The 243,793-nt window shown below is 44.0% G+C and overlaps 1 protein-coding gene and 2 long non-coding RNA genes across 3 annotated transcripts; 1 reads left to right on the forward strand and 2 right to left on the reverse strand.

Moving 5' to 3' along the window:
* Positions 1–55,787: 55,787 nt before the first annotated feature.
* Positions 55,788–150,630, reverse strand: LOC144819572 (uncharacterized). Its single transcript, XR_013607446.1, has 6 exons — positions 149,278–150,630; positions 148,062–148,115; positions 113,100–113,208; positions 80,980–81,044; positions 74,856–75,021; positions 55,788–56,160 (listed from the first exon to the last, which is right to left on the reverse strand). It is a non-coding gene; the product is annotated as an uncharacterized LOC144819572 (long non-coding RNA).
* A 4,828-nt stretch (positions 150,631–155,458) lies between these two features.
* On the reverse strand, positions 155,459–182,704 carry LOC144818398 (uncharacterized). The gene is made up of 2 exons (XR_013607097.1): positions 182,525–182,704; positions 155,459–158,229 (listed from the first exon to the last, which is right to left on the reverse strand). It is a non-coding gene; the product is annotated as an uncharacterized LOC144818398 (long non-coding RNA).
* Positions 182,705–182,813: 109 nt separating this feature from the next.
* Positions 182,814–241,869, forward strand: LOC144819573 (uncharacterized). The gene is made up of 3 exons (XM_078677408.1): positions 182,814–184,245; positions 220,090–220,360; positions 240,101–241,869. The coding sequence occupies exons 1-3, from the start codon at positions 184,123–184,125 to the stop codon at positions 241,033–241,035; spliced, it is 1,329 nt and encodes a 442-aa protein (XP_078533534.1). The 5' UTR covers positions 182,814–184,122; the 3' UTR covers positions 241,036–241,869.
* Positions 241,870–243,793: the final 1,924 nt, after the last annotated feature.

Genomic DNA, 243,793 nt, shown 5'->3' on the forward strand with positions numbered 1-243,793 from the left:
GAAAAGGCACAACGACCCCCGGCGTCAAGGGACAAAAACTAGGCAACTGACGAGGCACTCGTAACTGATGAGGCAAGATGGCCGGGCCAATGCGACCAACTCCCAGTGGCGTGGGGGCTACACGTGTCTCCAAAATGGCCGCTACCTGCTGCCCTTGCCCACCAGAGGGGTAATAAACAGATGCCCTGGGCTAAAAATGGCCGCGACATGCCTACTAAGGCGGAGACCTACCGCTGCCCTGGTTGCCAAAATGGCCTCCTCGTGGCCCCGATGACTGCGTGAAATTGAAATGATCAAACTAAACTCAAATCAAACTCCACGAAAGAGAAGGAAAGGGCCTCGGCTACAACCAACGTGCCTGGACTTTCCCCTGTCGGTCACCTCCGGTCCCATAAGAATCCACTTGGACCCTCCTTTGCACGTCTGGTACCATGCCAGGGGACCGTTACTAGCACCTGGAGCGAAATCACCACCAAAACCTTGCTTGCCAGAGGTTGCTATAGGTAAATATGCGGGCATCATGTTTCTGCACCACCACGTGTCCCGCCAGTAGCGAGGCCTAACTCCGGGCCGAACTTCCCCACCCCAGCAGCAGACACGGGACGTGGGGAGGGAAATGAGGACTTGGCCCACCACCCGACAAAGCATTGTAAACGCGCAACGCTGGTGCCAGAAAACGATGCCCATGCCGAGCTACACAGTGGTCGGAGCCACACACATAGTACAGGAGGGAGCCGCCCCCGTGCCCCGCCTGCCCCCGACACCCACAAGGAAAGCACAAATCAATTAAAATCGAGCACCGCATTCTCCACACACCGGATATTCCGGGGAAAGTGAGCAACTTTGACCGCACCGGGCCCCTGCTCAGAAGCACCGGTCACTATCCACTAGTGCTCCTAAAATGTCCACAACCGTCGCCACAAACACGCCAGAACTGACCCCCGGCACTGGCAGCAGTAGGTCCTGGCCCAAAGTTGTGCACCGTTCTTAGCGCCCAAGCCGAGACACCGCCGGGATGCCGTGCCCACACATACACACACCCGCATAAGGAGCCACAAACCCCGAAGGCACACAAGAGCAAAGCTCACGCATCCCCGACTCACCCGACCGATGGACCCGACGGAAAAGGCACAACGACCCCCGGCGTCAAGGGACAAACACGCTCAGGCCGAATGACTTCAGGGGGAGGGGACCAACATGTGTGATCCCCGCGAGGACACTCCGTCGCGACCGGGGGAAAAGAGTGTCCCGATGAGCATAGGACGGCGTCCGGGGCGGCAAAGAGGCCCTCCAGCGTGGTGCAGAAGCATAAAAGCCCACGGAGGCCCCTCCCCGCCGTCCCGGACGAGAATCACGGCCAGCCGCCTCCTCCAACCAGTGAGGAGGAGAGGCTGAACATCCTGTTGGGGGCGGGACAGCCCTCCGTGACTAGTGGCCCGCCCTCTCTATGGCCACTGCGTGGCCTCGGGCAGGCGCATTGTCCCAATCCAAGATGGCCACCATATAGTACACATTTTTTTTTTAAACGTGGTATTCGTGAGAGTACGAGTGTCAGGCAAAAGGAACTCTAACATTATTACTGGGCTCATGTGATATGACAACCCCTTCACTCTGCCAAATAGAAGACATTCTTATTAGATAAATAGATTGTTATGATGTGGGTAGTACGTAGACTAAGGACTTCTGGGGTCACGTAATCGGCATTTTGGAAAACTGAAGGTGGCAATATTACATTAAGAGGCGGCCGCAATAGAGTATTTGAATGAAGAGATGCATCGTTGAAATGAATTGGTGATTACGGTTTATCTTCGCATAAAACAACATTAGATAATTACTACTTCCGGGTCAGGGACAGCAGCGTTAGTATATAAGACAACTCGAAAATAATGAAAAACGAACAATAATTTCCCAGGACGTTGGAACAGGGAGGCCGCATCATTATTTCCAGGTATGAGGGGATCCTTTTTGCTGAAATTGCTTGATTTCCCGAAATCAGCTTTCCGTTAAATTCTAAACTTTATCTTTTGTTAATGACCGCCAAACCGCTAGTAGTAGGAAACGAGAGTCTTCATGACACGTGCGATGCCAATAAGGAACTGGCAGATTTCATTAAGAAACTGCCAGAGTACTAGCCGGGAAGCACACGGCTCTATTTGAAAATAATAATGAGTAAACTGGCAGATATGGTTACACACGGCTCTTTCTTAGAAGATGAGCGAATGGCATAGAATCGTCTGATAGTCTAAGGGTGGACTAGCCGTTTTCAAGAATAATAACATAGACATATAGATTAAAGTCTATGTAAAATGTAAAGGACACAAGGTTTTATAATCCGATCAAACGGCACATAAGCGCTAGAAAGCCAAAGGGTGTACAAGCTTTTACTGAGTAAAAAGTGGGTAGATATAGCAATTAAAGTCGACAGATGAATTCTAACGAAACTGGGCGACAACGTAGAGCGTATAAACGCAATTTAAATACTGATACGTCCACAATAAAAAAGAGCCACATAATGGGTAATGGATACTAAAATAAAATTGTATACCACCTTGTTGCAGGAGACACAATCAAAGTCTTGGCACCTTTCCCTACAGTTGAACTATTCGCAACGAAAAAAAACGGGGGTGAGTAAAACTGGTTAAAGAAATTATTAGTGGACTTGAGATAGCAGCTAGTATTACATCGTATAACCAAAGGTACATATTTCATCATGTTTTATTAGATACTCCTGTGGATACAAGAATACCCCATATCGCCATAAAACCGTATTGTAAAAAAAAGGACGGTGGTTCCAACGTGCTGGCCTCAAAACGCAAACCACTATCAAAGGTAACGAAGAGAAATGAGCATATGGAGTGTAGCCTCTCATTCGAGATAAATTCTAACTCAACCTATTATTTTGGTTTCCATAGGCTTAACATACATAGGGTCACGGATATAAAATTCAAATGGTGGAATATTGTAATTGACGAAGCAAATTCCCACGAGACTCATATAAGGTAACTATTGCATAAAGTACTTATCAAGTATGGTTAAGTCTTGACAAGTTATGTTGAACCTACAAGACATGATTATGAATGTCAATAACAAAAAACACAGTTGTCAATAAGGCCTGGCCAAAGATTCTGATATTAGAAGGTAAAACATCAGGCCTTGCATCAACAAATTAGATACACTCAGAATTTTAAGATAAAGTCAATAAACTAGGGATGTTGTTTGTCTCTTGAGGAGAGCAGCAGGCAACTAACAAAGCTTACCAAATAGTTTTAAAATTAAGTTTGAATCTTTTTGTGTCACACTCACATAAGTATCTAAAAAGTCTGTTTTTATTCGTAGATCTTATATACAAACTTATCCTGATGAAGGTGAAAAACTGACAAACAACGAAACGCCGCGTCAACTGTTTTACTTACATTTTATTGTACCTTATGTCATTGGTCAACTGAAAAAATGACGTATTTTAAATTATGATGTGTATTAGATTGTAACCCGATGAGAGGAACTGAATAAAATTACTCCTTTTTTTATGAAATTGGATTTTTTAGTATTAGTAACTTGTGACACTAGTAATAAATTGTTGTGATGTCGCATATATTGTGAAACACTAATGATATTCTAATAATACCGTTAGCTCTCCCCATTAATTTCATTAGATCTTGTTACTATAGCAGGTAACAACACAATAGGGTCTGACTTTCTGTCAATATTCTTTTGACATCAGAATTTTCTTTTATAGCCCATTCGCTAAATTTAATATGATACATAATATAGATTATTGACTACAAATATGAATTTCCGTTCATTTGATATTTAATTTATTAATTTCTTATAGACCATAGGATTTCTATCCTTCTTTTTTCTTAGTACTTTCCTTCACATTCTCTCTCCTGCTCTTACATAATCTATTTATACTATATTAGAATATAGGATTAGTAATACATTATTTTTACAATAATCACTTAGAAAACATTTACTATTTATTGCTATCACGTCCATTTTTTATGAAGTTTGTATGACTATAATCTTTGTATATTATGTCAATATATTGTGTTATAATTCCCTTAATTTTCTTTGTAATCTGCCCCTCTTCATTAGGTATTGTTAAAAATGGTATATTATAAGTATTAGGATAGATAAATATATACATGAATGACAGTCTTATTGTTATCAATTTGCTATGAAAAATGTCATGCATCTACTATAAATTATATGTACTGCTACATTCTATACTATCACTCTCCCTTTCATATACTTTCCTCCTTCTTCCTTTATCTGTTCAGTATCTATTATATTTTTATATTATTTGTATATGATAATATGTAATATATATTACTTAACTGTCTTAATGGTTGACCATGATATTATCTAATCGAATAGTGCTATTATTTAGACAGGATTTTATTTAAATGTGAACCCTATTATTTTTGTTAACATTTAATATTCAACTTTATTTATAAATATTACTATTATTATAATATGCACAGTTTTTTCAATAGTGCTATGTATTTGACAGTCCCATATTATGCTGATCTCTCTTTTCTCATTTATACTTTCCATTTTCTCTCTCCTCCTTTTTGCTTCTACTTACCCAACCCTTTTATCACTAGGGGCCATATTATCAAGAAAGTGCGATACATTATCGCTGCTTTTATTGGCAGGAAACTGCCGCTGATGCGGCGATAATGGGCTTGATAATGTGCCCTTGTGAATTCCCATAGAAGCCCAGGTTAACACCAGAAACTGGGCTTCTATGGGAATTCACAAGGGCATATAATCAAGCCCATTATCACGGCTTTAGCGGCAGTTTCCTGCCGATAAAAGCAGCAATAATGTATCACCCTTTCTTGATAATATGGCCCTATATTCTTAAGATACTTGTCTCTTCCTTCTTCCTCCAATTCTAATTACAAATTCTATGTTACTGTGTAAATATTGCTATTATTATTGTACGCATATATTTCTTATCATTGTCTTGGTGGCCGGATGGGGCTCCTCTGGCACGAATAGCCCGAAAGCTTAGACCCGCAGGAAACAGTTCCGTTCCATTTGTGCTGTGCTTTCCCTGCACAGTATATTTACCACCCTTTCCCTTATTCTTCTTCTGGCGGATCTTAGGAAAGCAAGTTTGGAAAGGGATGCTAGAGGTTTCTGGAACCTCATAAGATCTAGGGACAGGCCAGACAGCACATTGATGACGTGCAACATCCCTGCCCAGAGCTGGTTTAATCACTTCTCATCCCTCTATGTCACAGCCGAGCCACTTAGTAATATTGCTCCTTTATTGGGGGTTTGCCTAACGGGATTAGAGTACGTTCCCTTTACCGTTAGAGAGGTGATGGATGTAATTAAAACCCTGGTGCCGCTGAAAGCAGCAGGGCCTGATGGGATACCGGGTGATCTATTACGGACAAGCCCAATGGAGTGGGGGAATCTTGTTTCATCACTGTCAAATGCCATTATTGAGGGGGCGCCCGTTCCCGAATCCTGGAAGGGGGCAGAGGTTGTCCCGATATTCAAAAGGGGATGTCGGGACAACCCTGCCAACTATAGGTCAATAAGCCTTATCGATTCCTCCCAAAAAGTGTCAGGGAAGGTGATCCTGAGAAGGATGCTCCAGTGGATGGACGACAATAACATCTTGTCGGACCTCCAAGCTGGGTTCCGCTCTGGCACTGGGACCATCGAGCAGGCCTTTAGATTGACTCTTCTCCATTGGAAGGTGGTGGTGCTGGGAGGGGGCAGTCTATATTTGGCTTTTATAGACCTAAAGACTGCCTTCGACCTGGTTCCAAGGGCGAAGTTATGGAAGGTCTTGCTAGACTTAGGGCTGCCCCCGTACATTCTTTTCCTATTGGTAAAACTACACTATGGCAATTTTGCACAGGTGCGTTGGGGTATGAAGGGTGAAAAAACTGAAAGGATCCCCGTGTGAAGGGGCGTCCGTCAGGGATGTGTACTGGCGCCCACCCTCTTTTCGCTTTATGTAAATGGTGTGGTTGATCATCTCCTTAGAAATCCCTCGGACGCTCCTTCCTTGGCGGGTAAGCGGGTCCCTACACTGCTTTTTGCAGATGACACTCTGCTTATTTCAAAGTCCCCCATGGGTCTTCAGAGCCTTATAAATAGTTTTCAGGAGTTCTGTCTGTTGAGAGGGCTGGTGATTAACACCGACAAAACTAAGTTCCTGATTATGAACCCCCCCAAGAAACTTGGCAGACTCCCGACTTTGAATTCCGAGCCATTGGAGAGAGTTTCTGAATTTGACTACCTGGGAATCCGCCTCAATGATTCCCTTTCCTGGAATTCACACATCCATAAAATGTTACTGGGCCACAAAAGGGTAGGAGGTACCTTACTTAAGAAACAACGCTCCTCATCCAGCAAACCCCTTGCCCCAGTTGTGGAAATATATAAAGCGAGAGGGGTTAGTGCTTCTCTATACGGGGCGGAGCTGTGGGGCACCTGCAACCTGGATCCACTAGCCAAATCAGAGGACAAATTCTTGAAAGATCTAATGGCTCTTCCATGGAGCACACCAACATTGCCAGTGCTACTGGACTTAGGTTGCAGATCTATTAGGGACCCAGCACAACTTCGTCCCCTGCTCCTTGGGGCACGGTTATGGAGGGTGCCCGAATTAGTTTCTTATGCGGAGGCATTATCTGAGGTTATGGCCATGGCAGGGTGGTCCAGGATTAAATGGCTGAGGGATGTCAAAAGACTTTTAATGGAGATAGGGTTACCTGATGCATGGTCTATGGAAACTGCCCCACCTAAGGCTACTATCAAAAAGTTGTATCGGAACTGGGTCTCTGCAAAACTACATCTTGAATCACGCCTCTGCAACGCATCTGTAGCCTTTGTTAGGATCAAGGATGTGGTAGCATATGAACCCTATTTAGACATAATCTCCATTCCGTTTGACCGCACCCTGTATTTCAAGTTTCGTGTGGGGATTCTACCAGTAGGTGAGGTAGTCGCTCGCTGGAAGTGGCCTCATCAACAGCAACTTTCACCTTTTTGTGCATCTTGTCCCTCTCGAATAGAGTCTGTAGCCCACATCTTCTTTGAATGTCCGGACTATCATGCTCCGAGGACGCGTTGGCTAAAACCACTTTGCAGACTCTTAGGCTTCCGCCAGTGTTTAGTGGCAATGCGTATTTTAATGACTGACACATCCCCTGTGATTGTATGTGCTGTGTCAAAATTCTTAAAATGGGCTTGGTTGATTCGTAATAGAAGGCTTTCTTTATCAATTTAATCCTTGTTTTAACCTTCATTGGTTTTTTTCCATGTTTTTACTCATTGTATTTAAATAGATTGAATATGAAATTTGTTGTAAACTGTATTTCTGCAAGCTTTTATGGTATTTTTTACCGAAATAAAGCCTATTAATCAATCATTATTAATGTACGCATATATTTCTTATCATTGTCTTGGTGGACCGGATGGGGCTCCTCTGGCACGAATAACCCGAAAGCTTAGACCCGCAGGAAACAGTTCCGTTCCATTTGTGCTGTGCTTTCCCTGCACAGTATATTTACCACCCTTTTTCTTATTTTTTAACTCGATTTTTCTTACTTTTACTTATTTCTCTATATAACATATAACTGACTCTTTCATAACTCTTTAATCTTTATGAATTATTTAGAATATTACTCATCTTTAATCCAATCCTAACCCGGCATCCCCTCTTTTCCCTATTTCCGCCCCCCCCCCTTTTCCTCTTTTCCCGCTCTTTCTCTACCCCTTTCATTATATATCAACAATTCCTGTTTTGATTTTATTTCTACACTTTATTTCTTTCTTTATTCTCATCACCTTCACAATTTAATACCTTTTACTCCTAATATCGGCTTTTCATTTAAATTAACATCTTTGTACATCTAACGTGAATACAGCAATGAACACTTCCTCTCTTTCTAGACCATTAGTCATAATTTCCTGGAAAGTTAATGGCCTTACGCACTTTCTAAAGCACAAAAGGTACTCTCTTATCTTAGAAATAAAAAAACTGATATTGCTCTTTTACAAGAGACCCATTTAGATGCTCTGGAATCATCCAAATTACAGTGTGACTGGGTGGGTAAAGTTATTCATTGCGGATTAACAACACAATCATCTTCTGGCAAGAACCAACCACGAAAATGTGGTGTGGCCATCCTCTTACACAAATCCCTACCTATATCAACTGTCAAAACTTGGATTGACCCAGAAGGAAGGTATGTTTTGCTAAGTTTAAAGTTTTAGACAGGGCCTTCTGTATCAGTCCTGTATAGGCACCAACAGGTTCGCTCTTTTTTTCTCAATTTGAACCGCCTGCTCGTGGAAATTGGAGCATCCAGTTATATCATTGGTGGTAACTGGAATCTGGCCAGTGACGCAGTTTTAGATAGAGCAGGACCCTCAGACAGATGTAATGTTGGTGACTGAGCTTTACTGGGCGATATAACATCGGACCATGGTTTAGTAGATCATTGGGTCATTTGTCATCCACCAGATCAAGAGTATAACTTTCTCTCCTCTGCTCATGGCACACAATCTAGAATATACTATTTTCTTATTTACCATTCATTAGTTGCAATCACTAATGAATCCAATATTCTAGAAGCAGCTATGTCTGATCATTCACCAGTTCTTCTTACTCTGGAAGTAGATCTAACCTCTCCAGGTCGAAAATCATGGCGTATGAACATTCAAAAATACTTTTCGCCTCAGGGTAAAACTCAACTGCACTCTTACTTTTCTGAATATCTAACCAATAACAAATCCTCAGTTACATCTTGTAGAACCATTTAGGCAGTTACGAAAGCAACTATGCGCAGACAATTAATGAGAAGCAGCTGTAGACAATAAATCTGCATCTTTACGTTGTAATGAACTCGAAGCTAAAACATTTTTCTTACTCATTTATAAACTTCTCATCCCACTGTGACCAATCGCAAAAGTTTAGAGATAGCTAAAATGGCACTTAATAATCTCTACACTTCAAAAGCAGTGTTTAAAAGGTAGACACTATGAACAAGGGGAGAAAACAGGCTGACTACTTGCAGCACATCTGAAACAATGTGAAGCTTCCAGGGATATATCTGCAATACGAACAGAATCTGGTGAGATTCTCACCAAATCACAAGAAATAGTAAACACTTTCGCATCCTTTTATAAAACACTTTACACGTCTGAGAATCCAGCAACTGGAGATCAAATAGATGTATATCTTGCCAAAATTGACCTTCCATGTCGCACAGAGGAGGGTTGAGATTTTCTTGGTGGCGACATTACTAAAGAGGAAGTAGCTAAAGCTATCTCTAAATTACCTTATCATAAATCCCCAGGTGAGGATGTGTTCCATGCGGAATATTATAAATGGTCAGGGAAAGAAGCAATTAATACTTCCATGAAGCAGTTCAGACATCTTTTCTTGGTCCTATATCTAATAAAGCATTGATTGCAGTCATCCCCAAGCCGGATAGGGAACCGCTCATGTGTGGTAGCTACAGCCCCATATCCTTGATAAACGGTGATGTTAAGATCTTAGCGAATATTTTAGCATCACGGTTACGGAAAGTTATTCCTTCTGTAAAACATCATTCACAGGTTGGCTTTGTCCCAGGCCGTTCCTATAGAAACCATCTCCAATCATTAGCTCATACTTTATGGTCTGCGATTGCTCTTTCCTTGGATGCTGAAAAAGCGTTTGACCGCATTGATTGGATTTATCTTTTTGCCACCATGAAATGCTTTGGCCTAGGAGATCAGTTTATTTCTAAGGTTAGTTTATTGTATGATAACCCCATACCACAGGTCAATTGTGGAGGTTTTCTTTCTGATTCCTTTCCAATTCGAAGGGGTACTCGTCAAGGCTGCCCACTATCCCTTCTTTTATTCTTATTAATGATTGAACCCCTTGCTACACCTTTTCGCCACTCATCACAGATTCCGGGTATACCTATTATGGGAGGAATATCAAAGTTATACTTATATGCTGATGATATCCTTCTCACACTTAAAGATCCCTCACATTCTCTACCAACTTTACGTGACATTATCAATGAATTCTCAATTATTTCTGGTTATAAGGTGAATTGGGACAAAAGGGAAGCTCTTCCACTCTCTTCTGGTAAAACAAAAGCTTCAATTGATGGATACCCCTACTGCTGGAAATCAACCCAATTAAAATATATAGGAATTTTGATTAACCATGGACTTGAAGGAATGGTTTTGGATAGTCTTTCAATTCTTATAGCACAAATGGACACTGATTTTGCTAAATGGTCACTTATGGGCTTCTCTATGTGGTGGAGAGTTCAGGCAGTGAGAATGGAACTTACCCTGCTTTTCTTATACTTTAGGAATGCTTCCGGTTGTAATACCTTTGAACTTGCTTTGTTGTATAGATTCCTTTATTCGTCATTTGACTGGGGCACCATGTGTCCTCGTTTGGCAGCTGCTAAATTATTGGCACATCATTCCCATGGCGGCGTAGTTTTACCATCATTGGAACATTATTCCTTGGCCATACACCTCTCACAATTGGCCTTTTTACTTCCAGGTGTTATTGTTCCTCCACAATGGGTTACAACAGAATGTTTGATGCTTAATTGTGATGATGGTCTCAATTTTTTATACAGTGCTTTAAAAACCTCAACCCCCCCTCCACATCCTGTACTTCATGCTACATACCAAGCATGGCATAGAGCACATCACCTTTTAAGAATTACCCATCTTTTACACTCTAATGCTCCACTATGGCGTGATGAAAGTGTTCAATTAATGGTCAAGCACTTCACTGGACTGGCTAGAGCTTGAAATGAATCCAGACATTAGATCAGATTATAATAAATGGTGAACTGAAATCCTTTGATCTTCTCCATGAACAATTTGACCTTCCTCTACATCAGACCTCGTGACATTTACAGCTACAGCACTGTCTAAAGAGATGTCTTGGTCTTTTTCCCTGGACGTTAGTGCAATCGCCGATATTTGACTATCTTCACGTCTGGGGTAAACATAAAAGGGTAATGTCAGGGTTATATCGTACTCTAACTAATCATTTATACTCACAACCACTTCTTAATACTCTTTACGGAAAATGGCAAGGACGCTGACATATCTCTATAGACAAAAATGCATAGCCAGACATCCTGAAAGCCCTGGACAAGGGCACTCGTGAAGCACGCTTGAAATTCTGCCTTTTTAAAACACTAACTGAATGGTACTGGACATCATCAAAATTGCAATGAGCAGGATTACTACCCACACTCTGAATGTTGGAGATGTTCTGGAGTTAATTGTGATCTCCTCCATATACTTTGTGAAAGTCCTTTTATACAACATTTCTGGACAGAAATAGGAGACATAATAATGGTAACCATATCTCTTAAACTTCCTCTTACATCCTCCACTATTGTATTGCATGATCTTGGAAGTTCATATGATATCACGCCTCCTCAGCGCCGACACTTACATTCTGCACTTTCCACAGACAAAATTTGTATTTTAAGGTTGTGGCAATCACCTAGTCCTCCATCTAAGGAGGACTGGATGGCAGCAATGATCCAAACAGCATCACATGAGCATATAATATACAAATTACAAAATCAAGAAGGAATATTTCAACAAGTATGGACCCCTTTTCTACGAGTTCCTTAAATAAATCCCTCCTATTGGTTTTCTTCCCTTACTCTTTCCTCTCTCCTCCTCAAGTCCTATTTCTATCTTCTTTTTTCTTTCCAGGTAAGGAGGTCTCATCTCTGTTTTTTTCTTTCTTCTCATTTCTTTATCTATTCATTCTTCCACTTCCTTACTCACTTTATTACTAATCTACTCTCTCAAATATTTATTTACTTATTTATTTATCCATTTATTTATACATCTATTCATTTATCTACTTAATTTAATTTTTTAGCTATTTTGTACCCTTCATGATCTTCTATTACCCATATGTATATATTTAACATTTATTTTTCATATTATATACACAATATATTTTACTAGTTCTAAATTATATTTGCCCATCCCATTATATACTTTGGCTAACTTTTTCCCATGATTATATATAGCCGGAGTTAGATTTCTTAGCATACAATGTCCAATATTCTCATTTTCTCTTCTTAACACTTTGGGGCCCATTAGCATGGCGGGCGGATTGCCCCTGCCATGCTGGCGGTAGCCACCGCCGGCCTGGCGGGGGCAATCCGCCCGCCATCCACACATAAATGACCCCCGCCATATTAGTATGGCGGGGCGCCGCGGCGCACGGAAAGTCCATCCGACGCTTTTCCGCCCCGGTCCCCTTTCGGCCGGGGCGGAAAAGGTTTAATATGGTGGAGGTGTCTATTAGACACCGTCAGCCATATTACGATGGGCTCAGTTAGATGCCTTTCTGTGGCGGTGATGCCGCCACGGAAAGGCATGCGGTCTTCACTCTGGGGGTCCCCAGAGTGAAGGAGAGGTGTAGGGGGTGCACACGGGGGTACCTGTGGTACCCCCCAGCATTTGCATACACGAAGTGGCTGGCAACATGCGGTGCCTGCTGCTTTGTGCATGCATATACATACATGCATTTATATCTTTGTGGCGGGCGGTGCTGAGAGCACCGCCCGCCACAATGTTAAGTGAGGGTTGCGCCCGCCACAGTGGCGGGCACATCCTAATCCCCACCACGGGACCCCCGCCCTTATGGCGGGTGGTCCCAATCCCCGTGAGGATGGCGGGCGGGCAAAGTCTGCCAGCCATCCTAATGACCCCCCTTGTCTTTTATTTCATTTTTATTTCTTTCTCTTTCCTTTCTTACATGCAATTTTTTTTTCTTCTTTATATTGTACTATATATGTTAAATCATTAGACTATTGTGGGTCTACTATAATTTATTATACGTTTATGAATTTATATACTTTTAATTTCTCAATAAAGAATTACGACACAAAAAAATACAAAAAAGTAATGGACGTAATGCTTGAATTAAATAGCCACTGATAATAGAACCAGCCAAATGGAAATCAGTCTTGACCCTGCTCCAATAGGAACAGTCCAACCCGAACTCCCAGGCCAGGTCCTCCCCAAACAGAAACACAAGCAACCCTGGACCGTTTTCCCCCTAGTTAGGGCTCTTCAGCTAGGTATAGCTTGGTTCCAGTGGCTCCTGAACCCACGTCTGGGCATACCTGTCCCATTTAGGGTGACACCCTAAAGTATAGAAAAAGTGTTGAATGGAATGCTTGAATTAATCTCAGCCTCTTATAATTACAGGGCCTTATCCCAGTCCACTGTTACTTTGCACACCATGCACCCTCAATTTGGACCCTGCTCCATTAGGAACAGCCCAGCCATACCACCAGGCCAGGTTCTTCCTTGAACTGGAACACAATCACTTTTGGTAATGGCATCATTTTCATATTGCTGTATACATCTGTCTTGTTAATGCTATGAGGCAATACAGTGCACTCTTTTGAAGATGCAGGTGTTTGTGTTGGATCATGCATACATATCTTGCACTTGTGACTCTAGCCAGCGACTGCTCCAAAAAGAAAAACTCACATTTTACGACAAATATTGAAAGTTATATTCTGCATGACTTAGCCATTTAGGACAGAGCATTTTTCTCCCATATAAAGAAACAAAATAGTCCATCTGTTGCATTCTCTTTGAAAATTGCACTTTTTCTCTGCTCTTTTGAACCACTGTGTTTCATATGATGAAGACTGGCACTCTGATTTAACTGAAAAGATATAGTGGATTGTGGCTTTCTAGTACTTGACATTTACAGGTTTTAAATCATATTTTAAACCTAAAGGTATAATGAGCAACCTTAAAATAAATGAAATACATAGTGTAATGTGCTCTGGATAAACAGCCTCACTTTTGCAATAAACTAGTAATAGCGAAATCTTGTGATAGAAAATGGCAACAATGAGTGCAAGGAAATAATTTTGCAGTCCCAGAAACAATTTTCAAAACAAACAATTGCCTCACATAATGGAAGCAGCAGGGTAATTGCAAGCCATTTCATTGAAAAACATCACTGGGTTCAGGAAAAGGCCAACAGAAGACGAGCTTTAGTTAAATATTGGCTATTATAAGGCTTCTGATGTTATGTGCTTGTGACCCTAACAAATAGAATATAGTCAGTGGTATGAAGTGTTGTACAATATATATACCCAGTCACTTGAGGACTGAGTTTTGGACCCGATGTACGAGATTTCCATTTACAAAAAGTGGGTGCAAATTGTGGACCCCAAATTTGTGAATGAAAAGTAATTTTGCAAACTGACCTATGTACTCAGAGTAAATCACAAAACTCCAAATCATTGGGCCTGATTCACTGAACTAACTTAAGACAATTTCCTAAACTTACTACCATTTTGGTATTCACAGAAGGCCCCTACTCATTTTTGTATTCACAGAAGGCACTTACTCATTTCGGTATTCACAGAAGTTAGGAGTCCTAACTTTAGGACTCCTAATTACCTTGTGTGAATACCGAAATTCTTAAAGTTAGGATTTTTCTCAGTTTAGTAGTAGTAAAGTTAGGACTCCTAACTTTCGGACTCCCAAATGCCTTCTGTGAATACCGAAAGTCTTAAAGTTAGGATTTTTCTCAGTTTTAGAGTAGTAAAGTTAGGACTCCTACATCATCAATATTCATGAGATAGGTTACACATTGTGACCTACTACAGTTGGATGCCATCACAAGGATGGTGGCCTGCTGGGTTCAGCAGTCCACCATGTCTGTTATTGTATTTAAAACAGTTCAACACATTTTCTCAAAGGAAATGGGGCTGCATTTAAAATAAGAAAAGCTTTTTTAAAGTTTGCTTACGATCAGATATGAATCACAAAACATTGATACGTATCACAAAGCTCTTCCAAATAGGGATTTGTTATCCCTTTCTAAACCAATTTTGTGCCCTGGAAACCTAGTACCGGATTGCAAAATGGGATTAGTACATTTCAAAATGTAATTTATCTGTTACAAACCCTGTGATTTATTGAATCACACCTATGACTGCTAAATGGCTTCATACGTCTGTCTCTAAATTGTATATCCACTCAGATGTAGTCAATGAGGTTTACAACATATATTACAAGTCTTGCTCCTCATGTGTCCTGTCGAACAAGGTGACGTTTAAATCCATCAATTTCTAATAATTTGTGTACCGATCTCTTCAATATTATAAAGAACGAAACGCAATGTGATGATATGAGTATTAAATGATGAGCTGTATACAAACAGAAACTTAGCGTTACTACAGCAAATTAAACTATGAAATAAGAATTAAGTGCCTGATTCACATTACTTTTTAAGCAAATAAGTTGGACGTAAGTGTGCAAAGTAATAATTTAACAAAAATAAACAGCCAACCCTGAGCCACAGAGTTAGGATAGCTGGAATTTTACATTTGTCTGGTGCACTTGCAAATCTAGAAGTTCCATCCCAAGATGTAATTGATTCATTCATAAATTTAGGGTTAGAGGCGTGGTTCTGGGTATTTCTGGTAGGACAACCCTGGGTTGTCCTACCGTTAGGTTTGCACTCATTCAATGCCTTTTGTAGGCCATTTCCCAAACTGGGAGCATATGCATATTTGTTTTGAGAAAAAAACAGAAGCCCTTGTGTTTACAAGGTGGTAATGGGGAGGAAACACACCCTTATTTTTAATGTGGGTGTAGGAAAAGGGATTTCATCAATGCAGAAAAATGTTTCAGTTGTCAATGCATATTTTTCCAGATGGTAGAAATTCCACATGTAAAATGTTACACATTTGAGTCTTCCAGGAACGCCATTACCAGTGCAGATTTATTGGAGTACTCCTGGTATCCTTTGTGAATTCTGCTAGAGGAAAGTTCTGACTATAAAAAAAGGGGGCAGTGTGGCGTGCCGGGGACTACAGAAAACGACAACTTTCACCATACACACTATACTCTGATACAACTAGAGGTGCAAAGTAATCAGCATCCCAGTTTTTCAGATTACTTTTCGGGAATTCTCATTGCACTGAATCCTTTTCTTTGTCATTATAGTTGTAGCCGAACAAGTATGAATCAAGTCTAGACACAGGTAACTATGCCAGACTCTTTAAAAAAAAAGTATCTCTTTTTATTACCATGATGACATAAATACTTGGCCTCTGTCCCTGCCATATTAATCGTACGGTGTAATGGATGATGACAAAGAAATGTAGGCCCTATCCTAAAGAGAGTTATTGCAAAGCAGTCAGAGCATTACACCTTCATCCATTTCCCTTATCACAGCTCTAGTACCAGAGACCTGTTTTGATGTTCTCATATGAGAAGAACTCTGCACCACTCAGCTACAGGAGAGTAATGATGCCAACAAGTGACAAAGCAACAATTGCACCAAGGACCAAACCACAGCACATCAGTGAAACAAGTACATCAGCTCATGATGAGTAACTATTTTACTCTAAAAAGGGATGTTACCCAAAATGACCATAAGGACAAACAGGGGAGATCTTCAAATTAAAGCAAAGCTACTCCAACATTGAATGAAACATGGTGTCAGGTAAAACAACTCATCCTGGGCATGACCAAGCTTAATTGTACCAAAGAAGTGGAAGCCTAAAACCAACATCTGGGTAGGCCATAAATAGCAGTACAGAAAATAACACAAAATAAATGCAAAACAGTAAAAAGGCCAAGAAGTAATCACTGTGAGTCCCATAATGTGAGAAGAGACACAAGGGTTAAAGAGTTAGGCCAGTCTCAAGCCAAGCATAGTGCCCTGGTAGAAGACGAGCACCATTCTACATGCTAGGTAGGAGTATGAATCATTATTGAGAACCCAGGAGACAACTACTGGCTTCTGCAAGAACAATCCATGGAATTGCTGGGAGGACACTGAAAACAGTCACAGAAATCGCAGATGACGAATATTGAACAGTCACATCACGCCCTGTATTTTGCATTTGTTTAAGCAGTTGAACTCTTTTGTAGCTAGGCAGCAACCAAAGTCAAGTGGAACAGTTTTTGTTCAAATACTAGAATTCAGAAGTGTTACAGACTGCAATCAATTTAAAACATGTATACATTATTTATACATTATTCACCAGACCAATGCATGCTTAGACCCTTTTCTTCTGGTAGTCACTTTGCAATTGGCTACGCATCTACACATATAAAAATCCAACCAAAATATTTACCTTTACAACGCCAATATATAACCCCAATATATTAATTTGACATTACAAACTACCCCAATAACCAGAGCAATACTGTACTGTACGAGGCAGGAGTTTTCCTATTATGAAGCCACAGGTAATGGTATAATTGTGCTATGAAATTATGCATATGCATGGCTTCTCATGTTTCGCATGTGCACAGTAGAACTCGGCAGAATATCAGCATGTGATGGTTTTGTGATCCAGGATTTCTTAACGATTGTTCATCTTGGAGCTCCAAGTCATCATATGAAGATTTCCTGCTCGAAGATGTACTGAAATATTTACAACAAGGGGTGGTGATGGACAGAGTCTCTGAATTAAGCAGAGTACTCTCACCCAGTCAAGAGATCAGGGCTAGATCCAACACCGTTTTTTAGCTCATTGCACCAACCCAGTTTCAGAACCTGGCTGTATGCAAATTAGTCTGTCCCTGGCCCAGTGCATCATGGGAACAGGGCAGACCAGACTACAAAAGCCAATTCTTACACTGGGAAGGAAACAAGCTTCCGGGGACCGGTTTCTGGCATTACAGCCGTCTTCAGCCCGGCTAGCTTGAATCCTGATGGTGCAATGAGCAAGGGACTCACATCTGAGTATACCCTTCCACGCTTAGGGTGGACAAAAATATTTACAACAAGGGGTGGTGATGGACATGAGTCCCTTGCTCATTGCACCATCAGGATTCAAGCAAGCCGGGCCGAAGACGGCCGTAATGCCAGAAACCGGTCCCCGGAAGCTTGTTTCCTTCCCAGTGTAAGAATTGGCTTTTGTAGTTTGGTTTGCCCTGTTCCCATCATGCACTGGGACAGGAACAGACTAATTTGCATACAGCCAGGTTCTGAAACTGGGATGGTGCAGTGAGCTAAAAAACGGTGTTTGATCTAGCCCTGATCGCTTGACAGGGTGAGAGTATTCTGCTTAATTCAGAGACTCTGTCCCTCACCACCCCTTGTTGTAAATATTTTTGTCCACCCTAAGCGTGGAAGGGTATACTCAGACATGAGTCCCTTGCTCATTGCACCATCAGGATTCAAGCAAGCCGGGCCGAAGACGGCTGTAATGCCAGAAACCGGTCCCCGGAAGCTTGTTTCCTTCCCAGTGTAAGAATTGGCTTTTGTAGTTTGGTTTGCCCTTTCCCATCATGCACTGGGACAGGAACAGACTAATTTGCATACAGCCAGGTTCTGAAACTGGGATGGTGCAGTGAGCTAAAAAACGGTGTTGGATCTAGCCCTGATCGCTTGACAGGGTGAGAGTATTCTGCTTAATTCAGAGACTCTGTCCCTCACCACCCCTTGTTGTAAATATTTTTGTCCACCCTAAGCGTGGAAGGGTATACTCAGACATGAGTCCCTTGCTCATTGCACCATCAGGATTCAAGCAAGCCGGGCCGAAGACGGCTGTAATGCCAGAAACCGGTCCCCGGAAGCTTGTTTCCTTCCCAGTGTAAGAATTGGCTTTTGTAGTTTGGTTTGCCCTGTTCCCATCATGCACTGGGACAGGAACAGACTAATTTGCATACAGCCAGGTTCTGAAACTGGGATGGTGCAGTGAGCTAAAAAACGGTGTTGGATCTAGCCCTGATCGCTTGACAGGGTGAGAGTATTCTGCTTAATTCAGAGACTCTGTCCCTCACCACCCCTTGTTGTAAATATTTTTGTCCACCCTAAGCGTGGAAGGGTATACTCAGACATGAGTCCCTTGCTCATTGCACCATCAGGATTCAAGCAAGCCGGGCCGAAGACGGCTGTAATGCCAGAAACCGGTCCCCGGAAGCTTGTTTCCTTCCCAGTGTAAGAATTGGCTTTTGTAGTTTGGTTTGCCCTGTTCCCATCATGCACTGGGACAGGAACAGACTAATTTGCATACAGCCAGGTTCTGAAACTGGGATGGTGCAGTGAGCTAAAAAACGGTGTTGGATCTAGCCCTGATCGCTTGACAGGGTGAGAGTATTCTGCTTAATTCAGAGACTCTGTCCCTCACCACCCCTTGTTGTAAATATTTTTGTCCACCCTAAGCGTGGAAGGGTATACTCAGACATGAGTCCCTTGCTCATTGCACCATCAGGATTCAAGCAAGCCGGGCCGAAGACGGCTGTAATGCCAGAAACCGGTCCCCGGAAGCTTGTTTCCTTCCCAGTGTAAGAATTGGCTTTTGTAGTTTGGTTTGCCCTGTTCCCATCATGCACTGGGACAGGAACAGACTAATTTGCATACAGCCAGGTTCTGAAACTGGGATGGTGCAGTGAGCTAAAAAACGGTGTTGGATCTAGCCCTGATCGCTTGACAGGGTGAGAGTATTCTGCTTAATTCAGAGACTCTGTCCCTCACCACCCCTTGTTGTAAATATTTTTGTCCACCCTAAGCGTGGAAGGGTATACTCAGACATGAGTCCCTTGCTCATTGCACCATCAGGATTCAAGCCAGCCGGGCCGAAGACGGCTGTAATGCCAGAAACCGGTCCCCGGAAGCTTGTTTCCTTCCCAGTGTAAGAATTGGCTTTTGCAGTTTGGTTTGCCCTGTTCCCATCATGCACTGGGACAGGAACAGACTAATTTGCATACATCCAGGTTCTGAAACTGGGATGGTGCAGTGAGCTAAAAAACGGTGTTGGATCTAGCCCTGATCGCTTGACAGGGTGAGAGTATTCTGCTTAATTCAGAGACTCTGTCCCTCACCACCCCTTGTTGTAAATATTTTTGTCCACCCTAAGCGTGGAAGGGTATACTCAGACATGAGTCCCTTGCTCATTGCACCATCAGGATTCAAGCAAGCCGGGCCGAAGACGGCTGTAATGCCAGAAACCGGTCCCCGGAAGCTTGTTTCCTTCCCAGTGTAAGAATTGGCTTTTGTAGTTTGGTTTGCCCTGTTCCCATCATGCACTGGGACAGGAACAGACTAATTTGCATACAGCCAGGTTCTGAAACTGGGATGGTGCAGTGAGCTAAAAAACGGTGTTGGATCTAGACCTGATCGCTTGACAGGGTGAGAGTATTCTGCTTAATTCAGAGACTCTGTCCCTCACCACCCCTTGTTGTAAATATTTTTGTCCACCCTAAGCGTGGAAGGGTATACTCAGACATGAGTCCCTTGCTCATTGCACCATCAGGATTCAAGCAAGCCGGGCCGAAGACGGCTGTAATGCCAGAAACCGGTCCCCGGAAGCTTGTTTCCTTCCCAGTGTAAGAATTGGCTTTTGTAGTTTGGTTTGCCCTGTTCCCATCATGCACTGGGACAGGAACAGACTAATTTGCATACAGCCAGGTTCTGAAACTGGGATGGTGCAGTGAGCTAAAAAACGGTGTTGGATCTAGCCCTGATCGCTTGACAGGGTGAGAGTATTCTGCTTAATTCAGAGACTCTGTCCCTCACCACCCCTTGTTGTAAACGAAGATGTACTGAGTCATCTTACAGCAGGAAATCGGTCAATGAGGTCATATGATGATTTCCTGTCTTGCTGCTTCTGGGCTGCTGCAGCCCATCCTACTGAGTCAAGGTATGACAGGGAGGCCCCTTATTGCCTGTGGAGGAGTGGGTTCCTTTCAGGAAAGTGTTCAGATTCTGAGAAACATTTCCTAACTGGGTGTGGGCTTTTTTGGGAGATGCGTCACGTTGTAAATACCCCGCACCATGGCGCATCTTTTGCGCCGTCGCTGTGTCACAAAAGTGACGCAACAGCGCCGTAAAAGCAGCGCGAGGGGATTGTAAATCTGCCCCCTATTCACCTACCTACGTGCAAAATTACAGCCCCAGCAAATCAGCCATAAGTGGCTCAGGAGACACAAACCTTCTAGGTAACTGCCAGGCAGCATGCTTGCAGTCCCGAGAGGCTTAAGGGATGATGCACGAGGTCCGTTTATCTTCTCCCTTTTATTTTGCCGATTCCACATCTTTGAAAAACTTGCGAAGCTTACAAAAATGATATAGGCAATTTTAACTTGACACAACTATAGTGTAACTGCACAAGGTCTTGAATAGCAGCAACTGGCCATGGGCAGTCAGTTGTGGGATCTGGGGATCAGCAATATGTATTCATAATCTAGCCTGACATGCTTCTGGCTGCTGCCTTCAGAACTGCTTTGAGTGGTGTAAATAATGCAGCTAGGCAGCCTCTGAATAACGAGATTACATGATCTATTTGTGATATGACAAGCATCTGTATAGTCTTCTTTTACCCTTCCATGCTTAAGAAGGTTTTTCTGGTCGGATGTAGTCTGAGTTGGTAGTACACCTGCTTCTTCGTATTCCGGATGTGTTCTGCCAGTTGACGCTTTTTATGTGTTGTGAAACCCGTGGCTTATAGTGTAGACAATTTTAGGACCTATTCATATAGCAGAACAAGCAGAAGTTAAAAAAGCACTTTATCCTAAGAAGTGCCATCAATGTCACATCGGGGTAGCCAGGGGTAGAAGCTGCTACCTCTTGGTTTGCTCTGTGTTGCCCCAGTACTGCTCTTACTTACAGGAAAAGAAGATATCCGTACTCAACATGACCAGTTTCATTTACCTGGACTCCACTTACTGACTTTCCCCTACTCCTCAGCAACAAATACAGGACTTTTGAGAGGATAATTGTTGGGTAAGGGGTTCTAAACGGTGATGCCACTGAGGGGCAATAAGAGTGTGGCATTACTTCTGCTACATCTGGCATTTGTTGACTTGGAATCCATGAAACAAGTTCACCCTGCCCACTCCTATCACATGCCATTTTCTTGAACTGGCAAAATCAAGCACAGCCCAAAGCAGAGGTAACTAATCTCAGGTAAAAGGAAGATAAAAGACAGATAAAGAAGAAACATTGAGCCTGGGAAAGCTTAGCCTGCTGATTGCCTAATAAACTATAGAAGAACAGCCGCGGTTACTTATTAACCATAGACTGTGTGTTCTCTTCTTTGATCACTTTTCTCTGAATATGCCTGGTCATCATTGATGGCTTTGGAAGAGGGTAGCCTCAGATGAACCTTTGGAGGGTGTAAATAGGGTATACAACTTTCGAAATAACGGTGTGTGTGTCCTCAAATGCACCACGATTGAGCCGTACTAGAGTTTGACTATGAACAGAATAAATGTGGCCACGCACGGTTGTTTATTTCATGGCCGTAATTCGTTGATGTTAATAATCCATATATGCAGAGCGGAGGCCACAGTACCTTTCAAAATCTATAATAGGCCGCATCAGACATGGCAAAACACTAGAGTATATATTAACCAAAAAACGTCAGGTAAAGTTTCATTTTACTTTAGGGAGGTGAGGAAGTTATGACTTCCCCTTTGATATGCGAATTGACCAGTATTTGTCCTAGAGCCCTTTGAAGAATTATGCGATGGATGGTCACTTGACATTTGAGCTCTATGCTTGTGTACAAAAGGAAAAAGTGCAAAAACACCTGAGTTTCAAATGCATATACTTGAATAGATAATGACGTCTGTCTCCGCCAATTGGTAAAACAAGCATTGGCGATGCCAATAGGTCTCGCTGTATAGGGGAGTTTAGTGTGTAGATAGTAAACAGTAGTGTTAGGATAGCGTGCTGTTGTATAGAGTATAGTGCTGTGCAGTATAGATTTGTAATAATAGGCGAGATTATATTTTTGTTTTGTTTTTATTTGTTTTTGCATTTGTGAAAGGTAGAGCTGTTGGTGTTGTAAATTATATTATTGTTTACTAGAGGAGTCTAGAGGACTAAGAATGAGGAATTAACAATGAGATGAGAAAAGCAGTTAGAAGCACTGCCTAGAGTACTAACAATGAGGAATTACCACTGGAAACAGAGACAAAGCTGCAGCACTGCCTAGAGGACTAAGAATAAGGAATTACCACTGGGACCAGAGAAGCACCATGCCTCGCAGAGCAATGCATGCACACTGCTAGGCTCGACCTAAAAAGAACCCACAGGAGTGAAATAAAGGGGCAGAGAGAGTATGGTGCTGGAAGATTGACGCATAAGGTGTAAATGTAAATGTATTGCGACTTATATAGCGCACGTATCACCCGAAGGCATCAAGGCGCTTGCCTTGGGAACCCGTCCTGGCTTTTCCCTGTGAGATAACCCCTACTGGGTATCCCCAGGGTGAAAGCCAGGCATCCCGCAGCGGGTGCGCCACCGTAGTGGAGATTAAGCAACTATTGCCCAGAGTTGCAGCGTGGGACCCCATGATTAGAATAGGCACCGAGGCGAGAATTATCGAGTCCGTGGACATTTTGGGCTCAGGACCCTGCCGCGTCGGGAAATGAACCCTGGTCCCGGGCCAGACCCCTGCATCAGGGTCTGCCGCTCTAATCAGTGAGCCACACTCCTCCACTAGGTGGAACCCAGACTACGCATTGGGCACCAGCACGTATTATCTTATGAATTGACAACTGTGTGCAAATAGGCGAACACATTCACACACTAAACCGAAAAGCACAAACATGCTGAAAACTTAGGATAAAACTTCTCAAACGTGGTATATTGAAAAGAGCGCTTGTGTTTTAACTCACAAGGTATGCAAAGTGATTAAGAAAAAACTAAGACCATTGTTAATCAGATGCACTCTAATAAAAATAAAAGCCATTCCCTGGCATGGTGCTGTATGAAAAGATAAACAGTGCCAGATTCTTGAGCAAACCCTGTGCTGGTGGGTATCCTAAAAATGGTAATATTTAAAAATGCACTGGATTTGGACGCATCCTGTTGCAAAGTTACTACGGAACTGATGCTCGTCTTGTAATGAACTAAATCCCCTGTTACAAAATGGCCACAATGCTAGCATGTTATTGTCATACAGGATCATATGCCTTTGTCAAAGCATTTAAGAGCTCTGAAAATACATAAGCTCAGAATGTGCACTGTACAAAATCCTCCCTTGGCAATGATTTGACTCCATCTATAATATATTACAAACATAGGCCACATCTAGGGTGCGCCTCACAGCTGATTTGTTTCTTGCTTCACTAAAGGCATAATGCATTGTGTTCGAACGGTAGAGAATGTGCATCAGTGGTCAGCCATAGGTGTTCATTACATTGGATGCTGTGTACTAGTAAGTTGTTGCTTACGTATTGGTTTCTGGTCAAGTTTCTTGGAAGTAGCTGCAATTGGTGTTTATCTCTGAAAAAGTAGCCAGGCCAAATCAGCGTAATTATTTAGGGGGGTGTTATATAGCTACCGCACACTATTAACCATGCACACAACAGTGTAGTGTGAATGCAGGCTCAGCCAAGCTGGGATACACAGCATTTCGGAAACCGTGCATAGAGGTTAACAGACCGCTCTTTATGCACAGCTGCTGGTTGAGAGAGCCCTGCCCACCTGCCCAGTTTGTGGAGACGCCTGTTTTAAAGGTAATGGTGAATGGAACAGCTCATGTGGCCACCCCATTACGTCCCTAGCTTTGCTCATATACAACCTTTTACTCTAGCTCCCTCCTCCCGTCCTAGTTCAGGAGCAGTCCATAGGGCAAGGGACTTGTAATGTAATGTAATTTTATTTTTATAAAGCGCAACTTACACTCCACGGAGTATCATGGCGCTAGTTACTCGTGCCCAAGAAGCGTTACCAAGGGTTAGTAAGGTCTTAGAAGAGTAGTGTCTGGTGACTCTGGGGATAAAATTTAGACTAGGGATAGACAGGCTGTGTCTGTGAGTTTGAAGATCCAAGTTTTTAACGCCTTTCGAAAGAGGTTCTCTGATGGGATCTGACGTAGTTGGAGTGGGAGTTTATTCCAGGCTCTGGCTCCTAGTACTCCCAGAGATTTTCCTCCTTTCGTGACTAGCCTATAGTTGGGGATCTTCAGCAAATTCAGGTTGGAGGATCTAAGTGAGCGAGAAGGCACATATCTTCCAAATCTTTTAGACAGGTAAGAAGGCCCTAGCTGGTGGTAGGCCCTGAAGGTAATTATTAGGATTTTAAACAGCACTCTCTTGTGAATAGGCAACCAGTGTAGGATCTTGAGTGCTGCTGAAGCAGACGACTTCCTGGGCCATCTCAGCACAAGACGGGCGGTGGCGTTCTGGACCATCTGCAGTCTATGCAGTACTGCTTTACTCGATCCTGCATATAGACTGTTGCAGTAGTCCAGCCGGGAGGTAATGAGGGCCACCGCTACTGTCTTTCTGGCTGTCAAAGGGAGAAAGTCAAAGAACTTTCTGAGGCCTTTGATTATGTTAAAGCAGGACCCTGCCACAGTACCTGCTTGTTGTCTAAATGATAAAGCCTCATCAAACCTGATCCCGAGGTTGCGGGCTGTGGTAATAGTGGTTGGGGGGATTTCTGCATCTTGAGGCCACCACAATCTTGGGGAAAAAAGATTTTGTTTTCCAAATGGGAGGATTTCGGTCTTGCCCGAGTTGCATTTGAGATGATGTTTTCTCATCCAGTCAAATGTGGCGGTAAGACAATCTCTCAGGTTTTCCTCTGCATTAGTTGTGTTGCTATCCAGAACGAGGATAAGCTGAGTATCGTCAGCGTAGGATATAGTGTTTATGTGGAAAGATGAAATAAGCTCTATCAAGGGGGTCATATAAAGATTGAACAGTACTGGGCTCAGACTGGAGCCCTGTTTTTAATGTTTTCTCCTCTGAGCAATATTTCCCCAATATCGTGACTTGTTTCCTTTGACTGGAAAGTTTTTCAGCCACTCAAGAGCTACTCCTGCTATTCCTGATTCTGCTAGGCGGCCAATTAATACGGAGTGTGAGACCGTATCAAAGCCCGCCGATAGATCGAGCAGAACCAGAACAGCCTTTTTACCTTCATCCATAGCAGCCTTCAGAGTCTCCACCGTGTGTAGGAGTGCTGACTGCGTGGAGTGTTTGGCTCTGAAGCCTGCCTGGTTAGGGTGTAAGATGTAGTTTTCCTCCAAATGCCTAGTCAATTGTTTGTTTACTGCTGCTTCCGTAAGTTTAAAAAGAATTGGAAGCAGCGAGATAGGCCGGAGGTTTGAGAGCGTAGTAGGGTCGGCTAGGGTTTTTTTTTGCAGAGGTTTAACAGCGGCTAGTTTCCATTCGGCTGGAATGGCAGCAGTGGACAGGGAAGAGTTAATGATAGCATTAATGCTCGGGTTTAAGGTGTCAACAAGAGCATGTAGCAGCAGGGGGCGCAGGGATCGAATGGGGAGCCAGATTTACTGGATAAAATGGCCTGACGAGTTGCTACCAGACTAACATGAGTCAATTCATGTAGCTGAGTGTTATCATTATTTAGTCTTATGGCTTCTGCACGGGGGAAGGCAGGTGGATCCAGAAAATCTTTCGTAAGATCGAATATTTTCTGTTCGAAGTAATTGGCTATTGAGTTGCATAATGCAAGCGAAGGAGGGATTTCTTGTCTAAGAATCTTAGGGTTCATAAAGTCATCGACTATTTTGAAGATTTCTTTTTGTTTGTTGTTCGAGGAATTAATGACTTCTGAAAAGTAGTCTTTCTTAGCAGTTTTAATCATTACATGGTACTGTCTCCTAACAGTTTTATAGGTGGTGAGTTCTTCTTTTCCATAAGAACGACGCCATTTCCTTTCCAGGGCTCTGACCTCTTTGTTTTTCCTTTAAGGAGAGGGAGAACCAGGGAGCGGACCTTTTATTCCGTTTCTTACTCACTTTACTTGAATCTGCTGGCCCACATAATTCTGTAATCCATTTACAGAAACTATTATAGTCTGTTTCGGTATTTCCTGTCAGATGGGGTTTAGTTTCTTCAGCAATGAGGGGAAGATTGGGGGTGTCCCTAATTTTTTTCCAATCTTTCTTTGTCTGGACTTCAATTTTCCTATGGTCTGATTTAGACCCTTTTCTTTCTATAGTAAGTTTAAAGGGGACCAGTCAGTGGACAGTCCAGGTCTGGATGCGGGGAGATTCAACTGTCATAATTTTAATGTTGGTACAAATACAGTCTAACAGATGCCCTGCTTTATGTGTGGGTTCTTTAGTCAATATTTTGAGTCCCAGGATATTGGTTAAATCTCTCAGCCATATTGCGTTTGGGTCTTCAGTTTTATCAAGATGGAAGTTTAGGTCACCCAGTACAGTAAAATTGGCGAATTTGAGGGTAAGATTGCTGAGTGCTTCCTCAAAGCTTTGTAGGAAGTCATTCATTGCTCCTGGTGGCCGATAAATTAAGGCTCCTGCAAAGGTAGTCTCCTCATGTATCTGGATGCAGAAGCCCATGCTTTCTGCTCCCTTAATGTCTGAAAGTTCAAACGTGGTGCATTTTATAGAGTCTCGATAAATCATGGCAAGGCCACCCCCTCTGTGTTCCTGTCTATCAACCCTCTGAATAAGATAGCCTTGAGGAACTGTAAGGGCTATTATCGGGTTACACCAGTCTTTAAGCCATGTTTCTGTCACGAAGAGCATGTCGAGATCGGTCTCCGTAATTAGGTCATGAATGTGTGCCCCATTTTTACACATAGATCTAACGTTGATCAGTCCTCCTCGAAGGAGGATTTCACGTCCCTTATTAGATAGGCATTGTTCTGGGGTAAGATAGGTTCTACACTTACCGCAGCAAATCAGCCCTAACCATTTCTCGACATTAAGGGATTTGTGGCAGTGTTCCGACTGGTAGTTTAGGGAAAGAATATCTTCTCTAGTAAGAGTAAGTATTTGTGCTGTGGGGGGCACAGGTTGGTCAGCATGGCTAGCCCTAGTCCCGGCCGTGGCACGGACGGGCACAGACGGGCTTGCCTTAGGCGCGCCCGCTGCGCTCGCCCGCTGCGTGTTCGGAAATGGCACATATTTATAGGGAGAGGACGACGTCTAAGGAGGGCGTGGCCTCCGCAAAGGGGGCGTGGCCGTATTTCGCGCCGGTAATGGCGAGCAATGAATTAGGTGGCTTTGTTCCCGCCGCAGCGTTAAGATCCGCTGCGCGGGTGCTGGCAAAAGAGTGAAATCAGGTAGGAGAAGTCTTTAAAGTTTAAAATACACAGAGTAATGGTAACACTCAAAATATTTAAAAACGCTAGACAAACTCCCGGCTTCCGCCTCAGGAGACACAGTTACTTTAAGCGGCGCTCGTATTCAGCGGCGCTTAAATACTTGGCTCGTAGTGGGCGTGGCCTCCGCAAAGGGGGCGTGGCCGTATTTCGCGCCGGTAATGGCGAGCAATGAATTAGGTGGCTTTGTTCCCGCCGCAGCGTTAAGATCCACTGCGCGGGTGCTGGCAAAAGAGTGAAAGCAGGTAGGAGAAGTCTTTAAAGTTTAAAATACACAGAGTAATGGTGACACTCAAAATATTTAAAAACGCTAGACAAACTCCCGGCTTCCGCCTCAGGAGACACAGTTACTTTAAGCGGCGCTCGTATTCAGCGGCGCTTAAATACCTGGCTGGTAGTGGGCGTGGCCTCCGCAAAGGGGGCGTGGCCGTATTTCGCGCCGGTAATGGCGAGCAATGAATTAGGTGGCTTGGTTCCCGCCGCAGCGTTAAGATCCGCTGCGCGGGTGCTGGCAAAAGAGTGAAAGCAGGTAGGAGAAGTCTTTAAAGTTTAAAATACACAGAGTAATGGTGACACTCAAAATATTTAAAAACGCTAGACAAACTCCCGGCTTCCGCCTCAGGAGACACAGTTACTTTAAGCGGCGTTCGTATTCAGCGGCGCTTAAATACCTGGCTGGTAGTGGGCGTGGCCTCCGCAAAGGGGGCGTGGCCGTATTTCGCGCCGGTAATGGCGAGCAATGAATTAGGTGGCTTTGTTCCCGCCGCAGCGTTAAGATCCGCTGCGCGGGTGCTGGCAAAAGAGTGAAAGCAGGTAGGAGAAGTCTTTAAAGTTTAAAATACACAGAGTAATGGTGACACTCAAAATATTCAAAAACGCTAGACAAACTCCCGGCTTCCGCCTCAGGAGACACAGTTACTTCCCCACTGCCCCCCAAAGTCTGTACCCCAACTGCACAGCAGCCGCGGCCGGCAGTGGGAGTACTGCAGGGCGGTGACGTGGGGAAGGGGAGGGGCAGGTTGGGGGGTAGTAATTTATGGATTACGGAGCTTCCCAGGTAAGTAAACATCTAAATAAATAAATCGAATTTCGTTGAGTGAACTGCATCTCCAAATGCGGTGCAGTACGCGCAACGAAATTGAGGGTCAAGTTCTAGCTGATGATATCCTTTGCACAGGTCTAGTTTTGAGAAACGTTGTGCGCCTGTCAGGAAGCTGTTCATGTCGTCGAGGTGAGGTCCAGGGTGTCTTTCATGTTCAATTGCATTGTTCGGTACACAGATGCGAATTTTGGATGTGTTCTTCTTGGGCACTGCCACTATTGGCGACACCCATGGCGTCGGTCCCTCGGCTGGCTCTACGATGTCCTGACTTAGCAAAGCTTCAATTTCTTCCTCTACTTGGGGTTGTAGGTGTATTGGTACTCGCCGGTGATGTTGAGCTACTGGCTTTACTGCTTCATGGATGTGCAGTGTTATCTGTCGTCCTTTTTAACTTCCCTAGTCCCTGTAGTAGTCCCATTACCTGCGCTATGACATTGCTCAATAGGCACAGTGCCGGAATGTCACCCTTCAGTACATGAATCCCTTCTTTTATTGTTTGGCCTTTGTATGTCAAATTCTCTGTGAACTTTCCCATGTTCATCACTGGTTTTTTTGACCCCCCACATGAATACGTCAACTTTGGATGGTATCAACACTGGTTTCACTTCTATCTTCTCATATTCCGATACACACAAGATGTTGCATTTTGCTCCGCTGTCTACCACGAACCGTGTTTTGTGTGGTCCCACGTCTATGGTCACGGTCTCTGTTTTCTTTACTTCATTTTTGTTCATGAGGTGGATGCTTTCTCGACTTGTGTCTTCTTTGGTGGGCACGGCAACAGCATCGGACATGAGGTACAGGCGTTCTACCTTTTCTTCTTCCTCGGCTTCTCCCGAATCAGCGGATGAGCTTCTGTTTGTTGTTTCCACGTGTCTGACATGTCTGCTCGTCGTCATCCTCGGTCTTCCCGGTCTTCCTCTTTCACTTCTGAACTGCAGTCCCAGGCATGCACTGGCAAACTGGTTGCTCCTATTGCATTTCCTGCAGGTCTGGCCCATTGCCGGGCACACGCCTTTGTGTGGGAATTTAAGTCCGCATCTGTAACAGGTCAATTCAGGTTGCTTCTTTGTCGCCTGTTCATTTTTTTCCTTTCTTCCAATTGCTTGTGCGGTTGTTCTCCGCCATGCGGTGTGCCTGTTCTATTCGCCATTCCTTGCCCCGCTCCATTTGCTTCGCTTACACCGTTGCCCTTGCCTTGGCCCTTGCCAATGACAAGATGTTTTCCAGCAAGGTTGGTTCCTTCAGAATTCTCGCACGCAAGTCTGTGCCACGACATCCTTCAATGATGCGCAGGCGAATCACTTGTTCGTTGTCGAACTTGTCGAATTCACAGTGTGTCACTAGCTTGCGCAATCAGGTCACGAAATCATCCAGTGACTCATCCGTGTGTTGGAATGTTATCGTAAAAGTATATCTCTCAAAGTCAACATTTCTCTGTGGATCGAATTTGCTTGAGAGACATTTCATTAGCCCTTTGTATGTCGATGTCTCTCCTTCTGGTAGTGTTACTAGTAGGTCGTCTACTTCATCGCCGACCAGATTTAGAAACTGATCCATTTGTTTGGCTTCTGTTACATCCGTGGCTCGCATGTACCGCTTGAATTTCTTAATCCATCGCTTCCATCTGATCCCTACTTGCGGTTCTGATAGATTGAATGGGAGGGGTCTGCGGTATTGAACGCTCTGCTTCTTGCTCCTTTGTTCAGTCATCTTTTGCGTGCGGCTCTTCTTTGTTGCTTCTTCAGATATTGCTTGCTTGTTGCCCTTCTTCTCTCTATTGTTTGCTTTCTTTCACAGTAATTTGTTTTCTTTTTCTTTTCTGCTCTTTGCTTCTTCCTGCTTTCCTTTGCAGTTGCTTGTGCTTATTTTCTTTTTTTCTGTGCTCTTATTGGCACTTGTGCTTTCCTACTTTCTTTTCCTTCTTTCCTTTGCTTCTATTTTGTTATTTGCTCCTTTTGTTCTCAATTCTTCTTACTTTTCTGCTCTTTTACTTCCTCCTGCTTTCTTTTGTGGTTGCTTGAACTCATTTATTTATTTATTTATTTTTCTCCTGTGCTCTTATCGGCACTTTTCCTTAATTTTCGATCTTTCCTGACTGTAAGATGGCTGCCGGTTTTTCCAGCTCCCCTATTAGTCTATTTTCCTGACTTTAAGATGGTTGCCGAAATCTCGCGCGATTTCGGGCCAATCTGGGCATTGCCTGATCTCAAAATGGCCGCCCGGTTTTCATCCGCGCTGATTGGCCAATCCGCCTGACTCTAAAATGGCCGCTCTTGCTCTCGCGAGAGCTTGCGCGATATTTCCAGTTCCTCGCGCTCACTTGGGGATTATTTGAATCTTCTTACCGGCGTTGCTGCCAGGCTTCGCGCTTCGCTGCTCCTGTTGGGGCCGGGGCGGGCTTCCGCGCCGCGACTTCTTCTGTTCATGCGAACCAGGGTGGGCTCCTGGCTGCGCTTCTCGGCTGTGTCGGGCACCAGACACACGTGTGCTCTTTCTTCCTTCATCGCCAGTTGTTGTATCGTCGAGCCCCCAAGCACGACAGGAGGCCAACAATTGATATCAGGTAATCTTTATTCTTCTTCACAGCATCACTCGCCCTACGTCCTGCCTCTTGCCCTCTTCCTCCAGTCTGCCCGAGCCTGCCCCCTTGACCGGACATCGTGTCCGGTTTTGGCCCCCTCACACTCCTGACCCAGGGTCCTAGTGCCCACTGTCCAGGGCACGACATCTGTCCATTTATTTAACATTTGTTTAGCGCTGTTTACACATTCCCTAACCCACCCAGACCCCCATCACCACTCTGTTGGCATCAGTGCGGCCCTCGGTCACATCACAGACCGTACTTTGCCGCCCCTGGGCAGATGTTTGTGAGTACCCGTGATTTAAACACTCCCTGAACACTCGTATAGGCCTGAAAAGACATCATCAATGCAAACGATACTAAAGGGTCTTTTGTAAAGATGCAAACAGATTCTGCCCCTATGCTGCCCCATGTAGTCTTCTTGTGGCAGTGAATCGCCGCTCAGCTCTTTCACGTCCTGCGGCTTCAGACACTTGTCGGTGTCGCTTGTCATGGTGCCCTGACCTGTCGGAACAGAAGCACGTCAACAACCGCTCCGGAAAACCCATGTATTTGACTGTACAGCAACACAGCAGAACGGCTGGAGCGTCGGACTTCGAAGCTGGTGAACCGTGTTCGAGTCTCGGCACCGACGCTCAAACATCCTGTGTTTCTGGGCAAATCACGTAATCTGTGCCTAAAAATGAATGTGTTCACTTGTCAAGCAATTGTTGCTCACTTAATGGACTCTGATACCTTACCACTGAGTAAGCATTATGTACAACTGCAACAACAAAAAAAGGAGCATTAGGGTTGATTCATGTTAAAATACAACCATGCGTTTTGCGATAAACCCGGTGCCAACCAAAATTCCACCCAGACAGTGTCATGCTGTAACAGACTGCAGTGCCCAGAGGGGCATGTGGCCATCACGCACGATGTGTAGGAGGAAGCTGTGAAGGCCAACCAAAGCAGTCACTTAGTGAAATGCCTCTGCTGAAACAAGCACTGAAAGGAGGGAAAACTGAGGGGAATTGACTAGTAGAAAGCCATAATTTCGGAATGATAGAAGAGAGAACCAATCGCAATTGGTTGGTCTGACAAAAGCCAGCAGAAAAGATACACCAGGTCTTGCAGACAGCGCATGCGCTGTCGAGGCTTGACCTAAAAACACAGACTCACATTCCATGTGAAATATTTGAACATGACTGCCACACATTCCACAAATTGCTGAATTGCTGGGTCAAAGTTGTTGACTTGTCATTTGTGACAACACGGAGTACTCTACGCTTTTTAAGCAATGCCAATTTGGATATTCCTTACTTGAAAAGTGCTGATGCGTTTAATTGAATGGGCTTGATCTGCCAGCATGCAAATGATGTTGCCTAAAAAATGAGTACTGACATAGGGTGTCACACACATCCATTTACCATTGCCTTGTATGTATCTACTAGGAGCTTTTGATCTATTGTTCTTTCTAGTATTTGCAGTTCTGAATTTCTCACTCAAGTACGTCACTGCAGGTCCCAGAATACCAAAAATATAAAACAAGCCTATATTAGTTACTGATACTTCGTTTTCGGCAATTTGTGATTAAAGTAAATGGTCACCACATCACAGCAACTGAATTACAAAACATACAGACTTTGGCAAACCAATAGCTCTGGCTTTAAAGTGCCTAGCATACACAGATAGGCATCCCCAAATACTTTTTACACAAGTTGCAATGCACAATTTCTGTTTCTCACATTAAAACATGACCTACTGGTGTATAACAGAGGCACACATGGCTGAAACACACATGCCACTACAATGCAGACTCAACCGTGAATGTGTCTTAACCACCCGTGCATTCACCACACAGGTCTTTCCCATGCAATTTTGATGTAAAAACATGATTGATAAAGAGATATGCGTGGTAAAGATCAGCCAATACCCTAACCCCCCTCCCCGCCCTAAGTCCTAAGGGCCCGATTCACAGAACTAACTTAAGACAAAATCCTAAACTTACTACCATTTTGGTATTCGCAAAAGGCACTTACTCATTTCGGTATTCACAGAAGTTAGGAGTCCTAACTTTAGAACTCCTAAATGCCTTCTGTGAATACCGTAAGTCTTAACATTAGGATTTTTCTCAATTTAGTAGTAGTAAAGTTAGGACTCCTAACTTTCGGACTCCTAAATGCCTTCTGTGAATACCGAAAGTCTTACATTTTGGATTTTTCTCAACTTTACTACTACTAAACTGAGAAAAATCCTAATTTTAAGACTTTCGGTATTCACAGAAGGCATTTAGGAGTCCTAAAGTTAGGAGTCCTAACTTTACTCCTCCTAAACTGAGAAAAATCCTAAATTTAGGACTTTCGGTATTCACAGAAGGCATTTAGGAGTCCTAAAGTTAGGACTCCTAACTTCTGTGAATACCGAAATGAGTAAGTGTCTTCTGTGAATATCAAAACGAGTAAGTGCCTTCTGTGAATACGACAATGGTAGTAAGTTTAGGATTTTGTCTTAAGTTAGTTCTGTGAATCGGGCCCTAAAATCTTATCCCCCTAAGAGGCTTAAAAACTACCCCACCCGGCCCTCAAAATGACCCCTGCCCCACCTCCCGTACTGAGGACTGAAACAATTCCCTTACCAAAAAATGACCCGACACCAGCCCCTTGCTCTGAGCCCTTAAACGTATCCCTGTGCTGCCTTTAAAACTACCTCTACCTCGTCCTCTGCCGTGAGGCCTAAAACCCTGACACTTTTTTAAAAAAAACTACCTGAACCTCCCGGCCTGAGCCTTAAATCCGACCACTACCCCTTAAAACACCCCCAAACCCAGCTCCAGCCCTTAAAGCTACACTGACCCGCGCCCTGAGCCCTAAAACCTTGACCCCCTCAGAGAACTACACCTACCCCACCACCCTGAGCACTAAAACCTGACCTCAACTGCTAAAGACTATGGCCCTAAACCCAGCCTAGCCCCACTTACCGGTCCGCATCTGGAGCACCCTGTTTCTATGCTTCCTCTTCCTATCCGCACCCATCCAGACACTTGAGCGCTAACAGCCTTAACCACACGTATGCGTATTTAAGGTATATGCGATGTTTAGGCAAGCGTGATTATGGTTGCATGGAAATAGCACGCATATCTCAGCACACGTGGGAAAGGCTGTTTTCCCTCTACTGGCTTTGCTGATCCTGGGAAAATAGTAGGACAAAATTATTGCTTTCTGTATTGAATCCATACAGGGTTAAAGAGCTGAATGTTGGAGTGTGATGACTTAATGCCCTATTCAGAATTAAAAGAGTCCCATGTGAATTCCAATGGAAACACTTCCTAGAGGGTTGGATAATACAAACAGCCAATAGCTTGAGATGCGAGTACTAGTCCTCTGGGTAGAGACAAAGTATCTGCTTATATTTGGAAGAATTGAAACAATATGTCATGCAGACAGACCAAACATTAACAGGGTCACATCTGCTAAAACTGAGTATTCATATTTATTTTTGTGGTGTGCTGTGAGGCATAGCCCAAATACAACACGTCTTATCTTAGCATCCACAACCCACAGTTCTGACTAAATGGAAAAACTAGGGGGTGGGCCGAACTCATGGAATTTCACTCTGTAGAATTTCGCGGAGTTACCCAAAACCTCACCGATATTCCACAGAGCTCTAAGAGTGGGGACATTTTGGCACATTGCTCTGATTTTTAGCACCGGGAGCTTGTTCTGTGCTGTAAAATCAGTGTGAGTGGTACCACGCAGCGTACCAGAGGGTGCTACTTCTTTTTACTGCTGGAGTAGATTTTCTCCTTTGGCGGCAGCTTTCTCGACATAAATGGTAGAAACTAGCTGCAACTGCTTGCGTTGGGAAATCTCTCCAGGAGGCATTCCACTGCTCGAAAATTGCACTATGAAATGCAGATTCCGGCTCGCCAACTCAATGTTCGAACGCTGTAGATGAGGTAAAAGTCTACCATGTGGCAGTTGTCAGAGTTTTTCGGAACCCTGTGCTCAAGGTGGAGCGCAAAGTAGACATAACTCCATGAACTCCACCGGAGTTGCGGAATTTTTCTCCCACTCCTATGACAAACCTTAACATTAGCAATGTTACACATGACAAAACACTGCAGGGATCCAGAAAACTCCAAATTAGCTCCTGTTATGCTTGCACCTGAATATGCTACTTTCCGCTATGCAAGCGCATTGCAAATTTACTATCTATTTGTTACATCTAGTAGTGGATTTGTGTAAATCAGTGTGGAGCCAGTCTGAAGAGTGGACTGAGACTTAAGGTAAAGAGTGTTGGGCTCTTGTGCAATAAGTGCTACATTGGATGAAACACCATAGATTCTATAGATAAACAAGGACAATGAGCACACGCTCACAAGATCAGGAACATTTCAGCATTTTGTCATGAAAATAATATAACTTTAGAAGATAGGATTTTAAATGACCAAACATTGTATGTCAATAAAGTTGAATGTATACTTGCTGTCCATATTACCAGTATACAGATCTCTGCACTGAAGTCTCTTGCACAACAAACAATGTGGAATAGGATTCATGTTCAGAATGGAAAAGCCTACAGTATGCACATATGTCAGCCAGTCAATTATATTTATTTCACAGTATTTCTACTGCATATAAAGGGCACAGAGTAAAAAGATAGACATTAAAAACAATCTTAAATCAATTACATTAATAGAACAGTAATACAATCAGATTAAAATGCATTAAAAACAATTACTAATTCCTTTAAAGTTCCAAATGAATCTTATAGTATTTCAACCCTAGGAACCTGGAAAGAAACACGTTATAAAGTGCTGAATGGGGACTAATATAAATACAGTCACATCTTAAGGGGACTTAGGGTTTCTAAGCTAAGCAAGCTCTCCTTTTCATGCAGGACCAATGAAATGAAGCTAACGCAAACCATAAGACTGGGTCATCAAGTTTTCCAAACTGCTGGGCGACATTGGCTAACTTTATATCGACGCAAAAGAGGGAGGATGTACCTCAATCTTTGTTCTTTATAAAAACAACAAAAGAAGAATAAATAAAGATCAGACTGCTTAGAATAACCATTACAAGGGAATGTAGTTAAATCTCTAAGCAAATACCTCTTCGGTTGGAAACCAATCATGAGGGGAATTAGATTAAGTTGGAACTCTATGTTCTAAATTCTCCACCCTGTCTAAATATGTGTACTCCCCCTCCATACCTCGATAGTGGGTGGGGTCGTTTGATATAACCATAAAGAAGATTTAAAATAGTTTTCTTCTTTTCTCTTGTATTCTGCCTTTAATGCAAACATTGCCTTTAATCTAATTTTAGGGAATCTCAAGCAGCTACTAGGGTTTGTGTACAACTCTGCCAGGCCTAGAGAAGTCAATATGAACTTTATATAGTGCAACCATACAATCATATATGCGTTTTCCAGTGATAAACAATCTTTTATTATCGTATGGGTTAGATTGACAGTATACCTCCCCCAGATCGAGTGCCATAGTAGGATGGCGTCAAGCCTAAGACCATCCAACACAAATGGTGAGCCTAGTGCGATATGGCAATTGTAATTCGAACAGGAGCAAGGAAGGGCCAATAACCTCTTGAGAAATCCGTCTTCTAGCCTTTGCAGGGAGTCTGTTGCCACCCTACCTCAGACCCCTGCCCCATACATAACAGCAGGAATAGGCTTCCACTATATTCCTTTTTTATTGTCTGTATGGGTTTTGACCCCAACTTTTTTATAAAATTGAAGAGGTCTGTCACACTTCTCTCCAATACCAGAGCCCTATTGGCTACCATATTTAGCCAAGAGTGCTTTTTCTCAAATAAAACCCCCTAAATAGATTTTGACTCTCAGATTCAGACTTTTCATGAAATCCACATAGGCCACTATAAGGCTTTGTGATGCCACCCCTGTTTTTTATATTAAAACAGCATCATCTGTATATGCCAGTATTGGAAGTAGAAATGCATTAAAAGAGTGGATGTCTGGAGTAGAACCTATGACTGCGGCCTCTACCACATTATTTTAGATTGAAAATAAGAAAGGGGCAAAGATGCAGCCTTGTCTAACTTCCCTTGAGATCTGAATAGGTCTTGTGCAATCCCAATTTTTGCCTTCATGGACACATGCAGTGGCTTGTGAGTACATCTGGCAGATAACATGAATTATCGCTACATCTATGCCCATCTCTTAAATTATAAGCCATAATTTAGGGTGGGACACACAATCAAATGTGCCCGATAAGTCCATAAAGGCCATACAAATCTGCCCATTCTTGGCCATCGTATATTTTGTGATTGTCAACCACTGATCTGTCATCCCACTAACCCGTTGAAAGCCATACTGTGGTGATATCAACATTTTCTTTTCATGAACCCAATCCTCCTGTGGTAGCAAGCCTCAGCCAGGCCTACTAGTGCAAGGGGTACGCCCTTCTCTACACAGAGTCCTCAGACCAAATAGCAAGAAGTTGGCACAGAAACTGGAATAGAAAAGACAGAGTTTATTAAACCTCATGAGGTGGAATTACATTCACACAACACCCTTCGGTATAGTATGAGGTAGCACACTGACTAGAAGGAGCTTAGTCCTTTTATACCCACACAGGGGCTGAAAGGAAGGCGGTACAAGGTACAGAGTACTGGTTTCAGACACATATAAGGTCATACAGAGAGTGTGCTAGCAACAAGTGGGAAGGGCTGACAGTTAGCTCATTTTAGTGGGCACATCTTGACAGTTACAAGTTGGAGACAGCTGCATGCTCTTCTGAGCATGTGCAAAGTAGAGGAGACTAAACATATCTTGTCTCTAGGCAGATTTCAAGAGCAGTTGACAGAAAGGTAGGACAGAGCACATGGCATACAAAATGGCCGACAGAAATACAAAATGGATTCCGTAAAACGGACAAGATAGTCTTGAAAAACCGAATGCCTTCTGCTAATGCTTAACCTAATTATTGCTAAACTACCACAGACGACCCTTTCAGCATTTGCTGAAGACATTCGTCTGTCTATGGTAATCTGGATCTGCATCCTGTATATTCATATTCATCAAATCAGTAATTTCGCTACTTAACATTTGCTGTTCTTTTGTAACATTTCTCTTGGCAGGTGTACAAGCAGTAATGCACATAGCGCAAATCATGGGACCACATTGTATACAAGTACAGCATGTAAATTGTATCACCAGTAGTATACATAGAAAAGTCAGTGGTTTCCAGCCCCAAGTAACAAAGAGTGTCTATATCCAGTATGAAAATGCCCATGTACCAGTCTCTGGGTGAATGTCTGCAGCAATCTTATGAAGTTTAGAGATTGCGTCATAAACAGAAGGTGAGTGGTCAGGTATAAAGACGCAGCAACTGTTTCCGATGACGCGGCATGCACCACCACGATCAGCCAAGATCACATCGAGCACCATCCGATTTTGGAGTGCTACAATCCTTGCAATGTGCAGTTCTTCTGTAATGTTCCCAAGTGCCATAGCTGTCTGATTAGTGACAGCTTCCACTACACGAGTCAATCGTCTGATCTTTCTACTATTTAATGCAGCACCCACGAAGAAAAACAAACCCAAATTGAAATCAACACATTGTTGCAGAGTGGTGTCTGTCTGGTCAATCTCATCAGTACTTGTTGTCCGTTTATATCTATTCCTTGAAATATCATTATACCGTTTCAGGTCAAGATGATATGATGCAGGTGCTAAAAACACATGGGGTAACAAAAATGATATGTAGAATACCCCTGACCATCCAACAGGTAATCGGTAATATCCTTTATTACCACACACAAAATAGGTATTATGTGACGATATAAAAGTGCTATTATTGACGCCCTCAATGTTTAATACAGTAGTACATTTGCTTTGTCCTACGGGAATTCTCCCAACACTGCTAATACATAAATCTGCTTTTGCTCTTGTTACTGATATCACAAAAAGTCCATTGTTCTTAATCGCCCTCACATTTGTGGAGACATATGGGGTCGAAATATTGCCCGGTTGGTATTCATCCCATTTAGTCCCTTTAGCTTGAGGATAACTGTTAGACCTGGCATCATTGGCATGAGTCTCTCCTCCATTTTTTGTCTGTTTTCCTCCTCTGTTTACGATGTTTTGCTGGAATATTGCTTTGGGCACTGTGCCACTGCTGATCAGTGCCACAGTGCAAGTGCTCCCTATGTTAAATTGATACATTGATTGGATTCTATGTTTGGCTTATTTGGTTTACTGTCAGTCCCTAGTAGAGTGCACCAGGGGTGCCAGGGCTTGTAAATACAAATGCTGCTGGTGGGCTTGCAGCACTGGTTGTGCCACCCACAAAAGCAGCCTAGAAAAATATGTCTAAGGTCTGCCATTGAATAACCTGCGTGCAGTCTGGTACTGCCATGCTGACTGCGCAAGTACACCTACTTGCCAGTCCCTAAAACCTTCCCTTAACTTCCTGTTAGTCACCCCTATGGTAGGCCCAAGGGCAGGGTGCATTGGAAGCATCAGGTAGGACAAGCCCTGATGTGTGTGGCATGTCCTAATAGTGAAATTACAGCCATTTTTGTTTTCACTATTGTAAGGCTACGTGCTCTCCTTAGGCCAGACTGGGCTGCTGGAATTATTACACTATATAATCCTAACAGACTCAGAGAGCATGGTGAAAGTCGAGTTTAGTATCCCTGAACTCAGAATTTAATAGCACATCCTTTAGGATGGATGGTTTTTAGAATCTGAGTTTGAAACTAGCACTTTTAGAAAGTGACTAGTTTCTTGTCTAACTGTCTACCGGTCTCTGCTGGTTTTTGTGTGTGTTACAGGAGCTCGGTGGCTCCAGAGATCTGAATGAGTCAGTGTGGGGTGAATGAGGCATTTGCGTTTAGAGTGGGGGAAGAATAGTTCCTGATAGCCTGCCCTGCCTGACACAATACTGGCTCTACCTCATGCCGGGCGACTGATGGCCCTGCCCCTGCCAGTGACAATACTGGCTCCACCTCCTGCTGGGCGGCTGAAGACCCTGCCCTGCACAGTGAATAGGCCAGGTGCCTCGGCCTGGCAACACACACAACAAACCCAGGATGGGGGAAATTCCCCTGCATGGACAAAGGGATCAAAGCAGAAAAGGGGTATAAGAGAAGGACCCCTGAACCAAAGAATTAAGATCACTTCTGACAAGGAAACCTATACCAAGGACAAGAAGCCTGCTGATCCAAGGACTTGCCTACCCCTTCTGCCAGTGTGCTGTTTGCTGGGGGGAATCCTGCAGTTGCTTCTTTATTTTTGCCAAGGAACAAGGAGAGAGGAACTGAGTGTGTACTCTCAAGCTTTGCCACGAAAATCTTTGATTTATTGAGATTGTGGTATATTTTTGTCGTTATTTGGTCTTGTGCTAAGCCTTATATAAACATCCTTATTTTTATAATACCTTCTGTGTTGTGTCCATTTGTGGTGTATTCACTTTATTACTGTATGTGGTCATAAATGCTTAACACACTGCCTCTGACATAAGCCTGTCTGCTCTGCCAAGCTACCAAGGGGGTGAGCGGGGGTTATCTTGAGTGTGTGATCCCCTTGCCCTGACTAGAGGAGGTGGGTCCCTTTTTGTCAGAAGTGTATACCTCTGCCAACTAGAGACCAGCCGATTCTAACAATAACCATCTTGATCTTGGTAACATTCTTTATTCAATCGAAAAATGATTCCACCTATTGAAGGTTTCCCATAAGCAAACAAAAGGGCATACCAAGCTTGACATGAACCATTATGAGAAAACAGTAGAGGAATAAAAGGCGTTCCTCCTTTCTTATGGTGTGCAGGTATCATCCCACACACCCAACAATTGGTAGTATTTGTAGCATTATGGGTATGATGCAACATCTGAATGAATGTGTTATTCAGATAGGACTGTTTATGTTTCTGCTCATGATAAGGAAGAGTGTAGTAGTGATGCTCCAGTGGAGCTGGAGTAGTTGCAACAAAAAGCTGTCGAGCAGGAACTGCTTTCTCAATGAACCAAGTTGTTATTGCCAAAACCACCAAGGCAACAACAAATCCTACAGCACAAATCATTTTCTTATTCATTTCAATTGACAACGATGCTCGATCTTTCTAAGAACCTGTTGAAAACAATCGTTGGAGATCTTATCCCTTGGGTAGCTGCTGATTTCTTCACCACGGGCCAAGACGGGTGTCACTACAATAATGCAGGGCTGATCCCCCCCTTGCCTCATTGGCTCTCCGTGTCACAAACCCAGGGCGGTAGCTCAACCAGTCTTGTTCAAAACTGCATATTCTTTCCTGGGTCTCAAATTATATCGCGCTGTTCCAGGAATCGCGTGGTCCGGGAAGACTTTGTAGACTCGTCAGATGAGATAGCTTGATCCTTCTCCATTTCCAGAATCTCTCGATGGTCGATCAGCACAGCAGGTTCCACTAAGGTGGGCGATATGTGCTTGCAGTGCGTGGTATGAATCCAGTTCTTTCTGTTCGTCACTCGAACCGCTGTCCTTGTAGCCAACAGCACCTGCTCCAGACCTCGCCACCTCGGCTCCAAGCTGTTCGATCTGTCGAATGCCCTGACCATTACATGGTCACCAGGACGGAGATCATGGGCCTCACCTGCAGAGCTATCAGGAAGAGCTTCTCGAACCTGTTGATGAATAGAGATCAAACTGTCGGTTAACTGTGCCAAATAATCATTCAACAGAACACAAGGTACATCATGTATGGGGCGTGGCTTAGGAACTCCCCAAATGTTCATCGGTCTTCCAAATACCACCTCATACGGTGTGGGACCTGATTGTGATTGTGGTACTGATCTTATGGACAACAGTGCCAAAGGCAATGCATTTGGCCACTTTAGGGACGTGGAAGCCAGTATTTTCGCCAGCTTCAATTTTAAGGTAGCATTATAACTTTCCACCAATCCTGCTGATTGTGGGTGGAAGACTACATGGAATTTCTGTTTTATCCCTAATCCTTTCAGGACATAATCAACAACTTGCCCAATAAAATGGGGTCCGTTGTCGCTCCATAAAGTTTTACAAACACCATATCTAGGGAAGAATTCCTTCGGAAGCACCTTTGCTGTGGTAAGAGCAGTATTATCCTTTGTAGGGTACGCCTCTATCCATTTACTGAAGGCACATACCACCACTAGGACATATTTTAGATTATTGCAGCGTTCAAGTTGGATGTAATCCATCTGCAAAACTTCAAAAGGTGCGGTTGGTGTAACAAACCCTCCTGTAGGAAGTCGTGTCCCTTTTCCAGGATTGTTCTGCCAACAGATCAAACAGGACTGTACCACTCTTTTAGCTGTGCTGGCAATTTCAGGATGCTCCCAGACTTGTGTAAGCAATTTAGTTATTGCTAGAGCTCCAACATGTGCCAGCCCATGTGCCATTTGAACCATAGGTTGTAAATAGGCTGTAGGCAATTTCCAGTTGTTCATATCTTTGTTACGCCAACAACCCTCATCGTCCAACATTCCATATTTGGACCACTGTTCAAGTTCTTCCACAGAGGCAGATCTCTGTATATCCAATACTTCCACTCTAGCATCATGCCAACGCTCAGCTTGTGATCTTACTATGTACATAGGTGTAATGCTTCGCTGTATTGCAGTTTCGCGAGCTACACGATCTGCAAAGGCATTTCTTTGTCCTATTTTGTCGGTAATCTTCTTGTGTGCGCTACACTTCATAATGGCAACTTTCTTCAGATATGTAAGTGCAGTCAAGAGATTATGTACAAATTCTCCGTGCATTATCTGCATGCCATGGGATGTAAGAAAGCCTCTTTCCTTCCTAAGTAGGCCAAAATCATGAACCACTCCAAAAGCATAGCGGCTATCCGTGTAAATGTTCACACATAAGTCAGTACTAAGCTCACACGCTCGTGTCAAAGGTATTAGTTCAGCTGCTTGAGCCAACTTCTGTGGTATGCAAGCTGTTTCCACTACTGTTTCAAGTGTCGTGATTGCGTATGCGGCTGAGGTTGTGCCATCTGGTAACTTCAAACAGGACCCATCAACTCACAGCTCCCCATCGACATCTGGAAGGGGCGTATCTTGCAGATCAATGCGACCCTTTGTTTGTTCCTCAGTAAGGAATATATAATCGTGAGGCTCCTTTGACTGAGACTGAGTCGCAGGATATGGCAACAAAGCGGCTGGGTTTAATGTAGCACACCTCTTCAATGTAATATGGGGTGCTAACAGTGTCAATTCATATCCTGTCAAGCGAGCACTAGTTAAATGCAAAAGTTTTAGTCTGATTCAAAAGGGCATCTACTGCATGGGGTACTAGCACCAACAGTTTGTGTGACAAAACAATCCCTTCACTCTTACGTATAGACATGGCTGTTGCTGCGACTGAACGGAAACATCCAGGCAACGCACGAGCAACAGGATCAAGAACTGCAGAAAAATATGCACAGGGACGCTGCTTGTCACCGTGTGTCTGTACTAAAACTGACAATGCACGTCCATCTTTCTCGTGTACATAGAGTGTAAAGGCCTTCACATAATCTGGTGTACCTAACACTGGTGCAGAGCAAAGATCTTGTTTCAACTGGCGAAAAGCATTTTGACATTCATCTGTCCAAGGAAGAGGATTCTGAGTGTTCTTAGTCAAAAGAGCTCGCAATGGTTTAACAATGTGTGAAAAACCCAATATCCATTGCCTACAAAATGAAGTTAACCCAATGAATGCACGAACATCTTTCTGTGTAGAAGGTACTGGAGTGTCTAAAATTGCTTGGATGCGATCTGATGTTAGTGCACGTCCCTCCTTAGACAGAAGATTACCTATATAGTTACCTTCTGTCTACAATATTGCAATTTCTTTCGTGATACTTTATGGTGATGTGTTGCAAGAAAAGAAAGTAAGGACAAAGTACATTTTTCACACTGTTCAGGTGTATCAGCTGCCAACAAGATGTCATCGACATAATCTATGAGAGCCGCTCCTTCAGGCAAAATAAAAGAATCAAGTTGTCTTTTTAAGGCTTGACTATAGATACTCGTACTCTCAGTGTACCCTTGGGGAACTCTATAAAATCTGTATGATCTGTTATTCAAAGTGAAACCGAACAAATATCGGCTATCAGGATGAATAGGAATCGAGAAGAAAGCGTTCTTCAGATCCACTACTAAAAATGTAGTTGCAGTTGGAGGGACCAAGGTAAGCAGTGTCTTTATGTCAGATACTACAGGATACTGTGGTACTACAATCTTGTTGACCTCTCTTAAATCAATGATAAATCTATAAATCTTAGTGTCAGCATCTTTTTTCAAAATGGGAAGAATTGGACTATTGCAAACATTATAAGGAACTTCTTCCACCACCTCCACTTCAATCAGATCTTGCACAATACGTGTAAGTGCTTCTTCTCCTTCTCGAGAAATGTTATACTGAGGCAATCTCTGCAGTATAGCACCCTCCTTGACACTAATGTGTACTGGTGGAATAATCATTTGCCCTACATCAGTGTCTGAAGTAGCCCACAAAGTACTAGGAAGTGAAGCTAGTGCAATATCCTCTTTAACAATACAGGATCTCTCAATCATTGGGTGGTTGTCATTTAAAATAACCCGTACTCCTTCCGGAGAACATCGTATCGTGGCCCTGAAATATTAGAGCATGTCAAGACCCACAATATTATCTGGTGTTTTTGGAGAAAGGAAAAATGGACATGGAGCAGTAAACTTATAAACATGGAGTGCAAGTGGTTGTGATAATGGGCTAAGGGTGGAGGTTGCATCGAAACCTATTGATGTAATAGTTAAGCCAGACAGGGGAGCCCTAGGAATCGGGGGCCTCATTTATGAAAAGTGACGCATCACTGCGTGAAAACAGCGATGCGTCACTTTTCACTGCGCTCTCCCTGCGACATGATTGATGCGTCATATTTATAATATGATGCATCATGTCGCAAGGAGTTACAGATACGTCAGTATTTCTGACGTATCTGTAAGCGCAAAAGTCACGCATTGCTGGGGTGTGTCACAAAAGTGACGCAACTCCAGCAATGCATCCTGTCACATGGGGAAAGCCCCATGTGAAAGGGCTTGCGTCAGTCTTACGCCTGCTGTGAGGCAGGCGCAAGATTTTGACGCAACAGCGTCCTAAAAGTGACGCAATGAAATCTCATAGATTTCACTGCGTCACTATTACGAGGCTTTTTGCGGGGGAACGCCCCCTCTGCATACATTATACCTGATGCAGGTAAAATGTAGCGCAGGGGTTTACAAAGTGACGCATCTGCTTAGATGCGTCACTTTGTAAATAGTGCGCAACACGACGCATGTTTTGCGCCGCCGATGCGTCACAAAAAGTGACGCATCGGAAGCGCAAAACTGACGCAAGGCTTCATAAATGAGGCCCCAAGTGTTTAGACAAGGCGCTACGAGTAGCTCCTGTATCAACCAAAAACTGATCAGTAGAACCCAAAACATGTGGTGTAACATAGGGCCCCTTCTGATCTACTGGAACTTCAACTGATTCCTTACCCCATCCTAGGCAATCCTATGCATAAGCAGAATCTTGCAAATTAGACAGCTCATAGTCAGACATTTGATATTGATTCCGTCAGTCAAAAGTATTAGCCCCCTCTTGTCCACGTGCATTAGCATCAAACCTAGCACGATCATTCGTGTTTTCTCTAGGCCCCGAATATCCTGAACGATTTCTCATTTGTCCCAGACCACGTGAACCCTGCTGAGCACATAGCACTGGACAATTAGAAATCCAATGTCTGAATTGTCTGCAATACGCACACTGATCAACAGACAAATCTACACGAGGATAGGGAGGAAAAGACGAACCATAAGATCCACGTCCACCTCTATTATTACCTCTAGAAGGTGGGCCATAAGCTTGAGCCATCATAACCTTTGTTTTTAACTCTTTAGATTTTTTATCCTCCTTACTTTTTGCTTCTAATTCTTGTCGTTCATAATACTGAGCCAAAGTTAGGAGAGAAACCGGAGAGGAGGTAGTCCATGACCTTTCCCTGGCCTTTAGGCGACTAGCTATTTCTGGCAAAAGGTTTGTGACATATTTATCGACAAACAGATGCCTACCCGTGTCACTTGTCAATAACTGGCCACTAAAATCGTGGAATGCTTCTTCAAATCGTGTGAAAAAATCTGAAACTGATTCATCAACTTTTTGCTTGCAAGACGCTAACATAGTCCAATCTATCTTTTTAGGGGGAATAATCGTCTTTAATTTAACCAATATAGCTGCTGGAAGATCTAAAATAAGCTGACACGGTTTTTGTGCAGGTTCTCTATCTTTATCTGATTGTTCTATATCTGACCACAATGCCCCAAATACCGCACGATCGTCAACTTCGGCACAGTTCTCCACATATCAGGCGGTAATATTAATCCAAAAAACAAATCAATGTCAGACAAAGTCATAGTACAAGAACTAATGGCACCCTCAATTTCTTCATAAACAGCTGTTGGATTCTTTCGTGGATCAGGCATTACATTTTTAAGAGCCATGACATCTGCTCTATTCCAAGGATTGTAAACCCAATTATAAATAAAATACCCTTTCGCGTCAATAGAAGTCTTATCACTTGTGCCTGTTCCTTTAAGAGGAACATACAAAGGCGCGGCTTCCCGCATAGGTTTCACATTTACAACATTCTTATCTTTTTTCGGGCATCGGCGCTCGTGCCATGTTGATACGAGATGTTTGTGAAGCTGCGTCTGCTGCCTTTTTCTCCTCCCGCAAATAGACTGCGTCATCACGTAGTTTAACCAAGTGTCTGATTGTGTCAGGCACCTGGGAGAAAACAAAAGAACCTTCACGTAATTGCTTACAATCTGCTGCTATATCACCTGGCTCTACTTCCACCGAATATTTCCTAAATCGCTCAAGAACCTCTCCAGCAAATTTCTTGGTGAAATATTTTTGTCCCCTTTCCGACCAATTCTGAATAGTATCTAAAATGTCAGAAGCAGGATTAGTACTACAATCTGCTTTACACGCCGCAGATCTAATCTGAGAGGAATATTCGGTATTTTACATTGAGCGAGTGTCTCGAGCTTTATCCTGATCCGTAGGAGAGTCCTCATCTGATTCATCAGGAGCAGAGGGAAGTGTATACGGAGGTGGACAACGATCTAATAAGAGAGAATCATCTTGGGGTTTATTAAGAATAGGATAAAGAGGCCTACGAATAGCGAATGGCCATTTACCTGTAACTGACGCTCCCTATCTTCCCTTTCTTTAATTTCTCTAATTTCTTTATTTCTCATTGCTAATGCTTTCGCACGCACACTTTTACGCTGTTCTTTTTCAATCAAGGCCTGTTCGCGCTTCATTCGCTCACGGACCTTTTTCTCCCACTTTCGCAAACAGTCAAACATGTTTTGCCTAGCCTTTCGCTTAAATATCCGTTGCTCCACATACTGAATTTTTCGCAAATCAAATGACCCATGCATAGGCCAATGCAACTCAGGATCCTTACGGGTATATTTGTTCCATAACGTGCTGTACATTTGGACGAAATACCATATTTAATATACATATCCCTATTAGGCGTGCCCTCCGGGGGGGGGCGGTTGTGCTTCATCGATTCTCAAATTGGTACCACTACAAAAGCAACACATCTTACGAAGTGTGCTGGAAACAGGCATGCCGAAAATAGTGCAAAATATGCAGTATTATAGTCAAAGTAGCGCTTAAAGTACTCTTCGTACGTTGCGCCGTTCAAATTTCTTAGAAGTAGAGAAAAATGTCCTCATTACCTGCCTATAGGTTTTGCAAGACATATATAATTTTCATATTCATAGAACTAAATATTTGGCCAACTCCATATTCACATGCCATAGTAAGTGTTTCGGAAACTACCTTACCAATCCAAGGCGTCAATCTTAGAACAAGTGCCGCAAAACGGCCCTTACCAATCAAATGGTGTCCAGGTTCCTACTGTCAAGTTCTCAAAGCCACCAAACGGTCCCTGCACGGCGAATCAACTGAAGAGATCTCAATCTAGGACCGCCGCCACCTGGATGGTCAGATCAGAAAGAAAGGGAAAACGCCGTGGATGCCAAGACTCGGGTCTCTTCCGGCAGTGATCACGTCCAAAGCGAGATTCCAATCCTTCGTCTCGACCAGTCCTTCGGGCATCCGAGTCGCCGATGAGCATCACGTTGGACTCGCCAATTTGTGGTAGCAAGCCTCAGCCAGGCCTACTAGTGCAAGGGATTCGCCCTTCTCTACACAGAGTCCTCAGACCAAATAGCAAGAAGTTGGCACAGAAACTGGAATAGAAAAGACGGAGTTTATTAAACCTCATGAGGTGGAACTACATTCACACAACACCCTTTGGCATAGTATGAGGTAGCACACTGACTAGAAGGAGCTTGGTCCTTTTATACCCACACGGGGGCTGAAAGGAAGGCGGTACAAGGTACAGAGTACTGGTTTCAGACACATATAAGGTCATACAGAGAGTGCGCTAGCAACAAGTGGGAAGGGCTGACAGTTAGCTAATTTTGGTGGGCACATCTTGACAGTTACAAGTTGGAGACAGCTTGAGCATGTGCAAAGTAGAGGAGACTAAACATATCTTGTCTCTAGGCAGATTTCAAGAGCAGTTGACAGAAAGGTAGGACAGAGCACATGGCATACAAAATGGCCGACAGAAATACAAAATGGATTCCGTAAAACGGGCAAAATAGTCTCGAAAAACCGAATGTCTTCTGCTAATGCTTAACCTAATTATTGCTAAACTACCACACTCCAACATGTTCAAGAGTAAGCGCCCCATCATTTTTTAGGTGTTGCCCAAAAGAGAGATGGGACTATAATTCTGCGGTAGATCTTTATCCCCTTATTAGGTCTCGCTGAGTCAGCGCATGCGCAGCACTGCGAGACATTTTGTAAACGGGTTTTAAAAGTGCTGCTACCAAAGGCTTGGTTACCAACTTGTGATTACACGCACAAGGGTGCGCGCCTCTCTCTTCCCCTCCCCGACCAGTTCCTGCCATCAGACAATTAAATTCTGCCTAGCAGTGCTTTCGCGTGCAGCTCGTGCGCACACAACTCCCGCCGCCTCGCTCTCTCCCGCTGCAGCTCCCATCTGTGCATTCTACGCGGCCGGGAACTAAATGTTGGTAAAAAACAGATCTGACCTGTGCTGAAAGAAAGCTCTCTCGATCGTGAATGCGTTCAGTCGAAGTGCTAATCACTCACAATGTGTGACTTCCCGAGGTGTATTCTCCCTAAAGGCGAAGCGTAATTCTGGAACAGCATTGCACGTTTTTTAACACTTTTCTCGTGCAAGGCAAGGTGCATACTCGAATTGGTTGATTGGTACCTTTAAATAATAATTGAGAACTTTTGCTCGTCCACTTTGAGAATCGGCCCGCTGCCTCCCGTGCATGAATCATACAAAGTGAGAGCCAGTCTGCAACTCGAAGTTGTATTCTAACCCGCAAACCATAAATCAAAGCAATACTTTCCCTCCTTCCCACCCTGAAAAACCACAAATGTATATTTCTGTTGTGTTCGGTGATTGATCTTGGAGTTCTGATTGGTTCTTAGAGCCCCTCCCTCTCCGTGCCTTCTGGGCGTGCTGCATATGCTGGGTGTGATTGGATTGGCTTCAGTAGAGCCTCCCAGTTCACACCCACAGGCAGTTTGCACACTAGGCAGGACGTTCATAAATGCAGCGTGGCGCTTCGCTATGGGAGCTGCCGATTCTTGGCGGGTTGCAAAGAGAAGCAGGCAGGCCTAAATGATCGGGGAGCACCGAAATGTATCCATCATTGAACTGCTCCTAGTCTGCAGCACCGTCCCAGGCGAGATGCAACCAACTTCAGCGTTGTAATGTGCAGATTTTGCTGAGTGGGGTGGATTTATGGACTAATGTGACGACTGTATGGGCCTGTGTTCGACCTCATGGTCACAGGTTCAAATTCTGTATGGTCCACTCAGGCTTTCATCCTTCTGACGTCAATAGAATTAGTACAAGTGTATTGGGTAACAATAAATATGTGTTTTTCAGCGCCTTGATACCCTTGGGTGATATAAGTGCGCTTACACGTTATGTTATGTGCAGTAGTGCCTGAAGAAACATTGCTGCTAAGGGCCACATGCGCATTGTGAGACCAGGCTCCTGTTTCCCTACAGTAGAGAGAAAACAAATGTTTTAGTAAAATGTCGCCCGCAATAAAAAAATCTCCACCACGTGATTGATAGCCTAAGATAGATACCTCTCAAATGCATCAGTGAATCCAAGTTGCGTCGCTCAGTAGCGACACCAATATGATGTCAGGGCCTCCATGATAAGGGCCGCAGTACAAAGTCCTGGACTGGTGCCACAGCGTACCGGAAAGTCAGAGAGTGACTCTGACTTTCTGCTCTGGAACAAATCTTACGTTGACACTTCCGTTGCACACTATACTAGCCCTGACAAAGTTCATTTCATGAACGAAACGCGTTGGCTGATGTTTGTATCTATGCACTTGGATATACCTAAATAAAGATCTTTTTCACGAAAAAAAATGATCAAGCTTTATTTCTTACTTCTTAGCACCCTGGGAGTACACCGCTCCATGGTTTTCACTGTCTATTTCGTTATCTCAACCACTTGTCCTCTCTCTACATACATTTTTACCTCATTCTTTCTCCCTGTACACCGGGTCAATCTCAGTATTTTATCTGTTTTTGTATGACCCAGTTTCTGAAAGCTTAAGTACAATTTAATATTGTGTGGCATCAATAGCAGACAATGTGTAACTATTACGAACAAGGGCCCCCAAAATGTATCATGGCCTAAAAAATCCCATAAATTACACTGTCTAGTGAACCGTGTGTGGGGGTATATAGAAGAAGGAGCTATGCTGCAGTTGTTATGTCGCAAATTTCTGGTGCCCCAGCCTCAAGTATTGGCTCTCCTTGACCCTGTGAGCGATGTTGGACAACTGTGCGCTTTATGATGCAACCTATTTGGGTGGAGAACCCCTAAGTCACTATGGAATGATTTTTCTGTAACTATGAAATTAAGTGTATAAATTTGAGCAGGAATTATCAATTTATTCGTTCTAGTGATCTCATACCCAATTTTTAATTGGAATCATTTTCCTAATTGTGTTGTCCCTTATGTTGTAACATGATTATTTGATGTGTTAAGAATGTTTTTATAATTTCTTTTTGTTTTTAACATTTACCAAAATAAAATGTACATGCTTTGTATGACTGCTTCATGTTGATCATTATCTGCTCCTAGTTTATGTTATTGTGTATATTTGGTACATACTTAGTGGTAAACTGTGGTTTACTTAAAAGTTCACCCAAAGGGGAATCTTTATTGACATTTTTTCAACTGTGCGCTTTACACAAACCATGGGCTACATGTACGAAAGTTAGGAATATAGATTTCCTATTTGTGATTTTTTTGCGATTCGCAGTTAGGATATCGATATTCCTAATGTATGAAACTATTTTGAGTTTCATTAGCGATTCCTAGTGGGTGGCAAATCGACCTACCTCATGAATTCTACTGAGCAATGTTGCAATTTGCGACCCATTAGGAATTGCAGCCACCACAGGGATGGTGTCCTGTTGGGTTCAGTAGACCACCATGTCTGTGATTGCTTTTAAATAAAGACAGGCATTGGCATAGCCAATAGGTCTCGCCTTTGTGACCTTATAAGTATTTAGTTATGCAGCACAATATCCCTGGTGCAACAACATCACTTTTGCATGGCTAAACACTTATACGGTCCAAAAGGTGAGACCTATTGGCTACGCCAATGCTTGTTTATAGATTGGGACTATTATAGTGCTTCTACAGGAAGCTGGGTGTCCCACCTTACATAGAGTGTTAAAGATGTTAGTCAACAGTTAGGCCCAAAGATCCTGATAATCTTGGAAGAAATCCAAAGGGACCCCATTTGGGCCTAGGGTCTTGGCAGCACTACACTGAGCCAGATCACATCTTGCTTTGGCCAAATTAAATACCGCATGCTCCATGAATGCTAACCCCATTATGTCTGAGATGGCTGAAAGTTCCCAAACATCTGCTAAAAATGAGCCACCCAGGCATCCTACCTAACGTGGGTGTCCAGCATTGGCGCAAAATCGTCTTTAAGGAAGGGAGCGTTTATCACTTTCCAAAATTCCCTGCTATTCTTGGTAATTGAGGATTGAGCCAAGTTTTCCCAAGCATTCTCCCTCAGTCTCTTTACCCAGACTTCTCAAGCTATCCCATACAGTTTGCACAGCTCCTTAACCTGGCCAAGATCTCTGGGTGATGCTCTGAGGGCGCTATGGAGGTCTCTTAGAGACTTTGAACAAGTATCGTCACACCAGCAGATTGGGGGGGCCTCTTAGCAGATATGGATCAAGTCAGATTAGATTTAATTTCGCCCACTATCTCACCAAACAATGATGATGAACAATCAGGATGTCAATCAGGGTCCAAACACCTCAATACCACATGTAACTTATTAGACAGAAACCACTTTCTCCTTATTAATTTGGTCCCATTTTAGCTGAAAAACATTTTTCTAGCAAGTATTGGTTTTGGGATCTTTGCTGTTACCTGTGCATTACCACCCTCCCATATCAAATATAGAAATAAAGTTGCATGATCACTCTATGCAATTTTTTTTTCAGTCAGCTTGGGTACATTTCCCACGCAGGGTTTCAGAGAACAAAGTCTATAATGGACTCATACTCATTTCGTTTCGTGCAAATGTCTTTGCAAAGTGTCTTATAGTTGGGTCAATCCTGTTAATTATTGCAACCTTTTTAATGGATAACATTCTGTTTAAGCAATTACTATAATTGTGATGCATACAATGGGGTTGCATCGCTCTCAATGTCCACTAAACCAAAAACAGTATCCATCGAGTACTTGCAGGAGTGGATGTTCAAATCTCCTACCCACAAGATATTAGTATATTTTTTGGACAGTACTCCACCAAAATCTATATATATAAAAAGGAATGTCTGTCTGTCTGTCTGTCTGTCTGTTTGTCCTTTATGCATTACTACACCATTCATCCGATCGCCATGAAATTTTGGGAAGTTGTTAAATACACTCCCGCGAAGGTTTCTGGCATATGCATTACTACACCATTCATCCGATCGGCATGAAACTTTGGGAAGTTGTTGAGTACACTCCCGCAAAGGTTTCTGGCATATGCATTGCTACACCATTCATCCGATCGCCATCAAACTTTGGGAAGTTGTTAAGTACACTCCCGCAAAGGTTTCTGGCATTTTTTTTTTAAATATCGCCCCCCCCCCAGGGCCCACATAATCTTTGGAATACTGATGTATGCACCAGACAGAAAAACAACAAATCGTGTATCCACAAGCACTCTACTAAATAAATAGAATAAAAACACCATTCATCTGATCGCCATGAAACTTTGGGAAGTTGTTGAGGACACTCCCGCGAAGGTTTCTGCCATACATTTTTTTTAAATATCGGCCCTCCAGGGCCCTCATAATCTTTTTAATACTGATGTACGCACCAGACGGAAAAACAAAAAATTGTGAATCCACAAGCACTCGAATAAATAAATGGAATTAAAATGACACTTTGAAATGTTTTCCATATTAAAATGAATAAGTTTCAATAAAAATGACACAATGTAAATTGAATGTTATCATGACGAGTTTGCTTGAATTTCCTTTCTTCAGAGATTGCAGCAATGCACGACGGGTAAGCTAGTGATTATTATAAAAATCTATCAACATCACATCCCAATCTCCTTGGCGTTCATATAACAAAATATGGAAATGGGGACAGAGGATGTTAAACTTTTTAATCGTAATAGACAACGTATTTTATATTAAGGTCCCTAAACCTCCTCTCGAACTACCTGACCGGGAAGGTACTGCTGGCGTTTGGGATGAACGATACCCGTCAAAGATATTGGGTCAACTGCCCAGGTCTCCTGGAAACATTATTGTGCAGAATCAGGACATATTGTCTTCCACTCTGCATTACCCAGCTACTACCCAAGACCCGCTACATTCCAGGTTGCTAGTTACAGGTAAGTATTGCTCGCCCTGAAAACATCACCCTTTTCTGTTTTGTTGTTACGTAAGATTTGGCCACTTCACAGTTTAATTCAGCAGAGATCAGTCAATCACAAGACTCCAGGTCCGCCAGAGGGCTGAAACGATTTTTGACCCTTATGACAGATCTGATAAGGCCTGCATTGCCTGAGGCATTGACGTGTGTTAATCAATTGAGAAAAAAATCTGAAATGCGCGTGTTTGTTTAAAGAGGATAAACAAAATAAAAAATAATTAAATTTTAACAGGTCAATCAACATTAAAATAATGTTACAATGTTTGCATCGGCTCGAGTGAGAAAATGATAAATTGTTTATACTTAACCCTGGATAAAATGAAACTTTTTTTTCGGAGATTCCCTTTAGAGGAAATTGCCCATATAATTGCAGGGGTAGGTTGATAAAGCACAAGACAGAGTGCACTTCTAAAAGAGGTATCAATTTAAAATCACGTCAGCATGTATGAATGTCATCACTGTTCTTAGAACAGGACTGTGAAGACCTGCCAGTATGAATCAGCTCTGTTGGTCTGAACATTTCTCTCCTACATAAAGGGACATAAATAGGCTTATGTATATGCACTGAACATTGTGCTGTTTCCCTCTTAACTTTGTGCCCTTTTTGTTGCACATGACAATTAGAGGCACTCACATTTTACTGAACAGAGATAGTTTGTTGCGTTTTCATACTTGACATTTATTTTCTCGGAAACAGGTTTAAAATCTGCTGGTATAATTATCATCCTCAAATTGACCAATTTTAGAGAAAAAAGTCTCAATTGAAGCCGGCATCCAGTGGTATCCCCATGTAATAGGGACATATTCTTATCTGGAATAGTGAAATCTTCAAATAGTGCAATGGAAAAAATAAAGGATCTCGGAAACCATTTTCAATCAATCGAAATACTCTTTATTTCGGTTTTTGTGATACCATAAAAGAAATACAACATTTAAGAAAAGTAGCATAAACATTTAGTTCATCAAGCATTGAAACCATACTTTAAAACTGTCATATACAAATAATCACATAATTATGAATTAATAAAATTCCTCGCAGATCATGATGTAGAACTCCAAATGCCCTCTGGTTGGGGTTATATAATAGGCATGTTATGATCTGTGAAATACTTTATTTGAATACAAAATTCGAGCAAATACAAGCAAGCTGATTAATTTTTATACAGATGAATAACAACTTCTTAAATACCATGAAATCATTACCAAAATCACGATGCCGCGAAGACCAAAGGGAGTGCAAGGATTAGTTTGAAGAATCCTTAAACGCCTCCTCTTGATTCCTCATACCAAAACTCCTGCAAACAGGAACTAGCCATTTCGATGTAGGTCTGCTGTACGTGGGGCAAGAAAAAACACAATTGAGGCACTATTTATTTAGGATGTCTGCAGCTAGGGCAGATTTGGCCATTAAGATTAGCATCTCCTGCCCAGCCAGATGTAAATACACGGAGAGCAAATGTGCACTTGCAGTTTTTTGGGCCAACCTTGGTTCAATATCATCCAGAAAAGTTTATGTTAAATAAAAATCTTTCTGCTGTACAAAAGAGCTAGTTAAAGTACCACGTGCATGGGAATTTAAGAGATTCAACAGCTTATAAAACCAATACCTATTTTTTAGGTCTTTTGCGCTAATGCCAGGACAAAAGCGCCCAGGGTCACGCCACAATTCGGCTAGTCCCATCCCCTCGAAACAGTTATTTATATGCTTAACCCAAGAGAAAAAAACAGCTTGGATAGCTAAGTATATCCTCTAATCATCCTCTGCAGTATCAGGACAGCTCGGGAGTAGCTTAGAGCCTTCTCCAAAACACTAGGGGTTGTATTTCTATTTGGTTTGAAATATAGCTCATCCCTGTATCCAATAACAAAGGGGTGCTTGCAGGGAGGCTAATTCGTGACCTTAAAAAAGATTTTCCTCTAGTTCCAAATCTTTGGTCTTTTTAAAGCCCCAAATCTCTGCCCTGTAGAGGGCTGCATCCAGGGCTTGACTAGAGTGCATCTGAAGTGCTGCAGAAACAAGTTTACTGAACGACCCCTGATGTAACTTCAATAGGCCCTCTATATGTGGCATAGTTTGAGTTTGCGTTTGGTAACATGGTGACCCCATACCATATTCTTGTCTAGAGTGATTCTCAAATAATCAAATAAGTGCACCCTTTCAAGTGGAATACCATCCAATGTAGGGTTAGGGTGCGTGGAATGACTAGGGCTGAGCACAATAAATGCGGTTTAATTGATATTTATTTCTAGCCCTCTGTGTGAGCTAAACGGGTGCACAAAGAGACCAAAGAGGTATGTGTGCTTGAACAACTTAATCTCGATTTTGTTTTAAACCTCAGTACAAAGGTACACATTCACTCTAGCAGTATCAGGATTAAAGCACTTTGTATATTATACAGATCCATTCGTTGGCATTTCTTGCTTTTATCTGGAAGAAACTCTAATATTATTTTACTTTGTCAAACCTAAGATCTTCCTCTCCAACTTTACTAATCATCCTTGATTTAATAGATCGCATCTGGCTGTCGTTTTGGTATCGTGGCCCCACCTCCTACATCACTTTGTCTATTTCTTTGCTCTTACTTTTTTCACCATGCTCCGAAATCTCATTTTTTCACCAAAAAATTATCTTAATCTGTTAAACTGTTTATCTGTCTAATCCAAGCTCCAATAAACCATTTTTAAAGAGTGCTTAAGCAAAGTTAAATCGTGCCATTTATCATCCTGAGAGATTCCTTTACTGAATCCAATTCAGGATGGTAATGATACAAAAGTGAAAGTAGATAGATAGCAAGTCTTTACATCTGAATAGACTAGAGGACTAGAGAAAGCCAGTTGTATATCTGGTGTGTACGAGGCAGCCAATCATCCATCTGAAGTAACTCACGATTATCATTGAGATGTGCATTATTTCAGTAGGGTTAGTCGTGGTGGAATTTAGCCTCGAATGGATAAATCTGGGGGATAGGAACCTTAAATTTACAGCACAATACAGTAACAGTAAAGTTAATTTCTTGGACATCAGCATCAACCACGAGGAAGGGCAACTGGCAGTGGAACTGTTTAAATAATAAACTGATCGCAATACCTTATTGCATTACAATAGCTACCACCCGAGAAGCCAGAAAGATAGTATACCCTTCAGTGAGTTTCTTCGACTTGGAAGAAAGTGCACATCTATAGGAGACTTTAATAAGCATGCGGAAGAGACAAGGATTAAATTCAGAGAAAGAGGGTATCCCAAGAAACGAATCAACCATTCCCTAAAAAGAGCCAGGTTTTATGATAGAGAAAGTCTTCTCAAGAGCAATAAGAAAAAAAAACCTTGGAAAAAATAGTAATGGTTAGTCAGTTCTCAAACATAAGCAAAGAAGTTAAGAACACAATCAAACATAACTGGAAAGTTCTTAATGATGGAGCAGAAATTAATCTGCCCAAACCCATTTTTGCTTATAGAAAGAACAAAAACTTGTGCAATACTTTAGTTCACACATACAGAGAGGATAGGGTGGAGACCCAACAAATGATTACTGGCGGTTAAGCCAGGGGTAACTACAAATGTGGAAACTGTAGTATATGCAATCTGTGCCTGGTTACAGAAGATATAACTATAAACTCGTCAAAATACGAAATCAAAACACTAAATAACTGTAGGAGTAAACACATTGTATATCTTATTCTGTGTCCAAGTGGACAGGGATATATAGGAAGGGCTGGAAGGGAGCTGAGACTTAGAATATGTAGCGTAGGTCAGCAATCAATACGAACAAAGAAAATGCACCACTTGTGAGTCACTGGAAAGAGAAGGGTCATAATTCCAATGATATAAGGTGGGTAGTTCTTGAAAAGATTATAGAACAAAGCAGAATGGGGAACTGCACACAACGTAGAAAACAGCAGGAACAATGGTTCATGATCAAGTTTAACACTATCAAGAATGGTTTAAACAGCAGGGAAGATTGGGAAACCATCATTCAGACTTAGTGGGTAAATTATGCATAGAGCCATTATATTTAAAGGAAGATGAGACAAGCAGTAATAAGCGGGGAAAGGGAAATTAAATTTGATAGAGGATTTGTCTGTTGTGGAAAGATTTAATATTCAGGTAATGAAGGGGTATAATACACTCTCAAGTGTAGGTTGGAGACTACATAGATTCTATTAAAACACAGGGGCTGTAGCGCGATTAAAATATATATGGCACATATAGGATCCACTCTTTAAGATGGCCGCCTAGTATATACTGCTACAGGGTTTTACAAAAGAGTAAGGGTGAGATACATATAAGCCCGTTTTAAGATGGCCGCTAGACATGCGCGGTTAAATCAATATTTTATCGCGAGTATAGTTCCTTCGCCGACGCCGCCAGCAGCGCCCCAGCCGCCGCTGGGCCGCCCGCTCTGCCGGTCCCGTTCCACCGATTGAGCGCCGAAGGTGCGCCAAAGGTAAGCCCGTCTGCGCCTGGACCGCGCCCAGCGCCAGGACCCCTGGCCCTCGCAGACCCCAGCCCACCCGCCGGACGTACGACACCGCCACCCTCAACGCACTCAACGCCGGACGAACCCCTGGATGCTACCGAGCCACCCCGAGACGCACCCACGGACCCTTCATCTGCCAGTCCTGCAAGTTCTCCTGCATCCTGACCTGCACTGCACCAGCGTCTGCCAAGCAGAACACCAGCAGCAACCACCTGAAGTGGTTGCTGCACGCCGTCGAGCTCTGGAACCTGCTCGACACCACAGACCCAGACGACGCCTTCCTCACGGAAACCTGGATGAACGCCTCCTCAGCGCCCGACATCGCCATCGCCATCCCGGACGGCTACAAGATCATCCGGAGGGACCGCGTCAACCAGACAGGAGGAGGCATCGCCATCATCCACAGGAACACCATCCGCATCACGACCAACACCGACGACACCATCGCACCCGCCGAACACCTGCACTTCCAGATCCACGTCAACCCCAAGACCACCCTCAGAGGCACCCTCATCTACAGACCCCCGGGACCACGCACACAGTTCAGCGAGGACATCGCCGACTTCATCAGCCCGCTCGCCCTCCCCTCAGCCGACTACATCCTCCTCGGGGACCTCAACTTCCACCTGGAGAACAACAACGACCGCAACACCACCACCCTGCTGGACAACCTCGCAAACCTGGGACTCAAGCAGCTGGTGACCACCCCCACCCACTACGCCGGACACACACTCGACCCGATCTTCTCTTCCAGCAAGGACATCGCCTTCAGCCATGCCACGGGACTCCAATGGACGGACCACAGCTGCGTCCACTTCAGCTTCAGAAGGACCACGCTCCACCATCACCAGCAACAGGCTCCCCGCAGAAGCTGGAACAAGATCACTGCAGACCAGCTCACTACGTCCTTGAGCAAGAACCCTCCCACCAGCACAACGAACCCCAGTCAAGCAGCCACCAACCTCACGAAATGGATCAGCGACTGCGCAGACGAACTCGCCCCGCTGAAGACCCCGCCGAGCAGACCCGGCAGCAAGAAAGCCCCATGGTTTAACGACGAACTCAAGAGCTCCAAGAAGAACTGCAGAGCACTCGAGAAAACCTGGCGCACAGACCCAACACCGGACAACATGACTGCCCTCAAGCTCGCCACCCGAAAACACCACCAGCTGATCCGCGCCACCAAGAAAACCGCATTCAAGGACCGGCTGGACAACAACGCACACAACAGCAAGGAACTCTTCAACATCGTGAAAGAGCTCTCCAACCCCAACGCCGGAAACAACGACAGCACCCCTTCGCAAGACCTCTGCAACTCCCTCGCCTCCTACTTCCACAACAAGATCGCAGACATACACAACAGCTTCAGCACTCAACCGACGCACGCCACGACCGAACCACCGCCCCCCACCACCCCCCTCCGCGCCTGGACCCCGATCAGCACCGAAGACACCATCCGCACGATGAACTCCATCCACTCCGGATCTCCGACAGACCCCTGCCCTCACCACGTCTTCAACAAGGCTGACGCTGTCATCGCACCCCACCTGCGGGACATCATCAACACCTCCTTCGACACCGCTACCTTCCCGGAGAGCTGGAAGCACGCCGAACTCAGCGCTCTACTCAAGAAACCATCAGTAGACCCTACCGACCTCAAGAATTACCGCCCCATCTCGCTGCTCCCGTTTCCGGTCAAAGTCATCGAGAAGACCGTCAACAAGCAACTGGCCGCCTTCCTCGAGACGAACGGCTCCCTCGACCTCTCGCAGTCTGGCTTCCGGGCCAACCACAGCACCGAGACCGCCCTGATCGCAGCCACAGACGACATCCGAGCCCTGCTCGACAACGGAGAAACAGCGGCCCTCATCCTCCTGGACCTCTCCGCGGCCTTCGACACTGTCTGCCACCGCACCCTAGTACAGCGCCTCAGCAACGTCGGAATCCAGGAGAAGGCACTGGAGTGGATCATCTCCTTCCTCGCCGGAAGAACACAGAGAGTCCGCCTCCCCCCGTTCAGATCCGAGGCCACCGAAGTCATCTGCGGCGTTCCTCAAGGCTCCTCGCTCAGCCCAACTCTCTTCAACGTCTACATGAGCCCCCTCGCAGCCATCGCACGCCAGCACAACCTGAACATCATCTCCTACGCCGATGACACCCAGCTGATCCTCTCCCTCACTAACGACCCCGCCACCGCCAGAGCCAACCTGCACGAAGGGATGACAGAAGTAGCCAAATGGATGTCGAACAGCCGCCTGAAACTGAACTCAGACAAGATGGAAGTCCTCATCCTGGGATCCTCACCCTCCACCTGGGACGACTCCTGGTGGCCCCCCGCCCTGGCCAGCGCACCCAAACCAACTGACCACGCACGCAACCTGGGCTTCATCCTGGACTCCTCCCTCTCCATGACCAGACAAGTCAACGCCGTCTCCTCATCGTGCTTCCACATCCTGCGAATGCTACGCAAGATCTTCCGATGGATCCCCACCGAGACCAGGAAGACGGTCACCCAGGCCCTCGTCACCAGCCGTCTGGACTACGGAAACTCCCTCTACCTCGGAACCACCGCCAAACTCCAGAAGAGACTCCAGCGGATCCAGAACACCTCAGCACGACTCATCCTGGACATCCCCCGCCGCAGCCACATCTCCGGACACCTGAGAGACCTGCACTGGCTCCCGGTCAACAAGAGAATCACCTTCCGGCTCCTCACCCACGCACACAAAGCCCTACACAACCAAGGACCAGGATACCTCAACAGCCGCCTCAACTTCTACGCTCCCACGCGCCAGCTTCGATCGACCAGCCACGCCCTCGCCGCCGTCCCCCGCATCCGAAGAGCCACCACAGGAGGAAGGTCCTTCTCCTACCTGGCCGCCAAGACTTGGAACTCCCTTCCGACCCACCTCCACCTGACCCAGGACCACCTCGCCTTCAGGAAGCAGCTCAAGACCTGGCTATTCGAGCAGTAGTGGACCCCCCCCCCCCAGCGCCTTGAGACCCTCCGGGTGAGTAGTGCGCTATACAAATGCTCTGATTGATTGATTGATTGTATAAGAACCAAGAGACGAATCGCTTTCTAACATTGATCTGGGAGCTAGTAGAGGGGAGCCACGGGAGGCGGTATACTTGTGGAATATCGAAGTTATGGTCAGATGGGTTGACTCCAATCTATCTATAAGAAATGGTATCTAGTGGTTTGCTATAATAAATAAAACCCCAGATCACAGGGAGAGGGGAGTGAGGCATTGATACTTTTCGGTTCTCCAAGCAATAGAAATTCAAGCCGGAGAACGAACCTTGAAACCCATAAAATTCTCGGGATAGTTGAAGGGAGCCGGGGGGGGGGGAGCCAGATCTCTGCCCAGCCCATATATCGAGTAGAGGGAGAAAGGGGTCACAGATATGTAACATGTAATATCATAGAGCAGGCTTCCAGCTGTGAACTAAGTGACCCCATAGACTTCCTAAAAACTTCAGACAACCGCGCAGAGAGAGCGAGATATAACTTGGATAGACGCATCAAGAGTCTACAGTGGTGTGGAAACAATGCGGGTAGAATAACGACTCCCGCTGCGTACTCTGCAGGCACAAATATAACCCTATCTATACTAAAGGTAAGCCAAAAAGAACCATCAAACTTAAACTAAATAGTTTAGCGAATAACTCAAATTATGAAGTGGACAGACAGAAAGGCGACTTATCGGGTGCTATGCTTTTCTATCTCTGCAGCAGACACAAGTGTTTTTAATACATATGATCAACCAGGGACACCTTAATAAAAGGCTACAGTTCACCTATCAGGAAAAGAAATGAACAAACAAGACCAATATAAAGAATTGTAAGGTAAATAAAAAAGAAAAAATTATGGGTATAGAAAGTAGCGAGTAAAGAAAACCTTTACATTCATCTCCTTTCCCCATAAATAGATCCAATAAATATAAGGATTAAGGATAGGACTACATCTAGCCCTAACCTGCAGCATGACTGATATTTTTTACTGTCAGTAAGTTGCTTAACAGTATGAATGGAGCATTAAGGAATGTTAGGTTGTATGGAATAACTGAGATGTGCCTAAGAAAAGCAGCAGGGAGAAGGATGGATACCTTTAAACCTCACTTTGAAATGTAATGCACTTTTTAAGAAAAAGAATGTTGTACACTGTATGTTATTAATAGGAGGTTAAGGCCATAGATCGAGAGAAGGAATGTTCTTTCACTAATGTCATTATGTATGGCTTTTTATTGGAGCTAATATATTTCTCTTTCTTGCATAGATATAAACTTTGTAATGAGGAGAAATATGACCCCGTATCAAATGTTGTCCTGAGGAAGGTGGCTCAGTTCACATTGTCTTTAGACCAACAAAACGTGTCGATGCCTTCGCACTTTAAGAATCCAAAAGAGTCAGGGACATTTAGATAAAAAAGACATCTTTTTATTAAAAGTTCCATATAGATTGTGTATGGCAATTGGATCAGATAAGTGTTTAAACAGATAATCATGACTGTTTTTTAACCGGGGTTTTATTAATTCTTTTTTATTGTTTGTTCTGTATTTTATTATTTTGTTTAATGATATTTCAATGTATAAATTGTGATAAATGTTTTTAATTATTGATTGTGTGCATACTTTCAGAATATATCCGAGATTTTAAATAATTCCGAAAAAAGTTAAACTCTTTTTAATAAAACAGTGTAAGCATTACATTTCAGTCTGGGATTGTATCTTGGGTTCGGATCCGCACGTTTAGTGCAGTGGTGTTGATTAGCTGCATGGTGTGGCTTCTAAAGAGAATCTGTAGAAAGATTGTGTGAAAGTGTATAAGATTTTCCTCCAGGGATCTTCTAATTTGCTTAGTACACATACATCTCTGCCATGAAGGTTTTTTTAAAACTTAGGGCCTGGTTATGAGTTTGACAGTGTGGGAGCAGGCTGCCACCGCCCCGGTCCCACACCACCAAATCTCACAGCCAGATTACGAGTTACCTTGTGGTCGGCCCGCGGGCCTTTGGTGTTCCCACAGCGACGCCTATTAAAAAGGCACTGTAATGGGAGTGCCAAAACCCTTTCCTGCATGTCACAGACTGCAGGAAAGAGGGTGCATGCAGGCAGCGGGGCACACCATGAGCCCCGCTACATGCATCCCTGGCCCTGAGGTAACAGGGGGCCCTGTATGGCCCCATTTGTTTCATCACCTCCACAGTTTTCACCGCGGCCTCACTGCTATGAAATCTGTGGCTGTGAGGAAACACCAAATATGCTATATTCTGCAGCGGCAACGCCAAGCATATTGGAGCCTCTGACCATCGCGCCACTGCCAGGGATCAGGGATCCCTGACTGTTGCGGCGATCCTGTGGCGGTCCGACTGCCGGAGTTGTAATACGGCGGTTGGACCGCCGGTGTAACGGTCCCCAACCTCCACCGCACCTCCCCCATGAGTTTGCCGGTCCGATGAACTGCCAAACTTGTAGTTAGGCCTTAAAAGTGATACTTTGTTTCTTGTGAAAAACTGTAGGCAGAATCTTATCTTATATTTTCAGTTCATTGTTTATTAAATAAAACCAGAGTGTTGTAACCCTCAAACTTCTGTGCTCTGATATTAAAAGGTGGATTCAGGTCTGTAAACTAAGAAATTTAGAATGCTTGGACTTGAGCAAAATGTGTTCATCCTGGCCTAGCTCTAGCTGCAGATTGGCACAGTGAAGATATACCTGCAAAACAAACATTGCATTAACAGAAGCAACTTGCCCATTGTATGAGTGAAAGCTGAACTATGCATCATTGCACTGTGATCCAGTACCAAAAGGGTAGGATTGGAGTGCCATGAACCTCTGTGACACTGTATGCCCACAAAACTTCGTTACAGCAAAAAATATGGATAATATGTTCATCCACATTTTAATAAGATAGAGCAGGAAGCTGTGCATTTGCATCTGAAAGTTAATTTTTATGGCATGCTCTAGTTACCTTATGTGACCACCACCAGCACAAAAAAACGTAATCCCCAATTCGTGAACTATTCCTGAAACAATACAATATTTGATCTTTGTCTGCCTGTGTGGGACTATACCATGATCTTATTCTGGGGGCTGCACTGATGTATCAGCGGTCTGTATGATTTTTCCAGTCTTTATTGGATGCATTAACTCAAAATATCTCTGTGTTGCTGACAGCAAAGCCCTGAAAGATAATTACTGCCCTGTGTAAGAGCCGTCTTAACAGTATTATAGGCCCCCGGGTAAAGCAGTGCACTGGGCCCTGCCTGCACAACCACTGAGAGGAATAAAAATGTTTAACTGAAAATTAGTTTTAAATTCTAGTCTGCGTGGGGCCACTCTGCTCGTGGGCCGTGGGGCAACTGCCCAGCATGCCCATACGTTAGACAGCACTGCCCTGTGTTTCTGAGTCCTGCTTCTACAGAGCATCTACTAACTCAGGGGTATTTTCACAAGAACGTGTAATATCTACCTCAAGAGTAGCCTAACGCAACTTTCAGAATCGCAGCCCATCACAGGAAAATAACCGTGTGACAATGTGGAATTCACAACACGGCAGTAGCATGCAATAGTTTGCTGACACCGCAGACAATGTCCGCGAAACAATCACCTCGACAGAGATAAAAACACAAACCCTAACGCGACAAAACTTGCGATGGACAAAAGCGCGATAAGAAAACAGTGACAACCAGTGCAAGGGCAGCAATACTCATGCGCAATGCGGGAAACTAGTACAAGAACAGCACACCAAAAAAGTCCTCATAAGCTAAATGCCAAATCATTAAATTTTGCCGATTCCAGGGAGAGTTATATAAAGCGGCTGGTGGAAAAAAATCATAATAGACAGGTAACAGTAGAAAAAATACTATGGGAAAAATGTGACATCTGGAGGATAAAGATAAATGAGGGATATTAAATTCTTGTCCTGGAACGTAAATGGCCTGCGCGTACGAGGAAGGAGACATAAAATCATGAAGTACCTTGGAGACTCGCCCGCGCAGGTCATAACAATCCAGGAGACACATCTAAATAAACAAGAGTTCACAGCCATTCTGAAAAAAATGAAATGGGTGGACAAATTTATAACTACAGATCATAATGCTAATATTCGTGGAATAGCAATCATTTTTAAAAAGGGAGCCAGGGCTCAGATTGCGGATTGGAGGACAGATCCGAGCGGTAGATAGCTGATAGCCAATGTTCAGCTTGATGTAAGGCGATTCACCCTGGTGGGCTACTATGGTCCCAATCAGGACGATCCTTCGTACTTAAATACATTACAAAATCACCTGATCACCACCACAGACCCAATAATATGGATGGGTGATTTCAATCTAGTGATGGATCCAAAATTGGATAAATCCCCTAGTTCCAGAGCTGTAGTTAATGATAAAATGAGAGATACACTTCTGCACTGTATGTCCAACCTGGGATTGAAAGACTTGTGGAGACAAAGAGCCGGGAAAACCCTGGGTGTCTCGTTTCACAATTACAAATACAAACATAAATCGCGTATCGATTATGCTCTATTTAGCTTCTCTATAAAAGACTCCATAAAGAACTTAACATACTTACCTCAGCATATTTCTGACCACTCAGCTATTCTCTTCTCGATAATGTTAGATCAGGGACCCACCTATGTTTCCTGGTCTTTTGACCGCTCCATTTTATTGGAGGAAGAGGAACAAGAACATCTTATATTCGAAACCGCCTCCTTTTTGGAGTGGAACATAGAGTCTGCTTCCCTGGTCAGTGTTTGGGAGTCATGGAAAGCATACATAAGGGGTTGCATCACTAATCGGGCCTCCTACAGAAAAAAGAAATACAGAGAGGAGATACTAAACATAGAGCAAGATCTGGCCCTCTTAGAGTCTGTAGATCAACGGCCTTCGGTTAATCTAGAAAAGAAAAGGGAGTTGAGAGATAAATTAGATACACTACTGCAAGAGAGGCTGAATAAACGATGGCAGGCCAGCAAGCTCTCCCACTTTGAATACTGTGAGTCGGCAGGAAAGCTACTGGCTTGGAAAATAAAAACGGACCACACCAGGAACCATATAAAAGAAGTGAGAATAGAAGGGGAATTGGATAGTAGGAAGACAGACCTCGAAATAGGAGAAGCTTTCAGTGCTTTTTTCCAAAACATATACACAGATGAGACTAATGTTAACATCGAGGAAAGAACGGAGTGGTTGGATAAGGTGAATCTTCCAAAGCTGTCCAGGCTACAGAGCGAAAACCTAGACAAAGAAATAACCGAGGTGGAAGTTGAAAAAGTTATCAAACAACTAAAACAGGTAAAGGCTGCAGGACCGGATGGTATTCCGGGGGAAATATACAGAGTGCTTAATTCAACTCTCACCCCGATTCTAACGAATCTCTTTAATAATATCTTAATTTGGGGTGAGTCACCACCTAGCTCCTGGGGAGAGGCAAATATTGCCTTAATCCAAAAAACAGGTAAGGACCCTGCAGATTGTGGATCATACCATCCAATCTCGCTTCTCAACAACGATTACAAGATTTTTTCAACAGTTTTGGCTGCACGTTTGGGAAGCGAGATTGGAACAATTATCCATCAAGATCAAAAGGGGTTTATCAGAGGCCGACAACTGGCTGACCTAACCTATGATCTAGTCAGAGCGATAGATGTTGCCTCAACCTTTGCTCTGCCTCTCGCTATTATGACACTCGATGCAACCAAAGCATTTGATAGGGTCAATTGGTCCTATCTAACTGCAGTGATGGATAAGTTTCAATTTGGCCCTAAATTCTGTAGAGCGGTAGGTTTATTATATAAAAACCCGAGAGCTAGCCTGTTAATTAACGGTACTCGTACAAATTCCTTTGAAATTAGCAGAGGGACAAGACACGGGTGTCCTCTCTCCCCTCTTTTATTTAATATTTATGTTGAACCATTTGCTCAGACTATAAGAGAGGACATTAATATTCTGCCTTTTTCCTTTTCTGGATGGGAGAAGAAAGTCGGATTATATGCCGATGACATTCTCATTTACACAACGGATCCGGCCCAGGCATTTCCTATGGTAATTAAAAGAGCTGAGGAATTTGGAAAATTCTCAGGCTATGAAATAAATGCCGGAAAAACAGATATAAAGGCTTGGAACATCATAAATCTTCAGCTTCCGGTGAAACCTTCAATCCGCTATCTGGGGATCAAAATCACAAAAGACTTAAACCTTTTGACCCAGACTAATCTGGATCAGATTTCCCGTGAATCCAAAGCACTGATGAAATCTTGGTCTTTTCTCCCTCTTACCATTTTTGGGAGAACAAGCTTAGTTAAAATGACCATCCTCCCCAAATACACATTTATCTTTAATACCATCCCATTAATATTAGATACCAAGCAACTCACTAAATGCCAACAAAACATCAATTCATTCATTTGGTGCTATAAGTCAACCAGGCTGGCATGGAAGAAGCTGAGAAGGAGGAGAGAAAAGGGAGTACTCGCCTTGCCAGACCTAGAATACTATGCCTGGGCTTTTCATCTGACCCACTATAGGATGCTATTAAAGATCCCGCTTGATAACTCAAATGGCTCCGACCTTCCATTGGACGGATTTTTATTTAAGTTTGGCCATCAGAGATTCTTCAAAAAAGTTAGGTTAAAGACACTATATAGCTCCCTAAAAGAATGGACCCAAATTAAATCTAAGGCTGGAATAGCATACTTTTCCAATCACGCACCAATCTGGGACTTTACAGGATTCTCCCCGCAATATACTGAGACCGTTAAAACCGTGTTACTGGAAGCAGGAATAAAACGATGGGGAGAGTTAGTGGCTGGAGGATCCTTAATGGAATGAGAAACATTCTCAGACAGGGTAACCTCACCACTATCCTGGTTCATTTTTATACAACTGTCCAGTTGGTTGCGAACTCAATTAAAGAAAAAGGTAAAAATTGGAGGATACAGCTCTCTAGAAAAAAACCTAGTTGAGAAGCCCTACGGAGGCAAAGAGGTGGCTTTTTACTATTGGAACATCATTGAAGAAGCAGAGGGCGAATTTAACCTTCCGTTAAAACTATGGGGAGGAGAGGGAGAACCACAGGCAGAAGAGAAATGGATAGAATCTTTTAGCCTTCTCTACAAAATTATAAAACCTGCCTGGCTGAGGCGCAATCAACTATTTACATTACACCGAGCATACTACTCCCCCAAAAAACTCTCTAAGTTCCAACCAGGGAAGTGTTGTGGTAAATGCCTCCTCCCAGCAGCCTCAGATTTACACATGTTTTGTGAGTGTCCGAACATCACCACATACTGGCAAGAAATCAAGATATCACTTGAATCAATCCTCAGAATCTCTATCCCTCTCTCATGGTCTCTAATCATCTTTGGGTTAAATAACAACATCAAGGGGCTAGAAAGAGAATTTCTATATTATGCCATTCTACTAGCAAGAAGACAAATATGCAAACATTGGGTTAATTTTAACTCACCGACCCATGCAGAGTGGTTGTCTTCACTATATGCAACATCGAAAATAGATCTAGCCAGAGCATGTAGCCCCCGTACTGTGAGATTCTGGAATTTCTTAGTTGAGTGGAGACGGGATAGCTAGAATACCCGGGTTTAAAAAAAAAATAATTGTTTTCTCCCCGGGTCCGATGATTAAGCCTATGCATCCATGTCCAATGGGAGGCACCCCATGCCATAATGTTAATGGACTATCAGCCGACAATGGGCTGGAATGGAGTTAGTCTGTGTGGGGCTCTTTCTCGCTGAGGCATCAGGCCCGTCCCTTTGGAGGTTATGAAACCACTTTCTCGTTTCTTGATGGTACAGAGGCGATGGTGTTACTGCGGCTGGAGCGTCCCTGGAACGACTAAGTGGCTAATGAGGACAAAAAAAAAAAACAGTGCAAGGGCAGCAAAACTAGTACAAGAACAGCACACCAAAAATGCAACTGAACAAAAATCAACAGCAGAGTACGACGAATGCACCCTGGCCAATGGCAGAGGACAACATGTACACCACAACATCCCAGCACCGGGGAAGAACAGAACCGACAGGCACACCGCATGAAAGAGACCAGTGGCAGACAGATCAGAGCCACAGGAGCGACACACCCTCCGTGCAGCATACTTCTACAATCATGAGTGCACCCCGGCAGTGACAACATCCTGGGTGAAACAGCACCCCCACCACATTTAAACACAGGACACAACTGGGTTAGCAAATGTGCACAATCTGCCAAATCACATCTGGAATGCAGGGAAACGTAACATCAAAATGTACAAGTACAAGCTGAGACCCACAAAAATGTTTTATTCACACATACAGTGCATTTGGACATTTCCTACTGTCGCTTGATTGCCATGGACGGTCACAATGTGACATGCTCATGAGAAGTAAGTGTCAATGATGGTATTCCTATGGGCCATTCCTGCCGCTGCTGCAGTGGGATGTGGGGCACCTGCCCCATCACCACCATCATCGGCCGGTACCACTGGAACTGGGATCCCTGAGGCCCTGGTGCGAACGCAGATGTTGTACAACACACAACATGCAACGGTCAGCTTGCACACAATGTCCGGGCTGAACAGGAGCTTCCCACCTGTGCCTTCCATGCACCTGAAACGTGACATCAACACGCTAAATGTGCGTTCAATGATGCCCCTGGTGCATATGTGTGCCGCATTGTACTGCTTCTGGGCGGGTGTGTTCGGATCTCGGAGGGGTGTCACCATCCAAGGGCAGAGTGCATATCCCTGATCACCTGTGACAGTGCAGGGAGAAATGAGTCAATACTTAGTTCGGCAGAATGTGATGGCAGGTCCACCAATCCAATTACGCCTTTTCTGGCTGTGTGTGGGGTGAGTGTTCGCCAGCCCGCAGGGAGTAGCTGATCCAGGCAACTACACCACCAGTCTGTGTAGGGTGCAGGGGTAGGCCAGGATGACCATGGAGTGGTGTGGTCGTGTCTGGTAGGTGTTCGTGTGGTTTGACATGTTAAATGTGGTTTGGTCACTTGTGCATCCCCACAGTTGTGCATTGTGCTTTGGAGGCATTGTGATGTGTGATGTGTTGACTTGGTACTTACCAATGAGCAGTCCCATCCCATATGTGCCATCCTGGAAGCACTGGTTGATGATGGACTGTCCGAAGATGAAGAAATCATGTACACAGCCTGGGTAGTTGGCGACGATATTGGTGAAGAGTCCCCGGTGGTCCACTGTTGCCTGCGCATTGATGGAATGCGTGTGCTTTCTGTTGCGGTAGTGGTGTGCAGTATCCGCAGGGGCACAAGTGTGACATATGTACAGTCGATTGCAACCCAACATGGCAGGGAATCTGGCTACGGCGCAGAAGCCTTGCTTTGTCTCCAGCTGTTCCTGCGCGGTGTTAGGGAAGTGAATGTACTGGGGTATGAAGCTGAGGATGGCATCCAGGACAGGTGTGATGAACTTTGATAGGGCTGGCTGTGAGACCCCTCGGACTCAGGCAGTTGTTGATTCGAAGGTGCCAGAGGCCAACAGGTGCAGCACAGCCAGCAGCTTTGTCTGCTGAGGAATGCTGGTTCTCCGCTGTGTTGGGACTGTCAGCCTAGGTCATGATGCGGTGAATGGTTGTCCTTTTGAGCCTGTAGTGGGCAATAACTTCCTTGGGCGTTAGGTTTTAGGTAGGTTCGCTGTCTTACTCTGCGCTGCCTCTGTGGTGGTTTGGGGGCGGGTCCGGGTCCAGGGGGTGGTGGAGGTCCTGGGGGTGGTGGCGATGGGTGATGTGGCCCTGTTGGGGCTCCGATCTGCATCATGAGTAGCTCCATGGCGTCGTTATTTCTTCAGATGTGGCTGTGTGCGGGGCTCCTTTGAATTACTGCAGGTAATCGTCCGTCTTTTAACCTGCTTGAGGCAGGTGTTAAATACCTGCTGATACCGCGGCTTATCACGTGTTTTCGGTTAGCTTCGTGGATCTGTCAGTTAGTTGTGAAAGTGGTGTTGCTGTTTTTTTATGTGCTTCTGAATGGGAACGCCTACTCTGCATCTCATTAGCGTTAGTTGGTGGTGTCTGCCGTGGTGTTAGGTTTTGGGGCTGTTATCGCGGTAATTCTGACGATGTCTGCTGTTTGCACCAGCTTGTGAATGGGGTGTTAGTTCTATCTCCACTTTTGATGCATGAAGGTGGTGATAAATCAGAGGTAACTCCATGTGAATATGCCCCTCAGTATTTTGAGAGCTATCGTTTGCACTGATGACAGAAAAAGATAACAAAAATACCCATTCTGCATAAGCGCAGACAGACCATGGTGCAGTATTTGCTTTACTCAAAGTTGCTCTGTCTACAGTGCATATCATATATTAACTCGGAAAATCTCAGAGCTCAAAGAAACAGAGCCATGATTGCTTCTCTCCATTTCCGAGCTGTAGTGTCATGCGGAAATAGCGTAGTACACTTATTGGGGGGCTCCAACAATTTTCCTTATTGCTCATGGTGCCTCTGAAAGTTTCACTGATTGGCAGTGGAACAGCATATTGAGTTCTGTCTAGGGTTTGCATTTTCTCAAACCTGTGATCTCTACAGTGCATACATTAACTCAAAAAAATGGATATTCTGCATTTCAACATTATAAGGAAGGGTCCAGGAAGTCGAGCAGTTACAGAGCAAAGATGTTCCACGTTCCAAGCAAACATATATTTTGTCAGTGAAGCACAGTACCTACACCAAAAGCTTTTTTCTGGTCCTTTTTTTTGTTGTTATTTGGCGCCACCTCATGGTAGTCTCATGAGACTACTACCATACCTCACTTTATAGGAGTGCCAGTCTTGTCGTCAACCTTTCCTATACTTACTTGATTTGGAATTGTCTGGCATTGCATGCCCATTGGAACCATATGTCATTTGAAAAGAAGGTGTCACTTGGCACTTTGTGGTATTAAATTGATTTGCTTAACTCTAGATCTTTGGCTGTATCACCCAGAGACATGTGAGTGACAGTGTGCTCTGTATATCCCTAAACCGCAATGCAAACTACATTTTCGAGTTTTTTTGTGGAATAAGTAAATAATCTATATATATAAAAACGAATGTATGTCTGTCTGTCTGTTTGTCCTTTATGCATTACTACACCATTCATCCGATCGCCATGAAACTTTGAGAAGTTGTTGAGTATACTCCCGCGAAGGTTTCTGGCATATGCATTACTACACCATTCATCCGATCGCCATGAAACTTTGGGAAGTTGTTAAGTACACTCCCGTGAAGGTTTCTGACATATGCATCACTACAACATTCATCCGATCAACATGAAAACTTGGGAAGTTGTTGAGTACACTCCCGCGAAGGTTTCTCGCATACATTTTTTTTTAATATCGGCCCCCCAGGGCCCTCATAATCTTTCGAATACTGAGTTTTTCCATTTATGTATAGACAAGCACTCGAATAAATAAATAGAATTAAAACGACACTTTGAAATGTTTTCCATATTAAAATGAATAAGTTTCAATAAAAATGACACAATGTAAATTGAATGTTATCATAACAAGTTTCCTTGAATTTCCTTTCTTCTGAGATCGCAGCAACGCGCGACGGGGCAAGCTAGTAAGTAAATAATACAGATTGTCAATTGGATCAATGGATGTAAGTAGGATTCAACAATATTTATAATATTACTGTAGTCTGAAAATAATAAATGAAAAACAAGACAACCAATAAGTGCTACAACATTTTGCATACAAACGAAGGACATGGGGGGTAGGGTAAAGTGGGGGAAGTGATGCTATGATATAATACACTACTAAGGAACAGGCATGTTTTAAATAAATATAGTACAATACATGGTATTTGTCAATAATTAGTTTAATTAATACGTCACCCAAGGTGAAATCCAAGCTGGAATCCTTTAATATTTGGGTTTAAGTGAATTTTAGCCAAGAAATGTTCCAAGGAATGCATGAATTAGGAATGTGATTTTTGAACCACCTCACATGCAAAACAGTGAAAGCAAGCGCCATGCCATGAGGAAGAGTAAAACCTGAGCAGCCCTCGACTTTCCTCCTGTCATATCAAAATGAGGAGTTTTAGACTTTGTTCTTGCTACCTCTGCTACTTCTGCGACTATCATAGTCAATAAATATCAGTTGACGCGGAGCTGAGAACTCCCGTGTGCAAGGCTCTTGCAAATACATCACCATTAATGGACAATTGGAGAGGGGGGCCACCAAGACAAACACGGGTATTATATTAACCATAACGCCTTAGTGAAGATGCTATGCAAGTGATTACATTCGTGCTGCCTTGTTAATGACTAATGTCATCAACTTAGACCAGTAACACCAGAGCAAGCCTTTAATGTCTGGCGTGTCCAACCCTGATGCAGTGTTTAGACTAGAACAAATGTATCTTTCTTTATTGTTTAAGTGAATTGACATCATACAAAGTACAAAGATTTCTTTTTAAAATAGCAATTTATACTGAAAGTTGAATTTGAATTAAGAAGCAAAAATAACAGCCTAATACTTGCCCCTCAAAGCTTTTGTCATAAGTCTGAAAAAAATATCATTCTTTTTTGTAACTCACCTTTCATGATCCAGAGGCTTGTTCCCACAGAGCTTTTCATATGAAAAGAAATCAACTTGAGACGATGTGAAACCTTTCTTGCAAGGTAACCGTTTGGCTCATTCTTTTCAAGTAGCCCCTTCACACATGTTGCTGTCTCCGGAGTGTCACAATAGATCGAATGCATCTGAGATAGAAAAAAAGTTAATTAAAGAAACTGGCTTATGTATTTTTTATTTATTCATTAGTTGCTTTGAATGGCATGTACACGACCGAATGGGCAGCAGAGAGCTTTACATGGAAGCAGTGTCTTCGAGATGAAAAAGCTCAGGTGACCAAACACATATATGATATACCAAATAAGTTAATAAACCATAAGCTGTTCACTTTAGTACAACATGATAACAGAATGATGTATCAATATAGCAACTCTCTGAATAAGGATTTCTTCAAAATAATAACCCAAGAAGGAGGCATGAACAATTTACAGTGAAATCAAGATTATTAACACTTGGAAATGGTGTTGAAATTGTCATAGGGCAGGCTTATCCTGATCGCTGTTGGCATAGAGTTCCAAACATGACATTGGTTAGATATACCATAGATCTTAGACCAAAGAAATTTTAGCTTAACCAAGTGATTTATGCAGTGGCGTAGCTAGAGCTTGTGGCGCCTGGGGTTATCCCTCAGACTGCCACCCCTGGGGGTGTGGGGGAGGAGTGCTGGGGAAAAAGGACAGCGACCACTTGAAAGAGGTCCGAGAGACACGTAGTATTGCCGCTATTGCCGCTAATAGTTACCTCGATAATGCAAGTTACATGCACATACATGACACTGTCCAAGGCTACACAGTTGAATATATCGGTGACTGGCAGTACAAAGGAAAACACACAGACTGGGGAATCGAGGATAGACAGGCCTGCTCACTCCATGACCGCTGGTCGGGGCTAGCGCACTTGCGGTCTCCCCTCTGTTGATGCCTGTTTCTCAGGAGTCGCTCAGGTACAGGGGCTGGGTGGGATCAAAAGAGCCATTGAGGTTCTTAAGGGAAGGCTGACAGGCTACAACCAGCAATCAGTGTCATGCTGCGGGTGCTGCTATATTGAGCAGCGATACATATGAACAGTGGTCCCAGTGGATAGTTTCCATGCACATAGGAAATAAACAATATTTTCCAAGGAAAAATGCAAAAAACACGTATTGTACTTAGTGCACAGTGTTATTTAATCACACTGGGCTCCTAATCATTTATACATTTGTTAATATAGTGTTAAAAACAGTGCCCCAGGAGGGGGGGAGGGGGGGCGTGTTGTGATTAAGGTGATGAGGGAGGGAATATACAAATGTGTGATTGATACAGTGTATTCATTATACAAATTATTCAAAAAGTGTCCTAAATCCCTGAAAGCCATGTTCCAATATCAAAAACACAGTGATCCATCGCTGTTGTTAAAACTGGCCATTGTATCAAGTGTTGATGTTTTGACCCCTATAGGATTGTAGGCAAATGAGTCCCTAACGACAGGGTCTTCCCAGGACAGTGGTGGTGAAAGAGGGGAAAGGTTGGAACCTGGGAAAAAGATGAGAGAACATTCAGTAATGTGTTTGCAGAAAGGTGAAAATATATAGGGTCACGGCTATGAGTCCGCTACTTTACCCTAGAAGAGGCCCTCGTGGGCCTGGACATGTTTATGCTTATGTTTATGTTTGGGCGATTTGTATTGCGCACAACTACCCTAGGGTGTCTCGGCGCATAGGACTGTGGTACCTGAACAAAGAAGCGCTGGGAAGGGCTTATTGATTAAAAAGCCAGGTCTTAAGTTGTTTCCTAAAAATTGTGAGGGTTGGGCTGATTTTAATGGAGAGGGGAAGGGTGTTCCAGAGTCTGGCCGTGGCTACTAGGAAGCGTCTGTCCCCCCAAGAAGAGGATTTTGTGCGTGGAACTGGAAGGCGGAAGGCAGTAGAAGAGCGGAGGGACCTAGTAGGGGCATAAATACAGAAAGCATCTATGAGGAACTGAGGGCCTGATTTATGAATGGCTTTGTAAGCAATACAGAGAGCCTTAAATTTGATCCGATTTCTGACACGCAGCCGGTGAAGATGCCGTATGGCCATGGTGATGGAGTTGTGTTTGGGGATCCCGAGCAATATCCTGCTGCTGCGTTCTGAACGGACTGTAGCTTGTTCAGGACCTTCTCTTTTGTATTGAGAAGGAGGGCATTGCAATAATCCAACTTGGAAAAAACTAAGGTGGTCACGAGGGTCTTTCCTGTTGGAGCCGGCAGGAATTGCATTATCTTCTTAATTTTTTTTAGTATGTAAAAGGAGGATGATACCACATTGTTTAAATGATGGTGAAATAGCAGTTTATCATCGAACATTACTCCGAGGTTTCTGACCTTGGCCACCGGTAGAGGGGGGGGGTCCATTTCATTGGGCCACCAGGTGGCAGACCAAGCGGGGGATAAAGTGCCCAGGGTCATGACCTCTGTTTTCTGAGAGTTTAATTTAAGGCAATTCGATTACATCCAGGTGCTTATAGCTAGCATGCCCTCCTGAAATCTGGAGGCAACTGCTGCCCCATCTTTATGCACGGCCAACACCAGCTGGGTGTCGTCGGCATAGGTGGTTAAACTCAGGCCGTATGATTTATTTCCCTCACCAAGTCCGATACGTATATATTAAATAACGTTGGATTTAGCGAGGATCCCTGGGGCACCCCGCACGGCAGAGTAAAGATGGGCGAGTAGAGAGCGCCCAGTTTTACTGTTTGAGTGCGATTGGAAAGAAATGAGGCGAGAAGATCCTTGGCCAAATGGTTGATACCTAAGGTCGCGACACGGTCGATCAAGGTGGAATGATCGACCGTGTCGAATGCGGCGGAGAGATCTAGCAGTATGAGCACCGCCGATCCGCCTTGGTCGAGAATTTCCCTGATTTCATCCGTAGCTTTTACCAAGGCCGTTTCAGTCCCGTGGCCTTGCCTGAAACCAAATTGGGTGTCATCTAGCAAATGGTTTTGATGGATATACTCTGATAGCTGTTTATTCATGAGATTTTCTAGGATCTTGGCAGGGAACGGGAGACACGCTATAGGTCTATAGTTGGCTAATGCAGTGGGATCAAGGGAAGGCTTTTTAAGAAGCGGTTTTATTACTGCTTTTTTCCAGGCAGGGGGGTAGGACCCAGTGAGGAATGTGGAGTTGAAAATATCCATGAGTGGAGGTGTAATCACTTCCGGCATCTGTTTGAGTATGGACGGTGGACAGGGGTCTAAAGGAGATCCTGACCTGGTGGACACGATTAGTTTACTAATTTGTTCCGGGGAGACATTGTGAATGTTGGAGAACAAGGGAGGGCAAGGCGTAGGGAGGGGGCAAGGGCTAGCAGCGTTATGATTATGATGAGGAAAGGAGGCGAAAGCTGAGTAGATCTTCGTGACCTTGGTTGCAAAAAAGTCCGCAAGAGAGTTGCATAGATCTTGGGATACTTCTGTAACTTCGCATATTTTAGGAGTAGACAGGGTATTGACTACCTGGAACAGTTTCTTGGCAGAGTCCTGGGCGGCCTCGATTTGAAACAGGTAGAAGATCCTTTTTTGAGTAGTGATCGAGCGCTTATATATGGACAATGCATCCTTATAGGTTTGTTTGTCCTGTCTTGACATAAGAAGGATGGACGCGTAGGCTCCAGTAAGGCGTGCGAGAATCAAAACAGCCTGGAGAAAAAACGAGCAGGTTCGACAAGGAATCTTATGAAGAGATAACATGGCATATTAGAATGCTGCATGTATGGGCGCACCCATGGTGTAGAGGCGGGGCTACATACTAACAGGAAACGGAAAAGCCACTTGCCCTAGGGTTCAAAGGCAGGGGCTTGGGAATAAAGAATGGAACAAACTGGATTTAAAAACATCATCCCAAACAGTTAAAAAATGCTTGCTCATGTGTACCAAGTGTTGATAATGTTGGTATATAATTCTTTTCACCTTCTTCTCACCCTGAAGAAGGGCAATTCAGTGCCCGGAATGCACTGGAGTACAGCATTGAGTGTTTCAAAGATTGTGCCAAGAGCAAATACGTTCTCATTGAACAAAGAATGTGAAGCAACATTGTTTACCCATTTTTAGGCAGTTGCTTAATGTATCAAGCATTTTGATTCCATGGAGGATGAATGGATTCAGTCCTCTTTGGACACTTTAGTACCTGTGTTCAATAAAAAGCACCAGAGAACCCTGCCTCTGGCTCCCTGGTTCAACAACTCTTTATACAAACAAAAGAAATCTTGTAAACATCTGGAGGGTATGTGGCATAAACCATATAAGATAAGGTAACCTACAAAAATGCATTAAACTCCTACCAAAATCCTTGCAACAAAGCTAAAGCTGCCTTTTTTACTAGTAGAATTATAACAACTCAGAAATGTCCTAAGACTCGGTTTCCGGTTGTGAGAGCCCATTCAGATCCTTCCAACATTGCACCTGTTACCCTGTCTCTCAAGCACAATGCGAGTAATTAGCTACATTTGTTTAACTAAAAACATTGCATATATCCAGGCCACCTTTTCCACTACTGATGAGGTCAGTTTTTCACCTAGTCTCCCTAAGGCAAACAGTGTGATACATGAGTTCCAGTTTTTGGATGTGACACCGTTCAGGACGATTTTGACGTCCATTGAATCAGGATCTCGGTTGGATCCCTGTCCAACAGACATTTTGAGAAAACTCTCCTACTCAATTGTTCTTTGATGAAGGGTGTGGTCTCTGAAAATTGGAAAACAGCCTTGATTATTCCACGACTTAAAAAACCAAATCTGGACTTACTTAGGTGAATTATAGACCTATATTGGTATTACCGATGCTAACTAAAGTGTTAGAGAAACATGTAAATCTATACTTACTAGCCACACAGAACTCAATGAATTACTACATCCCACACAGTCTGGTTTTCGTGCATGACATAGCATTGAATCAGCTCTTCTTGGTGTTAAGGAATTCTTGAAGTACCAACTACATGATGGCGGTGCTGATGCACTGATTTTGTTAGATCTCAGTGCAGCATTTGATACTGTGAATCACGCTATGCTCATACAAAGTCTAAATGGATTAGAAATGCAAAATTCTGCCTTATCCTAGTTAGAATATTTACTGCACAATCACACCTTTCAGGGGCATACCAATCAACATAGGTGAAACCCACATTGTTTAACTTCTGGTGTGCCTCAGGGTTCCACTTTTAGTCCTCTGCTATTCAAGCTATGTTAGACCATTGGCAGAGATTGTGGAGCACTGTAGCCTTACACTCTTTTTCTATGTTGATGATACACAAATTGTGGTATCTCAGTCACCCAAGGATAACCAGAACTTGATGGATTTGCACTCCTGTCTCACCCAAGATTCTTCTTGCATAAATGTCAATTTTTTAAAGTTGATTGGAGACAAGACAGAAGTCTTGCTACTGTGTAACTTCTTTATCCTTTGTGGCTCCCATCTGTGGCCAGAGAGCCTGGGTACTCTCCCCAGCCCAGTGCCTGAACTTAGGTGTTCTGCTGGACAACAAACCCACCATAAGTCAGCAGATTAGCAGGGTGGCAGCCACCTGCTTTGGCATACTGAAGTGGCTAAGAAACATTATGAACTGTTCCTCACTTCTGCTGAAAGAATCATTGTCCAGGTCATAGTTATTTCTAGGCTGGGAAACAGAAATGTCATGTATTCTGGAGTGGCAAAAAAGCAATGAAGTGCCTTCAGACCATTCAAAATGCTAGAGCACATCTTCTGTTACACCCCCCAAAGTTTTCTTCTACAGGCAGTTTGTTAAGGACTGTACCCAGTGGGCAGAGCATGCAATTCAAAGCATTGTGCTATATGCGCAAATGCTTAGCAGCTCTATCTGAGATTGTTGGTATCTCAGTACTTGCCTGCATGCTCGTTACGCTCCAGCCAATTGAGGCTGGCCGTAAATCCTAGAATCAAAAACCAGTCAAGGAAGCTAAGCATTTTTTTTTATTTTAGACCAAGACCCTGGAATATTCTGCATACATCAATGAAAAAATTTGATTCATTCATGGTGTTCAGGAAACTCTTAAAGATCTGGTTGTTTTTATCCTCAAAAGCTTCTTAAATTCTGCTTTTTGGTGACCTCACATTGGTGTGACCCCATTCCTGTATCAGTTCAGCACTGGGAAATCTTCGGTAGGTAGCCATGCAATCTACAAAATACACAAAGTAATAATTACAATCATTATAATAATAATATTAATAATAAAAACAATAATAATGATAATAAGAACAAATTCTCCAAGTAAAACATTCAATTTGAGTAGGGGCTGACTTGACACCGAGCATCTTATAGGATCTATTCCAAATCTCCAGGGCTTTAACATCCGAGACCCTTCTGCATGAGATTAGGCATTAAAAAGTTTAATGGAAAGGTTTTTCCTATTAAGGATAGAATTATCCGGCCAGTTAATAAAAAGATCAAGGATTAGCTTGGCATCCCAGAGACTATCATATTTAGGTTTAGGGTGCCTTCTTAAACTAATGCTTTTCATCACTCTGCAAACAATGACATTTTTACCTACCGTTTTACTGTTGACAAGGGTATGGCCAGCAGAGATTGCAGCAATTGATAGTTCTATAGCTGAGACCTCTTTCAAATTGTTCAACAAGGAAGTTAACTATGTCAACAATAGGTGCCTCTAAGGAATCCAGGTTCCTTTCCAGGCACCAACGTACCCAGTTTTTCCAAATGTTGTTATATCTGTAGTGAATACCTGGGGCCCAAGACTCTCAGAGGAGAGTTGAAGCCGTCGACAAAAGGCCTGAGTTTCATTGGATCTCCTGACACTCTCCAGGCAAGAAGGGTTAAACTCCCCCTCAGAATTAGGAGATGACCTACTCCATCTACGTCTGTTAGAAGATTCTCTTGGGTAGGAATTAAGAACGGGGATTGCAAGCAAGTTCTAAAGGGGTAAGGAACCATGCCTGAGATGGCCAAAAGGGAGTTATTAGGACAAGGAAACACTGATCCTGTCTCACTATCTGAAGAAAACTTTGAATCATGGCAAAAGGAGGAAAGGCGTATGCTTTCACTCCTTTCCAAGACTGTAGGAAGGCGTTGACTGCCAGAGCACCCGGGTCGGGCATCCAGCTGAAATAATTCTCCAATTGAAAAGTTAGGCTGCTGGCAAATAGGTCTATCTCTAGGGGACCCCAAATCCTGTTCAGGGTTCTGAAAACAGAAACATTAAGTTTCCAATCTTTGTGCTCTAGTAGGAATCTGGAGTTCCAGTCTGCGGAGATGTTCTATTTCTCCAGAAGGTATTCCACTTTGAGAGCGATCTGGTGTTCCAGACAAAACATCCATAGTTTCTTGGCTAAGTTGGATAGGTCTGCAGATTTCGTGCCTCCCAGGCGATTTATATAGGCTACCGCTGACATATTGTCCATCTTTAGGATGATTGACCTGCCCTGGAGAGAGTGTTTGAAACTCATCAATGCATAAAGGCCAGCTGTTAGTTCCAGTTAATTTATGTGGTGAGAGGATTCCTCCTGTGACCAGATACCACCCATGTTCTGATTGAGAAGACAGGCTCCCCAACCATGGAGACTCGCATCTGATTCTAAAACAAAATCTGGTTTTGACCCAAAGATCGCTTTGTCATTCCAAGTGTCTAGGTTCTCGGGCCACCATGAAAGTTACGATTCCGCTTCCAGGTCCAGAGTAATGAGATCACCGTACCAGAGGCCAGATCTTGAAGCTCTCACTTTTACCCTTTGGAGGGCTCCATAGTTTAGGGGACCTGGAAAGATGGCTTGGATGGAGGATGAGAGGAGACCCAGTAATCTGGCCAGTTCCCTCAGAGATAAATCTTGTTGTTTCAGGACATGTCTTTTTTCTTTTCTGATTTTGGCAATTTTTTTTAAGGGAATAAAAGGAGACATCTTGATGTCCCTACTGTGAAGCCTAGGAATTCCAGAGTTCTGGAAGGGGTCAAGATAGATTTTTCTTTGTTTATGATGAAACCTAAGCTTTCTAGGAGATCCATTACAGTCTTCAGATCTTGGAGTATTTGTGAAGGGTCTTGCGACATTATAAGAATGTTGTCTAGGTAGATGATTAGACAAATGCCTCTTACTCTTAGGGAAGAGGCGACAGTTCTCATGACCTTGGTGAAACACCAAGGGGCAGAAGAGAGTCCGAAGGGGAGTGCCTGAAATTGATATAGATGGTTTTTCCGTATGAATTGAAGAAAGGGTTGGTAGGATCCGGCCTTAGGGATGGTGAATTAAGCATCCTTTAGGTCCAGTTTGACTAGCCAGACTCCTTCTAAAAGTAGATCCCTCAGGAAGTGGATGCCCTCCATCTTGAAGTGCCTGAGGTATGTTGTACTGTTGGTATCCTCTTCTATAACCACGGGATCTCGAATAGAGCCTTTGATTAAATCGTCCGGAAGAGAGGCCCCTTCTTCCAGCCCTGCCAAAAAGGCTAGGGTTAAATACTCTACACATATTTTGTTGGGCCTTATCCAAGGCAGTGAATGTAGAAACGTACTTGCCCAGGGACTTAATCAGATCTTCCCTGAAGAGTAATCCGTTTGGGTTTTGTGAGGGCTCTCTGTCTGCGATATCACTGAGTTTGGGATTTATTTGAGTTAAAACAACTATTTGTCTTTCTGCGTTGAGGCTTGCATTTGCATTACCCAGGAGTATGAGTGCCCTCTGGCTCCAGCCTCTGATCAAATCGGTGTTAAGAGGAGTGCCATTGATATTGCTTTCTTCTGTGGAAACTAGCATTCTGGCTAAAGGCCCCAGTACGTCGAGAAGATGGTCTTGGCTCGCTTTTAGGGATCTTTCCATCCCTTTCCTTGGATCTCGCACATGTTTGAAGAGAAATTTAAGCAGCTCGGGGTCCAAGTTGGGGGTTTGGCAGGTCTTATCTTCAATTGAAGTTCTAGAGCATTCGGTTTTAAGAATGTTCCGAGTTTCCCTCTCTAAGAGGTTTCTCCACCGTTTTTTGATACATTTTGCAACGTGGTCTTGAGGAGACCACCCAGAACTTCTGGAGTGTTTGAGGTTTAATGGAGAAAACATTTCTTCCCCCAAGGGGTCAATGATATTGTCCTTAGAAGATGATGGGAGTTCCTCATCCAGACTGTAAAACTCTTGATGCTCCACATCAAGATCTAGGACACACTCGTCAGGTATGTTTGAGGATTCATCATCATTAAACTCACTGTCTCCCATGTTGTAGTGAGCACTGTGATATTTTGTGCCGCTAGGGACACCCCGATGTTTTGTGCCGCCAAGGACACCCAAATAAGTTGTGCCACTAGGGACACCTAGGGAGTTCAAGGTGCGGAGACATCCATTAATAGATGAGGTGTTAAGACCTCCCAGATTTGATGAGGTGCTAGGACCTCCCACAGTGCGCTTAGAGGCCACTTGATCAACGTTTTTACTTTTCTTAAGCCATTTGCCCCTTAAACCCATGGTATCATCAGAGTAGTGTGGGTCCAACATTTCCGTGAACTCGTCTTGGTCAGTGGAGAGTGACCTTTTAGAGGACATAAGCTGAGACAAGGTCTCAATCATGCAGGACCTCATCTACTAATGTAGTATTTTTTTAAGTGCCTCATTATCAATATTGAGAGTAGGGGCAGAAGCGTCATCTGAATCAGTGTCAGACATGGCGCTTATAGGGAAATTAGGTATACATTAGATTGGTAAATAAGCTTTCAAAGGACCAAGCCACAAGAAGGGGTGAGGAGTGAATTTGTATATGAATTATAGAGGAAATATCTCTTGTAACTTATCTATATTTTTTTATATGATGATAAATTCATAAAAGGTATAAGTTTGTATAGTAGTTTGTCAATAAAAAGTTTTACTCCCTTTTTTTTATGCAGGATCTGTTAGGAAAAACAAGTACTTGCGATCTGTTTCACGTTGAACGCAGTAGCTGATCTCTAAGACGAACCGGTGTAACTGACAAGAGAGTGCTTGAGTGATTCAGCTGCTGCCCGTCGCCATGGTGAGGAGCGAGATCATTGTAAGCGCTCGGTTGAAAATGGAGGAGGAAGAAAGTTTCCTGGCAACGGGACGACGTAGCGCTCCCATTGCCAAGGAACCTTCCTCTAAAGCATGATGTAATGCAGGCCTACCTCGGAACTCGCGGCCTGCGTCGGAGAAAGGGGCAGAATGTATATTCCCTGAAAGTGTGGTGAAACGGGTCAAAGGCTTGAGAAACAATAGCATTGACCAGATAAAGGCGACTTAAGACAGAAGTAAGTACAAAAGTGGGAGAGGGAAGAAATAACATTACGAAAAAAATATACAATAATAACAGTAAAATTGGAAATACAATACTTACTTTGTTTAGGTAAAAAAAACACAAAAGGGTGGTTTGCAAGTGCACAATAACGTGCAAAATTTTGTGATTAGTGTTAGTACCTAGTGAAACTCGAGGGTTTGAAATTAAAGGGAGGGGGGATCTCCATAGATTGGAGATTAGTATGGAGGTAGGGGTGCTTGTAAACGATTATTCTTCAATTTCATCCTTGTTCTACTTCCTAATGCCATAATGAGCTTACCTAATGTCTTCGTTTAACTCCCGTTTTTCACCTATTTCCACTGATGTAGGCCGCGCACTCCAACGCGGCTCTGCATTGTTACCTTTTTTTGTTTCAGATTTCATCTTAGCAACAGCAGCTGATCGCAAGAGTGTCAGTTACTTGGCACTAACACGATCAGCTGCTGCTCTTCGTTTCACCGCAAGTAGTTATTGTTTTACAACCTTATTCATAACAAAGGGGGGTTTACCAGGAAATCCTCATTTAACTGGCCTTCTCAACATTCTATAACAAAATTCATTATAATAGGAGAGGCATTATTCTCTTGACATTCCTTCATCTATAAACCTTGTCCCCATTATTGAGGGAAATCCTCTCTAATTATTTGTCATTAAAGGGCTTTACCACTTTTTACAAGTTAACATTTCCTATATACCATGTCTGACTCTGACTAGGCTTCTGCCCCTACTCCTAACAAAGACAACGAAGCCCTGCAAAAAATCCTTCATAAGGAATTGAGGTCCTACATGTTTGATAACCTTAAGTCAGATCATGTCCTCTAAAAGGTCACTCCCTGATGAGGAGGAAATCTCAGAAATTCCAAACCCTTACTCTGAAAAGATCTTTGAATTATGGAGTAAAAGACTTAAGAAAAGTAAAAACATTGATAAGAGCAATAAAGGTGGTCCAAGCACCTCATCAATTCAGGGAGGTCTTAGCACCTCAACTTCTAATGGAGTTCCTCTCACCTCGAACTCCCAAGGTGTCCCTAGCGGCACAACTTATCTGGGTATCCTTAGCGGCACGAAACATCTGGGTGTCCCTAGCGACATAAAATATCATAATGCTCCTTACAATATGGGAGATAACAAATTCTAATGATATAGAATCCTCAGACACACCTGATGAGTATTTCCTTGTTCTTGATCAAGAATTTTACAATCCAGAAGAGGAACTCCCATCATCCTCTAAGGACATTATCTTTGACCCCTTAAGGGAAGAAATGTTTTCCCCATTAAATCTGAAACACCCAAGAAGTTCTGAATGGCTCCCTCAGGACCACATCGCAAAATTCATTAAAAAATGGATAAGAAACCTCTTAGAAAGGGACACTCGTAACATCCTTAGAGCTGAATTCTCCAGATCTTCTATCGAGGATAAAAGCTAATATATCCCCAATTTGGACCCTGAACTCATTACATTCCTGTTCAAACTTGGACGTGATCCAAGAAAAGGGATGGGAAAAATCTCTGAAAGGCTGCCAAGACCATCTTCTCGACGTACTGGGACCATTAGCCAGAATCCTAGATTCCGCAGAAGACAGCCACATCAATGGCACCCCTCTCAACACCAATCTCATCAAGGGATGGAGCCAGAGAGCATTCATTCTACTGGGTAATGCCAACGCTAGCAGTAATGCAGCAAGACGAAGAGTTGTTTTGACTCAAATAAATCCAAAACTAACTGACATGGTGGATAAAGAACCCTTGCAAAACCCAAAGGTTTACTCTTTGGAGAAGACCTCATTAAATCCTTGGGGAAATACGTCTCCACTTTCACCACCCTTGACAAGGCACAGCAAAATATGTGCAGAGTTTTCAATCCTAACCTTTTGGGCAGGTCAGAAGACTGGGCCTCTCTTCCGGCTGCTTTTTCAATCAAAGCGGTGCACCGCCGGGGAGTCATGTTTTATCACTTAAAAAGTGCTGGACCGGCAGTACAAGGGGCTAGTAAATAAGGCCCAATGTCTTTGCACATACAGAGAGTTTTGCTTATAGCAATTTTCACTTGGTCCTTGAAGATGCTTAACAATGTGAGAATAGAATATCCCTCAATATTATGAATGTTTAAATCGCATTTGACATGTTGCGCAAATTTAAAATTAACTAGCAGAAAAAAAAGACCTATAATATTAATAACATTTACAAAGAAATGTTGCAGTGCGGTGCAGAGAGCGGTAATTGGTTCGCTAAAGAATGACCCTTCTATTGTCATTAAACAAGCCGACAAGGGCGGGGCTATAGTCATCTGGCCCCGCTCTATGTATCTGGCAGAGGGGGAGAAGCAAGTGAAAAACACCACTTGGTATCGTGCATTAACGGAGGACCCTACTAAAGACATCCAGGGCCAAATTTCTAAAGTTTTGAACTTTGGCAAAGAGAGTGGTTTCCTGGGCAATAAGTAATACGATTATCTTTCTAAGAAATGCCCTAAGACCCCTGTTCTTTATCTTCTTCCGAAGATCCATAAGAGCATGCAAGAACCCCCTCGGACGCCCCATCGTTTCCGGGTGTGATTCCTGTTTAGAGCCGATTGCGCAATATGTAGATTTTTTCTTGAAACCGTTTCTGAGCCAAGTCAAATCATATTTACGCGATACGACCGATTTCTTGCTCAAGGTGGAAGGTACCAGCTTCGATCCCCGGTCACAAATCATGGTGACGATGGACGTTACGTCCTTATACACCCAAATCCCTCAAGAGGAAGCCTTAGAAGTCATGCAGCTATATCTGGACCAAAGAGAAAGACCACATCGAGTCCCTACTGGCTTTATTTTGGAACTTGCGGCAATAGCATTGAAGAGAAACTATTTTACCTTCAATGGCCAGTATTACATGCAAGTGAAGGGCACCGCCATGGGGTTTCCTTACGCCCCAGAAATGGCGGTGCTCTTCATGGCGCAGTATGAGGAAAAGTTTGTTGATACCAATAACCCTTTCAGGCAACAAATTATACAGTGGTATCGGTACATTGACGACGTCTGGCTCCTGTGGCAGGGGAGCCAGACCGAGTTAATGTCCTTTCACGGATGGCTCAACACAAGGCACAGAGAAATTACATTTTCAATAGAAAATAGTGCCAGTCGCATGACATTTTTGGATATCGAGCTAAGATGTGAGGACGGACGGTTGATAACATCATTGCATAAGAAAGAGACTGATAGGAATACTATCTTGCACCACAGGAGCTCACATCTGCGCAGCTTAAAAGCTAATCTGCCTTATGGGCAGCTACTTAGAATCAGGCGCAATTGTTCAGATGTGCAGGAGTATGAGCGACATGCACGAGCTTTTTGTTCCGATATGCAAGAAAGAGGCTACCCTAGGAAGCTCCTTAAGCATTCACTCAAGCGTGCCAAGTATACGCCTAGGGAATGCCTTTTGCAACCCAAACAACGCAAACCGTTGAACAAACTTGGGTGCGTGACAACTTTCTGTCCGGACACACACAAACTACGACAAGCGGTTTTAAAGAACTGGCATTTATTGGAGGGGTTGAATTGCCCGTTCCCCAAACCCATTTTTGCCTACAGAAAAAATCGTAGTATTGGTGAAGAACTCATTAGGGCGGGCATTGCCATTCCAAAGCCCAAAAGTGATCTACTGGCGCAATGGAACCTTAAGCCGATTGAAGGCCACCATAAGTGTGGAAATTGCATCGCCTGTTCTAGCACAATTGAAGGTGACTAGTTTGTTCACCGAGGCACAAAGTGGAGACACAAAGATTACTCCAATTGCAGAACTAAGAATGTGGTCTACATGGTATTATGTCCGTGCCAGTTACTTTACATAGGAAAAACCAGCCAACAAGTGAACCAAAGAATCAGCCAGCACCGATCCCGTATTAAGAAGCAGGTAATGTCTGCTCCAATGGTAGAACATTTCTGCGAAAAAGGCCACAACGATCAAGAATTCAAATGGTCTGTATTGTACACCTTGAATCCCAAGTCAAAATGTCATGACGTCGAGCGAGTTCTATTACAGAAAGAAGCTTATCTTATTCTAAAGTTCGATAGCGCACAGACTGGCCTTAATAGCCTGTCTGAGATAGCGCATATATAATAATTGTCTGGTGAAATCCATTTCAGCTGACCTACATCGGTTTGACATCCCTGGTTTGACCTGTGGCCTCTCTGATCTATTTCGATAATTCTAAAAAATGGTGGTCCGTGGCCAGGAGATGTGTTTAGAGTAACATCGCATGATGCTCGAGTTGTAATACACTTTAAAGATTTATAAGTATATATAGTATGGGGTACAGTACCAATGCGCTTCATAACTTATTAGCGCATACACAAAAAAATTATTAATTTGATCGCATTAACACAATAAAATAGACAGGCAAACATGTCGCTTTCATATGTGTCTTCATGGCGCTTATATTAGGCGATTTGACTAAATGCGACTACAAGTCCCATAATGCATCTATGCACTATGAAGTATAAAACAAACAGAAAAGTGCGGCGGCCATCTTTATTGAAAGAAAGCAGACTCCAGTAGCGGCGTGCTGTGGCAGAGGAGCAGGTATTTACAAACACCGCCTCATCGCGGTTTGAGCATTCACCCAATATTTTTGAGAGATTAGTTTTGAGATCGACGTTTCGTTTTATTACAGGACGGCGACTGCGGTTTCTCCCTTTACATCTTTAAGAATAAGACACTCTAGTAAGGTAGGCTAACCCTCCTATCTGATATATTATATCCACTCGCTTAGAATGTTTTGAAAATACCACGCGACTGTAACCTATGCCATTAATGTTGTAGAATTACATCTTGATGGTGACGTCGTACAAGCGAATTCGCCGTGTAACGGCAGTTCACAAAAAGCAAGGTACGCTTCCCCTTTTTTACATTTTTAGACTAGAGCTTGATAATTAAAGACCCGAGCGGGTCAAATTGAAAATTATTTTTCAATCTTTTTTAGACTTCTCTGTCTGGTCACTACAATAACTAGCGATTTGGACCACAAGAAGATTAACCACCACGCCCCTCTTTAAACAAATTTGGTATGTAGCTAACCATTATTTTTTGCCCACGATTGGAGAAAGGCACTCACTATGAATATGCCTGCTAAAGTAAAACAATGCCTTTGCATCTTTTCAGATACAAAGAATAAACAGCCCTGATGAAAGACCAGTGACTTTGTGCCTGGTTCTTGAAACGCGTCGGCAGTCTTTCTTGGGTGGAATAAATTGCCAACTTCACGACACCAGGACCGGCTGGTCCAGTATTTAAGCATTTACAAGCCATTAAGTTGCTCATATTCCCCCTTGAAATCATTTTTCTTCATGCTTTTGATTGTAATATTTGTTGGTTGTGATGTAATTATAATTTTTTGTAATGCTTGATGCAGAAACGTCTTTTATTGTGTAAATAATATTTGTCTTTGATGTATGTACAAAGTGTATTTAGTCTTGTAAATATTTCAACAAGTAGTCCTTTATTCTGTTACGATTTTTTGAAAATTTAAAAAAAAGCATAAAATGATAGACACAGAGTAATAGTGTCTAAGGGTGGTTACAATAAATTGGTTTCTTACCCTTCTAAAATATTGAATAAGTAATTGTGGTGTGGGCACTGTGTGTTCTTGCAAGCAATTCAGCAGCACTGTGTCATTTAAATACTGCAGGTGTGAGCTGTAGTCACAAGCACATCCCTGTGTTTTCCCTTGCACCGGTGCTAAAAAAACGGAATAGTACTAGCACAGACACCATGCGCCATGGTGCTAGGGTGCCTGCATTGCAGGGATGATTGTTTATATGCAGGAAGGGGCACCTTACCTGATATAAACAATCATTAAAGGCGATTTGCTCCTTCTATGTGTGCTGCATACATTGAAAGAGCAAAAAAACTAGGAGAAATAAACGTATTTCTCCTCGTTGCACCACTCTAAGACAGGCTTTTCATTGGTGTTTTGGCGCCGCCTCAGATATACATATGCTTGTAGATCTGGAGTAGCGTTAAAAAGCAATGGGTTCTGCTTTGGAATTCCCACAGCAACACTCAGTGACGTATAGAAACTCGAGGGGGCCCCCCTGCAAAGTACATGAAAGACCTCCCTTCCGGCTCACTCAGGAGCTCCCAGGCCAGCATACTTTGCTGAGGGGGCCCACTGAAGCTCGAGGCCCCCCCCCACCGCACTGCTGGGTCTGTGGGGGCCTTTGTTACCCCCCTGCCATTGCACGCCCCTTTCACACAAAGTGATGCGTGAAAAGCGGCTGTATTTACAAGGCCATGAAAAGCCACACAGGGTGCTTTTGCGTGGCTTTGTAAATATGGGCCAGCACACAGTGCCACCGGAGTATCGCTAGGGGCGTGTATATGCCTCCTAATGATTTATTGTTTTCTTTGACAGCTTGGAAGTTTCGTGATAGTACATGCAAGAACTGATGAGGTATGATCTAACCACATTTTCCGCTGACAAACTCAGCACCTTGGTTCAACAATGTGGGCAATTATTAGTAGTAGTTTTGAAAAGTACCGAAATGTCTCCTTTCAGCCACTACGTATTTCATGTGAAGTTCGGGGTACATTCTTTGATGACATGATCCAGATCACAGATTTCTGATGTGTTGTATGTAGTTCGTTCCAAGTACTGGAACATTAGTGGAAATATGTTGCTTGTTGTTGTCCATACCTAGGATTTTTGTGGACTTTCTGTAGGTCCTTTTTTAAAGTTCTTAAAAAAAAAACCAGAGAAGCCATTGCAGCTACTAAATAAACAAAATACGTGCAAAATTATAATTTTAGACGTTTTTTAGGTCACTTTCGACTCTGCATAATTATTTATGTTACAGTAAAATATTATTCAAATGAAAACGCTTGAGTAAAACCAATAAACGTTCTTCACAACTTTCAATAAATTCCCATATTCCGCCTCAGGGTGTCAGTGTTATCAAATGCATCCACTTTCATAGAGCTTTCAAGCTAACGAACATACATTTCCAAGAGGAATATTACGTCCAAAAAGCGGCAACCTGTTTTCAAGTTTCCAAGGGCCTCATTTATGAAAGCCTTGCGCCACCGGTGCGTCACGTTTTCCCATGTTAAAAGTGACGCATCGGCGGCGCAAGGCCTTCATAAATAAGGCCCTTGGAGAACCCAGAAGCCCTTACACCCCGCCCTAGCCAACTAAATGAAAAATGCACAGTTGCTGCCTTTATCACCGTTTGTATGCATTATTTGGAGTCAGTGGCGTTTAGGGGCAGCAACTGCATGTCATCTGACGTGCAGGAAATTGTCACCAGGAACAAAAAAAGTGGAATAAAAGGGATTGTCTATTTTGTAAACAGATGCGGTGAAGAGAACTTCTCCTCCCAAGAAGAGAGAAGCCAGAAAGTAAAAATATACCCATTTGAAACATACTTCTAATCACACCAAACATGCAAACCAAGCAAACCCGACCCTCCTTAGAAGAGTTCCCTCCACCCTTTCCTCCTCCTTCCATCCATCTATTCATCCATTCATTCACACTTTCATCTGTTCATCCATCAATGTGTACATTCATTCACCTTTGGACCACACAAACATCTCCATCCATCCATCCATACATCCATCCATCCTTTCACTGACCCATCTAATCTCACTCCTCCATCTGTTCATTATTCTTATGTTCCATCCATCCTTCAAGCTATCAATCCTTTCACTTTTCCATTCAAAATTTCACTATTCCATGTGTACATCCTTTAACACGTATATCCATTCATTTTTACCCAGTTCGTCCTACATTTCAAATGTTTTCCTTTTTTCCCTTAACATTGTCTTCCTTCCTGCCACCATCCCTTCCTACTACCAATCTTTCTTTTTTCTTTCACCCCTACTTTTTCTTTTTTACCTTTCTCTCTCATGCCTGTTTGTCTCTTTCTCTCTCTATGATGAAGACACATTTTAAATATTTCTCTGCCAGCTCGGTATTCCCTAACTTTTTACTTATGGCATTTTATCAGCAGACCCACAGAAAGAGGGGGCCATAAACAACAACTCAACATTCACCAAATAAGAGCTTCCCTGGTAAGTGCGAAGACTTGTTAATTTGATGCTATATGATGGAGAAAAGCTAGCCACACATTTGGGTAATCTCTCCAGCTCCTCCTATACATGTTCTTTATGTGTCCTCTTGGCAGCAGTTGCGTCATATTATGAGCTCATGTCTATAGAAGACGATGGGCCATGTTATCAAGAACGGCGTTAAAATTGTCGCCGCTTTAGTGGCAGGAAACTGCCACTAAAGCGGCGATAATGGGCTTGATAAAATGCCCTTGTAAATTCCCATAGAAGCCCATGTTCTGGTGTAAACCTGGGCTTCTATGGGAATTCACATGGGCATATTATCAAGCCCATTATCGCCGCTTTAGTGGCAGTTTCCTGCTGCTAAAGCTGCGATAATTTTAACGCCGTTCTTGATAATATGGCCCGATGAGTTAGTGTGATGTGGATGACACAATAACCAGTTTATTTATAAATGAGCATCTGCATGCTTGTTGCACATCTCGGAAAGCAAGAAGAGTTTTTGTTTTCTTAAAACCTTTGGTGGTATTTGACAAACGTCTGTGAACCTTTTAAGAGAAAGGTCCATCTACATCTGGTTCTTCAAGGCAAGATTTACATAGATCTGTCAAGCGGGGACCAATTTTAACTCCCATAGAGTTTTGGAGAAATTAGCATTTAAAAATGTTTCCCTCTGGGTGTGAAGAGGTTAAACTTAAGAGCTATTTTGACTTTTACTTAGTGGGTCATCTCTGGATTTGTGGATTCCATTTAAACAAGTATTAGCAAAGTCAATAGGTCTCGGCAATCCGAGATCTATTGGCATTGTGAATGACTTTTAGCTATTTGTTATAGAGCGGAGTGGATGTGTGTGGTGGAATCATATGCGTTGGATTGCATTGTTTTTTGTGGAAATTTGTGGCATTGAATTGTGTGGTGTTGAGTGGATTTATGCGTAGTGGAATTATGTTACATGGTGTGAAGCAGAAATATGTGGATAGCAATTATGTGGTATGGAGTGTACTGGGATTATGTGGCATGGGAGTGTATGTCATGCAGTATAATTATATGGATTGCTATTTTGTGGAGTGATATGGTGTAGTTTAATTATGTGGTGTGCTGTTAATTTTTGTGACATGATATGGAATTTTATTGTGTCTTGGATGTATGTGGTGTGTTGTTCAATTGTGCTGGTGAGTTGAATTATGTGGTTTGTTGTTGAAATATGTGGTGTGAATTGTAAACGTGCGGAGTTGAATTGTTTGGCGCTGAATTGTGTGGCGTGTAACTGTGTGGATTTTCGTGAAGTGAAAGAAATCAACATCTGCTGTGAGGTCCGTCCTTGAGAGATAGCAGCGCATCATGCCTTTAAAATTGAACCACTGTACAGGTCAGTGCACTGCCCACTAGTAAATGTTGTGACATGGCAGCAGAATAATACATATGCTGATTCATGGAGATAGTGAACTGTTCAAATGCACGTCTGGAATATTAATTACAATATTTGATTAAATACATGTAACAGTTTAAATAACATAATTTCATTTCTGTTGTACAGAAGATTATTACTAAACATCAGTAACGCTGAAGACATCCAAAGATAGTCGTAAATCACCACTTTGCTTAATGTGGTCCCAGGATCGTAGTTTAAACACAGTCTCGCTCTAAATGTCCCTGCATGTGTAACAAATTAAACAAGACGGGGTCCCAGGTAAGGAGGTGTGGGGGGCAATCTCACGGTGGGTGGCTCGAGGAGAATGGCAGGCACGGTAGTTGGGAAGACCGATAGAAGGCAAGGTGAAGTAAAGGACGTAGGGAAAAAAATGCAACGTAACTCGCACTCACGAAATGCGCTCTCCTAAAAATAATAGTTCAGAAATAATAAAAAAATGGCTGTGCATATTGTTAAAAAGAAGTTAGGCCGATCGCTCGGGAAGGGCTATTCTTCGGAAAAGGCATGACGTACGCATGCCTTAACAAATGGGGGAGAAGATAAATGGAGTGACAATGGTGCAAGTCAGGGAAGGCTGTGGGCGGGTTGAAGCCTACAACAATAGTAACACAAGGTCTCTGTTCGTGGCAGCGCTTGCGCGCCGTCTAGAGCCGAGACCTAAAAATGAAGAAACACCATCATCCATTGCAGATTCAAACAAGCATTTGCAATACAATAGGTCTCGCTTTTACGCGAGTTTGAGCTATTGACATTATCAATGACAATACCTTTTACTTTTCGTTTCATTTTTAAAACATAAATAAAAGGCATTGTTATTTACATGCCAATATTATAAACTCGCGTAAATGCGAGACCTATTGCATTAGAAATGCTTGAATGGGAGAAAAACATTTTCCCGATTTTTTTGTTGTCAATCTCTCATTTTCCCCTTTTAAAACATTTCCATGTATGGGTTACTGATCCAACAGGATTAGCGCACCTAAAAACCGTTTCACGTAAAAGGAAGGCCTAGGGCTTGAAAAGTGCTACCTCCGTGACATTGAGCCATGTGGCCGCCGTGCGAGTCAAATACACGTTTCAGGTTTGTTTACTCTTCAATTCCCTCAATCCTGGGTCGAATCAAATATTAGTTAATTAAAAGAAACAAATGAGATAGATACAGATGCTACTCAAACACGAATTTAACAAAGCCAGAGTATTCCTAAACTCATACAAAAAGGAATTTCACTGACGCCACAACACACAAACGTGCGATTGTTAAACTCCCTGGCAAATGCCACACAAGGGTTATTGCTATTACTTGAAATAGTTCACACAAGCTTTTTAAGGCTTCTTTACTGATCTCTGGATGGCCTGTCTCCTTCAGCTGCAGGGTTTTTTACTACGGGCCCCCATAAATCCATAAATACAAGTCTTGTAAAGCGGAAGACAGAAGTAACGTGCTGCGTCCCCCCAGACTGTGGCCTTATTACTCCAGCATAGCGCCTCCCCCGCTGCCTGCCCCATTCATGCAGGCCTTCACTTTGGGCACAATGGCCCCAAAACATATTGCGAGCCGCAGCCGAAGTGAACAGTAGGATGTGTCTTTTTTTAGGCGCATAGGTCGGTCTGGTGATAGCGCTTTCATCTTGGTACTGTAAGCCTGAATTAAATCCGGCTACCTAAAGAGGGCAGATATGGCCCGCTCTGCGCTCCATGAGGGTCATAACCTGAAGACACCAGACCAGGTGGGTTCATGTATTTTAAGAGCATCACTTGTTCCGCGAGGTTACTGTAGAGAGTCGTGGAGACGTGGAGCAAGAAACTAACGAATCCCTCTTTAATGGGAAAGACACAATGTGACACAATTTTGACACATTGTGCTTTCAGTTTAATGAAAAAAAAAGTGCCTACACCAAGTAATGAAGGAGACCATGTAACGCCGCAAGTAAAAGATCCAGGGGCATATTATCAAGGGGGTTTATCTCCGCTTTTTTGGCTTTAAAAGCCAAGAAAGCGGAGATAAAATTATCTCCCTATTACCTAGCTGTTGCTAACACCAGTTAGCGACAGCTAGTAGGAGATAGCGACCATCTTTGGCCCCACTTTGCATGTCAATGATATGCAAAGTGGGCGTGCCAAGATGTTAGCGACTGGAAACAGTCACTAACACCGCTATCTCCTATTACCAACTTTTGGAGATATTCGCGCTAAGCGCGAATATCTCCAAAAGCTAACACCTGCCCTGAGCAGTTCTTAGCCATGTTAACCAATGGGAGGTGGATAACATGGCTAAGAGCATTTGCTCGATAATGCATGAATAGCGCTGACTTTTCAGCGATATTCATGCATTGCGGCCGTTTTTTATCGCATTTGCGATAAACCTTGCTAATAGCAAGGTTTATCTGCGATAAAAATCGCCGATGTGCGGCGATAATTTTTGTCTCTAAACAAGTTCGAGACAAAAATTATCTCTATTGGTTGGTAATATGCCCCCCAGTCCTCCCAAAAGGAGACAGGGCGGTAACAAGGAGGGACTAAGAAGCCTCATTCACAATAGAAAGCCAGTGTTTAGCATGAACTATGATGCAAGCCAATGGGAAGAAGGGGCGGTGCTTAAAGCACCCTTCTGAAATCTGCTCGATTACAAGAATCCTCGAAGAGCGAGCAGCGCATGCGCACTGCAAGGCATGTCTGCGAGACCTAACAACTGTCTGCGAATTCGTAAATCTCCTGCGCTCTGATTGGCTGTCCATCGCAGAATAATTTCTGTCGCAGCTGCTGTTACTCAACATGGTCCACTGGCACTATGTTATGAAAAAAAAAACACAGAAAGCTTACTCCTATTCCCAGGCCCACATAGAGGGCTCAAAGGTACTCCCAGGCACTAAAATTGATGTTAAACACAGTTTTCATCATGGCACAGGATTCCCAAATCCTAGACCTTTCATGGATCCCTCGAATCTATCTGTGGTCTCAGGATTTAAAAATCGGGCAAAGGATTTCCAAATCCTGAATAAAAATGAAAAAAAAAAATATGTATTACACTACAGTTCTGCTTAGCCAACCCTGCTGCAAATGCAGTGATTGGCTGTTAATGGCAGATAATGTGCATGGCTAGGTCACAGCTCAAGGGCGTGTGCAGCGGGATTTGGGGCCAGGCCTAGCCAATGGCCAGTCTCAACGTCAAATACCTGTTGCGCATGGCAGAGAGTTTTACACTGTGTGGGTTGATCACATACTGCAGGTTGTGCGCCAGGCCTGACACCTGTCCACTGGCAAAAGTCGCAGTTTCATATTAGAAACTTGAATGATAAAGGACATTTACTTATGTGACAATAAAAATGGAAAAAAAAAAACCTATTTATTACACTACAGTTCTGCTTAGCCAATCCTGCTGCAAATAGCAGCACATGGCTGTGTTATGCAGTGGTTGGCTGTTAATGGCAGATAATGTGCATGGCTAGGTCACAGCTCAAGGGCATGTGCAGTGGGATTGGTGGCCAGGCTAGCCAATGGCCAGTCTCAATGTCAAATACTTGCTGCGCATGGCAGAGAGTTGTACACTGTGTAGGTTGATCACATACTGCAGGTTGTCCGCCAGGCCTGACACCTGTCCACTGGCAAAAGTCGCAGTTTCATATTAGAAACTTGAATGATAAAGGAAATTTACTTATGTGACATTTTGTCATACATCCTTACATTTATTAAGATTTTATTAAACATTAATGTTTGATTTAAATGAATAAGTGGATATTGTCATTCATGTGTGTATATCTTTTAAGGCTAGTTTTCAGGAGGCAGCCAATGAGCTAGTGATGAACAATGGGACCAGTGGTAGTGTAGAAGGAAAACCTCAGCCGATAGGCAGGCAAAGTATGAAAACAATAGCATAATCACTACAGAGGCGATGGGAGCATCCACCAACAGGCCACATGTACCAATCAGTAGGGTCACTCATTCACAATCAAGGGACCTATCCATAGAGCTATAGAGCCACTCATTCACTATTCAAGAGACTCTGGGCTGAGGCTGACAGACCACCAGGATATGGAAACGACATGCCAAGATAAAGTAGGCAATGAGGCTCCGACTAGAAATGCCTTCTGCAATGTCCAAGAATCAGACCTCTCCAATTCTGGGCCTAAAGCCATCCTCTTCTCTAATTAAGAGGACCCCACAATAATGGGGCCTCCAGCTACATCCACTGTTCCCTTCTTCCTTCCGCTCTATTGCTTGAAGGCCTAAAGAGAGCACAGTTGCCCAGTCATTTCCAGCTTCATGGCTTTCTTGAAGACAACCATAGTCACATACTAAAAAAGGAGAACCATGAAGATAAACATTGTAATGTTGGAGAAGAAAGCTTATACTAGCCACTATAAGCCCTGAGCTACTCCATTGTCCAGTGTACAAACAACCTGCTTTTCAAAATGTCTCCACAGACACATACAGTCTTTTGACTGAACAAGAACAGAGTCACAAAAGGTGCCTGAGACCTTTCTCATTTATCCTACATTGGAATGCTCTAAACCTATTCACCTCCTAGGAAAGGCACAATTAGCTCATTATCAATTGTTTATAGGTATATGCTTAGATGATGCTGAGCATGAACTACTTGTGAAATAATTCCCCTTGAAACAGAGGGAACCCCACTTGTCATTCACACAATTCAAATTGAAAAAGAGGCTGCGAGCTTGGAAATTGATGCAATTCACCAGAGTACTCCAGTAGCACCGTTATTAAGCCTCCAGGTATTTCCTGACAACATCTTGCATCTTCAAACTGCCTTGTTCTACGTTTTTTATTTCCTCCTTATGATGCATATGTGTATCGACCTGCCAGTACACTGCACCTGCAGGGGATGGCAGCAGGAGATGGTACCTGCTCTGAACCATAAGTCACTGTCAAAGACTGCAATGATTGACTCATACAGGGGCCTGTGCAAGAGGACGATATTAGAATGAGGCCTTTAGAAGTAGAAACAAAGATGAAATGAGTATTAGAGGACTTTCTGTGGACAGATGAGCCTGCCAATGTAGCTCAAGATTAACACCATCACCCCCTCAAATGAACCTAGTACCCACACAGCAGCTCTAGAAAGACGATCATGACTGTCACGAAGATTGTGATGAGAAAGATGATTATGTTTTTATAACAGCCGTGACATGATTTAAAAATGGTGCCAACTTTCTCTTAAAGCTGTTGGAATCTGTACACTGACAGTGCCAAATTTGAATTTATGATAATTTTCATTTATTGCGTTCCAACATAAATAATAACCGATCACATCAGCGTCTTCTCTAACTCACAAATATTCCCTTTTAGCTAATTTAATTCCTACTATAACATTACGTTTCCGCAATGTATTCAGTAATGTACATGCAACTGCAATGAGAGATTAGCATTACTGTGTTCACTTTGACAAAACTACCATGTCTTTCACCGTGTAGATCCTATTGGCCCGAATCTTTGTTTTACCCTGTTTACTTTAATTTCCTGGACATATGTGCTCTCCTGATGTCTGTATTCACTCTCTTCTTTCAGGCTGCTTGAGTTGTTTTGTGGGGTATCAGGTGTACCATCGTTACCCTCAAAGATTAAATAAACAAAATAAACCATACATTAATTCCGTGGTCTATTAGGCAACTGATGTCTATTCTCATTATGTGCACATAAAGAGAATAGACATCAGTTGCCTAATAGACCACGGAATTAATTTATGGTTTATTTTGTTTGAAAAAACATTGGTTTCATCCACTTTTTGTTTATTTAATCTTTGAGTCGAAAGCTTGACTCTTGTCTTTCTAAGATAACAATAGTTTGTTTATATATCCAAAAAATGCTCGTGTATATATAAATGGTGTATTTGTGTTGTAGAAATGTATTGTATGTTTGTATATATGAAGCAAAACTGTAAATGAAACAAAACGTGAAGTGTCCTTTTCATACATGAGATGATGACAATTTGAAAATAATAAATCAAAAGGGTACGAGTGAAATATACCCAATTAACCTAGGAGTATCACTTGGTTTTTTCCTCAAAATAGAGGATTTAAAGATATGTGTAAATGGTGAATTGCTTTTTTATATAACTGAATTTTATTGTGCCATCAAGTGAATTATTAACCAACAATCTGTTGTCAGTATTGCAAAAATGTATCTCACTTTTTAAAAAAAAGATGAGTTTGTTCAAATTATTTCTTTTTAAAAAATACACAGAAGTGGGAGGTCTTCAAGAATCTACCCTAAAACCATAGGTTTCACTGGCTGTGCCTCCAGCTATATATTCACGCTGTTGAGTGTTAGGTGGAAGAAAGGCATTCAGCCAGTAAAAATATTTCCATTTCCACCAATGTACAAAGGAGCCTTGTCCAGGGGCCTGATCTAGCTGGTGGTGTTACCCCCATGAAAGACTACAATAGAAACTTTAGCAGATTTTCACATAAATATTATTTCTGTAGTGTACCCAGAAACGCCTTTAGCAGGCTAGAGAAACTAGGCCTATGGTGCACAGATTGTGGATATCTTTCCAGTGTCCACTTTCGGTTGCAGAAATTAGACCAGCTAACATTGGTATTTGCTGATTTTAGGTTGGATGCTTTCCCTCCAGAGTAATCTACTCCTTTGGCAAATATAGACAATTTGCGGAGAAGTTCTCCCAAACAAGGGAACAGAAGCCAAAATGTGAAGGATTTTCCTTTGGCATTTTGGCACAGGAGAATTCTTTGGCACAATAACTAGCAGTTAATTCCTGTCCAAACGCTAAAGGAAGCTATAAGTGGCAAATTAAAACATTTGTGCATAAAGCCACACACATAATATTCCGAAAAAACAACAACCCACCTTCTCCAGCCATTTGCTGTGTAAGACCAAACATTGCTTTTAACTTTCATACAGATTCCTCAGCATTAGCCATTACTAATAGGATGGTTCCCGAAGAATTTAAATAGGGAATATTAAACTAGAGGTATCAGCTTCATAATTAGTTCTCAGATTAGATTAGTTACAGCACAATTTCCTCATGTATTTCTAGTGGTTCAATCCTTATTTATGAAATGTAATAATCAACAGTTTGTGAAGGAATAAGTAATTAATAAGGGCCTTATTACGATGACAGTCGAATGAGCGTCCGACCGCCATCGTAACAGGCAGGTGTCCGACCGACTACATGCTGGTGGTTACACCTGCCCAATTACAATGTAACCACCATGCAGGCAGTCAGAAAACTGCTCTTTTGCATTGCCGCTTGTGCTGCAGCTCTAGCAAAGGTCCACAGCACAAGCCACAATGCAAAAGGGCAGTTTTCAAACATCCATGCACCGTGAGCCAGGCACCATATGGTTGCAGGCACATGGATGTTTGGGGGACACCACATGTGCCGCCCTGGCCCCATAGCGGAGGACCACAGGGGACAGGGACCTGATAGGGGACCCCAAAGTCCCTTTTCGGCTGCCTGTTCATGGCAGTAGGACCACCATGAACATGAAAAGGGATATCCTAATCCCTACGGCGGTGCCTGCGCATTCTAGTGATTAGGAATCTGACCACTGTCCCGACGGGCTCTTTGAGCCTGTCGGAGGCGGCGGTCTTTGCCCCAGCCTAACTCGCTCTGACCGACAGAGTCGTAATCTGGCGGTTGGACTAATGGCATAGATATTGGTGGGAGTGCCACCGACGGCTTGTCGGTGTGGTCCGACCAACATCGGAATTAGCCCCTAAGTAATCATACAATTACCTCAGCTGTCAGTTTGATGGGCTCAAGCAGTCTCTATGGCTCAATATCGCTCCTCTTGCATAAAAAGGCTCCTAAATTAATCTAAGAAATTACCTACTTCTTACAACCCCTCCAGATCATTGCGTTCCACTTATCAGCAACTCTTTGAAGTCCCAAGGATGATGAGAGCTAGGAGTGGAACTCAGTCCTTCACCTTCCTTGTCCCTAAGCTCTGGAATGCGCTTCCACAGCACATAAGACAGATCGAATCAGAATCAATATTCAGGAAACTGTTAAAAAACACTTTGTTCTAAGCTGAATGGCCAGCATTGACATTTTTCCATAGCTGTTGTAGAACTGGAAGGTCCTTCTGGGTAGCCATGCACTTTGTAAGTTGCCATGAATAAAATAGAATTATTTCTAAAATGCAAATTGCGAGGTCCCACAAGGCTCATCAGGAAGCCATACACTCTGCAATCTTTATGTGTCTCCCATAGCTGATCTCATTTAATACTATGATTGCCAGTTTTGTTCATACATGGATGACACTCAAATCGTCCTATGACTGAAAGGCTAACCTAAACATTTCTGGGACCAGTTTAAAAGCTGCATGAGCTCAGTAGTAAACTGGATAAATTCCATCTTTTCAAGGCTTTACACAGATAAGACTGAGGTCATGATCCTTGGCAATAAACTCCATCTAACTAATATTCCGAACGTGTGGGTGTATACCTGATGCCCTCTTGTAATGCATTCAATTTACAGGTATTTTTTTTTAAATGCACTTTGACGCTCATATCAATAAATCTATTACTACTTGCTTCTCTTCGTTGAAGGTCATATTTAGAAATGGGGGTATCTAGTTGGCAGTGCTATGCACCCTGTCCAAGTACTGACCCTTCCTTCTAGTCATAATAAGGGAGTTACACACCTAGATAACCCCTGCTCACCATGTCGGTAGGTTAGCACGAGCAGACCGGCTTATCTCAGAGGCTATGTGTAAAGTATTGTACATATCACACACAGTAACACAGTGAAAACACCACAAATGGACACCACACCAGTTTCGAGAAATGACATATCTTTATCGAAACCAAATAAGATGTAAATAACAAAAATCTAACATACACAACTCAAAATATGACTTGAAAAGGTTTCAAACAATTCAGTTCATAGAAATCTATGGATGCGTGATATTTACACAAAGTACCTTACCTGCGTCAAAATCTGCAAGGCAAACCAGCCGCAGAGGAGGAGAGCGCTGAAAAACACATTGATGCATCAATTCCTGAGTCCTTGGGGAGGCGATGCACCAGTGATGCGTCAAATCCGGACTGTAGGGGGAAGTGATGCATTGATTTCCCAGGCTATTCTGGTATGAAGGTGTTACGTTGGAAAAATGTGCCATACAGATGCGATGTGTGAGAAAATTCAGGCGCTACAGTTGCTGCGTCGATAACCATAGTCGCAGACCAGTGATGTGTTGACTCTTTTTTAGCCGCACAGTGGGGCCTGAACTGGAGTCGGTGTGCAGTAGTTTCTCAGGGCAGGTGCTGCATCTGTTTCTTCATATTTTCAAACACCCATTTGAGTCAGCCAGGGACCTTGGGAATCGTATATTATAGACAACAGTAATATTTACTTTTTTAAGGAAATTTTTCACAAAATGTTTTGCACACACAAATACATAAAGTGGGACACAAGCCTGTGTCCTACTAAACCAGTGCAATACACAACACAAAAAGGGGGGCTCAGGCAAAGGTCTTAGTTTGTCACAGAAGTATCGCAATTTTTTATTTGAAAAATGTAAAGGTGTACGCTGTGATTTGTTTCAAACATACACACACACAGTAACACAAAGACAACACCATAAAAAGACATCACACAGGTTTAGAAAAATAGAGATTATTTTTCTGAGAAAATAAAGACCAACACAACAGAAATCCAATGAGTAGAACAGGAGTTATGACTTTTTAAAAAATAGACCAAAAATTGTGCTTAAAATGCAATAGTGCTAAAAGGGTACGTGAGGTCGGGCTAGACTAGAGAAAATCAGGCTGACCGCAATGGAGGACAGGTCAGCAAGTTTATGTTAAGCAAGAGAAGCAATAGAAGGAAAAATAGGCATCAAGGATGCCCTCCACTCACACCCAGAAACAATCAGCAACTCCAAAACCGGTCCCAGGATGCTTGTTTTCCTGTCCAGGGAGGATCTGGCCTGGCAGTTAGGGCTGAAGTGTTCCCATGGGAGCAGGGTCAAGACTGATATGCATATGAGTGGGTCCAAACTGGGGTGGCATGGTGACGAAAAGAATGATGGATTTAACCCAGATCTGTGACTAAGGGTGAATGTTTGACAACGTTCAGGATTATGTCCATCATCTTTTTGTGTTGCTATCTTTTACTTACACAGCACCCTGCATTAGGGCTACCTAGGTCCTACCTTAGGGGTGACATATATGTAATAAAAAGGGAGTTTCAAGCAGGGTAAGTGGTTTTAAATGCCAAGTTGACGTGGCAGTAAACTGCACAAACAGGCCTTGCAATGGCAGGCCTGCAACAGGTTTGAAAGGCTAATTGTGTAGGTGGCACAGCCAGTACTACAGGCTCACTAGTAGCATTTATATTACAGGCCCTGTGAATATCATATACCACTTTACAAGTGACTTATAAGTAAACTAAAAATGTCAATAAGGTATACACCAAAGTCACTGTGTTTAGGAGAGAGGAACATGCAATTTACCACTGAGCAACTCCGACCAACATCATAATTAGGGCCCCAATATTTCCAATAAAAGAGAGAAAGGTTTCTAGTTTGAGGAAAGTCTCACCATACCCCTCAAACTTCCCCACATTGGGAAACAATGGACTTTGGGGAGGGTCAAATGTACTATCCCAAGTCCAACTTTTCTTTTGATATTCAAATTAGATTGATTTTGAACACATAAACCAAGTCCAACTTTTATCACACTGGAGAAAGTGTTAGGCGTTGGGGGATGACGGGGTCAGATTTACTATTCTAAATCTGAACCTAACCATATTAGGGAAGATGTTGGACTTTTAGAGTTCATCATTACTATTAAGACTCCAAACTTAAGCACATGGGGAGATGTTACACTTTGGAGGATTAAGATATAATATTGCCACTACAAACTTAACCACACTGGGGAAAGTGTTGGACTTTGGCAAGAGAAGATTTACTGTTGCAACTCCAAACTTAACCACATAGCACATTGGGAAAATGTTGGAATTTTGAAGTTATAGATTTAATATTCCCAGTCCAAACTTAACCACACCGGGGACACTTTGCACTTTGGGGAGCGAGGGATTGTTCCAACTCCAAACGTAGCTCCATTGAGAAAAGTGAGTACATTTGGGGCACCTCTCCATACTTTGCTACAATGGAAAAAGTATTGGACTTTTTGTGTGGGAGGATCAGATTTACCATTTCAGCTCCCAAGTTAACCACAAATGGAAAGTGCTGGACTTTGGAATAGGGTTCGATTTTCCTATTCCAACTCTAAATGTAACCACATTGGAGAATTGATGGACTTTGGCAGGGACAGATTCACTATTCCCTCTCTAAACATACCCACAATGTGGAAAGTGTTGCATTGTGGGGAGAAGATGACAGATTTACCATTCCAACCCTAAACTTAACCACATTGGGGAAAGTATTGGATTTTGTGGAGTTTAGATTTACTATCCCTACTCCAAAGTTAACCATAATGGGGAGAGTGTTGTAATTTTAATTTTCAGTGGGGGGACAGATATACTAATGTCCAAATCTACATTGGGGAAGTGTTGGACATTGGGGGGGAGTGGGTCTGTTTACCTAATCCAATTACAAACTTAATCACATTGAGGAAAGTGTTGAATTTTAGGGGAGCAGCAGATTTACTATACCCACTCCAAACATACCCACGTTGGGAGACGTGATGTACTTTTAGGTTACAAAATAAACTACTTCCACAAAGCTTAAGTCGATATTACGCTAAAATAAATACAAAACAGAAAACCATTTCAAATGTTCCCCAAAAATAAACCACATGATATAAATGAGGTATATTGAGATTGCTACCAAACTTTTTGAAAACAAATATTTGCTATAACTTTAAAATGGATAAACTACTACTAATACTAATACTACTACTACTACTACTACTACTACTACTAATAATAATAATTGATTCAATATAAAAAAAATAAAATTTATAACGTTTTTACGTTTTAAAATTAGATTACATAAATTTTAACTCCCACTGAGAAAAACCAAATAAATTACAAAAGCATAAATATTTAAAAATAATAAAAACTATTTTAAATGTAAAATGTTCGGAAAATAAAAAACAGGAAAACATACATGGTTACTCATTTTCAAAAAGATAATATTTTAAAAGCAGAGATACCATTTCACACAAAGGGGTCTATTACGATGGCTGTCGGAAAACCACCCCGACCGCCATGGTAGCGGAAATCAACCGTCCACCGGTCCAGCGGCAAAACCGGCGGTCATATTAGGATCAACCGGCCACAAATCCCGACTGCGTCGGAACAACATCACGAAAGACCGCCGGTAGCGGGCAGAGCTGGTGATAATCTGTCCGCAGTGGTCGCATCCGAGGCGGAAACACACTAAACCGCCGCCAGGCCAGCGGAGTCACCACACGGAAAATTAGGATTCCACCGATGTGACAGCAGTACGTTCCTTTGTTCCCGAATGCCACAATCACAAACAGTGATGAATGGGAGAGCCGGTGGAAGGGCTGTTGCATAACCACTGCCGCGGACGCTCCGTGACAAATATGGCAGGCGACAATAAAAACACACCACAAGGCCACCAAGTGCCCACACCAAATTAGCTCTGCAACCAAAAACACCTGACACACCCCAATGACACCCCCCCATGGCAACTTGAAAAATACAAATCCCAGGATAACACACATGACAGTCATACCCCATTTTGACACTCCCACATAGCTGAGTATAAAACTAGCCCCTTCCCTGACCAGAATCTTTTGCACTACTCCAGCCCTGAAGGAACCAACCCCTGCAGCACATTGAATAGGCAAAACACCACACATCTCACCAGCACCACAACATACACACACACACACACACACACACACCCACACAACTGCACCTCAAAACATTTGCACTTCACACACCATGGCACAAAAGAAAATGCCCAAATTCACAGAGAGTGAGTTGTCAGTCATGGTAAATTAGATAATCAGAGTAGAACCACAATTGTTTGGTCACCTGGTCCAACAGGCACCATTATCCACCAGAGCACAGATGTGGGAAAGCATAGTCAACAAGGTCAATGCAGTAAGTACCACCCCGCGCTTCAAGCAGGAAATCATGGAGCTGTGGCATGACCTGAAGAGGGTGGTAAAACAGAAGAAGAACAAGAACCGTCAGCTGGCTCAGATGACTGGCGGTGGCACTCCCATTACACCAAAAACATTCACTACATGGGAGGAGAGAGTCTCACAGGAACAGCCGGGGGAGTGCAGGCTCGTAAGGACAAACAAATGTATACCATTACACTGCCATGTACTGTCTAGCACAACACAAAGCTACACCACCTAGGCCCAAGTACATCCATATGCACCACAATACCCAATACAGGTCTCACAGATGTAAAATCCACTCCATCCAAATCACCCCAAAGGTAGCCTGCAACATTCACAGAGTTACATGTGTACAGGCAGCCAGCACTACAACTTCCACCAGGCCCCCTGTCCCACCCCTGAGCAGGATGGAGCTCACCCCCCACCCAGAAGCATGTGGCAGTCATTGGATTACAACGAACAAACTCACTGGTAGGTAGCCATCTTCCCAGGGAGGGCAGTTTGGGGGTGTGAGGCCTGCACTACAACTCCCACCAGCCCCCTCGTCCCACCCCTGAGCAGGATGAGCACTCAAACACACAGCCAGAGAGATGTGTCAGAAAGACCACCCCAATGTGACACCAGACAGTGCACCCCACCATTCCCCTCAAAAAGCATGGAGCCATATGACAACACCAGCCCTCCAATCCCACCAAATTTGACCCAGAGACAATAACAAATTACAGTGTGCAGACAGCTAAGCATATGTAATTGTCACAGAAACAAGAGTGTGACTGACCTAATTCCATTTTGGAGAAACTCAGGGCACAAACAAGCACAGCATTGAAAGTTCCATGGGGGCTGAGCTTGAAGGACCATATGAAAAAAAAGCAAGCATGGACTGTAGAACAAATACATCAAAGCACAGCACATGGCAAAGGTATGCATGGGATGACAATGGCTAGTTCATGCACAGATGTAACGCCTGCCATGCAGAGTAATCAGCAAAGACGCTTCACATGAAGTCGCAGTGCTGCCAGTTGTCAGATGACATGTCCTCGTAATCACAAAATCTGCATGTAGGCCTTGCTACCCATTGACATGTCACACCATGGAAAAATAATGTATGTACCCCCATGTCATGTCATGAAGCACATTACTGTGCAGACATACAATGTGAGAACTAGTAAACTATTTGTTGCATAACCTGGAAATAAGATAAATTGAAAACCAAGCTTGGGGGTGCACATCAATGACCATTTCCACTCTGTCCCACAGATGACCAAGAACTGACTGCAGAGGATGACAACAATAACCTGCACAGCCAGTCTCCACCCCCGGAACATGGACTCTCTGATGATGACTCCCTGCATTTCGAGGATGCGGAGCAAGAAGCAGGCCCATCTGGCATGCCATGGTGCTACAGGTCCCAGGACTTCACTGTCCCCCTGCCACCACATCAGCAACAACAATGACGCAGACTCCTGCAGTTACGACCTGTATGGCTCCACCTCCACCACCACCACCTCCAGTGCTACCTGCCACACTCTCCCTGCCCCAGAGGATGACCACCCCACCAACTGAGGAGACCAGGGAGAGTAGGTGGGTATGTACAGTGGTGAGGCAACAGGTCTGACAGCAGGGCAGGTGGGAAGGCAAGGGGGAGTCAAAGACAACCGGACACTGGGACCGAAGCTCTGGACAACATCACCAGAGTCCTTGGGGCCTATGAACGGGCCCAGGGACAAATAGGCCAGGCTCAGGAGGATTCCCTTGAGCTGCGCCTGCTGCTGCGGCCCATCGATACCTGCATGGGCCAAATCGTGAACCTCCTCAGATCCCACTGGCCCTGCAGCAGAGACCCCTCCTACAAAAAGACCAAAGGGCCTGTTAGAACTGGGATTTCTGGTTGGCTAAGTCAGAAACCACCACTCTAGTCAGGGCAAGGGAGTCACACGCCAAGATAACCCCTGCTCACTCCCTTGTTAGCTTGGCACGAGCAGTCAGGCTTATCTCGGAGGCAATTTGTAAAGCATTTGCGCACCCACACAGCAACAACATCCCAGGCACACTACAAAAGGAACTCCACACAAGGTTATATAAAAATAACTTTTGTATTCTCCAAAACACATCAGATAGTAATCACACAATAAACATTGTGCCAACTGGCATGGGCAATATGCACAAGGGATTATTTACACAGGACAGGGCCACGTGGGCTACTGTCAGGATCAGCACTTAGTAGAAATAGCACATAGTAGAAATAGCACAAAATAACAATTGTAGAATACAACCAGTAATCACTGGTAAAAGGTAGGTACACACTACGCAATACTAATCACCATAGGCATAGATTACGCAGGGACACATAAACTCACTAGTATAAACTATACTAGGCAAAACAACCTCCTAAGCATGAAAACACATTTAGTGGTATCACAGGCATAAAGGCATTGCACATTATGCATAAATCACATTAGGCCTAACCAGTAGAAGTACAGTAGGCAATCACCTTATGCCACATTTAGAGCGCATAAATCACATTTAGGGCCTTGCGTCCTATCCACATACCAGCCCCCCTGGCCAACTGGCCATCACAAGAAGGGGCTCAAATGCCCTGTGTCCAGAATGTCAGGGCGCACTGACAACGCAGCGCCAGTCTGGGGTGCGCCATCTGCGCAAACCTAAACGTTGCAGCTGCCCACTACTTGCTGGGCAGCTGAGAACAAGAACAGGGCCTAAACGCTGCAGCTGGCACTAAGTGCTGTGCAGCTGTGGAAGGCCTGGCACCACTGTGCCACTTCTGTCCCTCTCAGGGACTCTGACTCCAATGGCGCCTAAATGGTGCAGCTGCCCACTACTTGCTGGGCAGCTGTGAAGTAAACTGTGGCATGGGCTCTCAGTAGCCCTGGAAACAAGCTGCACCACAGGCTGGAGCCCTCTAGGCACTGACCATCACCAGCAATGCGGTGGAGCCCTCTAGGCTCTTAAAATACACATGCCCCCTAGAACTGGGGCCATCATGGGAGCCCTCGGGCTCAGGGAATACTGGGCAGCATTGGGAGCCATCTGGCTCTGAAAATCATGCCCCCCTGGAGCACACGGCTCCTTAAACAAACATGCCCCATTACTCAAAAAGACCTTGCCCCCATCAGCTGAGGAATCTCACAGGGAAGGGAACATGGGCCCCTCTGGCCCTTTAAACACTCAGGGCCACGGTGCAGCTGCCCTCTAGCTATCGGGGCAGCTGCCATACCAACTAAGGCCTTGGCAACACGAGGGGGGTCTGGGAATGCCCACTGGCTCCTCTGGCTCAACAATGTGCCCCCCTTGTTGGAGCGACCCCCCTATCAGGCGGGGGCTGCTCAAGAAAAAGGAATCTGGTGTGGTATCTCACCAGGCACCATGAGTTGCACAGGGAGCTTCCTCCACCCCCGGGGCCTCCTACCATCTACCAAGGCTGCCTCTCCGTTGGCCCCACTCACCAGGCCGGACTTTGGGCTGGCTCTGCTGCTCTCTGCGGGGCTCTCTCTCCACGCGAGAGCCCTGCCTTTACCAATGCTTCACCCAGTCCCCCATCGCTGCACCGGAACTTGGGAGGTAGAGCCCCCAAGGCTCCGGGCGCCTCTTCTTCCGGGCAGGCGCGGGACTTCGACCAATCCCAGCGCGGCGGAGGGCGGGACTTCCCTTCCAAACCGGAAGTCCTGCCTGCCGTCGGGCAGTAGTGCCTGGCTTCCTGTTTTCGCCGCGGGCCGCGGCAGTGAATCCCGGGGACCAAAATGAGGGGTAGGCACCCTCGAAATAAGGAACAAAAAGTAGAAGTGGGGTGGGCACCCGCTAAGGCTCCCATAAATGGGGTGGGCACCCGTATAAATTTATAATGAAGAATCGGCCACAATGCAGGGTGGGCATGTGCAATACCTAGACAAAATAGGGGAATCCCTACGCTGGGATTCCCTCGGTGGTGATCGCAGCCCAGCGCTGCCAGGGGGGGGACAGAAGTGCTCCCATCAGCTGGGCAAGAGTGACAAGCAAAAGAAAGCGCTCCTCAGGATCTGGGGGCATAGAAACCACCAAGGCCCCAAGGGATGCCCCTAAAGTAAAAAGGGGCCCAAAGAAGTCCTCCTGCATCCAGGGGCAGGGCCAAGGGAGGCAAGCCTTCCCCTGGACCCCAGCAGCAGCACGCCCTGGGCAGATTCCAGTCAAAGAACAAGAACATTTTACATGAGGTCACAGCCTCTTTTTATACTCACATTTCCTTTGTTGTCAAAGGTGCAGGCAAGGGGCAAACCAGACGCAACTGGTTCTTGAGCACTTTGTTTTGCACAACCCCTCAACCTATTCACAGGGTGGGTCAGTGACATCAGACACACCACAGGGGGTGGAGCCAGCATTGTGGAGGGAAAGCCCAGCCCTATTCAGGTCCCAGGTGCACTCCTCCCTGCCATCAACATGCAGATCTCTTCATTCACCACCGGGGCAGATCCATCCTGACTCCTGGAGCCAAGCACACCAGCCAGCTCCAGCCAATCACAAGCCAGACAGTCAATTCACATTCACTGCACAGACATGCCAACTTCTAGAAGTAATGATTCAGAAAGGGGTGGTGATGGACAGAGCTTCTGAGTTAAACAGAACACTCATACCCAGTCAAAAGATCAGGGCTTGATCCATCACCGTTTTTTAGCTCACTGCACCATCCCAGTTCAGAACCTGGCTATATGCAAATTAGTCTGACCCTGGCCCAGTGCATCATGGGAACAGGGCAGACCAAACTACCAAGCCAATTCTTTACTGGAAAGGAAACAAGCTTCCGGGGACCGGTTTCTGGCAACTTCTAGAAGTGGCACTTCCACACTAGACTCATAAATCTGCGGACATCATCGCGCAGCATTTAATCTCACAAGTTCGCACATACCAAACTCGACCCTGCACTCCCCACACATCAGGTACTACCATGGTCACCCATATTCCCCATGTATTCCTATGGGAGGGCAGTCCACTCTCACCACACATACACAGAGAGCGCATGCACTTTACACTGTACCACAGTGAAAAAGTGCGCTGAGGCCTAAAATCACCACCACCAGGTTACAGAAACAGGCTAGGCAAATGCAAAAAAGTTTCGGGGTGAACCTGCCAAAAGGGCCAAGTCCAACAGGGCCAAACAAAGAATTCCCAGGGAGGATCCCATGGCAAAACACCTGCCAAACGCCAGTCAAGGAGCCAGCCAAGATGGCACCTCTTTTTACCTTGCCATTGACTTTGTTCCCCACATTGCCATGTTAATGGCATCCGTCTGTTGGACTGGGCCACCACATCATTGTGGTGACTATTCGATTGTCTCATATTCATATTCCAACTCATTGCTTCACTAATCACCTTTTTGTAAATATTCACTCCCCTGTAAAATGTACCCATTGTAAATAAACACTCCTTACACACCTATGTCATTGTGTCTGCTTCGTGTTTATCACAGGATGTGCAATGTTCACCATGACCACAATGTACCACGAGCACGGATTGCTTGTAGGCAAGGAGAGGCTGAAGGGACCTAGGAAAACACAACAGAAAAACATTCATTAATCAGGTGGTGGCATCACCCAACACTAGTCATCAAGGTACTCCAATCTGCACACATTACAATGAGCAACAGTACCAATATAGAGATCCTGTAGCTGTGCATAACTACCCGGTCCCAGAAACATTGGCACCCAGCACTGAGTCAACAACAGGCTGCAGTCACAATGCTCACACAGACCTTTTCATCAACGACATCAGCAGACAAGGGCCCCGTTGTACATTGTCACTTACCTTCAAGTGAGGCAGTGCTTGGTGAGCTTTTGACGCAGGTTGACACCTTCCTCCTCTCCACTTTCCCCGTCACTGGACATGGGTTGGTTAGCAGGCGGGGGCCTTGGCTGCTCATCAGCGTCCAGGAGCAGGAGGATCTCCTTGAGCAAGGCCAGGTTGTGGAGCATGCAGCATGCAACTACAATCTGACACACCTTTTAGGGTGAGAACATCAGTGCACTCCGGTCTTGTCTAGGCAGCGAAATCGTGACTTCAGGAGACCAAAAGTACGCTCCACCATACAACGTGTCCTCCCATGGGCATCATTTTAGCGGACATCACTTGGGGTCCTGGGATTCCTCAGTGGGCTTAGCAACCAAGGACGGCTGGGATATGCAGAGTCACCTAGGTGTGAGTTACACTGACAAACTTTGTAATATAACTGTGACAGAGGACAGCATGTCACACACACAGCACGCAACTTGATTCTGCGTACTCACCCACAATCCATGCATGCTCTGGAAGCAGATTAGCCATCAGCTGTGGCACAATGCTGTTACGCATGATGTATGATTCATAGGCTGAGCCAGGAAATTTGGCACAGACGTGGGAGATGATCATATCCGCCTGGCACACCACTTGATGGAATGGAATTGTTTCCTGATCCTGTAGATGTGCTCATGTACCTGTGGTGGAACTAGGCCAACATGTATGCAGTCAATGGCACCAACAACATTGGGGATGTGCCCAATGGCATAAAAATCTGCCTTCACAGCCGCCAATTCATCCCACCTGGGGAAAGGATATCTCTGTCCTTGTAGGTCATCATAGCGGTCAGGACATTACGTAGCACCATGCTGAACATAGGTTGCAGCATCCCACCTAGCTGGACAGAGTGTACTGGAATGATCCAGTAGCAAAAAAATGCAGGGCCCCCATCAGCTTAGGCGTTGGTGTGAAAGCAGTTGGATATGTTATGCGAGGCCGCAGATGGGGCTTCAACAGAGTACATAGGTCTTGCAGGGTGGGTCGATCCAGACGGAATTTCCATATGACCTCCTCATCCTCATGTCTACCAGCACTGTGAAAGTACGATGCACATTTTTTGCCTCCTAGGTGCGATGAAAGGGGACACATGTCAATGCAATCCACCATGAGATGTGTCCAACATCTCATGTTTTGAGTGACACAACGCCAGCAATGACTGTCATCACAGTTCAGCTTACAACACAACTTACATGTAGGGACACCTTAAGCTACACTAGTTGTGCACTTGTCCACTTTTTACACAGCGAGTATCTCAAAAACAATACCTAATTACATGAATGCCCAAAGGGATCTGGCTACATCTTGCATGAGCAGCCCTGAGAGTGGTTCATACAGCATATGTGTGAAACTGCAACACTACTGTCTTCCACCTTCTTGCGTAAGTCGAACAGGGCACACACCAACAACACAATGAGCACAGTCTGTGCGTTAACAACAAGTATGTGCATGAGCCAAGCAAAGTAGACAGTGACATATGCACAATGTGTAGTCAGACATTCATCACTGTGAGTTGCTCTGCCCTGTCACACGTTGACAGGTGTACCCATTGGGTAGTCTATCACAACACTGTTCTGTGCACTTTCCTAGCAATATCACAAGTGACATGTGAGGGAGTACATGCCCATGTTTAAAATCATATACACAAACATGGCATGTGTAGTCAGCAGTGTGGTAAATGTTACATTGGCATTGTGTGCACAACCATGTCCCATTAATCATGTGGCCACTGTGTACTGTTGAGAACTGTCCATTGACCATTGACACAGCATGATGTGTCCATAAGTGCCGGCAAAGTGCTCTGCCACCCAAATCATGGTCATTCTTAGCAATGTATAGCACCCATATCGTGCTAGCAACCGACTGGCCCCAGCGGTTTGTCGCAGCCAATGCCAAAGCCACACTCTAGTAGTGATAAATATATGCTCATTGTCAAATGTTGGTTGGCCTGCTCTGCCATCCAAATCACGGGCATCCTTAGCAATGTATAGCACCTATATGGTGGTAGCGTTCGCCTGGCCCCACGCAAATCATGGACATTCCTAGCAATGTATGGCAGCCATATTGCGGTAGCGACTGCCTGGCTCCTGCGGTGTGTCACCGCCAATGCACAAGCCCTTACAGCCTATGGGAACCGCAATCATGGTAGCCTAATGCAATTTTGAAAATCGTGGTAGGCATGCTCCACCACCGCGGAGCTGGTCATTGAATGCAATTGAAAGATGCACAATCGCAGTAGTGGCTGCCAGGCCCCTGCGGTGTGTCACTGCCAATGCCCAAGCCCTTACAGCCAACGGGAACTGCAATTGCAGTCGCCTAATGCAATTTTGAAAATCACATTAAGAGTGCTCCGCCACCGTGGAGCCGGCCATTGGATGCATTTAAAAAAAACTGACCTGGAACACCAATTGCAGTAGCTTATATCCACTAATACTACCCCAGGGGGTATATATGTGTGGGAGAGAGCCTCACATTTCCACTGCTTCTAGAGCCTACTGCCTGACACGCCTCACCACCAACTGCTGCTGCTCCTATCTCCAGAGCCTGCTGCTTGACACCCCTCACCACCAACTGCTGCTACTCCTGTCTCCAGACCGATTCATAACAGGGGGTGGTGATGGACAGAGTATCTGAATTAAGCAGAACACTCCTACCCAGTCAAAAGATCAGGGCTTGATCCATCACCGTTTTTTAGCTCACTGCACCATCCCAGTTCAGAACTTGGCTATATGCAAATTAGTCTGGCCCAGTGCATCATGGGAACAGGGCAGACCAAACTACCAAGCCAATTCTTTACTGGAAAGGAAACAAGCTTCCCATGATGCACTGGGCCAGGGACAGACTAATTTGCATGTAGCCAGGTTCTGAACTGGGATGGTGCAGTGAGCTAAAAAACGGTGATGGATCAAGCCCTGATCTCTTGACTGGGTAGGAGTGTTCTGATTAACTCAGATACTCTGTCCATCACCACCCCCTTTTTGAAAATATTTTGGCTCCTGTCTCCAGAGCCTGCTGCCTGACACCCCTCACCACCAACTGCTGCTGCTCCTGTCTCCGAAGCCTGCTGCCTGATACCCCTCACCACCAACTGCTGCTGCTCCTGTCTCCAGGGCATGCTGCCTGACACCCCTCACCACCAACTCCTGCTGGTCCTGTCTCATGGACCTAGTGATGTCAAGGACTGAGAAGATCAGGGCCCGTCCCTTCACCAATGAGGAGCTGGACGTCCTGGTAGACGAGGTGCCCACACAGTATGGGAGGCTGTATGGTGCTCCAGATGCCATGGTAAGTGTTTCAGAGAGGAAGTGAGAGTGCAGGGAGGGCACACATGAAGTTGATCTGCTGCTGTATGAGCCCGAGAGTGTGGGGTTGTGTCATACACTGCCTAGTGTGATTCCAGGGAAAATGGGTATACACTGGATGCACATCAAAATGGGAGGGACATGCATCGTTTCTTTAGCCATACAGTGACACAGCAGGTTGGTTAAGCGGGAGTCAGGACAGAAATGGCCTGTGTGAATGAATGTGTGGGTCCATGATGTTCTTCACTGGCTCATCTGTGACATCGCTGAGGGTTTACGTCCAGAGGGTACTGATAGAAGTGTGTCTGACTTTGAATTGCCACCATGTATGGGTCAGCACTATGCACAGGACTTAAATGCCAGAGAGTGACACTCTTTTTGGTAATTCACCCATGACCCAGCAGATTCTAGCACATTTGTACTGAGTCCCTTCCATTTTATTCGATATGTGTACTGACTCGCATGTGAAGGCACTGTTTAAGCTCTCATGTTGTCCATGCATGTGACATTTCTGATGCCCCACTTTGGACCTCACTGAGAGCCCACCTGGCCTGCACAGTCACTGCCCAATCTGACAAGGACACATCACTGAATATACAGAGTGGAACATATGGGTTGTCTGCTATACTATACATCAAAGAGCTATCTTAGCCCTGTAGAGTGCAACCAACAGAACTTGTGAGAAGGGTGTGAGATTGTACGATCATGTCCCTACATGTGACCTCCATGACACAGTGAGCCATTCACATGGCAAGGACATTGAGGGCTGCGCAGTGTCTGCCCTGAAACATATTTGCAAATGTATTGTATGTCTTGTTCAACCAAAAACTGGGTAGCAGATGTGTGCCCCCTACACATAGCTTTCAGTGCTGGCATCCTGCATGTTATAAGATGGGCAGGTACTGTGTCCACCCTCATACCTGCAATGCATTATTGTATGATTCGCCCATGCTTTTATGTACTATGTGAGATGCTGCATTGCCTCTGCTAGACATATCTGTGAAGTAGTATCATGCTCCTGTAGTGAGAGGTAGTGGTACATAACCCTGTGTCACTGATTTTTTCCCCACTTGTCTCCCATGCCTGCAGCTCAAAGTCCACTAGCATAAGACCATGTGGAGGGTCATTGCACACAAGGTGCAGGTTCTAGGTGTCTCTAACTGACGGCGCACACCTTATCATAAGAGGTGGGATGATATCTGCCGGCTGAGCAAAAATGTGGCAGAGATGATGCTGGGGCTGCTCCCTTGGACTAGAAGGCTGGTGCGCCGGAGCAGGACACCACTTATGGCCTGCATCTTAGCTGTGACACAGCCTAAGCTGGTTGCGCATTTGAAGAAGCATAAGCAGCAAGCTGGGGGTGAGTATACTTGGACGGGTGACTTTGGTTGTGAGTGACTACCTGTGTTCCAAGCCTGGGCCAGTGTTGTGATGGTGCTAGTGAGATGCAATGGCTTGTAAGTGGCCTCTGTGTTGGGTGCAGCTGTCATGCATTTTCCCTACCTGTACTTTATCATGTCATTGAAGTTATGGCCCTTGACATTGCATTTTGAGTTGTGGCCTTCTGGCATCGTCTGCATTGGTTTATTTTGGAACATCCCATGGAAGGGAACAGCAGTGTGCTTCATTTGAGTGTGCTTACTTCAATGTGTGTAGATGTGTGTAGTGCTTGAACTCAGAATTTGGAGGACTACACATCTGAGAACAATGTGCAACTGTAGGTGTGCCCCAAAGTACAACATGGTGGATGGCAAGAGTTCATGGCCATTGTAGACTGAATTTGTGTGTATCTGTGTTGTCTCCTTCTGCTATATGAAATTAACAACCTAGGCAATTCACTATTTGCTTGTCAATAAGGATACTAGAGAGGAAACAATAATAAAATAATGACATGTGAAGTTATTGATTTTTATTCTTGTAGAACATTTCTTTATATATTAAAACAAGGTTTACACATAGAATCACATTATTTAAAATGGTGTTTAGCTTATCACAGAGAAAGCTACAACATCAACAGTTCAAAACATACATTAAAACAATTACATTTAATTAGAAAAAAATAGATAAAAGACAAAGATACAATTTTCAATAAAAAACACACAAATGGCACAAAATTAATATCAGTGGCACAATAATATTGACAAGCAAATAGTAAATTGCCTAGGTTGTTATTTTCATATGTTATGTCCCTGACCTAGGAATTTCCTGTAATCGGTCAAGCAGGGGGTCCTTGTTATTTCCACTTATTTTTGTCTCCTTCTGCTGCCTCCTGATGTGACTGTGGCAACATGTTGGGAGGTACATATGTCCCCCCCTCAGGGACCTAGGTATGCTCAGAGGGATCTGTATGTCTGGTTACACGGAGCCACAGGCAGGCTATTTGCCTGTGTGGTCATCACATGACTCACTTATGCCAAGTTTGCATGATAACACACAAAATTGTAATTTGGAATTGAGGAAGCACAGTGTTACTGCACAGGGTGACCAGCAAAATTTAGTGCTTTGCTGGCACAGGATGTTTGTGTTAATGCCACTGAACTGACCCTACGACTGTCTCTTGCAGCATTTACCGTGTGCACAGAAGGACAGGGGATAGACACCAGTGGTGAGGCATAAAGCACGACTGCTACACACAAGCACACTGATGTGACCCGCGCCTCAGAGAGGGACAGGACAGGAGTCTGCTTGAGGAATCAGCCAGAGTTACCAGCCTCAACGTCATCTGATGCCAGCGGTGACACCTCTATGTTGGCAGGCACAGGGAGCTGGAACTCTGCCTCCTCTTCCACCACACAGCGTCCAGTGCCTGCCCTCCCAGCTACTTCCACTAGTGCTGCAAGTGCTCACATCAGTAAGAAGGGAAGAGTGTCCTTCACCCCAGGCACCGCTGCCCTTGCCCCAGTCTCCCCTGATGCCATCAGTGTTGAAGCTGTGGACCTTTTGCACCAGCTGTGTGTGGGTCAGACAACTATCCTCAATGCCTTCCTAGATCACGACAAAAAGTTGGCACAGGTAGGTGCCTTCATGGAGGGCATTCATTCAGACATGAGTGGGCTACATCAAAATGTCCAGTCTTTGTCCACCACGGTGACAGCAGCCATTCAGCTGTCACAGGCTCAGAGTCCAGCTCCAGTCCCTTTGGCCACACCCCTGGCAGTGCCTACATCTGACGAGAGTGACCACACACCACAGACTTCAGGCTCAAGATACAGCACACACAGCACACAACAGCAGCAGCCCAAGCAGGCCAGAGAGCGCAGACGCCATCCCCCAAAAATCCAAGTCCATCCCAGAACGCAAAGGCAAAAGCCCTTCAGCTGACACTCAGGGGCATAAAGCCAAGAGGCAGGCCTCAGGCTCACATGCCTTAGAGGCATCCCCAGCCAAGGACTCTCCTGTCCCAAAAGCATCTCACAAAGAAAAGCAGACAGTTGAAGTGCCTGCTGAGAAGCTGGTGCCTGCTAAGAGTGAACATAAAAAGAGTTCCAATGCAGATTCACCCACAACCTCAACTCCCATCCACACCACTGTGAAGCAGTGTAAGGAGGGCACTGTAGGTGGTACACCTGGTAAACAGGGGTTGGAGGGGCAAAGGCAAGGCCTGGCCAAGCGTACCGCTGGATCTAGCATTTCCTCGGAGGGAGGGCCACCGGCTGCACCTGATGCAGCTTTGGTTGAGAGTGTGCCTGTTGTGGCCGCCCCGCCTCCCATTCCTACCATGACAGGAAAGTCATTTAGACTCCCCAAGAAGTGGTAAGGCACCCCTCCACATTCTCCCAACCACACTGTATTTCACGGCAGCATGTCTCTGCCTCCACGTGCCACCACACTACCCAGTCCAAGCAGCCCTCGGACTCCCAAAGCCACTGATGCCTCTACCTCAGCTTGTCCTCTCTCTCCCAGGTCCAGTCCTCCAACTGGCCATGACACTCAGCCACCTCCCAGTCCAACTGACAGCCAAGTCTGAGTCAAAGTTGCCCTCACACATCTGTCTCTCCCACAGCGGTGCCTGGACTGCCTATTGTTATCACCCTAACTGTGTTGCTGACCATGGCAGTGTACAGTCTCATCCATTCCCTGTGCATGATCTTATGCACACATGTGCCTACTCTGCACTTTGTACTGGCCCCTGGCCTTGATGTTCATTACTGTTTGCCCATTCCCTGTGAAGGATCTCATGTACCTACTCTACACTTTGGACTGTCCACTGGCCTTGCTGTTCACTGCTGTGTTTGCCCGTTCCCTGTGCAGGATCTCATGTACCTACTCTGCACTTTGGACTGGCCACTGGCCTTGCAGTTCACTGCTGTGTTTGCCCATTCCCTGTGCAGGATCTCATGTACCTACTCTGCACTTTGGACTGGCCACTGGCCTTGCTGTTCACTGTTTTGTTTGCCCATTCCCTGTGCAGGATCTTATGTACCTACTCTGCACTTTGGACTGGCCACTGGCCTTGCAGTTCACTGCTGTGTTTGCCCATTCCCTGTGCAGGATCTCATGTACCTACTCTGCACTTTGGACTGGCCACTGGCCTTGCTGTTCACTGTTTTGTTTGCCCATTCCCTGTGCAGGATCTTATGTACCTACTCTGCACTTTGGACTGACCACTGGCCTTGATGTTCACTGCTGTGTTTGCCCATTCCCTGTGCAGTACCCCATGTACCTACTCTGCACTTTGGACTGGCCAGTGGCCTTGCTATTGTCTACTTTTGATGCCTATCTGTGTAAAATGTGAATGAAGAAAGTTACTCCTGTTGTCTGCTTTGTCAGTGTCCTTGCTAAATAAAGGGTTTTATGTGTGGGTATGGTTTAATGTAACATATGCTCTGTATGCCAATTTAACATTGACAAAGGCTGATTTTTCTTTTTCAGGGTTTTGCTGAGGTGACAGGCACTTCAGTTCTTCTTGACTCTGAGGCTTGGGGTGCAATGATGGTTGTTTGCGATGAACTACTGTTATCATAATCAAACAATGATGCGGTTAGCTAATTTGTATACACGTGATGTTTTGTTGCACTGCCAGCTCAGAGTGGGATTCTATCTGCATTATTGCAGGCAGGCTGGCCAGTGTCCATCATGTCTGTGTGATCTTTCTTGATGTGTGGACAGCAGTGCTGGTGTATGCTCATCTTGTGATGGCCAGTCATCCTAGTCACATGGGTACATTTCAATGTGCGCACTTGGGTGGTCATGAAGTGTGCAGTGTGAAGGGGGTGACTTTGTCAGTAGTGGTAATGTGTGTGTGCCCCTGCAATGGCAACTGTACACATGTGTCAACCTGGATTTGAGTGCCTGTTGTTTGGATTAGGCAGCCCTGTGCTTGTGATTGTGTGCACATGTGGGAGTTGTAGGTTGTGCACCGTGCAGTGTGTTGGTGTGTCCTTGCACTTCTGGGGGACACCTACTTGTTGTTGGTGGCAATTGTGAGTATGCAAGTGTGTGACTGGCATGTCAGTGTTGTGTTATGTTGATCAGCTGTGTGTGTTGATACTGTTTGTGCTCACTGTGCAGACATGCTCAGCCACACTGACATTGAGGGTGTTTTTTCTCATGCATTTCTGTCACTTGAGAAATTGTTTGATGCTGTGTGGCATGAGGGATGTTGAGTTGGACCATCCCCTATCTGTGCTTATGTTGACTATCCATTGTGATTGGACACACCATGTATACTACTGACGTACACACCACTTCACTCTCATGTTAGCTATCCCCTTGGTTTGCTAGTGTGTGTCCCTCCCCACTACTTCATTTGTTACACTGTGCTTTATGTTGCTGATCTGTGCACAGGACCAATGTGCCACTCAGGACAGTTTCCCAATTGGTTATGTGTGATTGTCTTGTACTGGTTTGCAGTCAGGGTTGCTCATATGCAGTTCAACTGTTTGTGTTGCACAGTCCTCTGGTCATGTTGTTTGCACCTGGGTGTCCCAGACTTATGCATCTGTGGGTGATGGATGAGCTGTATGTGTGTTTGCTGAGGTATTGCTACCCTTCCTGAGTGTGAAGTTATCTGTGTGCTGTGGTGATTAGTGTTGTGGGGTTTCATGTTGTGGCACAAAGGTATGTGTGCTACTTGTTTGGTTGCTGTGCACACACAGCTTGTTGTGCATTCAGTGCTGTGAGTGTATGTTGCCTTGTAATTGCCAGGTGTGCATCCCCTGATATACAGCTGTGTTTGCGATATTGCAATATGAAGGTTTGGCATGTGCATCTGTTTTGTGTTTGTTGTGGATGTGTGCAGTGATGGCCTAGCATCTAGTATGTGTATGCGGCTGTGTGTCAGTGTGGGTTGTATCTGGGTGACTTGACAGGCAGTGTGTACAGTTAGGGTATTGTTAATATTCAGTGTGAGTGATCATTTGTGATTGGGCTCAGTTTGCTTGACATGAGTGGAGTGTGGGTGTGGGTAGGAGAGTTGACCAGGCCCTGAGCTTCTGTGCTGTGTGTTCCTCTTCAGCCCCACTGCTGTGACTGGCTCCCTGGTTGTTTTGTGTTAGTGGTGCAGGGTCAGGGTTCATCTGGCTGGTTAGTTGGTGCAGGGGGCACAGGAGAGGCACACATCATGTCTCCTGATGGGTGTGGGGGGGCCTAGTGTGTAAAGGGTGCGGTTGTGGCCCTGTGAGTCTTTGTGAACTGCTCATGCATGGCACCAGCCCTGCCTACTGCATTGTGCGCATGTTTTCCGGCATCTTCACCGCTGCGGTGACGTGACTTAGAGATTACTGTAATTTCACGGTTAACTGGTAACCCGGATGCGGAGGGGTGATTTAGTGCCAGGTAGGACACTCTTGTGGATGTGTCCCTGTCCCCACAAGAGTGTCTGTTGTGGACAGGAACCATATGTCAGGCCAGGAGTTGTGTGTTGTGGTTGTGTACCGAATTGTATCATTGCGTACCTGCGGCGTTGTCCGCGGCAGTGCATAACTTGCTGGTAGTGTATCAGGTACAGCACCGGAAAGGCTTGTAGAGCTGGCTCCATTGCGGTCAGGACCGGGTGGAGGGGACCGGGAGTCTGGTCTGGCGCTTCGCTGTTGTGCTTCTGCCGTCTCTGGTTGGGTGGTTTCTCCACTGCGGTGTGACTGTCTGTAGGTGGCATCCTGATTTGTACGGCGGTCGGGACATTATTCCGCACGGCGGTGAGTTTCTATTGGCTCCCACTGCCGCGGTGGCGGGCACATTTTCATGGCAGTTCCTGTCACACCGCGGTAGACGGGAAATTAGCTATTTTTGCCCATTGTAATATGGCTGGCGTGAGGACTGCTGCTCGCGTGCAGAAAATGCCATTTTCCACCACTGCCAACACCACCATCATAATGATGAGCCCCAAAATGTCTAAACATAATATACATAACAATAATACATTTAAATTGCTCACTATCCTTTTCCACCATGAACCCAACAACCCACTCCTAAAATGATTATGCAAGAAAATACAAAGATTTAAAAAATACAATATATTGATCTTAAACATACACAAAATACACATTAAAAAGATCTATATTACAATACAGTGATATTTTTAACAACTATATTCATTTTTTTTTTTAAAAAGAAACGATAATATTACCTGTGAAATTCTGGCCCACAATATTATTACATCACAATATTTTAGACATGATATTTGTTTCTCACAAAATTAGTTTCAGATATTTTGTTGAAAAACCTTTAGAATAATCATATTTTTTTATATCTTGTCAAACAATACTACAGCCTTAGCAAAACGTTTAATTAATGGAGTCATGATTCACAACATCAAACTTACACGTCGGGGTAAGTTTACTACTTTTAGGTATTTATAGTTCATGTGCAAAGTTTTACGATTCTGTACTCCCTATTCTTATGTGTGTTCTCCGTTCCAACTGCAGAATCTGCAGGTGTGGACAACTTCGCAACTCATAGTATTGTGTGTCTGGAGTCGTAAAACTCTGCAAGTACTTTGTAAATTATTAAAATTACAAAGTTAAACAAGAAAGTAAGTCTATATTTTGTGGAGTGGCCCTACATTTTTCAGTGTCATATTATTTTAATGCTAATGCTGTTCTTTAGACAAGTTAAAATTCCCAAATCTCTTTTGATTAAGCAGATAAACTCTGAGAGGACCACAGTTTCAAAATCAGTGATCTCTTTGCTTATCGTATTGTTCAGTTTATAATATGTAGAGGGGCAATAATACCTGTAGTTTCAAAAGTATACAGAGTAGCATGTGCACTAAAGCAATATAGTACCAATTTGGTGAAAAAGGGACCATTCCTATGTTTCAGTACAAATGAAAGTTGTTAATTGATTATTGCAATGTCTTTTACCGTGAGAGAATGGGATGAAAGATAAAAAAATGGGCATGGTTTCATTTATAGTGTTTAACCTTTGTAATATTACTTCTAGGTGTGTCATTGTCCTAGTGTATATTTACTTAAATCCCATGGTCTATGGTCACCTCTTCTCCATAGTCCTTGAGGCCCAGCCCTCTAATTTTTGTATTAAAAAGACTGACACAATGAAGATTGCTGAGCATTGAAACTTAATCTATTGGTAACGTTTGGACTAAAATAACTATATGAGTCAAAACCTGTCAGAAAATTATACCACATCGGGGGAGGGGGCTGGAAAATCACCTCTCTCAAAATAACAGGTGGATTGATCAAACTCTTTACATATTTAAAGATATGTCCTCTCTTTGGTTTAACTTTAATGTCTTTTTGCATCTTCTCTTTTTTTTCTAAATATATATTTTTTCAAATTCTTTTATAGTTGCTTCAAATCTCTCTAGAGCTGCTTTATCTTTTATTATGTTTTGGTCATCAAGGATCTTTTTTTCTAGATCTTTGATTTCATTTTTATAGTTTATGAATATGTTTCAAAAGTCCTCAGCAAGAACAACTTTATCTTCAGTAGTCTTTTTTATATTCAAAGACATTGCTATGAGAGTGCTTTCCCTCAACATAGCAAATTTATACATAGCAGAAGTTAATAAATTGAACTACCATGACAGTAACTCTTCAAAATGTAATAATATCTTTAAATTATTCTCTACATGTACAATATGTTTGTGATTTGTTGAGGGATGAATTTAGAACTCAAGATCTTTCATGACTGGGTTAGTTCAGTAAACACTATTTTTGTTTACAATACATCCGTCAACTTCCTACAGTTTATTAATGAAGATGATGGTATACAATACACATTGCTTTATACTAAACATTAATCCTGCATCACATTAAAATAAAATAGTCATCAACCCCAGAAGCTGAAGGATAATCTACTATATGGTCAGTTTTTGCATTTGAGACACAACTTTAACAAACAATCAAATTATTTTAAAGAAGCTAGCCCACTAGCTACTAAGCAGTAGGCATGAGGTTACTATTTCATGCTTGTTGAAAGGTCATTAAAGACTGATTGGTGCTATTTTTACAAAGCTATGTTAAAAATCATCAAAAAGATTCCAGAGTAGTTTTTAATTTTACCTTTGGGACTGAATCAAACAAAATCAAAAAGGTCATTTCTTAGTAGTAGTATCTCTTTAAACAAAGGCACATTTCAAATCGATATGCCTTTGAGTTCTTTCAGAAACAAAGCCAAAACTGGTGTGTTAAATCAGTTAGGAGATATATTGAGACCTATAACCCCTATCTTCTGTAAAGAATTGGTTTAAGTCCTGTAGTTTGCCACTGAATGCAATACCACTAGTAGGGATAACTCTTTTACTTTGAGTGGCCAGGCATGCTATCTCAAACATCTTTCCAATTGCATGACCAAAAACGTTATTTATTGCATCTAATGTCCTTGCAGTCTCTAAGTAATGATTAAAAACTTCCCTTGGAGCCAAGAATATAACCTAATGGATATATCCCACGAGTCAATCCACTCCACTCACCCACATCCACAAGTAGTCAATTGTTAAAACACATAGAACTAAGACAGAAATTCCACATAAAGCTTTCATTAAAAATAAGACATCTCATAATATTTTCTTAATGCATAAAAAGAGAAATATAGTTGTGACAATATACATTAAAAAAAATCCTAGTTTCAGTCCCCCAATAAACAATTAGGCACACTAAAAATACTTCAAGTCGAAAAACTTGAGGTACAAAGTGGACACCTTATATAAAATGTGAGCACCCTAATGGACAGTATGGACAATTCTGTTACATCTGCTGATCCTAAGAAAAACATCAAGCCTGAGTCCTGGTGAAATTGATATTATTCATTGCAGTATCTCCTCGTATTTGGATTCAGGTGGTCATTACGATTGCTGTGATTCCGCCGCCGGCAGCCTGCTGGTGGTGGTTTCACTGCAATCGTGTGGCCAAATTCCACCCACCAGATTGTGATGACTGGTGGTGTGTGTGACGGACGGAAAGTCTATCCACCATGGGTCCGACAGCAGCAATCCTAACGATTGACTGTCGGACCGCATTGCATCAGTGGAATGGTGGCAGTGCATGGCAGGCACCGCCTGCCATATTATGATGCTGCCTCCCTGCCAGTGTTTCCATGCTGGTGAAACCACCATGTAAAGGCTGGTGAGGATGACTTTGGGGGCCCATTGCAGCCCCACCTTGTGCCGGGGATGTTTTGTTTAGCACTGGGGGGGGGGGGGCAGCTATGGTACACCCCTACATTTCCCTGCACCAGGTGGCAGGCACAGCGTGGTGCCTGCCACGTAGTGCAGGGAAATTCAAACAGTGCATTTAGGACATTGCAGCGGGTGCTGCAGCCAGCAGCACCCACAGCAGTGTTAGAGATACACGATGCAACTGCCACCATAATCTCATGTGCGGGACCACCACCTTATAGGCGGTTGGTCCCAATCCCCGGATTTAAGTCCATCCGCCATCGTAATCACCCCCAAGTGTTGACGCATTTTGGTGGACTCTAATCAATCTCTCCCACCTTCTACAGGACAGCACTAATTGGGTTCAAATCTCCAGCAAAACGATTTTTGGTACAAATTCATGTAATATTGCACTCTGGCGGTGCAGAAATGTTGTTAAGTATCTCGCACTTCCTTTAGTTTCTGGAGGTTGCTCTACCCTCCGGGTTGATATTTGCCTTCAATGCAAATTAGGGGCTTAACCTTCTGAAAACCTTTATAAAAAAAATCTATAAAATGACAGACACTGACCCATATGATTCGGCATCCGAAATGCATTTTTCGTAGGGATAATTTCTCCTACCACTTTCTCCATTTTCCACCTCAAAATGTTCTGTATACTGACTCCAAATTGTAGATTATCTTCATTTCTAAATTGTTTGATGTTTTTCCTAAGTTGTTTTCAGAATAACCCTGAATCTTTTCAATGGGGGGGCTTCATCACCCTCCCCTGTTTCTCGTTCAGGGCTCAAATGCACCAACCAAAAAGGCCTTTTTTTTATTCAACAAGAAGTGTACTTCAGTGAAAGGACTGGTGTACCAATACTTTACTTTGCCATTGATTTTCCATCCACTTTTTAGCATGTTTTTTATTTATTTGTATTGCTATGTGTGTGTTAAAACTATGTTTTTAAATTACAGTAATCTGATGCCTATGCTACCTTTTCTTTGAACCAAAAACAATAGCATTTTCCTGGGATTTGCAATAAAACTGAAAATGAATTCTAATTACACTTACCTTCTAGGAAGCTTCCCTACTGTTCCATTAAAATTACAAGCAATGGTTAATTCATTTTTTTGTTGAAAATATTTTTTTCTAACATTCAGCTGCTATCTTAAAGTGGTGGCATGTTTTCAATTTCGATATGCCGCGGATATATTTGTTTTAAAATGAACCACCCACCAGCCTATGTGAGAACCATTGGCTTTACCTATTGCTTTTAAAATGTAACTTCACTGTATCTGTCTCTTGGATTTTGGTGTTAGAAGCCTAGAACTAGTAATACCGGAAGTCTTCTTATTACTATTATATTAATACTGTGAACAATATACTTTTATGACCCAACATCTTAATCGCTATTTTTGGCCTTTATGGCGAAGCCAAACTTCAAACCTTAGATGATCTTGAACTTAATACAGTTTTTTTCAAACAAGCTCAATAATAATAATAAAAATAATAATCTTTATTCGGCAGTAATTACAGCCATGAAAAATAAAAAGATACACATTCTGCAGCAAATCCATTAAAACAATATATCATCACTGTGCAAAATCGCGGGGGTCCCTATATACATCAATCATGTCTCGAATTTCTTAATCTTGACAATGCTCTTAAAAAATTCGTGACAACAAAAAGTGTACAAACATTAGGCAAAAGTTGAAAATACAAGAGGGCTATACGAGCAAGCCTGAATCCCAATTCGTTTAAATAAGGTTTAAGATACAAACTAGCACAAGCTTTCAATAAGTAAAAGAGATACTTGCTTAAAGGCAACGGAGTAAAGAAACTAGATGCTATAAGGTTTTCCTTAGTTATGATGAGGACCCTTAATCCTAATACATTGTGTAATAGTTTATATGAGCTATGTAATATTTTTTGCATATTAAATCCATAAATGGAACTTTCGATTCGTCAAAAATACACGTATACCAAAATTTCATTTCAGTGCAGTTTTAGAGTACCTATCGCTACTTGGATATTTCAAAACATTTGAGCATTTTAACCTGATTAAGGAAAACTTTAATGATCTTTTTTACTAATAGGTTTACGTTATGCTATATTACGGCTATATTAACGTTAATATTAATCTATTCATTCTAGGTAGGAATACATTTTTAATAACCTAATAGGTGCTACAAAACTGAATAATACACTAGTACAGTGCAAATACATGCCAATTACTGTTCAGAAATCTGCGAAAGCTTCCCTTACAAAAATACAACCTTCAAAACGTGAGCAGTTAATTATACTAAATATACGTGAATGTACACTGACATTCATTAGATTACTATATCATTGCCCTTCTCTGCAAGGAGGTTTGTCTGCTTGTCAAACCTCTGACTCCATGTTCCTTTTCTCTGAAATGTTTTTATTTCATATGATGAAACTATCATTTCTAGGCTCTCCTGGTGGATAGCTCATGGAAAGTGGTACTGATAGACTTCAGTAGCACCCTCGCGGTAGCTTAGAGCAAGTACTGGACAACAATTACTAGAAAATATAGCTCAGTAACAGTAAATAACAGATGTTTTTCATACTGGGGTAATGACTGATTTAAAATAGGCAAGTTGTCTATGGTGCAGAGAACAACAGGCTTATGCTCACACTCGCCGATTGCTACCACTCGCCATCTGCTGTTCCTCCCGGCCAGCTCCTCTCCCGCTGTCCTGCACTGCTTCCTGGAGACTGCGGTGAGGGGGGGGGGGGGGGGGTTTGAGCCTGAGCTTGGGAGGCGGTAACAGCAGCATTGGCTACCTGGGTGGGCCAATGTTGACAGAGGTGTGCAAGGCCCCAGCCCCGGTCGGTAGGGGAGTACCTGCCGTGGCGCTGACGTGGGGAGGGGGAGGGGCAGGGTGGGGTTTAGTAATGTATGGATAATGGAGGTTTGCAGGTAAGTAAACATTTAAATAAATCAAACGAATTTCGTTGCGCGCACTGCATTGCATTTGGGGATGCAGTGCGCGCAACGAAATTTGTTTGATTTATTTAAATGTTTACCTACCTGCAAACCTCCATTATCCATACATTACTAACCCCCACCCTGCCCCTCCACCTCCCCGCGTCACCTCCCGGCAGGTACTCCCCTACCGACCGCGGCTGCAAGGCTCTCCTCTCATGATAGGATCCAGAGGAGGCTTCTGAGGCTGCCAATCGTCGGCGGAAGCAGCCCTGCCAGGTCCTGGTGCATCTTGCAGCTGTGATTCTCCTGTCTGCACCTCCTGTGTTATTACTCTGCCCTCCTACACTGCACCCCCTTGCTGGACCCCCTGTTTACCTCCCAGTCCCAGGTGGAGTAACTGGAATGACTTTTGCTACAGAGCTGGGGGGAAGTTGCATAAGGAGAGAAGGATGCCTGAAGATTGGTCTGCATTCTGCGGAAGAGCTTCACAGAGCAGAAATTTGTGGAGAGGGACAGAGGGACTCCAGTTGTTCCCGCCTGGGCCTCCACTCCCATGCTTGCCCCCAGTTTTGCAGACATGCCGGTTGGTTTGTGGCTGTCTTTGACCATTTCAGTGTGCAGGTTTGCTTCTTTTTCTGGGGTGAAACATGGTAAACACTGGAGGATTGTTACACTTATCGTGCCAGCCACATTGCATGAAAAAGCCACCATCATCAATATACCTTATTTTTTGTAGGGTTGCCTCTGATATTTACCACCTCCTTATAAACTTACAAGCTTATAACTCTATGCCATCAGCTGCTAATAGACCACCTGTGTTGTATTGTTTGACTATCCAGTCATGTATTACCTGGATGCCTGCTTGTGCACATGCTTACTCTCAACATTGATTTTTGCAGAGACTGAAGGCGGAGGCTAGTAAGGTCAGTGAGGATGGGTTGAATTTGTGGTTCTAAGCCCTCCATGCTGGTAACGTTTGAGCAGCATGGCAAGGTAACATGATGGAGAATTCAGGGCCTGAGCACAATCCCCTTGCCTCCCTTTTTCTCCATCGGTTTTTAGGGAACCTGAGGAGTAGCAGGCACAAGCTTGGGAGAGTGGTAGAGTGGTAACTATGACTAGATTGATGCACAGAAGAAAATACTATAAGTGGATATTGGCATGCAAAGGAAAAAGAGAAGGAGAAGGTTGAATGAGCCTGCCCTTTTTGATCCCTGGAACTCTTGGAGAACCTTACTGAGCACTATTGATCTGTTTGTACACAACTGAATCTTCATCCAATACTGTGTATATCTTCAGTTTGTTGAAGAATTTAATATTTGATCAGATGTAGACTAAAAATGTGATTGAAATTGATTTGATTAGATATTGAGAAGAAATTTTAATGGTTGTCTCCTGAAAAAGTGTCACATTGAAAAATAAAATAGACGAAGCAGTAAAATCCCAGAGTTCGATACGACAGAGTAGTAAAGAAAGGAGACATGGGAAATGAATTAGGCACCACAAGATTGACAAAGAACTCAATTTGAAAATATGTAACTATTTTGAAAAGTGGCAATGCTGGTAGTAAAACGTTTCAAGGCAATATAGTACATCAAAACCCAACCGAAGTGGAGAAAGGTGAAAGAGCACTGCAGGAAGCTATTCAGGTTATTGCAAAGGTAAGAAATGATAAATAACACCCAGAAATAATTATATTGGAATCCGTTCAACACTATCGGACTCCAAATCAGATGATAAGCCATAAAATCAAACCTTACTCAGAAGGATTGAGTGCTGTGATTAAAGATTATAACCAGTCCCAGGGAAAAAGCATAATAAACCAAGAATCACCTAAGGCTGATGTCCAAAGTGCAGGCGTAAGTACATCACGCCACGAATAGTGATTCACCCTTGAATATACTTTGCCTGTTCATTCAGCTAGGAGCAGAGACTTGAATGAAGTATCAGGAAACTGAAAAATGATTCAAAAGTACAGATACATAGCAAATCTTCAATAAGTGTAATGCAGTGATTGATAAGTCAATGCTTGGGCTAGCATGAATGAGGAAATAATTGATCACTATGAGATACCATTGTGTTCTATGCTATCAATATTCAACAGTGGGAGAGGTCCTCTAGCCCTATGAAAGAGAAGGATGCTAAGCCTATTTTTTAGAAAAACTGATTGGCCTCAAAGAAGATTTTCTCCTCCTTTTCTGATTGACTTCTTCTCTACTGAAGAGGGAGAGGATTTTGGGTTGAAAACCAAAATAACACAGGAAAGACATTTTGAATTTCAAGAGGGAAAATTCTCCTTGTTGCATGAAAAAGATCTGCAAGGGGGCAAAGCCCCGATAAAAACTTAATGATTGCATTCAATGAATAATACACTGGACTCTATAGCCCTACTGCTGACGAGACTTGTTAATGGTATTAACAGTAATCAAGACACAAATATGAACAATAGTTACTTACCTGTAATCTGTGGTTCTCCAGTATTGGTGTCTTTCATAGATTCACATGCCTGAATCATTCCCCGTCGTCGGAGTGGGAGTCCCACGGTATATAAAAAAGCAATAATATGCTATAAATACATAGTAAATACCAATAAAAAACAAACCAGGAAGTAAAGTAGCCAAGCTACAGAAGAAAAAACTTCCACATTAGTGACTATCTCTGTCATTTTGTGTAGCCCAAACTGCAGCCAATCAGGCGACAGCACCCACCAGAAGGTTCCCCCCAGAGGCTCAGGCTGTCAGATTTTGTCGCACGGAGTGATAGTAAACCAAAGTATGCTAAGAGCCTCTGAAGGGGAGGTGGGCGGGTGCATGTGAATCTATGAAAGACACCAATACTGGAGAACCACAGATTACAGGTAAGTAACTATTGTTCTTCTCCAGTATTAGGGGTGTCTTTCATAGATTCACATGCCTGAATCAGAGTAGATAGCAGTAAACATCCTTGCTAGGCAGACGCCATAGAAACCCAGCTTGTGAAACTGTGCACATTATATGAATTATATATAAAATGCCTTAACATAGCTTGGAGCATGATAAAATGCATCTAGTGAAAAATGTGCACTCTGAAAACGGTAGCAGAAGCGTCTGACTGCAGGAAAAACGGAGGTGGGAACAGAGGCTCACCTTAGCTGAAAATATTACATAGAACTGCTGGACACATGGAAACATCGGTCTTACTGGCTGCCGTAAACAGTAGTGATTGGAGAAAGCAAGGCTGCTAACCTAGGCTGCCGCTCTGCCGAGGTGCTGGAGAAGAACTCCATCAAACAGAGCAGTTGAGGAAGACATTGGCTTGGTAGAGTGCGTTCTAGGGGCTGCTAGCAAAGCTGTTCAACTTGTGGATGGCAAAATATTGATCGGAGCAAAAGATCAATACTGCAACTGTTCGCCCGGACCCTGTTGGGGTTTAACTAATCGTACTTTAGTAATAAAGTGAGCAGATCTGTGAAAACCGAACTATCCCTTGTAAACAGAACATTTGAAACCTTTTCTATTATCAAGTGTATGGAAAAAACCCATTTTGTTGATCGTGGTGGAGGCAAAGATGCAGTTGAATTTACAGGCTCGATCCGAAAGAGATTCCGGAGGCACGTGAAGTATGAATTCCAGAGTAACTCGAACCACCATAGAGTTATAGAGAACTGTATGAAAAAAGGCTAAAGAACCGAAAGATCTGAACCTAACTGACTCTAATAGAGGACTGTTAAAGCCAATAAAAAAAAGAAAATGACACCTTTCTAAGTCATCGTAGATCATCACTGAGGAAAGGTTGAAAGGATATCACCTGAACTGCCCTATTACCACACTGAGATGTCTCGATGGTAAAGGGCGAAGTGGCGGAGAGAAAATAATCTGACATTTTCTTGAAGGATTGAGTTATATATATTTTTTTTTTTTTGGAGGAATAAAAAGATGTGATCTCATCTTGTCGGCATCTGGAGCCGCTGCCAGTTAAGGCACTAGTAGAATTGCATGAGGCAATCCTGAACTTAACAGCTAAATGAGAACAAACTGGAAGATCCTGTCTATTAAGAGTAAAAGGATGAATTCTAGCCGAACAATATCAGATACCGCAAAAATATTTGCGTTGGAGAACTTGTCCCTGTTATGGCTAACACTCCCTTGCAAACCGCAGGGATGTTGAGATAGGCGAACCAAAGGTAATCAGGGACTAGGCCACTGACCTCAAAGATGGCTGTTCCGAGTGATAAACCTGGCCGCTCTGGAAGAAAATAGATTCGGAGGTGGACACGTCCGAATTGATTCGCACTCCGACCGGAAAAAGGAGAAACTCAGTAAACCAGTCTTGGCGAAGCCATGAGGGGTGAAGAGGGACACTCGACACCACGCCATTTTGTTCTTTCGGAGAACTCTGGGACCCAAAGGTATCGGTGGAAAATGGAATCAGAGTGAGATCAGTTGGACGACAAACGCATTTCCCTGTACATTCTTGTGGTGATGCCAACTTGAAAAGCACCAGTATGTGCTGTACTTCTTGGTCGCGAAGAGACCAGATCTGGAAGCACCCTACTGCCGAAATTTGAATCCACATTCCGTAGTGGAAAAACTCACTCGAGAGTGGAAATTGTCGTCCTGCTGAGAGTGCCTGTTAGACTGTGTCTTGTACCAGGAACGAGGAATCGTCAGAAAGTTGTGTGCGTTCTATCGCTCATGCACATAGATCACCGGCTTCCTGAGGCAACAAAGCTGATCTAGCCCCTTGTGTTTAGTGATATAGAGTACACCAGTTGTATTGTCTATGCGCCACAATACAGTTGTCTCCTTGAAATTATTGCGCAACAAAATTGGAGGGCAAGGAAGATGGCTCTTCGGTCAGCAGGATGATGTACCAAACCTCATATGAGGGCTCATTTCCCGAAGACCTTCAGCCCCGAAATAGTGCTCCCCAATACCTGAGGGATGTGTCCATGGTGATTGTGCAATTTGATACCTTTTTGAGGGGAAAAAACACACCTTGTGTATAAATTTCTGTCTTGGATTCACCCAAGAAAAAACCTCTTGCATCGAGGAGGGATTGTAATGAGATCTCCAAATGAATCAGAGACGTGAAACCAATGTTGATGCAGTTGCTGTAGTAGCGTTATCCTGTGCAGAAGGACACTCACAGGAAGGAGGTGGAGGTCATGGCCAGCTGAAATTTGGAGAATGTAATGAAATAGACTAATGTACTCAAAAGGAATAGCAAGAAAGAGCTGCAGTCTTCTCAATCGTAAGAGACAAACACCCTTGCTGAATTAGCATGGACTGTTGTTCCTAGAAAATCCTGTGTCGTAACTAGGAATAATTGGGACTTGACATGGTATATTGATAAAAAAACAGGCATTGAAACAGTGACTACAAAGTCTGGGTGAACTGGATTGCTTATTAAGAAGAGTGATCCTCTGTAAATAAACCCGTCTCAGAAATGATGAATGCGTATGTATTGCAGACACAGATAGGCTGCCAGAATCTACATAAGAATCACGTGGAGTGGACCGAGAGTCCTGACAGATAGGCCTGTGATATAACTTAGAGTATAGATCAACCACGTCCCTTGCTGTGGAAGCATTGTTACCTAAACCTTGACACTCTGGAGGTCGAGTACACATGTTAGGTCCCTGGCAGTAATATTTGAAAAACTTGCATGATGTACAACCTTTGAAGAATGTTTGCGCAGAGATGACAAAAATCCGGCACTACATATCTGACCAGCTAGTTGAAGAGGATCTGAGAGGAAAAAACCTAACTCCTTATTAGATTCAGAACCACTCCGACGGTCCCTGATGTATCCATAAGTGAATTTGTAAATGACTCGCGCAGATGAGCTGAATGCGATCACCATGAAGGCAATTGCCAAATGCTAAAGCATGCTCTTTTGACATCACACTTAGAATTTTCCATAGATAAATCGCAGTGGTGACCAAATGAAATCTTAGAGATATGCCCCCTTATCCCACTTGGAATGGAGTCATGATGGGATTTAAAGTAAGTCGTAGTGTCCTGGAAAAAAGACTTCCTGTATACGATTTAGAGTCGAATCATACAGTAGCATATCAGGTACTGGGTGGAACTTTTTGGATTAAAATGCGAAAACTGTCCTCGGGCACCCCGAAAGAGTTAATCCCCGTACTGTGGAGAATCGAAGGTGCGGTATTGTCTGGTCAATATGATGGCCCAGAAGTAACAACTATAAAAAGGTACGGCCATTATCTCCGTATGGACTTGTGGGCGAGGAACTAAGGGTTCTTCCAACCTTAACTCCGCAACACAATACTGAAAAACTTGGAGCTGTAATGTACACTGCACGGTGTTATGTTGATGATTATCTTTTGTCCATCCTTTTTGTTAAAATAAAAATTCTAGAATCGCCAGTGTAGGGGTATTCAAGGATACGCACATTCTGTGCCCCCCTGTTAAAATTGATCCTGTCCAGAGAGCTAAAAGATTGCCCGAGAGTCACCAGCGCCAATCTTTTGGCTTAAGCATAGCTTAAAATCTCTGTCAATACAATATTGAAAGAGAAAGAAACCGTCCGCCTCTATCCTGGTGATAAGGGCTTGATGAAAGCGCGTCACCGTTCCTTACATGAGGAGGGTATATCCGTCGACATCCGCCGGGGGATAGAAGAATAAAGAATCATGCAAGATCCCGTAACTTGCTGAAAAGTGGCTACGACTAATAAGTAGGGCAAAGTAACACTGTAATAAGCCCAACTGGACGAAGCGTCGACTAACTGGACCATGGACTGGGTCCTGCATCAGAGAGGTCAACAAGAAAATGTGACCCTCAGTGTCCGCAGAGGAAAACTGTTGCAGACTTAAACTACTGTGGAGGTGACTGCTGACGCTGTCAGTCTACAAGTCCTCCGTAGACGTACTTCTTGTTGGCAACGAAAACTGATCCTTAACTTGGCCAACATTCCACAAGAAAACTCACCATCACTGAGGATGATTGATGAATCGAGTAGTGTGTCAACTTTGAAAGTTGTCGACGAGCCTGCTAGTGATTAAGAGAACTGTCGTCAATGTGCCAACTGTGTACGGACCTAAAGCCTGCGTGGCAACTGCCAATGTGCCCACTGTGAATGGCCCCAACTGCACTGTGTATAGGTCCACTGTTGGTAGCGTAGAGATGCCAGGTCCACTGCCAATGGACAAGCGTCGATGGATCACATGTCAGAAGGGCCACTGTCAGTGGCCCACTGCTAATGAGTCAACCGTCGCCCAAGCTTGCAGTTGACGATGTCAGCTGAATAGGCTCTCAAACGCCGACGAGGCTCCTCACCGTCGATGACTGCTCTTCAGCGTCGACGAGGGACACACTGCACCGTCGATGAGGCACCTCAACTCACCGTCGATGAGGCACCTCAACTCACCGTCGACGAGGTATCCCTCCGTCGACGAGGCTCCTCACCGTCGACGAGGCTCCTCACCGTCGACGAGGCACCCCTCCGTCGACGAGGTACCCCTCCGTCGACGAGGCTCCTCACCGTCGACGAGGCACTCCTCCGTCGACGAGGCCCCTCACCGTCGACCAGGCTCCCCACCGTCGACGATTCTTCTTCAGCGTCGACGACGGACACCCTGCACCGTCGACGAGGTTACCCACCGTCGACGAGGCATCTCGCCGTCGACGAGGTCCTTCACCGTCGACGAGGCACCCCTCCGTCGACGAGGCTTCCCACCGTCGACGAGGCTCCTCACCGTCGACAACTGTACTTCAGCGTCGACGAGGGACACCCCTCACCGTCGACGAGGCTCGCCCTCAACGCGGCTCGCCGTCGACGGAGCTTCCTCGTCGTCGACGAGGCTCGTCGTCGACGCAGCCCCCTCGTCGTGGACAAAAGGTTCCCGTCGACAATGCCATCTTCACCGTCGACGTTGCCCGTCGTCGACGCGGCAAAACTCGTCGTCGAGGCTCAACATTGACGAGGCAAATTTGCATTTTGTGAAAAAGGCTCTTGGTCAACGAAGCTCCTTGTCGGCTGCGCAGCTTCCTGCGACTTACAACCAGTGCATTTGAGGGCTCTGTCAACAGGATCCTGTAGCCCTGTGACACCGTAGATCACTAGTGACGGCAGAGATTGCCGTCGTAGAATACCAAGAGCGTCCAGTGAACCAGCTGGCACCTCCTCAGAAGAAAAATGCACAGAACGAGTCTAAACGCCTGAGAGTAAATCTCGTGGGCGTAGATGTGGGAGGCAGACTCGTAGCAGGTCAAAGACCCTTACCTTTGAAGGAACCTCATCTGGTGAAGTAAGCCCAAAAACATACTGCACAGAAAGGCGCCATATAAACATCGAAAATCCTCCCACATCAGAAGGGGGGTAGGCAAAACACAAGAACATCCCCTTCTATCCTACCATGTAGCAACAGGCAGACAAAATAATCCATGGAAACGATCCCAGCTTTTCACCATTGACACAGGGTCAACAAATAGATTTTGTGGGAGAAAATATCACAAAATGTAATAGATATATATAATATAAATTAAGAAACTGAGCAGAGCTCAGGGAGACTCCCTGCACACGACGTGCGGTAAAAAATCTGACAGCCTGAGCCTCTGGGGGGAACCTTCTGGTGGGTGCTGTCGCCTGATTGGCTGCAGTTTGGGCTACACAAAATGACAGAGATAGTCACTAATGTGGAAGTTTTTTCTTCTGTAGCTTGGCTACTTTACTTCCTGGTTTGTTTTTTATTGGTATTTACTATGTATTTATAGCATATTATTGCTTTTTTATATACCGTGGGACTCCCACTCCGACGACGGGGAATGATTCAGGCATGTGAATCTATGAAAGACACCCCTAATACTGGAGAAACTAATACTCCGGCATTTCATGAAAACAAAGGTTTAGCTTCAGCTGGCAAATTATAATAATGAGCCTGATATTAATGCACAGCAACAGGAGGGTGAGAGTAATATACCCAGTCAGATAGAAGCACAAACCATCAGATCGGAAGAAGAAGAGTGTGTTCATAACCTGTCTCAAAACCCTGATAAACTCAGTGGCCCTGTGGGAGGATTAGGGGAAGAATCAAATAGATGATGCCCACGGACCATGCGCAAACAAATGATAAAGCTAAGTTCAAACATGATCCTCTAGTACAATTAAGTAAAAAGGATATTGTGTTTAAAGACATTGAGGGGGATACAAAAGCTTGTAAATTTGAGAAAGAGAAGGGGCAGGAACATAAGAAACAGACAAATGTTTTATAAATCTGTCACTCGAATAGTTGTTAAAAGATATGCCAAACAAAGAATTGTTTAAAAATGTCTAAGAAAAGAGAAAAATGTAAGAATAAAAAGGAAAGGTATGAGAATCCTCAGGTTTGAATCTCAGTTGGAAAAGGAACATGAAAGCCTTCTGGAAATAGCTAAGTTTAAGAAAGTAAGATTGGACATTGATGAGGGAACTATTCAAAAGTCAATGTCAACTGAAATACAAGAAGAAAATAAAACATTAAACTCAACCACAAAAATGTAGGCAAACGTAACAACAATTGAGCATATTCTAGAAGATACATAATTGGTTGACCTGGTCAAATCACTGAAAAAAGTCTAGTTTTTGGTACATTAATAAATCACCACTAGTGCCTGTAACTCAGAACCTCAGAGGATTACTGCCCAGGAGAGAAACCCATTACAAAGATGTGGTGTATTGGGATACTTAGAAAAAAGGAGGAATCACGATTGGTATAAAATAGACTACAGAATAATGTTGCTGGTGGATATCTTCTTCAATGGGAGATATGAATCTTCCTTAAATCGATCAAGGATTTTTACAATTTTGAGCTTGCGTCCAAAGCTCTCAATAATAACATGCAAAGATATAACAATTGGTCAGATTGCTCAGACAAAATAATCAAAAGTATAAAGTCCAAATTTTCATTTGAGAATAGTTGCAGAAATTATCTTAAGGTGTATGAATAAGACATTCTGGCTACAATATCTCTGTAAATAATAAAAATACCTATTCTAGGCCAAATCAGCCATGTAGGGAATTTATCAACTACGGTCAGAGATCAGCCTCTTGGGAAACATGATTTTGAAGAAAACAAGCAAATTGTTATAACAAAACCTGATCAATGAAGATCATTCTGTAGGAATACCAATGATAGCACCTTACCGAAAATAGACGGTTAGAATTGGATAGCAAGAGCTATAAACTCCAAAAGTCTGATCCCTAAAACATCACGCTAGAAAAAGCTATAATGTATTGATTTGCTCTTTGTCTTAGTATATTGCTGGGTTTCGAAGGAGCGGGCAGTCTTTTGCTAAAAAGGCGAAAGGTAAGGACATTACTGCTGTTATGTTACAGGAAACCTGGGGGTCAAATGATGATATGATGATATATTTTGCCTACACTGTTAATGCTGAGAAAGGGTGATATGGTAGAACTGGTGGTCTTCTAATATCAGTATATATAAAGTGGGACATAAGGACTAGGATAATTTGTAATGAATTTAAAGATTGACCAACATTTTTAATAACAAATGTCAATCAGAAATCCCCATTTAAGCCCAATGGAGCTAATGATCTTATCATTATAAACATATACTTTCCACAGAAAAAGCCTCAGAATAAGCAAGTCCAGCAAATGCTACTCCTTCTAGATAGGATAAGTGTAAAATATCCATATATCTTATCCATATTTGATTTTAAAACAAAACATTTTAACCCGCGTTGTGTGATGAATTTCAAGCAGAAAGGGAAGCCAGTCTAAATATTCAAATTCAATCGCTAATAAACAAACCTAGCGATCCAAAAGGGAGGAAAATGGCGACTAACATGAATTTATTTAATCTGATAGTAATTAATGGATGATGTAAAAGGGGATCAACCTAGAAAGTCAACGTTTAACAATGGCAAAATGTCCTGCTTGACTGATTATGCAGTAATATCTATGGAGAAGTTTTGCTTAGTTCATGACTCGGTCGTAGGGGAGATGCCTGGGAGTGACCATAGACCTCTTCTATAAGCACTTGATTGGGTCACTATACACAGAGAAGGAATTAAACTCATACCTGGTGTAAGAATGACCAAAGAATAATTTTGTCAGTGAAAATGAAGAGCCAAGTTAAACAAATAGTTCACAATCTTCTTACCCTATATTGCAGGAGCTCTGTTAATAAAATATGATGGAATATGAAAAGTTGATGAATGATATCAGCCAATTATTATTTAAGATGAGGAATATTAACTAAAAACCAAATCACAGATTTGAAGGAGAAAAGTTAAAAGTTAATGCAGCTCTGAATAAGAAAATAAGGGAATCATATAAATATGAACCTGAGGTCAGTAATAGGTTGGATAAGGTGCATAGGAGCGATTTTAGAAAGGAAATAAGAAAGGATGCTTGACATGAAAAGGAGCGCCTCTTGACGGAAGTTATTGCAGCCTTCCGTAGTGGATGAGCAAAGAATCCTCTGAGAAGTACTGGGTAAAACAATTGGGAGATAAGGAAATTTGAGGCCTGTCCAGTGGATGAAGAACAGTGGGTTAAGTATAATATGGATCTATTGAGGAAAATACCGCTAAAAGTAACAAAGAAAACAAACTGCAGGAATATCTGGTTAAATGCCAGGGATTCCCCTGGCATTCATCCAGATATTCCTTCAGTCCCAGTAGGAACAAGAATAATCTGATACCCTCAATAAAGGAGGTTACAACTATAATAAATAACTTAAGAGCTATTGTACCCTATGCCCAGATGGACTGTCAGAAGGTATATTAAAATTGGTACCAGGCTCCTAACTCCTTTGATTGCTAATGTAGCTTGTGGGGATAGAAATACAGATTCCTGGGAGGGAAGTAATCTCGCCCCAATTTTTAAGAACAGGTCATGAGTAATGCCTAATAATTATAGAATGAAAACGCTATTGGTTATACCAAGTAAAATCTATGCGAACCATCTGACAAGGCATAGAAGCACGGGTTGAAAAAGAAGAGATCCTTTCAAAAGTGTAGTTGGGTTTCAGGAGGAACCCCCTAACTGTTGATGGGTGCATCACATTAGAACTGATAGTAGAAGATTACGTTTTAAAAAGAAATGAGTCCATGTATGTAGCGTATATCGACTTATCTACTGCCTTCAGCACAATTGTTAGAGTAGCGTTATGGAAAAAGCTTATGAATTGGAATATACTCCCTGGGCTGTTGAAGTTTTCCAACTTCATAATGGTGATTGGTCTCAAGTGGACTTGGGGAACAATGGAGCCCCAACAAGAACAATTTATACATCTAACAGCAGGTACCAAGGTTTTATATTGGCACCTTTGCTCTTCTCTTTAAATAAAGCAGATATGTTGGTGAATGTAAGTCCTGGCAGTACCTTTCCACCAAAATTAGGAGGGGAGCTAATCCCAGCTATATTATATGCTATTTTACTGTATCGTACACCATTATGCCTTTAAAAGCAGTTGGACCCTTTCACTACTTACCCAATAAACTTAGAATCAACATCTTAAAAACGAAAGTAATGATATTCTCGAAAGCAAGGAAAAAGAAAAATCTGTAAAAATGGTGGATTAAATTAAAGAAATTAGAGGTCGTAAATTAATATCAATATCTGTTTTGACTTCTAAAGATACCCTTAAATTTAAGACTCTCATGGCCACCCAGGAGCAGGGGGCCAAGACTATTGCTTAGTCTGCAAAGAAGATAGGTCAGTTAACGTTATAAGAGAAACTTACACTTTAAAAATAGTAAGTCTATTACTTTATGGCTGTGAAATCATGGTGGAATAAGATAAAGTACACCTTCAGTCAGTAGAAATGGCTATTTGGGCAAACTGACTTAACCTACTGAAAGAATCAATCAATAGTGCACTTAGACCAGAATTGAGTCTTATGGATATAAAACAAAGATACTGATAGAGAATATTGAATTATGGAGTAAGATTATGGTCAGCACCTAAGGAAACATTTAGCTATTCACTTAAATGTCACTTACTACTGAAGGACTCAACCCTTTGAGCTAAGACCTTTGGAAATGTCCTGCAGGCTATGCATTTGTCCCCTGCTATTAATTGTAATGAACTCTAACTGCTTGTTAGAAAAAAAAAATAAAAAAAAATATGCTAAAAGTCATGCAATGCGATCTGATATAAATTATTTCAGGAAGCGACCACAGCTGGCCCATTTACTTGACATGGCTTATAATGGTATATTACGGCAGTTCCTAAAAGATATAAAAGCAGAAAATATAAGACTATGGATGCTGAAGATGAGACTCGGCAAATGTGTTGACATTTATAAAGTGGAAAGGTAGTATCTATGAAGGAAAGAACATTTTACTTCCTGTTTCGAGACAGCTCCAGATACAACATATTGAAGATTTGTTATCTATCATATAAGCATGCAGTAATATCAGGCTAGTTTATAGGGTTGGCAAATATTTAGAAACAATGAACAATAGTATCAAACAGATCTAGTGATCTATAATTTTACTATGACTGTGGCAGTGATGAAGCATATTTTTATTTATACAATTGCCAATGAATTTTAAGTTTGTTGGTGTTATAATAGTCACTGTTTGATGTGATATACTGTATATTGCTACCTTCTTATACGCTAAAAAACGAATTAAGAGATTGTAATGATAAAGCCATGTTGAGGTGATTATACTAACTGATGTTATTACTAATTTTAGGGACTTAGATCGTACTGTAATTAACATACTTATTATATTATGATAAAGAGAATATTAAAGAGGTCCTTATGTAACAGCTGACTAGAGAAGGGTGATGTTTTTTTTAAATAAGGGAGTGAATTTGTAATGCTTGTGAACCTTTTTGGCTCAAATCAAACAACGAATAAATGAAATGAGTTGTCTGTTATGTCATTTGGAACCCCGAAGGGGAAAACATATCTCTTTGTTGTAGAACGATGATGGACACAGGTGGTGGAAAGAAAGATCTTTATTAAGATTCAAAATAAGGGCTCACGAGAAGTCAGAAGAAATGAAGAAGCGATCCGGACAGAGCGGAACGGCATCTGGCGGGCACCTCGGGTGACGTCACACAAATACTCTCCGAACATTCGGAGATGACACTTGGTGACGTAGTAGAATAAACATGGAAAACATACTTCACTTGTTTAACAGAAAGCTAATGAAATGCTAGTACATTCTCAACATCTCCCTTTCCCACAATCGAAAAGAGCGCATAAAATACAGTAATTCGAACACATAATCCTCCAAATGCTTTGGCATCCTGATTTCCCTTCCAGACCTAGTTTGTGAGAACATGGTATTAGACCTGTTGTGGCAAGTGTTGTGATCATCCCTGTATTCTTCCCTGCAACTGGGATTAGTTTGGTTACTTGCGCAGGGGACTACCTCAACAACTGTATTCTCATCAGCATTTCTCATTTCTCTCTCGCCTTCATTCGTAGACATGTTTAAGCTTCCACTTAAGTCCAAGTAACTTTGGTTACCTGACTTATCTTCCAATTCAAGCATACTCTCCTCAGGTCTTCCATCTCGTTCAACCTTCCCTCTCATTATAATCTTTTCTTGCCCTTTTCTTCAATTTGACTACATCATCTTTGCTATGCCAACCTTTCCCTTCTATACAAACAGCACCCCTGGATGCTTCACGCACATGAACAGGATCACTAAAGACTGATTCTCCCTTTGCTACCTGGAATGTTTTTTTTACCAATACCCAAGCACCTCGTTCTATTTCCTTTTCTTTAGCTTTGTTAGTCATGTCAGAATATCTTTTGGTTTTCTCCTGCTTGGAAACAATACACTCCCTGACTCTGAGTGCGTTATCCCTAATTTCATCTGGTGTCACATTATCTTTGTACCACTTGTTGAATTTGGGGGTAAGCTCATTGTTGCATTTTCTACCCCTCATCAAGTAAAACGGTGTGTGTTTAGTTGCATCATTTGGTGTGTTAGTATATGTGTTTATTTTTTTTCGTATGAATCCTTTGACATTTAATTTAGATGCAACTGCTAGCTGGATGCCTTCTTTATAAACGTATTTATTCTCTCCACCTGTCCATTACTTTTAGGACTATATAATGGCGTCTTTTCTTGCTTAATGCCTACGTTCTCTAAAAACTCTGTCATCTGTTTAGACACAAGTTGTGTACCATTGTCAGAGACAATGATTTTTGGTTGCACCTCCATTGCGAAAGTTTTCTTAAGGAATTGTATTACATGTTCTGTGGTCACGGTATGCACAAACTTATAATGCACCCACTTCGAATAATAATCAGTCAGTACAATTATATACTTGCAATCATCTTGTAACACATTAAACGGTCCAGAAAAATCTATTGCAATTTTCGACCAAGGTCCATTTGGTATCTCTACCATCTGTAACTCCCCTTTGCTAACTTTCCAATGTTTGTCGGCTTTTAGACATTGTTCGCATTTGTCGATGTAGTTGCTTACATCGCTGTCAATTCCTGGCCACCAGTAGTGCATTCTCAAAATGCTTTTAGTGGCGCTGCTACCTGGATGACCTTTGAGAGCCAGTTTTATTAGTTGTAATCTTAATTTTGCAGGTGTTATGAACAGGTCACATCTTTTCAAGAATCCGCTTTCTATGGTTAGTTCATCGCTTATTAGTTGGAAGCTTTTCAATTCATTTTGCAGATTTCTGATGGGAGGCCATTTCGTTTTTAAGAGATTCATCACTTTTTCCATTATAATGTCCTCCTTTTGGCAGTTTAACCATTCCTCTTCCTTTATTGATCCACTACACATCGCGGTGGCATCTATCAAAGCTACCACACACTCTGTATCGTCTAGTGAATTTTCAGCTTGATCACTCACAGGTAGGCGTGATAAACAGTCAGCTCTGCAGTTCTGTCCTCCTTTTATGTGCCGTATACTAAAGGTATACTCTTGTAACTTGGATAATAGTCTTATTAATCTTGAGCTTGCCTTACCTTTCCTACGACCTTTCCCATCCATCATATACACCAAAGGTTTGTGGTCCATAACTATCTCGAATTCCTTGCCCCATAGATAGTTTTTTAATTTCTGCACTGTCCAAACACATGCGAGGGTCTCGCGTTCGATGGTACTGTAGTTTTCTTCCTTTTCATTTAACCTTCTGGATATGAATGCAATGGTACTCTCTTTCTTTCCTTGAAGTTGGCAGAACACTGCACCTATGCCTTTGGCGCTAGCATCCACCGTGATAAAAAATTTCAATTCTGGGTCATAAGGTTTCAAAGCTGGTGCTTCTGAAATATCTTTTTTTATGGTGTTGAAAGCATGGCTTTGTTCATCAGTCCACAGATAACTCACATTTTTACGTAGCAGTTTCCTCAACGTCTCAAGCTTGCTTGCATATCCTTGTATGAACTAAGAGTAATATTCGCTTAGGCCCAGGAATGACTTCAAGGTATCTTTGTCGTTTGGTTTTGGGGCATCTCTTATTGCTTCCACTAGATCGTCTTTAGGTGTTATCCCTTCTGAGGTTAAGACATGGCCTAAGTATTCAATTTTGCTTTCCATGAACTTACACTGGTCTTTAGAGACTGTCATTCCTCTGCTTCCTAATACTTCCAACACCTTGCTAAGTATTTCAAGATGTTCTTGCTTGGTTTTGGAGTGTATCAGGATGTCTTCCTGGAATGCCTCAACACCTTTTATCTCTCCGAATAAGATATCCATTAATTTTTGGAATACTCCAGACGAGGAGGCAAGGCCAAATGGTAGTCTGATGTACCTGTACGCACCAAATGGTGTTATGAAAGTGGTTAATTTTTTGGACTCTTCCGTTAAACACACCTGATGGTATGCTGCTTTTAAGTCCATTAAGGTAAAGTACCTTGAACCCGCGATAGATTGTAGGATTTCCTGTATTCTTGGTAGCGGATGACAGTTTATGAGAATGCTCTTGTTCAGCGACCTGAGATCCACACATAATCTTATTTCGCCGGTTTTCTTTTTTTTAGAAACCACAATCGCTGACACCCACTCAGACGCATCTGTTTCCTCAATCACCCCTTCCTTGCTTAATTTTTCTAGTACTTTTTTCAACTCAAATTTGACTGATAATGCTACGGTTCTTACGTTATGTTTAACAGGCTCTGCACCTTCTTTTAACTTTATTTTGTGCGTAAATCGTTTTACACATCCTATCTCATTTTTTAAATCTTCTCCATGCATTTCCAATACTTTTCCCAATCCTTCCTGATTTTCCTCTAAACATATATTGTTCACAAACTCCTCTTTTAGTATTATTGGATCTTTAGCTCCTCGCTGCCAAATCACTCCTAACTTCGCCAGGTCTTTCCAGCCCACCAAAATTCTACCTCTCTCTGCGACATACATTTTGGTGTTAATTCCCCTTCCTTTGAACATAAGAGTGTCGCAAAAATATCCAACCATATCTATATCCTGTTCCCCGAATGCCTTTGGGTTTATATCTGTTCCATTCAATCCTACATTTTCCCATTTTTCCTCAAACATTTTGTCAGAGATGATTGTTATTGGGGACCCAGAATCAGCTGTGAATTGTAACTCAACATCTCCAATCATTATTGCACCTATGGGTCCTTTTATTTTGCCATTAACAATTTCAACAGATAATACAATATTGGCACACATTTCTTCATCATAATTACCTACAGCATTTACTTTTACATTCCCTGTTGTTTTCTTTGTTTTGCACAAAGTAGAGTAGTGACCAAATTTTTGCATCTCATGCACTTTTTACCAAGAGCTGGGCTTGTCTTACAGTCTGCTAAATGCTCCTGTGATCCGCATCTGAAACAACTCAAATTCCTTCCTCCTACCTTTTTGTCACTCCAACTTTTTTCATAGCCTTTATGTTCTCCTTTTCTTTTATCCTGTAAATAAAATACGTTAGAATTACTACTAGTACAAGATAATTCTTTTGTTGATATCAGTGAGCTTTCTATTCCTTTAGCAATGTCCACTACTTCCTGCAGTGTGGGATTCCTACATGCTAATATTCTCTCCTGTACTTTCTTAGAATAACAGTAGAATACCACTTGGTCTCTTTTATATGTATCTGTCATTTCTTCAAATTCGCAATCTTTTGCTAAAACACGTAAACATGCTATGTATTCTTCAACTGTTTCTCCTTCTTCTTGCTTTCTCAATGCGAATTTGTGCCTTCCTACCATAATATTACTTTCTTCTGCATATTGTTTCTCAAGTCTTTTAATAGCCTCTTGGTACTCATTTAGCGGTATGAAAACCCCTGGTGGGCTTTCATACTCCGGCAAGCTGTCAAATACTTCTTGTCCTGCTTTTCCTAGAAGACCAAATAGAAGCGCTTTTTCCCTTTCTGCATTGTATCCTTTGCCATAAATTGACACTATGTCATTTTCGCATGCTCTCAACCAACTCTTCCACTTCATAACTGGTTTTCCAGGTTCCTCAAGAAAAAGTGGTGGCACACATATGTTATTACTTTGTGCCATATTTACTTTACTGTTTTTATTATTTCTCTTTTATTTTTCCTTAAGAATTGAATTCAGCACGAGGTGTTCACTTCCTTTTATATACTTCCTTCTCTGAACATGTTTATTACTTTCCTTTTATGGTTTGAGTTAATCCTCCCTCATGTAATGTTTATCTGTTCAGGCTAGCTTCTCTTTTTGGCTTTCCTCACATCACGCTGTGCGCTTGGTATTTTCCTTTAAATGCGCTCTGTTTTTTCCTTTGCTTCCTTCCTACGCGTAGCGTTATGCATGTAAATTCACTTCCTATTTTTGAGCATACATGCTGCTTACATTTCCTTATTTTCCATCCTCATGTAGCTTCCTGCGCGCTATATTCCTGTCAGGTAATTATTTTAGTTATTCAAAATGGCTGGACGCACACTGCTTCGGATGACGTTTATTGCTCTACTCCAATAGACACTCAGAGTGCGAGCTTACGTCGTTCCCGACATGCATCACGAGTCTTTCCTGACTGGATCTCTTCGTGCGGCTACGTTGCCAATTTCACAGCATGCAATGTTTTTTTTTCTTTTTAACTTACTTCGCTTCAATTCTTCTTCCATGCATTACAGAGTTCACCGCAGGTTTTCTTTTATCCGTCCTGCGTGTGTAGCGTTATTTTCGCCAAGATGTCCGTGAGCCCTCTTCCGTTACCCTCGTCGCCAAATTGTTGTAGAACGATGATGGACACAGGGGGTGAAAAGAAAAATCTTTATTAAGATTCAAAATAAGGGCTCACGAGAAGCCAGAAGAAATGAAGAAGCGATCCGGACAGAGCGGAACGGCATCTGCCCGGCACCTCGGGTGACGTCACACAAATACTCTCCAAACATTAGGAGATGACACTTGGTGACTTAGTACAATAAACATGGGAAACATACTTCACTTGTTTAACAGAAAGCTAATGATATGCTAGTACATTCTCAACACTCTTTTATTCAAGTTTTACATTTACAATTTTATATTTTGATAACCCACAAAGTCTCACAAATCATCTGCCCTGCTTTCAACAGTTACGCTGTGGACTAGGGGCTATGAGGGGCCATACCTACCCTCCCTTCACCCTTCTGTGTATAAAACAAAATGTAGTCTCCTTTCAAAACCCAGACCGTTTTCTATAAAATCCTCCCTCTCGTTTCGATCAAATATATAAAAAACTAACTGGGGTCCTGGCCAGTGCAGTATGTTATTTCCTGTAGGCTTGGGTCTGCAGGTACATGTACCGTCCGCATACTCCTGCAGGACTGCGGTGACCAAAAAAGGCACAAAAAGGATGGTAAGAACACCAGCCACCATCTCACCCAGGTCCTTCAAAACCCAGACTTAGTAGAAGTATAGGGGCATAACTGTCAACTCACTCGATTTCGATCGGTGTTACCCTCTTTCTTTCTACTAGGACTGTACGAAATGTGTATAATTTGTGTTCAAGAAGCCCCCAAAGGCCGGAATACAAAACAAACTGGGCCCCCGACACCTCCATTTCCAAACTATTGCTACATGAGGACAAAAAATAATAATAATAATAATAATAATAATAATAATAATAATAATAATAATAATTTGTTTTTATCTAATTACACAAAATGCTAAACGAAATCAAGTGAAATAATGCAGAATGCAAACTTGGCCTTCATTTTGTATGTGAGAACCTACTTGTGCTAAAATAAAAATGCCTTAAAACCACAAGTGCTGTGAAAAATAGTGGCTTGCATTATTGTTGTTCAAGTTGTTCTCATGCTTTACATAGTGTGATTTCAGGAATTTCACATATAAAGCATAACTCAAAGTATGCAAAATGTAGGCAGATTACACTGGCATAATAGAAATTTCATCCAGGCCTACATTTCACTTCAGTTCACCAGCCTGGCTAACAAATGTTTCCATAAACTTTACTTAGGGTCACTGCCTTTTTCAAACCTATTATCACCCTCCAAAAAGTGTTCAATCTTCATTGATCCTAATGAGAAAAACCTCTAAAGTGCCTGACATCAATTTTTAATCAAGACATTGACAAGTATTTTATACTTGTCAATCTTTTGATTAAAAATTGAAGGGAAAGATAGCATTTTCATTGGTAACATCAAACAGTGTAAACAACTTTTGTTTCTCGCTGCTGTTACGTCACAAGATTGAAAACCTGAATTTTGCTAAATGTTTTCATCAATAATATTAGTTATATAGAAATTCATACCACACATGGCAAGCCTGGATCCAAATCTGGCTTTTTGGTATTTAATCTTGTGTCCATCAGAAACCCCTATGAACATTCATCTCCCTGAACTATTGTGCTAGCTGTCTACCTGGCAACTAAACTTTGACCCCAGGTAGTTTATGGCAGGGTGAACAAAGGACAAGACGGTTCTTAGAGGGGGCTGTGGGGAGTAGCTTAATGAGAATATGTATACAGAAATGTTTCAGTGTAGGATGTCAATAATATTGACCATTCCCTACAAATCAGTGGGTAAATGAACAGCTGGCCCTGCCTATTGCATTCTTCACCCTGAATATTACCAACATGTACAATAATAGTATGCAATTGTCTGTTTTTTTTTTTGCCAGCACAATGTGGAAAAATCCGGATGTGTTCATTCCCGAACGACTTCTGGATTTTAAGGGAGAACTCGACAAATGAAAAGTGGATAAAGTAAAGATATTTGGCATAGGAACAAAAAAATATCTTGGATTAGATGTTGGCCGTAATGAGGTTTTTCTCATTCTAACAACAATGCTGCAGCAGCTGAGGACTGAAAAAGATCATGAAGGGACATTTGATATGACACCATCATGTGGTTTTTATCTTGAAACCTAAGCCGTACTTGCTAACAGCTACGTAGAGCTTATAAACAACCTGGCTTAACTTCCCATTGCTCGATTCAATGCATAATTGTTACCCGTAAGTTTGTTTTTTCAACTAAATGTGCAGACCTCAGTTGATGACTGTAGCCTGCTGCATCAAAATGGTGTTAGGTTATACTTGGGGTCGGATGGCCCACTGTGAAAACAGTAAAAAAGATGTGAGCCAGATATGGCCTGGCTTTTGTGAACTGAGGTTTATCTAAGTGATTTATTGCTCTATGTTAGAAATGGGATCTCTGGTTGGCTAAGATTTGCGCCAAAGCCAGGCAGAGACCACCACTCTAGTCGGGGCAAAAGAGTTACATACCAAAGATAACCGCTGCCCACCCCCTTGGTAGCTTGGCACAAGCAGTAAGGCTTATCCCGGAGGCCATGTGTAAAGTATTTGCAGAACTCACACAGCAACAACATACTAGGCATACCACAAAAGAAACTCCACACAAGGCTATATCGAAAATAGCCTTTGTATTATCATAAAACACATTAGAATAGTAATCACACAATATACACTGTGCCAACTGGCATTAGGCAATATTTATGGGGGATATATACACATGACAGGGCCACTTGGGCCACTGTCAGAACCATCTCTTAGTAAAGATAGTAAATGTAGAACATTTAATAGACATAGAACACAACCAGTAATTACTGGCAAACACTGTACTCAGCATTATCCTGTAACACAAACCATATTACACACAGTATCACATTTAGGCGTGAAATACATTCTGCCCTAGCCTCACCAGCATAAACACCCTATGCAATCTTTCACATGAGTCTAAACACATTCAGGGAATAATCTGACTAGCATAAACCACAGTATGCAAATAAACTCCTACCTACACCCTATTTAGAGGCATATATCACAGTATAGAATAAATCAAACAAACACAGTATGCACAACCTCAATCATAAAACCACATTAGAGGCATAAATCAGGGTGCGTACATCATAATACATGCATCACATTTCCTAGCACCACATAAATCACACTAGGGCCTGGCGCCCTATTAACCTAAGAGTCCCCCTGGCAAACTGGCCTTCTCAAAGAGGCTCAACTGCCATGTGGCCCGAATGTCAGGGCTGCTATCACTGCAGCAGAGTGTCCAAAAGCGCTCACTCCTATCTCACACAGTGCCCCCAAAGGAATGGCAGACTAAACGTTGCAGCTGCCCACTACTTGCTGGGCAGCTGTGAAGTGGAACGTGGGCCTGGGCACTCATTATGCCCTCTGAACAAATGTGCGCAAAATGTTGCAGTCACCCACTGTCAAGCGGGGCAACTGTGGCAGGAGCACTAGCACCGACAATGTGCTCCGATCAGGAGCCCCCACGGAACTGTGGCTCAAACGTTGCAGCTGGCACTAATTGCTGCACAGCTGGGAATGAAAGAAGAGCCTGGGCACTCCATGTGCCCTCAGATCAAATATGCCCATCTCTCAGTAGCTGCCCATGCTGGTGGGTGCAGCTGGGAATGAGGAATCAGGGCCCTGGCACATCTGTGCCCTAGGGGCCCCACTGGGGTGCTTTAAATAAATGTACCCTAACGTTGGAGCAGACAGAAACGGCGGGTCCGCTTATGGCAAATAGTCACGGGGCCTTCACTGGCTCCAACAACCTCTGCCCAGAAATGCCATCAAGCCCCACTCCGGGACAATGCAAATTAAATGGCTCCCACTTGTAGGAGTGGCCCGCTTGCTGGTGGGACCGCTCAGGGACCCAGAACTTGCACTGTGCCCTTGCTCGGTACCATTGATGGAGAAGCCCTACTCACCGGGCTCTTGATGGGACTCTGCGGGGCTCGGTCTCTGTTGCTACACATGGGGCTCCCTCTTCACCACAAGAGCCCCGTCTAGCATTTGTTGCCTCGGCCACCTCTCCTCTACACCAGGGCCTCCTCCTGGGATCCGGGACTTCCCTGTGGGGCCCGCGAGGCTCCGGATGCCTTCCTCTTCCACCTTCTGGCGCCGTGGCCCATCTCACCAAGCCACACTCCTCATTCTTCCCCCAGGGACTGGGGCGACTTCCTGTTCAAAGGCAGGACCCGCCCACATCCCGACAAGGTTTGCCTGACTTCCTGTTGGCCCGATCAGGGCTGCGGCGGTGATTTCTTCACTCCATGCAGCAACGCAGGGTGGGCACATGTCCTCAAGAAATAAACATGAAGCGGCCATGCGGGGTGGGCACCCACTATTTGAATATCAAAATAAGCGGGGAGGGCACCCGCCGCTTTAGTCCACACGGGCTAATCCCTCTCACCGGGATTCCCTCTTAAAGGGACGGCAGCACCATGCTGCGAAGCCCATGCTCTGCCTCTTCACCTGGGGAACTCCAAGCACCGCGCTCCCATTCACGAGGAAAACAAAAAGCGCTCACAGGGCGCAGGGAGCGATAGCTCCCAAAGCAAAAGTCCTCAGCAGTCAAGGGGGCAATGCAGAGCCCAGGGAGGCAAGCCCTCATGGCAGTTCCTCCTGGGCCCCAGCAGCAGCATGCCCCAGCAGGATTAGCACAGCATCATTGCATCATGGAACTGACCCCCTCATGGGGTCACAGACCCTATATTTATATCACCAAAAGTCTTTGTTCTCAAAAGTCACAAGTCACTGAACACAGCCAGCACCAGTTTGGTGTGGTCCTGGAGCACTTTGTTTATAAGGCTGCATCCTTCCTTTCAGGAAGAGGGGGTCTGCCATCAGACACACAGTGGGAAGTGGAGCCATCATTTACCTTGACAGGCACAGCCCTGCTAAGATCAAAGGGTTACCCCTCCCCAAACTCCAACTGCAGATCTCTCTATTCAATCCACGTCTGGCTCAGCCTGTCCTGACCCTCCAAAACCAGACATGCAAATCACATCAGGCAGGCAGACACATAGCACACAGAAATGCCAACTTCTAAAAGTGGCATTTCTCCCATATTCATAATAAATCTGCGCATACCATTGAGCAGTATTTATTCTCACAATTTCATACATACCAGACTTGACCATACTGATCCTCTCATAACAGGAATTACCACTGACACACAATGAGCTGGGAATCTCCCATGCATTCCTATGGAAGGGCAGGCCACTCTCACTAAATGTAACACAGAGTGCACGCACTTTACACTGGACCACAGTGCTAAAGTGCGCAGATGCCTAAAACCACTAACACTACACAGAGAAAAAGGCTGGGGGAAATGCAAAAGGTTTAGGGGTGAACCTGCAAAAAGGGCCAAATCCAACACTCCAAAAAAGGGATCTCCACATTTTCACTTGTGTGAGCCATTTATGACAAATAAAAAACATCCTGAGCTATTGCCTGATACGTGGACTAGATTGCAATATTTTACAGCCACATAATTATACTTTCCTGCTGTATAAAATGTTTTTGATAAGCATGATACTCAAAACTGCTATTCCTCAAAAATCTGTATAGTTTAAACATTAAAGATCGGAAATGAAAGGTGTAACTTTCTTCAGAGCAAAAGTCTCTAATGATGACTGCTTTCACTAAAAACGTGTATATGTTCTAATTCATTGGGAATGTGATTATATCTCTTGCTCTGATTGAATTCATGTGGAGAGCTCAATGAAAACCAAACGCAATGCAGGCAGACTAAATTCCAAAACGTGAACAATCACAAAGGCCTGACCCACTCAAGGCCCTCCAGTCAATGCCTGCTTTGTATACTTGTTTTATGTGTGGAGGATCTTAGGGACACTCATGGGAGGGGCAGGGCCAACTACACCTCTATTTTGAATCAGATACAAAAAAAATTAGCCCCGCTAGATTATTTTGTGTTGTTCAGGTTTTCCCAAAATTTCCAGGACAAGGTTTAGTGTGGAGTATGTAAGTTTGATACAAATTCAGTCATACAGGGATGTAATTATTTCTCTGTATATTTATTATTGTTCCAAGGTGACGCTGTAACTTGTATAGCCAACACGTGTTTTGCCCTCTAAAGGCATGCAAGCATAGGGCTTTTTCAAGGCTAGAGAAACAAAAAACAAAAAATGGAGCCATGTTGTGTTACATAAGATCTTTTGCACATATTTAAAAAATATAGGGGTGTGATATCCCAAGAGGAAATCACCTTGTGACATTGTGAATCAGAACAAGTTATTCTGATGTGTAAGAGTGGTGTCTAGAAAGAATGTCCATATGAAGGAAGAGCAAAGAGGTTCCCTGTGCTAAAAAGTAAGAAAATGTATTTATAAAGGTTTGTAGCAAGGAACAAATTATTTGTGCCTTATCATTATTACCTGTGTGCAGGTTTCATTGATAAACACTGGCGGTGGTTAGACCTTTCCGGATAGGCTTTTGTTACCAGCATTCTTAACAAATAAATTCAATTATAAATGTACAAAGTATCTGTAATCGTAATTTGCTGAGAGAAAGATTTCTGTACCAGAAAAATAATGCAGAATAAAAGAGTAGGGTCACAGTAGTAGGAAATTCACATGAAACACACTAATTAGAAATTAAAGACAGACTCACATATATTTAGATTATTTCATATTTAAATGGTGCTCACTTGTCTAGGTGTATGCCAGATGGGTGTGATCACCATCAACAAAATCATGGTCGTACCTACTAGGGGCATGTATATCAGTGACTATGCATATGATACCGTTAGTTGTGTCCATATTCTAGTATCTTGCATTAAAGGGGTCATGTAAGCGTGGAAAGTGCATAACTATGAACAACATATCACAAGGGTATCTATAACAAATAAGCTATAATATCATTCCCAAGATTCAAAAGTAGTGGGGAAGCGCACAATTCAAGCGAAATGCCGTGTCCTGGCATGCAAAGCTTGTAAGACTCATGAAGATATTTCAAACATAAGTCATGCTCACATTTAAAGTTAACATTCTTTTAAATAGTGACCCTTAGCATACATTTAGTTTGCACACCGGTATATAATAGTGTACTCAGAAAATGGTTGCTTACATATACATTTCTTCATAGGTGCATTATCATCTCCTAGAACATTTTGTACAAGGTCTTGGTACAACAGTGCAAACTGTCCTTGTTGGGTAGCTCTAGATAGAGCAGAATAACAATGATGGCCGGACCAGAGCTCAGGCACTGAACGCATGGGTCCAGTTTATAAATGTTATATATATTCTGGACCAAGTCTTTGTTTAGGCAGATGAGCATTTCCATGGATTGTTAACATTGCCCGTGCTTGAGTTCTAGCCCAGCTGAATCCCATCATTATCCTGAGAAGGATTGCGGCCTGTTTCACACCAGAGACTGGCTGTCAGACAAGACACGCATGCAGGTAAATGCGGAGTTAGACAATTCAAGATATTTTGCCAGCCCTGCACACCCTAGGCTTATTAGATAGGAGTACAATTATATGTATTTTTATCATCCAATGCAAATGCACAATGGTTGAATTGTTCATTCTGTTCACTATTCTTGTAACGCTGGTAACATTGTTTTGCTTCTTTCTATTAATCATTGCAGCACACACAGATTACACAGGAGTCCAGATGCTTCAATAAATATTTGAAATGCCAATTTGTGTACTTCTCGTGTCTCTCTGTGAACATGGTAAGATATGTTTCCACAATTTACTTGGGGTAATTCGAATTGTCATATTCTGAGGTTGCAGATACCATCCGGTGCCCTATCAGTTTAGGGGCATAGATGGGCACTATGAGCTAACCAGGAATTAAGTCAACATATTCTGATGGTATGTGACAGTTCAGTATTCATAGTTCTGAAATTTATGTTGGCTAAATTCACAGTCTTCCTGAGAAAGTAGGAACCCTACGACAAGTGTGAATGCCTTAAAACCAATGTCCATGTATGTGAAAATAATAAAGGTATTCGAAGTCAGTATCACATATTGTGGACTTGGGGTCCTATTATGAGCAATCTTCCAAAGTGTCTAAGGTTATAAGCCTCATCAAAGTTCATTGATTAGTAAGTAAATGCAAATGTCACTACATTAAAAACAAAATGTATGCGTGTCCAGGTGTAATCATTGATAGGAATCATATATTGTCTTAATAATGTTGTAATCTTTAGAAGTTACATAACGATGAGCTATGCCTAAGTGACCATTAAGGCTCCTGGCACAAAGGTGTTCTGTATTAGATACCTTCCATTTTGAAGTTTCAATATGCCACCTAATAGTTCAGGGTAAACAATTTTACCAACATCCTGAAGACTTCCTCTTTATTTTGTGCAAATAAATGGGAGCTTACAGATCACACATTAATAGTGACGAGATGCACTCCGTTTCAGTACTTGTAATTCAATCTATATCTGTTACTGCATGCAGCTTGGTAAGTGCCCTGCCTAAATTACATCAAGGTGAATGTAAACGTGTGAAATGGGGCTTGTTTCCGCCCCAACCAAACTCACAGCATAAAGGTGCCTCGTTGGCAATCATGTATTCATAGTTAATCCAGTTTTTAACGTAAATTCTTATTCCATATTTTTCAATTTGTCATCATTTTTCTCCAATTTAGTCCCCACATGGAATCCAAAAACGCCATTTCCAAATTTCTTAATGTTTAAACTGTGCTCCTCCGGCCTCTTGTAAAAACATGAAAAGATGCTTGGTTCATCAGACAGTGTTTATTCGGCAAAAACCCAATGCATTTCGGGCAACGCAGTGCCTTTCGTCAGGGGTCACTGTAAATACAATAAAATAACCAATTACTATTTGCACTTGTTAACATCATGTTTCAGTTGTTATTGTGAAATTAATGTGCAATCCCTCACAATAAATGTGATTAGTACAGCCCTTCAATGATCACTAACTTCAGTAATCCGCTCATCGGATGTGTTCCTACGTTCTTCCCCCTTCCCGAGTGATTCGTTCACAAAATGTTTTCCATCTGTTTCTCCACCCCATTAACCTAATGCCTGCACAATTTCTCAACGTTCCAACAATCGAAATTAAGCTAATTATGACTTCCATTCGTTTTTCTTTCATAAATATATTATAACTTTTATAAATGCTTCATCTTTTTCTGTATTCACAAATTCAACTAGTAAAATTCATATGCTCGTTTCAATGGTTGTAAACTTTTTAACTGTGTGCCTACCTGTCACAAAATCATTACGACCACTCGTCGTGCTCCCCTTTCCAGAAGAATCTCTGTCTCCAGTTATTCCTCCCACATATAAAAACCCACAATTCAACATATCCCGTCATCGCGATGTTACAATAATTACATAAAGTATTAGACCTACTGCAACTACCATGATGCAGTGCGAATGTATTTATACTCAGCTGTTCAATCCAAATCTCTTGGTATTGTGTAAAAAAATGTTTTATCAAGGTAATTGAATCTATTTCTCTAAAGAAATAAACGCCAACAATTATGACGAACCTAGATGTTAAACAAACCATGTAGTCAAAATACTTCTGTCATCTGTGTTTAACCAAATATTTAATCCGTAGTTCAAATGGGTGCATTCCCGTGGGTCGGGCAAAAATTGTAGAACATACATTAATAGTGACGAGATGCACTCCGTTTCAGTACTCGTAATTCAATCTATATCTGTTACTACGTGCAGCTTGGTAAGTGCCCTGCCCAAATGACACCAAGGTGAACGTAAACGTTTGAAATGGGGCTTGTTTTTAAATGTGGGAGGAATAACGGGAGACAAGCTTACAGATCAGAGCTGGTAAGGAACAGCCATCTTTTTTTAAATGGCTTCTTCCACCTCAATCACTGATTGGAAAGAATGGCTAGTCGTTGGAGCGTTAGGAGTAGTCACTGTGACTGGAGTAGAAACGTAAGTACTCATGTTTGACTGGTGGGGTCTAGCCCAGTACTAAGTACTGGGCAAGACCCCACCAGTCAAACAAACACCAATAGAATTATTCAGCCAAAGCAAAAAGTCTCTTGATCGAGGACTCCGCTTCATCAAAGATTATGATCGTTAAGAAAAAGTTGGAAGATGGATTTATGAATATGTAACTGAAAAGTAGACGGTTTGGCTCTCTGAATAAATCCTCTTCAAAGAGGTTAGTCATTCGGGATACATGTAGAGGACCATCAACTACCAGGGATTGTCTTGCCTTGGGAAGTGACCACTTTAACTAGGGAGTCCAGAAGCAAGATCATGGTTGTAGTGAGTTCCAAAACATAGAAGGTGCATGCATAATTAGGCAAACTGAGAGCTCTCAAAGGGACTTAGACCCTAGGCAACCAGTGGCCCCCATTGAATTGATCAAAAGTGAGTAACAGTTGATAGCTGAAAGAGACTGACCCACTGTCAAAAGCTGCTTGTCGCATTCTGCCCGGTGGGTGGAAGCGAAATGTGAATGACATTTAAGCCGACCAATAGGTAAAGAGGGATGACCCAACTCCGTTCGATGTAAGTTTATGCATTTATGTGTTATTTTTTCTGTCAGGCCGATCTAATAGAAAGTGGAAGGGAAATTGGGAAAACTGTTTAAAAGGGAGGAGACACAGAATTAGGGAGAAAAGACCAACAATGAAGTGATCTAATGTGAAAGGGGGAGCACTGTATACTGAAAAACAGAGTAATGAAACAATAAGATTTTCATGAAATGCAATATGCATTCTTAAAGTGCAACACGCTAGATTACTCTTGTTTGCTGAATTACTGATAAATTCCGCCGGTCTGCTGGAAAAAATACCTACTTAATCTCTGCAGTTCTTTTGATACATAAAGGAACTGCTTCCTCTTCCCTCTATGTTTCGAAACCACTGCATATCACTCAATGCCCTTACTTACTCTGTAGTGATTAAAAATTTAAATCACTGCAGGGTTTGTAAGGGTGCCAAGGGATATGCAAACACAACAGTGATGGACAGAATGTGGATCAATGTCACACATGCAGCTTCTAAACATAGAGTTGCTGCTCCCTCTTCCCACATGTTTAATAGAAACCACCATACCCCTCAGCCCCCCTAAATATTCTGCAGTGATTAAAACTGTTGATCACTGGAGCAAATGTAAGCGCGCCCGGAGGCCACAATATTTTCTTGGGCAAAATGCATTGTTGCATACATGTTTGGACACAAGGGTGCATTTTCTGCTAAGAAAATAGAGCTAAATGCCCACTCTGCCCCATAACAGAATTTCACAGAATCTGGCAGAACTTTAATGTAATTCTGCATGATTATTCAGATTCAAACTCCACAAACTCCTCCCACCCCTAGAAAAAACTACAAATCAAAGCACAAAAGGTTAAAGGACAAGAGTTGAAACGCAATACTTGTCATGGTGAAAAAGTACAAACATTCCCACCCACAAGCATGCTTGTTACAAATTGGGTTGTTAGTTGATTGGGGTGTGTGCTCTGCTCAAGCAGCAGCCACAGTCCCTTGCAGGGTAAACCACAAATGATCATTAATTAACCTGTGATTAACCCTGGGTAGCTAGGCACAAAAAACAGTCAGGCTTAACTCAAAGGCAATTTATAAAATATTTATGCAGCACACAAACATTAACAAAGTGAAAACACAATACAGAAAAAAATCCTAATCAGATCATCCCCGATGGAGCGCATGTCAGCTACAGTCACCAGGTTTGGCCTGCTGAAGTTCAAGTTCAAAATGCATGTTTACTCAGACCATTAGTCTTTAAAACAAATGAAAAATAACTATAGATTTAAAAGCTTGACGTGATTGATATATAGATATATATATATAGATATATATATATATATATATATATATATATATCTGCCTCACAAACTCCCGACTCAACCGCCACCAGGACGACCAGAAATCAGGACACGGACCACACGGCAGGTAGGAATAAAGGGCTTCTTTTTATTTCTCTATGCAGACATGACGCGTTTCGTCCGGTGCTCCCGGACTTGATCACATGACATGTCGTGACCCCCAAAGTGCTTAAATACCATTCCACAGCATAGTATGCTCCTCCCCCTCTCTCTCATGGGTATGGAAAACAGACTTCGCTATTCACATTTAACTGCATTATACAAAGATTAAGTAAAAACATACATATAATATAATCTGTTAATGAATTATACGTGAGATGTTATGCATAAAATCATAGGCCAGTGCCTCTATATCCTATATGCATCAGATTATCACAAATATATGTAAGAACCATAAAACAATGTAGAAAATGAAGGGCCAGTGCCCAAATTATCCCTATTATACTCTATTTCTCATGAGCATAATTGAAAATGTGATCGCCATAATTTCCCCTTGATTTTATGCGTGGAACAGATATAATAACGTTTTAGTGCTAAACCAGAAACCAGTGGTAATTAAAAAACAGATTAATCTTAAATGATAAAACAACAATCAGGAGCATTATTATGAAATCACATGAGAACCAAAGAGAAAATGTATTTTCTTCTTTATACCCCTTTAGGCTCATATTAAATTATTGATTTAAGGATTTCATAACATTAATTCTATACCTTGAATAGGGTAATGCTCTAAAGTGCAAAGTGCAAAACGCAAGGAAATACATAATGATGTATTAAAGAATTCAATAATTCACCTATCTATGAAGCCGATACTATACATCCATCTTTTTGTTACTACACGTGCAAACTACAAAACAGGGAACTTCCCACTCATAGACACCGAATAAAAACCAGTAAAACTAATGAGTAAAACTAGTTAAAATCCAGTAAAAACAAGTCGAAAGCTCAACCGCCGTGACATCAACACGTATAAAAATAACAAGATAAAAAAGGATATCAAATAACACATAAAACCTCACACATAAAAATAAGAAAATTCACTGTGCATCCAATGGTCCCAGTGGACGCTGCTGATCAGCATGTAACAGAATGTGACTTACTAACAATAATAAACAGCTCAGATGGCTATAAAAGGGTATATAAATCTTCCCCTGTGTTCAAACTGTTAGGCATTTTAGTGTCAAACTGCATAATATATCGACTTTCCAACTGGCGCAATTTTTCGTCCCTGTTACCACCCCTTATCTCTTTTGGCACTTTTATAAAATATTTATGCAGCACACAAACATTAACAAAGTGAAAACACAATACAGAAAAAATCCTAATCAGATCATCCCCGATGGAGCGCATGTCAGCTACAGTCACCGGGTTTGGCCTGCTGAAGTTCAAAATGCATGTTTACTCAGACCGTTAGTCTTTAAAACAAATGAAAAATAACTATAGATTTAGAAGCTTGACGTGATTGAGATTATATATATATATATATATATATATATATATATATATATATATATATATATATATATATATATATATATATGTGTATTACCTACTGGCGGTCGCCAGTAGGTATATATAGTTAGGATTTTTTCTCTATGGGATTTGTGAAAATTCTATGTCTAATAACTTTGGCATTTGTGGACGGAATTGGCTGAAATTTTCAGGAAAATGGAACATTTTGTTTCTGAGCAGCCCCTGAAAATTTGGGGGGGTTTCGTCAAGGGGGGGGCCGAGAAAAAAGGGGGGTCTCAAAACACGTTTTTCCCATGTTAATTTCCATAAGGCGGTTGGCCTCACTTTTAGCTCGAACGGCTGAATGGATTTGCACGAAACTTGGCAAAATTGTAGGGACTGGTAGCACGATGTGCCTTTGCTAGGTCTCAATATATGTGCTCCAGTGGATTTTGATAAATTAACGTTCCAAAAAATATATATCTGTAACAGCGCTCCGGGTAGCGCTCCGGTTCGCGTACTTGATGCGTAACGGAACTTCGCGAAGCGAAGCTGATTGGCTCTCCGGTGTCTGTCAACATTCTAAACAGTCCGGAGCGGCCGCCATCTTGTCTCTCGGTAGGATCGAGAGACAAGAGGAGGCCAAAACAAAGGGGGAAATGACCATAAGGGGGCATAGTAGATCCTCCCTGACCCCCTAGGTTTGATGTGGAGGCTTTAAAAGGGCCCCGCGGGGCAAAAAAAAAAAAAAACATTTTTTTTTGCGTGGGGAGCGCCCGGTACGCTTTTGTGCAATGGGCGGTGGTAATCTAAATGATGAGGGGGGGGCAGCGTTCAAAGCACATCAGCGTGCATAAACACGAAAATGTTTTTATCTACCACGTACTTGACTTATCTCTCTGAGATGCATTCCCTTGTGTTTCGGCAAAATTTTTGAAAATTCTATGTCTAATAACTTTGGCGTTTGTGGACGGAATTGGCTGAAATGTTCAGGAAAATGGAACATTTTGTTTCTGAGCAGCCCCTGAAAATTTAGGGGGGTTTCGTCAAGGGGGGGCCGAGAAAAAGGGGGGTCCCAAAACGCGTTTTTCCCATGTTAATTTCCATAGGGCGGTTGGCCTCACTTTTAGCTCGAACGGCTGAATGGATTTGCACGAAACTTGGCAAAATTGTAGGGACTGGTAGCCCGATGTGCCTTTGCTAGGTCTCAATATATGTGCTCCAGTGGATTTTGATAAATTAAAGTTCAAAAAAAATATATATATCTGTAACAGCGCTCCGGGTAGCGCTCCGGTTCGCGTACTTGACGCGTAACGGAACTTCGCGAAGCAAAGCTGACTGGCTTCGTCATTACGAGCACTAGAAAACAAGACATTCTGGGCAATACCATCCTTGACGCAGCCCTTTATGCTACAAGATGGTGTCTTCCATTCAGAAAATATTGTTGGCAGCATTTTGAAAGAAAAGATAAACGGCCGTTCTCCTAGTGAGTCTCACATTGTTACATTTATGAAGAATGTTGAAGAGTAGTATGTTGAAAATCTGAAGCCATCGTTCTACAAACTCTCAACCAGCCTTGGATGGAAAAATCCTGAAGAATGTACAAACTGAAAACCAGTTTTTGTCTGCATAGCATCAGCAGCAACACTTGAGTCAGCTTTGTGTGAAGCCGCCATCTTGATCCAATCAATACCGTCCCCCTGCACACATTCAGGGACCAGGCCGCATTGCGAGGGCACCGCAGGACGTGTCTTCAGGTCAAACGGATTGTGGGACAAGGTCCAGAATGGAAGAGTCACCAAAAGGCAAAAAGTTCCGCCGGACCCCGGGAGCCGGCCGCCTATGTCGGGGGCGATCTCAGGCCACACCAGGGCAACAAGACTTGTGGAGGGGGCAGGAGCCAAGCGCCCCCTCCCAGTCCGCGCCACCACACCGCCCCTCGGGGGCCTTCGTCAAGCGGTTCAGGGAGGCACCGCAGGCAGCGGTTCTTCAGATCAGTGGCTCTCACCGGCAAGGCTCCCCTGCGTCAGCAGCGATCGTTGGCGCTGTGGTTGCGGCCGGAGGCCCCGCCTAGTCAACGCCCCGGCCTCTCCATGTCGTAGGCCGCAAGAGTGGCCGCAACTCAGCTGGCCGAGCGAGACTTGGGGAGGGGGCAGGAGCCAAGCGCCCCCTCCCAGTCCGCGCCACCACACCGCCCCTCGGGGGCCTCCGTCAAGCGGTTCAGGGAGGCACCGCAGGCAGCGGTTCTTCAGATCAGTGGCTCTCACCGGCAATGCTCCCCTCTGTCAGCAGCGATCGTTGGCGCTGTGGTTGCGGCCGGAGGCCCCGCCTAGTCAACGCCCTGGCCTCTCCATGTCGTAGGCCGCAAGAGTGGCCGCAACTCAGCTGGCCGAGCGGGACTTGGGGAGGGGGCAGGAGCCAAGCGCCCCCTCCCAGTCCGCGCCACCACACCGCCCCTCGGGGGCCTCCGTCAAGCGGTTCAGGGAGGCACCGCAGGCAGCGGTTCTTTAGATCAGTGGCTCTCACCGGCAAGGCTCCCCTCCGTCAGCAGCGATCGTTGGCGCTGTGGTTGCGGCCGGAGGCCCCGCCTAGTCAACGCCCCGGCTTCTCCATGTCGTAGGCCGCAAGAGTGGCCGCAACTCAGCTGGCCGAGCGAGACTTGGGGAGGGGGCAGGAGCCAAGCGCCCTCTCCCAGTCCGCGCCACCACACCGCCCCTCGGGGGCCTCCGTCAAGCGGTTCTGGGAGGCACCGCAGGCAGCGGTTCTTCAGATCACAACAGAGTCTCATTGCTCGATCGATTGAGCTGGCCGAATAAGGCAACAAGAAGGTGGGGGGGGGGGGGGCACCTCTTGCTCAACCACCACCTGAGGAGGTGGTACTCTCTTCCTAGGAGGTGGTGGTGGGGATGCACCAGCTGAAGCTACAACACTTGCCATTGCTAAGTGATGAAAAAAGGTCTTCCTCTCACAAAGATGAAAGTCAGAGTGAGGAAACAAGGAGGGGTTTTCATCATTTGGGACAAAAAATAGTTCTAAACCAATGAAAAGTGTTATTTTTAGGTCACATGACCTAGCCTTACATAATTAGGAACCCAAAAGTGATATGAACCAATGAAAAGTTTTATTAACAAGTCACATGACCTGTTATGCTTACGTTACGCGCTCCGCGCCGCGCCCCGGATCGCTTCCGGGAAGCTGCGCTTCGCGCCTCGTGCACCGGAGCACTTCCGGGTGCGCTAACGCGGCGCGTCATATGACGCATTACGCGCCAACGCGATACGTCGCGGGTACGCGACGCGTCACGATGTTGTTTTCTAAAGCGGCAGTTGCGCAAACAGAACGTTTATCGGCCGGGCATATGGAATACATACACATTCATACCATACAATCAGGGCATGTACGCACAGTCACACCATACAATTTTTCACGTTCACAGTGATGGTCTGCACTCCATGCAATATCTCACAGCGCTTGTCTATGTCTTTCCCTACATGGAGCACGGTGTGGTCCATGTCCACTCCATTCTTCAGTCGGAACTCCGATGTAACCTACAGAGGAGAAAAGAAAGGGGGGGATACAGCATTCAGAGGATGTCAGCGCGCGCAAACACGAAAAAGCTTCTACTTACCATGTATCAGACTAGCTGCAGGAACGTGTGATACAACAGATCTTGGCTATCCCTTTCGCATAATTTTTCTGTGTAACATATCCTCCCCTTCTTATGATGCCAAAAAAGTTTCATTTTGTTTGTCTCTAAATTCGAGTTCCCTCTTCGTGTATTTGTTTCTCAATTAGTCTTATTTTATGGGACAAAATACCACACCTTACATTCGGCAGATACCTTAAGCTACGGTCGACCATTTTCTAACAACTCTGGAAAAAGGGCAGGTGTGACGGATACAAATTTCAATCAATCCAAAATTCAGGCAAAGGGTCTGCATTATCTGTCTTCTATTGTTTGGGAATAACAGCCATTATTCTAAAATCCTACCAACCTAGACGATTGTTATGACGCTGATTCCATACTTCCTTCGAAAACTCTTTTTTGCAAAAATGTCAGTATACAAATACGGGCCTACAACCACGTGGGCCGGCCACGGAGCAAACTGGAATCGTATATGATGAGGGGACCTTTACACTGTAGAAAAACGTAACGGGCGGGCCATTAGGTTGCAGGAATTAAGGTGTCTAACAGTTGCGGAATGGGTGGACGTTAATTTTATGATGAAAGTACGACAGGACCAGTTACAATGAAATTATCTAGATATACATTTGCGGGCAAGTACCATGAGTAACGTTAATTCGAACTTTCAATAGTACAGTAATGAATAATACATCAGAACTTAATATCAATAGGGATGTGCAAATGTTCAATCAGTACCCGTCCCCCATGTGCTCCAAAACTGCATACATATCTCGTGATATCAAGGCTGAGCAACCAGTACACATCAAGGAGTTGCGAGTCTCATTTATACCGACGCCATTTTGGGCGAGGCCGGGCAGGTCCAGAATATAGTCAAAATGTCTCCACCAACCAGCGGTCGGAACAGAACCCCTTTCAGCAGTCCAAAAAGTTCAGTTAAATGACAACAGAAGGGACAGGAAACAAGAACCATCAGTCAAAGAGGGGAGGGCAAGTTCTTCTCTACCGGGTCACGTTGGGGCTCCACCGGAACTGATCGAATTGGTAGTCTACAGTGTTTCTGGATGTTTCAGACTGAAGCTGGCGTCAGCATGAGAGCACCCCGTGGTTACGTCGTGGCCATTCCGCGAGCAATCATGGCAGTCGCTCCCCACCGGAAGTCTGCGGGAGTCGGGGGCCCCGGTGACTCTTGTAGAATCTTCAAGGCTGAGGGGACGCTTTTGGGAATGGGGCCCATGCCCTAGCAGTCAAGCGTCCGAGTTCCAGGGTTGCCCAGAGCCATCCTTGCAGGCCAGGCCCAAGTCTGTGGAGCCGACCGCCATTTCGTGAGCTCCGTGGCAGCCGCCTGTCGCTGTACCACAAGAGTGGGTGCAATTCAGCCGGATGGCGGGTGAGACGCTGTAATAGCAAGAGCAGGCGCAACTCAGCTGGCCGAGCGAGGCACTGTGCCGCAAGAGCGGGCGCAATTCAGCTGGCCGAGTGAAGCGCTGGGGTGCAGCTGAGAAACCTCCACCTGGGGAGGTGGGGGAGGCTCGTTCGCGCCTCCTCTCCCTTCCAGTGCACCCCACGCCGTCTCCTGGCGCAGGTATATGTGATGGTCGGACCAGGGCACCGCAGGACGTGTCTTCAGGTCAAACGGATTGTGGGACAAGGTTCAGAATGGAAGAGCCACCAAAAGGCAAAAAGTTCCGCCGGACCCCGGGAGCCGGCCACCTATATCGGGGTGATCTCAGGCCACACCAGGGCAACAAGACTTGGGGAGGGGGCAGGAGCCAAGCGCCCCCTCCGAGTCCGCGCCACCACACCGCCCCTCGGGGGCCTCCGTCAAGCGGCTCAGGGAGGCACCGCAGGCAGCGGTTCTTCAGATCAGTGGTCTCACCGGCAAGGCTCCCCTCCGTCAGCAGCGATCGTTGGCGCTGTGGTTGCGGCCGGAGACCCCGCCTAGTCAACGCCCCGGCCTCTCCATCTCGTAGGCCGCAGAGTAGTCGGGGAGAAATCCCGGGAACGGCGGCATGCATTTGGATCGATGTTGCAGCAGGCTGCCATGTAAATAGTTATTTAATAAAACGTTTTACCCTGTTACTTTGCTGGTGTGTTGTATATATTTATAATATTTGCACAGGGTTTGTCGTTATTTTGGGCGGGGTGGGCGGCGGAGCCGAGCTGTCTTGCAGCCATCATGGCGTCGAGCTCGGTTCCTCTCACTAGTTTCATATTTCTCATGAGGGGTTGTTCCTAATGTTTCTATTTTAGCGAGGTCAAAAAGAGATCCCATTAGTGGCCTACTGATTTTGCTTGATTCCTTTTGTTTTTTCTAACGATTTTTCACTATCTGCAAAGACTAAACAGAGTATTGCGACTCTGTGCTTGTTTGTAAATAGAGAATGAACCAAAGAGAACCAATTCCAAAACAGTAAATGCTTGGATAACAATCAATCAAATGGAGAGGGAAGCAGGCACGACGGATTACAACGGGGGCAAAGGCCTGCGTTACCTACCCTTCACTATCTGCAAAGAGAGAATACTCCTAAAAGAAAAAAGGGGGGGGGCAGCGTTCAAAGCACATCAGCGTGCATAAACACGAAAATGTTTTTACCTACCACGTACTTGACATTTTAAAGCTTTTGATATTTGCTAATAAAAAACCATTGAAATTCACTGAAAAAACCATAGGTTATAGACCATATATAGTTAGGAATTAGCATTTACAAAACCTTGAAAATTCACTGAAAAAAACATGGGTTATAGACCATATATAGTTAGGAATTAGCATTTACAAAACCTTATTTTACTCACACAAAACCATTGAAATTCCATATATAGTTAGTTGCACTAACTATATATCGTGCACCCGCAATCCACTGCTGATGATGTCACATATTACATCATTCATGACATGGTCAGTGACATCACTGATGACATCACTGATGACATCTCAAATGACATCACTGATGACATCACTGATGACATCTCAAATGACATCACTGATAACATCTCACATGACATCACTGATGACATCACTGATGACATCTCAAATGACATCACTGATGACATCTCATTTGACATCAATGGTCACATCACTGATGATATCATTCATGTGACAATACAATGCATCTCCTCACACTTTAATATAACCTCTGTTACACCCAGTGTTAAATACAGAATATAATTTTTTAAACCATTGACACACCAATACTAGTTACTACATACGCACTCACTGATTCCTACGTCTACACACACATTCACTCATTCACCCATACAATCATTCATACATACAATCACTCATCTTTACAACACTATCATATGCACTCATACACCTATACAGACACTCACACTCTGCCACTCATCCATGGAGTTACTCACACACCTAGTCAGTCCTGTAAAGAATCAATCACACTTCCATTTTCTAATCTATACAGTTAAACATAGAGTACCTTACATTTTCAAACATATACTAACACATTCTTACTCTCTTATACAATCATTGTTACAAGAACACATTGATCTGCACAGAGTCACACATCTCCCAGCCAGCCACACACACACTCAGTCTCCCATACAAATACTTAGACAATCAATCAATAACCCATATAGTTACTCATATAGCTACTGATCAACACATGCAGCAGTTTACAGAACAGACATAATGATGCACAAATTAAGACAGTTTAGTCACTAACCCATGCACTCAGTGAGACACATTTAATCACTCACTCATACAGTCAGTCACGCACCTACTAAATCCTTCATCCAGACACTTCTACATCTACTCATTCTTCAATATGTAAAACATATTTAAACTTTACAGAAACACACAGTCACTGGATGAGGTCATCAGTGATGTCATTTGAGATGTCATCAGTGATGTCATCAGTGATGTCACTGACCATGTCATGAATGATGTAATATGTGACATCATCAGCAGTGGATTGCGGGTGCGCGATATATAGTTAGTGCAACTAACTATATATGGAATTTCAATGGTTTTGTGTGAGTAAAATAAGGTTTTGTAAATGCTAATTCCTAACTATATATGGTCTATAACCCATGTTTTTTTCAGTGAATATATATATATATATATATATATATATATATATATATATATATATATATATATATCCTTCGTTGTTTGCCCAGATACAAGGATGCACTCCACATCAGGTAGGTAACAGCCTTTTATTTCACAAGCAGATGGCTTCCCATCCCCATTGAAAGTTCTGCGGCCTGACGCGTTTCTGAAGCATTTGTGCTTCGACTTCAGAGCCCGGGGGTGAGCAGCCATTCACTGAGTTCTGCATCATCCATCTCCGTGCATTCATTAATTGGCCTCCGGCGTGCCTTCACAGTGATTTTATCGAAAAGCACGCTGGGACATGCAGTTCTAATTCAAACAATTTTTACCCTCTGGTGGGTTTTGTTGCACCACGCTTTTTGAAGTACCAAATCTTTGGCCGCCCAGTGAGCTCGGATAGGAATACATCTGCTTTAATTAGTCTCTCTGTTGTGCCTTACCAAAAGGTATTTTGCCTTTCGTATCGACCCAATTTTGTTTACAAGGGTGGTGCATCAGTGATGTCATCGACCATGTCATGAATGATGTAATATGTGACGTCATCAGCAGTGCATTGCGGGGGCGCGAGTTATAATTAGCAGCACTAACTATAACGGGGGAAGTTCTATGGTTTTGTATGAGTGAAATGTCCAACTAACTATAACGTCCCTGAAACCTATGGTTTTTATCAAAAAGTGTCAAAATGGCCTATGGCAGAAGACTCACCACTAACTCACCCAAACAACACAAAACGTGCAATACCTTCTTAGTCTATTATGATCCAATCCTCTGATGCTAACCTAGAACTCTTTGACTCTAGTTTTCAGATGCTCCTAAACATAAAAAACTTAACACATGGAAACCACTCCATCTGTTTCTCAGCATTCTCAAGATCTTCAAACATTTCAAGAGCATCAATGTTCTATAAACTTTGTCTCGTCGATGCTCTGACCCAAGTTCTTAGATACAGTAGCCATATACATGCCATCTAAAAATCAGAAATAGAACCTCACAAACCAACTCATTGACAGCTGCTGTACCCCAACTAAAACGCTACCTCAAGGAACCCCCTGGCATCTCAATTCCTCACCTATTACAGCCCACTGCTGCAGCTGAGGCCCATCTCAAATGAAATTACAATCTCCTCATAAGCAACTTCATCGAAGATAAATCAGATACACTTAACAAGCTGAAATCCTAATTGTCCTCCAGCATTTCAAAACTCTCTCCGATATCTCAACTACACTGGACATGTTCACTCTTCAAATAATACACTACCACAGTAACTCTTCAGGTTTGACAGCCATTAGAACCATTCCTTTTAATAATAGATATCATTACACCAGCTGATCTTCCTCTCCAATATCATTTCAGGAAAAGGGCTGGAGGACTTACTAAAACTTTATGACTCCTAAAAGCAACCAAGAATGCTACTACAGCCTAGTCACAAAATCTAGTAGAAGACAACTAGGGAATCCCCACTCAAAAGATGTAAACCAAAAATCACCTGCAATAAATAAAAGTAATCAAATGCCACAAACAAGGCACACAGTATTACTCCTTAAGAATGCCATCCGCACAGCTGCAAATGTTCAACAAGACATGAACTGGAAACAGCATGCATAATATCAACCCATGTAATCAAGATGATCTTCCTGATGGAAACTTGGCTTACAAAAGCATCATAATCACTAGGCAGGTTGTTTCTTTAAGGATATGACAACATCCACCTAAACAGAGGAGGGAGGCAAAACTTGAGGTAGACTAGCAATCATACACAAAAATACCATAAAATGCAAATAAATAAATAATCACCAAATTCGCTATTTTCAAGTATCTTGGGGGCAGATGTATCAAGGGAATTTTGAGTCGCAAACGCTGTGATTCACAAAAAAGCAGCGTTTGCGACTAAAAATTTGCAAAACGGTATGTATGATGCAAATCGCCTAGCAAAATTAAGGAATCGCAAAATGTGTGATTCCTTAATTTTGCGTAAGCATTCAAGGAATCGCAAATTGCGATTCCTTAAATGCTATGCATCAAGCATTCCATTTTTGCGATTTCTCATTTAGAAATCGCAAATTACCACCAACTTGAAGGTGGTGGTAATTTGCGATTTCTTTCACAAATGCACTTTTTTGCATTTGTGAAGGTGCCATGTGGTGCACATACATGCCCTTAGGGCATGTATGTGCGCCATATGCGCACACATGTGAATTTCATGGGTGCAGCAGGGTGTCCTTATGACACCCTTGCACCCTTGAAATTATTCTCAATTTGCGATTCTCAAATTGCGAATCGCAAATTGAGAATTACTTCCATTCTATGGGCCTCCTGGCCCATAGAAATGAATGGGAAAATATTCCTTAATTGCGAATTCGCAATTCGTAAATAAGGAATAATAAGAAATCGCTAAAAAAGTGCGATTTTTTAGATACATACCATTTTGCGATTCTCAAATAGCGATTCCTAAAAAAACGCTATTTGAGAATCGCAAATAGGTATTTTGATACATCTGCCCCTTGATGCTGAACTAAAGAAAATGGAACACAAACCCTTGAACTTGTTCCTCTTCTACCATACCCTGCTATAACACATAACCTTCACTGATCAGATAATAGAACCTATTATAAAAGTGCCATAAAATCAGTCAAGAATAGTTTTCTGGGCAACTTATATTGGAACAGCAAAAAAGCCCCGTTGGTGTTCCTCTGCACCTATCCAACAACAATTGTACACAACATTGAACAACACAATCCACTAAAGAGGAGCCACTATAGATCTTCCAATTGCCAAAGCATAAAAGCCAGTGATTTTCTCGGTAAGACCAGTTGACTGGTCATATCACTCCCTCATTTTCTTTACTCTGAATGGGACAACATACTCCACCCCTTGCGATTCCATTTGACTCAAAGAATGGTTGGGATATAAACAAAATAATCTTCTCTCCAGAAATTGCAAACTTTCAGCAAACCCTATCCCATTCTACCGAAATAATTGATCTCACAAATCACTAAGCCGAAATTATATCTGAGACTCTTCACACGCTATCACCAAAGTCCTTAAAGAGAAAAAAACACAAGGAACACAGTGATATGGTACTTGAAAGAACTAAATAAACAATGAAACTCCAATGAATCTTGGAGAAAAACTGGTGCCAAAATTCCTCACCAAAGAAACTGATGTTTCTCAGCTGGGAACGAAACACTTATAAGAAAGTCACTATGGAAGCAAAAACCCTTATATTGGAGAGGAAATTAATCAATCAAAACAACATCCAAAGAAAGTATATGAAATGGTTAAAAAAAAAAATCACACAACCGACACCAAGAGAATTTAAAGAAATGTCAAATGAAAAATGTGAGGAATTTTCCAACTTCTATATTGAGAGGATAAAAAAATCAAGCAACCCATTACAGTTAAACCAAGTTATCGAACACATCAAACTATCCAAGAAAACTATATTGAGGTAGTCTGCTGTCAGGGAAATATAATAGGAAGAACTGAATGAAGCTAGAACCAAGCGTGCCCTCCTGTGATGGTTCCTAAAATACATCAGACAGGCTGTGATCCCATTTTGGTTGAATCTCAAGAACAATTCTCTAATCCAAGGTCAGGCCCAGATTGTCTGATTGAAAGACAAGTCAAATAACTCCAAAAAACAATGGGCAGACGCAAATGATCTCAACCTATATCATCAGATGTCAAACCTACAACTCCTAGCCCAAGTCCTAGAAACTGTGTAGGTAACAACTCAAACTCTTTCTACAGGTGAACGAGCTGGATGATCTTCAGTCTGGCTTCAGAAAAGGATACAGAACAGAGACCAGTATACTCAAAATAGTATATGACACTTTACAAATCCTTGATGAAGGAAACTCTTATCTCTTCATACCACGAAATCTCTCAGTTGCCTTTGAGCCATAAACCGCTCCTGAGAATTTTCAGGCACGGGTTCAGACTCATTGCTGTAGTCTTCAAGTGGTTCTCTTCTTTTTCAGATAATTGAAAACAATAGATTAAAATTAGTAACTTCAGCTCAAACTCAGTAATGCCTCAACAAGTGGTCCCTCAGTGTACAATACTCATACAAAATCTCTTCAACACTTATATGGAAACTTGTGCCCACATCATGAAACAATAAATAACCCACTATACCTTCTGTATGGTGACACAACTCTACATATAAGTCAACTCTCCAGAAGAAATGTAAAGGTGGTCAACATTCTCAATGAGACTCAAACTTGTTGATGCATCAGTTAGCACTTGACCTGTCAAAACAAGAATGTCTCCTCATTGCTCCCCTAACTGCAGCGTACCCATCCTAAACAAAATAGATTACTTAGCAACAACCCCACAAATGTTGACTCTGTGAAATCATTAGGATTCAATCTTGACCAGCACTTGAACCTCAAAGAGCACATCAACAACATTGTAAAGGAGCCCAATCCCACCTCGTAAAACTAAGAGGTATAACACATTTTATCCGAGCGCTAGGCTTAAAACAGGCATTCCATGCACTTTTCCTAAACAGACTAGATTACTGGAACTTCCTACTAGTAGGAATACTGAATATACATTTTGCTTTCTCCCCTGAAGAAATCATTCATCCTTCTGCCAGACTGGTCTCTAGTACAAGACGATTGAACCATATATTTCTAGTCCTTACCTCTTTAAAGTGATTCCCAGTCAAAGCAAGAATTTCTTTCAAACTAGCCTGCATTACCCTTAAGACAATGCGTGAGAGCAACCAGATCCATCTTTCCTGCAAACTAAAAATCTCGAGATCCCAGCTTTGAAAACATCCAGGACACCAAAGCATTCATTCATCCTCTTATCATTTTACTCTCTTCCTATTGCTTACAGTTAGTCCCAAACCATTGTTTGGTGTAAAGCACTCTGAAGTCCTCGTGGCTATTGTGCTACATTAAGACAGCCAAATAAATAAATACATTCCCTGCTTAATATAGGTTGCATCATGCAATTGCAAACTAATGTCAAAACACACACATAATGTTACACAGCTGCGTAGAAAAAAGTGCAGGACCAGCAAGGTTGGGGTCCACCTCAAAAAACACAATATTGCCGGCTCTCCTTCAAAATGACATGATAAGCCTGGTGGATGGAGCCCCAGCAAGAACCCCAATTACAGTAACAGCTGAGAAGTTAGACAGAACTGAGTCCTACTGGCTCACTGAAGCCGCAGCATTAGCAGCGCTATAACAATGTATGGATGCCTTCGAACAAGAGCAGCAGGCCCAGCTTTAACCCGTTCCGTGCTGATGACGGCTCCCGGCTGTTATGAGTTACGGTGGGCGTGTGCTGATGACGGCTGGGAGCCGTCATGACCACGCCCGCGATCGCAATGTCCCGCTCAGGTGCGGAATTCCGGCCGCAGCCAGGGAGTTAATGCCTACCACACGCAGGCAAAATGAGGAGCAAATTCCTGGAAAGGCAAGTAATGACCGTCTCACAAAGGGGTGTTTTCTATTGTAAGGTCAACTGTGCACTTTCTGCAGTGCTGTGCACATGTCTGTCTCAGCATAAGCATTTCCTATGACAGTTGAAAGAGGCAATGACCCCGCATGAAAAGTTATAGTATTGTTTGGACCTATTTTGCATAGGAATTCCGCAACATTCTATTTGCATTAACTTTGGCGCTGGTTGGCGAATCTTCGCGAAAGTTTCAAATCTCATGAGGCGCTCCAGTCCACTCATATTTTGAAAGTTTGAGGGTCATTTGTCAAGCGGGGGGCGAGAAAAAAAGGGGGGTCCCAAAACATGTTTTCCCCATAAAATTTCCCATAGCAACATTTAGTCGCAGCTACAGCCCGAACTGTTGAACAGAATTACACCAAATTTGGCAAAGAGGTAGTCCTTGGTTCAGACTTGTGATTTTCGTTAAATGGTGTAAATCTGTTCAGTAGTCTTTTAGATATTAAAGAAAAAAAAATATATATATATATATATATCTCGGCGGAGCCTAACCACACATCTCATCGTGGGATCTGATTGGCTGTCAGCACTTCATCCAAGAAGTGTTGGCAGCCATCTTGGGTCCAATATACATGATAGCACCTCATTAAAAAGCATTGCAGTTAATAGAAGGTTTTAAGACTTTAGTTACATTATAAATCATGTGTTGATGGTACCATACTCATTTTAGGAATTGTGATGTGATCTAAGGTGATTTTACCATGTGGAAAAGCCTTCTGCTGGGATATCATGAATCATGTTTGAGAGAAATCTATTTTCTCATGCTTTTCCCACAGAGGTTTGGAAGGTGATCTATAAGCTAAACTGAGAGCATATTTTCTGTAAATTCCCATTATCTTTCTCAGTCATGTGAGAATGAAGTCTGACATTCTCAGTAAAACATGTAATCCGACAAGGGCAGAGACTGTCAGTTGATTCCTTTGTGTTCTACTGCAGCGTCCCAGATTGTTCTAAAGAACAACTAGAGTGCTAACAGCCTTACTTATGACACAAGTATAGCACACCTGAAGCCATCTTGTTTGGAATAAAGTGGTAACTCTTAAAACATTTAATTTAAAAAGGAACAAAATGAGGGGGTTCATTTTGCCATAGAAAGTATGATTAGTGCTGCAGAAAGAAAAATTAGGGCACATTTTGAGTACATCCTTAGCTCAGGGAGTCTGGACCAGCGACCGAAGAGAAAAATGTGCAAACACAATCTACACTGATTTTGCTACTGGGATTGCAGATGGGTAGGAAAATAATGATGGGCATATATTTTGGTCGAACTTTATTGGAGAGACGGAGGGGTAGATTTGGGATCCTGACTAATACTTTTGCCTGGTGTTTCTGCGAGGTGATTGCATTGTGATTCTGGGGATTTGCTTAGCGGGATCTGTGTTGGGATCCGGATAACACTTGATAAAAGATAAAATACTTGGGGCATATTATCAAGAACGGCATTAAAATTATTGCCGCTTGAGCAGCAGGAAACTGCCGCTAAAGCGGCAATAATGGGCTTGATAATATGCCCTTAAGAATTCCCATAGAAGCCATGTTCACACCAGAACCTGGGCTTCTATGAGAATTCAGAAGGGGATATTATCAAGCCCATTATCACCGCTTTAGTGGCAGTTTCCTGCCGCTAAAGCGGCAATAAGATTAACGCTGTTCTTGATAATATGCCCCGTAGGCGTCTGATTTCCTTTTTGAACATCACACAATACTACAAATCTCAACAGCCTCGGCCAAGAGCGCCCACCAGTCCTCTTCAAATAAAAAAATTCTAGGGGCATATTAACAACGGTCAGCAATACCCTCACCAAAATGGAAGATCTTCATTTAGTGTGATTCCAGTGGTTACAGCAGTATTCATGTACTATTCATTTACTATTAAAATATAGTATTTATTTAGTATTCACGAAGACTAAGTAGTATGCCCACAAGCCGAAATATGCAAATGAGGAATACTAGTTCTACTCAACTACCCGTCAACTACATAATGAACACTTCAATTGAATGCTAAAAGAAGTCTAGTAGTATTCTAGACGAATAGTATTTGAAGCTTAGTAGTATTCTGTTAGGGTTTATTTGCAGCTCTTGTGCCATTTCAAGAGCAAAATGAAGGCTAGTCTCATTGATTGTGACCACTGTTTGAAGACTAGTGGTATTCAGTTTGAAGACTAGTGGTATTCTTTGTGAGCAATATCTGAATATTAACTGAATACTAACTGAATACTAACAGCAATGGGGGCGGGGCGTTGCGGGGGGGGGGGGGGGTGGTCACGCGAGGCGGGGGGGTGGTCACGCGAGGGGGGGTGGTCACGCGAGGGGGGGTGGTCACGCGAGGGGGGGTGGTCACGCGAGGGGGGGTGGTCACGCGAGGGGGTGGGTGGTGTCACAGGGGTCACGCAGGGGTGGGTGGGGTCTCCCGTGGGGGTGGTGGGGGGGTGGTCGGGGGGTCGCGCTCAGGGGTGGGGGTCGTGCTCAGGAGTGGGGGGGTCGCGCTCAGGAGTGGGGGACCGCGCGCAGGGGTGGGGGGTCACGCGCAGAGGTGAGGGGTCGTGTAGGGTGGTCGCGCGCAGGGGTGGGGGGTCGCGCGCAGGGGTGGGGGGTCATGCGCAGGGGTGGGGGGTCACGCGCAGAGGTGAGGGGTCGGGTGGGGGGTCGCGCGCAGGGGTGGGGGGTCGCGCGCAGGGGTGGGGGGTCGCGCGCAGGGGTGGGGGGTCGCGCGCAGGGGTGGGGGGTCGCGCACAGGGGTGGGGGGTCGCGCACAGGGGTGGGGGGTCGCGCACAGGGGTGGGGGGTCGCGCACAGGGGTGGGGGGTCGCGCACAGGGGTGGGGGGTCGCGCACAGGGGTGGGGGGTCGCGCACAGGGGTGGGGGGTCGCGCACAGGGGTGGGGGGTCGCGCACAGGGGTGGGGGGTCGCGCACAGGGGTGGGGGGTCGCGCACAGGGGTGGGGGGTCGCGCACAGGGGTGGGGGGTCGCGCACAGGGGTGGGGGGTCGCGCACAGGGGTGGGGGGTCGCGCACAGGGGTGGGGGGTCGCGCACAGGGGTGGGGGGTCACATGGGGGGGTCGCGCGCAGGGGTGGGGGGGTCTCACGCAGGGGTGGGGGGGTCTCACGCAGGGGTGGGGGGAATTGAGAAACATATGAAAAGTGGAACATGGAGGAAGGATTTGGGCTGTGGGTGGTGAAAAGACGATGCAAAAGCCTGCACACAATATGTGGTGTTTTGGTGTGAAAAATAGATATAGAGGGAAGGTTTGAAGGTCACTCAGTGGCTTTATTGAGTGGAGAATGCATGTGCACAGTGGAAACACCATATGGACGATGAAGAAGGAAGTACTCAGTTGAGAGGAAATGGAGGCTGAGAGATCACAAAGTGGGCGGAAAGTGTATCTGAAGAGTGGAGAGCTTGTCTGGAGGATGAGAGCATATGTACATATATAGGTTGTAATGTAAATATGCGAGCGTGATATGCAGGGAAGTGAGCATATGTGAAGTGTGTCTATATAGGCTGTGACGCAGATATGCAGAAGAGATGCGGAGAGTCCAAGCTGAATGTAGAGGGCATATTTAAAGGATGCAGTGGGCATGCTGAGGGTGGAGAGCAGATGTTTAGGCTGGAGAACAAATGTACAGGATGTGCATTGTGTCTACAGCACATGTAGAAAGTTTACAGTGGAGTACAGGGTCAGTGGCGTAACGAAACTTTAGGGGGGCCCCTTGTAAAGTATCCATCCTTTCACTCATCCATCCATTCTTTTACTCATCCATTCACTCTTTCAACCTGTCATCCATCAAGCCTTTCACTCCATTCATCCGCCATCCATTTACCTATTCACCCCATCTGTCCATTCTCTCATCCATCCATTCACACATCCAGCAATCCATTCATCCATCCTTCCTTCGACGCATCCATCCTTTGACTCATTCATCAATACATCTATCTATCCACCCGTTCACTCGCACACTGATCTGCCATTTCACTCACACATCCATCATTTCACTCACTTTCCCACCCTTCCTTGTTAATTATGAGCTATTGTTAGACAGAAGTCATCAAAAACCCCACCCCTTCTGTTGTTGCTAAAGCGGGGAGTGTGCATTGACAATTCCTCTGCATCCATCCTTTCACTCACCCATGCATTCACCCTTTCACTCATTCGTCCATCCATTCACCCTTTCACTCATCCATCTGTCCGCCCTTTCATCCGGTCATACCCCTGTACTCCCTTTCACTCATTCATTAAAACTTTCACCTATCCATCTTTACATTCATCATTTCAACCCATCCATCCATCTTTTCACTCCATCATCCATTTACCCTTTCGCTCATCCACTCGCTCAGCCATACATTGTTTCTCTCATCCATCCTTGAACACATCCAACCACCCATCCTTCCTCCCTTACACATCCATCCTTATACTTTTTCATTCATCTATAATATTTCAGTCATCCATTCATCAAACCCTTCACCCACCCACCCACTATTTCACATTGCAGACAACAGAAGAGGCCCAGCAAAAACCTCAATGAGACTATAGCTGCTAAAGTGGAGGGGAGGGGGGTTGACGACACCCCTGGGAGGGTTTATGTGTAAAGTTAAGAGCAGATGTACAGATGGAACTATGGATGATGAAGGATACAGCGCGCGGATGTGCAAAGTGGAGAGATGTGGATCAGATGTAGATTGGATCTGCAGGATACACAGAGACCAGCAGGTACAATTCCTCCGATTTTTGCTTCACGGTCGCTGCTCCAAATTTCCCCCGTTTTCAGCTCCATGTGGGACAAAGGACTGGCCAGCCTGCACGCTGCAGCAGTGGAGTAAGTGCATGATTGTTTGAACACCACAATTGCCTTCACTGATTGGCCAAAACAGCTTAGGGGTGGGTACAGGTCGCAAGTTTGGTTGCAGGATTGCCCTGTTCATTTCCGTTACACAAACTTTATTCACTGGCGTAGTTAGGGGGGGCGGTCCGCCCCAGGCGGCGCTATTTTGGAGCGGCGGCCACATGGACTGTGGGGAGGACGGCTGGAGTGGCCACCCTCAAAGCTAGGGAAGCAGGTCGCGATCCTCCGCAGAGACGCTTAACATATTGTTATTCTGGGCAAATCATTTAAGCTCCCTGTGAACATTAACATGAATGTGTCCGTCCGTTTGTAATGTAACTGGTCTGGTGCTTATGTAAAGTGCTCATACCTTCGGGTCGAATTCCCACTATATACAACTAAAATCAAATTAAAGAAAGGATAGTAGTGGACCGCTTCTATCCCAATCGGGAAGTACAATTAACTGCATCCCTTTAAAATAGTACACTTTCTTATTGTTGGCTCGCATGAATGAAAATGTTAAACACCTGTGTGAGGCTTAAAGTGTCATTACTGCCTGTAATTAAAGAAGTTTCTAAATACCAGAGGGAAGTAACCAGACTGGTGCATAGAACATGCATGCATTGGCCACGCTCGATATAATAACAAGTCTTTACCAGAAAAGAAAACGTTTTGTATGAATCGTTCAAGACAATATACTTACTGCAACTAGAAATTTATTTTGTAAACTCAATAAATTGTAAAGAGTGACAAATAGTTTTGAAAGGCATAAAAACACTGCAAATGATTGTAAATCCGATCTGACTGAAATACTTGAAGTCACGGAAGGAGGCTTTGTAGGGCTGTGATATTAAAGTACATGGCACGTTTGCTGCTTGTCAACATTGTAAAGCAATATGATGGAGGGTACGAAACGAATGTCAGTAGCTGGGTAATTCCAAATAAGCAGTTGTCCAAATACAAAAATAACTTTTGAAATTAGCTCTAATGCCACTTTGCGTTTTTCCTGGTCAATTACTGCTATTGGGAATTCTCTGCGACAGCTCACCGTCATTCATTTAGTGCTATCAGGCTTATTGATACATGTCCTGCTCATTGTATACAACAATGCTCACTGTACATGTTAGGTCAATGGTGATATTCAGAAACCATCTATACTGGATGAGGCCTTGCTCATACTATTTATCACTGCAACACTTGGACTGCTTCACTGCTGCCTTAGCTGCCAAGGTTTCAGATTGCTATGTGTACATTTTCGTAATTTTAATGCAATTATGAGTGACATTTCAACGACTATGAATGTGTAAAGATGGGCAATGAGAGACCAATAGCGGGGTAAAACCTTAAAGTATTGTGTCTTTAAACTGAACTTAAATGCTTCTTATCGTTCTGGAAACTATATGAAATACTGCTTTAATTCTTCGTTTCCTTCTTAAACTATAAACATAAGTTATAACCAGTCCGGTTAGTTCATAAAATGTTTATTCCTTCTGGTCTTTTAATCGTAGTAGTCCTTAGTCATACTGGTGAATGACGTCTCCTTTCTAGGCATCGTCTCACTCTCCGATGTAAAGGAGGCTTCTCTGGGACTCCAAGAGTGTGGAACGGAAAAGAAAAGAAAACCATCAGTTTTTGTAAGCTATTTAGTGTCCGGGGAAGGGAGTGAGGGATCTCCGGTGTTCAATCACACTGGAGGTGCAGAGTGTCGAGGGGTTGGCCCGTTTCATGCAGAGGCGTGGAGGGCTCTGTACAACAGGGGTTTTCTCCCCACCCACCCCGAGACCCGGTCCCGTACCTTCCACGCTCCTCCGGGAGCGTGGCAGGCTGCTGCGGCACCGCGGAGTCTTTCTGACTCCTGGCTTGATGTCACTTGTGAAGATTCCAGAAGCAGGCTCTCCTCCGGCGATTCTGCTTGCCTCTCGTCTCCTCGCGTTCTTCAATCCCGCTCCGTCCTCTTACGGCTTCCTCTTCAAAACGATCCTGCGTTCCTTCTATTGGCCAGCCACAGTACACGTCATCGTGACGCTCCGCAAACTCCGATCTTTCATTCTGTTTAAAGGGGACGCGCTTTATGTGACTTCTTTCTGTTGGAAAGTCGTATCCTTTGCATTCAGGCTGGAGGAAGAGAAGTAGAATAAGAGACTTCCCTTGTTTGTTCCTGGCTCTGAAGCTCCTTACAGGAGGTGAACCTGCGATAGAGTGACACTTTCTTGCTATCAAAATCAAGCAATTTAGACAAGGGAAACATAAATATCAGAAATTATACCCACTGGAACAACGAGAAACTCTAAGAAGATTTAATATCTGCAGCAAAGCATCAGGAATGGAAGAGCACTTAGATGGGAATGTGCAAGGCGCTTCTAAGGATGTCATGACACTGACCCCTGGCATCTCCAGCCCTTCCTGAGTTCAGAGGTGCTTCCTCTGTCCTATTATGCCTCCCACCCTCCTAAGGGGACACCGAGGCTGCAGACTCACATATAGAACGCAAGTAGGGTCGTGCTATATGTGTGAATGTGCTCTGTTTCTTAAATACCACTACTAATCAGGACCTCTAGCCCTTCTTTGATTCTATGGCGCTCTCTCTGTCCTACTGTGCCTCTCACACTCCTAAGGGCACAACCAGGCTGCAGGCACAGAGAGCACGTGAGATCAGCTGCCTACACTTAAAATTAAGAGTCAGTCAACACAGAACGTGGACATCGCCACACACAGGCACAGACATTGATTGGGCAAGAAGTAAGCACTATAGCAACTGAGGCACACATGTCACTGACAGCGGGCAGCAGTATTACAAAAATTACCCCTCCACTCACATAGCTGCCAGGTTTCAGATTGCCTAAGTGTGACATTTTCATATTTCATTGTAATTATGAGTGACATTTCAATGACTATGGGTGACACTTTCGCGCAAGCAAAATCAAGCAATGAAAACGAGGGAAGCATATATAAACATCAGAAATTACACACATTTGAGCAACGAGAAACTCTAAGAACATCTAAAAACTACTGCAATTGACCTATGGCTTTGCTGTTACTCACTATTGGTGACTGCTCTAATTTCTACTGTAATGTTCTTTGTCTATCATATATGGCCCAACACCATTGTGTAGTACCAATCATTTATATGCCTTATATCATCTATATAATTCCTAAAGCACTCTAACATCTTTCGGTCCCTCTCTCACCAACAGTTCATTTGCTTAATAGTTATGCTCATACCATAAAACTGTAAACCATTTATCCATTTTAAACGATAAAGCAATCCTCACTAAAAGAAAACATGCATGGACGGTAATTAACGGATACAAAAAGAAGGAAATCCAACAATACTTGGTAACACCATGGACAGAAAAAAACAAACAGGCCCTCCTTAAAGCCAGATTTGGAACTATGCCAGGCCTGTGCCACCTCCCCCCATGGGAAAGACCGGAATCCCAAATGAAATGCAGACTGTGCAATAATGGTGAGGAGGATATGCTTCACCTTCTCTGCACCTGCCCTACGCTTCTACAGGTGAGAAAATCTCTACTAAAGCTTCCCTTCAAAGTACGAGACATAAGGACGCGTAGGCAGGCTTTGATTAATTGTATGAACTCGAACGACATTATTCTAAATGCTATCTTTGTAAAGTTTTTAATGATAGTCAAAAGGAAATTAGACCTTATACCTATTTTAAATATGTAATCATCTATAATTTCGATGCAATGACATTTTAAGTGTTTTAATTGAGAAAGTAATTTTTTAGTCTTGACTGAGATGTGTAATATTGTAAGATTTTAAATAATCATCACAATAAACTATTTACTTACTTACTTACTTATGCTCATACCAATGTAGGGTGTCAGGGCTCTTCACATCTGGCACACATTACACCAACACGATGACTCTTTGACAGCAGCTGAAGTGTTTAATATAGGTGGTTCATCCATCAAGCAAGCAATAGTGTAAGGTGAAACTGAAGTGCTTACTTTGCCGTGTTCAAAACCATTCTGTCTTTCAATTTCGAAAATCCTGCTGGCCTGAGCCCCCAGTTGCTAATTATATATTTGTGCTCGAATTTCTTTTCGTACAACAGACAGAATGCTTGTGAACACTGCAATGCTTTGCAGTGTTCACAAGCATTCTGTCTGGTGAACAACAAGAAATCCGAGCACAAATATATAATTAGCAACAGGGGGCTCAGGCCAGCAGGATTTTCGAAATTGAAAAAATCCCGCAGTGAGTGTCTCCTGTGACCTTCCTTAGTACTAACACACGCCGGCACTGACTGCAGGCTGCAGCTGTGCCTGACCATGCGCTGCCATTCATTCTGTAAATCACACAGGCTGGTGACACTTACTTTGGCAGGTGTAGTCGCAATGTCCAGAAGAGTGTGGCGCTCAATTGCTTGACATGATGCGACGCCGTCTCTCTGTAAGGCAGTGGCTGCAGGCTCACTTAGGCTGCAAGCCACTGCGCCCGCGGTAATTTGGGTTTGCCGGCCGCCTAAATTATAGTCATTCTCTAGGCTCAGTAGGCCAGCGAGTCGCGAGGCTGGGCTGTCCAGTCACGGTGACACGCAGACTCTGTCCTGGCGGCAGCTGCAACCTGGGTGGGTCACTCACTTCTCGGGCTCCCTCAGGTCTCTGGCATTATTGAATTGAGGAGGCTGATAACGCACGGCGGCACCATTGAGAGCTGTGCTTGCGGCAGGCAGCGTGACGTGGCAAGTGCAATATTTGAAAAAATTGCGGAGCCGCGTAAAACACTAGGCAGCTGGCACTTTCGTTTTCAAACTTCCTGGACCGGTTATAGCAGCAGGATGTAACGTCCCCCACGCGCCGGCCTCAGGACATAACATGATTGGCAGGCTGCTCCCCGGGGATTCAAGGTGATGTGATACATTGCATCAGTGTGAGACACGACACCGTGCGAGCAGCCTGCCTTAATTAACTCAACTGCAAGCCTGTGAGAGCAATGGGGGCATGGCGCGCTGCCACAATAAACATTTTTAACAGCCAGCCCAGCACTTCAGTGGCCACTGTGAGACACATGCATTATGCGTGACAACGTATTTCAGTGCGGTGATGCGGAAAACCACACTGAAATGCATTAGTGTCACACCTGATGCGTGATACTTGCCAGTCCTGCACTCACTGACACCAAAAACAATTAAATCAAGTTAGTAAATCCTGTGCAACTTAACTATGTCAAGAGGATGCATGCTCCCTCCACTCCGGGACTACTGAAAAGTATTGTTAAAGTAACAGTGCAGCCAGACAGATGACGATGTGAATATAGAAAGTGAGGGTGACCGGTTGTGAGTGACTAGTGTTAATGGTGAGCTGAATTAAGCTCATTTCTGTGCTCCAATTAGTGATGGCTTGAGCGTGGGCTCTCGCAAGGACGGCGCAGTGCTAATAAAAGAGATTTCTGAAGACCCCCGAGCGTGGCAAGAGTAGAGCCTGAGTGGGGGCCTTACTGTGTCGCCTGATGAAGCAGCGCATTCTGTGCTCACCGTAAATCATGGCTGCTGGTGTTCACAGGGCGTGACCAGAGATGAGTGAGCCCTCGGACTCTGAGGCCCTGCATCTTCTCAAGACAAGAGGTGATGCGGGTGCGCAGTTAGTTTGTGAGAGAGTATGTATGGGCAGGGAGGCAGCGAGACTGGCGTCTGGGACTCTGCAGCAGGGTGCCAGGCAAGCTCCGCACCCCGCTGCAATCATCGTGAACTTTATCACCTCTAGGAACTTGGTACTGCTCAAAACCTAAGGGCTAGGCAGCTGCCAGCTGAGTGGGCCCACACTGCGTTTAGAGCTAGTCCAAATATGCGGCAAGGTTTTTATGCCAAATACGAAGATTCCTTGTTTCCATATGGATTTAGGAGACCACATTGCTCCACATTTTTAAATGTGTGTAATCCGTCTGTCAACTATATCAGCCTAAATTACCAGGCTCAAACAAGATAACGCAGAATAAACAGAAAATGATCAGTATTTTTTTCTTTTGAAGGACGTTCACCTTATTCCAAGCAGCTGATTGTCCTTGCTGTGAGTTCTGTCTTCCTGGCGGACGGCCGTTGAACCTTACCGTGAGTGTGACGGACGTCCACTGGACTGCACTCTCCCTAGGCCTGGCTGCACAATATTGAATTCACAGCAGGCGTCAGCCATCATATGCTCCACAACACGGGCGGCATGCCCTAGGAGCACTCAGCAACAGAGACAGCAGCACTGAAACACGGCAGCGCCAGACACCCGCATACCAGTGAGCTATTTCATGACTGACCTGTATTTTGCCTCAGTACACAAGATTGTAAAAACAGCCCAGGGCAGAAGAACTTCAGCTAATTATACGATTGGCACTGCGGGCAGCTGATCATGAGCTGCCACTAAAAAGCAAATTCAATCAACACACTCGGCTGTGCTCACTATGTTGCGACGCTGCAAGCCACGGCAATGGGACCAGACCTGGCCGCTCCAATTTCACTGTGGCGAGGTGACTGTCACAGACTGCTCAGCTACAGGTGAGGTGCGCTGCAGTGTTTTGCGCGGCCCGGCCCGCAATCGACATTCATGCCTCTTGCCCGGCGGGCGGCCATCAGAGACTCGTCTCGTACTGCACACTCTGATGAGTCCCCCGCAGATCCACTTTCTCCGGACGTGATGCAGCACTGACTCTACCCAAACATTTCGGATCCTGGCCCCCATGCTGTGCCACAGTGATGATTGACAGCAGCATCAACTGCTGAGAGGGTAGCCCCTTTCCCCCCCGTGGGAGTGTGTGACGAGTCTGAAAGCTGCGCACGCCATGCTGGCGCCGCAGCCACTATTTGCAGCATTGTTTCCAGAAAACAGCAGGCAGCTGGGAGTGGATACATTGTAGTGGCTAGCGCTCTCAGCCACTCCACAGATCTGAGAGCAGAGATCGGTTTAACTATTTAGGAGCTCAGCAAGCAAGCAGCATGTCTCTCGGAGCACCAGAGAGTCCTTACACAGGTGACGCTGGTGGTGCACTCTGGCAGGTGGCAAAATGCGTGCCAATGCATTTCAGTGCGGTGATGCGGATCAATGCACTGAAATGTATGAGCGTCACGGCTGATGCGTGATACTTGGCAGGACTGCAGGTGCGACAGGTCTGTCTTGGCAAAGTCACGCCCCACAGCGGACCTCAAGAATACAGCAAGTCTCACCTGCACCCGACCCAAAAAAATACCAACAAAAGGAGCACGTTTCTTTTTTCCTCTCAGCCCTATCCATTTGCACACACATTTCGGAGCAGCAGCACGTTACTCGCCTCACTCAGCCTCAGACTAGTACAACTCAGCTTCCGCTTCCATTCCAACCAATGTTAGGAATGGCTGTGGCATGGTTGCCTGGATCCTACCAAAAGTAGGCCAAATGTGGCCCATTGTTCTACTCCGAAACAGGGGCTGGGCACTTGATATAGCCAGACCTCCCAAATTGAACAGCCTACGTCCACATCAGAACCAGTGTGCAAAGGCTCTGGGCAATTATGTTAAAATATCAAAACAACGTTATTAAATCAGTCCAATATTTTCTACTGCGTATTCATCTTCAAATAGGTAAATCTCTCCCTTAAATGTCAATCAAGTATTATATCAAGAAAAAAAAAGTATATAGAATAATGCAAACTGTGTTAAAACGAGCCTCTGTGCCTTACATATCAGGAACAAAAAAAACACAGAGCAAGAAGTTGGATACCGTTTATATTGCACGTTTCAACAAGCACTGAAAATGCAATTGGTCGTGCATTTGTTGGTGTTAGAGCTATTTGCATTATAAATGGCAATACCTTTTACCTATGTGTTATGGAATGAGGAGTAAAGCAGAGTGGCATTGAATGGAGAGGAGTCAAGCAGAGTAGTGTGGAGTAAAGCAGAGTGGTGAGTGGAGTAATGCGGGGTGAAGTAAAGCAGAATGGCGTTGAGTGGAGTGGTGTGGTCTGGAGAAAAGTGGAGTGGAGTAAACCAGAGTGGCATGGATTGGAGTAAAACAAAGTGGAGTAAAGCAAAACAGAGCGGAGTAAAGCAGAGCGACGTTGATTGAAGTGGAGTAAAGCAGAGTGGCGTGGAGTGGTCGAGCAGAGCGGAGTGGAGTGGACAAGCAGAGCGGCGTTGAGTGAGGCAGAATGGCGTTGAGTGGAGTACAGCAGAATGGAGTAAAGCAGAGTGGCATGGAGTGGTGTGGAGTAAAGCAGTATGAAGTGGAGTAAAGCGCAGTGGAGTAAAGGAGAGTGGAGTGGAGTTGTGTGGAGTAAAGCAGAGTGATCTTGAGTGGAGTAAAGCAGAGTGGAGTGGGGTAAAGCAGATAACCCTTGAGTGGAGTAAAGAAGAGTGGAGTTGAGTAGAGTGGAGTGGAGTACAACTGAATGTAATTGAGCAGAGTGAGTGGAGTAAAACATAGTGGTGTTCAGTGGAGTGGAATAAAGCAGAGTGGCATGGAGTAAAGCAGAGCGGTATTGAGTGGAGTAAAGCAGAGTGGCATTGAGTGGAGTAAAGCAGAGTGGAGTTGTGTGGAGTAAAGCACACTGGAGTGGAGTAAAGCAGAGTGGTGTTAAATGGAGTAAAGCAGAGTGGCATTGAGTGGAGTATCACACCACAACACTACCCTAAACCCTAAAAGACAACCCCCAGCATGACCCTCTCCCAACCCCCAGTCCGGTCCCCACACTCAAAAACTACCCTGCACGACCCCCAGCACTACCCTAAACCATAAAACACTACCTTACACTACACAAACACTACAACACTACCCTAAACTCTAAAACACTACCCCCAGCAGACCCTCCCCAGACCTCCAGTCCGGTCCCACACTCAAACACTCCCCTGCATGACTCCCGAGCACTACTCTAAAACCTAAAACACTACCCTAATCTACACAAACACCATAACACTACCCTAAACCCTGAAACACTACCCCCAGCAAGACCCTCCCCCAACCCCCATTCCGGTCCCTACTCTCAATCACTGCCCTGCACGACCCCCCAGCACTACACTAAACCCTAAAACACTACCCTACACTACACAAACACCACAACACTACCCTAAACCCTAAAACACTACCCCCAGCACGACCCTCCCCCGACCCCCAGTCTGTTCCCTACACTCAAACACTACCCTGCACGATCCCCCAGCACTACCATAAACACTAAAACACTACCCTATACTACACAAACACCAGCAATAGTATAATAAATAAGGCATACAAATAGTATAATAAATAAGGCACCATTAATCTACCATTCAGCATGCAGCTTGAATAGAATGTTAATAGTAGTCTGGATAAAGTCCAGTAGTATTCAAATTGTTTGTATTCACTAAATGTTCTGCATTGTAAATGAAGACTATGCGATTACAAATAAGTATGTGCTTAGTATTCTGTTAGTATTCAAGTACCACTCAAATATCAGTAGTCTTCATGCACTAGTCTTCCCAAAAAGAATACTACTGAATACTAAAATTGGCATAAATTAGTCTTCGAATGCTATAAAAAGACAGGTTAACCACTAAATGTAGTATTCCACTTCGGTAAGGGTAATTATCGCTGGCTATCTCTGGAATTTATCGCCATGGGAGCGCGTTATTAACAATGCGTTACTTCAGGGCGATAAATTCCAGTGATGCAGAGGTTATCGCCCTTTTGCAGGGAACATCGCTGGTTTTCCAGCGATGTTCCCTGCAAAACGGCGATAACCTTGTTGATTCGACCCACAGGGTCGTATCAGCATAATCCACCCCAATGTTGGGGATAGGTAAGTCTGCATTTTAGCAGACGTTAGTTTTTGGAGCAATCACTGTTTTCTCCAAAAACTAATGTGTGCTAAAAAGCTGGGGCAGCCTTGTAAATATCGCGATGTGAACATCAGCGATATTTGCAAGGTTGTCCATCCGGGGTTCGCCCAGTGATGCCCACTTAGCATCTCATTAGAGATGCAAAGGGAGGCGTTGGGAAAAAGTGTGCTAACATGCGATTATGCATGTTAGCACCCTCTTGTAAATAGGGTGATAGTTTTATCTCAGCTTTTTTGGCTTCTTAAGGTGTTTTCCACCATTTGTTCTGAAAGATTTTGGCAAATTAGGATCATGTGCCGGTTTTAGAGGAGTCGACAGCAAACAGTTGGCAGCACTTTTTTTTAATTGTTCTATAGCTGTGCTTGTTAGCAGCTGTTATTATAAGGTAGCAATATAATTAACAGATACGATGCTCATTTCTACTTAAATTTAACGTATGTTCTTAGTGCCATTTCTGTGATTGTATGTTGATGAGAGCTCACACTCTGCGCCCCTCCGTTCATTAAAATTGTAGTCTCTTCTGTTTTTGCAGTATGTCCCGGTTTTTTGTTCTCAAGAACTGGTCACCCTAATCGCTCTTTATCTGTGCACAGGAAATAAACAAGTGTCTGTGAAGAGTTTGTGCCACTGTAGGGGGTTACATTTTGTACAGTACAGTGATAGGAAGATATAGACTTAGTACACCATGGCATACCATTTATCACTTGTATGTGTAAGCTGTTAATAATAGGTACTTGCATTTATATGGTGCTTTATTACAAATGTCAGTCATTTCTTAGTGTTGTACATAACAGATGTTCATATTACCTACATTATTGTACTCAATGTAATTATCTCGGACAGATGGTGAGCTGAGTCTGCGTTGCTGGATTGCAATCAGGAATTCCAGATAATTACATTTGCCAGTGGTAAATATTTTTCACATTGATCCATCCTCTCAGCTTACACTGTGTGGTAAACAATTATAGTAGATATTACATATCCTGGAGGCATGGTTGGTGAGGTAGTTTAGGGGAAGAATGAACTGCTGAATATCTCTCTATGTAAATTGCAGACGACAGACAATAAGTTGCAATCACTAATCAATAGCTCAGTGTGTTAATGTATTCAGTGGCAAGACTTGTAAGTAACATGCAGGCAAGCACCGATCAGTCCTTGTGGAATACCCATGGGTATTATTCAAAAACCTGTCAAGACTTGTGTGCAATCCGTAGGTTACATAGTTCAGTGTCATCCTTCTGGACAGGAAGTGGCTTCACTGCATTTCCCATCATCCGTCTACACAGGAAGTGGAATTGACATCACTGGTTTCTAGACAAAACTGTCATTAAAAGAAGAAGCCAAGCAGGAGGACTTCATTTCCCATGATCCATCTCCACAGAAACTGACATCACTACATTACCACCAAAACCTTCTTCAAAGAAGAAGCCAAGCAAGAGGACTTCATTTCCCATTGGCTATCTGCACAGCAATTGAACATCACAGCATTCCCCATCACCCATCTGTACAGGAAGTGACACCACTGATGATGATGACACCACTAGGTCCCACCAAAATCGGCTTTAAAGGAAGAAGCCAACAAAGCGAACTTCCATTCCTATCATCCATATGCACAGAAAGTGATATCACCGCCAAACATATACAGCTAGATTCATCAAGCCGAAAACGGCTCGCAAAGGGCTAGATTCTGAGAATCTGGCCCTTTGCAAGCGCAATTTTTTCATTTGGGATTCATCATCCCAAATGCAAAAATCGATAATAGCAAAATCGCAAATTTGCGAGGAATAGCATTTAAGGAATCTCTATTTGAGATTCCTTAAATGCAATTCGTTAACCATTTTTAAATTGCGATTTCGCAATTTTTTGCCGCTATATACCACGAAGTCTGACTTCGTGGTAAATAGCGAAAAAATTGAAAAAAACACTAGTTCCTTTTTCTCAGTTGCATGTTACACACACACATGTCCTTTGGACATGTGTGTGCGCAACACCTGTGTTCATTTGCTTTTCAGGGGTGCTACAGGGTGTCCTTTGGACACCCCTGGCACCCTTGAAATCACATCCTTATTTGCGATTAGCAAATTGCTAATCGCAAATAAGGAATAACTCCCCAATCAATCCTATGGGCCTGTAGGCCCATAGGAATGAATGGGAAGTTATTCCTTATTTGCGATTAGCAATTTGCAAATCGCAAATAAGGATGATGTAGGAATCGCAATATTTTGTGCCATTCCTACATGAATCCCGTTTTGCAAGTCCTTAATAGCGATTCCTTAATAATCGCTATTAAGGACTCGCAAAACTGGACTATGATGAATCTAGCTGATACAGCTAGATTCATCAAGCCGAAAACGGCTCGCAAAGGGCCAGATTCTGAGAATCTGGCCCTTTGCAAGCACAATTTTTGCATTTGGGATTCATCATCCCAAATGCAAACATCGCTAATAGCAAATTCGCAAATTTGCGAGGAATAGCATTTAAGGAATCTCTATTTGAGATTCCTTAAATGCAATTCATTAACCATTTTTAAATTGCGAATTCACAATTTTTGGCCGCTATTTACCGCGAAGTCTGACTTCGTGGTAAATAGCGAAAAAATTGAAAAAAGCACTTTAGTGCATTTTTCCCAGTTGCATGTTACACACACACATGTCCTTTGGACAGGTGTGTGCGCAACACCTGTGTACATTTGCTTTTCAGGGGTGCTACTGGGTGTCCTTTGGACACCCCTGGCACCCTTGAAATCGCATCCTTATTTGCGATTAGCAAATTGCTAATCGCAAATAAGGATGATGTAGGAATCGCAATATTTTGTGCCATTCCTACATGAATCCCGTAAGGACTCGCAAAATGGGAGTATGATGAATCTAGCTTTAAGTCTTCATTTCCCTTCCTTTCTGCAATCTGCCCACTGTCCTCTGCATGATTCACCTCTCCAAGTAATTATTTCTTGGTGGCCACAGCACAGATGTGGCCCAGTGGGCATGCCAAAGGCAAGCCCATCTACGCCCATCTGCGCCTAGACCATGCCCAGTGCCATGAGCCCTGGGCCTTTCACTACCCGCTGCTACCCTGCGGTGCTCCTTCGTGCTCTCATCCACGGCTGCCACTTGCCGCACTGCTGCCACACAGCACCACACAACATGAAGGGAGTGTTCACATGCTCCTTCTGCAAGTTTCTATTCATTCTGCCACAACCTACACCTACTATTCCCTCACCTACAGCACCCCACTCACTCACACAGAACAGTCACCCACTTACACAAACACAACAACTACCTACGAAGCATGCCACACTCACATTGATGCTCCTCAACCCCGGTCCGCTCACCAAACCTGCCGCAGAGATAAGGGACCTATTGCACAACTAAGCTCTGGACCTGCTCTTACTCACAGAAATATGGTTTAACCCAACCTCTGCATTGACCATCACTACAGCTATCCCCACTAGTGGTAAAATTGCCATGCAAAACCATTAGAACAAGTCCATGGCCGGAGGCTGAGGTGGAGTCAGCATCATATTCAAAGACACCAAAGACAACATCAGCTGGATGACCTACAAGAAAACACCCACCAGCTACTTACAGCACCTCACATTCAATATAGGCATCACAGCCAAATTCCTGATGGGAAGCCTTGTATACAAACCGCCATCACCCGGCACCAATATCTCCAGCTACATCACAGATATCGTTGCATCCCTCATCTTAAGCCTCAACACCTTCATTCTCCTCGGAGACCTTAACTTTCATCTAGAAGACAGAACTGACCTAAACTCTTTGGCTGTGTAGAAAACTTTGGAAACCTCTGCCTCACCCAGAACATTACCACTCCCACCCACACTACCGCACATTTATTTTCTACTCAATCAGTAACATCATAGTCAACAATCCAGCATCTATGACTTGGACAGACCACACCCTCATCAGTTTCAGCATACCCATACCACATCATCTCAGACCTGCCAGCATTGGGCATAGCTGCTGTAGCTGGAGAAGCATCACCGAAGAGGAGTGGGCTTATGCCCTCTCCTCGCACCTGCCCGAGCACACCAACATCATACCGAATGCCATGAGAAAATTCAACTGCTAGATCACTACAGGCACTGACACCCTGATTCCCCTCAAAAGCAACCTAACTGCAAAAGCCAGACCAGGGTCCAGTTGGTACACAGAGGAACTTAGGCTGATGAAATGACAACGCAAGAAATTGGAGCCCAAATTGAGATCAAATCAAGACTCCAAAGACATCTTTAACTCCTTCGACGCTCATGACGAGCTCAGCTCGTCATGGAGTTGCCATTCATTTCAATGGAAATTACATTGAAGTGCAAAGAGGTACTTAGCATCCAAGTGGTTAAATCTGCCATAAGCAGAGCCAGACTGGGAGCACAAACCAGTCCTGGCAATTAAATCGGACCGACCGCGAGGGGGGGTGGGGATGCTGGTAGGAAACACTGCTGCTGCTTTTGGTACAGGGGGCCGATATTGCAGCACTGCTGCAAAACTGGCTCCCTGTACCAAAACTGGCCCCCACTGGTCCAACCAGCCCCCATCCTTTCGGCCAACTGGGAAAATGCCTGTTACGGCCAGTCCGGCCCTGGCCATAAGATGCTACTCCAAGCAGAGACAGATCACCAAGCACACAGCCCTCACAGACCGCATTGATACTGGCACAAATAGCAGCAAATACATTCTTCACTATCATCAAAGATTTTGTTGTTCCTCTTGCCATCTCCAGCAACATCATCCCCTCTAAAGACATTTACAAGAAGCTCTCAGAATTCTTCTGTTACAAAATTACTGCTGTAGATGACAACTTTGACCCTCAACTGGACCCCGCCACTGTCACAACTCAACTTCTTACCACAGCTGAAAAACAAATCTTGAACTTGTGATCCTCTGTCACCACCATCGAAACTGGTGCTACCATGAAGACCTCTCACTCGGGGTCCCCATCTAATTTTTGCCCTAACCAAACATTTAACAAAGGACTCCCAATGATCAGTGAAGCACTAACACCCATCCTCAACTTTAACATTTACTCAGCCACATTTCTGGACACCTATAAACTTGCCACCCTCATGCCCCTGCTCAAGAAGCCATCCACGGACACATCCACAGTCTCCAACAACTGACCAACCTGGCCAAGATGTTAAAACAACTAATCAACCGATGGGTCACTGACCACCTTAGTAGTCACCTGTTCCGAGAATGCCACAAGTCCAGAGTGATGCTCTGACACCATATACAAACAGCACTCTTCACTGCCACAGATGACATCCAAATGATCCTTGACACAGGAGACACAACAGTTCTCATTCTCCTGGACAATTCTCTGAAGCATTTGATACTGTATCACATTCTATCCTCATCAGGCATCTGCATGAGTTTGTCAACCAAGGACCCACTCTCCCCTGGATCTGCTCCTTCCTAAGAGATAAAATACAAGCGGTCAGCATGGCACTCGACTCTTTGGAAGCCAGAAAACTCATCTGCGCAAAGCCTCAAGTTTTATTTGTCAAACCCACATTCTTCAATGCATACATGATCACTCCAGCTGAAGTCGCCCGCTCAGACGATATCAGCATCCTTTCCTACACCATTGACCTACAATGTATACTCTTCCTCTCAGACAACATTCCCAACACAAGAAACAAGTTCAAATCCTGTATAACCGAAGTCGCTAAACTGGATGAAAGCCAACGGTCTCAAGTTCAACACTGATAAGAGAGATGTAGTAGTCATCAGCAAGAATACCCCGCCCTGAAACTCCATCTGGTGGCCAGCTGAACTCGGACCCAGACCCAGCACCCATGCCAGAAATCTCAAAATCATCATCTGCAGCACACTGGACAGGAAGTTCTTCAAATGTCTCCCAAGCAACACCAGAAAAATCATCACTTACGCACTAGTCACCCCACGTTGGACTACAGGAACACCTTCCAAGCAACTCATCAGAAAACCACAAACATTACAGAACTCATCCTCAACCTCCTACACCGAATGCACATACCTTAGGGAGCTCCACTGGCTCCTGGTACACAAACATGCTCATTACAAACTCCTCACACATGCATTTATGGCACTACGCAATTTAGGCCCCACCTACCTGAAGAATTGTATCTCCTTTCAATGATCACCCAGACACCTCTGTCCGAAAGAGTCCTACTTGTACACATTCCATGCATACAGAGAACTGGATTATTGCAAGTAAGTCATTTTATTGTTTGGTTAATTAAAACCTTTACAATTTCCATATAAAAAGTGTCGTAGCAGCAGAGTTCATATTCTAAACCCATTTTTTCAAAAAATAAAACATATAAAAACTTTCATGAGTTGTATTAACATGAGTAAAGCAGTTGTCAATAATTGTTTGCACAGACCATAAGTTAAAAAAAGCAAGGCTCAATTCTCAAAGAGAGGGACTGTTCTGTCATTGGTAGGTTGTTAACAGCAATGATGGAATATTGCTGTTCGCTTTTCTGCTTAACCATGTATTGTCCGGGTGTTGAGTGACCAGAAAATATCAATTTTGCTTTAGTGTAACGCTTTAAGGGGCTATGAGATGCAAGGATTAAGCGATCCGGTCGCTTGACGAAAGAGCTTTTGCCCTTGCCACTGCCATGAATTGAACAAAGCGACACGCTAGCTGTACATCTCCACCTCCGAAACATGCCTTCACAGCTTGTCTGCAGGTCTGCAGGTTCTTATCCGCTTCCTTACAAAGAGCGGTTTCAGTAACTGTCGCCGTTCGCCCTGTAAACTTCTGCAGATACACAATAGGTGTAATACACTTTCATTGGCATCCACACATAGGCGGCCTATTGACTGACCTTGGAGTTGTTTCCACGGGGAAAGATGCGGTAAAGATGGTAAAATACCCAATCGAAAGTGAAGATATTTTTCTTTTTTCTTTCTATTAAAACCCGCGCCTATGTATGGTTGTCCAGAGGACTTGTCATAGCTGTGGAGAACAAACTATCCCTGGGCAGTTTCTGTAACTATCGCCTTGTCTTTTACTAGTAATAGCCTTTTCACTGTCCTGTTTACATTTTTTTAAAACAATGGTAGGACCCTGAGGCTGCCCAAAGTTCCTTAAGTCCCAGACGATCTATTGATGCTGTCAAATAGGTCCTTGCTGCACACTCCCTCTTTAGGTGTATATCATTCCATAAATGTGAGTTCAGTGTGCCTGCTTAAGATTTTTTTTTCATATACCAACTCTTAGCATAGGCTCCTTTGCTGGCTATTTCTTGACCTTGCATGCCGAATTCTAGCCTTATTTGGGCTGGCGAGACGTACATTGGTAAATTAAATATTATCCTGGCAGCTCTTGAGACAGTTCTATCCAAAGTAACTGCATCTCTTCCCCTCAGACACTCACTCCCATAAGTGATTGCCGGATGAGTTGACTTGTAGCAGTGGGATAAGGCTAGGGCCAGCATTTTTCTGTTTGATAAATTTGATGGCTAACGTGATAGAGTTGCCTCTTCTTTTGATTGCCTCTTTTTATAAATTGAAAGTCCCCTTCTTATCCATCATCACTCCTAAATACTTATATTGGTCAACTACTTCGATAGGTGAATCTGCCGTATGCCAGCAGTATTTAGAGGTTTCTTTCTTTGGGTGTATCCTCATAACCTTAGTTTTGTCGTGATTAATGGTTAATCCCTTAGAGATTGAATTTCTACTAGTTGTGTCCAATAAGAGAACTGGATTAGGAGAATGGGCGTTCTCTTACTTCGCTCCTAAAGTCAAGAACAACCTCCCACTCCAATCCAGAGCCTCCTTCTCTCTTTTTGAACTCCAAAAGAACCAGTGGACCTGGCTTTTCAATTAACCAACCTCCCCAAGGCAGGGCTAGGCCCGTGCACCTGCTCAGAACCTGGATACATTTGCAGGTGATACAAATACACACAACATAACATAACACAAAATAACATGACAAAACAAGACATGACATAACATAGCATAACGTAACATCACTCAGTTGAAAATGGTACTTTAGAGATACGACGCAGCAAGACTAATCTTTCTTTAAAGCTTATAGTGTGAGTTGCAGACCTTGTCTCCATCTAATTGGTGTCTCCCTCTCTTCCTAATTATCTCCAATCAGAAACTGCAAGGAATTCTACTCAGCTGGTTAAGCGTTTCAAATCAGAGTATGCTTTCCAAATTGTAGCAGAACCATTTGCCAAAAATATTTTGAGGCAGTTGTTTGGGAGCATAGTTTGTGATCATTTTGCTTGGTTAGTAGACCCTATGTAAATAAGTAAGGGCATTACAGAATTCTCTGAATTACTGATATCTGCCACTTGCATTGGTGCCTCTGTTCTGTCCTCCCATAGTAGCCTGTGCCCCCTTAGACACCCTCAGTGTGTCTCGGAGGACCCCAATTCAAGCATCCAAGATCCAGAGCTCTCATATCAAACATACTTTAGAAACCTCAAAGTCCTTCAACGTTTCCCTGAGGGCCCCACCTCCTGTACAATGGCTATTGTGCTTTCATGACAGACCTGCTTGAGTTAAATCTGTAATGCATTATCTTCTCAGTTAGCTCCATAACTTTGCCCATTGGGTCATGTTTGCAGGCTCCCTGCATATCTTTTTTTTTTTAATCTTTTTATTTAACAAGCTCAATTGAAATTGCATGATCACATATATCCGTATGCATACATCAAGGACACTCTGGCAGTATATATGTACATCAAAATGGTTTACATAATCACAATTTTCTTCAAAGGAGTCATAGTGTGGGATGCGCCCTTCTACTCCCAACAATGGGCCAAAACCTGTGGGCTAACCATCACACCCCCTAAAATAGATGGGACCGAGCATCTGGGGCATTGGCTCTCTTTATATACCTCTGTAATTTCGCCATAGGGACTAATTTGCTTACGAATGTGTGATAATTATCGCAAAATTAGCTTAACGCAACTTTGCATATCGCAGTCTATCGCGGGAAAACAACACAGTGTTAACGTAGCATTCTCAACCCGGCGGCAACATGCGATAGTCCAACGATAATGCGTCAAATGACTGCTTTAAAGTTAACGCGACACCACAAAAATGTGAAACACAAATGTGAAAAAATTTGCGATAAGGCCAATCGCGATACAAAAACCATCGATAACCAGCCTCAAAGAGGCCTCGACAACAATGCACACAATAGCAAGGAGCTCTTCAACATCGTGAAGGAACTCTCCAACCCCAGCTCCAACACCAACGACATCCTGCCATCGCAATCCCTGTGCGACTCCCTCACCACCTTCTTCCACCGCAAGATAGCCGACATCCACGACAGCTTCAACACCCAAACAGACCCAACAGACAGCAACACAACAGACCCTCCGCACACTATCGACCACGACCCGCTGCCAGCCTGGGTCAGCGTGAGCATTGATGACACCATCAAGACCATGAGCACAATCCACTCCGGCTCTCCGTCAGATCCCTTCCCGCACCACGTCTTCTACAAAGCAAGTAACTCCATCGCACCCCACCTGCACAATGTCATCAATCTCTCCCTCGAGACTGCGACCTGCCCAGAAAGCTGGAAACACGCAGAGATCAAACCCCTACCGAAAAAATCCAAGGCAGACCCAAGAGACCTCAAGAACTTCCGGCCCATCTCTCTGCTCCCCTTCCTGGCCAAGGTCATCGAGAAAATCGTCAACAGACAGCTAACCCGATACCTCGAAGAAAACAGAATCCTGGACCCTTCCCAGTCAGGGTTCCGCAGCAACCACAGCACCGAGACTGCCCTCATCGCCGCCACCGACGACATCAGGACCCTGCTGGACAACGCGAGACCGCAGCACTCACCCTCTTAGACCTCTCTGCCGCCTTCGACACCCTCTGCCACTGTACACTATGAGCACGCCTCCACGCCGCAGGGATCCGAAACAAGGCTCTGGATGAACCACCTCCTTCTTCTCCCGCAGAACCTGGACCGGCGTCATGCCGCCGATTTGGTCCAAAGCCTCCGAGATCATCTGCCGCATACCCCAGGGATCCTCCCTCAGCCCGACACTGTTCAACATTTACATAGCCCTGCTCGCTCACGTCGCCCGACAGCACGACCTCAGCATAATCTCCTACGCCGAAGACACTCAACTGATCCTCTCCTTCACCAAGGACCCCATCACCGCCAAAGCCAAATCCTCGAAGGAATGAAGGCCGTCCCCGACTGGATGAAGACCAGCCTTCTGAACCTGAACTTGGACAAGACAGAGGTCCTCATCCTCTGCTCCAACCCTTCAGCCTGGGACGACCCCTGGTGGCCGACGGCACTAGGAGCAGCCCCAACCCACACCCACCACGCACACAACCTGGAAATCATCCTCAACTCAATGCTCTCAATGACCAAGCAGGTCAACGCCGTCTCTTCCTCCTGCTTCAAAACCCTCTGCATGCTCCGCAAGATCTACAGATGGATACCGACAGATACAAGAAAGACAGTCACCCAGGCCCTCGTCAGCAGCAGACTTGACTACGCAAACGCTCTCTACGCGGGAGCCCCGACCAAGCACATCAAACGACTACAATGCATCCAAAACACCTCGGCACGACTGATCCTTGACATACCACACCACGGCCACATCACCCCCCACCTGAGGGACATGCACTGGCTCCCCATCATCAATAGGATATCCTTCAAGCTTCTCATCCACGCACACAAGGTACTCCACAAAACCGGACCAGCCTACCTCAACAGACGGCTCTCCTACATCCCCAACTGCCAGCTACGCTTCACTGACATCACACTCGCCACCGTCCCGTGCATCCGAAGGACAACCACTGGCGGGAGATCCTTCTCCCACCTCGCCGCCAAGACATGGAACACCCTACCACTGAGCCTACGACAGACCCAAGACCTGCTGACCTTCAGGAGGATGCTAAAGACCTGGCTGTTCGTAGCAGCCCCCCCAGGGCCTTGAGACCCTCGCAGGTATGTAGTACGCTTTACAAATTACTGATTGATTGAGCGACAGGCCTGCAATTCCCACACGTCACGCGGGAAAATGCACTATAAAAGCAGAACAAGAAAAACACACCAAAAACAAAATAAAAAGCATAGCACCATGGATGCACCCGGACTGAGTGCCCGTCTACATGAACACCACAATCCCCACAGACCACCAGCAAGGAACCTCGAGGTCGGGGAAGGAAGAGGAAGAGGAAGACCGGGTACAGTCCCCATGACAACTGGATTGTCGTCACGTAGGTGACAGAACACTAACAACAACTGTTCGTCACCTCCACCGTGTCATTGGCAACACAGGTGGAAAAATGGCATTCCATCGTGAATGCAGTCGGAGTATCGAGGAGGTCAAGATGCGCTGGCATGATGTGAATAGCCAAACCAAGCAGAAACCTGCTGCAACAGGAAGGCAGCAAAAGCTACTGGAGGTGGGAGTCCTGCACCACAGGAGGTGCTGGAGCAAATGATGGCCACAGTCTTCAGTGTAGAGAAGGTGCAAGGAGTCGGGAGTCCGGACATAGCTCAACATAACCTGACACAACATCAACAGGGTGAGTAATGACCAGGGACTGTGGGGACGCGGGAGACGGGCACAATTGCACACATGCACAACGATGTGTAGCACACCGCACACCCACAATGACCCGGGATCATGTCCCTGATCCCCATGGCACACTGCAACACACATACAAACATCAAGTTGGCCCGCCCACCATGTGCACAAAGGGGTCCATCCCCACACATCACCAATTCCACCTCACACACATGTACCTGTGCGAAACATAGCAAAGGCGATTCAGAAAAGGGGGTGGTGATGAACAGAGTGTCTGAATTAAGCAGACCACTCTTACCCAGTCCAAAGATCAGGTCTTGATCCATCATTTTGTCCACCATAAGCGTGGAAGGGTATACTCAGATGTGAGTCCCTTGCTCATTGCACCATCAGGATTCAAGCAAGCCGGGCCGACGACGCCTGAAATGGCAGAAACCGGTCCCCGGAAGCTTGTTTCCTTCCCAGTATAAGAATTGGCTTGGTAGTTTGGTTTGCCCTGTTCCCATCATGCACTGGGACAGGAACAGACTAATTTGCATATAGCCAAGTTCTGAGCTGGGATGGTGCAGTGAGCTAAAAAACGGTGATGGATCAAGCCCTGATCTTTGGACTGGGTAAGAGTGGTCTGCTTAATTCAGGCACTCTGTTCATCACCACCCCCTTTTCTGAATCATTTTGTCCACCATAAGCGTGGAAGGGTATACTCAGATGTGAGTCCCTTGCTCATTGCACCATCAGGATTCAAGCAAGCCGGGCCGACGACGCCTGAAATGGCAGAAACCGGTCCCCGGAAGCTTGTTTCCTTCCCAGTATAAGAATTGGCTTGGTAGTTTGGTTCGCCCTGTTCCCATCATGCACTGGGACAGGAACAGACTAATTTGCATATAGCCAAGTTCTGAGCTGGGATGGTGCAGTGAGCTAAAAAACGGTGATGGATCAAGCCCTGATCTTTGGACTGGGTAAGAGTGGTCTGCTTAATTCAGGCACTCTGTTCATCACCACCCCCTTTTCTGAATCATTTTGTCCACCATAAGCGTGGAAGGGTATACTCAGATGTGAGTCCCTTGCTCATTGCACCATCAGGATTCAAGCAAGCCGGGCCGACGACGCCTGAAATGGCAGAAACCGGTCCCCGGAAGCTTGTTTCCTTCCCAGTATAAGAATTGGCTTGGTAGTTTGGTTTGCCCTGTTCCCATCATGCACTGGGACAGGAACAGACTAATTTGCATATAGCCAAGTTCTGAGCTGGGATGGTGCAGTGAGCTAAAAAACGGTGATGGATCAAGCCCTGATCTTTGGACTGGGTAAGAGTGGTCTGCTTAATTCAGGCACTCTGTTCATCACCACCCCCTTTTCTGAATCATTTTGTCCACCATAAGCGTGGAAGGGTATACTCAGATGTGAGTCCCTTGCTCATTGCACCATCAGGATTCAAGCAAGCCGGGCCGACGACGCCTGAAATGGCAGAAACCGGTCCCCGGAAGCTTGTTTCCTTCCCAGTATAAGAATTGGCTTGGTAGTTTGGTTTGCCCTGTTCCCATCATGCACTGGGACAGGAACAGACTAATTTGCATATAGCCAAGTTCTGAGCTGGGATGGTGCAGTGAGCTAAAAAACGGTGATGGATCAAGCCCTGATCTTTGGACTGGGTAAGAGTGGTCTGCTTAATTCAGGCACTCTGTTCATCACCACCCCCTTTTCTGAATCATTTTGTCCACCATAAGCGTGGAAGGGTATACTCAGATGTGAGTCCCTTGCTCATTGCACCATCAGGATTCAAGCAAGCCGGGCCGACGACGCCTGAAATGGCAGAAACCGGTCCCCGGAAGCTTGTTTCCTTCCCAGTATAAGAATTGGCTTGGTAGTTTGGTTTGCCCTGTTCCCATCATGCACTGGGACAGGAACAGACTAATTTGCATATAGCCAAGTTCTGAGCTGGGATGGTGCAGTGAGCTAAAAAACGGTGATGGATCAAGCCCTGATCTTTGGACTGGGTAAGAGTGGTCTGCTTAATTCAGGCACTCTGTTCATCACCACCCCCTTTTCTGAATCATTTTGTCCACCACAAGCGTGGAAGGGTATACTCAGATGTGAGTCCCTTGCTCATTGCACCATCAGGATTCAAGCAAGCCGGGCCGACGATGCCTGAAATGGCAGAAACCGGTCCCCGGAAGCTTGTTTCCTTCCCAGTATAAGAATTGGCTTGGTAGTTTGGTTTGCCCTGTTCCCATCATGCACTGGGACAGGAACAGACTAATTTGCATATAGCCAAGTTCTGAGCTGGGATGGTGCAGTGAGCTAAAAAACGGTGATGGATCAAGCCCTGATCTTTGGACTGGGTAAGAGTGGTCACCTTAATTCAGGCACTCTGTTCATCACCACCCCCTTTTCTGAATCATTTTGTCCACCATAAGCGTGGAAGGGTATACTCAGATGTGAGTCCCTTGCTCATTGCACCATCAGGATTCAAGCAAGCCGGGCCGACGACGCCTGAAATGGCAGAAACCGGTCCCCGGAAGTTTGTTTCCTTCCCAGTATAAGAATTGGCTTGGTAGTTTGGTTTGCCCTGTTCCCATCATGCACTGGGACAGGAACAGACTAATTTGCATATAGCCAAGTTCTGAGCTGGGATGGTGCAGTGAGCTAAAAAACGGTGATGGATCAAGCCCTGATCTTTGGACTGGGTAAGAGTGGTCTGCTTAATTCAGGCACTCTGTTCATCACCACCCCCTTTTCTGAATCATTTTGTCCACCATAAGCGTGGAAGGGTATACTCAGATGTGAGTCCCTTGCTCATTGCACCATCAGGATTCAAGCAAGCCGGGCCGACGACGCCTGAAATGGTAGAAACCGGTCCCCGGAAGCTTGTTTCCTTCCCAGTATAAGAATTGGCTTGGTAGTTTAGTTTGCCCTGTTCCCATCATGCACTGGGACAGGAACAGACTAATTTGCATATAGCCAAGTTCTGAGCTGGGATGGTGCAGTGAGCTAAAAAACGGTGATGGATCAAGCCCTGATCTTTGGACTGGGTAAGAGTGGTCTGCTTAATTCAGGCACTCTGTTCATCACCACCCCCTTTTCTGCAACAGGAAGGCAGCAACAGCTACTGGAGGTGGGAGTCCTGCACCACAGGAGGTGCTGGAGCAAATGATGGCCACAGTCTTCAGTGTAGAGAAGGTGCAAGGAGTCGGGAGTCCGGACATAGCTCAACATAACCTGACACAACATCAACAGGGTGAGTAATGACCAGGGACTGTGGGGACGCGGGAGACGGGCACAATTGCACACATGCACAACGATGTGTAGCACACCGCACACCCACAATGACCCGGGATCATGTCCCTGATCCCCATGGCACACTGCAACACACATACAAACATCAAGTTGGCCCGCCCACCATGTGCACAAAGGGGTCCATCCCCACACATCACCAATTCCACCTCACACACATGTACCTGTGCGAAACATTGCAAAGATGCCTATATGTGAGCCACACTGACAATGCAAGTGACACTACATGACGATCACTGCAAAAACAACAATGATGGACAGAATGTGGATCAATGTCACACATTCACCCCAGTCAAAAGATCTGGGCCCAAATCCATCGTTTTTCCACTCCACACCACCCTGGGTTAGACAATGGCGATATGCAAATCAGCGCTGACCCTGTGCCCCATGGGAACAGTCCAGTCCGAACTACAAAAGCCATGTCCTTCCCAGAACGGAAACAAGCATCCGAGGACCGGCCCGGTTTCGAGGTAACACCTCTCATCAGCCCGGCTAGCTTGCTTCCAGTGGTGTGGAGTGCCTGGGACTCACGTCTGAGCATCCCCAGTACACTTAGAGCGGTTACTGCAAAAACAACAATGATGGACAGAATGTGGATCAATGTCACACATTCACCCCAGTCAAAAGATCTGGGCCCAAATCCATCGTTTTTCCACTCCACACCACCCTGGGTTAGACAATGGCGATATGCAAATCAGCGCTGACCCTGTGCCCCATGGGAACAGTCCAGTCCGAACTACAAAAGCCATGTCCTTCCCAGAACGGAAACAAGCATCCGAGGACCGGCCCGGTTTCGAGGTAACACCTCTCATCAGCCCGGCTAGCTTGCTTCCAGTGGTGTGGAGTGCCTGGGACTCACGTCTGAGCATCCCCAGTACACTTAGAGCGGTTACTGCAAAAACAACAATGATGGACAGAATGTGGATCAATGTCACACATTCACCCCAGTCAAAAGATCTGGGCCCAAATCCATCGTTTTTCCACTCCACACCACCCTGGGTTAGACAATGGCGATATGCAAATCAGCGCTGACCCTGTGCCCCATGGGAACAGTCCAGTCCGAACTACAAAAGCCATGTCCTTCCCAGAACGGAAACAAGCATCCGAGGACCGGCCCGGTTTCGAGGTAACAGGGACTCCACACCACTGGAATCAAGCTAGCCGGGCTGATGAGAGGTGTTACCTCGAAACCGGGCCGGTCCTCGGATGCTTGTTTCCGTTCTGGGAAGGACATGGCTTTTGTAGTTCGGACTGGACTGTTCCCATGGGGCACAGGGTCAGCGTTGATTTGCATATCGCCATTGTCTAACCCAGGGTGGTGTGGAGTGGAAAAACGATGGATTTGGGCCCAGATCTTTTGACTGGGGTGAATGTGTGACTTTGATCCACATTCTGTCCATCATTGTTGTGTTTGCAACTACATGACGATCAGCATCGCTGGAGTACAATCACCATGACATGGTGCACGCCACAAGACTGAGGTGGCTGAGTGTGGACCACAGCCGTAAAGGAGCAGGTCACACTCTGACACATCCACGTGCACAAACAACCACTGACGTCAACAATACATCTGCAGACAAATAATGCACAAGAGTACAAAAACCTTCACAGAGCACAAATAACCCAAGTCTACAACGTCACAGCACCTTAAAAGCACAAATGTCAAAGGCACACCGCCTCCAAGGGATAAGTGGCAGCACAATCACAGCTGCAGGGGCGACTCTCCCACAATGCAGCACACACACATAGCGATATCAGCACATCCACATTGACGACAATGTGGTACACAGTGCAACACTTACACTGCAGAATAGAGGACACAACTGGGTCCGCTTGTGCGTAGAAACTGGCCAATCCCATCTGACATAACAGGAAACTGTGAGATGAAATGTACGTGTACAACCTCACCTACGACATGTAGTCCAAATGTCACTGTCCCGCATTAAATAGTCCGCTCCTCCCAAACAGTCACAATGTACATTGTCATGCAGTCTGTATGTAAACTTGAACAATGCTTTAACATACATGCCAACACAATGTCAAAAAGCATCTCCCCTTGACATTGCAGAGGGACAAACAACAGCTCCAGAAAAGCAGACCAGACAACACTACAGTGATGCTGACGAGGACCTCCACACTTTTGACACCGACTCCCTACAACAGTTCATTGACATCTTAGGCAATCGACCTCCAGGAGCTGGGCAGCCCAGCTGCATCGCGGATACCCCACCCCCTGCACAGACCACACAGCTGGACGCACCCACCACCACGGCTGGCTCCCAGCAGACCACCGAGGCACACATCGCATTCCAAGGTCAGGTGTCAGACTGCCAGAAGAGGGTGGCCAAACAGGTGAGGGTGGGGTTCGACCTCATGGAAGCTGAACTAGACCACATATGTGTGTGTCTAAGTTCCATCAGGGACCACTTACACTCCCCAACAGAGACCCACACTGTGACAGAGACACATGCCTTTGCACATTTCCAGTACTGAACCACGCACAGAGCCACAGGATAATCATCCACACCCCCACGCTGGATTTGCATACGCTGGCCAAGTTTACTCCTCTTACGTCTTAAGTGGGGGATGACAAAGCTACATGTGCAAGGTCTCACCTGCTGCCTGCAGAGACATGGCTGTGTCCACTGTACATGACAATGTAATGTTGTAGGGCCAAGGGGCCCTAATGCATACATCATTAGCACACAGACACACTCAGGTAGTTTGTTGAACTGGCTACAGGCAAGTGCACTCGACACCTTTATTGCCAGGCTCACATGTACAGTGATGACTGTGCTGGAACTGTGTGGGGTGAGTGTAAGCCAGCCCTCATGGAGTCGTTGGTGCTGGCAACAATTTGAACAGTGATCAAAATTATAGTGGAAACAGAAAACACCAGCATAACAGAAACAACTGTGAAGCATCATGGTGGTAGCCGTAGAAAGTACAGTGTTCACCCAATATGCAGCCACAATGGTCCATGAGTTGTGGTGCACTGAGTTAGTGGCACCTGTAGAGCTGAGCAGGGTATCAAGCTGATGGTGGCATCCACAACAGGTGTGAGCAACTCTGATAGTCTGGCAGTCAGACTCTTCCGACTCTGGCAGTAGGTGGTTGGAGGTGGTCCTGACAGTGGTGGCGTCTGCATCCTGCGGTGATGCGACACCCGGGCAGGTCAAGACACAATTTGATGTGTGAGCCCAGGTGGACCGCAGTTGAAGCCGGAGGCAGCAGACAGTGCAGGGCCACAGACACATGGCGTTGATGACCCCCAGTCCATCGACCCAGAGGCCATCCAGTATTCAATCTAACAGGGACCATGACTTGAGCAGCACAGAGTTAGTGGCCCTGGATGTACTGCGGCCGGCACAAGCACACCGCCAAGGGACAGTGACTTGCAGTGCACTGAGGTGCAGCAAGCTGAGCGGGTCCTCGTCGATGTCCAAGGTGTATGTTGCTGAGGGTTGCGGGGGACAGTGGAAGGTGTCCTCCAGTGCATGATGCAGAGGGCAGTTGCTGCCAGAACCAGGCAAATGGAGGAGTGGAATGCTACAGCCTCCTTTTTACCACCAAGTCATTATCTTCTACATGTTGATGGAGACAACCCCCAGTCCATAGACTCACACACAACCAAAGTTCAACCAGAGAGTATCCATGAATGTCGGGGCACAGTCTTTGTGGCACTGGAGCTGAACGGGGATGCAGTCTGCGATGAGGCCTGTACAATGACATAAAATGTGCCATAAATAAATCCAGGCTCAGTTCCGAATGTGTGACCTACTCAACCGCAGTGTAGGCCGGAGGCGGCGGTCAGCAGGGATCCACAGCCACGTGTCGTTGGCTCGCGTGGAACAGAGTCAGTGACACCAGAGCAGTTGTCAGTAGTGTTCGGACACCTCCGTAACAATGATCCTTTTTTGCTCCGGACTGAACTGCATCTTCCTCTTTCTCCTCTCCTGGCGTACAATGATTTGAACTTTGCCATTGAGAAATCAAGTCTCAGTTCCAAATATGTGACCTACTGCCCCACAGTGTGGGCCAAAGGCAGTAGTCATCGAGGGACCACAGACACGTATAGTTGGAATGCTATGCACAGACTTGGTGGCAGCACATCAAAGGGAGTACGGTGACATCAAACGTCCCATGAACATGTGAACTCAGCCATCAGGATATCAAGGCTCAGTTCTAAATGTGTGACCTACTTGACCATAGTGTAGGCCAGAGACAGCGGTAGAGTACGTCAACGAGAAAGATGTACTGCGGAACTGTGTCGCGGAGGCCGTGATGGTCTAAGACTGCTGTCAAGGGAGCGGGCCTCGTGCTTGGAGCTTACACCGGCACGTGCTGGGCCCTCTTTGGCACACGCTGGTGTCGGCAGGTGAGCAGTGAGGCCTGGGCGCGCAGGGGAGGGCAAGACGGGTTCGGGGGACCAGCAGCCTGGGGTGCAGCAAAGGAGGATGGTTATCCTTTTGAGCCTGTAGGGGCAATGACATTGTCTGGTGTTAGGTCTGTGAGGCTGGTGCATTTCCTGAACGTCTGCTGACTTTGTCTGTGCTGGTTCGGGGGAGCTCAGGGGGAGGTGGCGGGCCTGGGGTTGGTGGCAGTGGGTATTCTGGCCCTGTTGGGGCTCTGAGCTGCATGATCAGTAGCTCCATTGCATCTGTTGGTCTTCAGGTGTGGCTGTGGGCTAAGTTCCCTTTTCTGGTGCAGGTTGTCTTCCGACTTTGCACCAGGTCAGAGCATGTGTTAATTGCCTGCTGCTAACGCGCCTTATCGCCTGTTTTGTGGTCTTATCGCCGATCTGGCTGGTTGTTGAGAACGTTGAGGTGTGGTGTTGTCGCAGCTTTTTGCTCTGGAACGTCTACTCTGCATCTCATTAGCATTAGTTGCCGGGGTCATCTGTGGCGATGTTTTTGCGGATGCTATCGCAGGTAAACTGGTGATATGGGCTGTTAGCACCAGCTTGTGAATGGGGCGATAAATTTATCGCAACTTTGGCCGCGATAAAGTGCTAATAAGTCGGCGATAGTTCCTTCAGAATATGCCCCTACTTCTTCTCCTACATGGAATTCTTAAAGGCATGGGGTTAGTCTGAATGGATATACTTTACTCGTAGACAAATGTATTCTTCATTACCTAAGCAGGAAAGGCAAAAACCATCCGTGAAGAAGGAAATAGATGCTTTCCTGCATACTGCGAAGCCCATCTGTGTGAAAGGAAAGGTTCACCGGATTCAGCAGCGGACTTTGGGACTAAATAAGCCTATGTGGCCTCTCAGTTGGAAGAGTCCCTGTTTCTTTGTGGGTGCTGAAAGTTGTTGGGCGTCATGTTAAATTAATTCATACAAATCACTTTTAGTGCACATACCCACTAGACCTCAACTTCATTTTTGTTAAGAACTCCCTCGAAGTTGTTTTTCCCATCGAAAAATGGGAATCTCCATTTTCTGTTTCCAATCCAGACAACTATCTGAATTAGTGACAAACATGCCTCGGGGTACCGACTTAATGCCAGACTTGGAACTGAAGGATTCATTTATTCCTCTCTTGCTCACTGCATGCCACTCTTCAATGTGCCTTCTATGTAGTTGAGAATTATCATTGGTATATATAGGTAGGCAAGGCATACGTCTGAGAAGTCTGTACCACCTAGATAAGCTCTAATCCCATTAATATGACCCCTACGTCACCTGGACACCAAAGGTCTGATTCACAAACTGCCCTTCGTAGTGAGTTTTGTAGTACTACAACACATACTGTACAAACTATTTGCTGATTTTTATGACTTTGCACTCCCCATACTTACGTGTGCTGAGTTCTCTGCTCTGACTACAGAGTATCTGGGTGCAGGAACTCCGCAAACATATGTATAGAAGGTGCAGAGTTTTAAAGCTCTGCACATAGTTTGTGAATTCCGAGAAAGTAGTAAACTTACTACTAAGTGTTAGTTTACCTTTGTGAATTGGACCCACAGTGTCTGTCACTTCCATGAAGATGGATGAAGGGGCCACCAGAAGGAATAGTATTGCTGGCATGAGAGGTTGAAATCTGGCTTTATGTGCCTTGTCTTTTTGCTGCATTAGACGTATTTATTGGAGGTGACAAACTAATATATACATGTATTTTATTTCCATGCCGACTATTGGACGTTTCAATCATTTAACAAAACTAAGAACATGTATTGGTTAGTGTTGAAATTACGTTCATGCTGCAAAAGTCAACAGGTAAATAATAGCTACCCCAAAAAAAGCAACATGCTTCTTGAAAGCAGTAACTTAAAGCAGCACCCTCCATTAGTGCAAATATGGTTACCCCCTTCCTGTGTCCCAAACATCTGGCTCATGCACTTCTATCCCACCTCAATAGACGTATAAGCAAATAACAAGAGATCTCTGATAACCTGACTTAAGACACCCCATGACATTAAGTACCAGAAACAGCTTTACAACACAGACTCACCACATTGAAGTATTCCTATATGTACCGACTGCATAGTCACTAAAGCCACCCCCAGTGGAAGAGAAATCCACAACAGAATAACTGTCAATAGCTGGTCTTCCGTGTGATGTTTGTTGTTGTTCATTGTACGAAGATATGGCCTGTTGCTTTTAGCTCCACTTATTATTATTAAGTGGGTTTTATTAAGCGCAGACAACCCGGAGGCCTCGTAGCGCTGAAATGACTGGGGGACAGGTAAAGGCGATGTAGTTATTTAAAAAGGAGGGTTTTCAATTCCTTCCGGAATTTTAGGAGATTAGGTTCCCCACGCAGGGAGACTGGCAGAGAATTCCATGCCTTAGCTGCATTCCAAGAGAAGGAGCGGCCTCCCCATCTGGCACGTTTGACTTGGTTTTCGGTAGCCAGAAAGGCTGTGCTGGAACGCAGCGACCTGCGGGGGAGATATGGAATGGCCAGCGAGCAGATCATTGCTGGCGCTTCTTTCCACATAGCCCTATGCATAAAGCACATTGATTTGAACAGTGTTCTAGCTTTAATGGGTAACCAGTGGAGTTTTTTTAGGGCAGCAGTCCCTGAGTCCCGCCTGTTTAGGCCCAGCAGGAGACGGGCTGCTGCATTTTGCGTGACCTGGAGCTTCTTTGTTGTGGAGGCTGGGGCCCCTAGGTACAGCGCGTTCCCGTAGTCTAAACGGGACAGGATGATAGCTTGCACCATGATCCTGCGGGCTTGAGGGGGGAGAAGTGGTAGTATTTTCCTGAGCATACGCATCAAGCCAAAACAAGTGGCAGATACGATTGTTGCTTGGTAGGTGAAATTCAAATTGGCATCAAGCCAAATGCCCAGGCTCTTTATTTGAGGTTTGGACTGGGGCTGGGTGCCCATGCATGGGGGCCAGTTTGGTAGCAGGCAGGGGATGTTTGGATTTCCCAGAATCATCAGCTCCGTTTTATCACCATTAAGTTTTAGGTGAGAGCTGGCCATCCATTTGTTAACTGCCACCAAACATTCCTCGAGATTAGGCGAGGAAACGATGGTTTGGTTCACGGAGACGATCAGTTGAGTATCGTCAGCATATGTGACCAGCTCCAGGCCGAATGAGTGAACGATGTCTGCCAAGGGGAGCATATATACGTTAAAAAGGGTGGGACTCAGGGATGAGCCCTGAGGCACACCCTGGTTAAGAGGCCAGGACCTGGAGTGTGTGGTGCCCTCAACTACTCGGAAAGAACGATTTTCTAGGAAAGATTGTAGCCATCGAATGGCTGTTGCTAATACCCCTATTTGTTTAAGACGGTGAATGAGGATGGTGGTGTTTACAGTGTCGAAAGCGGCACTAAGATCCAGCAAAATAATTGCTGTAGTGCCGCCCGAGTCCATCTGTTTCCTAGCTAATTCTGTTACTGTCAAGAGAGCTGCTTCCGTTCCCAACCTGGGGCGAAATCCTGCCTGGGAATCGTGAAGTATGCTGTTAGATTCTAGGAAATGGGTGAGAGATGAGTTGATGTGTCTCTCGAGCAGTTTGCTTACCCAGGGGAGCAAGGATATTGGACGATAATTGGCCATGTTATCTGGATCTAAAGAGGGTTTTTTCAGAAGAGCTCGTACTTGTGCTTTCTTCCAGGCCGTGGGGACTATACCAGTAGTGATGGAGTTATTAAGGATGTTAAGAATAACTGGGCGTATTGTATCTATGATTTTTTTTAAATGGCATGGGGGTGCGGGATCGCTTGGGGATCCAGTTTTAATTTTTTTTATGATAAGCTCCAGGTCGTCCACTTCTACTGGAGGGAATTCTACCAGTCTGTGGGGTGTGATGCCGGGTGGCATGGTTGCTTCGAGGTCAGCTAGATCTGGAGCGACAAATGCCGCTGAAATTAATTGTATTTTATTATAAAAATATTCTGCTTGATTGTTACATCGGGATTGTGCTTTACTGGGGTCAGGGGGGATAGATGGGATATCAATTAAAGATTTTGCGATGTGAAATATTTCTCTGGGACAGTTCTGGGCGTTATTAATTTTGTCTTCAAAGAAGCGGGCCTTGGTTGAGTTAATCTCTGCTTTGTATTCTTTTATGGCATCATGATGGTTTATTTTGGCTGAACTGCAGCGAGTGGCCCTCCAGGTTCTTTCTAACTTCCTACAGTGTCTTTTCATTTCTTTAAGTTTGGGGGTGTACCATGGTGATACCTTAGATTTAGTTTTTTCCCTTAGGGTTGTTTGTGGCAACACATCGTCAAGGGCCTTGGTGACCCATTGAGAGTAGTTGTCATACAATAGAATTGGATCATCTATAACTTGTGGGATGTTGGTAAGTAGGGCATCTGTCCACCTGTCAACAGAGAGCTTAGTCCATTCTCTCCCCTGAAGCAGAGTGCGCGGAGGTGGTGAGGCAGAGGTGGTGTGTTGCCACCGTAGGGGGACCAGGTAGTGGTCAGACCAAGTGAGGGCCAAAGGGGTTCCTACTACTAATCTGTGGTCATTGCTAAATACTCCATCCAGCAGATGGCCTTTCTCATGTGTCGGTTCGAAACCCTTCTGAGTGAGTTGGATAGCTTCCAAATTCTCTAACAAGGCTTTGGTTGAGGGATCGTCTGAATTATCCAGATGGATGTTGATATCACCTAATATGGTGAGGTGTGGGCTAGTGACCGCTAAGTCAGCAACTTTAAGTTGTAAAGAGTCAAGAAAATCTCCCATTTGGTTTGGGGGGCGGTAGATAAGTATACCTGAAAAGGTCGCCGTAGGAGAGAGGTCAAGGTTAAATTGCATGCTTTCGCAGTTAGATATAGAGCCTGCGTTAATCCTACATTGATATTGGTTTTTATAGAGGATTCCTATTCCTCCTCCTCTGCCTTCTGGCCTGTCGACTCTTTGTAGTAAATATCCCTGTTGTAAAAGGGAGGTGATATCAGGGTCTGACGCCTCTTTGAGCCATGTTTCTGTGAGAAAAATGGCATCGGGGCTGCTGTCCTCTAAGAGGATCGACATTTGAACCGCATGTTTGGTAAGCGAGCGGCAATTTAATAGAAACATTTTATATGTTTTAGTGGGTTGTGGATATTTTATCTGGCACGTAGGTTGGTTGCTACAATGGGTACATGCATTAATGGGGTTACTGAGTGCAATAGAGTGTAGGCAGCCTTCAAGGACGGGCGGCCTAAGTTTCAACAGAGTTTGGGAATCATAAGAGATAATGGTGGCATGGTTTGAGGTTAGTTGAGCAGAGGAAGTGGCCCCTAGCCCCGTTCTGGCGCGGACGGGCGCAGACGGGCAGGACTTAGGCACGACTTCGGCGCGAAGTCGGCGCTCCCGCTGCGCTCGTCCGCTGCGCTTCCTCCACAGTGCCATTTATACAGGGGGGGAAGGATACACTGTACCGCTAACCTGCCTGTTCAGCAGCAGGTCAGGGCGGAAGTGAGGTTTCCGAGTTGGGTGCCGGAAATGGTGTTGCTGTGGGCCCGCCGCTCTAACGGCACAAGCCGCGGCGGAACGAAGCCCAGTACAGGGTGAGTAAAATACAATTCCTATTAAACGTTGCACCGAGAGGCGGTGTTTGTGCAGAAGGCAAATTTTAAAAAGTTCACATATATTCTAGCATTACAATCGTTGCGCCAGAATGATTACAGATTGAATAAAGGAAAAGAAACTACCAACATTTTCAGTTCCACAGAGGAATATGTCTGAGGGTCCAATTCACAAAGGAAAACCTAGACCTGGAGTCTAAATTTAGACCTAAAGTCTAAGGGCCTGACCTCAAGTCTAAACTTAGATTTGCGGTCTAAACTTAAATTTCAGGTCTAAGATTACCACTGTGAATTGGGCCTTGAATCCCCCTAAAACACAATAGAGGGATAAAGGTAAATTAAGAAGCACTGGACTAAACCTTGTAACCGAAGAAGGTAGAGCAGACAGATGCTATGGAGCTCACAACAGCTGGAAAGTGACACTGTGAAGTACCAAAAGAAACAACAAGTGTCCTTTTATAGAAAGAAACCTCGCAGTGGAAATTAAAAAAACAGGAAAAAAACCTCTCCACCTTGAATTGGGAAACCTAGGAATAAAGAAGGTAAAGGATTCCAAATTCCCAAAGTTGCGTATGTACTGGATCCAAAAGTCTCACTTAGAAATGTTCTTGAACCAGGGCATGAGCAATGAAAATGGTTGCAACTATTTAGAAGATTCATAAAATAAATTCGCAGAAAACTGATCAAAGGAAGAATAATATATATGTCAGAACAACAATAATTAATTACTGCTTAAGCAGTGGTTCTGGAACCTAAAGTATTCCATGAATGTTTAGGTTCTCATCTACATGAAGAGTGGGGACAGTATGGAGGAAATGGTCTAGAGACAGTTTGCGTTCCATGACAGCCCTCCTCTCGGAGACTCGGAGCAGAGCAGCAGTGCCAAATGCAAGTAATCAATGCCATCTTGCTTTCATCCTCCTGTGGACAGAGACACATCTTCACATGGTTTGAAGTTGTGACCTATTCCTGTGGGAGGAAATAGACCCACACACAAATGTGGGGTATCCTTTTATTAAGAGAATAGTGGGATTGTGTGTGGTAGGATATTTGTTTCTTGACAGAAGTTCTGGAGTTATTCATCAAAGAACACTGGCAATACCTGTAAAAACTGGCAGCAGTGGCAACACTATATGTAATTTATATAACAGAATATGTGATTTTTCTATCTACTCTTTGACATTTGTAGGGCATTCTGTGTTTGGTTGCTCAGTGGACTAATGCATGTAAGTCAGAAACCTGGTTTAACTTCATAGCCACATGTGTTAATTCCAGCGGGTTCACTCAGCATTTTATCTTTCTGATTTCAGCAAAATGAGTGCCATTGATTGGGCAACAATTTGCATCTGTTATTCATCACATAGAATCCCCAAGGGGTGAAAGCAAGCTTCATAAATATGCACATTATGTTATGTTTTTGCAGGTTAAAATTCATACATGCATTCATGCAGGGTACATCACCATTGTTTCCCCAGGCTTTCTAGTTTTCAGAAATATCCTATGCTATTGGGTTTTCCTTGAAGACCACCATCCCTAGGCACAAATACTGCAATCATTTGTATTTGTATTTGTATTTCTTAAGTGCTACTTTCATCCCAAAGGTATTGTGGCGCTGGGAAAACCATGACCTGAAATGAGGATGGTATGATACTGGGGTCATCTGTGAAAAAGGGAAACTAGGCGATAGGCTGCGAAATTTCAACAATTACATCCAAGGGAACAGATGTGTTTTCAGCTTCTTTCTAAATGACATGTAGTCGTCAGCAAGGCGAAGGTCAAAAGGAAGTTCATTCCAGTGAGCGTCTACCAGATGAGAGAAAGAGCAGCCCCTGGAAGCTCCATGAAAACATTCCTTGGTGTCAAGTGTGTGAATCCCTGTTCAAACTCTTTTTTAACCCACTGAAAACCCACACATGTCTGATACCACCACTCAGGAAACCAGCAGGAATACAGATGTGCACCTAGCCTTGGCCGATATATTTTCCTGTGATTGGAAGATATGAGGCAAATAACCAAGTTGTATAGAAAGTTGTTATGAGGCCATCTAAAGCAACAAACAAAACTGCTCTCATTACTCATGTTCCTTCTTTGAGGATGTCTGCAGCAGTTTTGAGAACTATTGTGGCATCATACACTGGATAGCCCCTTTAAAGTCTGATAACATAATGTTCAGTGTGTCCTTCCAGTCAGTCAATCATGGTGAGGAAGTTCTAGAATCCAGCAATCAATACCTTAGCACGTGATGATGTTCAAAATATTTGGTTGTGCTGCATTTCCTTTCAGCCCCAGGGTCATACTTGTGACCAATAGAGAGGTACCCCAAAGAAAATTTTCTCTTTCAATTGCTTTCAAATGTTTCCAAATTTACAGTGCCCCCGCTCATGGGAACCCCAAATCCATGAAAAACCCATACATGTGTGGTACCCCTTTGCTCAGGAGACCTAGAGATAAACAGACATTGGTTAAGCCTTTTCAGGGATTTGTGGCTGCGTGAGGCAGACTGGAGGGAATTACTAAGGGGTCAATTAGGATGGCAGTCAGAAAACCACTCCAACCACCGCAGTAGCGCAAATTAACCGTCCGCATTGACCGAGGTAAAACCAGCAGTCAGATTAGGATGAACTGCCAGAAAAATCCGACCACGGCAGACATATCCCACGAAACTCTGTTGGACCGTCCCGAGCAGGTGAAAATCCATCCACGGTAGTCGGATTTGCTGCGGAAAGACCCCAAATCGCCTTTCGACCTGAGAATTGACTGCACTTGAAATTAGGATATGATTGCGGTGACAGCGGAACGACCAGTTGTTTCCGACAGCCACGATCGCAACAATTGATGAATGGCAGAGCCGGCGGAAGGGCTGTTCTATTCCGACCACAGCAGTCACTCCAGAAGAGTAATGGCGGTCAAAACCAACCACATAGCAAAGCTACCAAGTGTGGCCATTAATCTGGCTCAGCCTCAAAAACACACCTAACACACCGCAATGGCACATCCCCATGGAAAAAGTAAAATATACAAATCCCAGGTCAGCCCATACAACACACCTGACATGAATACTCCATTTTGACCCACCCACATAGCAGAGTATAAAACCAACCCCTTCCTTGACCAGAATCCTTTGCACAACTCCATAACTGAAGGTCCCAACCCCACAGCACAAAGGAGATGCAATTCAGCACACATCACACCCTCATAACCACACACACATCACCACCACCACCTTCACAACTGCACTTTTCCCACATTTGCGCATCACACACCATGTCACAGAAGAAGATGCCCACATTCACTGACAATGAGTTGTCAGTGATGGTAGATGAGGTAATCAGAGTGGAACCACATTTGTTTGGAAGCATGCTTCAATGGACACCAGTAGCTACAAAAAAATCAAATGTGGGCAAGGATATTCAACAAAGTCAATGTAGTAGGGACCAATCCACGCACCCTGTGTGACATCAGGAAGAGGTGGCATGACCTCAAGACCAGGGTGAAAGAGCGTGCCAACAAGAACCATCAGTTGCTCAGAGGACGGGCCGTGGCCCTCCCATTCCACCCCAAACATTCACTGAATGGGGAGGAAGGTGCTTGCCATACTGCATCCAGAGAGTCTCATAGGAATAGCCAGGAGAGTGGAGGCTGGTAAGTTACAAAAATGTTTCCCATTACACTGCTATGTAGTGTCTTGCACAACTACAAAGCTACACTTCCTAAGCCCAAATGCACTTATGTGCAACACACTCTTCCCAACACATGTCTCCGAGATCTAACAGTTACTCCCTTTGAATCACCCCAAAGGTAGCTTGCAACATTCCCAGGGGCCATGCGTACAGGCAGCCAGCACTACAACTCCCACCAGGCCCTCTTGTCCCACAGCAGAACAAAATGGAACACTCCCCCCCCAACCATGTGGCAGCCATTGCATTGCTCACAATCACCTAACAGGTAGGTTGCCATCTTAACAGGGAGGGGGTTTGTGGGTGGGAAGCCAGCACTACAACTCCCACCAGGCCCCCTTGTTCCACAGCAGAGCAGTATGGAACACTCACCCCACCTACAACCATGTGGCAGCCATTTGCATTGCTCACCTTCACCTAACAGGTAGGTAGCCATCTTTACAGGGAGTGGGAAGCCAGCACTACAACTCCCACCAGGCCTCTTTGTTCCACAACTCAGCAGGATGGAGTATTCCACACACACAACCCCCTGGCAGCCATTGCATTGCTCCCTTCAAACTCACAGGTAGGTAGCCATCTTAACAGGGAAGGTTGTTTGTGGGTAGGAAGTCAGCACTACAACTCCCACCACACCCCTTGTCCCACAACTCAGCAGTATGGAACACTCGCCCCACCCACAACCATGTGGCAGTCATTGCAGTGCTCACCTTCACCTAGCAGGTAGGTAGCCTTCTTAACAGGTAGGGGTGTTTGTGGATAGGCAGCCAGGTCTACAACTCCCACCAGGCCCCCTTGTCCCACAGCAGAGCAGGATGAAACACTTTCCCCACCTACAACCATGTGCCAGCTATTGCATTGCTCTCTTTAAACGTACAATTAGGTGTCCATCCTTATACATGTATACATTTATATGAAAGGATTTGATGCAAGCATACTATGTGTCATGCTTTATGGCCTCTGCTCAACATTTAGGTATTGGTGTGCTATGTTTTTTCATGCTCCTTTACTGACACACAGTGGTACATAAAACAGTGTCACTGAAACTTCCTCCTCTTGTCTCCCATGTCTGCAGCTCAAGGTCTACTGGCATAAGGCCATATGGAGGGCCATTGCACGCAAGGTGCGGTCGTTGAGTGTCTCCAACCGACGGCACACACACTGTCACAAGAGGTGGGATGACATCTGCCTGCTGAGCAAAAAGGTGGCAGAAATTACGCTGGGGGTGCTCCCTCGGAGTGGCAGGTTGGCGCGCAAGAGCATGATACCACTAATATCCCGCATCTTGGCAGTGACACGGCCAGCGCTGGATGGACGTTTGAGGGCCCATCCGCAGCAAGTTGAGAGTGAGTATTCTGGGAAGTGTGATTTTGGGTGTGAGTGGCTGCATGAATCCCAACCCTGAGCCAGTGCGCAGCTCTGTGATGTTTCTAGTGTGAGGCAATGGCTTCTAAGTGGTCTCTGTGTTTGAGTGCAGCTGTCATGCATTTTCACAACATGTAGTTTCACATGAGTTTAATGACCCTTGACATTATAAGATGAGATGTGGCCTTGTGACATGTGCTGCATTATGGGTGTCATAGACATCACCTGGCAGTGAACAGCAAGGAGCATCATCCTAGTGAGCTTTTGTAGATGTGTGCTGTGCACAACTTAAAATTAGTGAGAACTACACATCTGACACGAAAGTGCAACTGTAGGTGTGCTTCAAAGCACGACATGGTGGATATCAGGAGCTTATGGCCATTGTAAAAGGACATTTGGGAGTCTGTATCTGTGGTGTTCCCTTAAAGTGATTACATATGTGACAGAGGCAACATGTTGAGATGTATATCTATCTCACCTACAGGCACGTAAGTATGATTAGTATGTTATTTTACAAGGAGGCACAGGCCAGCTGTGACAATATGACATGGGTCATTAATGTCAAGTATGCTTGTTTCCATGCATCTTAATAATCAATGAGAAAGGGACACTTGTATCTACAAAAACCATTGGTTCTCTTTGACAACCCTCATAGACGCTGAAGATTGTAACGATGCGGTTTATTTGTTTTTCCGCCCCTCATCTAGCGTCATGGCATAGTCATTGGGTGGTCAAAGGTATAGTATGCCTGCCTCACCCGAGGCACCTCTGGAGAATGTAGAAGTGTCCAGAGATCAAATGACACCTCCAGAGGGATGGTGTCCAAAGGCCAAACTAAGAGGGTAAATGTAAAAAACAGTTGTTCACCAAAACGACAACTTTATTAGAAAAGGTGAATACTGTCAACTAAAATAACTGGGTATATTCAATAATCGTGTAACTGGATTATCATATATGACATTAGTAAAAAGTCGACATGTTTCAGCTCCTGATGGCCCAGCCGGGTCTACAGAGCTTTCGTCAGGACAAATACAAAAAGGTGGGGGGATTATACTTACACAACTTGTGCAGTATTCATGTGCTTACAGGCAATCACAGATTCATAATCCTGTATATTTGGAAACAAAGACAAAACATCATACTGTTCACATACGTGTGTATACTAGGCATACTTGACTGTTCATTTGTATCACAGTCTCAAGCACAATATTATAATTAATAAGTGCCGTTTTTAAGGGTGCATAATACTTGCTGCACTCAAACTATTAAGGAGAGGTGAAGAAGGGGGGAAAACATTGTGGTAAGGGTCTCAATCAGAACGCGACCACTCTAACTTAAATGGTGCTCTTGTATGTTATGTCGCTATACAGCTTATAGTAATGTTATGCTGCTATGGCGTCATGGGCAACATCAGTCAAGTGCAGTTAGGTTTATTTTCAGGGACTTCTGTGCTGTGTGTTAGAGACATAAATAAAAGTTGTAAACATTATTTTCACGTATGGCAATCTATAAGTATTACCGTTTCTAATACCTTCATTCCCAGGTAATAGTCACTCAATGTTAGAAGGGGCGCCACGGACATTTTAAGATTACAATAGAGTCATTTAGGAGGAATACCTGATTGCTGGGAGAATTCCTCCTCTTCAGGGCGCATAGGGTCGCTATTAATCGTGATCTGGGCTACAAGTATTAAAACAAAGTGTAAATATAATGTAAATATCATAGTGAGCCTGAGGAGCACAGCGAGTACACGCGCTCGAAGGCTTCTATCTTACCCACGTGGAAGTCCAGAAATTTCCTGTGCTGGCTCTGCCCCTGGAAGCGCCGGGCGCGGGCAGATCGTCGCCTTTTGACGCTGTAAATAGACATGGACGAGGTCTGTAGAGTGGAAAACAGACTCGCTTCGTGATTCTTGAAAATACACTAATGTGTGCACAGTTCTCTAGAGCTGTCTAAAATTAGATAAATTAGATAAATGCGCTGTAGGCGCCTAGTGCGGGCCATTAATATTCTTAAGGTCAATTATAAGAATTTACTAAAGAAAGTGTCCCCATTCATCTAGAGTTGGGCAGATTTGTATTGTTAAATAATTCAAACCGATGGGGTGTCTCTATTGATGTAAAAGACATTTCTTTTCAGATGCCCACTGTCTGTTAAGTTACAGCTCACTCAGAGGGCAACAGGCATTAGGTGATGTATCTTTATCCCAAGTTCAGACAAATAAGAAGGAAAATGATAGTTACAGCGCTATGCATAGTAGTGCTATTGCCAGGAATGAGATGGGGATCAGTAAAAATGATGCCAAGGAATATTATCGTTCATTCCCGACACATGGGTCTTCAGACGATTCACCCATCTTTGTTCCTTTTCAAAAAGGATTTGTTCAGCATTTGTGTCTTTTTCTTGAAGCATCTCGAGGACCGTCCACCTCAGGTCGTCACATGTATGGCCAGCTTCAACATAATGGGTACAGAGTTTCGTTGTATTCTTTTTTAATCTCACATTGCTTCGATGTTCACCAATGCGGATTTTAACCTTCCTGCAGGTCATGCCTATATATTGCTGTTGGCAGGGACAGGTGATCAGGTATATCACATGGGTTGAGTTACAATTTGTATGCTGACGTTGAGTCCATAGTAGTTGTTCCGTCAGTTGCAATGTTTTGGTGTTCTTAGTAAATTTACACACCCCACACATACCACAGGGGTAATGCCCAATCACTGGAGCCATGTTTGTATCTCTAATGCTCAGTGGTGGTCGCCTTATCATGGGGCGTGTGTGAACCAACACATCTCTGATGTTTTTAGTCCTTCTGTTGGCAAATCTAGGCTTAGGCCAGTTGTAAGCACCTGAAGTGATAATGGACCAGTTTTTCTTTATCAATTTTTGGACCTTATACGTTGCTGGACAAAAAGTAGTGACACAGGTCACAAGGTCTTTGACTGGTTCTTTTTCGTAGGTCTGTAACAAACAATCGCGTGGTTGGTTGTATGCCCTTTTTCTACACTTGGAAATTACCCGTGGGGTGTAGTCTCTGGCCTGTAGTTTTTCACTAAGGATTCGTGCCTGTTGTGTGTAATCACTGGTTTTACTGCAATTGCGTTTGTGTCGTAAAAACTGGCTATATGGGAGATTGTCTCTTAAGGGTTGAGGATGATAGCTCAGGTACGACAAGAGGCTATTCTTAGCAGTAGGCTTTGTGTATGTCTTAGTTTCCAATTTCCCATTTTCGCAGAAAAGCGTCAGGTCCAGAAAGTCAATGCTCTTGTTGCTTGCTGTGAACGTGAATTTCAGCCACCGGTCCTGCCCATTTAACCAATCGATGAACATCTGTAGATCTTGTTTGATATCCCAGATCAATAAAACGTCATCAATATATCGTTTCCAGTCAAGTATACTGGAAACGAATGGGTTTTGGTTGTGTAGAACACAGTTTTTTTCAAATTGACTGACGTATAGTCTGGCTACCGAAGGAGCAAAGGCACTGCCCATAGAGGTTCCATGGCATTGTAAAAAAAGTTGTTTATTGTATTCAAAATAGTTCTCCTTCAATGCCATGTGGCAACATTCCAAAATAAAATGACGGGGGGTTCGATATGTCCATTCTTCTTGGAAGAGTAAGTCTTCAAGCATTTGCATCGTTTCGTCCTGAGGTAAACTCGTGTACAGGGATTCGACATCTAATCCCACTAGGAGCATAGTGTCCGGATCGAAATCTCTGTTCGCAATCTGTACTAGAAGATCTCGTGTATCTTTAAGATATGTCGGTGTCCGCTGCACAACAGGTTTTAGGAATTGGTCGGCAAACTTGGACAATGGTTCGAGAAGAGAACCAATACCCGAAACTATCGGGCGACCCGGTGGAGGGAACTTGTTTTTATGGGTTTTTGGTAGAGAATAAAAGAAGGGGACTTTTGTAGATCTTGGTGTTAAATAGTCTGCTTCCTTCTTAGAAATCCACCCATTCACCTCCGCTTCATGTGTCATAATTGCTATAGTGTTGGTAATCCTCTCGGTGGGGTCAGAATCAAGTCGTTTATAAAAAGTTTCATTTGAAAGTAAGGCGAGGCACTCTTGATTATAACCTTCCTTTGTCAAAATGACAACCCCCCCACCCTTGTCCGCGGGTTTGATGACTATATTGTCATTGTCTCTCAGCTCTGTTAGGGCACGGCGTTCATGTCTGTTCAGATTCTGGAAGACTTTTTTATTGTGATCCAAGTTGTCAATGCCTTTGAGAATCGCCTGCTCAAATGTTAAAATTTCCAGTGGGACCGCATTGGTAGGAGGTACGAATTTTGATTTTCTTCGTAACGTCGTGTCTCCTTCATTACATTGAGTTGGTGATCCATCAAAGAAAGCTTTTAATTTTAGAGTTCTACAGAATTCAGACAACTCACACTTGAGTTTAAATGGATCTAGGGGGGGAGTTGGAACAAATCCAAGACCTTTGTTGAGGATGGTCACTTGGTCAGGTGTCAGAGGAAATTCCGATAGATTGACAATCAAAGAGTTTTTTTGTTTGTCTCCGACTGGGCTGATGACATACTCCGTGTTTGTACATTGGGTAGATGGTCTTGCCAGGTCAGATTTTTCTTCTTGCTTCTTGGTTGATTTTGGCCTCGACCTAAAAAAGATTGCTGTGTTTGATGTGAGGTACTAGCCATAGGCATCGGCATCATCTGGTTTCCCATTTGTGGCTGTTGATCCATATTGGGATGGTAAGGGTTCATCCATCCACCAAAAGGAGGCATGTAAGGTTGGAAGAAGGGCATTGGATTTCCTTGAAAAAAGGGCGGTCTTTGCCATCTGTTCCCTCTATTACCTCTATTGCCTCTATTACCTCGCCTCGGTCCTCGGTATCTAGGATTGTAACCACCTCTTCTTGTCGGTTGTTGTTCAGGGTTCCCTTCCGATCCATCTGACGACCAACCCGTTGAGTCGGCGTCAGAGCCAGTATCTGTTGCCGTGTAATCTTCCTTCGAATACGGGTGCATACGTTCCTGGCTAAACTTCTTTACGTCTTTAGCTAGTTTTTGTAATTTTGTTTGCATAAGGAACTCTTGAGTTTCATCCATTTCCTTTGTAATCTCTTCTAATCTTTTCTTATAGATGAGAGGATTGATGTTTCTTTTCAATTCATGTTCACAGGTTTGTATCTCTGCAAGTAGAGCCTCCGAGAGTCTTTTGGCTGTCTTGACTATCGGAACTAAATAGTCAAGGGTGCACTTCCACGATATGGACGACCAATCGCGACGAAATGCTAGATCGTGCAAAAAAATTCTAGGGGCATTTGATATCCATAGGCCTCTAGGTGCAGTTTTAGATCGTAAATACTCAGTCATTATGATACCATGGATGGCAGTTCGTATCTGTTCTCTTTTTTTATTAGACAAAGTATCCCAATCATCTGTCTGCGCAATCGCTTCAGAAAGATCCGTGTTTTGAAGCAGGGCTGCACCGCTAGGATCTCATCAATGTCGCTTCCGGTAAAACTCAGACCACTATTACCCTCCATCATTCACCACTCGAAGTTTGGAACACAAAAAACACACTATCACGCTGCTATCTGGGATTATAGTGCGGATAGATTCTTCCCACAGCTGCACGCTGCTTAAAGTCATTCATCAAAGGAGAGGGATGAGGAATTCTTGTCCCGTTCAGTTCCCCAAGGACAATATCTTAATAATCAATGAGAAAGGGACACTTGTATCTACAAAAACCATTGGTTCTCTTTGACAACCCTCATAGACGCTGAAGATTGTAACGATGCGGTATATTTGTTTTTCCGCCCCTCATCTAGCGTCATGGCATAGTCATTGGGTGGTCAAAGGTATAGTATGCCTGCCTCACCCGAGGCACCTCTGGAGAATGTAGAAGTGTCCAGAGATCAAATGACACCTCCAGAGGGATGGTGTCCAAAGGCCAAACTAAGAGGGTAAATGTAAAAAACAGTTGTTCACCAAAACGACAACTTTATTAGAAAAGGTGAATACTGTCAACTAAAATAACCGGGTATATTCGATAATCGTGTAACTGGATTATCATATATGACATTAGTAAAAAGTCGACATGTTTCAGCTCCTGATGGCCCAGCCGGGTCTACAGAGCTTTCGTCAGGACAAATACAAAAAGGTGGGGGGATTATACTTACACAACTTGTGCAGTATTCATGTGCTTACAGGCAATCACAGATTCATAATCCTGTATATTTGGAAACAAAGACAAAACATCATACTGTTCCCATACGTGTGTATACTAGGCATACTTGACTGTTCATTTGTATCACAGTCTCAAGCACAATATTATAATTAATAAGTGCCGTTTTTAAGGGTGCATAATACTAGCTGCACTCAAACTATTAAGGAGAGGTGAAGAAGGGGGGAAAACATTGTGGTAAGGGTCTCAATCAGAACGCGACCACTCTAACTTAAATGGTGCTCTTGTATGTTATGTCGCTATACAGCTTATAGTAATGTTATGCTGCTATGGCGTCATGGGCAACATCAGTCAAGTGCAGTTAGGTTTATTTTCAGGGACTTCTGTGCTGTGTGTTAGAGACATAAATAAAAGTTGTAAACATTATTTTCACGTATGGCAATCTATAAGTATTACCGTTTCTAATACCTTCATTCCCAGGTAATAGTCACTCAATGTTAGAAGGGGCGCCACGGACATTTTAAGATTACAATAGAGTCATTTAGGAGGAATACCTGATTGCTGGGAGAATTCCTCCTCTTCAGGGCGCATAGAGTCGCTATTAATCGTGATCTGGGCTACAAGTATTAAAACAAAGTGTAAATATAATGTAAATATCATAGTGAGCCTGAGGAGCACAGCGAGTACACGCGCTCGAAGGCTTCTATCTTACCCACGTGGAAGTCCAGAAATTTCCTGTGCTGGCTCTGCCCCTGGAAGCGCCGGGCGCGGGCAGATCGTCGCCTTTTGACGCTGTAAATAGACATGGACGAGGTCTGTAGAGTGGAAAACAGACTCGCTTCGTGATTCTTGAAAATACACTAATGTGTGCACAGTTCTCTAGAGCTGTCTAAAATTAGATAAATTAGATAAATGCGCTGTAGGCGCCTAGTGCGGGCCATTAATATTCTTAAGGTCAATTATAAGAATTTACTAAAGAAAGTGTCCCCATTCATCTAGAGTTGGGCAGATTTGTATTGTTAAATAATTCAAACCGATGGGGTGTCTCTATTGATGTAAAAGACATTTCTTTTCAGATGCCCACTGTCTGTTAAGTTACAGCTCACTCAGAGGGCAACAGGCATTAGGTGATGTATCTATATCCCAAGTTCAGACAAATAAGAAGGAAAATGATAGTTACAGCGCTATGCATAGTAGTGCTATTGCCAGGAATGAGATGGGGATCAGTAAAAATGATGCCAAGGAATATTATCGTTCATTCCCGACACATGGGTCTTCAGACGATTCACCCATCTTTGTTCCTTTTCAAAAAGGATTTGTTCAGCATTCGTGTCTTTTTCTTGAAGCATCTCGAGGACCGTTCACCTCAGGTCGTCACATGTATGGCCAGCTTCAACATAATGGGTACAGAGTTTCGTTGTATTCTTTTTTAATCTCACATTGCTTCGATGTTCACCAATGCGGATTTTAACCTTCCTGCAGGTCATGCCTATATATTGCTGTTGGCAGGGACAGGTGATCAGGTATATCACATGGGTTGAGTTACAATTTGTATGCTGACGTTGAGTCCATAGTAGTTGTTCCGTCAGTTGCAATGTTTTGGTGTTCTTAGTAAATTTACACACCCCACACATACCACAGGGGTAATGCCCAATCACTGGAGCCATGTTTGTATCTCTAATGCTCAGTGGTGGTCGCCTTATCATGGGGCGTGTGTGAACCAACACATCTCTGATGTTTTTAGTCCTTCTGTTGGCAAATCTAGGCTTAGGCCAGTTGTAAGCACCTGAAGTGATAATGGACCAGTTTTTCTTTATCAATTTTTGGACCTCATACGTTGCTGGACAAAAAGTAGTGACACAGGTCACAAGGTCTTTGACTGGTTCTTTTTCGTAGGTCTGTAACAAACAATCGCGTGGTTGGTTGTATGCCCTTTTTCTACACTTGGAAATTACCCGTGGGGTGTAGTCTCTGGCCTGTAGTTTTTCACTAAGGATTCGTGCCTGTTGTGTGTAATCACTGGTTTTACTGCAATTGCGTTTGTGTCATAAAAACTGGCTATATGGGAGATTGTCTCTTAAGGGTTGAGGATGATAGCTCAGGTACGACAAGAGGCTATTCTTAGCAGTAGGCTTTGTGTATGTCTTAGTTTCCAATTTCCCATTTTCGCAGAAAAGCGTCAGGTCCAGAAAGTCAATGCTCTTGTTGCTTGCTGTGAACGTGAATTTCAGCCACCGGTCCTGCCCATTTAACCAATCGATGAACATCTGTAGATCTTGTTTGATATCCCAGATCAATAAAACGTCATCAATATATCATTTCCAGTAAAGTATACTAGAAACGAATGGGTTTTGGTAGTGTAGAACACAGTTTTTTTCAAATTGACTGACGTATAGTCCGGCTACCGAAGGAGCAAAGGCACTGCCCATAGAGGTTCCATGGCATTGTAAAAAAAGTTGTTTATTGTATTCAAAATAGTTCTCCTTCAATGCCATGTGGCAACATTCCAAAATAAAATGACGGGGGGTTCGATATGTCCATTCTTCTTGGAAGAGTAAGTCTTCAAGCATTTGCATCGTTTCGTCCTGAGGTAAACTCGTGTACAGGGATTCAACATCTAATCCCACTAGGAGCATAGTGTCCGGATCGAAATCTCTGTTCGCAATCTGTACTAGAAGATCTCGTGTATCTTTAAGATATGTCGGTGTCCGCTGCACAACAGGTTTTAGGAATTGGTCGGCAAACTTGGACAATGGTTCGAGAAGAGAACCAATACCCGAAACTATCGGGCGACCCGGTGGAGGGAACTTGTTTTTATGGGTTTTTGGTAGAGAATAAAAGAAGGGGACTTTTGTAGATCTTGGTGTTAAATAGTCTGCTTCCTTCTTAGAAATCCACCCATTCACCTCCGCTTCATGTGTCATAATTGCTATAGTGTTGGTAATCCTCTCGGTGGGGTCAGAATCAAGTCGTTTATAAAAAGTTTCATTTGAAAGTAAGGCGAGGCACTCTTGATTATAACCTTCCTTTGTCAAAATGACAACCCCCCCACCCTTGTCCGCGGGTTTGATGACTATATTGTCATTGTCTCTCAGCTCTGTTAGGGCACGGCGTTCATGTCTGTTCAGATTCTGGAAGACTTTTTTATTGTGATCCAAGCTGTCAATGCCTTTGAGAATCGCCTGCTCAAATGTTAAAATTTCCAGTGGGACCGCATTGGTAGGAGGTACGAATTTTGATTTTCTTCGTAACGTCGTGTCTCCTTCATTACATTGAGTTGGTGATCCATCAAAGAAAGCTTTTAATTTTAGAGTTCTACAGAATTCAGACAACTCACACTTGAGTTTAAATGGATCTAGGGGGGGAGTTGGAACAAATCCAAGACCTTTGTTGAGGATGGTCACTTGGTCAGGTGTCAGAGGAAATTCCGATAGATTGACAATCAAAGAGTTTTTTTGTTTGTCTCCGACTGGGCTGATGACATACTCCGTGTTTGTACGTTGGGTAGATGGTCTTGCCAGGTCAGATTTTTCTTCTTGCTTCTTGGTTGATTTTGGCCTCGACCTAAAAAAGATTGCTGTGTTTGATGTGAGGTACTAGCCATAGGCATCGGAATCATCTGGTTTCCCATTTGTGGCTGTTGATCCATATTGGGATTGTAAGGGTTCATCCATCCACCAAAAGGAGGCATGTAAGGTTGGAAGAAGGGCATTGGATTTCCTTGAAAAAAGGGCGGTCTTTGCCATCTGTTCCCTCTATTACCTCTATTGCCTCTATTACCTCGCCTCGGTCCTCGGTATCTAGGATTGTAACCACCTCTTCTTGTCGGTTGTTGTTCAGGGTTCCCTTCCGATCCATCTGACGACCAACCCGTTGAGTCGGCGTCAGAGCCAGTATCTGTTGCCGTGTAATCTTCCTTCGAATACGGGTGCATACGTTCCTGGCTAAACTTCTTTACGTCTTTAGCTAGTTTTTGTAATTTTGTTTGCATAAGGAACTCTTGAGTTTCATCCATTTCCTTTGTAATCTCTTCTAATCTTTTCTTATAGATGAGAGGATTGATGTTTCTTTTCAATTCATGTTCACAGGTTTGTATCTCTGCAAGTAGAGCCTCCGAGAGTCTTTTGGCTGTCTTGACTATTGGAACTAAATAGTCAAGGGTGCACTTCCACGATATGGACGACCAATCGCGACGAAATGCTAGATCGTGCAAAAAAATTCTAGGGGCATTTGATATCCATAGGCCTCTAGGTGCAGTTTTAGATCGTAAATACTCAGTCATTATGATACCATGGATGGCAGTTCGTATCTGTTCTCTTTTTTTATTAGACAAAGTATCCCAATCATCTGTCTGCGCAATCGCTTCAGAAAGATCCGTGTTTTGAAGCAGGGGCTGCGCCGCTAGGATCTCATCAATGTCGCTTCCGGTAAAACTCAGACCACTATTACCCTCCATCATTCACCACTCGAAGTTTGGAACACAAAAAACACACTATCACGCTGCTATCTGGGATTATAGTGCGGATAGATTCTTCCCACAGCTGCACGCTGCTTAAAGTCATTCATCAAAGGAGAGGGATGAGGAATTCTTGTCCCGTTCAGTTCCCCAAGGACAATATCTTAATAATCAATGAGAAAGGGACACTTGTATCTACAAAAACCATTGGTTCTCTTTGACAACCCTCATAGACGCTGAAGATTGTAACGATGCGGTATATTTGTTTTTCCGCCCCTCATCTAGCGTCATGGCATAGTCATTGGGTGGTCAAAGGTATAGTATGCCTGCCTCACCCGAGGCACCTCTGGAGAATGTAGAAGTGTCCAGAGATCAAATGACACCTCCAGAGGGATGGTGTCCAAAGGCCAAACTAAGAGGGTAAATGTAAAAAACAGTTGTTCACCAAAACGACAACTTTATTAGAAAAGGTGAATACTGTCAACTAAAATAACTGGGTATATTCGATAATCGTGTAACTGGATTATCATATATGACCTTAGTAAAAAGTCGACATGTTTCAGCTCCTGATGGCCCAGCCGGGTCTACAGAGCTTTCGTCAGGACAAATACAAAAAGGTGGGGGAGATACTTACACAACTTGTGCAGTATTCATGTGCTTACAGGCAATCACAGATTCATAATCCTGTATATTTGGAAACAAAGACAAAACATCATACTGTTCCCATACGTGTGTATACTAGGCATACTTGACTGTTCATTTGTATCACAGTCTCAAGCACAATATTATAATTAATAAGTGCCGTTTTTAAGGGTGCATAATACTAGCTGCACTCAAACTATTAAGGAGAGGTGAAGAAGGGGGGAAAACATTGTGGTAAGGGTCTCAATCAGAACGCGACCACTCTAACTTAAATGGTGCTCTTGTATGTTATGTCGCTATACAGCTTATAGTAATGTTATGCTGCTATGGCGTCATGGGCAACATCAGTCAAGTGCAGTTAGGTTTATTTTCAGGGACTTCTGTGCTGTGTGTTAGAGACATAAATAAAAGTTGTAAACATTATTTTCACGTATGGCAATCTATAAGTATTACCGTTTCTAATACCTTCATTCCCAGGTAATAGTCACTCAATGTTAGAAGGGGCGCCACGGACATTTTAAGATTACAATAGAGTCATTTAGGAGGAATACCTGATTGCTGGGAGAATTCCTCCTCTTCAGGGCGCATAGAGTCGCTATTAATCGTGATCTGGGCTACAAGTATTAAAACAAAGTGTAAATATAATGTAAATATCATAGTGAGCCTGAGGAGCACAGCGAGTACACGGGCTCGAAGGCTTCTATCTTACCCACGTGGAAGTCCAGAAATTTCCTGTGCTGGCTCTGCCCCTGGAAGCGCCGGGCGCGGGCAGATCGTCGCCTTTTGACGCTGTAAATAGACATGGACGAGGTCTGTAGAGTGGAAAACAGACTCGCTTCGTGATTCTTGAAAATACACTAATGTGTGCACAGTTCTCTAGAGCTGTCTAAAATTAGATAAATTAGATAAATGCGCTGTAGGCGCCTAGTGCGGGCCATTAATATTCTTAAGGTCAATTATAAGAATTTACTAAAGAAAGTGTCCCCATTCATCCAGAGTTGGGCAGATTTGTATTGTTAAATAATTCAAACCGATGGGGTGTCTCTATTGATGTAAAAGACATTTCTTTTCAGATGTCCACTGTCTGTTAAGTTACAGCTCACTCAGAGGGCAACAGGCATTAGGTGATGTATCTATATCCCAAGTTCAGACAAATAAGAAGGAAAATGATAGTTACAGCGCTATGCATAGTAGTGCTATTGCCAGGAATGAGATGGGGATCAGTAAAAATGATGCCAAGGAATCTTATCGTTCATTCCCGACACATGGGTCTTCAGACGATTCACCCATCTTTGTTCCTTTTCAAAAAGGATTTGTTCAGCATTCGTGTCTTTTTCTTGAAGCATCTCGAGGACCGTCCACCTCAGGTCGTCACATGTATGGCCAGCTTCAACATAATGGGTACAGAGTTTCGTTGTATTCTTTTTTAATCTCACATTGCTTCGATGTTCACCAATGCGGATTTTAACCTTCCTGCAGGTCATGCCTATATATTGCTGTTGGCAGGGACAGGTGATCAGGTATATCACATGGGTTGAGTTACAATTTGTATGCTGACGTTGAGTCCATAGTAGTTGTTCCGTCAGTTGCAATGTTTTGGTGTTCTTAGTAAATTTACACACCCCACACATACCACAGGGGTAATGCCCAATCACTGGAGCCATGTTTGTATCTCTAATGCTCAGTGGTGGTCGCCTTATCATGGGGCGTGTGTGAACCAACACATCTCTGATGTTTTTAGTCCTTCTGTTGGCAAATCTAGGCTTAGGCCAGTTGTAAGCACCTGAAGTGATAATGGACCAGTTTTTCTTTATCAATTTTTGGACCTCATACGTTGCTGGACAAAAAGTAGTGACACAGGTCACAAGGTCTTTGACTGGTTCTTTTTCGTAGGTCTGTAACAAACAATCGCGTGGTTGGTTGTATGCCCTTTTTCTACACTTGGAAATTACCCGTGGGGTGTAGTCTCTGGCCTGTAGTTTTTCACTAAGGATTCGTGCCTGTTGTGTGTAATCACTGGTTTTACTGCAATTGCGTTTGTGTCATAAAAACTGGCTATATGGGAGATTGTCTCTTAAGGGTTGAGGATGATAGCTCAGGTACGACAAGAGGCTATTCTTAGCAGTAGGCTTTGTGTATGTCTTAGTTTCCAATTTCCCATTTTCGCAGAAAAGCGTCAGGTCCAGAAAGTCAATGCTCTTGTTGCTTGCTGTGAACGTGAATTTCAGCCACCGGTCCTGCCCATTTAACCAATCGATGAACATCTGTAGATCTTGTTTGATATCCCAGATCAATAAAACGTCATCAATATATCGTTTCCAGTAAAGTATACTAGAAACGAATGGGTTTTGGTAGTGTAGAACACAGTTTTTTTCAAATTGACTGACGTATATTGACTGACGTATAGTCCGGCTACCGAAGGAGCAAAGGCACTGCCCATAGAGGTTCCATGGCATTGTAAAAAAAGTTGTTTATTGTATTCAAAATAGTTCTCCTTCAATGCCATGTGGCAACATTCCAAAATAAAATGACGGGGGGTTCGATATGTCCATTCTTCTTGGAAGAGTAAGTCTTCAAGCATTTGCATCGTTTCGTCCTGAGGTAAACTCGTGTACAGGGATTCGACATCTAATCCCACTAGGAGCATAGTGTCCGGATCGAAATCTCTGTTCGCAATCTGTACTAGAAGATCTCGTGTATCTTTAAGATATGTCGGTGTCCGCTGCACAACAGGTTTTAGGAATTGGTCGGCAAACTTGGACAATGGTTCGAGAAGAGAACCAATACCCGAAACTATCGGGCGACCCGGTGGAGGGAACTTGTTTTTATGGGTTTTTGGTAGAGAATAAAAGAAGGGGACTTTTGTAGATCTTGGTGTTAAATAGTCTGCTTCCTTCTTAGAAATCCACCCATTCACCTCCGCTTCATGTGTCATAATTGCTATAGTGTTGGTAATCCTCTCGGTGGGGTCAGAATCAAGTCGTTTATAAAAAGTTTCATTTGAAAGTAAGGCGAGGCACTCTTGATTATAACCTTCCTTTGTCAAAATGACAACCCCCCCACCCTTGTCCGCGGGTTTGATGACTATATTGTCATTGTCTCTCAGCTCTGTTAGGGCACGGCGTTCATGTCTGTTCAGATTCTGGAAGACTTTTTTATTGTGATCCAAGTTGTCAATGCCTTTGAGAATCGCCTGCTCAAATGTTAAAATTTCCAGTGGGACCGCATTGGTAGGAGGTACGAATTTTGATTTTCTTCGTAACGTCGTGTCTCCTTCATTACATTGAGTTGGTGATCCATCAAAGAAAGCTTTTAATTTTAGAGTTCTACAGAATTCAGACAACTCACACTTGAGTTTAAATGGATCTAGGGGGGGAGTTGGAACAAATCCAAGACCTTTGTTGAGGATGGTCACTTGGTCAGGTGTCAGAGGAAATTCCGATAGATTGACAATCAAAGAGTTTTTTTGTTTGTCTCCGACTGGGCTGATGACATACTCCGTGTTTGTACGTTGGGTAGATGGTCTTGCCAGGTCAGATTTTTCTTCTTGCTTCTTGGTTGATTTTGGCCTCGACCTAAAAAAGATTGCTGTGTTTGATGTGAGGTACTAGCCATAGGCATCGGAATCATCTGGTTTCCCATTTGTGGCTGTTGATCCATATTGGGATTGTAAGGGTTCATCCATCCACCAAAAGGAGGCATGTAAGGTTGGAAGAAGGGCATTGGATTTCCTTGAAAAAAGGGCGGTCTTTGCCATCTGTTCCCTCTATTACCTCTATTGCCTCTATTACCTCGCCTCGGTCCTCGGTATCTAGGATTGTAACCACCTCTTCTTGTCGGTTGTTGTTCAGGGTTCCCTTCCGATCCATCTGACGACCAACCCGTTGAGTCGGCGTCAGAGCCAGTATCTGTTGCCGTGTAATCTTCCTTCGAATACGGGTGCATACGTTCCTGGCTAAACTTCTTTACGTCTTTAGCTAGTTTTTGTAATTTTGTTTGCATAAGGAACTCTTGAGTTTCATCCATTTCCTTTGTAATCTCTTCTAATCTTTTCTTATAGATGAGAGGATTGATGTTTCTTTTCAATTCATGTTCACAGGTTTGTATCTCTGCAAGTAGAGCCTCCGAGAGTCTTTTGGCTGTCTTGACTATCGGAACTAAATAGTCAAGGGTGCACTTCCACGATATGGACGACCAATCGCGACGAAATGCTAGATCGTGCAAAAAAATTCTAGGGGCATTTGATATCCATAGGCCTCTAGGTGCAGTTTTAGATCGTAAATACTCAGTCATTATGATACCATGGATGGCAGTTCGTATCTGTTCTCTTTTTTTATTAGACAAAGTATCCCAATCATCTGTCTGCGCAATCGCTTCAGAAAGATCCGTGTTTTGAAGCAGGGGCTGCGCCGCTAGGATCTCATCAATGTCGCTTCCGGTAAAACTCAGACCACTATTACCCTCCATCATTCACCACTCGAAGTTTGGAACACAAAAAACACACTATCACGCTGCTATCTGGGATTATAGTGCGGATAGATTCTTCCCACAGCTGCACGCTGCTTAAAGTCATTCATCAAAGGAGAGGGATGAGGAATTCTTGTCCCGTTCAGTTCCCCAAGGACAATATCTTAATAATCAATGAGAAAGGGACACTTGTATCTACAAAAACCATTGGTTCTCTTTGACAACCCTCATAGACGCTGAAGATTGTAACGATGCGGTATATTTGTTTTTCCGCCCCTCATCTAGCGTCATGGCATAGTCATTGGGTGGTCAAAGGTATAGTATGCCTGCCTCACCCGAGGCACCTCTGGAGAATGTAGAAGTGTCCAGAGATCAAATGACACCTCCAGAGGGATGGTGTCCAAAGGCCAAACTAAGAGGGTAAATGTAAAAAACAGTTGTTCACCAAAACGACAACTTTATTAGAAAAGGTGAATACTGTCAACTAAAATAACTGGGTATATTCGATAATCGTGTAACTGGATTATCATATATGACCTTAGTAAAAAGTCGACATGTTTCAGCTCCTGATGGCCCAGCCGGGTCTACAGAGCTTTCGTCAGGACAAATACAAAAAGGTGGGGGAGATACTTACACAACTTGTGCAGTATTCATGTGCTTACAGGCAATCACAGATTCATAATCCTGTATATTTGGAAACAAAGACAAAACATCATACTGTTCACATACGTGTGTATACTAGGCATACTTGACTGTTCATTTGTATCACAGTCTCAAGCACAATATTATAATTAATAAGTGCCGTTTTTAAGGGTGCATAATACTAGCTGCACTCAAACTATTAAGGAGAGGTGAAGAAGGGGGGAAAACATTGTGGTAAGGGTCTCAATCAGAACGCGACCACTCTAACTTAAATGGTGCTCTTGTATGTTATGTCGCTATACAGCTTATAGTAATGTTATGCTGCTATGGCGTCATGGGCAACATCAGTCAAGTGCAGTTAGGTTTATTTTCAGGGACTTCTGTGCTGTGTGTTAGAGACATAAATAAAAGTTGTAAACATTATTTTCACGTATGGCAATCTATAAGTATTACCGTTTCTAATACCTTCATTCCCAGGTAATAGTCACTCAATGTTAGAAGGGGCGCCACGGACATTTTAAGATTACAATAGAGTCATTTAGGAGGAATACCTGATTGCTGGGAGAATTCCTCCTCTTCAGGGTGCATAGAGTCGCTATTAATCGTGATCTGGGCTACAAGTATTAAAACAAAGTGTAAATATAATGTAAATATCATAGTGAGCCTGAGGAGCACAGCGAGTACACGCGCTCGAAGGCTTCTATCTTACCCACGTGGAAGTCCAGAAATTTCCTGTGCTGGCTCTGCCCCTGGAAGCGCCGGGCGCGGGCAGATCGTCGCCTTTTGACGCTGTAAATAGACATGGACGAGGTCTGTAGAGTGGAAAACAGACTCGCTTCGTGATTCTTGAAAATACACTAATGTGTGCACAGTTCTCTAGAGCTGTCTAAAATTAGATAAATTAGATAAATGCGCTGTAGGCGCCTAGTGCGGGCCATTAATATTCTTAAGGTCAATTATAAGAATTTACTAAAGAAAGTGTCCCCATTCATCCAGAGTTGGGCAGATTTGTATTGTTAAATAATTCAAACCGATGGGGTGTCTCTATTGATGTAAAAGACATTTCTTTTCAGATGTCCACTGTCTGTTAAGTTACAGCTCACTCAGAGGGCAACAGGCATTAGGTGATGTATCTATATCCCAAGTTCAGACAAATAAGAAGGAAAATGATAGTTACAGCGCTATGCATAGTAGTGCTATTGCCAGGAATGAGATGGGGATCAGTAAAAATGATGCCAAGGAATCTTATCGTTCATTCCCGACACATGGGTCTTCAGACGATTCACCCATCTTTGTTCCTTTTCAAAAAGGATTTGTTCAGCATTCGTGTCTTTTTCTTGAAGCATCTCGAGGACCGTCCACCTCAGGTCGTCACATGTATGGCCAGCTTCAACATAATGGGTACAGAGTTTCGTTGTATTCTTTTTTAATCTCACATTGCTTCGATGTTCACCAATGCGGATTTTAACCTTCCTGCAGGTCATGCCTATATATTGCTGTTGGCAGGGACAGGTGATCAGGTATATCACATGGGTTGAGTTACAATTTGTATGCTGACGTTGAGTCCATAGTAGTTGTTCCGTCAGTTGCAATGTTTTGGTGTTCTTAGTAAATTTACACACCCCACACATACCACAGGGGTAATGCCCAATCACTGGAGCCATGTTTGTATCTCTAATGCTCAGTGGTGGTCGCCTTATCATGGGGCGTGTGTGAACCAACACATCTCTGATGTTTTTAGTCCTTCTGTTGGCAAATCTAGGCTTAGGCCAGTTGTAAGCACCTGAAGTGATAATGGTAATGATTTTCAAGAATCACGAAGCGAGTCTGTTTTCCACTCTACAGACCTCGTCCATGTCTATTTACAGCGTCAAAAGGCGACGATCTGCCCGCGCCCGGCGCTTCCAGGGGCAGAGCCAGCACAGGAAATTTCTGGACTTCCACGTGGGTAAGATAGAAGCCTTCGAGCGCGTGTACTCGCTGTGCTCCTCAGGCTCACTATGATATTTACATTATATTTACACTTTGTTTTAATACTTGTAGCCCAGATCACGATTAATAGCGACTCTATGCGCCCTGAAGAGGAGGAATTCTCCCAGCAATCAGGTATTCCTCCTAAATGACTCTATTGTAATCTTAAAATGTCCGTGGCGCCCCTTCTAACATTGAGTGACTATTACCTGGGAATGAAGGTATTAGAAACGGTAATACTTATAGATTGCCATACGTGAAAATAATGTTTACACTTTTTATTTATGTCTCTAACACACAGCACAGAAGTCCCTGAAAATAAACCTAACTGCACTTGACTGATGTTGCCCATGACGCCATAGCAGCATAACATTATTATAAGCTGTAAAGCGACATAACATACAAGAGCACCATTTAAGTTAGAGTGGTCGCGTTCTGATTGAGACCCTTACCACAATGTTTTCCCCCCTTCTTCACCTCTCCTTAATAGTTTGAGTGCAGCTAGTAATATGCACCCTTAAAAACGGCACTTATTAATTATAATATTGTGCTTGAGACAGTGATACAAATGAACAGTCAAGTATGCCTAGTATACACACGTATGTGAACAGTATGATGTTTTGTCTTTGTTTCCAAATATACAGGATTATGAATCTGTGATTGCCTGTAAGCACATGAATACTGCACAAGTTGTGTAAGTATAATCCCGCCACCTTTTTGTATTTGTCCTGACGAAAGCTCTGTAGACCCGGCTGGGCCATCAGGAGCTGAAACATGTCGACTTTTTACTAATGTCATATATGATAATCCAGTTACACGATTATCGAATATACCCAGTTATTTTAGTTGACAGTATTCACCTTTTCTAATAAAGTTGTCGTTTTGGTGAACAACTGTTTTTTACATTTACCCTCTTAGTTTGGCCTTTGGACACCATCCCTCTGGAGGTGTCATTTGATCTCTGGACACTTCTACATTCTCCAGAGGTGCCTCGGGTGAGGCAGGCATACTATACCTTTGACCACCCAATGACTATGCCATGACGCTAGATGAGGGGCGGAAAAACAATATACCGCATCGTTACAATCTTCAGCGTCTATGAGGGTTGTCAAAGAGAACCAATGGTTTTTGTAGATACAAGTGTCCCTTTCTCATTGATTATTAAGATATTGTCCTTGGGGAACTGAACGGGACAAGAATTCCTCATCCCTCTCCTTTGATGAATGTTTCCATGCATCTTCTGATGATTGCATAAAGGTTGCACATGCAGACTGCACATGGTGGTGGGCAACATGGGAGGATCATTTTCTAGTTTTGTGCTTTGCTTGAATATGATATTTGTGAGTATGGCACTATACTGAAACTACGTCTCTGTCTATTGCAGCATCTACAGAGGGCACAGGACAGGGGACGGACACCAGTGGTGAAGCTTCTGGAATGGCTGCTATACATGAGCTCACTGACACTGATATGACCAGTGCCTTGAAGGGGGACAGGAGTGCCCTGGATGAATCATGCCCAGAAACCCCAACCTCAACATCATCAGACTCAAGCGGTGACTCCTCTATGTTGGCGGGCACAGGGAGTTCAAAATCTGCCTCTTCTTCCACCACACATCGTCCAGTATCCACCCTCCCAGATGCTCCCACAAGTGCTGTCTGTGCCTGCTGCCCTAGGAAGAGTAGAGTCTCCCTCCCCCCAGGCACCGCTGCCCCTGCCCCTGTCTGCCCTGCTGCCCTCAGTGTGGAGGCGGTACACCTTTTGCGCCAGCTGTGTGTGGGTCAGGCTGCTCTCCTGAATGCCTTCCAGGATCATGACAAGAATTTGGCACAGGTAGTTGCCTTCATGGAGGGCTTTCATTCTTATGTGCGAGGGCTACACCGAACTGTCCAGTCTTTGTCCTCCACAGTGACGACAGCCATTCAGCAGTCACAGGCTCCCAGTCCAGCTCCAGTCCCTTCAGCAACCACCCTGCCAGTGGCACCACATGACGAGAGTGTCCATATGCCACAGCCCTCAGGCACCAAATCCTCTACACACAGCACGCAACAGCAGCACTCCAAGCGGCCCAGACCACAGACACCATCCCCAAAACACAAAACAGGCACACAGGGGCGAAAAGGCAAAAGCCCATCAGGTGACACTCAATGGCATAAGGCCAAGAAGCAGGCCTCAACCTCACATTCGTCCGAATCACCCCCATCCAAGGGCACTCCCATCCCCACACCTGCTCCCACAGACAAACAAACAGTTGTCCTGTCTGCTGTGAACCTGATGCCTGTAACGATTCAGCATGAACATTCACCCACAACCCTGTGAAGCTGGGACAAGAGAGCAAAGTGGGAGGTTCACCTGGACAACAGGGGATGGAGGGGAAAAGGCAAGGCCACCCCAAGAGTACCACCAGGTTCAGCAAATCCCTACAGGGAGAGCCACCTGCACCTGATACACCTTTGGTGGAGAGTGAGGCTGTTGTGCCCACCTCACTTCCCACCCTGGCCAAGACAATTGTGAGCTATCGAATTCCCAAGAAGTTGAGACCCAGCCCTCAACATTCACCCTCACACACTGTTTCTCACGGCAGCATGTCTTGGCCTCCCTGTGCCACGATGCCACACTGCCCAAGCAGCCCTCAGGTGCCCACAGCCACTGATGCCTCTACCTCAGCTGGTCCTCTCTCTCCCAGGTCCAGTACTCCAACTTACCCGGATAATCAGCCACCTACCAGTACAACTGACAGCCAAATTTGAGGCAAAGTCCCCCTCCCAACACCATCTCTCCCACAGCGGTGCCTGGACTGCTCATTTGTGTCCCCCTCAGCTGGGCTGATTCCCATGGCAGTGGATGGTGTTACCCATTCCCTGTTCAGTCTCTCATGCAGACATGTGCACACAGGAGCTATGGACTGGCCAATGGCCTTGCTGTTTGTCACTTAGGATGCCCATTCCCTGTGCACTTTCTCATGCACACATGTACATACTTTGAACTTGTACTGGCCAATGGCCTTGCTGTTTGGTACTTTTGATGCCCATTTCTTGTGCAGTTTCTCATGCACACATGTGCATACTTTGAATTTGTACTGGCCAATGGCCTTGCTCTTTTGTACTTCTGATGCCTATCTAGGTATTATGTAATAAAGACAGTTACTCCTGTTGTCTGATTTGTCAATGTCCTTGCTAAATAAAAGGTTTTATGTATGGGTATCTGTTCATGTGACACATGCTCTGTAAGACACTTTAACATTGGCAATTGCTTGTTTTACTTTTTCAGGGTTTTCCAGAGGTAACAAGCACTTTTGTTCTTCTTCAGTCTGAGGCCTGAGGGCGCAATGATGGTTGTTTGTGATGGTCTACTCTTCTCTTAATCATTCTGTGCTCAGGTTTGCTAAATTGTACACGTCATGTCAGGATGCAATACCAGTACAGAGGTGAATGCTCTCCACAGGATTACTTGTGAGGTGGCCAGGGTCCAGCATTTCTGTGGGCTCTTTCTTGATGTGTGCACAGCAAAGTTGGTGTGTAGTCATCTTGTGTGTACCTGTGTTCATAATCACATGGATGCATTTGAATGTGTGCACTTGAGTAGTCATACAGTGTGAATGGCCTGTCATTGTCAGTAGTGTTGATGTGTGTGTGCCCCTGCAATGCCAACTACACACATGTATGACCCAGCTAATGAGTGACTGTTTGTTTAAATTGTCAGACATGTGCTTCAGATTGTGGGCACGTGTAGGAGTTGTAGGTTGAGCACTGTGCAGTCTGTCGGTGTGTCCTTGCACTCCTGGGGAAAACCTACTTGTTGTTGCTGCCAGTTGTGAGTATGCAGAGTGTGTGACTGCAAAGTCTGTGTTGTATTTTGTTGATCAGCCATGTCTCTTGTTTCTGTGTGTGCTTACTGTGCTGACCTGCTCAGCCACACTGACATTATTTGTGAGTTTTTGTATGCATTGCTGTCACTTGACCCATTTTTGGCTCCAGTATGGTATGTGGTATGAGGAGTCATACCATCCCCTATAGATGCTTCTGATGCCTACACATTGTGAGTTACTCCTCAGTGTGTTTGTGGACTGCCCACTCCTCACATGTCCAATACTAATGTAAACACCACTTCAGTCTAATGTCTTCTACCCCATGCCTTGCCAGTGTGTGAGCCTCCCCACCACTTCATAGTGTGACACTATACTGTGTGAGGATGAAATGTTTACAGGACCAATGTGCCAATCAGGACAATTTCACAATTAGTTTCATTTTCTTCTACTAGTTTGCAGTCATGGTTGCTCATGTGCAGTGCATAGGTTTGAGCAGCACAGTCCTCTAACCATGTTGTTTGCATCTGGGTTTTTGAGTTGTGCATCTGTGGGTGAAGGCTAGGCTGTATGTGTGTTTGCTGAGGTACTGCTACCCCTCCTGAGTGTGATGTTATCTGTGTGCTTTGATGATTTGTGTTGTGGGAGTTCATGGTGGGGCACTCAGATATGTGTGCTACTGGTTTTGTAGTTGGGTACACACTGCTTGGTGTGCATGCAGTGCTCTCAGTGTATGTTGTGTTGTACTTGCTTGGTGTACATCCCCCTGATGTCCAGCTGAGTTTGCTATGTGATGGATTGGTATGTGCCTCTGTTGTGTTTTTCTTGTGGATGTATGCAGTGTTTGGACTGTGTTGGCTCTTTCCGCTGACAGGTGCAATGTGTGTGTAATGTTCTATTTGCATGACATTGTGTGTGAATAGTTCGTGGATTGTGATACATTCAGATGTGTGTTGCATGTGTAGCGTGCTTTTCTTGTGTGTATGTCACAAGCAGGAATGTGGATTCATATTCATGAACTTGTTTTGAGTGCATAATAGTGGTTTGTCCTCCTATTTTTGGCTGTCACTTATCAGGTTTGTCTATGTGCAGGCTTGTGGTACACCATGTTCACTTGATGACTGGTGTGGTGTGTATGTGTGTGTTAGCTGATTAGTCCCCTTGATCCCAGTTATTGTTCATGATTGCTTGTTGATGATGCAATTCTTGTTTGTGTTGGTGTGTGGTGTCTGTGCATTGGCTCCAGAGTGACAATGTTTTGTATTCCTGTTC

This window comes from Lissotriton helveticus, chromosome 2_1 (genome assembly GCF_964261635.1).
Source record: "Lissotriton helveticus chromosome 2_1, aLisHel1.1, whole genome shotgun sequence".
Lineage (NCBI taxonomy): Eukaryota > Metazoa > Chordata > Amphibia > Caudata > Salamandridae > Lissotriton > Lissotriton helveticus.

Bases quoted from the DNA above. Each gene is read 5' to 3' on its own strand.
- LOC144819573 (XM_078677408.1), top strand. From the start codon at position 184,123: ATGCCAGGCCTGTGCCACCTCCCCCCATGGGAAAGACCGGAATCCCAA. The intron at 184,246-220,089 runs GTGAGAAAATCT...CCATGTCTGCAG, and splicing joins CCTGCCCTACGCTTCTACAG to CTCAAGGTCTACTGGCATAA. The intron at 220,361-240,100 runs GTGAGTATTCTG...TGTCTATTGCAG, and splicing joins CCATCCGCAGCAAGTTGAGA to CATCTACAGAGGGCACAGGA.